The 273,203-nt window shown below is 43.3% G+C and overlaps 10 protein-coding genes across 22 annotated transcripts in view; 7 read left to right on the top strand and 3 right to left on the bottom strand.

Annotated features, from left to right (window-relative positions):
- Positions 1-3,881, top strand: part of tfap4 (transcription factor AP-4 (activating enhancer binding protein 4)) — a 6,889-nt gene extending 3,008 nt beyond the window's left edge. Inside the window, exons 2-7 of the mRNA XM_086185033.1 lie at positions 507-672; positions 754-852; positions 950-1,120; positions 1,214-1,363; positions 2,956-3,123; positions 3,263-3,881. Of these exons, the coding sequence (XP_086041159.1) occupies positions 507-672; positions 754-852; positions 950-1,120; positions 1,214-1,363; positions 2,956-3,123; positions 3,263-3,421 (913 nt within the window). The 3' untranslated portion in view covers positions 3,422-3,881. The remainder of the gene's footprint in view (positions 1-506; positions 673-753; positions 853-949; positions 1,121-1,213; positions 1,364-2,955; positions 3,124-3,262) is intronic.
- A 6,405-nt stretch (positions 3,882-10,286) lies between these two features.
- srlb (sarcalumenin b) lies at positions 10,287-26,363 on the top strand. 2 transcript variants are annotated; one of them, XM_086184541.1, is made up of 7 exons: positions 10,287-10,348; positions 19,279-19,371; positions 19,481-19,576; positions 20,775-20,810; positions 22,386-22,502; positions 22,858-23,091; positions 23,232-26,363. In XM_086184541.1, exons 1-7 carry the CDS (start codon positions 10,288-10,290, stop codon positions 24,041-24,043), a joined length of 1,449 nt encoding a protein of 482 aa, XP_086040667.1. In that variant the 5' UTR covers position 10,287; the 3' UTR covers positions 24,044-26,363. The 2 variants fall into 2 exon arrangements, with proteins under 2 accessions (XP_086040667.1, XP_086040668.1); XM_086184542.1 differs by lacking the exon at positions 20,775-20,810.
- Positions 26,364-29,079: 2,716 nt separating this feature from the next.
- On the top strand, positions 29,080-62,820 carry adcy9b (adenylate cyclase 9b). Of its 2 annotated transcripts, none has more exons than XM_086184556.1 (11): positions 29,080-30,491; positions 30,584-32,539; positions 52,727-52,896; positions 53,917-54,027; positions 54,331-54,590; positions 54,810-54,912; positions 55,592-55,800; positions 56,445-56,604; positions 57,196-57,338; positions 57,486-57,509; positions 57,752-62,820. In XM_086184556.1, exons 2-11 carry the CDS (start codon positions 30,718-30,720, stop codon positions 59,118-59,120), a joined length of 4,371 nt encoding a protein of 1,456 aa, XP_086040682.1. In that variant the 5' UTR covers positions 29,080-30,491; positions 30,584-30,717; the 3' UTR covers positions 59,121-62,820. The 2 variants fall into 2 exon arrangements, with proteins under 2 accessions (XP_086040682.1, XP_086040683.1); XM_086184557.1 differs by having other exon boundaries at positions 29,081-31,435; positions 31,883-32,539.
- An 899-nt stretch (positions 62,821-63,719) lies between these two features.
- On the top strand, positions 63,720-103,629 carry LOC147245110 (CREB-binding protein-like). Of its 4 annotated transcripts, none has more exons than XM_086186270.1 (31): positions 63,720-64,572; positions 77,971-78,599; positions 82,430-82,597; positions 86,530-86,782; positions 88,242-88,355; positions 89,099-89,350; positions 89,494-89,593; positions 89,814-89,951; positions 90,889-91,006; positions 91,135-91,309; positions 91,399-91,461; positions 91,743-91,864; positions 92,295-92,483; positions 92,635-93,015; positions 93,225-93,398; positions 93,573-93,753; positions 94,016-94,134; positions 94,230-94,469; positions 94,606-94,694; positions 95,650-95,760; positions 95,915-95,971; positions 96,082-96,159; positions 96,290-96,357; positions 96,466-96,616; positions 97,742-97,888; positions 97,985-98,098; positions 98,198-98,363; positions 98,955-99,122; positions 99,382-99,543; positions 99,930-100,211; positions 100,297-103,629. In XM_086186270.1, exons 1-31 carry the CDS (start codon positions 64,488-64,490, stop codon positions 102,598-102,600), a joined length of 7,398 nt encoding a protein of 2,465 aa, XP_086042396.1. In that variant the 5' UTR covers positions 63,720-64,487; the 3' UTR covers positions 102,601-103,629. The 4 variants fall into 4 exon arrangements, with proteins under 4 accessions (XP_086042396.1, XP_086042398.1, XP_086042397.1 ...); XM_086186272.1 differs by having other exon boundaries at positions 95,680-95,760; XM_086186271.1 differs by having other exon boundaries at positions 92,638-93,015.
- A 497-nt stretch (positions 103,630-104,126) lies between these two features.
- trap1 (TNF receptor-associated protein 1) lies at positions 104,127-113,930 on the top strand. The gene is made up of 18 exons (XM_086184917.1): positions 104,127-104,344; positions 106,897-107,067; positions 107,169-107,251; positions 107,365-107,505; positions 108,059-108,130; positions 108,220-108,380; positions 108,478-108,587; positions 108,672-108,745; positions 108,937-109,092; positions 109,300-109,420; positions 109,531-109,600; positions 109,765-109,912; positions 110,035-110,220; positions 110,316-110,454; positions 110,550-110,635; positions 110,714-110,859; positions 110,979-111,051; positions 111,391-113,930. Exons 1-18 carry the CDS (start codon positions 104,224-104,226, stop codon positions 111,490-111,492), a joined length of 2,160 nt encoding a protein of 719 aa, XP_086041043.1. The 5' UTR covers positions 104,127-104,223; the 3' UTR covers positions 111,493-113,930.
- Positions 113,637-117,006, bottom strand: LOC147245112 (MAPK regulated corepressor interacting protein 2-like). 2 transcript variants are annotated; one of them, XM_086184918.1, is made up of 5 exons: positions 116,490-116,989; positions 116,338-116,407; positions 115,912-116,051; positions 114,608-114,700; positions 113,637-114,028 (listed from the first exon to the last, which is right to left on the bottom strand). In XM_086184918.1, exons 1-5 carry the CDS (start codon positions 116,539-116,541, stop codon positions 113,958-113,960), a joined length of 426 nt encoding a protein of 141 aa, XP_086041044.1. In that variant the 5' UTR covers positions 116,542-116,989; the 3' UTR covers positions 113,637-113,957. The 2 variants fall into 2 exon arrangements, with proteins under 2 accessions (XP_086041044.1, XP_086041045.1); XM_086184919.1 differs by lacking the exons at positions 113,637-114,028; positions 114,608-114,700 and adding an exon at positions 115,378-115,735 and having other exon boundaries at positions 116,490-117,006.
- A 580-nt stretch (positions 117,007-117,586) lies between these two features.
- On the bottom strand, positions 117,587-122,178 carry LOC147245113 (glycerophosphodiester phosphodiesterase 1-like). 2 transcript variants are annotated; one of them, XM_086185780.1, is made up of 6 exons: positions 121,584-122,163; positions 120,798-120,973; positions 120,581-120,686; positions 120,350-120,442; positions 119,729-119,940; positions 117,590-119,086 (listed from the first exon to the last, which is right to left on the bottom strand). In XM_086185780.1, exons 1-6 carry the CDS (start codon positions 121,845-121,847, stop codon positions 118,939-118,941), a joined length of 999 nt encoding a protein of 332 aa, XP_086041906.1. In that variant the 5' UTR covers positions 121,848-122,163; the 3' UTR covers positions 117,590-118,938. The 2 variants fall into 2 exon arrangements, with proteins under 2 accessions (XP_086041905.1, XP_086041906.1); XM_086185779.1 differs by having other exon boundaries at positions 117,587-119,086; positions 120,350-120,686; positions 121,584-122,178.
- A 2,605-nt stretch (positions 122,179-124,783) lies between these two features.
- Positions 124,784-149,207, bottom strand: dnaaf5 (dynein axonemal assembly factor 5). The gene is made up of 13 exons (XM_086185798.1): positions 148,631-149,207; positions 147,782-147,966; positions 147,560-147,684; positions 146,453-146,571; positions 143,821-144,053; positions 143,238-143,462; positions 138,528-138,671; positions 137,148-137,316; positions 133,466-133,613; positions 129,661-129,811; positions 128,155-128,311; positions 127,878-128,069; positions 124,784-125,278 (listed from the first exon to the last, which is right to left on the bottom strand). Exons 1-13 carry the CDS (start codon positions 149,181-149,183, stop codon positions 125,121-125,123), a joined length of 2,559 nt encoding a protein of 852 aa, XP_086041924.1. The 5' UTR covers positions 149,184-149,207; the 3' UTR covers positions 124,784-125,120.
- A 1,754-nt stretch (positions 149,208-150,961) lies between these two features.
- On the top strand, positions 150,962-214,398 carry prkar1b (protein kinase, cAMP-dependent, regulatory, type I, beta). 5 transcript variants are annotated; one of them, XM_086185186.1, is made up of 12 exons: positions 150,994-151,119; positions 153,025-153,138; positions 153,301-153,488; positions 165,476-165,646; positions 168,080-168,171; positions 188,755-188,816; positions 192,105-192,151; positions 195,501-195,659; positions 200,742-200,802; positions 203,501-203,622; positions 211,182-211,263; positions 213,001-214,398. In XM_086185186.1, the coding sequence occupies exons 3-12, from the start codon at positions 153,315-153,317 to the stop codon at positions 213,171-213,173; spliced, it is 1,143 nt and encodes a 380-aa protein (XP_086041312.1). In that variant the 5' UTR covers positions 150,994-151,119; positions 153,025-153,138; positions 153,301-153,314; the 3' UTR covers positions 213,174-214,398. The 5 variants fall into 5 exon arrangements, with proteins under 5 accessions (XP_086041311.1, XP_086041314.1, XP_086041312.1 ...); XM_086185184.1 differs by having other exon boundaries at positions 150,998-151,119; positions 152,992-153,138; XM_086185185.1 differs by lacking the exon at positions 153,025-153,138 and having other exon boundaries at positions 150,962-151,119.
- A 9,739-nt stretch (positions 214,399-224,137) lies between these two features.
- On the top strand, positions 224,138-242,843 carry pdgfab (platelet-derived growth factor alpha polypeptide b). Of its 2 annotated transcripts, XM_086185482.1 has the most exons (7): positions 224,138-224,750; positions 225,853-225,949; positions 229,790-229,924; positions 230,986-231,176; positions 239,473-239,599; positions 240,157-240,281; positions 240,848-242,843. In XM_086185482.1, the coding sequence occupies exons 1-6, from the start codon at positions 224,685-224,687 to the stop codon at positions 240,228-240,230; spliced, it is 690 nt and encodes a 229-aa protein (XP_086041608.1). In that variant the 5' UTR covers positions 224,138-224,684; the 3' UTR covers positions 240,231-240,281; positions 240,848-242,843. The 2 variants fall into 2 exon arrangements, with proteins under 2 accessions (XP_086041608.1, XP_086041609.1); XM_086185483.1 differs by lacking the exon at positions 240,157-240,281.
- The last annotated feature ends 30,360 nt before the right edge of the window (positions 242,844-273,203 follow it).

A 273,203-nucleotide genomic window follows, 5' to 3' on the forward strand; every position in this document is an offset into this window, starting at 1 on the left:
CTGATAGAATGATATTACAATATAATGAGATTTTTTATTATCAGAAATTAAAAAGACATTCACAGGTGACAGTGGCCAGTGTTTATCTGCTGAGGTGTGAGGTTGTAGTTAACGTTGTCTCAGAAGTGTGTCGGCTGGAAATTCTACTCAGCTGTGGTGAAATAGTCAAGGAAATTTCTTTTTTTAACTATCCCTCCTTTTCTTTTCGGTTTCCCAGGCAGAGATTAGATCAAAAACAACATAAGCAAACAATAAAACCACACTAGCATTGCTGAAAACAATCCAATTTTGGCCAAATTATTTTTTTTAAAAAATTGGCGTCGGTGTCGGCCCTGAGTTTCATCATTGGGGCATGCCAGCTGGATCAACATTTATATTTTGTAATTAAACCCCCCCCCCTCCCCCCAATTTCTATTTCTTTTGCCAACCCACCATATCGGGGTGATATTGCTGTGATTGTTTGATTTTCTTTGACGGATGTGCCCCCTCCTGCCCTTCTTCCATAGTCTGGCCAACATTCCTCTGACCCCAGAAACAGCCCGGGACCAAGAGAGGCGAATTCGCAGAGAGATTGCCAACAGCAATGAGCGTCGGCGTATGCAGAGCATCAATGCTGGGTTCCAGTCACTTAAAACACTCATCCCACACAGTGATGGAGAGAAGCTCAGCAAGGTGGGTCACACACAGATTTGAAACGGACAGTGAGCTTCGTGTATCTGCAGCAGGTCTGAATTCCCCCTTTTCTCTTGACAGGCCGCCATCCTGCAGCAGACGGCTGAATATATTTTTACTTTGGAGCAGGAGAAAACACGGCTACTGCAGCAGAACAGTCAACTCAAACGAATCATACAAGTAAAAATCCGCCATTACAGCACCTAAAATTTCCAGCATCTTCACCCGGTTCCCAAGTCCATTATTTGACTCCTCCTTTTCTCTGTGCCCTCACCAGGAGTTAAGTGGTTCCTCCCCAAAGAGGAGGCGTGCCGAGGAGAAGGACGAAGGGATCGGCTCACCAGACATTTTGGAGGAGGAGAAAACGGAGGACTTGAGGAGGGAGATGATCGAGCTGAGGCAGCAGCTGGAGAAAGAACGCTCGTGCAGGATGATGCTTGAAGATCAGGTCAGCAACCAACAGATCGCCGTAGCTACCCATGCCAAAAGGCTGCGAGCGCCTCCTGATCAACTGGTTTTCTCCTCACACTCTGTGTGTTAGATGCGTTCCCTGGACGCCCAGTTGTATCCAGAGAAACTGAAAGCGATCGCTCAGCAGGTCCAGGAGCAGCAGGCCCAAACACAGAGCCTCGTCTGTCTGCAGCAGCACAAGCAGCTGGAGAGGGACCTCACCCCAGCCCACAGCCCACAGGTTGGGAACACTTGAGTGTCGCTTACACATCAGAGCAGCTGTCGCCAAATTTGTTGACCTCAAGCTGGGGCGACTTATGTAGCCTAATACAATAAAACCTAAGATTTACCATGTTACTTTACTGCAAGCAATCAAAGCCAAACTCCATTCACAGAACAAGCATTTTAAGTCGTTTGCTTGTTGTCTTTTGGAAAGACGTGACGAGGCATTAATTTGGACTTTGCATAAAGCAGCATCCTGATGTGTTTTCCCCGGCATTACCGTGATCCCATCATTTCAATTAAATCACAGCCGAATCCAAGATGGACGCAGGAGAAACGGTTCCTGAAAACGTCTGAACGAATTGCTTTTCACACCATTTTATCTTTTCTACCTACCTCTGGAGAATGGGGAGGATTCAGGCACAACAGGGTTTAGTTGTCTGACAGGACTTCCAGCAGTGCAGGACAGCGGTTTGTGTTTGGTTTTTTTTCCAGTCACGATCGATGAATGGAAGATGGAAGCAGAACAAGACGGTGTGCTGGGTTTTAGTGTTTCAGCTGTTGTCTGATCTGATGCCAAGCGTGTATTCCCCGTCTCTCAGTGTACTGTGGATGTCACACTAACAGCCAGTCGCACAACCCCCCCCAAATTCCAGAGTCGGAGCTGTCAACTGCAAAGATGCGTGACTGTCGTTAAATGAGCTGCTCACATGTGTCCTTCTGCCGCGCTCGTCACCCGTCCTGACAACCGTAGCGTCCCGTTTCTAACCAAACACGACGGCAAATCAATCCATGGGCGCGGTCGGCCTACCCTCCAGCAGCTGCTAGAGAGAGATTGGGATCATCACTCTGACACCCCCCTGAAAAATCGAAGTAATATGACCTACAATTAAAATCCCTGTAGATTGAATTTATCTCACGTTGTCATCTTTTGCTTTTCTTTTGCCGTTCTGACTCGTGGGTTTTTACCCATTTACTTTCGCTACTTCTTGAACTTTCAACCACATCACGCGTTTTAAGTTCAAACACCCTAGACTAGACATTTCAGGCCAAACAAGTTTTTCATGAACCTTTAATTTGACTACGAGGGAATAAAGATGGAAGTACAAGTACCATTAACACACTCAGTGTAGTCTGGCTAGATCTGTTCACTCGGGAAGGGGAGCTTGGGTTTTTTTGGAATGGAATATTTCACATAAAAAGTACTCGCAGATGAGTGTGATGGGCTCATGAAGATGTTTTGTTTCCTCTTGCATCATTTCTCTGTGACTCCGAGGGCAGAGAGAACCAGCCGTGTATGATTAGCTAGTACTAGTACTACAAGGCAAAACACTCCTTTTTTATCTAAATATCCCTATAAATAGCACTCTATTCCCTGCTCAGTATCATTCTCTTTGCAATATTCTCCTTTAACATGTTTTTAATATTCTTTCCTTTTTAATGTAAAGCTGTAATTCTGAGATGCAATTTTTGTTCGAAAAGTCCAATGCAAAGTGTGTGTGTGTGTGTGTGTGTGTGAGTGTGTGAGAGAGAAAGATTTCAGGAAGTATGTTCTGTGCTCCTTTGTCAAGTGCACTGTCACTTCCATGATTATTGCTCTCCTTCAACCAGGTGTTGCCCCCTGCTACCCCCCCTGCACCCACACACCATGCCACAGTCATCGTCCCTGCACCTGTCCAACCTCCACAGCCCCATCATGTCACCGTGGTAACCATGGGCCCGGCGTCAGTTATCAATACAGTTTCCACATCTCGACAGAACCTGGACACCATAGTTCAAGTAAGACGCATGGAAAATCCTTAGACACCGTTTTTAAAACGTCTACAGATTTTTTTTTTTCAAAGCCGAACACTAGAGGGTGCTACCGCCTCTCACGTTGCTCGTCTTCCCTGCCGTCTCTCTCTCTCTCTCTCTCTAGGCAATCCAGCACATCGAGGGCACCCAGGGAAAGGGTTGTGTCGGCGAGGAAGAGCAGCGGAGGGCGGTCATTGTCACTTCAGGCCGTGTCCCCTCTGACGTGGCGGGCTCAGACACGGCCTCCAACAGCGACGGGCCTGACGATTGTTCACTGCCCTGAGTTCATCTCTGATGCCTCGCACGCCATTCCCTGACATGCATCCAAACACACACACACACACACACACACACAAACGCAACAGCAAGCAGACCAGGGCTACGGGAGGCTCCACAGCACTCTGGTTGGACATAAATAGGGCTGGTAGACAAACTAAAGCACTCGTGTTTTGTTTTGTTTTTGTTTGTTTTTTTAAATACACTCTCGTACATGTTGTACCGTGATAGACAGCCCGGATAGGTTTACACTTTTCATACAAGCAGTCTCTTCTGCATCTTCCTCTGCAGCCCTCTTCTCTTACACACACACACACACACACACACACACACACACACTCACACTTTTGTTTTTAAACTGTAGAAAGGTTATTAGAGGAACTATTTCACTGACTGATCTATAAATGCTGTCATACTGGATACTATACATTCAAATGTCTGCGTAACAACTATAATCCACTGTTTTTTTTGGGGGGGGGGGGGGCTTTTCTCACTTTATTCGGGACCCCCCCCCCCCCCCAAAAGCCACATGATCTGCAAACAGGAGACAAAGTTAATGAACTTCGTCATCATCACCCACGCTTTCTCTCTCTTTTTTCCCCCCACCCTCCTCCTCCCAACCCATCTGAGCTGTATGGAGAGACACTGTGAGCTTAGCAAGACCGTCTCCACCTTTTAGTTTTGTTTTTTTAAAGGCTTCTAAAGGATATAATGTTGTTTTACTCTCGTGAAGTCGACTTTTGTTTTCATGTTTCTCTTAAGGCTCCCTCAGCCAGCGATTTTAAGTGATTGTACCAGAGGGGTTAAAAAACAAAAAGCACCATAGGAAATCTGTTTTTCATGGAGAGCGTGCACTTACTGGTTCAAGATTCTTTTTTTGTTGTTGTTTGTTTGTTGCTTTTTTTTTCCTTTTTTCTTTTTTTGTTTACTGGGCTGGGTTCCCAGTAAAAACCAACATATGTATTTGGCTTTTCTTTGTTTTGTTTTTTTACTCATGGCCTGACAAAAAGGAAAAAAAAAATAGTGCTTTGACATTCCTTGACGCCCCTCTTAATTCAAAAGCTTCTTCAATAAGCTAACGTGTGGGCACCAGTGAGTGACATCCACTGGTGTGTGTTTGTGAGCGTGTGTTTGTGTGTGTGTGTGTGTGTGTGTGTGTGTGTGTGTGCGCGTGTGTGTGTGTCCCTCGCAGAATTTTAGAATCAGAGGTGCACCAGACTCTGGCAGTCTACAACGAGCACCACTGTTGCCTTGAAATGAAGGCACGTTATGACTGACATACAATCACTTGCTGGCTCAATCCTGAGGAGCTGCTTCTGTCGAGCCCTGAGAGTTTCTCGTCCACGTGTCCGACCAGAGCAAAATGAGGAAGATGCCCAATGAAATTGAATGTGCCACGGAGGAGAGCGGGTCGACCGCGCGCCCTGTGCTTTTCCTCACACACATCTTTCTTTTTGTGTAACGTTAGTTAACGTTTTCCTACATACATTTACATGTTGTTGTGTTGTTGTTTTTTTCCCCCCGTAGAAATGACGGGATACGTGTAGCGGACGGAGGCAGCCTTACTGAAGCCAGCCTTAGGGAGTCGTACCTGAACACTTGATCAAGGTCTTTAGAAGCGCCTGTAAACACTTGAGTGTGTTTGACAATACGTTCGCTCATATTTTGTCTTTTTTGGCTCAAAAATGAACAAGTTGCTGGTATGCTGAATACATTTAAGCGCTCCTTTTTGTTTTGTTTTTTTCCCCCCTCCTCGTAATACGTATTCAAAATGTATCTGAATACTGGTTTGCATTTACATGTAGAAAACCTTTCTTTTCCCCACCCTCATCGCATGCACTATTGTTATCAGATATGTGGGATATTCCACAATCAAATTTGAACATTCCAGTACTTTTTTTAAAAATAGCTCTCACCAGGTTCAGTTAAATCTGGTGTTTTTTTTAGTTATGTTTCGGCGTCCCGTGTATTTTGAAATCCCATCCAGTCGCTAGCGTGTTACCACAAACACGGATGGAGCTCTGAACTGCTGGACAGACGGTGTGTTCAGCTTCCACACAAACCCTTTCACTATTTATATTATAGCCCTTTAAAAATATTGACGTCAGCCAAATAACTGAGAATTAAATGGTGGGATGTCACCCCCCCCCCCCCCTCGTGCCTATCAGTATACGAGGGGGGTCAGGCTGGTGGGGTGTGATTCAAAACATGTTTACGTTGCTCTGTTCCCAGCTTGTGTCCTTTGCTGCGTGTCACGTGGACATATCAGATTGTCAGATTAGCAGGAATGATTAAATGGGGTCAAGATTACAAAGCACTTACTGTACTATACAGGAGTCGGCCTCTTTCTTTTTTGTAAAAAGGGGCACCTCCTCAGTTGAAGCTCTTGAGGTTATGAGTAAATAAAAATTAAATGCACAGCTGTGTATCCCTGTCTCGCTCCATGTCCAGGCCTTCTAAATCATTTCCTGTTAAACCCCCCCTCCCCAATGCAAAACCTTTCTCTGTCCATCTCTTGTCTCCCTTCGCATTTTGCTTCACTTTTTTTTGTCTGTCCTGTCATTTATACCTTCTTTTTTTTCTTTTGTTCGACCTGTCAGTGCATACGGACATCAAGAAGCTGTTTTTGTTTTTTTTTTGGTTATTTTTAAAGAGAAATGTTTTGGGGATAAAGAGGCTTGTGCCTTTGTAAAGACAGAATAATAAAGTTTGTACTTTGTTTTTTACACATCGGGCTTTCTGTGTGTGTATTTTTCTTACTACAGTGGTGACGACATAATAAGCGTTAACGAAACGGTCTGCGCTTAAGGTCATTGATGCATGAGTGTTGATTCCTGACTGGTGGATGAGAGGCCTGTGCCCCCCACCGCGCAGCTCATTGCTAAATTAAGACAGTCCACTTTCTTTCCCTGAAAGTGAGCACCAGGGACAGGAGCTCCCATCCTGCCTTCGTCCGCGGGTACACATTCATTCAAGTTTGGGTTCACACACTCATTCACAGCTTTCTTATTTAGTTGTCACATTTATGAACAAAGCTCAGAATATCTGCTGTCACAGCAGTTGATTAACTATATTGCTTAGATTCATGCGTATAAAAATTTGAAGGATTTCTAACATGGAGACAAACCTCATCATTAAAATTTGCTCAGGAGAGCTTAAGATTGAGAGGTCGAAGAGGAAACTTTTTCTGACGAGAACATTTAAAACAACAAACCATTAGACAACCTTTGTTAAATACAATATGATGCAATGATGACAACAGTATAGTACTAGAAAACTTTATGGAATGACTACAATGCCAATTGGAATGCTGAAATGTCCTGTGGTTACACCTGCAGAGATTCTTCATTTGTCGCACCAAATCTTTGCTCTGTGTCCTCAATGATCTCATTAATGTTCAGTTTTGCAGATATTTATATTGTTGTTGGGTAAATGTCATCCTTGCCACAGTAATTCATCTCTTCACAGGTGTGGAATAACAAGATGCTAATCCAAGTCATGATCGCTGCACCTTGGGTCAATAAACACACACACACACACACACACACACACACACACACACACACACACACACTGCCAGGTACATCAGCAAGGAAAAGGGCATGAGCCACAATGATTAATCTGTCATTGTATTTGAAGGAGATGCACTGCTTTAATGTAAATGATGCTTCCACACACTAAAGGTTTCCAGAAAATCTTTCAATCATTTCATTTAAAAAAAAATTATTTAAAAAAAGGTGGCACGGTGGTGCAGTGGTAAACACTGTCACCTCACAGCCGAGTCCTGGCTCCATCACAAGATCTTTCTGTGTGAGTCTCCATGTTCTCCCTGTTCCTGTGTGGGTTCTCTCTGGTACTCCAGCTTCCTCCCACAGTCCAAAGACATCAAGAGGGGACGAGGCTGATTGATACTCTAAATTGACCGTGGGTGTGACTGTGAGTGTGAATGGTTGTCTGTCTCTATGTGTTGGTGCTGTGATGGACTGGTGACCTGTCTAGGGTGAACCCCACCTCTCGCCCGAAAGCTGCTGGGATCGGCTCCAGCCCCCCCCCCCCCCAACCCTTAACAGGATAAGCAGAAGAAAATGGATGAATGGATGGATGGAAAATTAATAAAAAAAATTGCTTACCATGTCCAGAAAAAACAAAAATCACTTAATAGTTACTGTATATCCTGGTTTAGAACAGTCTTCGGGGTCCGGATTGCCACCAAACCTTAACCGCTGGTCTGGGCTGTGGAGGCTATTAGGGGGTATGTGGACACATTTCTAAATCCCTGTCTAACAACACTATGAATTATATGCAAAAGCTGAAAATGACAGCTTTAGCAGCCAACATATGAACTACAATGTCTGAATCAACCAGTTCAAGGTTTTACAAATAATCCCTCTGTATACATTACGGATCAATTATACAGTGCCACTTAGAGCAGCCAGCATTTTAGAAAAGTCACCGCCGGTGCCAGCGTTTTTCTGTAACATGCAAAGAATTTAGCTTCACCAGAATTCCCCCATAATCAAACCATCAACCACTAACCTCCACCAGAGCAGCGCCACAGGATTAAAGCCCTTTTATTCATCCTGTATTGTCTGCATACACACACACACACACACACACACACACACACACACACACACACACACACACACACACACACACACACACACAAACTTCCCAAGTCATTTGGGATGGACATGCTCAAGTAAGTAACTCCTGCCATATTTTGGGGATTAATTTACATTGGAGATGTTGATTCCCTGAGGAATTGTGAGATTATGTTCAGCAGAGTGTGTCTGCTTGAGTGTGATAAAGCCGTAATCCGCCTAACATTTAGCTGTGTTAGGGATTTTAGGGTGACTCAGGGGTCTTTACGTTCCAGGCATACCCTTTGCCTCATCTCCTTTCCTTCTTCACGCACGCACGCGCGCGCGCACGCACACACACACACACACACACACACACACACACACACACACACACACACACACACACACACGTACAAGCCAAGGGAGCATTCCTTACTAGAATGAAAAAATGCAGTCAGCTCCCTCTGATGCCAACCCCTCATTTACTACATACACCCTAAAGCTGTTATAGTCCCTTGATAATTATTGTATGTCAGGCAAAGAAACATGTCACTCATTATGATTCTCTTCCTGGTAATACATCAATCACTCAAGAGTCTTTCACCTTTAATTTAGAGGCAGGCAATATTCCTTTTGTTCCCACGTCACTCAAATTCTCGCCTCTCTTCCCTGGCTCATATAGAATATGGTCCTAATCACATGCAAACCCTTGCGTGGCGTAGCCCACACTCTTACACTGAGCTCATATTCTAGCTGTCTGTGAGAATCTGATCTGGGTTTTAAAGCTTATCTCAGGTCCTGTTTTAAAACCACAGGTATTTTTTGTCAGTCCTAAACTTTGGAGCAGCCTCCAGTAGTCCATCAGATTACATGATCGCCTCAGTCATTTTTTGACAGTTTTTTTGTTTGCCACAAACAATTTCTTATGATATTTTGCCTCCAGTTTTTTGTATTTTCTGAAAAAATTGAAAAAATGACTTGAGTGAAGAAGGCGACCATATGAATTATAAACATTGTTGATATTTCCTGACCTTGCAGAAATATAAAAGTGGAAAGCGATCATTATGCTGGCATTGCATTTTTTTATCCCACCAGCTGCCTGATCAGTCTCAAGGAAAAGACCACACACACACACACACACACACACACACACACACACACACACACACACAGCATGTGACAGTGGTCTTTTCAGTTCATGAAACATTAAAGTGGGAGGCACGGTGGTGCAGTGGTCAGCACTGTGGCCTCACAGCTAGAAGGTTCTTGGTTCGAGCCCCGGCTCCAGCACGGGATCTTTCTGTTCAGTCTCTATGTTCTCCCTGTTCTTGTGTTCCAGTCCAAAGACATCAAGAGAGGACGAGGCTGATTGATACTCTAAATTGACCGTAGGTGTGACTGTGAGTGTGACTGGTTGTCTGTCTCTATGTGTTGGCCCTGTGATGGACTGGTGACCTGTCCAGGGTGAACCCCGCCTCTCGCCCGTAGCCGCTGGGATAGGCTCCAGCCCCCCGCGACCCTTAACAGGAATAAGCAGAAGAAAATGGATGGATGGATGGAAACATTGAAGTGATACTTCAAAAACTCATATGTCCTTTGTTAATGAAGTACTCGCCATTGGATCATTTTAATTCATGAGAAAATGTATTTCCCTATCAATAACTTCTTCTTCAATAACTTCCAGATTTCAGAAAACACAAACCTTGTATTTGTTGCTAAGCTAATGAAGAGAGAAAACACAAATAATTTGTTTTGAGTGAAAAAAATGATCTAACCTCAACAGTTTCTGAAACTTGCCTCCTGGCTCATTTTTTGGCTTGGACCTGAAGTTTACACTGCACACCATGACAACATCCTGCAGTGGAGTCTGGCCAATGAATGAGTTGGAAGGCGGGATTTCAGCTGATGCGGCAACTGGTAGGGCTAACAAATATCGAGCATCTAAGCTCATCAAAGTTCTTCTTGAAGCGCCTAGCACACGATTAGATTAAAAAAAAAGACTTGGATTTAAAGTACGACGCTTCAGAGACTTGAATTGGAACATTTCAGTTATACAGGTCTCCTTGCACTGATGCCACGACCTCTCTTAAAAGGAGTCAGCTGCTCGTACACGTAGAGTCCCTGTGGCATGCTTTGACTCCCACAACACCCCAAAAACACACACAGAGATCTTGCCCCTCTGTCAGCTGGCACTCTTTGCCCCGCCCCCTTTCTCTTCCTGCCCTTTGACCTTCCTGCCTTGGTATATATAGTCTGTGTGACTATCAGAGTTCTCCTGGCAGCCATCATGAAGGGTACAATCTCGGTCTGCTGTTTCGTCTCCCTGCTGCTTTTGCAGGCTACAGCAGGTAAGACTCTAAAGCACTTTTGACCAAATACGTTGCATCTCCTTTAACAATGGAGCTGAATGAGATCCTGGAAACCTTTGTACAGCCAGTGAATGAAATCATGACGGACAGGTTGGTTTAATGAATGAGCTTCAGTCAGGCTTCATTTCTCTAGCTTGTTCCACGACAGGATCTTTTATCACGATATTTCATTTTGCTTAAAAGTGATAGTCCAGCTAAGCTCTGGTATTTTTGGGGACAATTTAACCAGGGAGGGCCCCTTTCATTATGAGACAGTCATGTAGACACCAGTCGAGGATCGACGGTGACAGTGACAGAAACGTTACCCCGGTCTTTCTTTGCCGCCAAGTAAAACTATTTAAAATGTGTCCCAGTTTATAATTAAACTTTTGGCACCTGATGCAAAAATGGAAACACTCTCGAGTCTATGTCTGACATAGGAACAAATGTCTAATCATACATGTTGGGGAACTTCTGAAGGAGAGGAATACTCAAACTAGCTCAGCCCCATGTGGACTGACAGTATATCAGCTGTCCAAATGCATGGCACCAGCTGATGGAAAACCAAGGAGAACGGAACAGACATGTGGGAGCTTGGGTTCTATTTTTTGGTGGGTGTTTTTTGCCTTTAACTGGTTTGATTCATGAATTTCATCTCCTGCAAGTTTAAAGAGAAATAATTGATTTTCGAGATTGTCTGGTGGCTTTTCCTGTGATGACACCATCATAAGGTTGAGGGATTATGACACTCTCACACAAATTATGTAACAACCTCAGACTTGAGTATCTTTAGCTGATCGCTCATAAGAGATCACCAAGAGAAAATGTGGACCGAATTATGGATTTGGAGAAGTTGGCGATACCCTTGTATGTCACCCTTGTCCGTCCTTGGGGTGGCGTTCGGCTCCGCAGCCCTGGGGCCAGGCTTTCATATTCCAGGCTGCTGTCAGGTGTCTAAGATTGGAAGGCCTCCTGAAATCCAACACTATCCACTACAGTTCCTCCCTCCCTCCTGACGCCTCACCCCTCCCAACCCCCGTGCTACCCTTTAGATTCGCTGCACAGCTGCTGTCACTCTGCACTGTCACAATCACAATTTATTCCCAGCCGTTGGCCTTATAGGGACATGCATTCTCCAGGCAGGAGGGGCTGTATTGTAGCTGCAGCTCATGCCTTCATAGACCTCTCCTCTTATCCCATACAGGTGTCTTTAAGTGGCATCTGTCTCAAAAGAGAACTGATGTGCATTAAATTGGATTTTAGCTTCAGTTATGGAGAATTATGGGAAGTAGGAACTTGTTGGCACCCATGTAATTATTTGTGTTATTGATTGGTTTGATCACCGTTAAGAACGCCATTGAAGTAGCTGACTTTGCAAGGAGAAGAAATGGTGATCTTCCTCTAAAGGGATGTGAAATTGAATGAGTTGCCCAACTGCCTGGTGCGGTGCAGATACCCTGATCCAAAAAGTAAAGATATCAACATCATATTCAGAAACCAGTTGCATTCATTGTGGGTGTAATTTAAAATGTATGAAGCTGAAAGTTATTAGAGGCGGAGCAAATAAATGACGTTAACAGCATGCACTGTTCTAGCGTTGGATACTGAGGCAGTGGAAGTAGCTACAGGGTGGCTGTGGATCAGCAGAGGACAGTTACGGTCAGGGAGACACGAGCCAGTACTTGATCAACCCTCGCTAGGTCACCTGACAGAGGGTGTCTGATTGTTGAAAGACCAGTTAATCACTACTGGAGTGTCCAGATGCATCAGAAGTTGTTGTATGTTACAAAGAGAAATTCCTACATTTTAATTTACAGTGGAGGGAAGAATCTGCTTCCTGTGTTAGTGTTCATCATCTCTAAGTGTGAATGTAGACGTTGCACAGTTCCCCTGACTTAGACCAAAATGACCTGATGAATATATTTTTAGTGTCTGGTGCGATTGGGTGAACATCCTGTTGATTCTGCTCCTGCCCATGGTTTTATAAGGTTGGCATTATTGCAAGGTTGTCCAGGATTATGAATGACATTCTGTGGGTCGATTGTCTCAAGTGTTCAGAGCCAAATGTGGCATTTTAGTTTGAAATTTAATTCTGGGAACTGTTTAATTAAATGTACAAAAAATTAGAGCAAATACAATTACATATATATGATTATATATCATATCAGATATAATTACAACAACTTGCAACACTCTGGATGTTAGCAGAGAAAACATTGCAATGTGACATTTTCCTTTTGACAACTTTCTAATATATTTTATCATATTACAGCTTGGCCTTGCTTTGTTATTCACACCAGTGTGTGTGGACTGTATAGTGGTAATATAATACATCATTAAAAACAACTGTGGGCAAAGGGGAGGCATGGAAATTTAAAGGCGCTCAGCCCCCATGTGATCCCCTCTGATGGAATGGGGTATGTCTGGGACATCCCTCTGATGATAACATCAGAAGGGACACACCAGCCACACTCTCTGCACTTATTCCACACTTCTTATCAGGCTAGCGCCAGTGTCCTATCTTGCAATACCTCTTTGTGCCACAAGAGGCGGTAGTGAGTCACTGCTGGAGCGGCTCTACGGCAAGCAAGCTCCAAATGTCTTGGCTCCTAACCTTGTCTCCAAGGCCAACAGTAGCTTGGCTTTGCATACCGGAAGAAAATCATATTAGCCGCTTGTATTCACAATTTCAAGGATTCAAGGATTGTATATTGTTCCACTATACCTTGTATTTAGTATCCATTTATGTTTTTTTAACTACATATACAAAGATGAAAAAGAAGGCATTTCCAGTGTAAAACTTAGATGAGAGTTGATAACATATGAATGCATATTTGTTTGCAGAAGTTTTGTCACAAAGAATTTTTCTTTCTTTTGTGTATTTCCAAAGCATGTGACCATGTGTATGGAGTGTTGGAATGTAAATCAGCTGGTGAATCAAGAACTTCACCTTCTGGCTCTGCCTCCACTTACCTCAACAGACCTGTCCAGCGCTCACATTAGCCTCCTGCAATGACGCACCGGCCCACCTGTCTATCTTACGCGCCGTCTCACCCTCACTCGTGAACAACCCTGAGATACTTGAACTCTTTTGCTCTACAGCTTATAAAGGGAGCTATTTGTATACCATTACTGACAGTGTTAATATGCATGCTAAGTTAGCATCAAACTTACAAATAGTTCCTTTAAGACAAGCCTCAAGGGCACTTGATGTCCTTTTATGTCTCTTGAATAGGAGAGCAGGGAAAGAGGCTTCAGATCAACACCTCAGCGTAAAGTGCCTATGCCCTTGCACCTTCCGTTGAGCCTGTCACTCTTCTTCACATCTATTTGTCAGTGACCCCATAGAGGACTTACAACGTGGATGTTGCTAACATAAGATTGTCTGCAAAGGTTAGTAACAACCCTCACAGTCAGCATGGCTGGGTCCTAAAAACAGCCCGGCTTTTCCTGTACAGCAACATGCACCCACATTTGGATTTAGAAAGTCATTCTTCTGGCTGAGATACATTTACATGACCAAGTATGACCCTTAGAAATAAAACAAATCTGTATTGTATATGTGATTTCTCTGAATGAAAATTCCAAAGAGACACCAGTTTTCCCACAATCCGTTGGACACTCTGATACAGTACCTCTCATTTGGAAAAACTTTCACACAGCCACTTTGGAGGGATGTGGATGTCTCTGAGCCCCCAGAACGAGCAACAGTCAATACCTTAAAATAGGAGGCAGCCATTCCCCTCCTCTGTCCGTCTTCTGACCCATTGTGGAGCTATTTCTGACTGTGGGGGAGAACTAGCTTCACAAGCTGCAACACCTGTTACCATCCGTGGCCTCCTCTCACCACACCCTGTGGAAGTTCTCCTCCTCCAGTCCTTGCTTTTAGAAAGAATTGTATATTTCTATAGCTGTTTTGCATTAATTAGGCTTTGTTATCAGTCTATCGCAAAGCTCCTCTAAAGCTTGTGTGTTTTATTTAAATCCTTTGCTATTTTACAAAGCTGTGGTTATGTAAAAATATCATCCCCCGTGTTTAAATTTGGATGAAATCTTTCCAGTGGAACCCCTCTGGCCTTCAGTTAAGGTTGCCTGTATCCCTCAGTACTCAGGACAAATCCTCTGACTGGGGTTTCCGGCTGTGCCACCCTCATCATGTTCAGTTTAATTCAATTTACCTCCACTGTGTTGCAAGCAGAACATGATCCGAGGATTTTACACGCCCTGGGGTTTTACCCAATATATATATAGTGGAAGTGCACGTGGTACCAGCACACACATTCAGGCCTACTTGCACACTGGGTAATTCAAGTTTGTATGCTTGAGTGCACAATACATACCGTGTTTTTACTTTTACTGATTTGATCTGGACTTTCCACCTCTGTATTTAGTCTGTACAGTTAATATTCGTGGGTTAACAGTTCTTAAATCGACTGACATTATTCCAGAAGATTGAACAGGATCTATAGTTGAAGCATGACTTACTCAGGCGCTGAGGCAGCGGTAGGCTTAAATCACAAACATTCTTGGTGTATGTGCCGCTGCCACCGGAATGTTTCTCCAAACTGATTGAGCGTTGTGTGGCAACGGGCTCAGTGAGGACACGTGGCCCAGGGCACATATGTCGGGAGTTCTATTCCCCTGGCGCCTGTAGGGTTAATTTTGAGCGCTGATGCAAGGCCGGCCATCCACGGGCAACACTACCTCTCTGATCTTTGCGGAGCTGTGTTCCAGGGCCTCAATTAGGGATCGACAAGAGTGTAAGGTGTTAACAAGTTCACGGCAGTTAAGGCCCACTCAAGAGGCTGTTGCTAAAAGACACAGCTCTTAGGGATGAGTCAGGTTACAGGGGCTCGAGGAGGCTGCAGGTGTGCTCCATAGACACCAGCCTGATCCCTGTAACCTCCAGCTAGAGGAGAGTTCTCTCTGACTGACAGAAATCTCTTCCTCATGGTGGTCACATCACGTGCCAAAGCTTCATTCAGTGTCCGTGAGGATAACGTAACGCAGTTTTTGCCCGTGCGAGGTTTCTCTTCAGCACAATTTGACAGGCAGCCAACCTGCACCACGGAGTGTGTGACAGACGAAAAACCGACAGAAATTTATCACAAATATTGCTATGGTTTTTAAAATGTATTCAAATGAAAGAAGTGTTCTCCTTCAAGAAGAATGACAAATTAAAGGAGTGACAGACATGAAATGCAAACAGTGAAATTAAATTTTTTTCTTCATTTTGATAACCTGATATCCTTATACACAGGAGGTGCTAACCCAAGGTGGCCTCAAAATATTTTAGAATATAATATTAAATTAAATCCAATCGTGTTCCTGCTTATATATCTAAATACACGGCAACATTACGGATCCTTTTCAGGATTGCAGTATTACTCATGCCCTCCTTTCAGTCCGGCTGCTAACCTTTTTGGTTTCTCTTGTTCTCGTACCGTGCTGGGAGCAACATTACACAGTCTTATTTTTAGCAGGTTGACTCAGGGAGAATCAGTGGTGCTGCGTTGTGTGTTTCTGCTGCCACACTGCAAAGCAGCATCTGTCGGGGTCTCAATTAAAGCATGAGTTATATAATGTTCCATTGCAGGGGTCTTTAGAGATTGCTGTGCAATGGTAGAACTGTTCTGTTTGGCGTCCCTGTGGTGAGATGTGCTATCAAATCTCCCGCAGTGACTAAGTGAAATGAGGAGGAACCAGTGTGACTCCAGCTCTTTTCATCACACAAATGCATCTTATTTCTGGTGTATTAATGCTGAAATTGTTTCCTTCAGGCTTGTAGACAAACAGGCTGTGGATGACGCCATCAGTTTAGACCAAACCAACATGCTCTTCTGATGTTTGGCCAGGAACCATTAAAGGCATTGGTCACATGGTTTCCAGGTTTACTCTCTGTTAGCGCACCAAGAGAGCACTGTCACCTGAGAGGGCTAAGTCTCTTCTCTTTAATTTAATGAATAGAATATTTCAGAGTAGACACACACTGATGTCATTTGACACTTTTGTCCTGTCAAACCTTTTGTTCTGTACAGGAAAGAAGAAGGAATGGCATCCACTATAGTTTTTCATAGAAATAACAGGACAGAAAAGGAATGAGATGTTTGCCTTGGAGAAGCAGAAATTCCCCTTCTTACTCTTTCTCTCAGGAAGAAGTTAGGTTTAGGAAAAGTCCTGGCACAGGTTACACTCAAACCTTTCAGCAAACTTCACCCGCAAGAAAAACAATCTCATTAAATCATTAAAGTGTTGTTGTGAAAGTTATGCTGGGACGCTGCTGGTTCCGTCACAGTATCATTGCATGCATTTTGACCAATTAGAGGACATATGGGTGTGGTTTAGGAAGCCACTGTTCAAAACAGTGTTGGCTTCTGAAAAGGTTAGCGTAGCTGCTACAGCCACAGTCTCTGGACAGCGTTATCCACTTGAAAGAAAGGGGCGGAATGACACTGATGGCTTTTTCTTGAAGGGAAAGATGCTTTTGCTCTTCTTCTGATTAATTTTTACTTTTATGTCAGTTCATTGAAGTTTACCCATGATAGAAAAAGGAAAGACAGATAGTTCTTGCAAGCATTAACCAAGAGTTTTACCAAATGTCTGACAGCGTTTATGAGCGATAATTAAATAAATCAAGAGTAAAATGTAGGATTTAATTTAAACGACATTTGCAAGGACACATGCATTTGTTCTTTTAGTTCTGGCACTGAATCTCAATCATCTTAAAGCCAGAAAGTGAGATTATGAGAGCGTGCTTGAGTCTTTCCTTCAACATGGCTTTGTGGCTCTTATTACTTGCTGCCCTGGTCACCTTCTTACCATCTTATTAGCTAAACTTTAGTGCTAATACAAAAACAGACTTCTTATGTGGAAAAAAATAACCCAGACAGCAAATCTGGTGGATTTCTGCGTGTATAAGGAGAGATCTATTTTGCACCAGTCACTTCTGGATTTTTGTGATGGTTATTATGCCATTGACAGGCCCACAGGTTCTTCAACTGAACGCTTAGAAATGTTTTAAAGAGATCTGACAGCGCCTTTGATTTGGTTTACATTTCTATCTGCCCGACATGCAGTTTGATTGGACTTTCCATCACAAGGCAGATTTATTTTGTAAACTGAGCATCACTAGCATATCCTGAGATGGAACATGCTGTGTTTATGTGACAAGATCAGAATTCTGATTATAGATAATCATCCTACTACGGACATGCTTTTGAAATTCGCAGAGAGCTCCATGGAGGGGGTGGAGTCTGGACGCCAAGGTCCAAAACCCCTCAGGGCATGGAGGTGTGAAAGCGGAAGACTTCCCAACTGCTCCTATATATAGCTGATAGCCGTAGCAGGTTTGTCTGAACTGACTGTGTGAAAGGCAGCGGAGGGAGGCTTGTTCTGAGACCCGTGCACACAAGGACAGGTCTGATAAGTTGGTGATAGGCGGGTAAATATAGAAGAGAAAAGACAGAGGATTGCACATCATTGTCTCATCTGTATTACCGACCGGTTGCCCTCTCTCAACTCTCTTATCTTTGCCGTTGTTGTAAAGCTGGTGGTGATGCCAAACAAATGTCTTTGTCTGTTTATTTTCAGGGTTTGCGTTCTATATTAAGAGTTGATTGTACTAACAGCTGTGATCTAAGTAATCGGATAGGTTCAAAACTGGACATGACACAACGGTGAGCGGATATGTTCTCTTGGCTTCACTGTCATTCTCAATCACACACATACAGAGAGAGAGAGATTGTCGACTAGTTAAATACCATCATGTTCATTCCTCATCTTATCCTCCTCACACGTTTAGGAAATCCTTGAGAAAAACCCCAAACTGTCGTGTCTACGTGTGTATGGAGAGATAAACTGGCTTAGGCCAAAAGAAGATAAAAACTTTTAAAACAGAAAGTGATACATTTGAATTTTCCTCAGTATACATTTGGATAAAAGCTGATTCTATTTCATCCTTTTTGTGTAATTTTTGTATTTTTAAGAAAAAGTACTTCAAAAATATGATGGTGCAATTGATTTTCAGTGCAAACACAGACAGCGTGAACCAGACGTTGCTATTTCTACTTGAACAGGGAACCTTTTGCTAGTACATTCAGAACTAAAAGTGCTCAGAGAGCTAAGACCTCAACCGAGGCCTACTTTCAGCTTCTGGTGCTTCTGTTGTGTGTGGTGCTCCTGTAGTGTGACAGGGTGGTGAAACCTGATCGTATTTGGATTTTGCAAGAAGGAGTAAACTAACGCATGCAGCGCTGTGCGACTATCGCTTCCTGTGTCCACAAGGTGATGCTGGACAGCACGCGCTTGCTACGCACCTCACACGAAGACAACACAGTGTCTTTCTCAATGAATGAAAGTTGAACTCTAGTTCTATTAATCCAGGCAAAGATCGTGCTGGAGAAAAGCGTATTTGATGACTTTTGAGACAAATTTCTCTACCGCCCAGCCACCAGGGTCCGTTGTAGCTGCAGCTAACTAGCAAGCAGCCATGATGGTGAATGTCTGGAGCTCTGTAAAGTACTGAAAGAGGAGAGAAGTTGTCTGTCTGCTTGTCTGCCAGTAGGAACGATGGACAATAAGGGCACTTTTCAAAGTTGGTGTGTTCCTTTAATTCTATTAAGAGAAATTAGAGAAAGAGATGTACGAGAAGCAGCAGAAGATCATCATGATCAGAAAACACAAACTGATAATGACATCTCATCTATTATTAAGATGAAGTACACTGGTTGAAATGGAAAAAACAACATGGTTTGCCTCGGAGTTTTATCTAATATGACTGGTTACCATCAAGCTTTGTGATCAAACTGTCATTTAATTGTTTTTCATTAAATCTGGATGCCTGGATCTTTTTGCATGACTTCTTTATCAGAGCATTAAATAGACAATGAGGCCTTAAACTGAGTGTGTTTTTGTTTGTGTTGTTTTTACAGAGGAGGAAGACTTCACCTCAGTCCTCAGAGACAGATCTCACATCGATGAGACGCTGCGACTTGCAACTGAGGAAAAAGCAGCGGATTATGCAGGTGAAAGTGAGAAATTTCATGATTGTTTTGTGATATGACCCAAAATGGTGGGTACTGGAATAGAAATGTGTACGTGTCACACGTCACTGATGACCAACTTGTCCTTCAGCGGCTATACAGAGGTTGCGGAAGATCTACCACACGTCCATCAAACCGATGGAGCAGGCTTACAAGTACAATGAGCTGAGGCAGCACGAGATCTCAGGTGAGGCGTTGGCGTCATCTGCTGCTCTTGGATTTGTTGTGTGGGTTTTTTTGTTTGGGTTGCTTTGGTTTGTTTGTACATACACACCAGACATATAGAATATCTCCACAATAAACTCATTCGTTGCAGCGGGATCCTTCATCTTTCAGTGTCTTGACACTTGTAGATTTTTGTTTTTAGTTTAGGGCTCTCATTCAGACCTATTTGTGATTTTAAATAGCACAAGTGCAGCTGCCATTGTTGTCAGCTGTGGATTGTGTGACATCACAAATCCTCCCTGACGATCTCTGGATTCGATCTCAGACATTCTAACTGTCATCTCGACTGGTGTGCTGCCCCCAAATCTCTGTATGTATGTCTGCTTGTATTCTGTCCTTATCTCTGATGCGACCTACAGGCACATCCCACACTTCACTCCGAGACCCCAGACTTCTAACACAGCGCTGTACTTCCTCGAGGCACCAGCAGTGCACACACCAAGTCTGACATTGATTGGATGAGTAGTTTTTGACATCATGGAGTCACAGATATACAGACATTTAGATTGGAACAGGGATACCCAAATGTTTTACATTAGTGGACTAAAACTCAGATTAAAAACACATATCGTGTTGTTAAAAAGCCTTTTGCTTGTGTACCACTGTCTTCTGCGTTCACTTGTGCAAAACTAATGTCCTGCTCAAAGTGTCTCTCAGATACCTCCTTAAATTATGAAAAAAAAAAATCTAGTAATCAGAGATCTTCATATTCAAAGAGGTTTTTGCCTTTGTACTCAGAGTTACTTACAGTGCAATTTACATATACTTTTTTTGTAAGAGCTGTTATTAATATTAATATTAATTCACAATCATTATTTATTTTTTGAACTTGAGTCATCTGGAAACCCAAATGAAGCCTCATCTTGGGCCAAATAAGAATGAAATAAAAGAAACAGGCATCATATTTAGAGGTGATTTGTAGACGGCAAACCTGACGGCCGTGACCTCCACATGGAATTAGACATTTTAGACTAAAAATACTGAAAAAGTCTTGCATCAGTCACCAGTAGGATTCTAGATCTCCTGCCCCTTCAAATACATCGTCACCCCCCCCCACACACACTCACCACCTCATTGAGCTCTCCTTCACCACCCATTTCCTTCACTTCTCCACCCCTTCCTGTCCTTCCCCCACCCCCTCCATTCCCCTCATTTAACAGCCTACCCTGGACGAACCCTGGGGGAGTCAGCCACAGGTGCGTGTGGGTGGGGCTTACCTATGCATGGCACTGCCTAAAGTGCTCAGCGCCCCCCCCCCCCCCCCACTTCATTTATCTTCATATATATGTTAAATTATGAATCATGTGCTGCTCTCTCTCTATGGGATTTCAAGCGTGGGTCACAGCAGGCCGGAGTGATCCATGTCTGAAAGCATCAACCCCAAAGAAGCATTGCAATATCATTCATATCTTTAATCATCATTAAATTCTGTGTCATAATCATTTCTCTACCATTTTGGATGGCAGTGTTAAATTAAATTAATTCAATTGAATTAAACTTGATGACTCAGTAATGTGACATTGTGTTTTTTCCTAAGGAGACGGAAACATTTCATTGAGTCAGACATCAAAAGTAAAAAGGGAATTGATGTTTATATCTAGGACAACAATAGTTCACATATATATATATATATATATATATATATATATATATATATGAATTGTTAATGTCCATGCAGCATACTTGAATGAAATTCTCTGGTATCTTTCAACCTGGGTTAGGGCGTATTTTTTATGTTTTTGGGTCAAAATGATAGTTAAGAACCAGCGTATTTTTGTTTCATTGGGCTAATACTAAAGAAGAACTACTGACGTTCTGGGAATTTGTCCATATTAAATTCAGTCCACTAAAAGCATTTGTTTTTGCTGCTTACAGGCTGCAAAAATCCAAACGATTTTATCCCTTTCATTTTGAACCAAACACATAGAAATATGAATATTTCCTGTAGACACTACAAATTAGGTAGTTGTGAATGTGGGGGTTGCATGTGCAGTTCTGGCTTCAGCAAACAATGAAAAGGCTGGAGGAGGGGACAGTGGTGGGAAAGGGTGGTGAGAGTTTGGCGAGGAGTGAAGTTAAGATGTTTTTTCAGCCAAAACTTCTTTTGTCCCTCTCTTTTTTGATTGTTTTTGTTGGTTTTCAATTTTTTGCTCATCTTTGGCTGAATTCATTCAGGTTCGGACAACAGAGCTTACCTGTACCCTACCACCCCAAAGCCACGTCCACTCACACCACTCGTTCTCGCTCTCTCTCTCTCTCATTCTCTCTCTCTCTCTCCTACACACACACACACACACGTCAGCCTGCTTTAAAACACACAGCTTGCTTTAAAAGCTTTGCACTCTTGAGTTTAAGGACACCACTATCAAATATGCTTAACAGCTTTGTCTTTTCCCTCCGGAGAGCTTCTTGTTTTTACTTGTTTAACTGATTATTTCTGTAACACACAGTGGTTTGCCCAATGCAAAAGAAGTTGCTGATTAATTTTGTCTTGCTTTGCTTGTGCATTCTCGGTGTGTCTCAGAATTTAAAGTTAATCCCAGAATACATTTTTTGGATGGATTGTTATTTTGGTAAAAGTATCCTTTCATGAGGCACAAGAGGAGAATGCAGCCAAGTTTGAATCAGGTCAACAAAGAACAACTCAAGTTCTTCTTTATCAACAACAAATACAATTGATTGATTTGTCCAAATACCTTCATCTGAACTTGAGTCCGTCGTCACGTAGCCATTCTAACATTTGAATCACCTCCATATTCATTGCCGTGCAGATGGAGAAATTACATCCAAGCCCATGGTGCTGTTCCTGGGACCCTGGAGTGTAGGGAAGTCCTCCATGATCAACTACCTTCTGGGCTTGAACGACAGCCCCTATCAGCTCTACACCGGTAGCTTTATTTTCTTTTTCAATGAGTAGTAAATGTATGCTGTAATCTTTTTCGTCATAACTCAGGATTAGCTTTCTGTACGAATACCTAAAAAAGAAGTAAACCTAGAATAAATCCATTAGCGAGGCAGCAGATTTATCTAAATGCTGCAGGGTAGCAAGAGCGAGTCATAATGGGTATAAAGTAGATAGATACTATCAGAGATTTAGTTGAATTAGCTCACCAATCTCTGGTAACCTTGTAACCCTTGATCAATTCTTTGGTATCTACTCCTGGGATCAATTCAGATTTGTTGCATGTGTGCTTTTTCCCTCAGTCTATTCACGCTAATCTCTTTTCCCCTGTGAATCCTCAGGAGCTGAGCCTACTACCTCTGAGTTCACGGTAATTATGCACGGGGAGAAGATCCGCTCTGTCGAGGGTATTGTTATGGCAGCAGACAGCTCTCGCTCTTTTTCTCCCCTGGAGAAGTTTGGTCAAAACTTCCTTGAAAAGCTGATTGGAATAGAGATGCCTCACAAGTTGCTGGAACGCGTGACCTTTGTAGATACTCCCGGAATCATCGAGAACCGCAAGCAGCAGGAGAGAGGTAAACCAGAGAAAACCATCAGAAAAGTTTCAGATGTCAAAGATTTGATTTATTATAGTAATTGATGTGTCTGAGAGATGTTCAAATACAAAGCACCTCAAGATTCAGTCACATCTTTTTCCTCGTCCTCCTCCATCAAGGCTATCCCTTCAATGATGTGTGCCAGTGGTTCATTGACCGTGCTGACCTGATCTTCGTGGTTTTTGATCCCACCAAGCTGGACGTTGGTCTGGAGCTGGAGATGCTCTTCCGGCAGTTAAAGGGTCGTGAGTCCCAGATCCGCATCATCCTGAACAAGGCTGACAACCTGGTTACCCAGGACTTAATGAGGGTATATGGAGCACTCTTCTGGAGCTTAGCACCCCTCATCAATGTGACCGAACCCCCGCGTGTCTACGTCAGTTCCTTCTGGCCTTATGATTATGCACCTGACACCAGCCGTGACCTCTTCAAACGAGAGGAAATCTCCCTTCTGGAAGATCTTAACCAGGTCATTGAAAACCGCATGGAGAACAAGATTGCCTTCATCCGCCAGCACGGCATCCGTGTGCGCATCCATGGCCTGTTGGTGGATCGTTACGTCCAGACCTTTAAAGAGAAGATGAGCTTCTTCAGCGACCCTGAACTAGTCTTCAAGGAGATCGTGGATGACCCTGACAAGTTTTACATTTTCAAATCCATCCTTGCCAAGACCAATGTCAGCAAGTTTGACCTTCCCAACCGTGATGCTTACCGTGACTTCTTTGGCATCAACCCAGTCACCAACTTCAAACCGCTGGCGTCTCAGTGCTCTTATATTGGAGGCTGTCTGCTGGATAAGATTGAGAAGGCAATCACCAATGAGCTGCCGGCCCTTCTAAGCAGCATTAACTCAGGCAAACAGCCTGGCCTGTCCTCCTGTGAGGCTACCGGCTGTGGAGAGAAGCCGAAAAATCGCTACCGGAAGAACTGATGAACACAAAATAACTTGAGTAGGGGAAGTAAGGAGATAGAGGAGGTGATGAAAATGGCTCGGATGTAGGGCAACCCTGCTTTTGTTGGAACGCCTGTATTATTGAGGAGGCAGAGGAAAGGATATTAGTGTTTTTTTTCCCCTCAGGAGAATATGGGAGGTGCATCTGGGGACTGTGGGGATGAGGCAGATAGCGAGAGGGAAGGGTCATTGTTTGATAAGGCAGCTTAAGGATACTAGTGCTGAAGAAATGAGAACATGCCATTGTTCACTGAGTTTTGTTGAAATCCATGCCCTCCTCTTTCTCTTGCACAATTGCTGTGGACTGTCTGGGATTTGGGGCTTGGGAAAGAACTGATGTCAAGAAAAAATAAAAGATCATTTAGCGAAAACATTAATTGAAGACTGAAAGCAAATACCAGCTCTCTTGTCTGTGAATAAAACAGGAAATGGGAAACAGGTGTTGCAAATTTGTGTTGTAAAATCTTGAGAAATGCATTACAACGGGTTGATTCCAAAAGCTTCAGATGTTTAAGGTAGCCTCTTTTTTTTTGTGGGTGCTATACAAAGGATTTGTGTTTGGGTAGTTATCCGAAATTTTACTCCTAGTTCAATAGTAACCCTGCATGATAGAGGTCACATTTTCATTAACAGTTATTCTTGATGCATGTACTTGCCTTCTAATAAACATGTAATATATCCTCATGTTACTGATACCTGGACAAACCCTGTCATGCAAAAACCAAAAAAAATAAGGCCTTTTATTCTTCGTTTTCTAAGCTCGTCAGTCTCGGTTGTTGACAACCTGTGAAATGAGCACTGTGATGGAAGCAGAGGTCAGGGTTCAAGGGTCAGAGTCTTCAGAGTGGGGTGGGTATGTTCCCTCTGCTTTGCTTCTTAACCTGTTCTTAATGTATTTGTTTGAGTATATAAATTGAATTCAATATTGTGTTATGATCTTCTTTTTTTTCCTTCGTCAATAAGCTTCCCAGCTTTTTCTAGCTGAACGACCATAAAGATTCACACCAAAGGAATGTGTTTGAATAATAGCTGAATTTATCCATTTGTTGCGCAGGTTAGAATTCTATTTATTGATTGTTCTGTGTAAAACTTCCAAATGGGCATTGAAGTAAGCTGTTTATATGTACTGAACCATTCGACGATGCAATTTTACAACCCCTCGCCACAAGATCATTGATGACGTTTTGCTGGAGTGTTTCTGGTTTGCAAACGCTAGGCTGGAGGCAATAGAGAGGAGAAGTTGAAGTGGACTCATGAGTTGACCCCTGACCTCTGTGGAAAGATGCCAACCCTTACAACCATTGGAGTGCTACATGTCACAACTACAAGTTCTTATGCTAGCCTACCTCAATGAACTTCCTCGGAGTATGGCGTGGTAATCCTGCATACAGCAAAAGCTTGACACTTGGGAAATTCACTCTCAACACTGCACAATTTCTTAGCCGGGCACAGTAACTTCCTGTGTTGTAAGCAACATGGCTGGACAACTAGGAAATAATTGAGCCTGCCAAAGTCTGGCCCATAGCCTCTGCTAAACAACTGTCATGGGCTTTGTTTTTTGAATAAACAATAGAAAATAATCAGTGAGCTTTAGAGGTGCAAGGTAAGTGATTGGATTACCATTAGGGAGAGCCGGGATATCTGTGTAAACTTTGTGCTAATCTTGGCTAAGCTAACTTCCTGTTCAATATGTTGCTAGTGTGCACATTTTAGGGAGGTGTAGGTAACTATTGCTTCAAAAACACAGTCCTACTAAATCCAAGTACAGCTCCAAAAAGTTCATCAGAAACTCATGGACAAATGCACTTCCGGTTCCTTCTGTCTCCTCCCTCACTAACCCCAGAGAAAAGAGTCTTTCCCAACTAGACTCTGAGGCAGAATGCAAAAGATCTAACTCCAAAATGAGCTTAATTTTCTGTTTCTTTGAGTGCGAGTGCTCCACGGAATGTGTTTGGTATGTTTACGCTGCAGATTCAGAAATGGCCACTAGAGAGTGCTGTGTAAAAGTGTAAAGTTCTACAGGCCACTAACACTCATCCAGGCAACAGTTTTAGTGGGATGATGGCAAAGGCTGACTGATGTTGTGTTTTTATTTTTGGTATTTTTTTTCTTCAGTATCTTAATTTATCTGTGATTTGGAATGGATGTGTGTCCCATTACAGTAGCTGCTGAGTCACTTTCTCTGTTTTAGTATAAAGATTTAAATCAATCTTAGCCCATTTGGAAGCTTGATCATCAAGAATAAAGATTTCTGATTGAACAGGTAAAATGAAATTTTGTGATTTTTGTTTTACTTAAAAGTAATCAATTTACATCTGTTTAATATGTTAATAGAGAGATTAATACTTGAAGCAAACTCTTTTCCCGTTTGTCTCACGCTAACTTTCTTCCACATCTCCACTCATGTTTCTGCTCGCTCTCTCTCTCTCTCTCTCTCTCTCTCTCTCTCTCTGTTAAACCTTGTTAAGAGTCTGCACACGTTGAGGTTTCCAGTCTCTCACATCTGGGTTTAAAAGCATGGTTTTATCTAGGACCTGCATTGCACCAGCAGTTTGTCGTGACTGGAAGTGGGGAGGGGTCTGTGCGTGGATGTGCATGTGTTGGAGCTCAGGAGTAGTTTGGATAGTTGTGCACCCAGATTCTCCTGACAAAGTCGCAGGAGTCTAAATCTTGAAAATTTTGAAGGTTCAAATTCAATTCAGAATTCATTAAGAACAAGACTGATGCAGGGGTCCACAGCCACCTAAAACCTACAGAAAATAAAGAGTGAGAAAATAACAGCAAATATACAGTAGAATCACGAACAACAACGTGCTTTGAGGCCCATCAGGCGTTTGGTTAAGGCTGAATTAATGCAGTTTGCTGAGTCAGATAACCGACTGGTGTATCTAATATATAAGATTTCCTCCTAGAGCTAAGCAGCTTGGCAGGTGGCCGCGTCGTAATATTCTTATAAATCACTGTGAGTCTGCCAGCTGGCTGACACCTCTTTTGGCCAGGAGAAAGTTCATGTGAGGGACCGAAAATGTAGAAGTGAAAGTATAAATTTTCAAATGATGTAAGGCGATTACACACCGGGGTTTGTAAATGAGGTTTGTTTTAAAAGTTCTGTTTTTACACAAAAGCCTCAATCTATCCAAAAAAAAAAAAAAAAAAATCTGTTTAATGAGTTAAAAATACACTTGTATGGATTGATATCAATGTTGAAAACATGTTTTTTTACTTTAAAAATGCTACATTTTATACATATTTATTTGAGTGTGAATTTAATACAATCAGACCATGTAGATGTAATAGAAATATGCTAATTAACACTCAATATATATAAAATAATATATTTTTAATACAACCAGACTGTGTAGATGAAGTGGAAATGCTAATCTTCTGCTTTTATTCTTCTTTCAAGGTTTCTCTAGCACTAACGCATCCAGCTGCAGGGCACATGGCTCTTTTCATCATATTATGTAAATGTAACACACTGATCTAATTGTGGTGGAGGTCTCTGTTTCTTCCCTCCCATGAAGGACATGTTGTTGTTTCTACACACAGGAGTCCTGCAGGGGATCCATTAGTGTTGTTTAATTATGAAGCCTCGGCTTGATATTTCATTTCGTTTACAACTGGAGGGACCACTGAGGATGCCCTCATCGGCAATGATGTCAAGTTACAGAAAATTAAAAGAACCCAGATAGATGAATATCAGTTGAAACTGTTTCAGTAGCGTCTCAGAACAAAGTTTTATGCTGCACATAGGAGCTGAGGAGTTTCTTCTAACAAGCCTATATTTGAATACACACACACACACACACACACACACACACACACACACACACACACACACACACACACACATATATATATATTTCTCTATTCTCTATTCTTAAGGGGGCTGAAATATTTCTACAAACAGAATTTATTCAGCACCTATATGCATTGTAATTTAATATAATCATCCCATAGTGAATGACAGCAATGAATCAGTGTATTTTGGCTTCTGTGGCTGAATGTCATTAACGCCCCCCCCCCCACCCAAAACACACACACACACACACACACACACACACACACACACACACACACACACACACACACATTTACGCACGCACACACGTCTGCCTGATTTCAAGCCAATTATCAACACCTCTGCTTTTGTCTGCTCGCCAATGGCTTACAGTACAGAGTAGCGGCCATGAAAACGGATGTACACGAGTTGCTCTTCAAAATAAAAGTCTTGTTTACCCTTCTTTTTGGTTGAAGCCCAAATTGTGCAGCCAGGATAAAAAGCAAATTAAATAGACTTCACAAGAATATAAATCCACAAAAATATAAATACATTAAAGACTTGTCAACATTTTATGTACTGACGCTCCCTCAGGTCGAGTTGATAGAATTACAGATTAAAGTTTGTGGAGCATCACTTCATTCTTCCATACAGCTGTGGTGTGCTTGCAGACATTCACAGGGACAGGAACATTCTCTTAGATGGATTATTTTTGAAAGATAATATTTGCATCTGCAGCAATTTTCTGCTAGCTTCTCTGTCCGCTGATCTGTGACACTGGTGGCACCACATCAGAGAGAACGCCTGCATTGCTATCCAGGCTTTTAATCAGTTGTTAAACAAATTTCTGCACTTAATCTGAGATTAATAACTTCTCTTAGCATACAGAGCTTATATTTTATAATAATTACAATGAAAATAATAAGAAAAACAAAAGTGTTAGTGGTTTTGTTCAGTGAGCCCCCAGCTTTTTGCACCATATCTTATGTGATCTTCAGGATATTGCAGATTCTATTTTTGTTGAAAATTAGATCTGGGGAATCCGGTGAGTTTTACTTCAGCATGAATAGCAAAAAATAAAAAAATAAAAATACTGTGAATGGTTGCCATTCATTTTTCTCAATCCTGAAATGTGCGACACGCACACCCCACACACAGACTTTTATTTTGAAATACAAGAGTGGAAATGATGACGTTACTCTGGCATGCTTCACACTCAATGAAACACAACACACACACTAGCTTTATCGCTGCTTGACGGTTGTCACCGCACAGAAGATGGTGGCGTCTGCGCCCGGGTAGTGCACACACGTTTCCCGCAGGTGTTGGCGCTGGAAGGACGCGCAGGAGGTGGTCATACAGCGGAGGGGAAACAATGGACAACAGCAACTGTAGACGATGCAGGGAAGTGAAAGGCTGGACGATGCCGATGCCTTAGTCTGTTAAATGCTCCTCGGATAATGAAATAATTATTTGGCGCTATAAAGATATTCTCTAATGCACATCATGCAGTTTATTTAAAGTGGCTGGATGAAGTCGGCGTTCCGGTCGGACCCGCGGGACTGTGGTGTCGGAAGCGTGGAGGAAGGTGGAGACCTTTTAATTTACCCGAGTCTCGTCGGGGATTCTTCCATTCAGCTGTGGGACCAAACGGCCGAGGGCAAACTTTATTTCAGGGAAAAAAGAGAACTGGGCGACACTTCATTTAGTCTCTTCAAAGATGCATTTTTTTTCCTCAGCCGATACAACATCCAGGAACCCGCTACACTGACAAAATATCTGGACAATCTGTACGCTTTGGAGTGCGCACCGTGAGATGAATTAGCGAGATTTGGCGTGTCTGACAGGATGGAGCACAGCCTCGCAGGGGAGCATGTTCACTCACCGGCCATCTGAGCTCTTGCAGTAAGATCTAACAGTTTATTTCTGCTGACTGCGGTTCATGCATTTGTCGTCTGATGACCTTAAGATCCCCTCCGCGTCTGAGGTTAGACTCCGGACTGAGAAACCAGGAAAAGAACCAGGTCCAGACCACAGGAATAGTCCGGATTTGGCCCAGGAGCAATAATCACGATGGGATAAAAGAAATCAGTCTGCGCCTCAAAGTTCGAAGCTGTTCATTGCGTCACGGCAAAAATCCGTGATCAAATCCATCGACCAGAACTTTTTAGACAGCATTAAAGCTGAATAAGCTGTGGAGAAGAATTTTGGAGGAAGTTTGACTCTGTTTTTTAAGTGGTAAAGTTCAGAATTTATTACTGTCTGCTTGTAAAAAAACAACAACAAAACCCCATAAGGATACAAGAGAAGGGACATACACAAGTACTGCAAGACTGAAAACACCTCACGGCCTCCTTTAACTGGATTTTATATAGTTATGGTTCTGGTGTCCTCTCTCAGATCGACACCTCTAGTCTGCTGAAGGTCTCTTTCTCAACTTTTCCTTTGACAGATTTCATTTTGGAATTCTCATAGTTTTCCCAAATTTTTTTCCAATGAGTGTAACAGTGTGTTGGCAGCAGAGTGGACGGCAACCGAGCAGGCACAGAGTGAACCACGCAGTGTGTCAAAACAGACAGGATCATGGAGGAATGCAGGGATTGACGTCAAGTGGGGCACCGGTGAACTACTCAGAATCTTTGGAAGGTCTGCTGGTATTTGTACAGTCACTACGCTGCTAACTGAGTGGAATGTATACACTGAAGGATCTCATTTTTGCTCTGCCTTTTCATTTTTAGGACTTCTAACAGGCATTCCTCTGGTTCTTATACTGTGGCTTCATCCTCTGCCTTAAATCTAGATTTTTTTTTTTTTTTAATAATTGTCCCCACGTTGTTTAGTCCTTTGATTTGGAAAGATCAAAAACACCAACATGGCATCCCCCCAACATCAACAACTTCTTCCCCACAACACAGAAGTCAGCTGTGACTCAAGTGGAGATGGGGGCGTCTCAGTGAGGATTGGCAGCGGTGTCAAACACAAACACGGAGGCGGCCCGCTCGGTTCAATCGGAGGAGGATTCATTGGGGGATCCAAGCACTGCAAGTACAGCATCTCCTCCAGCTGTAGCTCCGGAGAGTCCGGAGTGAAGAGGCTGGTTGTCAAGGGCTTTCGCACGCAGAGGAGAATGCCTCAGCTTTTTGAGAGGTCAGCAGGTCATTTCTGGGACCCGAAGTTTGACTCTTCCATCCTGGAGGAGGCCTGTAGGGAACGGTGTTTCCCTCAAACGCAGCGGCGGTTCCGCTATGTGCTCTTCTACCTGGCTTCCGCTGGCCTCCTCTGGGGATTGTACTTTGCTGCCAACCCTTCCCGTTGCAACAGGACAGCTTTTCTAATCCCCACAGCATCCTTTCTCATTTTCTGCCTTCTTCTTTTCCTCTTAACTTTTACCAAACTCTACTCCCGCTGCTACAACCAAGCATCTTTACTCCTCATTGTTGTCACCTTTATTCTGACCCTGGCCCCCCAAATCCAGACATCGGGCTTCAGAGACCCGGAATCCCCGGCACCTACCACACCTACGTTGGATATGGAAGAGTTCAGTGGCATGGAGCCAACATACAACCTGTCCTATGACAAGTTTGTTGGAGGTAGCACCTGGTCTCCTTGTCTCTCCCCTGTTGGCACCTTCTCACTCTGTATTGAGGTTCTTCTTCTCCTGTACAGCGTTCTTCATGTTCGTCTCTATGCCTCTGTCCTCCTTGGGTTTCTCTACTCGGTCTTTTTTGAGAGTTTAGCCTGGTTGCACCTGACCCAATCAGGGGATGATTTGAGTTTATCCCCTGACACAGACTGGAATGCCCTTAGCTGGTTGGCCCCAGCGAAAGCCCTGCTCCACCTCTGTGCACACGCCATCGGCATCCACCTGTTCATTATGTCAGAGGTGCGGTCACGCAGCACTTTCCTTAAAGTGGGACAAGCGATCATGCATGGCAAAGATCTGGAGGTGGAGAAGGCCTTAAAGGAACGTATGATCCACTCTGTCATGCCCAGAATTGTGGCTGACGAACTGATGAAGCAGGGTGACGAGGAGATAGGTGATCACTCTGTTAAGCGATACTCCACAAGTGGTGCGGCAGCTGCCATCGCCAGCCCTAAGAACAATAAACGCAAGAAAACCTCCATCCCTCGAGGCCAGATCATCTTCAGACCCTTCAACATGAAACGGATGGAGCCCGTTAGTATCCTCTTTGCGGATATTGTAGGCTTTACTAAAATGTCTGCCAACAAATCGGCTCATGCCCTCGTGGGACTTCTCAATGACTTGTTTGGACGTTTTGATCAACTGTGCGAATTGACTGGTTGTGAAAAGATCAGCACTCTGGGCGACTGTTACTACTGTGTGGCTGGCTGTCCCGAACCCAGGCCGGATCACGCTTACTGTTGTGTTGAAATGGGTTTGGGCATGATCCAAGCTATTGAACAGTTCTGCCAGGAGAAGAGGGAGATGGTCAACATGAGGGTGGGTGTCCACACCGGTACTGTACTGTGCGGTATACTCGGTATGAAGCGATTCAAGTTTGACGTGTGGTCAAACGACGTCAACCTAGCCAACCTAATGGAGCAACTGGGTGTGGCTGGGAAGGTCCATCTATCACAAGCCACTGCCAACTTTCTAGATGATCGCTACCAGCATGAAGACGGGCAGGTCATTGAGAGAATAGGCCAGAGTGTTGTGGCAGACCAGCTCAAAGGTAGGTTCTCTGTGGACATGAGGCATAAAAGAGTGTGACTAATAGAGTTGTAGTAAGCTGAGTTAATGCTGCAGCTTTTTCCAGTGTTAGTTCTCCACATAAGCTCAGTTCATCTTCGTCTCACAGCCAGTCTTTCCTGGTTTTATTTCTAACAATGTAGTTCCAAGGTCACAAATAGGCTGCAACAGTGAAAACTGTGGCTGCAGTTTTTCATCCACGAGTATCTGCAAACTGCAGTTTTTTTATGTGCTCGAGTACATGTAGGATGGTGCTTCCCTGCCATCCCTGGAGGCATTTGTATTCGTATCAATCAAAGTGGATGCAAGTCCAGGTACAGATGAGCCTCGGTGTTGCTTTTCTTATGAGTGTGTATTACGGACAGACGCCATATTTGTTGCCATCTCCCCTCCCACCCTTTGTTCCCTTGTTAAATTACATTGCCTTCCAGACGTCCTCAATGTGTCTTCTAATCTCACCCGGAACATCAGGGATTGCTTTACAAATTAATGCAACAGTCACCTTCTCTTCCAGAGATGGGCTTGCAGTTTTATCGTCACCTCTCAATCTTGTCCTTTCTCTGTCTTGCCTCGAAACTGCTTGATAGCAGCATTGATTTCATACATTTATGCAAATTTCCCGATGTAGCCAAATGTGTGCTGATTGCTGTTTTCATCATGTAAAGCTTGCAGAGCCGTTATAACGTAAGTGAAGTGGCTAAGACGTTGCAAATGCTGTTAAAATGCGCATTTTAACTTCATTTCTGGATGTTTGTCCGCATGTCTGAGTTCTGTTGAGGGCATCCTCGGCTCGGGTGATCCTTGATTATCAAATGGTAACCAGAGCAGTTGAGCAATTCAATGTGTGTGAATGAATTTTCAGTTTGGCACGGATGGCAGTGACAAGTAATGCAAACTAGTCAGAGAGAAAGTGCCTCAGGCATAGCAGCAGCAGCCCTGCGAGTGATTTGTGGGCCTGTGTTTTCCCCTCATCTCTTAGATTAATGAATGACAACCACTCCTGCACTTGCTTTTTTTTTTTCCATTCCAAGAATGAAAGTGTTACCCATCATGTTACCACCCTCCCCCTCCTCCTCCCCGACTCCTTTCTTGCCTCCATCATGTATTCAGTTCCCTTCCTAAGATTTATCCTCTCCCTGTAGATTTCCTGTGCCGTTGACAGAGCTGGCTGTCAGGAGAGAGTTGTTCTCTTGTGCTGTAAAGATCCCTGCACTGTCTTGCTCCGTCGGTGTAAATCACTCGGGTAACATTGCAGCTAGGATTGGATATTGGTCCCTGTGTCCTGGCCCAGAAGTAAATTGCTCTGACCTAGACACTGATCGCTGTGCGGTTGTCTCCTTTTTATTTTTGATATCCTTTCTGCGTGAGATGTTTCACTTTGTCACAAATAGAGTTCAGGTTGGGGTTTTTGGTTTTTTTTTGGTCTCATCCTCCAGGTTGCTCTCCTTTTTATCTCTTACAGCTGTAATTAGAAGCTATTTGTGGCTCCCTGTGGTAGATGCAGCCACAGTAGCAGCATCCTGCAGGCTCTACAACACTGACATGTAGTTTTTGACAGAAAACTAAATGTGGCTCACTCTGTAATCCATCAGGTAATAACAGCCTGATATGACAGTTGGCTTGTGAGCTCTAGCTAATATTTTGTAATCAATCTGACGGTCTCCACCAAGACAGGATGTACGGACAGGTTTAGGGAGTAAGGATATAAAGCTATAGCATTAGAACCTTTTATGAGGATTATAATTTTGATGTGTATCATTTTGGAGCTTGTAATTTGTGGTCTGTTGAACTTTACTGGGTTTTATTGATAGAAATATTTCTTACGTCCCCATTGATATGATTTTTAAGGTGAAAATAAAATCGAGACAGTATCGGCACTAAAAAATTACAGCCTTCAAAATAACAGTTAGAATATGAACATTGCAAAGAACAGTGTGAAAAATAGCCCATCAATGAGGGAAGCATTTAAAATGGGCAGGAAATGCAGGAATGTAGCAAATGTTTACTTGATTTGGCATTTGTCCTTGATAAATCAGTTATTGTGTTGATTGTTTAGTCATTTACTGCAGCAGTTATGTCACTGCTTCCTTTATTCCACTTTAACTGAAGGATATTCTGACATGATCCAGCGCGTATCACACCAAAAGGCTGTCTCTGGCCATCCGTATGGGATGGGTTACATAGGAGGCCAGAGCTCACTGTGCTGTCCCTTACTAGAAATGGGGGCTATATTTGACTCAGTTTCCCTGGAAAGTAAATGTACACGTCCTTTTTTGTGCTCAATGTAGAATGATAGGACCTGATAAAAGATGATTTCTTTTCGAGGAGACTTGCTGTATGGACTCATTATCTTCCTGAGTTCGGTCCTTGAAAGCTGCCTTTTGTTTCCGCAGTTGAAGTGTTTGTGTGCAGACTTTATCTTGTGGATCAAAGGAGCCTTCATCTGTAAGACTGATACAGTGATACAGATGAACAAGAGCCCCATTTTTGAATGTCCAGAATGCTTCAATGGCTTTTTAGAAATCTCTTTTTGTTTTTTTTATTGTTTTTTTTTTTTTATAGAATCTTTCAGTTTGGTGTTTATCACGCTTGTCTTCCCCTGCTGTTAATCCTCCAGGCTGTTGCTGTAACTCTAATTTCATGAATAGAAAATGAGAGGAAAAGTAGCCCAAATGAACACTAGTAGCTCCGCTTTGATGATGCGGACATCGCTTTCATTAATTTGAGTTTCTGACAGCTGCTTTGTATGATATGTACAGGGTGCTCCGTCGCCTCAAGGTGAGGCATGTTCAGTTTGAAATTGTGAGCGTGACCTTTTCTGACTCAACATTGGTGTGAAGCTTTGCTGGGCGCCCAGTCTATCCCCTCCCGACCTGCTCTCCCCTCGTTTGCCTTATGGGAGATTTCTAATTAAGCAAGACTGGGTAATCTCCTCAGCTAAAGTGATTAATGTTAGTAATACTCCATCATCTCATCTCTCTACACTGGCCTGCTGTTATCCTGACCCTGAACATATCAACCGCCTGTCAGCCGGCCGTTTTATTCCCAGCAAATGATATTGATTGCCAATAATGAGGCTGTCACGCTCGTGTTTATTTACGATGAGGCAGAGAGGTTTTCATGTCATGTGGGTATCAAAGAGAATCTAACAATGCCAAGGGTTGCGCTTGCGATACGACAGAAGATCATTTGTATTCTGGTCCACAATATTAATTTGTCCCAATTCTTTGTCCACCTTTAAGCCTTCAGGATCGATTAGCTACATTAGGATTGATTTGAGCACAGAACAAAACTTGGCTGCAGATAGTTCTGGTGATGAATGTTCTGTGTCCTTATTACTTTATGCTCTGCAGAAGGTGTTAGTTATTGGGAGACACATTTATTCTTTTTGGACACAAACACACACAGACACAGACACACACACACACACACAGACATATACACACACGCATGCTTCTACCACTCAATGCCACTCCAGAGGGATGTCCTGTCACTTTTGAAAGTGTGCGGTATTTGCCTGAGGCCCATCAGAGACCTACTTATAATTGCTGCTACCTGCGACCTTGACGACGCTAAATGAGGCTGGTTTCGAGGTCATGTTTTAAGAAGCAGCAGGAGAATTGAAGGCAAGAGAGAATTAATGAGTGAAAGTAGATGAAGTGTGGCTGCTGTGCTGCTCTGGCGGCTAACCACCGCTACACCCAGGTGCCATGTGACAGAACCCTAGCACCGAGCCCCAGTGCAGAAAGGGAGGCTGGTGCTAGATATCACACCCTTAAAGCAATCTACACCCAAATTTCACCCTTCAAATACTCACAAATAGCAATCTTGAGCTATGGGGGATATTTATTCTCTCCTGTGTTACCTCTTTGTGACTCCAGAATGCAGAAGTATAAATTTAGCTTGAAGCCAATTGCAACATATGGCCAACAACAGCTACAGCAACAAAACAACAGCAAAACTGCCCACAAATGTCGGTTTACAAACTCTCTATAGCATCATCCGGTTTAATCCACGTCGTCTTTATCCAACTGTACACTTAATAATCCTCAAACAAACTATAACCCTTCCGGTTCATAGCTTGTTTACACAACCAGCTGGTACATTCAGGTGAGCACAATCACTTGCACACGTGTGAGATAGCGCCGAACAGGAATTGTTATGTCGTATAACGTGTTATGTGCATAATTCAAAGTGCTTGTGGATTACAGAGCATACAGCAGAATAAAGACACAGATAATACTGGACAGTGAGTTGGTAATCAGATGTTTATTGGCGGGCGGCACGGTGGTGCAGTGGTCAGCACTGTCGCCTCACAGCAAGAAGGTTCCTGGTTTGAGTCCCGGCTCCATCACAGGATCTTTCTGTGTGAGTCTCCATGTTCTCCCTGTTCCTGTGTGGGTTCTCTGTGATACTCCAGCTTCCTCCCACAGTCCAAAGACATCAAGAGGGGACGAGGCTGATTGATACTCTAAATTGACCGTAGGTGTGACTGTGAGTGTGAATGGTTGTCTGTCTCTATGTGTTGGCCCTGAGATGGACTGGCGACTCATCTAGAGTGTACCTGGGATGGGCTCCAGCCCCCCCCCCCCCCCCGGGACCTTAACAAGATAAGCAGTAGAAAATGGATGGATGGACGTTTCTTGGCTGTTTAGCTGTTGTTTTGTTTTGTTGTTGGAGCTGTTGTTAGTGGTCAGATGCTGAACTTTCTGCATGTAGTAATACAGCATTGGAAAAATGTGAGCTCAGGACACTTTGTTGCGAGGACTTGAAAATGCTATAAACATTTTAGCGTGTGCTGATATTATGTGACAAAAATTTTGTCTTTTTCTTTTGTCCCTCCCAGACGCCATCAATCACATACCTGAAATAATTTCCTTTTATACCCTTGAGTCAAAATCAGTATGCACACACAGCATTCCTGACAGTAGAAAGATGGGGGGTCAGTTGTGAAGTGGAGTTGAGTGGCTTACTGCTTGGATGGGATAAGGAGGGGCATTACAGAGCTTGAGTTGAGGTTAGGCTGTGGTGGCAGCTGTTGGGATGGTTTACAAAACCAACCGTAAATAGATCCAGGGATTACTATTACACAGCATAGTCGTGGCCCTTTCATCTGAAGTCTGAGAGGGGGATGTGATTGCTCAGACGCTGCCAGGGGAAGGTAACAGCCAGGGGGACTCTCAGCTGCTATATTGTATTGCAGTGACCGAGCCCTGCCTGGAACACCTTGGCTCTGCATGGTAGATTACAACTCCGCTGAGAGAGTAATGGCGTAATACATCACACTGCATTGTTCAGTACTGCCCTGCACTGCGTATTATAGTCCATCCTAGCATGGCGTTGTAGCCTGCACCAACCTAATATCACCATTTGTCATCTTTGGTCTTATCAGACCGAGCATGTATGCACAGCTTCAGGATACCTTGTCATGCTCTGTACTCATGGAGCCGTTGCGGAAGGTTGTTGAAGGTCTACATTGTGGCGATTAGCAGGATTTCACAGTCGCAGTCGTTTAGGTTATCTGCTGTCGCACCGTTACTCAGCAGGACTGGACTACCTGTACTCATTCGGGAGGCCTGTGCGGCAAGGGTATTACTCACTGCTTCAGCCCAGCAAGCAATAAAGGATTTCTTCTCGGGGGGTGTAATGAGTTTTAGGATTAAGAGTAGAAAAGCAGGGAGCGTATTATTTCAAAAAGCTATGAATAATCGCACCTGCATGGTCCAGTTAACTTTCTATTGCTTTGGAGATTTGGAACATCCATGCAGACCTGGCAGTTACTGTGAAGCCTGCCATGTTCTACTGTGACAGAGAGGAACCAGGGTGGACATTTCCGCTATGATGAAGAGCAACACGTGACATGATGTAGCATGTGGAACAGACACAACATTGTAACATGGTGCAAAACATGCAACATGCTGAACGTGTGATGTTGGCTTTCCTAGCGGTTGGAGGATGACGTTACTCTCTTTGGCTGATTCTTAATAATTATTTACAAATCTTTGCATCGATGAGGACTAAATAATTTTGAAAAAAAATATGTCGTAGCAATTCTTTTTGAGTGATATTGCAATTGCAGAATAATGTACTGCGTTAGAGTGAAATAATCATGGTTTGTGTCATGACTCACATTTTAATCAGTGAAATGTTTCCAGTGCAATTTTTTTATTTATTTAACCATTCATTTTTTGCAGGGCTCATACTAAATAAGAACGTTTTTTTTCATATCTCTGAAGTACTGCAGTTCTTTGTTACGAATAGTATTTCGACACGCATTTTGCCTTTAATAGCCAATAATGCACTTCCTTCATGTGATTTTGGCCATTTTTTAAATTTCGATCAAATTACAACATATTGGTTGTTCCTTGTCAATTCCTCACATCTTGATATTTTGACTAGGTGTCATCATAGTAATATTGTAGTAATGATATGATCTAGATATTTAAAATGCAAATTAAGCAGTAAAATGCTGCAGTTTTCCTTCTTTACATTCCTTAGGGGTGAAATGAAAAATGAACACCTAATCCCGGTGTCTATTGCAACCATTTTATAGCGAGCTTTCTTTTTCTTTTTCCTTGTACAGAAAAGAGAGAAACTCGCGATAGTTGGAACATTTTAATTGTATCAGTACAGATTGGGAAGTGGTTGCGTTAAAATAGCAGGCTAAGCTTGTTTTAAGTAAACTAGCGACGAAGCTAAAAACCGTCTTCATCCATCTATATTTTCTTGACAATACTGATGTCAGCCAACAAACTCATTCCATCTTGTTCACCTCAACAGGAGAGTAATGCACTCTGTCTTCACATTTCAGCTACTCTGTTAGCTGCCATTAAACCAGTGGAGTAATGCATGTTTGCTAATGTAGTGCAGCCAAGCAACGGTCTGTTGTGCGGAGGTGGTCATGTGCTAGAAACTGTTTTGTATTTTTTTAGTGATGGAGAGGGTGTATTATCTGAGTTGCGTGATCTATTTGGTTTCCTACTTCCAAATAAAGTGTAAACCAAGTCCACAAAGAGAGAGCTCTCCTTGTATTTGCATTTTGCAATATTATTCGGGCTGAATCTTCATCTTGAATGCTGGAGGTAAATGTAATTACCACTAGCATCAGAAACATCTCACTATCTGGAGATGTTACACAGATACTGTAATATCAGTGCATCTTCATATGCCAACACAGCCACTGTGGTAAAGGAATCTTCTTGTTGCAGTCTCTTAACTTAACGCTGCGTGTTATCACATATCTGAGGGCCGAAACGAATGAAAACCACGCAGAGGTGTAGAAAAGGGGAAAGGAGTTCTATAAAGAGAAAAGTCATAAATCCTGTCTGCGTTTTGTAACAAAAGATTCTCCTGTGAAGTTCGTCTGGTTCAGGGTTCACATGCATGGCACCAGCATCAGCCTGGGGGTGGACATTTCCCATCTGCACCAACACACCCCATTCTCCGTACCCTGGTTTTACCCAGGCTAATTGCCGTGGCAACAGGCTAATAAAAGGGACTCTTGGAAAATATTTCTTACATGGGAGGAAGAGCTACATTCTCCTGAAGGTCTTGCTTTCATTACATGGTAAAAGTCAAATGAAGGTCTTTTTTTGTACACATGAATAGGCTGATTTGAATGCTCTGTAACTGCATCTTCATTGTGTAAGCAGATACAAATTGAAAATGTTAAACAATGAAACGGATAAATGTGCGTCGCTCCTGCTGTTGCTACCTCACTGTATTTTTAATTCTTCGGTCTCTTCTTCCCAACCGTGAGTTGAGCAATGGCGCTACGCTACCTGACAATGGTAACTATGGTCCGATGATAAATGGCTATCATGACTCATTGATGCATCCTTTTACCGTTTGTAACCAAGGGTACAGAAAATGCTGGTGCACACTTGTCTTTAGTGATATTGAGGGATGGAAGCCAATCATTGAGGTGACGCACAATACCACTCGTCTACAATCACACACACTCTTCTGCTTTCTGCACTTAGATGCTAACACCCACACATGCAGCCACACCCTCCCGATGTTTGTGGCTGAGGTGACTCGTTAGTGTGCACAGCAGTGTGTGTGTGTGTGTGTGTGTGTGTGTGTGTGTGTGTGATAAATGGCTGTGTGAATTATGAATGAAGGGAGATGACGGGGAGCCGGTCCACCCTGAAGCCTGCTTCTGCACTCACCCTGTGCGGATCGACTGAGCATGTTTGTTCAATCATACTGTGTTCTTTGCAATGAATTATTTTGTTGGTAGTTGTGTGTATTGCACCTTTTTATAAATGCATGAGTATGAAGTATTTTTGCAGGCTGAGAAATACATTTGAAGTAAGCCAGTTTTTGCTTTCTCTACGGATGAGGAAGCTCTCTGTTGAAATGCTCGTCTTCCTGTGTTTCATACTGTATTGCAATAGACTTTAATGTAGATTTTTATCTACCACCCTTTTCTTCCTCACCACACTTTCTTTTAGCCAATGTTTTACACGATGAAAACAGGGAATGTGTTTGTACGCACACTAGAGAGCTCAAAAGAAAATCTGTCAATTATTCACTAAACGGAAAAATAATTATTTGACACTGTACAGACTTCTGCAGACCTCTCAGTGTTGACTTTTCCCCCCAGGACAACTGGAGTCATAAATAAACATGATGAGGCCAATGCTGATAACTTTTAAAATCAAGCTAAAAAAAAAATCTTCCTGTGTAGCATTACTTTTAATTATTAATAATCACTCCACAGACGTTGAGCTTCTTTCTGTAGAGCACTTGGGGTATAAAATGTAATATATATTAATAAAAGCCTGATTATTAGTGAATAATACATCAAGTAACTATATATCACTGCATGACATTCAAATAAGACACCTTTTATCACTCTGAATTTGTTTAAATGATCAAATGAAAAAGGTTTTCATGGCTCGTGTATAGAGTAGCTTGACTACTGTTGGATATGTTAAGCTCATGCTTGTATCCTGTCATGGAATTCTGAACAATCTGTTTTTAGGCAGTCTATCATCTCTATTTTCAGGTTGAGGCAACATTTTTTATAGCTTTTCCAGAATTAAAGCAGCTACTATGAACTTTCTGTTTGTTGACAATAGCGGCCTCTCTGGTCAAAAGTGGTAATGTTTACCAGAATTAAGAAAAGCATTTCTGACATAGCTACAAAATCAGTTTTAAAGTACTATAGCTACTGTTGAACATTAGAGATGGCAAAATTAGTTCTGCTTTTTCTCTTCCTATTCATTGCTTACAGACAAAAGTAAGCTAACATCAGTAGTAGTGTAAAGCTGGTGTGTCTGGTTCTTGTCTTGGCCCGGCTCAGGCTTGCTCCTTTGGCTTCAGTGTGGAAGAACCCTCTTGTGTCCCCTCCAGCTGTCAGCCGCTCCTCCATCCACATACTCTATCGCCTCAGGAGTCCCCCATGCTGTCATTCCTAAAGACCAATGCTGACATGCTGCGTGTGTGTGTTTGTGTGTGTGTGTGTGTTTGTGCCAAGTACCTGCTATATTCTAAAAAGGTCAATGCTCAACCTCTTATCACTTTCACTCTTTCTTCGTGTCACTCTTTCTGTCCTCTTTCTCTTTTCCATCCCTCTATCTCACTGCTGTCTCATTCTGTAACCGCTGAGTCAGAGCGCTGCCCTCGCCGAAATGACACCTCATCAACAAACATTATTCTTATATAAACAGGCTGCATATCAAATTGTTCCCACCCCACATGCCCCCGCACCCCCCATAGGACTTATAGAACCTGTCAGTTTCGGCTCTTTAGAAGGACAACAATGCAAACAAGTGCCAGGAGACTCAGCAACCTTATTTACTCCAGCTGTATTGGCTTGTTTTATATTTAGAGTCCTCAGGGAGCAGCCCGGACCATTTTCATCATCAACCCCCGGTGAAGATGCCATTACTCAAAGTGTTGAGCGAGCTGTCCGTGATATTAAAGACAATACGAGGAGGAAGGAACACGAGGGAGGGGGATGTCTGCTCTGATCATTAACTCGGAGCAACAAACTCGGTCACTGTTTAATCGATGCCCCCAGTTGTCTCAGGTTATGATAGTACAGCATGTTTATTTAGTTGTGTTCCATTTCCTGACAGAAATGAATTAGTAATGAGGTTCTTTTCATGGTAATTGCTTTTTTGAGGTTTTGTCAATGATTTGTATCATCGTGAAAAACGGTAGTTCTTGTTGCTGCCTTACAGACGCTTAAAAAAAAGCTGCTTTACGTCAGTGCTAGTCTTTAAAAAAAAAAGAATATTCATAATCATGATTGATAAGTAATCTTTTCCATTTTGAGATGATTGTATATTTCAGTGCCGAAGTGAATTTGTGTCTACCGGTGCATGAGTCCTGATGAGAAGTTGCGCATCCTTCTGCAAGGAGATATGAGGTAGAGGAGGAGAGTGAAATCGTGCATACAAAGCAGGAGGAAATAATTGAAAAATCCAAGATATTGGATGGGGAACCGGTGTTTACCACAGATTAAATATCGGAGTGATGGTTTTGATCCAAATTGGAACGGGCCGTGAAGGCGTTACAGCGCAGAACACCAGAAACATTTCCCTTCCACGCAGTCCAAATAAATTAAAAAACATTTGGATTTATGCATCTGTGTGTTTTTAATGTGTAGTTTTCTACACTGTCATAATGTAACGTTATACAAAGTGCAATGATAATAATAGTGATAATAATCAAGGAAAAAGACCTCTGGTAGAAGTATCAGTAGATGTGTGTCATTATTGTATTGAACCTGAGAAAATGTGGAGAAATGAATTGGAAATGGAGGAAAGTAAGCAAATGTTTGTTATAGTTATTGAAATATTTACGGAACTACGAGACATGATCAGCGACCAGCAACTATCAAAATAAGTAACAGACTATAGCAGGTAACATAAAAGATATTAAAAGGTTGTTTTTTTTTTTTAAAAGATCAATAATCAATTGTTCAAATGCAGATGATGCATTTCTCAAATAAAGGTTCTATCTTGGTGAAAACAACTCATGAAACCACAAGGCAAACCTACCCAGCCAGTTTTTAAAAAAAATATTTATACAATTAAAAAAAAAAAAAAATCCAAGTAAAAATCCATAATAATTTAACATAAAATGACAATATGGCTGCCAAAGAAAGTTAGCTGCAGTGGTGGAACCAATCACGGTACTCAGCTCAGACCATATTGGAAATGTGTAAAGTTTAATAGGATTCTGTTGTTGGTATGTTGCTATATGATCTCAATAATAGTTATTTCAAACTTTCCAACAACTTTTGATTTAATGTTCAGTCCTGTACCACAATTACGACGATCTCTGGTAACCTCACTTTTGACTGATATACGCCCGAATATCATCCCTGATCAGCTTCTTCATCCAATTATTGCGTCATGATAAATACCATTATCTAAACTGGGATGGTAGTAACAGTGAAGAGACTGAATTGAAATCAATTCTGCGACTTCTATTTATTGCTTAAAATGACTTCTTTGTTTCTGTAGTTGACACTTTGCTGTTTATAAAAATGGATTTTTCTAGCTGTAATAGTTTTTGATATATTGGGGAAATTGCATAAAGTGTCCAATTTATGATGCCGTGAGCGATGAAAATGACACACTCCTGATAAATCCAAATTAGGCTGCCGGGACCAAAAAAAACCCAACTAAAAAAGCATTTTTTTGGCGCAGCAACAAATGGAAAACTGTTTATTTCTTTTAGTTCTATTAAATCTCCTAACCAGTAACTAGTCTGAGCTCGCTTCTTAAGCAATCCCAACTATTAGAAATCATTTTAGCAGGAGCTACTTGCTGTACGGATCTGTATGTTTCTACTTTACATTGGATGAAGTGAGCACTTATACAGTTTATACTCTTCATTAATATACATAAGGAAAAAAATGAGGTGGAATAATAAAGTGAGGACAACCTGCAAAAGGTTTATGGGAGTACGATGTACGAAGGCTTCATAAAACGGCTGTGAGCAGTGCCCAAAGGCCTTAAATCTTTTCTTTAAGATTGATTGAGAATAATTTTTTTTTTTTTTTTTTTAATGGGCAATAGGAGGCTGATCACCGCTGAAGAAAACTGATTGGGAAGCATCTTTGAAACACCTCAGTGACAATCCCTCCTCAATTTATAGCGAACAGAACATTTTTAAATGTTCTTCAGAGACGAAACTGTGCATGAAGCTTCTACGGTCACCACAATGGAGACGATGAAAACAGGGTGAAGCCATTAGTAGTCAAAGGAAGTTGTGCTGGTGATGGGTTTGACAGAAGAGAGGAAGGCAATGTAGAGAGAGAGAAAAAAAAAAGTGATGGAAAGTGAGTCAGAGTTTTCAGGATGATGTCAGCCTGGGCAATTCCTCTCGGTGAAGTGCCCTTTAAGCTCATGTGGTGATGAGGCCAAGGAATATCAGCCGGGGCACGAAAGAACAGTGAGGATAGTTGGATTTTGGAAGGAGGGAGTGAAAGATAGCAAGTTACTGGAAGATTGACAAAACATGGAGAGCACACTGGGAATTTTGAACAAATGGTGCGGGGGGCGGGGGGCCGGGGTGGGGGGGAGTAAAGATTTTGGAGGGATGTCAAGTGTATCTGTTGTTCTGCCAGCAGACCATGGCAGCCTGGGACCTGTCAAGGATGGAGGGATCAAAGATACAGAATACAGAATGAGTGCAGAGAGTCAGACAGAAGCAAGGGAGAGTTAAAGACTTTAGAGGGATATCAAGTATTTTTATTGTTGTTTGAGTGAGACCATCGTAGCCAGGAAAAACTAAACAAAATCAAAACAAAAAAAATCCCTCTTGCCAAATACGGAACTTTTGTTTTAATGGCACTTCTGTTTGTAGCATCGAAGGCCGGAAGAGGGGAAGGATATTGTGCTTATTAGAAAGAGAGGGTGAGGCTCTTTTTTTTTTTTGTGCTGGTGTGTGTGTTAGCACTGTGTTGTAACCCTGAGTTTAGAGACATGTATTTGTCCAGAACCGGAATGTGCGGAGAAAGTCCCGGTAGTGTGTAAAATAGGAGCACTTGGAGTCTGTAAGTGTCCGGGACTCAGAGGAGCTTTACACCCTCTGAAAATGTTATTTATATCCAAATAGCTCATTAGTTATAGACTTCAACAGTGCATTTTGATTTAAAACCGAGACAAATTGAAAAGCAAGGAGAGCGTTTGGTGTAGCTTTGTCCATACGGCACAAGAGGTCACGACGAGAGCGTTTCTAAAACTTTTTTTTTTTTTTTAAATGGAACAGTTTCAAGTGACGGATCTGGAAACTGCCGTCATAGTTGCCAAAAACATGATCTCATGGAATAGACGTGTGAACTGCACATCCATCACTCCAAAATGTTCCTACGTCTTTTTCTTTCTGCTTTTCATCGTTCTTCCTTCTAGCGGTGTAAAGTAAGGAAACGGTTGTGAAGCAAATGTTAGCAAGTGAGGAGTTTTCGTGACATAATTAGCAGCGATCCTTTCTGACTGATCAAGTTGAAGAATATTTGGTCATTTTACCCAAAAAAAAAAAACCAGAAGGTAGCAATCAGGGAAGTATGAATCAAGATATTAAAAAAGTATATCAAAACGCACATTTGTATTGGGATGATACAAGATGTATCGTCTCTGTGTACATTATGTACATTTTTATGTATCGTAAATATTCTCCAAGAATTGGAGTGACAAAGCCACTATAGACCAAGTAAGCATTTGTTTCAACCCCGTGAATGATATACACAACAAATTAAGGCGCTGTGTCACATTGGGGAGTTAATCGTTTAAGTCCTCATTGATTTGTAACATTGCCTGCACATTTTTTCAAAGGGAAAGAGTAAAAACGGGAGCGATGTCTCAACAGTTTGACAGATCTGTTGTCTCACAGCAGCATTGTAAATGGCAGCCATTGTGTGATGTGTTAGTTGTGATCCATAAATAGCAGAGCACTTGTACTTTAAGCAATACTTCACCCAAAATGCGTTATTTGTTTTTTAGTGACATGCTGTGGGCTTGAGCTCATGGAAAAAGAAAAAAAAAATTCTCTGCATGGCTTCTTGATGGAGGTTTTTGGAGCTAATTTTTTTTTTTAGCTGTATTCTGAATTTTGGACTTGACAAGAAGTCATGCAGGGAAAAAATATGTTTTGATGCGTTCAAGACACATAAACGGTGAGTGATTTCAAGGTAAATTGCAATTTTCGGGTGAAGTACGTTGCTTTATGCTTGTGGTAAATAGACACAAGTGTGAAACCTCCCCTTGTCAACACATGAAGCTGTCCCCTCTCTTGAAACATCTCCTTCTTTATGACAACAGTTTCACTAATTCCGTCCAGCTCCTACCTTGTCTTTGTTCAGTAACCTGGGATCATCAGGAGTGTTCAACTGTAAAGATGAAGGTCAAACGTGTACCCTTCGTTGGTCGTCCTTGACTCAGGAGACACGCAAACTCACTGCACCTCCTTTACTGTCAGAAATGACAGCGAGTCTCAGTGATTCCTCATGAAAAATGCATACTTGTCTTTCATGTTTTCTGACTGAATGGGTTCACTCAGCAACAGCATATACATAAAACCCTTCATTCCACCAACACCATCTCACAGCCTCCCTCTAGGCTGTACTTCTTCTAGCTGAGTCTTTATCAATATCGCCCTCCTCTAGTTTCTAAACCATGTTGTTTTAATGAAGTCCTCTTTAATAGGCTGTCATATTGGACACATCTCCTGCTGTTCCTGCTGCCCTCCTCCCCCTACAAGGACAGGATGTACCGTATATCCCATGATGGGAAAGCAGTCGAGTGAGAAGGAGTGGGTGCTGCTGGTTGGCAGTACCATCTGGCCCAGAGAGCTGCCTAGCCTGGCAATGCTAGTCCCTCCATGCCACCTGCTCTGATGCCCCCTTGGTCCCATGCTTGGCCCTGGAATGCAAACCTGCCTTTATCAGAAGATTAATATGTGTGTGTGTGTGTGTGTGTGTGTGTGCATGAGTGCATACTGATTCAATCAGGTCGGACAGCTCTTCTTCCCTATCTGTTGTACACTGCTGCATCCAGTAAGTCTCCATGGGGACAACAGCATGAGTTGTTCAGTCTCACTTGAGCTGCAAGCGACGGTGTTACTTTTTTCTGATGAAGTTTATTTTTTTATGCTTCCTGTTGGATCGGTAATCTTACGCCTTATTTATATCATGAAAATTTGAATTCGGTGGCACGGTGGTGCAGTGGTCAGCACTGTCTCCTCACAGCAAGAAGGTTCCGGGTTTGAGTCCCGGCTCCATCACAGGATCTTTCTGTGTGGAGTCTGCATGTTCTCCCTGTTCCTGTGTGGGTTCTCTCTGGTACTCCAGCTTCCTCCCACAGTCCAAAGACATCAAGAGAGGACGAGGCTGATTGATACTCTAAATTGACTGTAGGTATGACTGTGAGTGTGAATGGTTGTCTGTCTCTATGTGTTGGTCCTGAGATGGACTGGTGACCCATCCAGGGTGAACACCGCCTCTCTCCAGAAAGCCGCTGGGATAGACTCCACCCCCCCCGGACCCTAAACAGGATAAGCAGAAGAAAATGGATGAATGGATGGATGGAAAATTCAATTCTTTAATAATACTTCACTCTGATATTATTAATTTCCTTTTGTGACTGTGTATTTTAGAACCTGACCTCATAGTTTGCCTCCTGCCAGTTGTCCTTTCTGCTCAGGTCTGCTGGAGGCTTTGTGTTTGAAATGAGCACTACAATCACAACGTGAGCTTAATTCAGTTTTTTTGCGTATGTTTGTTCAGCACACCCACATCTACGCTGAACTATCACGGAAAAGACGAGGTTCAGGGGTTGGCTTTGTCCCAGAAGAGCTTGGGTGTGCTATGAGGAGGTGAGAGGAAGGGAGGAGTGGAAGTGATGCTGTTGTTTGTTTGCAAAGTGCCTTTCTCATGACATGCTCTTCTGTCCTCCACAAAGGGGATTGGAGAGGGAGATAATGTGACTAGGCTCTCAAGGGGAAAGGTTATCTATTGTCAGCACAGCACTTTAAGTCCCAAAAGACCCTGAGGCTATACTGCTAATAATTCTCTATAATTTGTAGAGTGTAATCAGAGATGGAGGCCGAAACACACACACACACACAAACACTCACACACGTACCTGAATCAAAGATTATCAAACAGATGTGTACAGACAGACTCACACACATTCAGCTGGAGTGGAACATGAGACATCAATGTGAACACACAGTGTGAAGTCCCTTGACCTTTTGTCCCCCCATGGTGAAGCCTTTAAAGCACAGTTGTATTCTGATGATGCTTAAATGCACTCTGCGACACAGTTTGCTGCCTGTCAGCGATGCTATTTCAGCTGCCACAAGGTTGGATTGTAAAGACGAGCGATAGTTCCAGAAGGAACAGGAACGCACACACACACACACACACACACACACACACACACACACAGACGTCTGCACACACTTGAACTCCCTTAACCCCTCCAACAAACACACTCAGATAATACAGTGCATATCTGTAAGAGCCATTCTAGTGGATTCATCTCGATCCTCCCTGCCTGTCAAGTCTCTCCGTGTGAAATGACTTTCTTAAACTATCTGGATGTTTGAGATCAATACATGTCCTCATGTGAGAGCGATGGCCATGGGCTCCTGATATAAAACATGTGATGCTTCTTTTAATTTGATAAGAGGGGGCGCACTGAGGGACAAATGAAGAATTGTTTACCTACGTTGTTGAGTGCAGTGATCTGCGTTTTCTGTTCGTTCATCAGTCCAGTCTTTTCTCAAGTTTGCATCGTGAGTGATGAAAAAGCTGCTAATCCTTATATTTTAAGGTCTGATAGGGCAAATGTTTGATATTTTTGCTTGAAAACAATGACTTAGCAATTAATGCAGCTCAATGTAGTGTGAGCGTAAGTTTCTTAAAAAAAAATCCCTAAATCCATGCAGTGCTAATCTATTTTAATGTGTCTTTTAAGTATCTTTATTTTATATGTTGTGAAATCTTCTTCTCTTTCCTTCGCTTGTTCTTTCCAGTGATGTATTTCTACTTTGAAACATTCCTATATATTGGATATGCTGTTAGAAATTGTAGCTGAATGAGCCAAGGATTTCTTTACAGATGTAGTTGACTTTTATTATTTCTCTGGCTGCACCGCCGTTAACAACGATTTACATGGCGCTTAACTTATTAATAAATGATACAGTGTGACTCACGTGCTTGTGCGTTGTACTGTATGCGTTTCAGCTGGAAACAGACCTAGCTAGTGTCACGACTCTATTCAGCTCAGTCTGATATGCCGAAACAGACAGGATAAAGGAAATTTGCGAGCCCTAGTGAGCCCTGTGCTCACTGCCCGACACTGTGGAACTTGATTGGCATTTGCCATAGAACACCAGAGTTGGCAGGTTCGCCACTGGCGCCCTGTGCTTTTCACAGATGAGAGCAGGTTCACCCTGAGCGCATGTGACAAATGTGAAAGGGTCTGGAGTAGCCATGGAAAATGTTATACTGCCTGTAAAATTGTTCGGCATGACCGCTTTGGAGGTGGGTCAGTAATGGTCAGGGAGGCATGTCCATGGAGGGATGCACAGACATCTACAGGCTAGACAACGGCACTGTGACTGCCATTAGGGAGCGGGATGAAATCCTTGAGCCCATTGTCAGACCTTATGCTGGTGCAATGGGTCATGGGTTCCTTCTGGTGCATGACAATGCACGGCCTCATGGTGACAGTATGCTGGCAGTTCTTGGGGATGGAGGAATTGATACCATCGACTGGCCCCGTAGAGCCTCCCCCATCATTTTTTCACTTTGATTTTTGGGGTATCTTTGAATTTGTCGTCTTTAGGTTGATGATTTTCATTTTGATCAAATATGTGGCATCATCCCATCACATTACCCAGTCCTTATCGGTATAGATATCCAGCATTACTTTTTTTCCCATTGAGATCTGATGAGCTACTTTATATATGTATATTTTTTTTGAGCAGCGCAGTTTGAGATACTGTATTAAAGAAAACAGAAGAAAAGAGATGCAGGAGAAAATAACCCCGTTGACCCATGAGCTGAAGCAAAAGTCAGTGTCATCGTGGGAGGCACAGAGAAATCTGATTAGCAAACTAATAAAATCAGTCGACACAGCGTGTGTGTGTGTGTGTGTGTGTACGCGCTGTGTTTGTGTCTCTGGATCCATATCTGAAACACAGTCCTACTCACACGTTCTCATTCTCAGAGGCAGTGAAATGCTCCCCTCAGTTTCCTGCCGCCTCTTCACGTCTGCTGTGCCATTCTGCATCACTGATGCAGGGAATGAGTTCTTTGTTATTGCGTTTTAGCACCTTCATTTCACTTCCTCAAATCCTCATCCACCTGGATATCGACCTAGCTCCAGCAAAGCCATCCATCCACACCTCCGCTTGCCGTGTGTTTATGTATTGGATAAGATGTGTAGGTGGTTGGAGGGGGAGTGCTTTTGTGTTTACATCTGTCTCTTTGTGTGCACTGTCCTCTCACTTCTTCTCATCTACTTGCCCATCTCAGTATTTGTCCTAGACGGGATGTATGTGCATGTGTATCTTTGCAAAAGGGACTTTGCTTGTGTCTTGCGTGCAGGCTCTTGTGTGTGTGTGTGTGTGTGTGTGTGTGTGTGTGTGTGTGTGTGTGTGTGTGTGCGTGTGTGTGTCAGAGAGTGAAGCCTCAGGGGGGCTCAGCACAAGCTCAGCAGTGGCAGGTCTGTCTGAATCACTTAGGGCAGACAATGCTCCCAACCTGAGGCTCTGGCTTCACTGACTGTTGAATTATGTGGCTGTGCACACGGTCACAGGTACTTAGCAGTGCTGCTGCACACACACTCACACACACACACACACACACACGCAGGTACCTGTTACTGTGCCTGGGACTTGTCAACCTTTCCCACTGATAGAAAACAGTGTTGTAGATAGAAAAATGAAGACAAATTCAGTTACACAGACTTGATCTCATCAGTTGAAATGAGAAGAACCCAATAACTTCTTTCTCCATATGCTTGTCTATATATATATATATATATATATATATATATATATATATATATATATATATATATATATATATATATATATATATATATATATATATTTGAAGGCAATTAACAATAAACAGGAAGAGAGCCATATGTCTGCAGTCATGATTAAAATCACTCAGTGGGAACATCCTGGTGACTCAGTGTCTGCTGTAGAAAAGGGGAAGAAATTTCAGTGAATATGTGAAACATGCTTGCAAAACACCTTAAGGCTTATAGATAAAACTGAGCTCTTGTAGTGTTGTTTGTTCTTAGGGGACAAGTCAGGATTTTAGAAAAAGTTGCACAAATACATGCACACATGCCTCATAGGACTAAATGGAATGATAACACATTGATAGACGACTGAGGAGGGTGCAGGTGTTCAAATATTTGGCCCCCGGCCTGTTGCGTCTGAACTGGTTAGTCTCACGGTCATCTGTCACACATGCAAGATTTCCATGCATGCACTTGAAGGCAGGGGAAAAAAAAAATTAACTTTTTTGTCTATCACCTGCAAACAGCTAGAGAATGTTCACATTGATTTCTACCAACCACCTGCACATTTTGTTTGGCTGGTAGCTGGTGCTAATTTTGCCCCCACAACTGGAGGATGTATAAAGAAGTATGAGGAAGGATATCGGTACTTCTGCACAGACATTCTTTCTCTGCCTATGACTGTGGAGCAGAAAAAATATGTGCAAAAGAAATTATTGAGGACAAAATAAATCTTAGCACCTTGGGAAAAAAAAGCATCTGCACATGTTGTTCTGTCTCTTTAGCACTAAGTTGTTGCTTCTAGCTCATTTGTCAGGTTTTAGATATAAGTAAAAAAACAAACAAACATGAATGGACCACGTCTTTTTTTTTTTAAGGATATGTAGACAGGAATAGCTCTGCATGACCTTGTTTTTTCAACTGGAATAGATTGATATTCAATGCTTCATCCTCACTTCATTCTGGGTTTCTGCCAAACTGTCCAAAGGTTGCTTATATAATTCGCTGAGGGAATTCATCCTTCTGGGTACTGATCTTATGCTGAATCCTAAAGTAATTTTACAAATAATAACACCTTATCCTCTCAGGGACGAGTAAATCCAGCTCAGTCCTGTTCATCTGAGAATAAAACCTGATTTACGTCGCAATCTTTCTAATTCTAGGTCTTAGGACCTACCTGATCTCTGGAAGAAAAGTGGAGCTGAACTCTCATTGTAGCTGCTCCCAGTTGGGGTTGTCTGGGTCAGACCAAGGAGAACCCCGGTGCACCACACCCAAGGTACATTCACCTGACGGAGCTCCTCCAGCCACCCTGCCACCAGATAGAGCCAAGGTGAGCGAGCTTTATCTTCCAAAATGATTATTTATCACTTAGTATATATTTAAGTCCAGCATCATTGTCATTCACCACATCCATTGCCTGAGGAAGAACGCTGAGCTGCATATTCTCTCTCTCAGCCTCTTTGATATTCATCTTTGTCTGCTTGTGTTTGTGTGGGTGCAGGGTGTGAGAGGAAAACTTAAAACATAACTTTAAACCTCGCAACAAATGATTCCCTTAATATTATGCTCAACACGGCTAATGTTGGCGCCCACTCTTCCTTCTTTGTCTTGACTCAAGTGTATTACTCGAGTCCTGCAAAAATCTTCCAGCTCTCCATCATGCGGGGAAGGCGGGAGTTGGCTGTGGAGTCAAAAAATATATGATAGAGTATGATGGGAGACAGTGGAGGAGAGTTCTGCAGCATGCTGATGAGCTGACTACATCCAGGAGCTGGGAAGCTCTTCTCAATCCTTCTACTGCCTGCTTCTTGATTTACAGCTTCTCTTGCACAAATACAGATATGGAATCACACTTTCAATAGCAACATTTGAATGTGCGAGAGGATTTACAGCGCAAGTGTGATAGCAAATGTTTGCATGTTTAACGCAGCTTGTAGATACACCGAGAGACGCCTTATCTCTTTGTGCTTACATTGTGTTGGGTGGGTGTGTTTTGGCTTCTCGATACACCTGTCACATGTCAGTGTCATGGTCAATCATAGCGTAGCTGTCGCACAGAAGGCTCTCATGAACCATCACTCTTGACTGTGCTTGAAGAGGATGAGTGGGATTAAAATAAAGACCTTGGGCCCGAGCGTAGAGGCCTCTTGTTTATGCACTGTTTCTAAAAGGCTAAGAAATAAAGCCAATAAAATGTAGCAAAAGGAATGAAAGAGTAGTGGAAATGACAAGTTTCATCCCTGCACTGTTGTGGTGACGCATGTATTTTGTCATCTTCCCAAGTTTGTTCTCTTTTTTTTTTTCCATCTTCCTGCCAAATTGTCCCCTTCTCATCGCTACCTCCCTGCAGTCTCCCTGTATATCCTGCAGCACCATCCTGATACCAGGGGAGGATCAGGTTCTGGAGGAAAGAGAGGTGCACAATGGCTGCCATGACGACCACAAGACCAATAACACCAAGGTTAGGCTGTTGTTACCTGAACCAAACAGATGGGACATTATACTCTTTATCTTGGATGACAACCGTCTGGATTTTTTTTTTTCAATGTGCTCCTATTATTCTATCGTATGTCTGAGACAGACTGGAGCCTCATCTAATTTGCAGTAAAAAATATGACTCAAAAATAGTTTTAGGATATAATGAGTCCCATTTTAAGTGTGCCACAGACACGTGCAAATGTAAATGTGTGTCACCGTAGCTCCATCAGCAATGATAATATATTTGGAAATTCAGGACTGCTCCCCCTCCCCCTCTTTGATCTAGGACTCCTCAGACCTGAGGAAATGTCCCCCAGCAGTTTCTGCTGGCCGCAACCCGAAAGCTCTGAACGGTCTGCTCAGTCCTCGACTGGAGGCTTTGACCAACAGCCAGACGTCACTGTGTGAGATGCTGCAGGAGAAAGAGAAGAAGGCATGGGGGGGAGGAGCCATGGGTATGGACCACTCAGCTCTCATCCCTCTACGCTCCAAAAACTTCAGGGAGAGGAGTGATGCCCACTTTGTAGATGTTATCAAAGAAGACAGGTGAGACAGATGGACCGGTAGGTTAGTGGATTAAGGTCATTGTTCAAATTTGTTATCTGTTTTGTTTTCACTATCAGGCTGAATGCGCAAAAGCTATCAGGCTGCTTTTCAGAAAGTGCGTGGAAGAGTGTAACATATGCCATGTATGTATGCAGGAATGCTTCACGAGGGTTGTTCTAGTTGTATAATTAAACACAATCTCCTCTCTGCGTGTGACAGCCTGATGAAGGACTATTTCTACAGACCTCCCATAAACAAGCTGAGCCTCACCTTCCTGGACAAGAGCCTGGAGTCTGCTTACCGGATAAGCTACCAGGAGGAGGTGCATAAGTGTGTTTGTGTATGTGTGTGTGAGAGATATTTTGTATGCGTGTGTGTTTGAGTCTATTTTTTACTTAATCCACCTATGCTATGGGTTTGCCATAAATGTCATTGATTTGATTCATCTTATGTGAGTTGTTCTAAACAACTAGTGTCACGATTCTAATTTGGTTAGATGCCATTGACTAGTCTTCCTGCAATCCATAAACATACAACATGACAATATAATACAGGACAACATCTGATCTCTGTTGCCCCAGAGTGTAGGCATGTAATTTCCTATGGTTCTGCATGTTTGTTTTTTTCTGTGTCTGTCTGGGAAGCCTTTTAGCTCTGTGGTGTGACCAGATTGGTCAAGACTGCGGCAAAGAAAAATCACTGCAGGACCTCAGATGTAGTTTTGTATGAGTGTGTGGTGCCCTCTGCTGGTGTGACTCAGAAGTGCGGGTTCAGTGTCACAGCTGCATCTGTTGCTAAATTTCAGTATTAAACATGGTGAACTCACTCAAAATAATTCATCTTCCAACACTGACTGTGAGTTGCTGCTGCAGACGTTGAGTAAGAGTTGATTTTCCAAAAATGTTTCCATTTCTTACATAATTACATTTATGTTTCTTGTGTTTTTTTAATGCTTTGTTTTATTACAGCTTTTTTCCTCTTTTTTTCCCCCCGTCTCCTAGGTGGAGAACCAAACAGTGGTCCAGACTTTTGCCAGTCCAACATTCAGTTCTTTCCTGGACATGCTGCTGTGCTGTTTTGTGTTTCTGGCTCTTTCATTGGCCTGCTTCCTTCGACCACTTGTCACCCAGCTGAGTCTACCCACACCAGCTCTCATTCTGACTGCTGCAGCAGCCTTGCTGGAAGCTCTCGCTCTGTTGTTTGCTATACGGTGAGACAATAAGATATGAGGTTTGAGCTTAGGCCCCCAAAGCGGGGCCCAAAATGAGATTTGATTTTGGCCCACTAGAGATAATAAATGAATAAAATAGTAGTAGAGTAGAGTTAGAGGAACCAGAGACGGTACTTGGATGTTATTTTTTTGGGATTATTTTCACCTATTCAAAGTCTGTTTCCATGACAATAAGGACAAATTGCAAATATTAATTTTCACAATGCTAATTGAGTTATAGTCATATAACATGGGGAAAAAATACAGAGGTAAGTGGCCCCTGTGTGGCTGAGGGGCAAAGACATCAACAATGAACCACAACATAACACACCAGATTCAAAACTAAGTGCTGCCTTTTCATTGTACCTCTCTTTCACTTCCTGTCTCCTTCCTGTTGGTGTCTAATAAAGGCACAAGATTATAAGAAAATAAAGAGAAGTAAGGGACCTACAAAAATGTCTCAATAGTGTTTTAAGATAAAAGCATGTGTTGTTTTGTGTGCTCTGAAAGTGGACATGTTTAAAATATATGTTATATATATTAAAATTTAGGGGACCCTCATGAATCAGATTGACATACTTGAATCAACTTTATATGTCATAATAATCTGTCACTTCAACTACAATCTTCCTGTTCTTCTTCAGTATGGCTTTCCACCTAGAGGGTGCTCTCAACTGCACTCGGTTGCTGATGAGAGCAGTTTCAGGTTGGGTGCCTCGTCACTTCCTAGGAGCTTTCCTGGTTTCCCTACCAGCTGTGGCTGTCTTCTCCCATGTCACCTGTGACATGCACCTCTCCATACAGGTGGACTTTGAGTTTCACACTTTTGTCTATATTAAAGTAACATTGTGGTACACTCACTTGCGAGTAACAACAGTCATCCCTCCTCTAACTGTGCGGCCTTTCCTGCACGATGTTATTTGAACAGACGTTATACAAAACTCTTGCTAGCTTGGGATGCCGTTTTCAAGTACTGGGAGTTAGCTGTGAATTCTCGTTACAGTAAATCACAGGACATTTTTGGAGAAAGTTAAGTAAAGAAAGAGAGACCCTTACCTACTGCTCATCAGTAGCTCCATGTAGAGCAACGGCTTCTTAACAAGAACTGCCGCTGGCCCTAATGGATGGTCATGGTTTTGTTTCTGTTTGCCCCAGTCAAAGTGAGTTGTTACAATAGTGTGGTACTCTGCTGATTCTCCTTTTACCACTTGGTATCAGCAGAGACCACTGCTGCTCAGTACAACTCCATGATTTATCGACTTTCCCATTCAAGTCCCATTGTGGGTCTGCTCCTGACTTGTGAAGTCACCTATATTGACTTGCTAGTAAATTTTGCTTCTGACCTTTATTTAATTGTCTAATCAATATTTCTCTGTGACCCTCTACATTCCCTAGTTCACCATGTTCATCTGCTGCGCTGTCATCATTGCTATCATTCAGTACTGCAATTCCTGCCAGCTCAGCTACTGGATGCGCTCAACTTTAGCAACTTTGGTGGGACTGGTGCTTCTTTCATTGCTCTTCAGCTCTCCCTGCAGGTACGGCAAACTGAGGAAAGGAAAAAAACTGTGGTCAGAGAGAATGTCATGGTGCAGTTGGAGTAGTACATAAGTATGTTTGATTGAAGTCTCTGTCCAGATGTATTCGCTGATTAGTAAGTGTGCCGTATGTTTTATCTTTTCCAGTGTTGCTAAGAATCTGTTTTTCTGGTAAGTGTCATGTTTATTTGTGCGCTGCCATGATTTTCTTTTAAAAGGCAGTAGGATTTTACACCATTGTATCAGCATCTGTTCAAATAACTTCTGCTGACTGAAGAACACAAAGTACATTTTGGTGCAGCTTCTGAAGTTACTGTGTTGGTTTAAGATACACATTATTCCAACATTCGGTTTGTATATTTCCCTACATCTGGTTCTTCTTCTCTGTCTGGTTATTTGTCTGTCTCCTCCAGGTCAGCTGGCCAAAACAACAGTAACAACTCCATCGTCATATCTGATAGCCAGGGAGATCATGACCTACCACCCCAGCCTAAGGACCTGCTTGGCCCTGAGGCCTGTGTGGCCTTTTTCTTGCTCCTTCTTCTGGTTTGGTTCCTTAACCGCGAATTTGAGGTCAGTTACCGTCTACATTACCATGGTAATGTAGAAGCTGATCAACATCGCATCAAAATCCAGAACATGAGGGACCAGGCTGATTGGCTTCTTCGTAATATCATTCCCATACATGTTGCTGAGCAACTTAAGGTCACCCAGAGTTACTCCAAGAACCATGACAACGTGGGTGTAATATTTGCCAGTATTGTTAACTTTAGTGAGTTTTATGAAGAAAGTTACGAAGGAGGTAAGGAGTGCTACCGTGTCCTCAATGAGCTAATTGGAGACTTTGATGAGCTGTTACGAAAGCCTGCCTTCACCAATATTGAAAAGATTAAGACGATTGGTGCCACCTACATGGCAGCAGCGGGTCTCAATGCTCAGCAGTGTGCAGATGCAGCTCATCCTCATGCCCACCTCCGCGCTCTTTTTGAATTTGCTCTGGAAATGATGTGCGTGGTGGATGACTTTAATAAGAACATGCTGGGCTTTGGCTTTAAGCTTCGGATCGGATTTAATCATGGGCCTCTAACAGCAGGGGTGATCGGCACCACCAAACTTCTCTATGACATTTGGGGTGACACAGTCAACATTGCCAGTCGCATGGATACAACAGGTGTGGAGTGTCGTGTCCAGGTTAGTGAGGAGAGCTATTGCATACTCAGTGGCATGGATTATGAGTTTGATTACCGTGGCACAGTTAATGTCAAAGGAAAAGGTCAGATGAAGACCTTCCTTTACCCTAAGAGTGGAGACAGTGGCCCTGTGCCTCAGTACCAACTCTCAGTCTCACCAGAGATCCGGGCTCAGGTGGATGGCAGCATTGGACGTTCACCCACTGATGAAATTGCCAGCATGGTACCCACATCTAGCATGACTGCAAGCAGTACAACCACGATGGTACCAAGCACCAGCGCTGGCTCGTCTACCACCACAGGGCTTGGCCATGAGAGAGAAACGGCACGGTATGTAGAGAGGGCGGACGGTCTTGAAAGGCGTCCATCTGCAGAGACTGCTCATGCCAGGCGCTCTATGTCTCACAGTGGCCTAACGTCCGTACCTGTTACCAACCTAGAAGGACCTCCTTCCTCTGCAAATAAGAAACAGCTCATCATCTCATCCACGATACAGCAAAATACAACCCAAAATTCAACAACAACCCGTAAAGACATCAAGAAGGACCAAAACAAGGACGATAACAACACAGGGGAGTCAACCAGACTTTAAGTATTTACAACTATGACGCTTTTTTTCATAAATCCTCGACCCTTTAAGCTCTTTTTCTTTTTCCTTTCCGTCAGTATTTGTTGAATTTGCGGTACATTTGGTCCTACCCCAGGTAGGTGGTGATGTGACTGGCTGATACTGATAATGGAGGTTGCAAGAGAGAAGATGTCATGCAGAAACTGCCGGAGGAAATGGGAAGATAACGATGGTTACCTCTGAACCTCGTCCTACCTGCCACAGATCCCATCGTTTCTCATTCACCTTCTTGATTAGCTCTTCACCTTTAACCTTGATGATTTTGTTCACGTCTTTTTAAGTGCCTTTATAACAAAATAATGTTCAAACTACCCTTTTTCAGTAAAGGGCAAAACAGCATAAAGGGAACATTTGCAAAATTTTAGGGAAAAATTCTTTGCTTTTGTTACAATTTTACTTTCTAAACTGTGTTTTGCTATGATATTTTGCCTTTTATTAACCAACAGCTCAGTAAGCTGATACGGAAAATGCTAAGTTATGAGGAGGGAAGAAGATGTTCCAGTGTATGAATTAGTAAAATCTGCACTAAAATGCAGCAGAGCCTGTTTCTTAGTGAAAATCTTGAATAATACAGACTAATTAATACAGTCAAAGTGCAGAGGAGGCCGAGCTGCATGTTGTGAGTGTAATTGCATATATAATGTGCGTGAATGTGTTTTTGTCTCTGTGTGGTAACAAGATTAGCATTAATGGAGAGAGAAGTGCCAGTTAGTTATTAGACAGACTTGCTGGGAACAACTGGGTGACAAACAGTTTAGGAACGCAGTTTAAACAAATCTTGCTTGCTGATTTGGCGTTTTTTTTTCTCTGCCTCAGCTAAGATCTCTGTATTGTCTCACTACTGAGGCATGATGGTCTCAGCTAATCAGCAAGCCCGCAGAAACAGCCTCCCAAAGGAGCCTAAACTGTTACTTGTGTGTGTGGCCTCTCCTCTGATCCAGGCACTTGTAGGAACCTTAAGCTGCATTTAATGTCGATGAGTATTTCTATTGAGGTAGAGTGGAGAGTCTTTAGGTGTGAGTAGACTGATTAGAAGTCGCTATGGATTACACTGTGTGCTAGCTGATAGTGCTTTTAAGACATGGATAATCAAAGCGGAATATCACAAATCATTGAAAAATATGTTGTTTTTTTAATTAATTGTAAAACAAGACTTGAACTGCTCATGTGAAGCTTCTTTTATTTCTATGATTTGAAAGACAATTCTAGATCCTAAGAGCTGGACAAATTACCTGCTTCATACTTGTAATGGCATGAAACTTAATGTATTAGCACTGTAAATGCAAAGACAGTGTACCAAATGTATTTCAGGTGTGTAGCTAGAGTTTTCTATGCTTTCTTTTTAACTCACTGGTTTCATTCTCTTATGTCAGATTGTTGAGAAAATAATGGTGATAAAACGGATTGTGTGCTCAGAGGCAAAATTGTTTTACATCAGTATTTTATTTTTGACATGTAAATATTCTGTACAGCAAATTAGGTCCCTCATAGTTTTACATTTCAATTAGAATACCGCTACTTGACAAATATGACAGAAAAATTGCAGAAATTTGTCTACTATTAATGACATAACATGTGAGAGAAGCTCCATCATTTTATGAAGAGGGCCAACTTTTTTGAAAATGTGGTTATTTGCCATCTTACCAAGTGGGAGACACTCTCAAGTGCATGTATTACAAGGCTGAGACCCACCAGACGACTGCTAGTTAATTTAGCGCAATGAATGGTTGTGGGTTGTGTTAGCACTCCTCAGTCAAAAGTCATCAATTACTTAGTAATATTGTCAGGGTTGTGCATAATATTTCTCATGAAATAACTATAAAATTTTAAGGTATTGTTATTTAAGAATTATGAACTGAGTTGGAACAACTTTCCTGACAAAAATGCTTGGCTCTGTGATTTGCCGCAGCATCTAGAAAACCTCAAATTACATTACAAAACATTTATTGAGGACTAGAGGAGTGAAGGATCATGGCAGACTTTATAAGACAGGATGAGAAGGATTATTTCGAGACCAACCAAGATCTTGAATCTGATCTGTACGGTGGCTGTGAATGGACGTATGCTAGAAATTCCTAACCAACTCCATTCATTGTGCTAAGCTAGCCAGCGGTCAGCCGGTGACAGTGGTTGTTAGTAATGGAAACACAAACAAGGGAGGGTTTCTGGAGAGAATGGCAAATAAGTGGGTTTCTCTAAAAGTTGGCACATTCCTGTTTTTCCCTGATAGGTAAATAACTTTTTGTGTTTTGCCTTCTATTAGTGCAAGTAGGGTAGCTTGCGCCTTTTACTTTAACGTTGTCACTTTTTTTTCACCGTAACGTTCTTTTATCTCTTACAACACTAAACATGTTCCCTAAAGCTCATTCCATTCATTAGAAGGAGAATGCTTTTACTTTACTCTTGAATCTTTGATTTCAATGATGTTTTCTAAGGTCATAAATTTGAGTAGTGCCTTTTCTTCATGTGTAAAAGTTAGCTTAATCATACCAAACCTAGTCAACATTAGCTGGCCTTATTGCATTTTTTCCTGCCTTCTATTTTGTACTGTATTAATTGCACAGATGGAGTTTGTTTTAAATGCAGTAATAAGAGCTAAATATAATTGGACTGGAAGTGAAAATGACCTTAATGCTTGTGAGCACACAACCCTCACACCCACCCAAATTTGTGTATCTTAAGAGTATAAAGGGACTTTTGAAATAATCAGTGTTGCTGTCATCAAAGAATAAGTGCTTAATAGAGGTTATGATAATCTTGTGTCAGGTTCAGCACATTAGCTACATTTCTGTTTACCTTGGTAATTTTGATAAGCTTATTTGAATATTGTGTTTTTTATTAACTTGAAATATTCTGGAGAATAATACAGTAAATACATCAACTCATATATTTAAGTTCCACTTTATTCAAAGGCCTGAGCATTCGAGAGTGCGAGAGCCCTCTTGTATTTCTCCTTACATTGCAAATATAATTTAAAATGTTGCTTTGATTTGGTTTATTGAGATGTAAGTGACATTCTGAACCAGCAGAATGGAACACTGGGAAAACGTTGATGCCAAAGAGTGTCATTGCCATCTCTTCAATTTTCCTCTATGTTATGTCTCATCTCTGTTTTTAGATTGCTGATTTTCTTTAGCATGTTCAAGATTATGATATTCACACATTTGCACAAGGCACGCAGTTTTTATGTACAGAATGCCTTTGTATTGTACAGTATCAGAGCATTTTCTAATATTTATATATGTGCATGTACTAGAGTATTAAATAGTAAACAATTAGCTTTTTGCAAGAATGTTGGAATAATGTTTTGTGTTCTGTTTGCCTGCATGCGTGTAAAAATGAGTGTTTGTAAAACTGTGTGGTTGTGTGTGTTTGGGAGAGATATGCTAACCTTATCAGGAATGCAACCTGGATGTGTTTTGGTTCAGTTTATCATCTCCGAAGTACGACATTCTATGACAGTACAAACTCAATCAGTGTAGGTTTCTTTTTTCCTTCTTCAAACTGGCCAAATAAAGACTACTAGATGTCTGCTGGTTGGCAGTAAATGAGTAGTCTGCTATAGACTAATGAACTGTTGCTATTTTGAAAATGTTTTTGTACATAGCGTGCTAATAGTTTTGCACCTGAGGGTTAAAACTGAATAAAGTTAGTTGCTGGTAAATGTTTGCTGTTGAATTTATAGCCTCTGACCTCTCTATTTTGTTCTGCAGTTAGCAATTGTGGTTTGAGACTAAATAGTGCATTTTGTGTTCTTAATGTTTATTTTATATTTGTACATTTTATTTGACATCCTACTCCATTTGTCTCACATTGCAGCCTTGCATTAAAGCAATTAATATACTATTATGCAATGTTGTGAATTAAACATTTCAACATAATATAGTCATAAAATTATGCTCACCTCAGATCAGAAACTACATTATACTGCATATGGTGTGTCAGTAATGATGATTCAATAGTATTTGTGGTTCACTTTAATAATCAAGCCTATTAATTCATAACATATACTTATTTTTATTTTATTTTTATTATTTATTTGTTTTACTTTTCATGAATTCTCAGATTTATCTGAATTTGTTTAAAATACTACTTTGTTTTCATCCAACAATGAACAGTGTACAAAGGTTCCCAACAACTGGAGCTGGTTCAGAACCAGAGAGGCTACTGCTCATATATCTGCAGACACTAGTGCATAAACACTAATGGAGAATATGTGAAATTTTAATGGTAATGTAGTCAAATACACTGCCTTAGTACTGTAATATGTCAGTAATAATTCAAATATTTTAATAATCGATATTTGTATCATCCCCCACATGTATTTATACATTACTGGAATTACTATTGTAATTTCCCTTTATTATTTTGGACATTTTTTTTTTGAAAGCGCGTAACATACATTATATTTCTGATTAATTCACCCCACAGGCAATTTCACGTACGTCCACATGACGCACGGTAGGACACAGGTTTACGTCAGGGCGTCGTAGCACGACACCACCCCCTCCTCCCCCTGTAGTCTAGCTAGGAAGAAAAAAAAAAACTTTTTTGTATCGGAGGAATCAACAGCCGCCATCTTGACGCGGCTCAGAATCGGGATTTCTGCGGGAGCATTAATTTTAAAAACCGACTGGAGCTGCTCAGAACGGACTTAAACGGGCTTTTCTTGAACAATATCGAAGTATTAGTTCTTCCGATGAGGATTAATGTAATCATGTGAGGGTTACATGGCTTTTAATCGTGTCGAAAGCCCACTGTATATTTGATTTCCCTTTTAGAGAGCGCCGCTTCTCTCCGTATCTCCGTCCCGAGACGCTGTATTTACCGGGCGACAGCGACGAGAAAAATAATCCACTTCATAGAAAATATTTTTTGAATTTTCCTCTTTTTATTTAAACCCAAAATATATTTTATGGGTGCTCATTTCGACGGCGAAAAAAATGATTCTACACAGACGTGAAACCGACCATCTGAGGAGAAAAGGTTTTGCTTTGGCTTTGTGTAATATTTTATGATAGTTTTTTATTTATTTTTCTCGAACTGAAATAATTTTTGGACGTAATTATTGAGGATAATTATGTGGGTGTTGGGTGTTGGATTATCATGGGGTGATCTTCGGCGGCGAAGCGTGGCGCTGTTGCCTTTCTTTTGAAACCTCTTTCTCCAGGCAGCGTTTCGCCAGGCTGCCAGTCAAGAAATAACAGTTAATTTTATCATTTAAACAGTCCGTGAGCGAAACTTGTCAGTTTATACGAGCCAGTGGCTTGCAAGTTGGACGGATTCTTTTTTTTCCTGCATCAACATCCATCCCAACATTTGACGACCAGAATGGCTGACAATCTGCTGGATGTCGGACCCCCCACTGCAAAGCGACCCAAGCTTAATTCACCTCTCTCCGGCTCTGATGGCCCAGGTGAGTGCAGGACATGGCTTTACAACTGTAACGCTAAGCTAGCTTCTTGGTAATATGCTAGCATACAGTATGATTAGTGTGTTTGACTCCTGTATATACACATTATCGGTGCTATATGAGGTTGGATGCATCCAAGTAAACCAAGTAGCGACTTCGGTTGTGCTACGGAAATGTCACAGGACAAATGTAATATATACACGGTCCAAGAATGATTGTTGGATGAAGGCTACAGGTGATTAACTAACGTATAACTGTAGTTGTACTTCAGTGGTTGCAAACTGGCGGCCCCATCCAGATCACACATGGGGGGTTGGTCGGCAGTAGGAGTTTGTACCCAACTTTTCATTTATGATGATGCCAAAGTTAACCTGGAAACAAAATTTTGCCTCGCCATCATTGACTTGGCCTTGATTTTTTCTATTTGGATTGATGCTTTCTCGGTGTTAAAGAGCATTTGAAGAGGGCCGACCTCTGCTTACGTTAATAGACGCTTTAAAAAACATAACTAAAATCCAACACATCATTAAATATGATCTGTTAATGAGTATGTTTCATTTAGGTTGTAGTTTTTGAAATTAATGGAAATGTTAAAGAACATATAATATTATTCAGTAAAATCTTTGCATTTTATGTGCATCGGTCAGAAATGAAAGTAATCTTTCCTTGGCTCATGCTCGACCTTTAAACCAACTTAAGTCAAAGATAGTCTACTAGTTTTGCTTAATCTTGCTGACAGATAAACAAACATAGAAATGGCATTAACCTCCTCGGCAGAATTAATAATCTCCAGGAGCCATTCATGAATAAGTCTGACATTATTGAAATATTATGAATTCATGAGAAAATAAAATTTCTTCTTACCTTTCAGCATAGAGGAAAGAGTAGAAATCTGTTCCTTAGCAGTGGTATTAATCCTCATTGGTCCTTCAGTATAGCACATTCTTGACTTGAAGCAGTCGAACTGGTGTCCTGTTGAGAGAGAGAGAGAGCTTCTCAAACCATTTAATTGACATGCTACTGGAGGTATCACCATCTTTGGTTGAACAACATGGATGAATACTCCTGGTTTTAATTTAGCTTTTTTAATGTATTAAGACATATCTTGGAAGAATACTTGTTCATGCAAACTTCACTGCAAAGTTGCAAAGAACTGCTGCCATATTGAGATTGTTGGAGACTAGCCCAAGGGTCTATGTCTCCACCTGGCCAACCTGCAGAGCGACTTTTCTAGATTACTTGTTGGACTGTCTAAAAAGGAAGTTAACTATTTGGTAACCCCCACATTTTTTATTTAACAAGGAGACCTCTTGGAGTGGGCACACTTTTGCCAGTGTTCATGGAATGTTTTCTGACTAATAAATGAAAATTTCAAGTGACACTTTAATTGTTATGAAAATGATAACATCACAACCCACTGTTTATTGTCACATCTTTGTTTGAGAATACTTAAGAAATAGGTTCAGCCATCCTCTAAGTCTTCATACACAGCCTTTTCACATTATTTAGATGATCATGAGTTACGTGACTTCAAGGTTGGAGGTTTAAACTGAGTAGCTTAACTAAACTAATTAATAGGGATGCAGAACTAAGGAATGGCCATTTGGACCATTTGAGCCAACAGACCACGATCCTGTTAATTACGAACAGACTATAAACAGGCAGTAAGTGACAGCAAGTGTCTGCAACACTTTGAAATATTCTACTTTTATGTGTAAATGATAGTGGCAGCACAAATAACAGAACATGAGGAGTCACTCATGTCATCACACACCTGCAGCACTGCTGTGAACAGATGAATTCAAACAGATTGAAGTGGCATAATGGCCTTGATCTCAAGTAACTTATTATCAAACTAATAGTAAATAGCCTATTCCATAGTCTTTCTCATGAAAGAACAGACGACACGTTGCATTTTTCTGGTCATTCCTATCTCCGTCTTCATCATATCAAATCATACATTCAGAAATAGTATCATGTCGACATGCAGCCAGATTAGTCTGATTCCCGCTCTGATTTCCCCGGAATGCAGAGATCGTGCCTTCCTAGTGCATCTGATCCATTGAAGGCAGATCATCTCATGTAGTTGTCCACCCTGCTGTCTCTGGGTCATTAGCTTGTTTAGTGGTGCCGTAGGTGTTTTCTAGTAGCAACATCATGGCATTGATCTGGTGGGGGCCTATGACTTCAACCTGCACAGCAGACCCCACAGTGTCATCTTTCTCATCATCTTTGCTCTGATTGGTGGTGTACACCCTCATGAATATCATGTCATATAACCTGTGTTTCATTTATCATGCCACTAAATTTTGGTTTGATCACATTAGTTAGTTGTAATTCCCAAAGATTGGTTAATTGGTTAGCATGGGGATCCCTAGCAGCAATCAGTTGGCTGGCAATTGAGTCACCGTCCATTATGGATGCCCGGTCGTGTTTTTCTGGCCTGCAATGCTGTTCATGTATTCCGGCCATCATCAGATCCATGGCTGATACTATCATGTTTGTGTTGGGATTTCCCGATAGCACAGCCAGGGACTGAATCGGGACAGTTTTCAGAGTGACTGGCCTGACCAGTAACTGGCTGGTCAGTGTCACGTCTTTCCAATTCCTAACCTGTCACTTGCCACATCAATCTACACAAAGCCGATCCAGCCACACAGGACACCCTAACAAATGAACACAAATGGCATAGTATATCTGGTCAGTTTTCAATATAAAATGTCATGTACAAACCAAAATCAGCAGAATTTGAGCAAGTTAACGAAGCTAGGCAGACAGCTGGAAATTGCAGCTATGTGCAGAAACGCCGTGATTGATGTCAAAACCGAAATGTGGCAAAGCTGTGACCAGTAAAAATTCAAGCTTGCAATTTGTAAAACACATAAGGCCAAAATATTCTACTTTTATCATGCAAAAAAAATGCAGTCGGTGTATCTCCAATTTTTGGTGTCGCTAAAGGCTGATCAGTACATCAGGCAGTCTGTGTCAGAACACTAAGTCAGTGGTATCATTCATAGTAAAGAAAAACAGGATTCCTTTTTAGCACAGCATTAACATGTGGCTGCTGCCTGAATTCCAAATATTACTTGTTAAACTAATACTCCGTTTCCATTGCACACAGCCGCATATACACAGGTGTTTTAAGACTAGGTAAACCTGCTACAAAGGCAGATTAATTCTCATCTCATTTTGAGTAGACAAGGATTTGCCTTTCTGTTTATGTTCCTTGGTGTTCCATGTTTGACTTCACAAAGTCACCATGCAGCTTGATGTTTTTTCATCAAGTGCCCTATTAAATTATTTGTGTCGAAACCTTTTAATGTGCATCTTGCACAAGGTATTTTATCATGGCATATGTTGTAGATGGCGTACCTTTAGTCTTGCACTTTTTGTAAAATTTCCAATTTTGGTTTTGGCGGTCAGTGAGGAAAACAATTAATCCATCTACTGATCGCACATTTTTATTAATGATTGTCTGGTTCGTATCAGGGCATTTACTTGTCTATTTTATCAACTATGACTGGAGAGTGTCTGGTATACCTTATTCAGTATACCTTATTCTGAGCTGGTCTATTGCTTTTGACAAATGAGGCCATATGTACGATGTTCACATGCATTGAAATTTTCTTCCGTAAGGATAAAAACATACTTTAAAAGTTGTGAGCTTTGTAAGGCTAAAATAAGCTGTGGAGGAACATTAACGAAAAAGTTTGAGACAACAATCAGTGACCACTCCCCTGCTAAACATGCACAATTTCAAGAGGCTAGCAAAGGCAATGCAGCTAAAGCTAGTGAGAAAGCAGTAGTGTTAGAAAAGTAAGTAAGAAATATTGCACTGGATTGTATCAGTGTTTTGCATAGCTTTGTTTGTATTTGATGTGCAGTCGCTAGAACCAGGTATGGGAAAAACCATGGATCGTTTATTTTAGTGAATGAAGTTTACATGACTATAAACTCTGTTCATCTAGAGAGTATATTTGTACTTACTCAGTTTTTAAAGTTTGGTTTAAGATTCCCTAATGGCGACATAGCCAGTTACAAATTTATTCATCAACAACTGTGCTTTCTGGCATTGCAGAAGTCCATACAGCAGTGCAGCAGTAGCGATGATCTTTTACAATTGCTGTTGCTGGTGCTCAAATAAAGTTAGCCTGTCATGGGAGATGCTTCTGCAGAATTTGAGGACAACTGTGTGGAGGTCTCTCTGCTTTAGGGCTGTCAACAAACATGGTGAATTAGAATTTAAAGCTCAAATGTAAGGAATAACATACGTTCAAATGGGGAAAATTCACTGTCAAATGTCAATAATCTAAGAAGAAGCTGCTCAACAGGTGTAGACTCAAGTCAGTTTCCCTTTCTGATTTTGTGAGTTTACCACTATGACTGTAACCAGAGATGCATAGATTGCATTTTTCTTGATGAACTATGATTTCCGATTTTTTTTTGTTCGCACGACTTGCAGATACCTATTTTTTGCCGATTCTAATTTTCTCTCTGAAAACTCTGTATTAATATTGTATTATTATATTATAAAAACATTAAATCATGTTATTGTTAGTTTTTTTGCCTTTCGTGTTTTACAAATTGCGAGATTTATATCCTCATTACTCTCAGTGAACATCTTCTACACTTGACCCCGAATTTCCACCAGGTATGGCTGTGGCGCTTTCAGGCAGCAGTGCCAATCCCATCAGTCCTCAGCACAGCTGCTATTTCCAGCTGGCCTTTGTTAACTTCCTAAGATTGTCCTTGCCTGGGCAATTGGTGCATCCCTAGCTGTAACTATCTAAAGAGTTAAGTCAAATTTACCAAACTTGTCTTGAGCAGACACAGAGTGTGATCAGCACCTGGAGCAATGTGAAAAGCCCCATTTGGAAATGCTTATATCTTGTTGAGAAATAATAGAGCCTTTGGGAGAAAAATTGTATTTTTGCAGCTCAAGATAAAGTTGTGTGAGTAGGGACAGTTTGACTGTCAATTTTGAAGTTTTCACAGCTGTTAATCTGTTTTAAAATGCAGTAGAGATCAGAAACATCAGTTAGTTCCATCTGCATAATCTTACGTGTTTGGCTTCATTATCTAGTCAGCTGACAAGCTTTGGGTTATGGCCAAGGTAGCTCATCCTCTCAGAGGGGTGATGGGAGCTTTCGCTGGGTAATAAAGTAGCCCAACATTAGGCCTCCCCCTCATTCTGTCCCTTAGACACACACTCTCACACACACATATTCAGTATGACAATGCACAGTGTCACTTGTAGATCCGCTCTCTTTGAAGTTTTAGACGCTGCTCAGGGACTTCAGAAGATTTTAAGTGTCAGGCTACAGATGGGTGGATAAGAATTTTTTTTCTTGGACTGAAAAAACTAAATTTTGAGAAAATTATTGGGTGGATCAGTGAAGAACTTTTCTCTTGTCTACAGTGTACCTAATCGAGAGCCTGCATTCTTCCTAAAACAAAATATTTTCACATTAGATGTGTATTGCCAGTAGAGCTGGGTATTGCTACTTACCTTCCGATACGATACGATTTCGATACACTCTGTCCCAAGTCGATACGATTTCCGATACGATTCGATATGATATTTTAGTTACAATACCAATTTTGCTTTGGTAATGGAAGAGATTCTCAAAGGACTAATGCTGTAAATTCAATTGTTAAAGTAACCCTCTAACCTGGTGCATAATTAAATATTAATATTTACATTAAGAACTGACCATTAAACAGTAGTTATACAACATGATGCACTTTTTATTTAAATATATGACTGACAGTCATTTAAAACAAAAGTGCAACTTAGACTTCCACAAACAAACATACAGGCTGTATGTGTATGTGCATGTTTTAAACAGTGTTTAATATAAAGTAAAATGTTTTTAAATTAAAACAAAAATAATACAAGTACATGAACAATTCCGGTTGTCAAACTGTAGTGGAAACAGACATTTGGCTCCTGGTACAGGAAATGCACATTCTCTACTAGTGTGGGGCAGTTAGACTCTTGCTCGCAGCGTTTAAACAACTCAGATCACCAGAGGGGTATTCCATGAAGCTGGCTAACTGAGTAAGCCTGCCTCATACACTGAGTAAAACCTGGAAGAGCTCTTTTTCCTTCAGTCCATGTTACAGATTTGAAGAATTTCTGGGTTTTGCTCTGTGCATAAACCAGGCTTATGCAGTTAGCCAGCTTCATGGAATACCCTCCAGCAGCCAACCAATGTAAACAATAATAATAAAAAAATGTAAACAGACACTGGACCCAGACCAGGCCAGGCTAGACCTAGACCAGACAAACCAGACCAGTCCCACATCCATGGACACTAAACATATAGACAAAAAGTAATACTGTAGTGTACCTCATGAAAACATACAAACAGTGATACAATACTGCAGTGATTGTCTCACAAAGCTTTGGTGCAGTTTGAACAGAAATCGGAAAAAAAAAAACTCCGAACTTAGGCGCATTGTAAAAGAAACCCGATTGTCTAAAAAAAAATGGACAATCTAAACTCAACTGTAAGTACAAGGCCCAATCATGAAGTTTAATCACCACTTGCTGGGGACTGAAGAACAACAGCTCATCGTCATGTTCTGGAGTGAGGCGGCTCCTTTTTGCTGTAATAATGTCACCAGCGGTTGAGAATACCCTTTCGGAAGGGACACTGGTCCCAGGCACACAAAGATAACGCTTCGCTTGGCGAGATAAAAGGGGGTAACTTACCTCATGCTTCATCCACCAGCTCAGTGGATTTTCAAAGAGTGGGAGAGGATCTACTTCGCTGTATCCTTTTACTTCATCCTGTGCCTTCTCAGGTGCACTTCTCGCTGGTGCAGCTGGTTCTTTCGGCTTGTAGGCTGGACCCAGGAGAGCACAAGAAGGCTCCTTGGATCTCTTTGTTGGGGGAGGATCAGCTTGTTGTACAGTAAGAGCAGCTCCATCAGCTTGTGGCTGTTGAAAGATAAAATATATATTCATGATATATTAATTGTGTCAGTCTGTCTCGGTGTGTATACAAATACCGTAGTAGTATACATTAAAACTAATCAACTTACATTAGATGCCTCCACTTGCTCCAGACGAGCAGCTTTCGTCAAGATTGTAGTCAGCCTGGCGAAGGTATCATCATGGGCCTCTTGGGAGAAGAAGGGCAGAGCCTTCAATCGAGGATCAAGAGCTGACGCTTCATAAAGCGTCTTTTAGTGCCTCGTATCTTTTAAAAAGAGATTTCATAATTAATAACTTACAGGATCATTGAGTCATTGCATTGGCTTTGCATACATACAGGTATACAGTGTGTATACAGTACACTTAACATGCACAGACACACCCCATGACCTCAGTGTTTTTTAACTAAGTATACCTTGAACCCAAGTTGACGTGCACAGCAGTTTTGAGCTCCTTAATCACGGGTGAATCGTCGGGGACACTGGTCATCTGATCCAACAGCTGTGCGTGCAGGGGTGCAATGACGGAGAGTGTTGGGGTTATCTCTTCAGACATAATCAGTGTGGCTGCCTTCGGTAATGATAAAAATAATAATACATTATGTTTGTGTATATCACTACATATCTGAAACAGATCCCAAAGTGCTGCAGTAAAGTATGAGCTAAGACAAGACAAATGGCGAAAAGAAACAAAAATGAGAATATACAAAACATATGAACAAGACAAGAGTGATACCTTCAGTGGTTGGAGAGCTTTCACAATATCTTCTGCCACTGTCACATCAGCCTCTGTTAGGGTACAGAGGTCTCATTCGTTTTTGCGCACCTCAGGTGAGAGCAGCGTTGCTGTGATAAGATGAGAAAAACTTTAATGTCCAATTAATGTACATTAAATTGAAATGCATATTTGGCACTGGCACATAAACAAACACCATTAACAAGTTTGTAAAACAGATAAAACAACAGACACAAGATATGCACGCAAAAAAATGATTTTGAAAAACCAGATAAAGCAATAAAGACAGACTGGTAATGGTACATTCACCTGAGATAGCTGGTTGTTGCTCCAAGAAGCGCTCCAACATGTCCAGTGCGCTGTTCCAGCGGGTCACCACGTCGATCACCAATTTGTGTTGAGGTAGGCTCAGAATCTTTTGCTTCTCTTTAAGCATGTGGCTTGCCATTGTGGTGCGATGGAAAAATGTTGTAATTCGCCTCACTCGGCCCAGCAGTCGGGCAACAGAGGGTATTCTGAGTACGGCTTGCGAGGTTAAGTTGAGGGTGTGGGCGAAACAGCTGACATGCGACAGCTCCATTGAGGCGACTGCCCGGACCATGTTGGCTGCGTTGTCGGCAACAACAGCCAGGTGTTTGTTTGTGAGTTCCAACTCTCGAAGCGCCTCCGTCAGCAGCTCAGCAAGATAACTCGCGGTGTGGCTGGCTTCAATCACCCGCGTTTGTAAAACGTGGGACATGAGGGACCAGTTACTGTCAATGTAATATTGTCCAGCTGTCGCAACGATGGCAACTCTCTGCTGAATTCAGTGCAGTTGCGACGCTGTTTTTAACATCTCTGTACATCTTTGGGATTGTGACTTGACTCAGTTGTTTCCGTGTCGGTAGCACATAGTGTCTGTTCCAGTGTCTGGATGAGGTGTCTGAAGCCTACATTTTCTACCACACAGTATGGTCTGAGATCCTTGCAGATAAAAATTGCCAGAGCCGAAGTGATTTTCTCTGCACGTGGAGACGTGGACGGAAACTTCGTCCCAAATGCTTTCTCCAGTGAGGGTTGTTGCAGTGACTTGTAGTTTCCTGGTTGTTGAGTGTACTCTGGGTGATGCCTAGTCAAATGGCTCCGGAGATTAGTTGTATTTCCGTTGTACTTTACCTCTACTTTGCACATTTTGCACACAGCCTTATTTTTGTCAAGATGTGCGCAGTTTTCTTACTTCTTAAAGCAAAAGTGCCACCAGACATCAGCTCTTAAGTGTGCCAGAGATTTAAGGTGAGTTTCCGCCATCGTGTTGTTTTCTGATCTGAGGCACATGGCCTGGATCTCCCGAGATCTGATAATCTGACTGCAATAATGTTGCACTAAGCACTAAATGTAAAAATGTATTTTTTTTTAAGTGCTGTTACAGTGAATGCAAGCTTGTTTACCTTTTTTGCCATGGATTCAGATTACTATGGACACAAGTGCTAGCAAGCAATTAGTGAAAACAGACTGTTCCTTACCTGCAGCTGTAGCTTTCTTCTCCATTACTGTGCAAGTGTCAACCACTGGTGCCATGTGCTATCTCCCGCACATAAGAATCAGAATGCAAGTAACAGATATTTACATGGATAACGGCAATAGCGGGTCATCATCTATTCCCCCCAACCCTGTTCCCTTTCCTTCAGCACATATACATTTTTTTGGTTTCTGTGAATTATCCATGTGTAGAACATGAATGGATCAAAAGTATGACCACGTTATTGGTAGTCTGGTAGATGGCAAAGATGTCTCCTCTTGTCACATCCAGTCCAATGTGCACTGAATTGTTGCTCCAAGCCACAAATTAGCAGCCTGTCTTTGAGGTTTATGTTAATGTGTAACAGTTTTTAATGGTACTAGATTCTTGTGTCGGGATGTGCCTGCTCCTTTGGCCACAGGCCAATATCAGGCTTGTTTTCTTTTGTATGGCTGAGCGGATGTGTCAGCATCATGGGTGAGAAATAGGCATACGCTGCTCACCTAGCAGCTTGTCCTCCTTCACCATTTGGCTAGTGTGTATGATTAACAACCTTAAGCATTTTTAAACTATGTTAGCTGAAATACAGTGAAGGTTTGACTTACGTGGCAAAGATGAGATTCCAGATCTGTGGGATAATGTTCCAGCTGAAGTGGAACAGATTGCCTTGAAGACAGGTTTGGTAGCAATGGATACCAACTTCCCCAAAACTTAAGCATTATTCTGCAGCCCTTTGCCACTTCTACTGTTTCTCCCTCTAATTTCATTTCTTATCTCACTCATCTACATAATGCTAGTTCTTTTCAAATTTTTGAGTAGCCTTTCCCAGATTGTTTTCCTATCTTTTGAGGTTTTCACAAAGGCAGCATGGCAAATGAGAGCACCACCAGCTTTACAAGTGTAGTGTGCCACTAATTTGGTACATCTTGAAGTCATCACAGCTTTTCTCATAAAGCGCCATATTGAAACTTTTACTAAAGTACTGCTAATCAAATGTCTGCAGAAAAAAAAACGGCACTGCACCTCTGTATTGTTAAAATGTGATATTATGTCATACATTTATTTTCCCAATATAGAAGCCATATTAAAAGGTTGTGCCTAGGGATGGGTTACAAAATTGGAATTGAGTTGTAACTAACTTGTTTCTGAAAAAATGGTGCTGTTATCATTATGTATGTATCATTAATTCATCACATGGCTGTCATATCTGACAGCACAAAATCATCAAAAGAGTAGATTTTGTTTACAAAAGCTTTTATGTGTGACCCAAATGATTTTATAGTTATTAACTTAAGACACCAAGGATATCCCATATTATCAGCATGTTGTTGGTACTGGCTAATGTTGACTTAAGTAATTCATTATTGATATTGTCAAAACTGCTGACATCTGCCAATTAAACTGATAGAAATAATGTCCGGCTTCTATTTTCTTGACTGAATGCTCATTACCATATTTTCAATGCAAGGTAGCTCTGCATAGCGGGATGAGGTCATCATCCACTGCTGCATGAGCTGAAAGTTGGGGAGCAAAATTTCAGTGGGGAGCAGTTTTTCATTTGGCATGACTGCTAAGCATTGGTCACTCCAACCAGAGTTTGTTTGACAGCAAACAAGGACATGAAAGCCCCTTTCAGACTGCACCAAAAATGCGGATGAACGCGGGTGTTTGGGCACTCTTAAAGGGTCGACAGGGCATTTCGACCCACGTCCACCAACCCTCCAAGCAACCCAGGTTTTCAGCGGCTTGCCTAGGCTTGCCTGCAGTGTGAAAAAGGCACCCCACATTGTGTCAGGATTCCCGCAACCTTCCTTTCGCATTCTGATTTTGTCACTGTGCTGGCTGTCAGGCTGTCATTGTGGAAGCTCCGGGGGGAAGAAAAAAACAAAACTGGGCTGGGCTGTGCTGCGAGAGCTGCTCACTCATCTCTCAATAAAGTTTTGGCCCTCTACCATAAGATCAGTCTTCCTGTTGATGTCTCCTACTCTATTTCACTCCTTTTTTTCAAACTATTTACATGTGTATGATCTTAGATGAATTAATCGATACTTGGGAGCTCTCACCAATTGGGGAATCGTAACTTAAACTGCCCAAGCGCAATCGTGTTTAAAAACAACTTGTATAGCGATCTTGCACATCTTTTTATCAATCATGGCAGCACACTGGCAAGATTGTGAAGTCCGTGAGCTGCACATCGTCCGCGATGGAGAGGAGATCCGGCAGCAGATTTCTGGAACCGTACAGTACATGGTGGTTTATGGGAACATCACCGGCATTTTGAGGGAGTGTTCGACTCGACGACGTCCATGCTGTTGTTTGTTTACCTCGCAGTGTTCCAGCACACTTTTATGTATAATGATGACGTTGTCAGCGCGATGATGTACGAGAGAGAAAAACACAGGCACGCAGCCCTCACAGCAGGAGCTCAGACCTGCGTCTGCTGGAAGCTTGAATGCGCCCTAATGCCGAGCAAACGCGGCCACAAAAACCCGCTTTGACACGTGTTTTTCAGAGTGAAAGGGGAATAAGAGACATGTACTCAGCAGATAGACCTCAGCAGCCTCCTCTCCACTCTTGGATAAAGGTAGAGAGTATATCTCGACCACTCCAGCACCAAAGGCATCACTTAAAACTGTAGGAGTGTAATGATTTTTCTCTGACAAGCTGCAGAGATAGTAACACCCTGTTGCTTCACCCAGCCTGCTGGCTTCCATGTAGCATGCTAAAGTCGAGCTCTGCTCGTACAGTGTTGACAGTCATCTCCAGTCCCTGGCAAAAGTGATTTTTTTCATTTTACTCATGGCATGTACTGAAGCAAAATTAAATGGAAAGAGAAGCTTAGCAAACACAGCAGAGATCAGAGGTTTCCATCGGAAATGATTGGACCCTAAGTGTATTAACAGACCTGGAGACTCCAAACAGAGAAACAAGATGCTTCATTTGGATGTACTGGACTTGAAGTGGATTTAAGGTGGAGTTAGAAGTGGTCACTTAAAGAAACAATGCGAAGCTTGTTGCCGATGTCGTCTCAGTAAGTCCTGGCTTGCTAAAAATACTTTTACTGTACAGTAACACAGGTCACATATGGTCACATGATTACTGTGGACAGAGGTTCTGTTTACTCTGTAACTTGTGCAATAGGATAAAATGACTGTGGTTGTTCTGATGATCTCAGGGAGATCATCATCTAGTCTATTTCAGGAGCTTTTACGACATTTTTTGTTGAAAAATGATGGAAAATGTAAACATGACATGTTTGACATATCTGTTCTGTGCCCTGAATCCCTGTTCTGGCTGCATATAATGTTGGTAGTTTGAACATGTTCACCATGCTAGATACTGACCCCTCCTGATGAGTAGGTTGACAACTTCCGTCACAACCTCCGTCACAACCTCCATCATCGGTGTGTGAGGTAATTGGGCATAATTGTATAGTGCTTTGAATGCCATTAAGGTGGAAAAGCAAACACTTGACCTGTGTGGTTTGGTTCAGACAGACTCTAACAAAAGGATGTCTTGAGCTGTATTGGTTAGTATTAGCTGAAACATTTCTAATCAGCACTGAATTTGCACTGTGTTTTGTCAATCTCTACATATGAGTCTTGCTGTGCTGCTCTCCTCTATAAAGACTTGGAAGTTGCATTGTTTCTCAGTTTTGCAAAGATTAATAAATAGAAAAATGTTTATTAATGTTCATGAATCCCTGAAAGCTGCCAGCATTGTGGGCCTGTTGCATGAGTAACATTTCAGTGTTATATGTATAATAGCTGTTTTTAGTTGTTTTTTTTTACTGAAAGTTCTCCTCAAAACATGCTTTAAGACAAGCAAAATGCTCCACTTTGAATAATAATTTCAGGCTTATGTGTGTTTTTGTCAAATTCTTAAATAACATCTCCTTTATACTGTGTGAACAGTAATTCTTTATAGTATGTGCACTGAGGGGTTTAAGTTTCCACTTCAAACTTGTAAGGTCCCTACTGGACCATGATAGGCTCCCAGATCAATGCCTTTAGGCACCTGCATCATACTCTTAATATTTTGGCAGTTCAAGTGAAAACAGCCTTTGGGTATCAAACTGCAAGCCATTTTGCACAGTATAGCATAATTATCCATGTGAAGTAATGACAAGCAAAGCACTGGTTGGTGGCTTCCTCTGACAGTATAGCATTGCTTTAAAGACTGTGTCACTGATGATGGCTAATTCCATTTTCCCCTCTTTATTTAGATCTCGTGTCCCTGTTTGACCTGGAAAATGACCTTCCAGATGAGCTCATTCCGAATGGAGACCTTTCCCAGATGGGAATGTCCTCCAATGGTGGCCCTGGTGGAGGAGTGGGTCCAGGTCTCAACTCCATCATCCCTGATGCAGCAGCCAAACACAAGCAGCTGTCTGAGCTCCTGCGACCAGGAAGCTCCATCCTGGGTGCTGGTCTCAACGCAGGTCCGCAGCAGGGAGGCATGGTGGGAAGCCAGCTTGGTGCTGTGCTTGGGAAAAGTCCTCTGGGGCAGGGTTCTCCAAATCACCAGTCTCCCCAGGCCCAGAAAGGAGGTGTAGCTACTGGGCAAGGCAATGGGGGCACAACTATGGGTTTTAATCAGAGCATGTTGAACAGTGGGCAGGGTCACGGGGTATTAGGCCCAACAGGGCAGGTGATGAATGGGGCTCTGGGACCAGCAGGAAGGGGGAGACCTGGGCCTGGCATGCAGTATCAGAGTCAAGGCATGCCTGGGGCACCGGTGGGATCTGGACCTGGGGTTGGAGGCAGTGTGTTGGCAGAGACACTCACCCAAGGAGGACCACAGTTGGGTGGACACAGTGCATTGAATACTCAGCAAGCTGGAAACATGAATAAGGTGAGGTTAAAATTTCAGCTATTTACATGTATATATAATATTTTCATATTTCCATGGTTTCTTTTTCTTTTTTCACAGTTACTTTGCCACATGCCACAATACATAGGGAGCCAATCAGTTTGTTGCATTTCCTCTTTTGTGTCACATACTAATCAAGGTAGCAAATAGTGCTTGCCTTTCTTTGTTTGGACAACAATAATTCAACTTTTTTAATATGCAAATGTACTGAATGTTAAAGCATCATTCAGTTTCAGTATGATGGGGTATTTTTGGACAGTTCTGGCCATTGGTGGTTGTGATTAAAGATTTGCTTCAAAGTCCAGAAGCAGGTGTAAGTTTTTATGGGCAGGTAAATAGTGCAGAAATACTGCTTTGTTCATTTGTGTGTGCGTGTGTGTGTGTGTGTGTGTGTGTGTGTGTGTGTGTGTGTGTGTGTGTGTTCAAACATTTCAAAAAAATGTAAAATATGAGCTGGCATATATGGACTCCAAGGTGACTTATATATGTTGAGGTAGAAGCAGAGGGAAATACCAAGGCATTCCTTGCAGTTGTCACAGTCAGGCTAACCCAACCTCTATATTCTTGCTTTACAAAAATGACAGAGAGGTCAAATGTTGGAGCTTTGCCATTGCTCTGTCAACATAAATTGGTGTCAACAATACATTGACACACTTTGGCTGGTGATCCTAATTTTTAATTTGCTTTATTGGTTGACGACAACAAAATATATATCACAACCGATCCGTGTTGTATAGGCCCCTCCGTTTTTCACCTCATTTCCTTTGCATTTTTTGACAAGTTGCCGTTACCTCTTTTTTTACCGCACAGTTTATTAACTAATGTAAAACTATGTGGTGAGTTTGACTCAGTGGGCTGTATGAGTCCAGCAGTAAACCCTATAGAGAATATTATGGTGTTAATTTTCCCCTCATGTTTTTATCCAGATAAACATGTGCAATGCATTATTTCTTTTTTCTAGCTCCACAAATGGCTTGTCACCAGTTAATAGATCTGTTCTTTTTACAAGAGGAAGCAGACAATCAGTTGTGGGGGATTAATCCGCAGTCAAGTGCATCAATCTCTGTGGGTCTATTTTGTCCCAACAGAGAGCTTCATAGCAGATCAATGCTGATGTGTTTATTACAGCATTCCTATCAAGGCTTACTGCTGTGTCTCAAGGAGCATATGTGCTTTTGTAAAAAAAAAAAAAGAAAAAAAAAAAAAGAAAGAAATGTCAGCAAGTAAAGCTCCAAGAAAAGCCATGAAATTTTGTTTTCCCAACAAAGGGATGTGAGGAGACATTTATGATTGCACAGCACCCCCAAAAATGGCTTATTTGTCATGTAATTATTGCCCACTTCTACAAATGAATGAAGCGCATGCTTAATATAGTCCAACCCCACTTGCCAGTTCCTATCCAAGAACACTTGGACTTGAGGAGAAGCAGACATACTCTTCAATTAGTGAAATGAAAATCCTCACAATTTTTTTCACCACTTTTGATCACAGGTCCTAAAAAATTAGACCTTGTGCACACCCGGTAGTAAGGCTGACCATTTGTGATCGAAACACTCTGGATAGCTCTTCATACCAGGTGTACACAAAGTCAATGGATCTTAAGACTGGATCACTGAAACACCATTCGCAGGTGGTCTTGGCCATGTGACCACATTGTTTCAGTAGTGTGAATGCAAATGCACCCTTGGCCACATTGAAGGACCACCTCATCAGCTGATGTCCTTAGCTAAAGCAGAAATACACACTGGGTGCACTAATGAAGGCATAGTGCATAGTGATGGCAACGTTTGAGGTATAAAGTGTATGTCAAATATCTTTGCTGGTTTAGTTTGTTCCAAACAAATTGAAGAACCAATCTGGTACGTGGTGTTGGGATTTCTTTTTCTTTTGCCTTTAATTTCCAACTGATAAACACAGGAAAGTACTGCCAGCTGTGCCACTCGCTGTCTTATTAAAAGGTAATGTCTCCTGCCCATCAGCTGATCTTGCCTTTGGTTGCTGCGGCTCTCCGTTCAAACACCAGACATCATCCAAAAGAAGACGAATTCTTTTACTATTAAAAATGTCAGTTATAGATTGAGTGGCTATTTTGATCAACACAATTTACAACAACAAATTTAAGGGGTGTCATCTCAGTATAATTTGAGTGCCATATTCACCTTGCTGCTTTTAATATATATAAACTGTTGTGGGCAAACACGATGATTTAAAACCTTGCAAATGGAAGTTTTGTGTGTTTATTTGCATACTGAGAGGGTAAATAAGATCCAATCACCGAAGACAAATGTGGAGCTACCTTTTAAGCCAAGAACTGTCCACTTGTAATTAGATCACATCAGGCAGTATCGTAATACAAAGTATGCACAGGATTTATTTTAACAATCCAAATGTGAATGTGAACTGTTGTAAATCCAAACATTTAAGAACACAAATAAATGATTTTGTAAGTTGTTACTTGTTTCTCATATGGTCACAAAACAAACAAGCTCAAGCTCAAACTCAAAAAGCTGAAATTTGAAAGCATGCGTTGAACTTGTGATTTGTATTTGAGTGTCCTGGCTTTAGCTAATGCACTGGTTTACACCTGTAAATTTATATGAAAAGCACATTAGTAAGGTCCTGCCAGCAAGTGCTTTGATTGAGGCCCGGCATTGTTCTGAGTTTTGTGCAAGACCATTTCAAGTAACTGAGTGGAAGCACCTATAGTCACACTCACACTGGTTGAGTAGTCGGGAATGAGTTCTCTGTTCAGTTTGTCAATTTTTAAATAATAAACAAAGATAACCTTAAATCTCTGTCCTGAGGAGCATTTCTTCTCATCCTGGACACATTTTCTACCATTCCTGGGGTGTCAGGACACAATTAGATTAGTTTGACTATTTTTATCTTTATTTTCTATCAGTAAAATGGAGTGTCCTACCTTCCCTTCGAACTAACTACTTTTACTTCTCCCTTGCTCCCCCTGTCTGGTATATGCCTTCTCTTTCTGGCCCTCTTGGTCTTAGATAATGGGGCTGTAAATCAGCTTTAGAGTAGTCAGTTCATGTGTGGATGCAGGGGCTGTGAGGGGGGAATAGAAGAGGAGAAATGAGGACATGGAAAGAGGAATGGAAACAGTAGTGGCTTCATATGTGACAGACAGCACTGCCCACTAGCTCGATGTCACTTTATAATAAATGCAGAGCCTCAAGTGGGAGAAGCTGTGTGAGGGGATGTCAAAGCTTTGCTCATGTGTGAATGGGAGGCAGAGAGGCATCGGGCAGGCATCTGTGCGTTTCTGTGCAGTTGTGGGGGGAGGGGCAGGCTGCAGCCCAGTGTTCTGCTCAGCTGTTGAGCAAGCTGGTCCTTTTCTCCGTTTCTCTCTCACTCTCCACTGGGCTGGGATTGCTTGGTCTGCTGGAGCGCTGCTGGCAGTGGGGAACCTCAGCGAAGCAAATCAGGCAAAGGCTGCAGACAGATGGATGTTGATGGTTATCAGAGATATGGTAATAAATTACCTCTGGGGACTTAATCAGTTTGCTAACTGTCTCTTTCAGAGAGTAGTTGTACAAAAGAAATATAAATTTCAAGCTTTATAGGTTTGTTTGAGCAAACTCATGGTTTGTCATCTACTAGTGAATCTGAGGTAGTGGAACCTCGTTGGCCCATGCACACATGGCCCCTCAGCTTGCTATTTGTGCATTTTCAAAGGGAAAAAAAACTGTTACAAATACTTTCGCACATATTATTCTTGGTACTTGGTGACAAAATAGCATCATGCTGTACGATATGCATGTTTGCTGACCACCCCTTGTCCTGTCTGGCGTTTGTAGATGGGGATGTCTGGAGCTCCATTTGGCCAGCAGTATGGTCAGGCTGGAGTCCAGCAGATGGGGGCAACGGGGGTCAACAGTCAACAACTCCAGAACAAGACAGCCCTTTCCAACAATCTGCCACAATTCCCTGCAGAGCTAAAGGGGGCTGGGAGTGTGCCAAACATGGTGAGTGTACACATGATGGTTGTTTGTTGTTGTTGTTGTTGTTGTTGTTTTTTATAAATGTGGTGATCTGAGCATATTTTAAAGGATTGGTGTCAGGGTTTGAAATTGGCAACACTAGTTACACTTAAAGAGTGGTTGTGCTATTTCCGCATAAAATCTTAATAAAATGTTAACTGTGATTGTACGTACAATCACTGACCATAGACTGAAAACAAGGGACCTCCATAGTGCAATCAAAAACTCCCCGTAAATTCTAAGATCTACATCACTAGGACAAAGTACATCACAATTTGTGTGTAGTTGTACCTCGGAAACTATACTAAATTGTTGAAAATGGGAAAACTAATGTTTTTGTTTTCCTCTTTTGAAATCCATACATCTGTCACTGCCTTCTTTCATTAAAATTTCTCAGAACAGGGCAGAAAAAATATATTCCAATCATCAAACTTTGTTAATTTATTTTAGTGTCAGGAGCATTTTTCCGTTAATCCCATTGTGTTCTTGCCAAAATGATATCAATACCTATATATTTATTTCTACATAGGTATGTTAATCTTTCAGTAAATAAATCTTATCAAGTTATCATCAGGAACCACTACAGCCACTTTAGGTGCTGGAAGAAAAAGTTAATTTCCAACACGGATTTGTATCAGCTAAGGTAATGAACATCTATACCTGATCCACTACGTCAATGTTATTGAACAATTCTGTTGTTGAGTATTGAGGTGATTCTGTGCGGTACCAGAAATTGACTTCATAGACAGAAAATATCAGTCTCCAATTGTATTTATTTTTGTCTTACAAAAGTTGTACCTCTTGCACCATTTACCCCTTATTCTCTCTGAGGTAACAAATACTTTCCACGGACCGATTGGTCTCCTCCTTCTCTAGTGCCATAATTTATTTCCTATCTTTCCCCATGTATCTAAGCTCCTGCTAAACATCAAATGTCTGTCATATTCTTTTCATTTAAAGGCTATTTCTTTGTGACTTAACTTTAATATGCCAGTCCAAAATGTTGTGTTGTGATTAAAGCTGTGACCAATCTAAGATTTTCCTACTGGACAAGGTAAAGCCATCGGTCGACTTGTTATCCTATATGTATGATACTCATTTAATCAAGGGCTATCAAATGATTCGGATATTTAATTGTATCAATAAGGCTCATGGAAATGGAAGTGGACAAATGTGCTTGCTTTTGTGCAAGGCAAAATATTGACATTGATATTCTCCAAAATCTCTCAGAAGGTTGACATTTAGGATTAAACAAATATTCTTAAATAAACACAAGGCAACTTAGACAGGTTCTTTTTAAATATAGGTACTAGCAAAATGTAATGTGATACTAAAGAAGTTCACCGAAACATCCAGCTCTGTTCAAGCAAGACAATGGATCTAAATGCCCCTCATGTACAACACATTGTTAACCACCCTCTACAAAGAGTAGGACAGAAACATTGACATAAAATAAGATCGTCAGGAGACTGAATGGTAGAGATCGACCGATATGGATTTTTTTTAGGGCCGATGCCCATACCGTTTTTTTGTTTTGTTTTGTTTTTTCCCCATCACACTTAGCCGATGACCGATATCTTTGTTCAACTTTATCAAACCCACATAAAAACAACCAAACAAAAGAGTAGGTGCTCTTAATTCTTCAAGTAATGTCTTTATGAAATAAAATATTTAAGCATAAATTGGAAATTACTCTAGGATTTAACAGATTTATTTTTTTCAACTATCAAACATTTTCAAGCTTGAAAACAAGAGGTCAGTGCTTTTAATTCAAGTACCGTAAATTCTGGACTATAAGCCGCGACTTTTTTTCTACGCTTCATGCCCCGCGGCTTATACTCCGGTGCGTCTTATACGAGGATTTTACCTTCATCCTGGGGTGTGGCGGGCAGCGGCAGCGGGCAGTAATTCCCTATTGTTCCTGATGGTAGCTCCAAGTACCGTACTTAGGGAAATTCCTAGCCAAATGTTATGGTAATTTCTCTAAGTACTGTACTTGGAGTGTCCAGTCCATGCCGTGGTGCAGTGTAAAAAGAGCATCACACCATATTTTCAGTCATTTGTACTCACCCTCAAGATGGAGAGCAGAAGAAGGAATGCTTATGATGCAGCTTTCAATTTAAAGGCAATCAATCTGGCGGTTAAAGATGGAAATAGAGCTGCAGCACGTAAGTTTGGCATAAACGAATCGATGGTGAGATGCTGGAGGCGGCAACATGACGAACTGACCCAATGCAAAAAGACGACAAAAGCTTTCAGAGGTCATAATAGCAGATGGCCCGGACTTGAAATCTTGGAAGACTGGGTCAAAACGCGAGAACGGGCAGCCGAGGTGTTTCCGCCGTGCACCGCGGCTTATTTACCGGTGCGGCTTATACGTGTACAAAGTTGATTTTTTTCCCTAAAATAAGCATCTGCGGCTTATATAAAGGTGCGCTCTATCGTCCTGAATTTACGGTAATTTTTTGATAAGATAAGATATATATAACAAATATTGAAGTATAAATAAAACAATTACAATGTTGAACAGCAGTAACGAGCTAACAGCATACGGTGTGCACACTGCAACTATGCAACAAAAAAAACAGTAAAAAAAAACCAAAACTTTTATCTTATCTTGCCTGGCTTCCCTGCAAAAAAACTACAAAAAAAACACCACACACCACTGAACTAAAGCACCACTGTATAAGTACCGTTTTTAGAGCCATTTGCTGTTGTTATCACAAAACATTAACATAATTCATATTCAATTAGTCCATCTATCCATTTATGGCTCATCCTGTCGCGGAGGGGCTGGAGCCTGTCCAAGCAGTCTTTGGGCGAGAGGCGGGCTTCACCCTGGATGGGTCGCCAGTCCATCACAGGGCCAACACAAATAGACAGACAACCATTCACACTCACAGTCACACCTACAGTCAATTTAGAGTATCAATCAGCCTCGTCCTCTCTTGATGTCTTTGGACTGTGGGAGGAAGCTGGAGTACCAGAGAGAACCCACATAGGCACAGGGAGAACATGCAGACTGAACAGAAAGACCCTGTGCCCAAGCTGGGGCTTAAACCCCGGAACCTTCTTGCTGTGAGGAGACAGTGCTGACCACTGCACCACCATGCCACCCTTTTTTAATTCGTACTACGTCTAAAACATTTCACTAATTGTAAAAGTTATCGCTGCTCCGCCCTGCTCTAGGGGAGAGGGATTGAGAGAGAGACATCCAAAGCCCAGTGTTGGCTGAATGAAACTCCTACAAACACCACGGAACTGACGTCATGATTACTTGATTCTGTGACAGATGTTCATAACAGCTGTTTATATAGCCTACACCTACGTAAACAGCTCCCTAAATACAGTGGTTAACAGTTATATACACAAGGCAAGCCACATTCAGCCAAGTTTAACAATTAAAAAATGCTTTTAAAGTTTGAAACTTACTGTTGTTTTGAAGTTGCTTCACTCTGCAAGCAGGGGAGGAGCAAGGCATTGTCTGCATGTGGACTGTCGTGTCTCCTAGCAACACAGAGCTGCCCATGGATACCTGTCTGTAAATCATGCTGGGAAAATGATATTGGCAAACTCACGCACGTATCGGCCAATGCCAATACAAATGAAAAATGCAAAAAATCAGCCTAACATATCGGACGGCCGATGTATCGGTCAATCCTTACTGAATGGTCAGCTGTCAGGCTGTTAAACTGTCGCCACTTTTTGACATAAAGAGAGGAGCAACTATTATACAACTATCAGTGGAGCACAAAGTTTCTCTGTCAATGACTCTTCATGTGGCGTTAGATTTAAAATTTTTAATTCGACTGCCAACTGAGTAATCAAAATGTATCCTTCAAAGTCTTTTGTCATAGTCCGCTATTGGGGTACCCCTAACTCTCGTCTGGGTTTTGATGTGTGCTTCTCCATTGCAGACCCAGATGCAGCAGCAGATAGCATCGGTGGGCATGGTCCCTGGGGCTGGTGGTGTGTCAGCAGGCCCAACGGCTGATCCTGAGAAGCGCAAACTCATTCAGCAGCAGCTGGTCCTGCTGCTCCATGCACACAAGTGCCAGCGACGGGAGCAGGCCAATGGGGAGGTGAGGGCCTGCACTTTGCCCCATTGCCGCACCATGAAGAACGTCCTCAACCACATGACCCACTGCCAGGCTGGGAAGTCCTGCCAGGGTAAGTGGAAGTGATGCTCTCCTTTTTGAAGATGGTGCTGACCTATGCACCTGTTATAAAACCTGATGAAAATATTATTGTGCCAACTAATATTTTACATTCAGTGTTGAGAGTTGACCGAGGTTTTGATAAAGAGAAGGGATGGACATTTGAAAAATAATTTTGTTCAGTTGATCGTGTGGAAAATTAATGGTCAATCAATAAATCATCAATTTATTGATTATTGTATTGGCAGGTGATTGTGAGATAGCTCTCAGCTGTTAAAGCTGTCCAGCAGTCTATGGTTAGCACAACTCTTTCAGTCGTGGCTAACTTTTTGAACAGCTTCTTGCCCTCTTTCTCTGTAGTAAGTTTCATGAGCCTGGTGAAGGTGCGCCATGATGGAATGCTACATGCTGGTTCAAATAAATCCTTTAGATTTCAAAAAATAAAACGATACTTACAGCCACGTATCTGTCCATAAATTTGCTGATCCCCTGGGTAATTTCCTCTCCCTCTAGCACCATAGCTCCTCCATGCTAACGGAGGTGATGCTGGGTTGAGATGAGGAGCATGCATCAACGTCAACACGGGATGGGGTTTTGTTGTTCTTATACCCTGCTTCGAAGTGTTTACAATGAATGTCATTGCCTTTCCATTTGTAATAGTCCCATGCCAAACTTTGCCTTGACCTCTCATGTTTATGTTTGCAACGGCAGCTAGAAGGAAGCGGAGTATTACTGTTTCTTCCTCTCTCTCCTAAAACTTGTTAAATATCGCCCATTGATGGTAAGATGTGTCATTACTGTGACATAGTCAAATTGCGCTGCACAACACGGCTTCCTCTGATCATGAAATTTCAAGTGATCATTTAGAAAATGCAAAATGATCAATTATCAATAATAAATTACTTGTGCCCATCTGTAATCAAGTGTTTGAATTTCAATCTGAATGGGACAACTGCACTATGCCTGTTGTTGGGAGTTGTTATCAGAGCCGGAGATGCGGGTACAATATCAGCATCCATACGTAGGAGCTATAAAGTGGTGTTTTGTTGAAAGTTCTAATGATTTCCTGCTGACGGCAACAGCTTCTTAACAACAAGATTAGCTTGTTTGTTTTTTTATATCATGAAGGTGGATCTCAATTTCTTTCCCTTTGCAGTTTGGCTTGCTGTTGGCCAATTTAAATCCAAGAAAGTGTTTAAGGTTCAAGTTAAATTTATACCTTTTATTTGATTGTTTGCATATTGTACTATCACTTAATTTTGAGTCTGCGGTCCTAAATTTGAGGTGCTGATCACTTTAGCTTACCCGAATCCTGCTTCACTGAATTAACACCCAGTTTATGTTGTGTTAATTGTCATGATCTAAATTAGATTTGTGGCCACTGTATTTTATCTTGTAAAAGGTCAGATTCTGTTGAGTGACCTGTCACATCACCTCACTCAGTGCCTCTTGTTACCCCCTTTCCCCCCCAGTGGCCCACTGTGCATCATCCAGACAGATCATCTCCCATTGGAAAAACTGCACGCGGCACGATTGTCCAGTCTGCCTTCCTTTGAAGAATGCAAGTGACAAGAGAAACCAGCAGCGTGAGTAAAGCCCTCAGTTCCCTGTCTTTATTCCTCTATAAGTCCATTTACAGTGTATATTCATGAGGTAATGAGTAGCTGCAAAATCATAGTAAAGAATTCCTTATGCAGACTTGGATGCTTTGTTATCTGTAACATCTTACTCATTTTGGGGGACAGAAAGCTGTGTTATCTTTTCAAAATGAGGCTGTTACTTGCACTGAGCTTCTAGTGAATGTGTGTTGTATGAAGTGATGCCACCTGCAGGTTGTATTTCCCTGTCACAGCTCTGTGTTGGCTTGCCGATTGCTAAAGCTGGAACAGTGAGAGGATTCCTCAAGAAAGGCTGGGCCTGTAATGAGACACCCAGGGGAGGGGCTCTGTGGCTCTGCTATCAGTGGGGGCAGGGCCTTGAGACAGCATGCTCTCTGATTGGTTAAATGATCCTATGACAGATTTAAATCCCCCACAGAGGCAGCATGCTCCCTGTCAGCAGTCAACACAGCAGGGATCATAGACTGAGGCTGCTCAAGAAGATTTGTTTTTCTCTTAAAGGAAAACCTGTATATAAAAATTCTGATCAATGGCAGTTCACAATTGTAAATTTTGTTTTTCTTTTATTATTCATGTACAGATATTTTGGGAAATATTCGTTAGCAATCAGACAGAAAAGCACACATGTAACAGTAGAATTATAAGTTTTCTTTATTGCACTCTTTATTTAATCCAAGTCATTTGTTGTTTCCTCCTCCTTCCCCCTCTAGCCATGCTCAGTTCCCCTGGGGCTGGCCTGCAGAATGCAATCAGCTCAGTGGGGGCTGGCCAGCCAAGCTCCACAGCCATCAACAGTGCTGCCACACACATCGACCCTAGCTCCATGCAGAGGGCGTATGCTGCCTTGGGCCTACCCTATGGCAACCAGTCCCCTGGTCAGGTCCCAGGGCAAAACCAGGGACAGGGTCCTCCTCAACAAAATCCCCAGGGGCACCAGCAGCTGCGAAATATGAACCCACTAGGTAGAGCATTGAATGTCTTGCATTCATGTTTTACTGGTGTGTGACTACAGTTATTACCATTTTACAAATCCAGCTGTATCCAGATATCTTGTCTAATAATTTGTCAATAATTTCTCAATTCATGCAAATAAATGTTTTATCAGGCACTAATCAGATGAACCAGATGGCAGGAGGCATGGGTGTCCCCTCTTCAGATCAGACGGGCATGCACTCCGACTCCTCATTGCCCTCCACACTCAACAAGTACGCATTCTATTTATGGTATAGAAATAGTTGTACAGAGTAGTAATTTCTTAAAACATGATATTGATAATATAAATTTAAGAATCAATTTGGACTGCAAGTCCAAAGATTATTTTGTGATGAACCACTTTTCATTGGATCTTCTGTTGACCTTACGTCCACACACGCACACCCATACTCTGAACTTGTGTTAAAGTTTCCTTCTTTTTCTGCCCTACAGTCAGATGTTGCCTGATGGTTCTGTCACAGGAGGCATGGGAAATCTGCCCGCTGCTACTCCCCTCTCAGCATCGGGGACAAGGAAGGCCTGGCATGAACATGTCACTCAGGATCTGCGCACTCACCTGGTGCACAAACTGTAAGTTGAACATTGAAACAATTATTAGAAAATTAGGGGTGGAGGAAAAACATCATTACTATATTGCATCACAATGCGGACCTGAATGAGTATGCATTGATTCATAAATTAAAAACTTTGATATTTTGAAATGTTAATCATAGGACACAGACGGAACGGAAGTGGCACAGCAGCAGCATGTAGTCAGACAGTTGACAGGATGGACTGGACTCAAACACGGTGCTGCTGAAGTGGCAGCGCTGTGGATATCCTGTTGCATGGATGCAACTTCCCCTCTTCTACCTTTTCTTACAGTCCTTCCTCAATTAAAGTTATTGTAGCACAGCAAACAAACTCCTCTTCTGGGTTGGTGCCCATCAGCAGTTAACATGTAGCTGCTGAGCCTCACTTCCAACATAGCAGAAAACATTAAACCTGAACGATTATTAATAAAGGACACAGCAGGATAGCTAAACATGAGATAGACCAAGCAGAAGAACAGGACAGAGAAAGAAAGAAGCAATTGCAGCTTAGCTAAAGTAAGAAGTAGGTTTGAAATGTGTGTAAATAGCTGTGTGAGGTGTTAATGGGACATCTTTAATTTGTGACCTTGCCCCAAAATGACTTTTTTCAGTGACTACAGCTGTTAATTGTATTTTAAGGTGGTCCTCTTGATTGAGAGGAAACAATTCAGTAAATCTTCAATTGATAACTTTAACAATCCAGTTGACACATCTCTTTAAATTGCTGTTGTAGTTAAAGATACTCCCAGTCTGACAAGATGAATCACAAATGATAATTATTTTATCATCAAAATTAAGCCCCCTGAAAATTGATTGAATAGTAAAGGTGCCATAAGATTCACATCCAGAAATTCTGTCGCATAAATGCCAATAGAGATGTTATGACTGAGTTTTGCATTGTTTGAGCATTTTTTTCCTTTTATTTTGTTTTTTAGAGTACAAGCCATATTCCCTACCCCAGACCCTGCAGCACTGAAGGACCGGCGAATGGAGAACCTGGTGGCATATGCACGCAAGGTTGAGGGTGACATGTATGAGTCGGCTAACAGCAGGGTAACTAGTTCTGTTTCATTCATTACACCATTACAACGCAGGTGATGGCAGTCATTCTTGCTGACCTTTTCCTTTTTTTCTTCTCTAACCAAACAGACTTACTTCTTTTTGTGTCAATCTCTGATTAGGATGAGTATTACCACTTCCTGGCAGAGAAGATCTACAAGATCCAGAAGGAACTTGAGGAGAAGAGGCGCTCCAGGCGCCGAAACCAGCCTGGCATGGTTGGCACAGCTGGGCCTCAACAGCCTGGTATGGCTCAGCCCAACGCAATGGGCCCAGGACAGGCTGTCCGACCTTCCAGTTAGTAAACACTCTCTGGGTTCTGCTTAACGCACATAGTTCTATAACTTTTAACAACTTGTGAATATTGTGTGTATTGTCTTTTTCAGATGGACCTGTGCCTATGCCTAACATGCCAAATCCTATCATGAACCGCATGCAGGGGCCCCAAGGTATTTGCATACATATGGCTTTCTTAACAGTTTGTGGTTTGTGTGGTTTTTTTGGGGGGTGGGGGGTGGGATCCATATGTCCTATGGGGATAACTCTCCTAGATCTTAAGGATGACCTGAAGTGATGGGTGTTCCTGTGCACACATGGGTGTTTAGACAGTTAGTGTTCAAAACTCTAATGTTAAAGTAAGCTGACCCCTGAAGGACAGAGAATATTAAGTTAAGATGAATCCTCCGTATGATAATCAGCTCTGTAATTCATTGTTTGTGTTTTCTCACAGGAATCAGTCAGTTTAACCCAATGGCAATGCAGAATGCTCAGATGTCTCAGGCACCCCTGGGACCGAGGGCTCCGTCCCCCATGAACCATCCACAGCAGATGAACATGAGCTCCGTCCCTGCTGTATGATTTATTTTTTTTCTTCGCCCTCAGTCTCACATGCTCTTTTTTTCCAATCGTTCTTCATTCAATTCTCCCATTTCCCTTTCCTATTCAATGGCCCTCACCCTCTGACTGCATTTTCATCCTTTTCCATGTCACCATTGTGACACTTGTTTAGCATACATATGATATTTGCTCTGTGGTTGACCCAGATGTTCATGTTAACAAACAATCTGGCAGATCCTAAAATAGGCCTTAGAGTCATTTTATGTTCCTCTTTGACTGTAGATGTTATTGTGCCTTGTTATGTAATGTTGTGATTGAGTGCAGTTTATTTTTTAGATTGCAATTGTAGTAGTAGTAGTAGTACCAGTATAAACTGCATTCCATTCAGATACTTGGCAAGTGCTAAATACTAGGTACCTGCTCACTTGTTTGTTTCCTGTTTCAGATGGGCATGTCTCCTTCAAGAATGCCTCAGACTCAAGGAATGATGAGTAATCATGCAAATAACATGGTTGCTCAGCCATCCAACCAGGGCCAATTCTTGCCACAGAGCCAGTTCCCTGCAGCTGCAGGTGGAGCAATGAATGTGAATGTAGGCATGGGCCAGCCTATTACACAAGCGGCTGTTACACAGGTGAGGAGAACTGTGCTGTGGTTTAATATGATCATTGCCATTTTTAAGTGCATCTTCCCCTGTTTGTTTAAGCAAAGTCTTTGGGTGTCAGCATGGTGCTGTGTGAATGCTGTTCATTTGTATACTAACGGTGGATCCCTCTTTGTTACAGCAGCCACAGAACTCTAACCTCCCTCTGAATGCGCTGGGTTCACTGGGCTCCCAGTTGCCTTGTGGCCCTCCAGCCCAGCCCACCTTGGTAACCACACCTCCACCCAGTGCCTCTGCCAGTCTGCAGCCTCAGCAGCAGCAACTGCAGCAGCACCATCCTCCTGCTCAGGCCCAGGTGCCTCCCCAGCCCTCCACTCCTGCCTCTACAAGTGGGCCCTCCTCCACCCCAACCCACATACCCAGTAGCCTCCCCGGTCCCCCCTCAGCCATGAGTACGCCACCTGACCCTTCCCAACCACTCACACCCCTGCAACCCCAGCCTGAACCCCCGAGCCAGATGCAGCAGCCCACCTCAGTGCAGGCCCAGCATCCCAGCACACCGGTGAGACACTGCATAGTTAATATTGTTGTCACAGCTCTTGTTGTTGGTTATGCTTTTGCCAAGGCAAAGCACCTGAAGCAGCTATTTGTAGTCTGTAAAAGGGTGATTGTGTGTCATGATGAATTGACATTCTTCATTTGACATTAAGTCTCAGTGACCTTAAAGTGATCACCATTGTGGTAGTTAAAATGCCTTTTGTCTCCTTTAAGCTGTCCCAGGGAGCAGCCAGCATTGATAACAGAGTGCCCACCCCAGCCTCTGTGGCTGAGCTGAACTCTCAGCAGACCCTACCAGATGTCACTGGTACTGAAGTCAAACCTGAGGGAAAAGACGAAGATGACGACAACAATTCTGGGAAGAAGCAGACAGGTGTAAAAATGGAGGTAAGTTGAAGTAAATCTTCAAGACCTACACCAGATTACTATTGACACCACATCCTAAAAGTAAATATAACTTGTGCTTTTTTGCCCTCAGCTTTTATTTAAATGCATTAAAGTTCCTTTTTTGCTAAGTCATCAGCGGAATGTTGTTGGTCAATCATGGCTGTCTTCTTGTAGCAGGATGATGAAACCAAACCCCCACTGGTGAAGAAGGAGGAACCAGATTCAGCAGAGCCAAAGCAGGAACCAATGGAAACTGAGGAGAAGAAGCCGGAGATGAAGGCAGAACCCAAAGAAGAGGAGGAGGGTGGGGCCAACGGCACTTCAGCCACCTCTAATACACAGAATCGCAAAAAAAGTGAGGATATAATTTATATATAACATCTTATAATGTAACTTTATTCGTGTTGATGGTTGCACTAATTTTGATATCATTTGCAAGTAAATCTTCTCAATGGATCTTGAGTGACATGAAGCAGATTTTTTTTTTAAATTGAATTGAGAATCTACAATATTTACTTTTCCCCAAAATGTATTTCACAGGAATTACATCTGTTTTTGTCATTTGACATTGGCGGTTGTACAGTTGATGTTTATTAACATTTTTATCATCTGCCCAGTTTTCAAGCCAGAAGAACTAAGACAAGCCCTAATGCCAACGCTTGAGGCCCTCTACAGGCAAGACCCAGAGTCACTGCCGTTCCGACAACCTGTAGACCCCATGCTACTTGGCATCCCTGTGAGTGTCCACACCTTTTTTACATCATTACCAGATGCACAGAACCACCATAGAGTATGAGCTGTGTAGCTTAATGTGTATCTCATGCTTTACAGGACTACTTCGACATAGTTAAGAATCCCATCGACCTGTCAACCATCAAGCGCAAACTGGACACGGGCCAGTACCAGGAGCCATGGCAATATGTGGACGATGTGTGGCTCATGTTCAACAATGCCTGGCTGTACAACCGTAAAACATCTCGTGTTTACAAGTACTGCACCAAACTGGCTGAAGTGTTTGAGGCGGAGATTGACCCTGTCATGCAGGGTCTGGGCTACTGCTGTGGCCGAAAGGTGAGACAACTAATGGTGGTTATTTATGAGCCACTTTTCACTACATTTATGATGCCATCTCACATTAATATTTGCCTGTATTTCAGTTACTGCATTAAATTCTGTTTGAACCATTTTTTTTTCATTGTGTTCACAGTACGAGTTCTCACCCCAGACACTATGTTGCTATGGCAAACAGTTGTGCACCATCTCCAGGGATGGCACCTACTACAGCTACCAGAACAGGTAAACCTGCACGCTGACCCTGCTCATCTACTAAATTTTTTTTTTTAAATGGGCAAAAAGATGGATTGTTTCCAAAGAGGGAGTATATCTCTAGTCTGATGACTGGAACAGGGCTAAAGACACCAATTCACATTACATCCATACCTGCCCACAAACTGCAAGGACTTAGTTCACACAGCCTATCCATTATTAGGTTGTGACTGACACCAGTGGGTCCTATAATTTAGCTAGGCATGACTTCCATGATCAAGCTTTTTATCTTGCATTGATTGTGCCCTACAACAAGCACCCAAGTTCCCCCTGCTGCTCAGAATATGTGACTGCACCATTCAAATCTTACTCCATACTAAATTCTGTGAGGATAAAAGGGTAATAATACAACAATTTAAACAAAAAGTCAGTGTGTCTGATATATCAATTTATTTGTCATAATGCAAAGCAACATTCTTAAAATGACATTTAATAATAGAAGGCAATCATCACTTTGGCTCCCAATATATGTCTGAAACACTCAATAAGATCTCAGCAAAAACATCCTTACTTGTATTTCCATCATCTCTCATTCTGTACCCCCTTACATGCCTGCGTGATTTATTTTCCATACAGCATCTTGCTTTTGTTATAAATGATTGAAGTGAAAATGTGTGTTCTGTCTTGTACTCCAGCATGCAGTTGTAATGTGGTTTCAACAAATAGTAGTTTGACAGGTGTGCATTACATCATTAACTGCATTTAAGCATGTTTCTCCCATTTCTGTTTCAGTTTGAATGAGAGTCACTGGATCATGATCATTTTAGTTATGACTAACCTTTACCTCTGCCTGTGTGTGTGTGTGTGTCCGTCCTTCCATCTGTTCGCTGCTCATTCTCCGTCCTTGGTTGTTGCCATGTGCTCTGTTCATTCTGCCACCTGTGCGCTGGTTTGCCTGTGCTGCTACTGTGTGTGCTGGCTGCAGTTCACCCAAATATGGCCTTATTGCCGACAGGTATCACTTCTGTGAGAAGTGCTTCAATGAGATCCAGGGCAACAGTGTGACCCTGGGGGATGACCCGGCACAGCCTCAGACGTAAGTTACCAGGCTTGGAAGACTAAACAGTAACCTAGTAGTCATCTGTCAAGACTACCTGGCTGTTTGTCTCTGGGCTTCATTATGTAGATAGCAGTAATAGTCAAAGAAGCGGAGTTGAAATTGTTGTTCTTTGTTCCTATTTTCGGTGCAGCATGATTTCAAAGGAGCAGTTTGAGAAGAAGAAAAATGACATGTTGGACCCTGAACCGTGAGTACTGTCTGGGCATTGGTTGTAATGAGACTCGATATGATGACAGTTACACTTCCTTAATCCTTTACACGTAAAAACATATAAAAAGTCAACAATTGTCCATGCAGGTTTATTGAATGTAAAGATTGCGGACGGAAGATGCATCAGATCTGTGTGCTCCACTATGAAGTCATTTGGCCATCAGGGTAAGTTTGCCCTCAACTGAATTCAGTCCAGCTATTTATTGAAGTACATTTTCAACTTGCTCAAAGGAATTTCTACTTAGATTAGTTACTGTGGGTCAGTAGATAATGTTTGATGTTTTTTTCCTTTTAGCTTTATCTGTGATAACTGTCTCAAAAAGTCTGGTAAAGCAAGAAAGGAGAATAAGTTTTCAGCTCGAAGTAAGTCGTATAAAAAAACAAAACCAAAACAGCACTAACCTTATATATTTTTTAAAGTGATCATACTTAATAGCTTACGTCATCATTCATGTGCTTGTGTTTGTACAGGGTTGCAATCCACGAGACTGGGGACCTATATTGAGGACAGAGTGAATAAGTACTTAAAAAGACAGAACCACCCAGAGGCTGGTGAGGTGTTTGTGCGAGTGGTGGCCAGCTCTGACAAAACTGTGGAGGTTAAGCCTGGCATGAAGTCTAGGTAAGGTCCTCACGTGCTGAATGTGTTTTACGCCATGGGCGGCATGGCTCAGGGGAAGAGTGGCCGTCTAGCAACCAAAGGGTCGCTGGTTCGATCCCCGACCCCGGTGACCATGTCAAAGTGTCCTTGAGCAAGATACTGAACCCATAATTGATCCTGATGAGTAGGTTGGCACCTTGCATGGCAGCCTCCACCATCAGTGTGTGAATGGGTGAATGAGATGACACTGTAAAGTGCTTTGAGTACAGCTAAGGTAGAAAAGCGCTATATAAAACTGAGTCCATTTACCATTTTACCATTTATGTTTGGCTCATTGGATATATCTGTAATCCCACAACAATATACAGGAATGCATTTTGTGACTTTTTTCATCATTACTGCTGGTTTTGTTGAGAAGCTCTTTATGAATGAAGATCACTTAACTTGAATTAATGATAGTAAGAAATTCTAAAGCATTTGTAGAACTGCTGCTACTGCACCCATATTGTGTCGTGGGTCATATGTGCCTTTAAACAAAGATTCTTACCTTTCTCAAGAAATTGGGACATGGGGATTACATACTGAATAACCTGAAGTGCAGTGGCTGGGAACATTTATTTACTTTCAAGTGCAGAGGGTACCAGGCCTGGATTGGAGGCAGACCTCAGTTACAGACGTTTTTATTTCTCTCAGTCTGAAAGTTTATTTGCTTGTATTTTAAGGCAAAGTTTCCTTTTTTTCTTTCTTTTTTGGACAGATTAATCAAAAGTATTTGTCCTCCTGTGGTCAGTCCTCTCTCCCATGACACACTGTGATACAAAATAAGACATTGCTTTTTTTAATGTAATGAGTTATTACATATTAAATGACTTTAAACTTGGAAGTCACTGGGAATCTAGATTCTCTAAAAAATATATACCACATTATTGCTGTCTTGCTCAGAATTTGTGCTTTGACTTAATTTCAGTAACCTCAGTCATCCATTTCTGATATAAATCTCTTTGCGTACAAGTTCTGATCACAAAATTAGCCCTCAGTCTTTAGCCCATTCAATTTTCTGTCAACCATGAAATTTTACAAAAAAAAAATTAAGGACTCTTTTTAAAAAAGAATCCTAAAACTTGACTAATGCCTTCTTTTCCACAGATTTGTTGACTCTGGTGAGATGGTAGAGAGCTTCCCTTACAGAACCAAAGCACTTTTTGCATTTGAGGAAATAGACGGGGTGGATGTTTGTTTCTTTGGCATGCATGTCCAGGAGTATGGCTCAGATTGCCCCTTTCCAAATACCAGGTAAACAAAGTAAACTCAAATTAAAAATATTTGTTTGGGTTTTTTTTTGTGCCCATTTCTCTTTGATCCTAAATTAACAAAACGTTTGTCTTGCAGACGGGTTTACATATCATACCTCGACAGTATTCACTTCTTCAGACCTCGTATGCTAAGGACTGCAGTGTACCATGAGATCTTGATAGGCTACCTGGAGTATGTGAAGAAATTGGGGTAAGTAAGAGCAGCTCTGAGCGGAATGCTATTTTGACATGATGTCATTGAATGTATCATTCTTGCTAAAGTATAGTGGTAATAACTTGTCCTGCTCAGGTATGTGATGGGTCACATCTGGGCCTGCCCACCCAGTGAAGGAGATGACTACATTTTCCACTGCCACCCTCCTGACCAAAAGATTCCCAAGCCCAAGAGGCTCCAAGAGTGGTACAGGAAAATGCTGGACAAGGCTTTAGCTGAGAGAATCCTACATGATTACAAGGTCAGCAAGCTAACACAATTACTCTTTGATCATGAGTTGTACCTGTAGTGAGAATGAATCTTGATGCCTGTTGCAGTAAGACCATTTTGTATTGTTATTGGTCTCATAGGGACCTAATATCTGAATACATCATTGCTACTACTTTATTGCTCTAGCTTTTTTTTAAGTAAAATGTAAGTTATACCAACATTTATGCTTTAGATTTATTAGTTCACATGCACTTAAAATTAACTTTTGACACTCTAAAGCCTAAACTCTTTCAAGATTAATGTGTGTTTAACAGTATCCCACCATATGCTGCACAGGAATGACTCCCTCTTGTGTTTGATTGTAGTTATTGCAAAATCTATGGGAACATAAACTTATCTTCTAACTACTGTCAAACAATAAATATTAAAGGCTCTTTGGCTACTTTCAACATCATATTACAATAGAAGTACTTTTTATATTTGGTTTCAGTGGAGAAAATAACTCATAGTTAATGTCAGTGAAAATCTAATGAGTCACATGTAACTCAGTCAAACTTAAGGTCCCCCTGTGAAGAAGCAATATTGCTATTTTGCTTGATGAGAATTTTTCATCCGTGTTCAGGACATATTCAAGCAAGCAACAGAAGACCGGCTGACCAGTGCGTACGAGCTGCCATACTTTGAGGGTGACTTTTGGCCTAATGTTCTGGAGGAGAGCATCAAGGAGCTGGAGCAGGAGGAGGAGGAGCGGAAGAAGGAGGAGAACACAGCCTCCTCTGAGACAACTGAAGTGAGTTATAGATAGGTGAATTGAGCATTTTGAAATGGGTTTTATAGAGGAATGCTCTTGTTATGCCAAAACCAACAGACTGGTGCTAAGACTTTTGTCTCACCCCAAATTTTTTATCATCCTCAAGTCCTCATTATGTAAAAGCTTTCAGCAGGCACTCAGTCATTGTATAACCACTCAGTTTAATTGCATAATCTCGTCTTGCTTTTTGTGAAATCTCTGCCTCCCTCTCAAAATGTTGATGTCCATCTATTTCAAGGGAGCCCACGCTGACAGCAAGAATGCCAAAAAGAAGAATAACAAGAAAACCAACAAAAACAAGAGCAGCGTCAGCCGAGCCAATAAGAAAAAACCTGGGATGCCGAATGTAGCCAATGATTTGTCCCAGAAGCTCTATGCCACAATGGAGAAGCATAAGGAGGTGGGAAACCCTATCAACTGTCAATAAATTTTCGTCTATTACTTGAGCGCTAGCCATGTGGTTGACATGACTAATTAACAGTAACTACACAAGACTAAGCTGGTTTGTTTTTCAGTGGCACAAGTCAAAGCCTTCTCCCAAGAGGCATTCACTAATACACAAATCAACAGCATGTTCAAATGAGGAACAAAAATGTATATTTTGTTGTACATTTTCAAGAAGGCTTAAGGGGCCTTTGTACTTTAGAGAGCAAGCTACATACTTGTAATACCTGGTGAGGAGATGCCTGCTTCTTGGAATAGACTGAGGAGGGGAATCAGTATTATTGCACATTGAATGTCTTTAAAACTAATGTATAATGTCTTATACTGTTTTTTTACTACTAGGTGTTCTTTGTTATCCATCTTCATTCTGGGCCAGTCATTAACACCCTCCCACCCATCATGGACCCTGACCCCTTGTTGACATGTGACCTGATGGATGGCCGTGATGCCTTTCTGACTTTGGCCAGGGATAAGCACTGGGAGTTCAGCTCGTTGAGAAGGTGTAAATGGAGCACAATGTGTATGTTGGTGGAGCTGCACAACCAGGGTCAGGACCGCTTTGTGTACACCTGTAATGAGTGCAAGCATCATGTGGAAACACGCTGGCATTGCACTGTTTGCGAGGTAGGGAATAGTGTTACTTTACAGAAATCTGCATCTGTTTCATTTTACATTCTAACTTTAATGTGGTCTTGTTACCTGTCCCCAGGACTATGACCTATGCATTAACTGCTACAACACTAAGGGCCATGAACACCAGATGGTGAAGTGGGGCTTGGGCATAGATGATGACAACAACAGCCAGAGTGGAGAGGCCTCCAAGAGCCCTCAGGAGAGCAGACGTCTCAGTATCCAGCGTTGCATTCAGTCCTTGGTCCACGCCTGCCAGTGCCGCAATGCCAACTGCTCTCTGCCGTCATGTCAGAAGATGAAGAGGGTGGTTCAGCACACCAAGGGCTGCAAGCGCAAGACCAATGGTGGCTGCCCCGTGTGCAAGCAGCTCATTGCTCTATGTTGTTATCATGCCAAGCACTGTCAGGAGAACAAATGTCCCGTTCCCTTCTGTCTCAACATCAAGCAAAAACTCCGTCAGCAGCAGCTGCAGCATAGGCTCCAGCAGGCTCAAATGATGCGCCGCAGAATGGCCACCATGGCTGGAAGGGCTATGCCCCTTCCATCGCCACCTACCTCATCTGCCCCTGACACTCCCAACTCTGTGCAGCAGCCTCATACACCCCAAACCCCCCAGCCCATGCCCAATCAGCCCCAACAGCAGCAGCAGCAGCAGCCAACCAACCCTGCTAATATTGCCCAAGGCTTTCCCAACAATGGCCGCAGCAGCCAGCCCCCGACACCAATCCCACAGGGCAAGCCAGGGCCTCAGTCATCACCTCTCCATCAGCAACAGTCACCTCTGCCTAGCTTGTCACACCAACAGCAGCCTCAGCTGCCGCAGCAGCAGCAGCAGCAGCAGCAGCAGCCTCTGTTGGCAGCCCTTAAGGTGGCCAGACAGATCGAGATGGTAGCCAAGGCAAGGCAGGAGCAGAATTATGCCATGAATGGGATGCCCATGAACCACCCACGCATGATGGGTCCCATGACGGGCCAAATGCAGATGATGCAAGGGCCCCGGGGACCCCAGGTGATGCAGCCTCTGCAGCAGGGCCAATGGGGTCCAGGAATGCCGAATCCCATGCAGAATCCCCAGGGTCATCAGCCACAGGTCCCTCCTCAACAAGGCCCTATGGCCCCTCAGCAGGCTCAGGGAACCAACATACCCCAGCAGGGCCAGCTAATGCAAAGACCCATAATGCCCCAGCAACAGGGTCTCCAAATGCCTGGTGTCATGCCCCCCCAAGGGCCATCACAACAGGGTATGACCCCGCAGCAGCAAAGTATGCCCCGTGGGATGCCTAGTAACATTGCTCCGAGTGCCCTGCAGGAGTTACTGCGCACTCTCAAATCTCCAAGCTCCCCTCAGCAGCAACAGCAGGTCCTTAACATCCTCAAGTCCAACCCCCAACTTATGGCGGCCTTCATTAAACAGAGAACTGCCAAGTACCAAGCCAACCAGCCACAGCAACAGCAGCAGCCCCAGCAGCAGCCAAACCCTCAGGCTATGTTGGCGTCTCAGGCAGGAATGCAGGCTATGGCAGCAATGGCAAATCAGGTGCCGAGACAAGTGATGCCACCTCAGCAGCAGCCCCAACAGCAGGCAGGTCCCCAAGGTATGGCTCCCATGGGCCCCCAAGGTCAAATGATCAGTGCTGCTCAAAATGGCAGCCCCCAGATGTACCGTAGACAACAGTTGCTCAGGATGCAGCAGATGCAGCAGCAGCAACAGGCGCAGCAACAACAGGGAGGCATGCCTCAGGGTCATGGTCAGTTCCCTCAGCAGCAGCCAGGGCCAGCAAGCTACTCCCAACTCCGTATGCAGCAGCAAATGGCGATGCAAGGAGGTGGGGGGCCCATGAGCCAGCTCCCTCCCGCATCCCAAATGGGCCAACCTGGCATGGGCATGGATGGACCTCAGAACATCCTTCAACAGCGCATGCTTCAGCAACAGCAGCAGCAGATGTTGAAGCAGCAGATGAGCTCTCCAGCACAGGCAAATTCGATGAGTCCACAACCCCACATGCTCCAAGGCCAAGGGCAGGGAGGTGCTCACTTGACTGGCCCAACAATGGCTAACACCCTTGGAAACCAAGTACGTTCCCCAGCCCCAGTGCAATCGCCTCGTCCACCTTCACAGCAGCCCCCTCATTCCAGCCCCTCCCCACGGATACAGCCTCAGCCTTCACCCCAGCACGGTGCCCTCCACTCTGGTTCACCTCACCCGAGCCTTGGAGGACCTATGTCAGGTCCATTGGACCAGGGACACATGGGAACACCGGAGCAGAGTGCCATGCTGCCGCAGCTTAACACACCGAACCGAGGAGGGTTGAGTAATGACATGGGCATGGTCGGTGACACGACGGGAGACACGCTGGAGAAATTTGTTGAAGGATTGTAGCATTTCATGACAGAAAGGCCTTGTTCTCTTTTCAGCTGACATTTTTGTAATGCTGATGTAAAAAGCTAAAAGGAGGTGTATGAGGCCTACAGACTGTGAACTTTTCCTTAACCAAGGGATTGCTTTTTATTCCCACAGAGTGATTTCACATTTGCTGTTGGGGGAGGGGGAGGGGGGGGGGGGGACGACAGCAAATTACACAAAAGGATATATTTTTGGTTCAGACCAGCCATGCCAGAATTTGCCCTGGTCTTTGTGTTGTTTAAATTTGGTTTTCATTTGTTATGCTCTGGTATTGACTTTTTAAACAAAACTTTGCAAAACAAAAAAAATATTTCATTTGATTTTTCTTTTTTTATTTTGTATCTTTGCAAATTAATATTGTATTTGTGTTGAGCAGACTGTAAAATTATTTGTCTGGAAATTTTTTGCCAGGTTTCACCTCTTGCTCAGTTTCTCTGTTCCTGGCTAATTTATTCTAATATGCCATTTTTCAAAAGGACTGCCTTTGGGAAAGCCTTAAATTTCCTTCCTGTTTGCAGAGTCTATGGGAGATTAACGTATTTGTATAGATCTAGTAACTATTGCACACACCCAAACACAACAGGCAGGTGTTAAAGAAACCTGCTTTGAAGCTTGTTAATGTTCACAGGTGCCAGAATGTTCTTTTTACTGGCCTCGGCTCAGTATTTGTCTTGCAGATGTTCGAATAATTGCTTCGTCTCTCCTTCAGTCTAAAGAACTTCTCTTCGAGTCCTGTACCTCTTTTGCCTGTGGTGGGAAATGAACTTGTTTAACTGCTGATTTGTGTTCAGAGAGTTTTGTGCATCATTTTCTCTCTTGCATTAAACTTGAATTGATGATGAACTGTTCTCTAATGGAAATCATGCAGCTAGACAAACCTGTAAATATGCAGAAAATAAGAATGAAATCACTGTACAAACTGGTTCAAAATGGCTCATTTCGTACTTATATACCATATTGTTAAATAAACCTGTGTGCCACAGACTCTGCTTCTACTTTTTTGGTTTGAATAAATCTGTTTGAAGAAGTTGATGAAGTTACTGATTGTTTTCAGGATTAAAACATTACATACACCCCCGTCCCCCAACCATAATAGTAATGTAACAACTGTTTCAAGTGTTATTTCAGTTACAAATTCTTACAATTATTAGATCTGTTTCAATGAATTTCACAAAGAAAATATGGCTATTGTTAATTATTTGAATTTCAGATTTGTCAATACATTGGTTCTGCTGTTATTGTAAACTTAAATTTTAGTTCAGTTTTTCTATTCAGATGACCACTAGTTGACCTTGGGAAGGAAAATTAAGAATTGGAGTTACAATAATACTAATGGTGGCCAGTAAAAAGAAAACAGAACAATATGAGTTGATGTAGATTCATGATTTCCTTCGTCTAATCGACAAATGTAAACCTTGTTGTGTTATTTCTTTTTATTGAATTGAATTAGGTCATTTTAATTTGTCAGCAGGCAACGTGGTGGACACCCTGGTTGCGTCAGTACCGTGCAGACGCGGGGTCCTAGCTGGTATCGTAACACGGCGTGTGTCCCCTGTTGAGTTGACCCAAGCTGTTTAACGTCTTATTTCAGCCTTCATCATGTCCCATTACTTCTCTCTTGCTCGGTTAACTGTCGGTTTGTCCGCGAGGGCCCGTTCCCTGTTACCGTTATGTACACGAGGGCTGAGCAGCGGAGTTGTCTCGCGCTCCGGGAGAGGGGGTAAGTCGTGAGTGTGTGCTAGCTTAGCGTGCTAACTCAGTAGACAGCAACAAAATCCTCCTACATTATGCAGTCTCGTTCCTTTGCTGAGAAAATCGCTGATTGACAGCGGAGGTGGAGGTCGGACCTGCAAAGGTACCGTCTCCTGACTGTTAACAAGATTTTATTGTATTCGTTCTAGTTATTGTTTGATTAAAACACAACGGATATGTGTATGAATATGCATTGGCACCAAAACCGAAGCAGTGAACCATCGATTTTAGAGGATAGAAAGTTAAATAGATTATAATAGATATTTGATACCATTAAAGTACATTTTCCGGAGCAGTAATGCAAGTAAAGTCAGAGATTTTTAGGGCTGCACAATTACAGTCGTATGAAAAAGTTTGGGCTGATCATTTTCAAGATTTTCCTTTATAAATCATTGGTTGTTCGGATCAGCAATTTCAGTGAAATATATCATATAGCAGACAAACACGGTGATATTTGAGAAGTGAAATGAAGTTTATAGGATTTACAGAAAGTAGGCAGGTGCATAAATTGCATAAATTTGGGCACCCCAACAGAAAAATTACATCAATATTTAGTAGATCCTCCTTTTGCAGAAATAACAGCCTCTAAACGCCACCTATAGCTTCCATTCAGGGTCTGGATTCTGGTTGAAGGTATTTTTGACCATTCTTCTTTACAAAACATCTCCAGTTCAGTCAGGTTTGATGGTTTCCCAGCATGGACAGCCCGCTTAAAATCACACCACAGATTTTCAATAATGTTCAGGTCTGTGGACTGAGATGGCCATTCCAGAACGTTGTACTTGTTCCTCTGCATGAATGCCTCGGTAGAACTTGAGCAGTGTTTAGGGTCGTTGTCTTGTTGAAGTATCCAGCCCCGGCGCAGCTTCAACTTTGTCACTGATTTTTGAACATTGTTCGCAAGAATCTGCTGATACTGACTGGAATTCATGCGACCTTCAACTTTAACATGATTGCCAGGACCTGCTCTGGCCACAGCCCCACAGCATGATGGAACCACCACCAAATTTTACTGTTGGTAGCAAGTGTTTGTCTTGGAATGCTGTGTTCTTCTTCCGCCATGCGTACCGCCCCTTGTTATGTCCAAATAACTCAATTTTAGTTTCATCAGTCCACAGCACCTTATTCCAAAATGAAGCTGGCTTGTCCAAATGTGCTTTAGCGTACCTCAAGCGACTCTGTTTGTGGCGTGTGCGCACAAAAGGCTTCTGCCGCATTACTCTCCCATACAGCATCTCCTTGTGCAAAGTGCGCTGAATAGTTGAACGATGCACAGTGACAGATGAATTATGATCATGTTGTAGGTCTTTGGAGCTGCTCTGTGGGTTGAGTTTGACTGTTCTCACCATCCTTCGCCTCTGTTTATCTGAGATTGTTCTTGGCCTGCCACTCCGGGCCTTCACTAGAACTGTGCCTGTGGTCTTCCATTTCCTCACTATGTTCCTCACAGTGGAAACTGACAGCTGAAATCTCGGAGCCAGCTTTTTGTATCCTTCCCCTAAACCATGATGTTGAACAACCTTTGCTTTCAGGTCATTTGACAGTTGTTTTGAGGCTCCCATGTTGCCACTCATCAGAGAAGATGCAAAGAGGAGAACAACTTGCAACTGGCCACCTTAAATACCCTTTCTCATGATTGGCTTCACCTGTGTATGTAGGTCAAGGGTCAGTGAGCTTACCAAACAAATTTAGTGTTCCAATAATTAGTGCTAAAGGTATACAAATCCAAAAATTAACAAGGGTGCCCAAAGTTATGCACCTGCCTACTTTTGTTTAAGTAATGATCGCACACTTTCTGTAAATCCTTCAAACTTCATTTCACTTCTCAAATATCACCGTGTTTGTCTGCTATATGATATATTTCACTGAAATTGCTGATCCGAACAACCAATGATTTAAAAAGGAATATCTTGAAAATGATCAGGGGTGCCCAAACTTTTTCATACGACTGTAATTTAAAAAAAAAAAAGATTGAAATTTGCAGGAGGCTCATTGGGTGTCAAAATACCACTTTATATGAAATAATGAAGTCCTGCCCATCATCTTCTACAGACTTCAGATAACATCTCTTTTGATAGTCTGACAAAAATTCCACCTACCTTAAGTATTGAAATGGTAATGAGAACAATGATGTAAAAAAAAAAAGAAAAAAGAAATCACTCGTTATAAGTGTTACTAGGTCTAAAATATTGAAATGAGATATTCCCACCTGTTGTGTGAGCAGTAACTTGTTGATGCCGTTGACAACAGTAAAAGTGAACAGTGACATTTGCTTGGCAAGTTTATGCCGCTGGTGATGCAGGGTAAGATCTGATACTTGATTGGCTCATCCTCAAACTAATAATGCAGCCACTTTAAAGATGCTTCCCCTGAGAGTAAATCACATAGCAGACATGTCATTTTTAACGATCTTGGTGGGCCTTCGAAAAAGATGTTATTTTTGTTATCATCCCCCATGTTTACATTAAGATCACCTCCTGTTAAGGCATTCCTCCTCCTACTGTCGCCATCTGTGTTCAGACCCGCAGGTTGGACCGCAGCAGAGGTGGAGCAGCCGTCCCAGAGTGTGGAGCTCTCAGCGGCCGTGCCTCGGCCTTAGCCGGCAGTCCTACTACAGCACCCAGGAGGCTGAGAAAGAGCCCGAGGAGGAGCCCCTGCATATCATCATCAAAGACACAGAGTCGGTGCAAGGTGCTGCAACAGCCGCTCGTTGTTGGATATCATAACTAGCTGGGCATTTCTTTTCAGTTTGAGGACGACTTGCAGTGTCCTAACCCCTCTGACCTTTCCAGGCAGCTCCTCCACTCATGAATTTCAAGCTGAGACAAAGAAGCTGCTAGACATTGTTGCCAGGTCGCTATACTCAGAGAAGGAGGTAAGGGTTTAATACCTTTTTTATTAAAAAAATTTTTTTTTTTTAATTACTCACTAAAACTGCACTTTCCCCTCTGGCTGCTTGCAATATCTGAGTCTTCCTCATCCCACCAGGTGTTTATCAGAGAGCTGATCTCCAATGGCAGCGATGCTCTTGAAAAACTGCGCCACAAACTGATCACAGCAGGTGGCGAAACAGCTCCCATGGAGATCCACCTGCAGACGGACGCTTCCAAGGGCACCTTCACCATCCAGGTACAGTGCATGTCCCTGGGGAACGTGCAGCCATCAGGAATTCAAGTTGACTACCAAACTTGTGCAATACAGCAACTCTGAGGGACACAAATCCTGGTGTTACGATGGTGGAGGGCTTGGTGACTGTCTTTAGCATCGGCCGTCAGCTTAACGTTCACTGAGACTCAAGAATAAACTGGTCACACTTTTGGTGTTCAAAGGTGGCAGGTGCTCATCACAGAGAGATCCAACCACAATACACTATTTCTAGTCAACGCTGCACTGTATCAAAAATCCCGACAGGTTGGTCACTTCCACATCCACTGCTGATAGGTCCTCAGCTCTTAAGTCCCCAGTGTTCCCTGTGTAGGCGGAACAACAAAAATGAATGTTCTTTGGGACTCGTAGGGAAGAACCAGATTACTGGGTGCCTCAGGTTATGGGCTCATCCATTGTAGAAGTTCTCTGGGATTCCTGAGCTTCAATTTGAGTGATATTGCCACCTGGTGGATGGACATAATATGGCAGGCAGTGATGTCTCTCACAGTGACTGGTGTTCTCTGTACTCTTACAGGACACAGGAGTCGGGATGAACCACGAAGAGCTGGTCGCAAACCTGGGTACTATTGCCCGCTCTGGTTCCAAGGTTCGCTCTGGAACTTTTCATCATCACCCTTCATCTGATATCATATCTATGATGTTCTCCTTGTTTAATTGTTCACTTGTTGCTCCCAGGCATTTCTGGATGCTCTGCAGAGCCAGGCGGAGGCCAGCAGCACCATCATCGGTCAGTTCGGTGTAGGATTCTACTCAGCCTTCATGGTGGCCGACCGTGTGGACGTCTACTCCCAGTCTGCTGAGCCCGGAGTACCCGGATACAAGTGGTCCTCAGATGGGTGAGATAGAGGGAAGAGGGAGGAATACGCTGTAGCGTGACATCAGGAGAATGAGAGTCATTTTCACCATGCACTCCTCTGTCATTGTGTCCTTCAGCTCTGGAGTCTTTGAGATCACCGAAGCCAGTGGCGTTCAGCAGGGCACAAAGATCGTGCTGCACCTCAAGGACGACTGCAAGGAGTTTTGTTCTGAGGACCGAGTTAAAGGTACGAACGAGCCCAGCCGGCGAAACGCACGCTGCTCATTAATCTGCTGCTCCACATGAAAAGAACCTGTCGTGTCTGTTGCAGATGTCGTAACTAAGTACAGCAACTTTGTCAGTTTCCCTATTTTCTTGAATGGACGGAGGCTCAACACCCTGCAGGTTAGCAGCTCCACGTTCGTTGTATAACACGTCAAATATGCAACATTATCACAGAATTAAACAACCAGCTTGTGACCAACTGTGCCCTCTAGTTTAATCAGCGTTTCATTACTGGCGCGTATACATTTGTATTTGTGCATTGTTTTTTTTGTTTTTTTATCCAACATACTCTTTGACCTGTGACCCATCAGGCATTGTGGATGATGGAGCCTAAAGAGATCAGTGACTGGCAGCATGAGGAGTTCTACCGATATGTGGCTCAGGCCTACGACAAGCCCCGCTACACCCTCCACTACCGGGCAGACGCCCCGCTCAACATACGCAGCATTTTCTACGTCCCCGAAACCGTGAGGAGATTTAATTTCTTTGTTTTAGTGTTTGTGTCGACAAATTCGTGATGAGAAGGAAGGGAACGTCACATATCGACCACTTAGCTCATCTGATATTCACACCAGCAGTTCACCTCTTCAAGAAGCACTGGGGGTTTGCAGTTCACCTCTTCAAGAAGCACTGGGGGCTTGAGGTTTTATTCGTGTGAATTCCTTCATCTACAGAAGCCGTCCATGTTCGATGTGAGCAGGGAGATGGGCTCCAGCGTGGCTCTGTACTGCAGGAAGGTTCTGATCCAGACCAAAGCCACTGACATCCTGCCCAAGTGGCTGCGCTTCCTCCGAGGTTCGAATCCGCCCGAGCAGCTCCACCTGCTCCTGGTGGCGCCACATGTGGGACTCGATGGATTCCAGAACAGTTTGGAGTCTTGACCTGAACTTTGTGTGTGTGCACAGGTGTGGTGGACAGTGAGGACATCCCACTCAACCTCAGCAGAGAGCTGCTGCAGGAGAGCGCCCTCATCAGGTGAAAGACCAGACTCACAACTCACTTGATTCTTTGTTTTCAACATATTCCCATTAATACGACAGACACTTTTTAATTTTTCTTTCAGGACGTTTTTTTTTACTGTCTATATACTTGGAAAAACCTCTTACCACGTTGCGCATTTGCTGCATTCCTTCTTTCAGGAAGCTCCGGGATGTTTTGCAGCAGAGGGTTATCCGCTTCCTCCTGGACCAGAGCAAGAAGGAGCCGGAGAAGTACAGCAAGTTTTTTGAGGACTACGGCCTCTTCATGAGGGAGGGCATCGTCACCACCCAGGAACAAGACGTCAAGGTGCCTTCGCTTTGGAAAGCTGCTAGAAAAAAACATCTCCCTTATGTTTTGTTGTCATAAGAAAGCGATGAAGTTGAAGTGTTCTGTAACGGCTGGAGTCTTCCTCTCTACTGTCTGTGCAGGAGGATATCGCGAAGCTGCTCAGGTTCGAGTCCTCGGCTCTGCCAGCTGGTCAGCAGACGAATCTCATGGAATACGGCACTCGCATGAAGGCTGGTACACGTAACATCTACTACCTGTGTGCCCCCAACCGCCATCTAGCCGAACACTCGCCCTACTTTGAGGCGATGAAACAGAAGGACATGGAGGTAGCTGACAGATGAAGAGACGTGTGCCTGCCATGCAAGAATGAAAATCTGCATCTGTTTTGAAAATGTCCTGTTTTCTTGTCATCCACGTGCAGGTGCTGTTCTGCTACGAGCAGTTCGACGAGCTGACGCTGCTCCACCTCAGGGAGTTCGACAAGAAGAAGCTGATCTCTGTGGAGACAGACATCGTGGTGGATCACTACAAGGAGGAGAAGTTCGAAGACAGCAAACCTGGTCTGCTTCTGTCTTCACACTCTACTAATGTATTTAGCTGGAACTCTCTGGCTGCCATGTTTGTAGTCCTGACACCCACTTACTCTCCTCTGCAGCGTCTGAGCGTCTGACGCAGGACCAGGCTGACGACCTCATGGCCTGGATGAAGAATTCTCTGGGCCCCCGAGTGACCAACATCAAGGTAGAGAATAGCTAGTTGGTTCATGAACTGAGGTTTAAACACTTGAACCAACATTTAACCACCCCACCCCCCCACCAGCTCACCCCTCGGCTAGACACCCACCCAGCTATGATCACTGTACTTGAAATGGGTGCTGCACGCCACTTCCTGCGCACCCAACAGTTGGCCCGCAGCACCGAGGAGAGAGCCCAGATCCTGCAGCCCACACTGGAGATCAATGCTGGGTAAGATTTGTGTGTGTGTGTGTGTGTGTGTGTTTGTGTGTGAGATGTATGAAGATGGTGTGTGTTTGCCAGTGGCAGCTGTGTTCAACTCTCCTGTACCTTTTCCTTTCTTCTGGCAGACATGAGCTGATCAAGAAGTTGCACTTGTTGAAGGACACAAACTCAGAACTGGCTGGACTGCTGCTGGAACAGGTACAGTAGAAACACCACAGAAACCAGAAGTGTGTGTGTGTAAATTATGGAACTATTTGATATTATGTTGGCTGACATGTCAACACGCCTCCCTTTGTACAAGATTCTGTTGTGCGACTGCGGTTTTCATTATCGACGACGGAAAAATTGCTCCCTATTGAATTTTGGTCTCTAGATGTCCAGTTCCAGAGTTGTAGCTGTAAATATTATTCACCCCGTCACTGACCAAGAAAGCCAGCAAATATTTACACTTAAGTTGGATTTTTACTCAGAATAATTGAACTTTGTGTTGTGTCTTTAATCTTATTGACTTGTCTTGCTTGGTCTGTTTTGTTTCAGATTTATGACAACGCCATGATCGCAGCGGGCCTGAACGACGACCCCCGGCCGATGATCTCCCGCCTCACCGACCTGCTGACGAGAGCTCTGGAGAAGCACTGAGAACAGTGTGTGTTTCTGTGCGTGCGTGCGTGCGTGTGTGTGTGTGTCTGAATGTGCTTGCAGACTATTGTGGCTTTGGTGACAGTTGCCTTCAGTGTTTCCAGCAGCTGAAGGGCGGCGCGAAGCTGGAGACATGCTGCTTCTGAAGGGCGCTGCAGGCAGTTGTTCACGTGAAGCCGTAAAAGCACATCTGTTTCCCATCTGAAGTATTTCATCCCCACTGATGGAGAGAATGAGAACGGAGCGACGATGGAATGCTAGCAGCTTTGTAGAGAGCTTTTCCACCTTCTATGTCCGCATCTAATTCACCTTAAACAGGCTCAGTCAGTCGGGGTGGGACAAAACATCCATACAGCAAATTACTGTGATACAGTATCAGTATGCTGCTGGCAAATACCAATATTTTTATTTTAAAAACTCACAAGCTGTAACTTCTTTTTGTCGTTTTTTTGTTTGTTCCAGAGGCTGAAAGACACTTTGTTGGACATAGTTTTCATCTTTGTCATCAAATTCTTAAAAAGTGCAACTATGAAGTGGAAGTTCCAGCGTCTTCCCTTAGGGCTTCTCCTCAGATATTCTGATGCATAAATATTACACAATCACTGTATTGCTGTACGATCATGAGCAAAGTACACCACTGATTCCCACCCCTACAGGTCATGGTTGCCTCCGTCCACACGCCAGTCGTAGCTTGACTTGGTAAAATTGCATTTTGACAATTTGAAGTGCTGCCAAAATAAACGTCCAGGCCACATTTTTGAAAGAGTCAAGACACAACGTTGAGAGAGAAGAAATGACTGAGCTGGTGGAAATGAATCACAAGCGGCAATTTGACCTGTGAGGAAGACCAAAGTTAACTGTGTCAAAATAGCATTTTAAGTGAATTATGATGGTGTTGCAGAGAAAAGGGCCATTCGGTCTTTCTACCGGAGGAGCGAGAGTCTGGTCGCTTTGCCGGCAGTAAGTCGGACTTCTTCCCAGTGAGGGTTGGACTCCGCCAAGGCTGCCCTTTGTCACCGGTTCTGTTCATAACCTTTATGGACAGAATTTCTAGGCACAGCCGGGTGGTGGAGGGGGTCGTCGCTGCTTTTTGCAGATGACGTGGTCCTCTTAGCTCCATCAGGCCACGACGTCCAGCTCTTGATGGGACAGTTTGCAGCCGAATGTGAAGCGACTGGGATGAGAATCAGCACCTCCAAGTCTGACACCAAGGTCCTCAGCCGGAAAAAGGTGGTTTGCCCACTCCAGGTCGGGGGAGGTCCTACCTCAGGTGGAGGAGTTTAAGTATCTCGGGGTCTTGTTTACGAGTGAGGGTAGGATGGAGCGGGAGATTGACAGGCGGATTGGGGCAGCGTCCGCAGTGATGGGGGTGCTAAACCAGTCCGTTGTGGTGAAGAGGGAGCTTAGCCAGAAGGCGAGGCTCTCGATTTACCGGTCAATCTATGTTCCAACCCTCACCTATGGTCATGAGCTCTGGGTAATGACCGAAAGAACGAGATTGCGAATACAAGCTGCTGAAATGAGTTTCCTCCGCAGGGTGGCTGGGCTCTCCCTTAGAGACAGGGTGAGAAGCTCAGTCATTAGGGAGGGGCTCAGAGTAGAGCCGCTGCTCCTCCATGTTGAGGAGTCAGTTGGGAGGTGTTCCAGGCATGCCCAACTGGGAGGAGGCCGACCCAGGACACGCTGGAGGGATTATATCTCTCAGCTGGCCTGGGAACGCCTTGGGATTCCCCCGGAAGAGCTGGTGGAAGTGGCTGAGGAGAGGACAGTCTGGGCTTCCTTGCTGAGGCTGCTGCCCCCGCGACCCAGACCCACTGGATAAAGCAGAGGAGGAAGACGACGATGATGGTGTTGCAGAGATGTCCTCCCTGCACTTGTTTTGACACAGATCCCATTGTAGTTGCAGTATCAGTCCAAATAGTCCCAATATTGTGCAGCCCTAGTTAGATATTAACTTGTCCACTATGCTAGTGTTTTATTGTGACATCCAAGTTTAACATCCTTAAAGAATTTGTTAAACTGCTATTCCTCAATGAAATATTTCCACTGTATATTTAGAGGTGACATGGGCTATTGCCTAGTTTCAAAACCAAATCTTGATTTTTGTATTTTTCAAAATGTTTGTGGTGCAGTGAATGAACAATTCCAGCCGATTCCTGTTGAAAACACAATTTTACTGCATTTTCAAAGTGACATGACATCTCTGCGGTGAGGGTGGCAAGTTGGGAGAAAATCAGGCTTCCAGATGTCCTTTGGTGGGACATCTCCCTACCAGAGACTCGGTGCAGGACGGTTTTTGGAGTTAAAAGCGATCCGTTGTGGTTTCTCCGTCAGCGTCCCAGTGCTGTCAATGTCTCTGAACCACAACGGGGGCCATCAGAGCCGCTCCGTGTGCTCCTCCCAGGGAGCCGTCCCGCCTCCACCTCTAGATCGTCCCATCAAGATCCACAAGTTTCAGAGGAATGTCAGGATAACTTGTCTATGTTGGCCAGGAAGCGCTGGGCCCACCATTCATCCAGATCGATGGGCTCAAAGTCTGAGAAACAGAGGGATGGAGGGGGATAAGACATCTGCAGCTTGTGAGACTGGAATGCTCTGCTGGAGAGGAAATGCAATTTTTTTCATCGCTGCAGTGAAAATTAAAAACAAAAGCTCTATAAATGAGTTACTTCTTCATGGTCTCCATTTTGTTAATGAGCGTGTACGTTTATCGAAATAGCAAAGAAGCGAAGGCTCTGTCTGGCATTAGCCGCCCCACATCTGGGGGAATTCAAAAACTGCGTTTGAAGACCAAATGCATGCTCGTGGTGCGACACGACTCACACTTGGAAGGTGCCTCACCATGGCAGACGTGTCCAGACAATGGAGAACCTAAAGGGTAGGACATTTGCTGCCAAACCCTTTCCAAGATTCATTGTGTGACTGTTGATGGGAAAAGGTTTCAAAAAGAGGATCCCAAAACAGCGGCTAAGGCAAAAAAACACAAAACATGTAACAGTACTTCATCCTCAAATGTGCGTTTTCTCAAAAGTAACCTATATGACCTGAAAGACTGCAGCTGGGGGGGGGGGGGGGGGCGATGGAGCAGTGACAGAAGAAGAGCAGCTGTACTCACTGTCCATGTGAGGGCTAGGAGTGTTGTCTTTAAAGTAGACCACCTCGGGCCCCTGGTTGGCTCCTGGCTCCGATTGTGTCACCTCCTGCCACACTGAAAACACAACGAACCAGTCAGTGCAAGCACCAGGAGCACATCCAAGGTACTGCATGTCCATAATTGGATTCAGTAAAGCTCATATCAACGATCCCATCTAGTTCATCCATTTACAGATTGATTCATGGCCTGGCTTCCTTCATCGAATCTGAAAGGGAGTCAGGATCATTTATTTCCGTGTCATTTTACCCTTCTTTTTGCAGTACATATACTGCAAACAGCTGAATATTCAGCTGGACCAATCCACTGGTTCTCATTCGCTGGAGCTGTGAGCTAAAATCATGGCGTTTGTGGATGACTGAGCGTACGGATGGACAGAAACGACATGGATTAAACCAACGCTGCACTTGGAAGGTTGTAAACTGACATTTGTGGCCAGTTCTTTCTGCAGTCTGGAGTCACAAAGACGTGACGTATTTCATGGATTTGCGAGCTCAAAAGACCAACGTGTGAGTACTGAAATATGCTTTAAACACTTCATGGATGAAGTATTTCTTTAAATCTCTCAGCTTGGCTTAGTTCTGCTCACTCGACTGACACATCAAATGACAAAACCTGCTGATGCGGCACCAATATTATTTTAAGAAAATTAATCTGAGGACAAAGTATACACTGCACCACAATACAAAGTCCTTTATTTGTTGTCTTTGAGTCTCTCACACATACTTAAGCCTAAAGATCAGGTTCAAGACTTCACAAGTCCTGAGCCCCCGTCACCCCAAGGACAACTGCTCCTGGCAGACATTTGTATTTCAAATGTAGACTTATCACACGTGTGTATGTGAACTATGGTTGATTGTTATCTGTGGTAGCTGACTTTTAGAAAAGTCAATTGTATGTGTGTGTGTGTGTGTGTGAAGAAGGGGGGGGGGGGCTTTGTGTCCTTGTCCACTCAGGCAAGGTTACTCAAGTTGTTTATGGGCTGAGTGGCTGAGCTTCCACACCAGCAGGACAGAAACGTTCCTCGGAAGCTTGAAAACCCAGTCACCGGTTGGAGTTTATCAATCACATCAGAGCTCTTTGTCTGTTTTCCTGAAAGCAGACAACAGGGTTCTTTCCCTGAGTGGCTGGTTCTCTGTTAGGTAGTGAGAGTTGTAGTGGTGGCGTTCATGGTGGGGGAGGGAGTCACTGATAGTAGAACAATGCCATTCATAAAACAGCCAGCAAGGGAAGGCCTGCCTCACACTAAAACATCAGACGGTTCTCACCCTCATGGACAAACTTGACGTTCTCCTCGTGTGCGGGGGAGAATCTCTCCTCCTGCTGGTTGTCCTCTGGAAGACTCGGGGCAGGATTGTTGTACTTCTTGGTATTAAGACGGTTGAAAACTATCTTAGGCGCTGGAAGGCTGATGGATATGAGAAGAGAGACAAGTTCTTTCACTTGATGACGTCTCACTGAAAGAGTTTAGTTGTGCAGGAGTTAAGAGATCACAACAGCTGAATGAAGGACCATGTGCCACCTTTGACTTCCCACAAGGTCACACACACGCACAAGCCTGGCTGGTTGGCAGGCATGCAGGCGCAGAGACTAAGGGAAGCCAAGAGTTCGAAAATGAGCCACCAGGAACCTGAAAAACTTGGAAGTACCAAACACGCGCACACACACACACACGCACGCACGCACGCACTTACTCTGGCATGTTCCAGGACGTTTGTTTATGCTTGAAGTCGTTTATTTTGTTGTCAAGCGGCTGCGTGGGCCCTGGAGAGAGAGAACAGTTCTCTATCGTGATCATCCATCGATACGACAGGGGGTCGTCCAGCGTTTGAGGGCTGAGACTCACCTGTGCGTCGCTGGGTGACCAGTTTGCTGGGACCTCTGGTAATAGTGTACATCCTGCGCAGGCGGAGCCACCTGTAAACTTCAGCACTTTGAGCAGCTCGACTTGAAACTTAAACGCATTCAAACTCCCCTCGAAGTAAATAAATAATCATTAAAAAAAAACGCTTGTATTTGTTATGAGATGCGTTGAAGTCCTCTCAGCTGCTCAGGGTGACAGAAGCATTCACCCCACGAGAGTGACGTGCGATAGTTTGGTAACCTCGGGGGAAAAAAACAAAAAAAACACTCCGCGTAAACTCTCCGCGTAACGCAGCCGGGGCGCATCCCAACCTTCTTTCCCGACCCACACAGACACAGAACTCGTCGTCACGTTTGTGCTAAAGGTGTCCAGCAGTCACACAATGTCACATAACCTGTTACAGTGGTTGTCACTCAGAAGGCAGTGGACGCACGCCGTCAACGCGCACCACTTCTCCAGCACGCCTCCCCCCGCGCTTTAAAGAGACAGTGTCCCTGGAAACTGTTCCCTGACCGGTCAGTTTGTCCTCTGAAGATGTTTAAGCCTATATACAATTTTAACACATTTCCCTTATTATTCACGGAGTAAAAATATAAAGCAAAAAACAAACAAACAAACAAACAAATTAGTTACGAACTACATATAATAGGTTTCCTAGCCATAAAATTGTTCTTACACTCTTTAGGAATTTAACCGTCACCTTAACCTTCATTTCAGCCTTCAGACTGCAGAGACATTCAATGTTCTTAGCTCCCTGTCCTTGCTTGCTGCTAGACAGAACCGAGTGTCTCATTCGGTCTCAGACCGTGTAAGAACACATTTGTGCGTAACTTCATTTCATGAATGAGGCTCATTGCTTTTGTTCAATACATTTTTTTTTTTTTTTAGAAATAAAGCCCACTCAGAAGTCCAAAAACACGCTTTCTTGTGGTGGAAAGACCACCATCTGTCCAACGTGTCTGTATTTACAGTACACACAGGTGAGACAAGGCAGTTGCATGGGCGCGCACGCACACACACACACACACACACACACACACACACACACACACACAAAAACCTTGACTCTTTTTTTTAAAAAGGGAGTCCTAATGAAACCAACTGGAACGCGAATCCAACAAACTGAATAATTACAAAACATGAGAGGAGATACTGCAAGCATAAATTGTATTTTGACTTTCAAGCACTTACAAGTAGGTGATATTTTTCACTCCTGTCACTTCTTCCTGACTCCAGAATGCAGGAAGAGCCAGCCACGTTCATTTAGCTGCAAGCTAAAGGCAACTGACAGCAAATAACTGCAAAACCTTCGACAAAATTCTGTTTAGGAACTCCCAAGTGCATCAGCTGCTGCCTGTCTTCATTCTCCAGCCGCACGTGCAGTGATATGCACTTGGATTTGCTCAAAAATAATCAAGCTAACGTCTAAAGTGATCAAGCAACGAACCGCAAGAATTGTGAGGGTTTTTTTTTTATATATTCGAGCAAAAGTGTTTTTTATGGACTACTGAGCACACTGCTGGATCAAGAAGACGTGGATTATACTGGTTGGCGCCCCTGAGAGTGTTTCTGTAGCTGCTGTTTGCCATCAGTTTTCTACGTTCTGGAGTGATGAAGAAGTGATGAGGGAGAGATAAATGTCTTTATGAGCTCAGGACACCGCTCCACGTGTCGGTATTTGAAAGTTTGAGAAAAATAGTCCATATTTTGGAAGTGTAATGTGAAATAATACAGGCTGTATGTAGTTTTTTATTCTGTACGGTCATAACAGTAGGCAGCATTTTACTGTACAGCTCAGCCATTCGGAGTGAAGGCTTCAATGGAGTCATCGAGGCATTCGAGTGCAGTTAGTTTGTCCTCTTCACATGTTTTTCTGTTAATGACTCGTATCAAAGTTTCATAGGTATTTCTGCAGCGGCAACGATGTGAAGCTCATCGCGTCAAGTCACAGGACGATCACGTAACAGGTCCTCTGGATAGAAAGCATGTATGCAGGCATTTGTGTGAGTCAAAGACAGCTAACGTCACAATAACATCGTATACACTGATGTGTTTTTAAAGATGGACCAGCCTCTGCAAGATTAGGAAAGAAGGTAGAAATAATCTTACAGGTAATCCTAATCCCTGCTCCAGGAGGGTTGGAGGTATTGCTGCTGGTAGGCGGAGTCATCCTGGTTTTATGTGACTGTAAATTTAAAGGGAATTTACCTGCATGCCAGCTACAGGCAACAATGTGTTCTCATCTGTGATATCATACAGGCTCGGTTTGATTGACTCTCTCAGCAAAGCTAGTTAGCACCAAATATCAAGCTTCCTTCTTCCTCTAAAAAAAAAAAAAAGAGAAGAACTTCCTCTGTATGTTTTAGTATGACCCGTTCTTTGAGAGGATAAGCCACATTTCACAACTAATTTCAAATCCAATCCTCATCGTTCAGTAGTGAGGATCACAATCTTCCAGAAGACTGTCGGTGATGAAGCCGATCTGGAGCCGGTTTTGGTAGAAGTCTTTCTCCACCGCCGTGTTGACAGTCCAGCCCACCACTGCCACTCCTCGCTCAGCCCAGTACTGCACGTAGTCCCTGGACGGAGGAAGGAGGAGAAAAGGAAGACCTCGGTGAAATAAGAGCGGGAAATATTTATGTGGTTCAAAACATTTCTATTTTCGCTACCTGAAGAATTTCTTTTTTTTATTGAAAGGATGTTTAGTGGTGCTGGGCGCTGGTTGTGAGCGTGCAGCTGGATCAAGACGTGGATTATAGCGGAGGATGTGCCTGAGGGTTCATACATTTTGGACGGTTTTATTGTTTTGTTTTTTTGTCGTAGCTGGCCACGGGGCGCCATTAGCTCCAAGCTAGACATACGTGGCCGGTTCTTTCTGCAGCCTTGAGTGATGCAGGAGGGAAACAACATCTGTGAGCTCAAGACAACTATTTAAAAGTACTTGAAAGGCAAAACACTTTGCGGATGAAGTATTGGTTCAAAAACTAGATCCTTGATTCAGTTATTTCCTCTTTACAGGGACGTGCACATTTTACACTGAAAAATATGCAGAAGTGCAAATGTTCCAGCCCTCGTTGGACTTTCCTCAGTACAAGAAGGAGCGCGCCGGTCCTCTCCTGCTGCACCAAACAATGAAATGAACACAGAAGAGCAATGCAGTCCGATTATTTACTCCATCCTGACAATTTTTTTGCACGGCGATGATAATTAATTCCACCTACACTGAGATGAAGTCTTTTTGCATGAGGATGGCAGAGACTCCACAGAGCCTCCACAGTATGTGGTGATGAGCCCAGTCCAGCAAGACGTCCAGGAGCCCCGTCCACAGCTGACGCCACGTTGACAAGGTCCGTGGAGTACCGTCACCGAAGCGGCTCAGCCTCCAGGGCCGGTGGATGAGCGCTGTGACCACGCTGGGGTCGGTCTGACGCATCTGTGGGTGGAAAGAAGTCGCGTTAGGGAAACCCGGCTTAGTCAGAAAGGTCTCCATCACAGTCCACATCTCATCTTCCTCATTTTCCGTTCGGCACAATCATGAATGATTGCGGAGGGGCGCTATGGTGAGCTGGTTCAAGTTAGGGTACAGCTGGATTCAAAAGACATGGATTATACAATAAAACAGACATTTTTGGACCGCTTTGCTGTTGTTAGCCACCAGTCGCCATTAGCTTCAAGCTAAATATGTGTGGCTGGCTCTTTCTATATTTTAGAGGCAGAAGGATGTGGTGAAAAACTGAAAAAAGCCCATCTCTATTAGCTCTAGATAAATGTTTGAGTACTGAGTAGACAACAAAGAACTTCTGGGAGAAGAATCACTTTCAAAATGAAGTCCTGTTTGTTACCTTATAGATGACTTTAGGTTCACAGGAGCAAACAATGCTTGAATTATAAAGGACCGGAAACTTTTTATACATGTCATGAAGCAGTGATGCAGCCTGGAGAGGAAGAAGAACTTTAGAGATCGTCTGCAGAGTCAGCAGGACATCAACTTTCTTCAGAAATGTGTTAATAAAAAGTGAAGCGACCTTTCTTGGATGAGCAGACGATAGGAGGGTGTGAGTGAGTACGTTCACCTTGTCTGGGTGATCTTTGACGTCGAAGACGATGGTCAGCTGCTGTCTGATGCATTCCTCCACCGCCTCCTGGAGAGTTGGAACCTTCTCACCGCTGAACTTCTGCCTGGCGGGAAACCACAGGAGGTGAAACTGGAGTGGTACACCGGCACTTGTTGATATTGCAGTTGGTTTCTTTTTCTGGGGATACACAGGCTAGCTGAAGTGTTCGCAGTACTTGAGCCGGTGGCGAGCGGAAGCATCAAGTCTCCTGAGCTGAACAAACGGCATTTGGCCGATGGGACCGGAGCCGTTGGTGGTGCGGTCCACAGTCTCATCGTGCATCAGAACTGGCACTCCGTCAGCTGTGAAGCTCAGATCCAGTTCCACTCCTGTAGCTCCATTCCTCCTGGCCTAGAATGGGGGGCAAACAACCATTCACACTCACAGTCACACCTACAGTCAATTTAGAGTATCAATCAGCCTCATCCCCTCTTGATGTCTTTGGACTGTGGGAGGAAGCTGGAGTACCAGAGAGAACCCACACAGGAACAGGGAGAACATGCAGACTCCACACAGAAAGATCCTGTGATGGCGCTGGGACTCAAACCCTGAACCTTCTTGCTGTGAGGAGACAGTGCTGACCACTGCACCACCATGCTGCCCGCAATTTATGATATAACAAAAAGGTAAAAATATATACAGCTGAAATTTTTTGTTTTTTTGCAAGAGTGAAGGACATGATCACAATCACTGCGAGTGTTATGAAACTGCAAGTCGAGCTGACTCAGCACTCCAGAAGTGTGCGGTTACGCAACGATAGATTTCATCACGCTGATGGCACCGTGGCTCATTTCCTGTGTAGGTGAACCTGCTTCACTAATTGGTGCGAATGGATTTGAAACACGAAAGATAAACAACCAACACGTCACGTCATGTCACATTTTTGCCTGGTAACACCAAATGCTCTGTAAAGGTGGAGCAGATACAGCGCGCTGCTCCAGCTGCGGGATGTCAGGCTGACCTCTCGGATCGCCGCTAAGGTGTTCTCCGGAGCGTCGTGACTCCCTCCGCGGTGTGCCACCACCGGGACGCCGCTTGAAGGCTCCCTGGGCCGCAGGACGCGTCCAGCCTGCTCCATCGGCACCGGAGAGAACCGGAACATCATCATGAATACATAAAGGGATGCGGTGAGGAGACAAGCCCCCGTGGCGCTCCTCGTCCCCAAGAGAACCAGCAGAAAGGCTGCCGAGAAATCCATCACTTCATCCCCACTCTGCAGCATCATGACACGGGATGTTCAGATGACTGTCACCGCACCGGAGAATGGTTTAAAGGTAGATCCAGAGAGATGTTGAGGATGAGGATGATGGGAATGATGACGGTGATGATGCCATGGACGGAGTTCTGCTGTCAGGTGACCAACTACATGTTGGAGATGTGAGAGAGCAGATGAAAGACAGACGACCGGAGAACCAGCAGTTCTACCACGTCATTGCGCAGAGGATGCGAGAGTCGCTGCGGTCGGTACCGTCAAGCTCCAGGAGAAGAACATCCGGTCAGACCAGTGGGACACACACCGGCTCCTGCCTTTTGTTGAAAATTGATGTTCGATGAAATCGGAGCTATTTTCCGTTAATTATTTATTGATGAATTCCTCGTGACCAAATCATTAGATCGACTCCATATTTTCAGAAATGCTTACTTTTATTTTGAAGACGAACTCGTTCATCTCAGACTGAGGCGAAACAAGGGACTGTCAATAAATTGCTGTTTGAATGAAACAAATTCAATATTATTGGTAATTAATTCGTGCAGACTTCCCCATATCAGATTTATTTTGGTGATTCATGAACCGTATTTTAAATTAATATTTGAAAAAAGAAAAACTTTATTTCAGTGCTTCGACATCGTTCGACAAAGTTAGTGAAACTCAGTATTAGCTATTATTATTACTAGACTGGGAATGTTAGTCAAACTTCTCGTTTTTATATATATTTTTCTGATACCTCTATGAATATTATATGATGCAAAATTCACGAACCAGTATTAATAAATCCCCCTCAAAAAGCATGGATTATATATTAATATAAAATAAAAGAGTATGTAAAATGCAATTTAAAAAATAGGTGTCTTATGTTTTCATTGTAGTTGTAATATGTGGGTTAATTTGAGGTCATGGGGGTCACATGACCTGGAACCCATCCAGGTAGAAAATGTACGGAGGGATGGATGGATTTGAAGCCCCCAAGGTCAAATGACTTGGAAGTGTCTAAAAATAAATGTTTAACTTCGCGTGAAGCTGTGTGTCATTTCTTGTTTCCTGCCTTTTCTTGAGTGACTGACCTGTGTCCTGTCAGTTCATCAGTCCTGGTCAGCCACAGTCCTGGTCCCGGGGTCAGCTCCTGCCCTGTCCTCCTGCTCGCACACCTGGGTCACTGCCAACTGATACAGGAAGAAGATAAGGTGAAAGATCTTGTAGATTTAACTGAAGCTACAAGAAACCACGCGAGAGGGAGAAACCCACGCCCTCAGACGAGCTGGAGATGAACTCAAGGTACGAGGATGTCGTCTACAAGCTCAAATTTGATCTGAGAGGCCGAAAAGGAGCCGCAGCAGCAAAACAACAACCCTGCTGGTGAGAGGAGGCTCCTGTCCTGACATCACCTGGGACTCGGTGGCCTGCGCAGAGTAGCGAGGAGCTCTGGGAGCTGCGCCAAGAGGCCCAAGCAGACCCCGAGGAGCAGGAACAGGTTCTTCAGCAGCTGACCCCACTCAACCAGGAGATGGAGACAAAGCCAATAAAGGTGTGTCCTTTATTTCCATTGTTATAAAACCTGGAACAAATTGGGAGTCCTGAGGTCCAGTGACATGGGAGCTGATGAAAACAACCAATGCTTGTTGTCGTTATTGTTGCTCATTCAAATATGCAGTAAAAATACAAGGTGTGACAACAAACAGTTAAAAAGAAGTGTGGCCCAGATTCCCAGTCTAGAACTAATAAGCGGTCCTCCTGTGGACTCAACAGAGCCCACGACATGGAGGCAACTGAGAGAACAAAATTAAGACATTTGCAATATGTTGAAAAAAACTGAATTCTGAGCTACAATATTTAGAATGTAGTGAATGATTTTACATACATATATGTGTACATGTACAATAATAATAATCATTCCCTACATTTATATATATATATATATATATATATATATATATATATATATATATATATATAACATTTTGAATTTTAATTTCAGTATGGCAGCTGATAAAATTCAATAAAGAGGTGTTACCGATTGAGTTCAAAAGTCACATGACATGGAAGCTATTAAAAGAAAAGTTGCTGAAGTTTTGCATTAAAATATTTATATACAATAGAGGCAACAATATGTGGCACGGTGGTGCAGTGGTCAGCACTGTTGCCTCACAGCAAGAAGGTTCCTGGTTTGAGCCCCGGCTCCAGCACGGGATCTTTCTGTGTGAGTCTCCATGTTCTCCCTGTTCCTGTGTGGGTTCTCTCTGGTACTCCAGCTTCCTCCCACAGTCCAAAGACATCAAGAGGGGATGAGGCTGATTGATACTCTAAATTGACCGTAGGTGTGACTGTGAGTGTGAATGGTTGTCTGTCTCTATGTTGGTCCTGTGATGGACTGGTGACCTGACCAGGGTGAACCCCACCTCTCACCCATAGCTGCTGGGATAGGATCCAGCCCCCCCGCGACCCTTAACAGGAATAAGCGGAAGAGAATGAATGGATGGATGAAAGGATGGATGGATGGATGAAAGGATGGATGGATGGATGAAAGGATGGATGGAGACAACAATAAGAGGTGTGTCCTGTGTTTTCAGTCTGACACGTATTTTGCAATGTTTTGGATTCCCAAAGTCACAATGGAATATTAAAGTATTCATATCAACTACAGAAGGCTGTAAAATTGGACAAAAACACCTGTCCTAGTGTAGTAGTACTTTGCAGTGTAGTACTAATATGCAGTCCTTACATCTGAATCCATGTCTGTACTCATGTCCCAAGTAACCGACTACATTCGTCAACTAAATATGAGGACACACTTGCCACAGGTTTAACAGAATAAAAGCATCTGTTTTGATAGTGTTATTTTGTAAAACCTTGTCGAAACACACAATGCGTCAAACAATACACACCTTACACACTGATATCACACAATATCACAAAAAAATCTGCAAAAAATGCATTTCCAACAGTGCAGAATCAAAAAATTTATTCTCATTAAAAAAATACAATCAAGAAAAGCAACGCAAAGAAAGCAGAAGAAAACATAATAGGGTCTTCCCCTGAAGTACCTTCAGGCTCAGGCCCTAATGATGAACCTGCGATGGGAATGTGGGGACAAGGCGCCGTCTTCAAAAGCAAAAGTGACAAAGAGGTTCCGAATAGTGAGGAATTAATTCACTGAAACCAAATATGAAAAGTGTACAGTTTTACAACAAAACAACACAGCATTAACAGAACGCTCAGTCTGTGAAGATGGCACACGTATCCCAGGATGCAGCGCTGCGTGACGTAGTTTGAACAAAGGCGCTAGTGTCCGCCTGCGTCTCGGCTCAAGCCCGCTGTAGTCTGGCTGATGTGCCGCAGCAGCTGGTCGCAGCGGTCAGGACTGCGATGTTTGTCCCTCACTGCTTCCACTTCCTTTTTCAGAAGCGCCGGGAGGACCGAGCTGCTTTCCTTTAGGACCTCTGCAGACGAGCACAGGCGAGGAGTCAGCATCGGAGATTAGGAGACAGTAAAAGCAGCACGTCGTGTACAAAACTACATTCTTTCCACGCAGGAATGATGATGATAAAGAAATGACAGCTCAGAGAGCTTTACGACAAGAGAATCCTAGAAACACACTAAAAGAAAATAAAACCGGAACGCACATAAGGTAGAAATTCAAATCCAATGACATCATCTAGTGATGTGGCTTCCTTGAATTATAGAGGTACTGAGTTCCACAGCTCTGATTCAGAATGACAAAAGCTGATCTTCTTCCTGCTGTTGCTGGAAACCTCCAACAAATCCAGCAGCAGCAGACGATCGCGGGGTTGTCGAGGACGCAGCTCGGTCCTTGTCCGTTGAAGCGAGTGTTTCTGTGAGGACATTAATGACTCTTCCAAATGTGGGAGGACGCCAATGCAGAGCAGCTAAACTGGACTAAAGTGGGAACTGAAGCTCAGCCACCACCAAGACTGAGAACCTCCGGGGGGTTAATTTACCCAGATTATTAAACAGATCTTTGTTTTGAGGCCGACCAGCAGAAATTCAGTTTTGTCCACATTGAATTTTCAGAAATTTCTTTTATTTCATTTGTTTATTGTCAAGAGGCAGTTGGTAGCGATAACTGCAGCAGACTTTGTCCAGATTTTGGCTCTTAAAATCTCTTCAGTTGAAGAAAAACAAAACAAAACAAAACCATAAAATGGATATTAATTTCCTTCATGACTGAGCTTCTGTGGGTTAAACTGAAGGTGTCCAGGTACGAATTATTCACACTGGTAAAACTTCAACATACTCATCTTATGTTTGAGTGCTCCATTATTACTTTTTGTGCAGCGATTTCAGGTTTTTCTCTCAGATGTCAGAAGATGGCGATGGTGATCCATTCTACATCAACTCCTCAGTTCCCCCTCGTAGCTCTGAAACCCTGCTCTTCTCTCAGGTGTATTATAGCTGCTGTTACCGGGTAAATTGCTTCAACCACCAAACAAGTCATAGTCCAGGACCGTCACTGTAGATGAGTTATCTCATGTAAACGCAGCATCTGATAGCAGCCTTTGTACTTCAAGGAGATCGGAGGGGGATTTTTTTAGCTTTTGAGCAAACTGAACTCAGCTGGCATGGAGGTGAGGAGATGAAGGTGGGACTTTGGTTTAAATGAGAACAATGATGACTTATCAGAAGTGAGTTACACCAGTGCCAAGTGTGTGTGTGTGTGTGTGTGTGTGTGTGTGTGTGTGTGTGTGAGCAGATAGCGGCCGTGCTGCCAGGAGAGTGGGATTACTCAGGAACTGGAGAAAGGAGGGAGGGAGCAGTTGGCAGCGCTGTCCATGGTGTTGTCAAGACACGCTGCTCACATCAAGCCACTTCATGCGTTTGAAATCGAAGGAGCATAAGAATGAGATCAATTATCAAAAGAACAAAGAAAAAGAACAGAGAGGGGGAAGAGAAGTCTTCAAACAAAGCCATGCATGACAGTGTGGAACGCTTCCAGACTGGTGGTTCTGATCATCTGGCAAGATGTGAAGTCATCTCGGTTAACAGAGATCTACACAATACTTCGCTTCGGGACAGCTCATGGATTGTGGATTCGGTTCATTTCCTCGCGGTTCCTTTTTTTTGGGGTGGGGGGGTCAAATCAATATCACGACAGTAAGCATCATGGTGTAAAAAAGTCCAACTCAGTCTCTCAAAATCATAACTGCTGATGATATTGATAGTGAGGGCTGGTGCTGCTCCATTAATCAGCCAGTGCAATTAAATAACTGCAAAACAACAACCAATATTTTGCACAGTGCTGCACAAACATTGGCTTGTGTAGTTTTTTTTTTTAGATATTTTGCCAATATCTTATATTTTACAACTAGTTTTCACCAATATTTTATATTTACCAATGTCTCCATCCCTATAAAAGCAATTTTGCAATATTTCCAGTTTGTAAACATTTTCATTTTAAAGTAAGTAAAGTAAGATGACTTTGTACACATTTGAAAACGCCCTCAAATCATACTTATTGTTATTTCCTCATTATTAATGAAACGCAAAGAAGAGAGAGCATATTTTATCTTGCACCTTGCAAGTTTGTATGTTTGGGTTGGGCGGCACGGTGGTGCAGTGGTCAGCACTGTCACCTCACAGCAAGAAGGTTCCAGGTTCCAGCCCCGGCTCCATCACGGGATCTTTCTGTGTGGAGTCTGCATGTTCTCCCTGTTCCTGTGTGGGTTCTCTCTGGTACTCCAGCTTCCTCCCACAGTCCAAAGACATCAAGAGAGGACGAGGCTGATTGATACTCTAAATTGACCGTAGGTGTGACTGTGAGTGTGAATGGTTGTCTGTCTCTATGTGTTGGTCCTGTGATGGACTGGTGACCTGTCCAGGGTGAACCCCGCCTCTCACCTGAAAACTGCTAGGATAGGCTCCAGCCGCCCCATGACCCATAACAGGATAAGCAGTAGAAAATGGATGGATGGACAGACGGATGGATGGATGTTTGGGTTGAGAAATATATGTTATTTGACAAACTGTTCCTTTATGCAGCCATTACACACACCCTGTTAACATATCGCCCCGCCTCCTCACCTAACACCTGGTCCTGCACCGAGTCGTCGGGGTCGTCGAGGTAGAGGAGGAGCTGCTGGAAGAGGAACTGCAGATGAGGGGCGCAGTGCTCAGGGTTGTAGTCTTCGGTCAGGCTGGACAGCCACAGGCCGAGAGCCTTGAGAGCCGCACCCCTCACCTCCTCGCTGCTGTCGTCCAGACGCTTCAGAAGCTCTGTGGAGAGATGAAAGACTCACAATCCGCTTCCCTTCAGTCTCACCATCGACTGATGGTGAACTGCAACGCTTCTCCTTTGTACCTGGATAGATCTTGTTGAGGGCCTCAGGGTGCAGGCTAGATCCCACCAGTCTCAGTATGGTGGACAGAGATCGACAGGCCAACAACCTCCCTGTTTGAGAGTCCTCCTCCAGGGCCGACAACACCCGGGGGGTTAGGTTGACCTCCACGCACAGCAGCTGCACACAAAACACACAGAGACCAACAACTTCTAGACCCACTACAGGAGAAATCATGTCTCCAGTTCACAAAATAAGTGGCTGTCAGCACCTCCCACTCTTAAAAGATGTTCTTCAAAAATCACCTGAACCATGACAGATTCACATAAAATCTGAATCAATTTGGACGGACACGCTGGCACCAAGAGGACACCAGCAGATGGGGGACGGAGGAAACGGACAAGGTGAGGCAGTGATGGAGAAAACCTCTGTCACCTCCGTCTTTGTGCTTTCCTAAACATGCCGGCGAAACAGTGAAAACAACGAGGGGGAGAGAGAGAGAGAGAGAGAGAGAGAGAGAGAGAGAGAGAGAGAGAGAGAGAGAGAGAGACTTTGGCAGAGAGGTGATCCAGCATTACATCAGTGACGAGCTCAGGGTGCCAAGAGTAACTGGAGCTGCTAATTGTTTTCACAGGGACTGAGAGGAGAGAGGAACAATGTTCCTCTCTCTCTCTCTCTCTCTCTCTCTCTCTCTCTCACACACACACACACACACACACACTCTCTCTCTTCATGTTATCAAAATCAGGACCAGCTGTTTGGTCCATCTCAGCTCTGAACACCACTGGACATAACTGGACCTTTTAAATCTGTCAGGTGATTCTGGTGACACCATTCAAGTTGTGATCACACACCAGCACCCACTAGCTGTTTGGTTTCTGTGAACCAGTTTAAATTGGTCACTCAGCATTATTCATTGAAGGGCGTGTGCGCGCGCGCGCGCACACACACACACACACACACACACACACACACACACACACACAGTAACTGGGCACATACTCCGACAGGCAGGTGCAAGGGCATGTTGCTCTGATAGTTCCAACATATTCTGAACCCAAAACAGTGGGCGTATTGTTCCTCAAGGACAAAAGGTATGTGAACCGCGTTGCCCCGTGCACACCTGCTACCTGCCGGGGCCAACTCTTCCATCCTAGGAGAGAAAGATGGCGGATGATAGATTTTCCTAAATGGCCGAGAGGGACCATCTATTTTGATGTGAAATGGACAAAACAGAGAATGAGAGGTAAATTCTTGGTGGATCAGAGGAACACACACACACACACACACACACACACACACACACACACACACACACACACACACACACACACACACACACACACATACACCTTTTTCTTCACAGCAAATAGCATTTCAGCAGATCAGTAGATAGTTTATTATGCAGTTGTTTAGTGTATGTATGTGTGTTTGTGTGTTTGTGTGTGTGTGTGTGTGTGTGTGTGTCGGTCTGTCTGTGTGTGTGTGAGTGTGTGTGTGTGTGTCGGTCTGTCTGTGTGAGTGTGTACCCGTTCAGGTGTCATGGTGCCTCCATGCAACAGGGCCAGCAGGCAGCTGAGGGCTGCGGTCCGGACAGCACCAGCAGTGCGGCCCGCGCGCCAGATCAGGTTAGGAAGCAGAACATCACTCAGGAACTTCTCAGACTCATTACGGAAATGCCTGGATGACGGGGGAGGAAGAGAGAGTGAGAGAGAGAGAGAGAGCGAGATGGAGAGATAGAGGTGGAAAGTTTATCGCACTGACAGGCTAAGAGATGGGTTAAGGTAGTGAAGTAGTAGCCTTTTGTCTGTCATGAATTATTCATAGTGAAGACAGTTTTGGTGTCAAGTGAATGATGACGGCTTTTGGGAATCGAACATGACTGCTGAGTTCATTAGTAACTGTAGTCATGCAGTCATTTTCCCACACTCCCTCTAAAATGGGGGGGGGGGGGGGGGCATGGCGAGGAACACAACATCTGGGTGTCTTCCTTTCCGTTCTCCCTCTCTTTTCCATGCTGGCTTATGTACTCTGAAACACTTCCAGAGTTTGCAGTGTGCAGCTTTTTCCCTCGAGCTGTTCAGAGAGGCTGCTGGAGTGTTTAAGTGCCAGTAGGGGGAGACAGCGAGCCACTAAGAGAGTCAGGATCGTGCCGCTGTTTTAGTTCAGTGTCTTTATTTTGACAGGCGTTGAAAGCTTATCATCACACAAAGGGGACAACGTGTTTTTGTGTGGCCTTGCTTTATAGTACTTGTTGGGTTGGACAAGCGATCTGGAAACACTGGACCGTCGCTGGTTTTAAGGTTGGGTTTAGAATTCGCTTCAGGTGAGGGTCCAGCCAGATGAGTGGTTAATGCCTCACTTCATCCTGAAAAGTGTATTTCATCTTTCAAGTACTCACAGTCAGGGGCCGTAAGGCTCACCGCTGCACCGCTCCTTTGAGATTCCAGAATGCAGGAAGAGCCAGCTACATATGTTTGGTCTGAGGCTGACGGCGACCCTCACGACCAACTAGTAAAAACAAAACTGTACAACCCTGTAATAATGTGAATACTTTGGACGGTCCTGTGAGAGGTGGCATTAGCTTCAAGCTAAACATACGTGGCTGTAAGGCTCTTTATGCATTCTTGATTCATCAGTTAGTTTTTAGTAAGTTACTGCTAACAAATTTAACCTACATTTTCAAACAAAAACTCAAAGCATTTCAAAATTTTAGCTTCTCATGTGAAAACCTGTTAATTTCCTTGTTTATTATATTAGTAAACTGACTATCTTTGACTTTTGGACCGACAGAGAGAAACAAATGAATGTAGCGACTAATTGAGAAGAATAACAGATATATTATATGGTAAGAACTTCTCTTATATCAAGTATTCCCATGAGAAACCATAAAAATAATACCGTCTTCGTACTGTGTAAGGACAGTGTGTTGAGGATACATCTTTGTTTATGACATTTTCTCGTCTGTGCTGCACAACTGTCATTTTTGATTCATGCATAATGAAAACTGATTCGTTATCTCCGCAAAACGGCTCATGTTTTCTCCCACATCTGCCTGTTTGTCCATCTGTTAGCAAGAATTAACAGAGTGATTTTTGCCAAACGTGTTCAGACAGATCCGTCCTTGGCAGAGGTCTGGACAGTACAGAAAGCCTTTATGTAGTTGTACAATCTTGAAGGTTCTTGTATTTCTAATTTAAAACCTTGTCGAAAAAAAAAATCATTTTCCCACCTCAATAGCTTACTTTTTTTTATTTGTCTTTAAATCTGAATTTAAGACTACAAGTAGAGGCTTATTGCAATTCACACACGCGTGAAAGCCCCTTCTTATCTCCCCTACAAGTGGATTTTGGCTCACCACATCAAGTGTACCAACTTTCATTTCTCACACATCGCCTTCTACTTAGATTTCACATCCCTGTATTTAATCGCATCACACAAATCCACATGAAACAAAGACATTATGTGTGATTGTGTGTGTGTGGCACTTGTATGTACACAAACTCTTTTCCTTTTCTGCTTGTTCTCCAGTAGAGCTGTCATTATGTCATTTTGGTTGCAGAACAAAGAGAAGAGGTTTTCTCTATGACTATCATTGTCCTCTTGATTACATGAGGTGTGTGTGTGTGTGTGTGTGTGTGTGTGTGTGCATGTGTGTGTGTGTGTGTGCGTGTGTGTGTGTGGGCTATAATCTGCGGTGCAAAGTTTAAGGCCATAAATCATGAATGGAGAGACGAAATGAGTATGAATGAAAATAATATGGCAGACTGCCCCCCCCCCCCCCCCCCAGTATACTGTAAGTTAAGTAGTATTTGTTTTAAAACCTTTTTGAAGGTGTAACGTGATTTCTGTCTGCTGATGGTCCTGTGATAACCTCACCGGTGACAGAAGCAGTTGCTGGTGCGGGCGGGTGGCTGCAGTGAGAATTCTCTGGTCTAACACCAACACTTACGGATACAATAGTCTGATGAAAGCTGAAAGTTCAAATTTCCATGATTTTGGTAGAATTGTTGTTGTTGTTCTTTGGCTTAAGCAACTTCCTGTTGCTGATGTGACATATCATTTTCACCGATATTATATTCTCTGGTGTACTTTTAAAGTACTGCCAGGTTGATGTGAAAGCCCTTTCAACATTTCACCACAGCAACAACAACAACAAAAAAGAGACCCTCATATTATGCAATGGAAACCCCTCGCAACCCTTTGGGCTACAGGGTTATTGACACACAGCACAGATGTCTCCGAGACAACTCCAGGGAAGTGGTTTGTCTTTCTGATTGACGGCAGCAGCTGCTGTGATCTACAGAGCGCCTCAGGTTTAATGCATTCCCTCAGATTAGAGCTCTGAGCCCGGGATGAGGGCTGCACAGCTGAGCTCCGAGGGGACCTTGGAGGGGGTAATGCAAAGAGGAAAGAACCCACAAACAGGAGCCCTTCTCTGGGTGTCCTCGAAGCTATCCTCCACCTTTGTCAGTTCATAAACGTTCAAGTGTTACTAAATGACCGATGAGAGGTTCACATGAGTGAGATCAGAGTGACGAATGAATCAGTTCACAGAGACGTTTACATCAGCTGTGATTGTGAAAATGAACAAGACACTGACATGTAAACAGCATTTTAACGACCTTAACCTGAATAGCATCATAATCGGTGTAAGACAGGTGGAGCATTCTGAGTCAGTCACCTTACTGAAGTGTGTTGAATACATCTTAATCACACTGAGGAGTCCTAGTGGAATTTTTGCAGCATTTTTGGAGCAGGTATGGCGGTCAAACTCCTTTACTACACTTTGCCCAGCTTCCAGTGAGTGTTAAAAACTCTACTCACACAGTTTCCTGCATTTATAGCAAGAAAAAACTCAAAATTTATCGGCTGCAACATGACAGAAAGGTTTCAGCTAGACATTAGGGTGTAAACAGGAGTATGAATAAAATATTCTAGGAGATATTCAAGTGAAGGCCATGTTTTAAGAATTGGCTGATGTAGAATAAGGTCAATGGTCGTATTATTACCGTCCATGTAAAAGTCGCCCTGTTTATGTTTGATTATAGTGTGTCGTGGGTGGAGTGTTAATTTGCAGGTTAATGTGAGGTGAAGTCTAAAAATATGAGCCGAGCTGATAGCGGCGGGTTGGAAAAACTCCTGACAGACCAAAACAAGCGGCCGAGTTCAAAGCTCAGCAGTGACGAAGTGCTGGAAAGTTACCAGTCTGCTGAGTGCAGTGTGTGTACTTTAACCTATCAAATATGGTACAAGCTCTCACCACATAGTTTCCCTTGCTCACTTTGTGTGTGTGTGTGTGTGTGTCAGAGAGTGTTTCTCTTTCCGTCTCACCCCTTAGAATCCAAAGTGTTGCCCGCATCCAGCAGCAACTTGGCGAGCATTGTGAGGATACTCATCTTCATCTCTGGGTCTCGGTCCACTTGGAGGCAGCTGTGGAGCAGAGGCATCAACTTGCTCACGAACTCCCCAATTACTGGTCCTGTCAAACACACAAACACACACACACAGACTTATACTTCTAATGTCTTTACTGAACTGAATGTGTTCCCAGTAACACACAGCAACCTTCACTAGGCAACCTTGCTACCTCAACTGACCAAAAGGTGCACTGTAGGGTTTCATTGAAAACAATCAAAAGTTACATTCACATTCGTCGTTCTTACTCCATCCTCCTGTCAGTAGTTGGTTTCCATCATCCTGGTTTTCTATGCACATTTTGAATTATCGCATCGGAAAAGGAGAACAGAAAATTCACAGAAAAATTTATGACAATGACAAAAATCTGCATTATGATGTGTATGTCGCCATGGCGACGACTTGACTTGTTTCCGGATTGTAACTTCTACTTCTTCCACATTTTATTGCAGCCATGTTAAGGCACGTTGCCTGCACCGCCATCATCTGACAAAACCAGTGCTAGTTTGTCTGCGCTAACCATTTCATGCAAACACCTAGTTTGCATTTCTTTTTCTTTTTTTTTAAACTTTCAAAAGACAAGCTTCGCATGGGGATAGAAACCAGGTTATTGTTTGCATCCTTGAGGTCAAACAAATCTGCTGAATGCGCATCTTTCCTCATTTAACCTTTTTTAAACAAATATTTTTACACCTGCATGTTCACTATTTGTCTTTCCCGTCTTCCGCTGGCACATCACTGCCTTTCTTGGCACATTTCTTGGAGATCAGTGGAATATTCTGGAACCACTGGCAGAAGTGTGTTCATATTTGCATGCGTCCTTGTGTGCAGGACAAATAAAATGGAGGACCTAAAAGAACTGCTTTATAGCGACATTAAATACTAAAACACTCCGGTCCGTGTTCCCTGCTATCATTTGTGCATTTTCTTAATTCCTCTCCCCTGTAAGGACCAAATGTCATGAACAAACAAGGCTGGGTTCTAACTGGAGGCCTGGTGTTATTGAGACATTAACGGACTGCAGAGACAGTGACACAGAGCTCTGAGGAAATGAGACATAAAAAGACTGTTGTTAGACAGAGCGTCTATTACAGGAAAAGTGAGAATCTCACAGTGCAAATATTCACAGTTGCCCACACACACACACACACACACACACACACACACACACACAAACACACACACACACACACAGAGTCTGATTGCATGTTCATGCAGTTATATTTAGGCATGTGTGTGTGTGTGTGTGAGTGTGTGCATGTGTGTGTGTTTAGAGATAAGTGTCCATGCCCTGTTAGGACTCAATTGTCCAGACATGAGAGGAGACGGTGGATATCCTGAGACGGTCCGAGGGTGCAACATCACGAGATACTGGGAGCGGAGGGACGCATGGGGAGCTACTTCATCTGACGGGAATGTGTGAATCAAAGGGTGTGTCACTCAACCAGAGATGTCTGCAGGTCACCTCACACTTACTACAGACATGACATGGCAGGGTCAGGAGATTTCAACACACCCGAAGACAGACACACACACAGACAGACGGACAAGCAACCTTTCTCGTAATTACTTAAAAACACTGCTGACGTGTGTTCCTGTCCTTGAGCAAGGCACTTAGTCTCTGCCAGAGAGAAAGAAAGAACTTGCTTCAGACTGGATAAAGAATCAGTCATTCACACACCAGCTGAAAAACAAACGGGAAGGATATGAGAGGGCAAGAATTATCCTGCTGTCCGACAAACACGGATGAGGTACTGAAGAGCAAGCAAAACGGGCGACTCCCAGATGTCAAAATAAATGTCGTCTATTGTTCAGCAGATTTCCCTGAATCATGGGGTCTTCTTTATAGGCCAAAGACCTATTAACAAAAAAAAAAAAGACAAAAAAGAAACCTAGAGAGGTGTTAAAAATGCACAAATGAAACACACACACACACACACATATACACACACACTGAGCTTCAAAGTGGTCTTGATCCAGGGGAAGGTCAAGAGCAGGTGATTGTGTGGCTGTTTGATGTGGTGACCTGCATGAGGGGATCAGGACAGGGGGGGCTCACAAAGGACTGGTCAGTTAGTCGTGGGAGTGTGTGTGTGTGTGTGTGTGTGTGTGTGTGTGTCTGTGTGAATGTGTGTGCTTGTTTGAATGGGGATTAACGGGTTACCCAGCTGCCCAGTCAATTAGAAAAAGAGGGAACGGAGGGTGAACGAGATAAAGATGAAAGTGTGGCACATGGAGATGCTGATGGTAGAGGATTAGATGGTACAGAGGGAAGCAGCATCGGAGAAAGACCCAACACACACATACACATACACGCACACACACACACACACACAGAACTCTCTGATAATAATTAAATATATGATTCGTTGGCTCACAGAAAGGCATCCATATTCATGAACAGTGAAAGCAAATCCACTGAGGCATCAAGCACGACAGACTTAACATTAATGTCTATCAAGTTTTTGAAAATAGGTGTCATGAGCTCACGAGGATGTGCTGCTAAGCTGCAGAGAGAGAATGCAGAAATTGCTGGCTGTGTGTATTTAGCTTGAAGCTAATGGCGCTCTGTGACCACCAACTACTCACAACCACAAAACTGTGGTTGCAGCCCTGAGAGTATCAATAAGATACTGCTAATTCTATCACTATCACAAGCTATGCTACAAGCTACCCAAAAGCTACAAGCTATGCTAAAAGCTACAAACGTTTTCTGTAACCGCTGTTTTTGTGGCCACCGATAAGAAGAAAAATGTGCAAAACTTTCCAAAAACGTCAGAGTCTCAAGCGCATTGACCTGTATGGTCCACTTTATCTAGCCGTGTGCTCAGTAATCCACAAACACTTTGATTTGAGGTAAAAACTTATTAAGAGGCTGAAATACGGAAAGAATTACAAAAAAAAAGAGTGTTCGAGGGAGAACGGATTACAGGATTGGTGATGATTCAAAGGCAGCCAGCAGATTATGTGTGAACAGTGACACGCTTACTTTAATTCGCTACTCATTTTTAATAAGCTCGTTCAGTGTTTTAAGAGTCAAAACAGAAAAATCCCTTGGCCTCGCTCTCACTCTGCACTGCTGTGTGTCTGTCTTGCATGTGCGTGTGTGTGTTCACAGAGCCGATGATTCAGTCTCTAACATCTGCCATCCAACATCGACACATGTCCAGTGTTTGATGTGTGTGAACTCAACCTCAAGAGGCTAAAAAAAAAATCAAAAAAAATCATATGAGCTGAAAACATAGATATGGAATGTTTGAAGGAAACAGGATTTACCATGAAAATGGTAAGTGCACCGTTTTCATGGGAATCTTTACGGCTGCTTTGACAGCTGCTCGGTTTGATGTGCTGCCCCGATGATGGATCATGTGTGAACAGGACAAACAGCTAGATGCTTAAAATATGATGTAACCGGTTGGGTCTGAACATGTTTAGGAAATACTGGCTTCTCACAGCCAACTGTGAGTTGGAAAAAAATGATATAGTTTCCCCAACATGCTTCGGATGAAAATCAGATGATTTTTCTCCTCATTATTCTCTCGATTTCTACGCGTCTTTTACCATTAGGCAGTGCGCTCATGGTTGCTTCACTTCTCACCTGACTGAGTGACTATGATATGTAGCTGGAGTCTCTGCGGGGAGTAACTGGACCACGTCTTGACAGAGGCAGACAACCAGTCCAGCAGCCGGTCCATGTGTTGTCTATAGAGCTCAATCACTGAGGTCAGGCCCTTCACCTGACACAGGCACCTCATACTCTCCACAGCCTGAGAGAGAGAGAGGAGGAGGAGGGAAGGAAGAGTCAGACATGAATGCGTCCATGAAATCATGCGTAATATGTCCAATAAAAGAGAGACATTAGGCTGGGGGGGGGGGGTGATGATGAGTAAAAGGTCAAAAGAAACGGACAATTACAGCTCCTTCCTCGGAATTTGAGGAATTGTTGGTAGCATGTTCACATGTGGAACCATGGGAAGAGCGAGGCCGCAGACATGACAAGGTCGCTCACATAAAAACCACTTAGTAACAAAAACCCCGACAGACACTCAGGATGTCACAAAGGCACAGGAAAACACAGACACCAATAAAAGTTGAACTGAGAGGAAAAAGGCAGGGATGAGAGATAGGAGAGTAAATAATGAGTTGACGCTTCAGGGCAGGAGAACTGACCTTAAGGCCACTTCATAATTCCTTCATAGTCCCCGAGGGACGAACGGGGACAGAGACTACATCTGAGTCACATATCGGCCTCCTCTTAGACAACCCTGAGCTGGCCACTGATGGGAAAGCCATGCCCCTTTTCTGGGAAAGCAAGTTTTCCTCTGGGTCCAGGAATGCCCAAGGCCACTCTCACCCTCGCTCTCGTTCTTCATTCATTCCATCCTCATTGTCGCAAGCGCTTCCTTCATGCTGCTCTCCATTTGACCATACACACTGATTTAGACAGTTGTAAACACACACTGGTGACCCATGTGGTGTCTGGTAAGCGTTGGTGCCAGTCCCTTCCCGCTCCTGTCCCCTGTCATTATTCTGTTACAGTGACGAGAAGTTAGGAAACACTGGCTGCAAATCCTACTTCCTCACTTGTCACAGTTTCTGTCCCTTTTCGCCACAACATGAACGCCTGGTCCTTGTGATGTAAGGAGCCATTAAGGAGCCACGAATGAGCCCAGACTGATGACACACACCTGCTAAGAAAAACAGCTCATCTCTCCCTATCATTTTTTTCCCCTCAGTGTCTGTCTGTCTTTCCCCGCCTTTCACCCACTTCCTTTCACCCAGAATTTAAAGTTCCACTCCAAAGGTGCAATTTTCAGCTCCCTTGACTAAGTGGGTAATTATACAGTTGGTCATGCCCACTTTGAACCTGTACAATCGCTCACATTCCTGAAATAGTTTTCTTGCTTCATAAAACCTGCTTACCTTTCTAATAAAAAAAAAGGAGATATAAAATGGAAGGATGGGAGTATTTCTTCACCTCGGCGCTGAGCTGTGCCTCGGCGGAGAGACTCTGGACAGTGACCAGCACCTGTAGCAGCTGCAGGCTGACTGAGCCGCAGTCTGACTCACACTGACGCAGCAGCACGTCCACACAGGCCAGCAACTGCTCCAAGTACATAACCTGGAAAACAGGCAGAGAGAGAAGAGTGTTAGAGGGATTTCAGTTACACCCCCCCCCCATATTTCAGTCCTCACAAATACATTTTTCTCTTTTCAGCTTCTTCTCTTAGAGGCAATGCTATTTTTTAAAGACGTTTCTCCTCATCATCACAGACAGAAACTTCAAAACATGAAATACTACGATGAAGTTGCGTCTCCCGCTGTCACAGTGACCTTGACCTTTGACCACCATATTTTCCGTTCATCCTTGAGTTCCAGTAAATGTTTGAGGCAGATTTGAAGAAATGAAGGCATCTTCCCTGAAGACATTCCAGAGATATCCAGAAAAAGCTTTAAGACAACACCACTTTGATGTGAATTAAATTTCCCTAACGATCTCTTTTCGGTTCACCATTGAGTCCCAGTTGACCCTTGTGAAGACAATTCCTCTGGGCATCCATGAGATATTGTCCTCATATAAGGTGACTGACATTGATCATAAACCACCAATTCATCTGTAAGTCCCAGTGGATATTTGTCCCAAATCTGAAGAGGTACCATCAAGGCGTTCATGACATATCATGGCCATGTGAGGTGACGAGCCTAATTTGAAGGCCAGCCTAAGATACTGCGTGAACGAGACTGGGACAGCCAACACCTCAAAATAACACACCGGCCCTCCACCATCATCATCATCGTGGTCGTGGTCGTCTGGTGATGAGGAGTTGCATAGTAAGAAGTAAACTTAGACTTTCAGAACACACCCACTCACCGAGCTCAACCGGCAATTATAAGAGCCATCACTGGGGGGCGCACTATCTTTTCCTAAATGTGTGGCTGCTGAGCCAAGTAGAGATGCTTAGAGAGTTAAAACGCCAGGACTTGTGATTAGAGAAGGGCGCTGTGGGAAGTCTGTAGAAAAATAAGAGCAAATGTTTTGATTTTGCAGCAGAGTGGCGGTGGTGGTGGAGGGTGAGTGCCAGACGTTCACCTTCATGCATTGTTGCACGAACATTTAATCCGGGATTTTAAATGTTTAAAAAAATTTTGTGAGGGAATCTGAGGCTTAACTAAACTTCCACCCGGCCCTGATCATCGCCCTCATTACCCACTGCACTCGGTGCTGAACGTCTCAATGCCTGACATACATTAGCTTACGCACATTCAGACATGCATATTATACATGACCAGAAAACAACCATTAGGGCTGGTGAAGAGAGAGCGGAAAAAGTGTAGCGGCGTAATGACTAGGTGGACACCTGGAGCCGGGCGAGATACACCTGGTTTCATTGGCCTGGGCACGCTCCAGGGGCGTCATTACACAGCGTGTGCGCATCTGTCCACCTCTGGATACATCAATTACACACACACACAACTTCTCTCTGAGGAGCCGTAACAGGCGATGGATTCCTTCGATGGAGCCCACCCCTTGTGGCTACTGATGCTGTTATGGCAACAGGAAAACAAATATTGGCGGTGCACATGTAGACCCCCGCCCCCCCCCCACAATCAGGTAGTCTGTTCATAACAAAGGGGCATGCACACAGGAGACTTGCTGATTTATGGAGGTGTGCTTGCATATTCTGTAAAATTCTTGCTGTTTCTGCAAGCACAACTGAATGTTTCAGAGCCTTCATTCCTCGATACCCCCCGCCTTCAACGGTGAACCACAGGCGCACAGCTCACCAAACAAGCCTGGCTGTTAAATACGCTGACGACTTCACCGTCAGCTTCTCGAAAAAACAACTTTCCCTCTCTCTTTGTACTGTCTTAGCCAATTTACTCCGACCCGCAGATTTTGTGATGCCTGTGTCACCATGGCAACCCACAACACAGCAGGTCACACACTCTGTTGATGGTGGGGGTTTGTTAATCCTCTGTGGAATACCTCTTCAAAAAGGAAACCCAGATGTGATTCATAAGCAAACACCCGATACCCCCCCCCCCCCCACACCCCCCCCCCCCCCACACACACACACAGTACCTTGGAACCCAGCGGCTTCTCAAACCACTGGCTCGCCTTTTATTTCCCCTCAAACCATTAACCCATCTTAAATTTATAACCAGTTCTGTTGTTTTGTTTTGTTTTTTTAACTTTTTTTGCAGTGCATCGCCATTTATTTTGAAAGCTGCCTTTTCCGCTTCTGAAATAAAGAAAACGAAAGCAGGGACTTGAAAGAGTCAGCAAGGTTAAGTCGTGCAGAAGCATCGTATATCAGCTCCCGAATATTCGGTTTGTTCCCTCAACTCCCCACAGAGCCTCCTAGTTTTCTTTGCATCTGTTCACTTTGAAGTTTATTTATAGATCGTCTCATAAAAGGCTTAATTTTTTTTTTCAAAGTCAAACGTTTTCTTCCACTATGTCTCAAGTGGTGCATAACTCTTGTTGGATCCAAACGCATATACTTTTGAAGAGCTTAAGATGCCTTATTTAAAACGTGAAATGAAACTAAGCCATGGAGGATATTCTCCACAGACGTCCCCTGCGCTGGTGAGTCAGATCCAGCTGTGGCCTCCAGGCATTACGCTTTTGGGATATCCTTCCATCAGTTCCATTCTCCTTAACACAATATCTCTCCTTGAGCCACTTTTTTTCTTCAAATTTGGCACAAACGTCCATTGAAACTCAAGGATCCTACAGGATTTTGGTGATAAAAGGTCAAAGTCACTGTGACCTCGTGTGTCTGCAATATCTGCGATAACCCAAGAATGCCTTGAGAAAATGACTTCGTTTCTGCTGGAGTTCAAGTGTGAAGTGTTCAAAAGATGAAAGTCAAAGTCAGAAATACCCCCACATTAACACAATATTTCAGATATTCCATATTCAGGTGCTTCTTAAAATTTGCACAAATGTCCACTGGGACTCAAGGATCAAGGGAAAAGATTTTGGTGGTCAAAGGTCAATGTCACTGTGACAGGAACAAATCAAGAAAGTATCCATCCAATAAGCCGTATTTGGAGTTTGATATATAAAATATAAGCCATCTGGTGCTACTGTATATGAGGGATGTGGAGCAAACCAGCCAAGTATTATGGGTCAACATCTCTGCAGAGACAGAATGAGAGAGAGCTGGTCACAGGTGCTCCTGTCTCCACTGGTGTTATTTACAGCTACACAGTGATCCGGCGTTGAACCCTGTGTGGTGTTGTTGAACAATGCTGCAGGTGCTTTGTCTGCTTCAGCTTTTGAAGCACAACCCTCTATACTTTTTCCTTCGGTCCCACAGGCGGAGAGAATGACAGAGGGAGACAGATGGAGAAACTGACGGAGAGGAAGCAAAGGTCCCCCTCCATCTGTGCGACAACGTGTGACCGTCCCGTCCTGTTAGTTCTCCCTCTGCTTGACCTGGTCAGAGGCAGGTCAGCTTTTCTCCTCATCTATCATTGGCCTTGACTAGGCAGGCTTTGAAATTTCACTGATTCTTTTTATGGCTTAGGATGTGTGAGAGAGAAGAAGAGAATGAAGGTGAAGGAACCACCGACCAAAAACAGGGCTATAAAATAAAACCCCACAAAGCCCATGTGCTGCCTTGTGTGCTCAGAGAGGTCAGAACAGCCATGATGGGCAGAGGGAGGGGGTCACAAGAAATTAGTAGATTTTTGTTATTATTACTTCAGGGGAGGAAATTCTTGCAGGCCTCACTGGGCAGGGGGCGGGGTCACGTGTATAGGTGAGACAGTGGCGCGGCGGGATCAGAAAATAGCTGCCAAACAACTGTTATTTTGAATCTGAAAGGGAAATGTATTTGGTGCAGGAGGAAAGGAAGTGGGGAAGAGTCTGCTCCGGATTTGATGGGATTTTTCCACTGATGGGCTGTTATTTTAAGAGGAACTCCAAAGACATTTTAATCACTGTTTTTCGATCAAGTAAGAAAAAAAAAGAAAAAAGAAAAGAAATTTGCAACCTTGTGGAAACACATTGCGTGTGAGCAGAGACATTATGATCACACGCTTGAAATGTAAGATTTAAAAAACACCACATGGCTGGACTGTCACTTCAGTCGGGCCGACGTTTTGGAGAATTACTCAACAGCAAACCCACTGAACTCACCTTGTACAGTGGCGCTATTGAAAAGAGAATTTCAACTAAAGCCCTTTTTAGAGATGTGGCGTCTTATCATGAAACATGTTTCCATAAGGGACAAATTAGGCACGAAATATACAGCATGACTGCTACACCGTCACTGCCAAAAATAAGAGTGCTAATGTACACAGAGTGAGTTGAAAATGACCTTCTATGACACTGCCAAAATCACCTAACAAGACTGGAATTGAAACAGGTGGCGCACACAGATCAGTTGGGGGTGGGATGAAGACACGGCGATCTGTGAGAGCAGAAAAGCTGGCAAACTTGTCATCAAAACAAGTTTGACTTTAATGTTTTATTTCAAAGAGTAACATTTCCTTTCCCTTGCAACTGGAACTTCTACCGGGGTGTCACTACTCAATTGGACTTATTCAGTTACCAAAAGCACAAAAAAAATTGTGAGAGAGGTAGATGGCATTACTGGCAAACAGCCGCCGCTCTCGGGTGAATACATTAAAAACAAGGTAAACCACAACCAAACCCAAGCTTCCTTCTGCTGACCTGTTGATATTCCTGGCAGACGTCAGGCTGGGCCAGTGCGTCTGCGATCTGTTGGAGGTGTGGCGTAAGGAGAGGTTTGGGGCAGCCTCCCAACACGGCAGACAGCACCATGAGGGGGGTCCAGGGGTGGGAGGAAGAAGAGGGGGTTACCACGTGATCCAGCAGCAGCTTGAGGAAGACTTCAGGAGGGACAAAGGTTCCCAACAGCGTAGCAGCAGCCAGGCACTATGTGTGAGTACAGAGAGGGTGAGAGAAGTGTGAAGGAGAGCAACAGGAAGTTAATCTGCCCCATATCAAAGATCCAGAGAACTCTCCTATGTAAACAGGTGCATCCTAGTCCTTGAGCCCTGCGTGGCGCGGTCTAAAAAAAGGACACTGGAAAGACTCACATGTCAACAGAACCACCGACTCAAAGCTCAACAGATGTGTCCTGACATCATTCAGTGTGGCGATAATTGAAATATCACAAAACATTTCTGCTAATGCCCGTGAAGAGGTGGAGACTTACTAAATGCCATATCTGATCCACAACTATGTACGAAAAGCATCTTGCTAATCTGATGACAGGCAGTTCAGGACTTACATTGCTGACCACATTTCTCTCAGAGTCAGTGCAGGCCCGGTAGAAGATGGCCAGGAGGGGCTGGAGGTGCTGGGTGCAGTGGTCTTCTGCGTGGAGGAGCAGCACTGAGAGCAGTTGGGAGGTCCTGACCCGCGTGGGAACCAGCCAGTCGGTCACATCATTGGTGATGGCGGGCAAAAGCTTGGACAGGTTGCTCACCACCAACTCTCTACAACCAAGACCTGGACGCTCCACTGGAAGGATCAAGATCATTCGATTTTATGAATTCTCTTATAAATTTCACAGCCCGTACGAAACATGGGGTTGATTTTACATGGGAGAGGAGTGCAGAAGGATGGATGACCCATTAAATCCTGGGGAAGATTAATTCTTGCACTCGGTGGCGGCAACAGGAAATGACAAAATGGAAATGACAGAAAGAAAGCCTGATCTAACAAATATCGTGTGCGTTGGGGTGTGAGGGGCCACACATTGCTGCTTCTTTCACTCAGGGTTTGTCTCGTCTTGTTGGAGGAATGAACATTTGTGGAATTCAAATATACCTTCACTAACAAAACAGCATAAAAGCAGCAATGAATATCAGATTCATGGGTTTTCACATTTCTGTGAACTGACTTTTGAATCATTCTTAATGTCCCTTTTTATGATTGAGACCTCCGTAAACAGGACGTTGTCAGAGCAAGCCGCTCTTCTCCCTTCTCTCGCTCCGTCCTTCTCTTATCAGCACAATGAGAGAGGAAGAGAGGACTGGAGGAAGACGGGGATAAATCAGAAAAAAAGACACTGGGACAAGACAAAACAAGCCCTTTTCTGGTCGTCTCTCAGTGTCTGACGGTGACCTCTTCACTCTGGGCGGCACAGTAGATTTATGATGGCGAGAAAGAGAAAAGACAAAGAGGGAGAGAGCCTTTTCCTTTCCTGTCCCCCGGGCAGAGTGGTGTAGCTTTGGGACATGTATAGGAGACTTAACTGAGATGCACACCAGCACATAAGTTTAACTGGGCCCTTCACACTCTTTCCCAGCCCTGGGGCATAAACTCTTAAATCTCTAAGCCAATGCCTGCATTTGAAACTGTCAACCTCGGATCCTTTTTACAGTGTGTTAGGACCTCGAACAGTTGTAATAAAGAGAAATGATTTAGTGTTGAAACATGTAGAGTTTAGTTTCACATTAACTGTTGTGTCACAAGGGGCATGACCAATGAGTTAGAACATCGCTACAATTTCTGATTTCCCCTGAATTCATCCCTACGAAGAATGAGTTTTTGTCTTTTTTTGAAACAAAAATTAGGTCTTGGGGTATCCCGGTCGGATGAAATATGAAAATATGATTTGCTACGTGTAGTTTAGGAGGATTTAAGAGAGTTCAAGTATTCTGGTGTACAGATGATCAAAAATTAAGAATGTGATAATAGTGAGGTTACGTTTTCCTCTTTCATTCCAAACGAACGATAACGGATCTCGATCACATGGTCAGTGATGTGGGCCTATCACATGACACGACATTGACCTTTAACATTTTTGTCGAGTCATCAATGAGTCCCAGTGTGTGTTTGTACTACAGTACATTTGGAGAAGTTCCCTCAAAGTGTTGCAGAGATATTGGGTTCAAGTGAAGTGACACCGACCTTGAACAACAAAATATTTTCAGTTAATCCATTTTTATTTTATTTTTTATTTTTAGAAGTGCCCTAAAGGTGTTAGGGTGTTCATTTAAGGTGACTGTGACATTTTTCAGTCTATCCTCCAGGCCCAGTGGACATTTCAACTAAATGTGATGAAATTACTTCAAGGCACTATGGTGCAAATACCAAATCCTGTGGGAGAGCGCACGCTTTGGATTTTGTTGTGTGCACCTTATAAATACAACGCATTTCATTTCATCCTCGAATCCCAGTGGACATTCCAAGCAAATTGGGTGAAATTCCCTCAAAGTGCTCCAAAGAAACTGTTTCCTCCACATCTGATGCGATAGATACCTTATGCTTTCCATCTCTGCACGCCAAAACCTTTTCAGTTCATCCTCCAGTCCCAGTGGACATTTGAGACGAATTTGAAGAAAATGCCTCAGGGCATTCCAGAGAAACACGATGCCTCTGCCATGGTGTCGGGGCATAATAAAACTCTTGCCATCTAGTATCCAAATGACCTCTTCTACAGAGCATGCTGAGGACTGTGGTCATAAATCCAGATAATATACTTAACACCAGATCTTCTTAAGACCATCAAGAACAAGATGAAATTGAAAATGAGGGCACATAAATTCAACTTGTAAGCCCTTGACTTTTGAGAAGGAGATCAAATTTAATAGCAATGCCTTTCCTGCACCGCCCCCCCCCAACACACACCCACACCCACACCCACACACACACACACACACACACACAAACCCCTGATGACAGCACACACTCCAACTCTCCCTGACCCAGTTGATAAGTACATCAAATAAACAGCTACAGGAACAACATCAGACATACTGTCTAGGTGAAGGCCAATTTAAGTCAAGCAAGGTCAATGAATGTCGGAGCGCTAACACTAATATTCACGCCTCCTCATTATTCCTTAAGTAATTAATGCATCTGTTTACCCGTTTGACTTCAATACGGAAGGTAGCAGGGAAGCAGAAACTGACCTCCTGGTGGGTAGAAGGACGGTGGGGCGACAAGAAAGTCCAACTTGTCCTTGATGTCATTCTCATTCTCCTTCTCCCACTGGGCACCCACCTGCCTCCACAAATCAGCCGCTTGAAGGCTGCAGAAGACAAACTGGTGATACCGACACTATGGGAGTATTTCGCATGCACTTGAGAAAATAAGTACGCTTTTTTATTTACTGACTTCACGACCTCATTATTTCAGAAAAAAAAGATTAACGTGTGTGACAGCTTGTTTTTATTCTTTTCTTTTTAGGATAAAATGATTTCCTTAAATCAGAGAAAAACAGCCGTTTTTGTTTAAATCATCTCACTAACTTCGAAACACAACCCTGTTTGTCAGAATTAATTAGACATTTTTCTAAAAAACGCATTTTTTTTTTATTTTCTTCATTGATGAGGTAGTTAAGTCTTTCAGTCAGAAAACAGTATTTTTTTTAGATGAATGCGATACACGTCTGTACAACACTGCCATTGTCCTCATTAACATACAATGTATTTCATAAAGTGATTGACATTCCCCTTTTCTGAAAGACCGGGGCAGAGCCCACACTTGGATCTAAGAAAATTGTATTTGTGTTGTCAAATCTACAAACACCGTCCATATTCTTTTAGGGTTTTTATCTGCAGTATACGTGTTGTTTTTTTTCCAAAAACATGCGCTTAAGAAGTCGTGATTTATCAAATATGTATATTTAAAAAAAGGCTGGTTACTATTTCAGTATCATATATGGAGAAGCATCAGTTCAAATGGTTAGGAATGATTGTTTACGCACAAATTTGCTGTTGTTCTTATTCATGGGGAAAGTCTATAATAAATGTACCGTGATGTGTCTATTTGAGAAACTTTGACTTTGATAAATCTCAGATATGCTGTTGTTCTTTCATCCAACATAATTCAGCACCTCTGTCAGGTTAACAGATCAACATAATCCACATTACAGGAGGATTCTCATCTTATAGTCCTCATATACTGCAATAGTTGTGTGAGTGAGTGTAAAACAGGATTTCTGAATGCAGACAGTATACTGTACATCTTAATTCACACACATTCTTTATCAGGGAGCAAACGGGAAAGTATCTTACCTGATTTCAGGAATCTCGTCTTTAATGTTGCTCAGCAATAAAGGGATGAGTTTGTGGAAATATGAGTACCTGTCTCTCAGGTGCAAGAGCCAATCACCAACAACTACAGTCACAGCTCTTCTCACCTGCAACAAAAGAGAACAACATCTTTCACTAAGGGGGGGGGGGGGGGGGGGGGTCCCAGAGGTGTATAACTTCATAACATTTACAATTTAGCCAAACCTGTGGCGAGTCGTCGAATAATCTCTGTGCCAAGTGAAAGACGACATCATCCAAGTTTTTCCCGGTGCCGTGCAGAACGACCGCCCCGGTGGCCTCGATGACAGACGCTCGTACCCGGGAGTGCTGGTGAGAGATTGTCTGCATGAGGGGTTTGACCAGACTGTCAGCCTGCATGTGGAAGTGCTCTGGAGGAAGAAGAGAAACACACTGGATTCAAGGTACCGGAGAAGTGGGTGAGAGCGTCATTTTGTGGCTTCAAAGGATGAATCACACTTCTGCAGTAAGTATTTGACAAAGTCCTGTTCCATCAATTTAAAATGATTCACTCTGTACGGGAGGAGATGCTACACATTTGGGGTCAGGGTAAAGGACTTCTGCTGAAATAACTCTGTTATTAGTTGACTAGTCTGAAGGCTTTGAAAGACATTTCACATTTTTATTTTTTATGTGTAATTTGGTTTAAGATGGTTAAAAGACAGAATTGTTTTTTGGAAGATTTGTTGAAGTTTTTGTACTTTCTGAGAGTCAGAAACTAATAAATGACTCAGGACAGACAGTTTTGATGTATTTGAGGTCGTCTGGAATTAAAACAGCAGTACTAGGTTCGTTTGGCTACACAGTTGACCGTCTGCGGGATCAAACAACATGCTAATTGCGCCCTGATCAAAAGCAAAGCTGTAAGTAAAGTAATGAGGGATAGAGTGACATCTTATACATTTTCATGTTGATTGTATCTTTTATTAAAAAGTCACAAAATCTTGCCATTCAATTTAGGATCATGTCAGGAAACATGTCGGCTTGCTCGGAAACCATGGCAACGTAATTCGTCAACGACAACTAAACACCAACCTGGCACACTCTTGGCAAAGATTACAGTGCATTTGCAACTTTCCTTTTTGACATCTGGGAAAGGGTCGACGATGGTTCTCTGTAATATGTTGATCATTTCGTCCAGATACGGCGCTAACTTCGCCCCGCACACCTCCACCGTCAGAGTCAACATCTCCAGGGCTGACAGCCGAAGCTCCTCCGCCGGCTCCAGGATCTCCTTCTCCCCAAGCCGCTGAGCCAGACACGGCATAAGATAAGGCAAGGACTCTTCCGGTTTGGGGACGCAACGAATAAATTCTGTTAACGTCGTAATGGCTGTTTCTCTGCATCTTTCCATCGGATCTGACAGACATTTGAGAAGAGGCTTGAGGATGGCGGAGAAAACCTCCTGGAGGACGGCGCTGGACAGCTTTTTATCGACAGTCTCTCTCTTGATCAACTCCAGTGCCCTCTTCCTTGTCGCTTTGTTGTCTTCGTTTAGACAGTTTAAATGTCGAGCAAGTCCTCTCAAAGTTTCAGAAGCAGCATGCTCGCCCTCAGCCGCCATTGCTTCCATCTTGAATGTCGTCATGGCAACTGGCTGCTGCACGACAAACAAACGACTGCTTTCCGGTAGCTTCCAATTCAAAATGTAAAACTTTATTCACACATGTAATACCCATGTAATATTAGTTACTCACCAGAGTTTTGATGTCTAGCTGGAAGAACAAGAGCCCCGATCAATGATTTCTTCACTGTTATCGCGATTTTAATGTTTTTTTTTATTTTGCAACATTTAAAAACGGTTGAAATACATGTGTGTGTACCAAATCCTTTCATCTCAGGCATCTTGACTGTCATCTCAGTCTCTCATCCAGAGTGTGTGACAGGCACCCTGACTGTCATCTGAGACCCTAGACCCCAGACTGCTTTGTCATCTCAGTCTCTCATCCAGAGTCTCATCTCAGGCATCCTCATGGTCAACTCAATCATTCTGAATGTCATCTCAAACATGACACCCTGGACTCCTTTGTCATCTCAGTCTGTCACCCCAAGAGCCATTTTATACATCCTGACTGCCGTCTCATTCATTCTGAATGTCATCTCAGGCCCACACCCCAGATGCCATTTTCATCTATGCATGTCAACCTGAGTGTCATCTTTGTCATTCTGTCTGCCAGCTTAGACCAAAGACACTGGCACTCCACTTTCTTGAGCTTCCAGCAATGCACATAGCTTGATGTCGATTGGATGAATGGTTGTTCATGCTGTACATAGGTTACTTGCTTTTATCGTATGAAGGATAAAAAAAAAAGTTTGCTGTTAGCACTAGCATTTGATAATGAAATTGTTTTGTCTGTCATATGAATTGTTAATCATTCCTTTGTTACTGGCCTGATTTTGAAAAACAAAATAATTAAAGAATAAAATACCAAAATCAAAACAGAAAAAAATAAACAGATAAATAATAAGTTAAAAAAAGACAGAAAAATAATTAAAATGGGATGGGGCATTGAGGGGAGATTGTAAAACTACTTTTAGACTTGTGTATATAACTTACGCCCACATTCATGGCAGGATACCCTTTACTCACCTTAATGTTCATTCCCGACACACCATTGCTTACATATTTAATAATAAAGAGAGTTGTGAAAGGGCCCCTGGGGCTTTCCAGTCTATTGTGCCTCTTCCCCCTGCAGTCAAACCACTCAGATCTTTGGGCAAGTCGTTTATCAGTGGCTGCCATACATTTATGAAGCTGCTCTCATTTCCTTTAATTTGGCACTGAGTCTTTCCAAAGGAAAAGAAAACATTGTGGTTGTGTTGCAGCTGGATTTTGGTTGCTGCGAAATGAAATTTATTTAGCATGGCTTTTTTGAAATTCAGTTGATGAATGATGCACATATTGTTACATTTATTTATAATGAAATCAGCAGAAATTACATGAGAAATAGGCAACCACAGGCCTGATACAAACAGAAACAAATTCACTTGCTTACACCAGTACTTACGCTATGTGGGCCTGATAGTATGACAGTTCAGGGATTCTATCTTACATAAATAGCTGGAAGACCAAGGCAGCATATGTTGTCAACTACTGGACACTAATGAGAAAACAGGAATATTAATAAGACCCCCACTGCTCATGTACCGCCATGTTTGACTGCACACGACAAAGCAAATTACAATATTTATCACCAAATTCAAAACTTACATTGTTCCTCTTGTGTGACATTGTACAGTTTTTCCTCCAAATGGACAAATAATAATAATTTAAAAAAAAAAACAGTGACAGGTAAAAAAAATATGAAAGGTCCAAGTAGACTGGCGCGCACTCGCTGCCGCTGACCTCGTGAGCGCGCCTTTGCGGTTGAGAAGATGACAGATTGACGTCATCGGGACTGACGCAGAGCGAGCCGAGGTAGCGGAGAGCAGCAACGGCAGCATCCCAGCTAACAAGCGGCACCTCACCAGCCTCCCACCACCAGCGAGGTGTTTTCTCACTGAGCATCCTCCATAAAATAACGGTAGGGACACCAGCGAGAGCACAAACTACACCGTTCTTTTTATGGACACGGAACAGCGGGGCAGACAAGTCCCCCGGTAGCATTTACGTCTTGGTAGTCGCAGTAATTCCCCTGCGTTGTAGTTTGGTTGTCATTGTAAGGTTAGCAAGGCTAGCTAGCTTGAATGCACTGAAACAGGTGTTCACTCACATCACTAATTAGCTTGCTACAGTTGCTACATGTGGATGCAACGTTGTGACTCGCCTTCAAGAAACTACACAAGTGATTTGATATGCAGTATTTACCATACGACATAGGTGATTTCCCATGAGGAAGTAATGTAGAGTAGTTAGCCTCACCTGCTCAGCTTCCTGGCTTGTTGAGAGATATACTGCCATTTTATTTGAGTCGTCTGACGTTATCATTGCTGTTAACACTTGACATAGTCTGTCATTTTGCTCTGCTTCCCCCTGAAGTTATTCACTTTCACTAAGAACGCTACAACTAATGAAGCACCATTTAAAAAGTGTTCACGCTCATGCAGCTTAACCCTCAAACCTACAAATTATTATGCAAACCATAATGCACTCACTCAATACAGCTTGGACATATTTTTGTACCAACATCCCTCAACCAGAAGCCAGTGGGATTTTTTTATACTGTTGCTAAATAAACTCTGGGTAAACCCAAGTTTATGAGACTTAAACTGTTTTTTTCAGCACAATAATCCTCACAGATTAACATAGTTTTTCATGATGTTCAGAGAGTAAATGCAATCTTTAGGAGTACAAAGCTATTGTTAAACTGTGAATGAACTATGAGTTCATAACTATGACAAGTAACTTCAGCATCAGCTGCTGCTAATGAGATGAGTCATTTTTTTAAGCTGAGTCCTATTTGCTAGTAACCGATGATGATGACGACTGGCAGAGTTCTTGCTCAGAACATTCAAAGCTGTATCTCATATTAGCTCTGGAACGGTTGAGAAAAACGGCACACGCGACGGTCACTGGGGGCCACGTTCCTGTATGTGCAAGTTGACTGAGACTCACTCAGTCTTTTTTGTGCACATTGTGGAGGAAATTTCCCTGCACTTTTATTTTGCCCAACTTTCCAGAGCTGTTACAAGGAACAGCACCTGTTGTTCTGAGGAAGAACTCTGCCATTCAACATCATCATTGGTAAGAAACAGATAGGATTCACCCATCCCTTCAAGACAAAAGAAAGTTTTGAAATTCACAAGGGCTTTATTTACTGACGCGTTTTATTCCAGAGAACAAAATGTTAAAATGTATTGAGCAAGTGTTTACCACTGACCTTATTTCATGTATTTAATTGAAAATCCTATTGAAAAAAAATCTGATTGACTTCCAAAGGTGGGAAACGGACACACAGAAATGCTAGATTACTTCCATGTTTTAAGGACTAATTTCGTGTCCATTTTACATCAGAGCTTGGGGATGGAACTTGGAGCGATATCACACCGATCTCCTCAGTATAACATAACCTCCCCACCTTCAAGGGGACAAAAAACAAAAAAAACCCTAACCTGTAAAATAGTTCTTTTAAATGGAAAATGTAAATATTGATAGACAAACCTACTAGAAAATGTTTGTTGTGGCTTACCTTGTACTTTTTAAAAAGTACATCAATGTGATTCATTGCAATGATGAGATATTATTAAGATAATGAACAAGTATAGCAACATTTTTCAGCTCATATTGTTCCATCTTGTTCAGGGTATTGCCGTCTTGGTTGGTTATGACTTCAGGATTTGGTTATAGTGCGTTAACATGTAGGGGAATGGATGATTTGGTGAAGGGTGGAGCGATGAACTGGTGTATTGTAACTGTATGCTGCAACTTGTAGAATTGATGAGATTGTCTGAGTCAGGTGTGCTGATGGAATGGCTTGTAATGGGACCAGGATGGTGGTGCACAGAAGTGATCACACACAGAAAGACAGACAAACATGGGACAAACAGAAACAAAAGAGAGAGAGAGAGAGAGAGAGAGCGAGAGAGAACCCCTAACCCAGGAGGTATGGGTACAAAATGTTCCATCACCTTGTTCCCAATATACATTATCACCTCTCTATTTTTCCGTTTTCCACTTTTCTACTGCTATCATGTTCTTGCCTCCCCTCCCCTCCTCTCCTCTCCCCTCCTCTCATGGTCCACCCTGTTTTCTCCCATTGCCACAGAGATAAAAGATAAGATGGCCACCTCCTCCTCCACTCTGGAAGAAGACGAGAGTTTGAAGGGCTGTGAGATTTTTGTGCAGAAGCACAACATCCAGCAGATCCTCAAAGAGTGCATTGTGAACCTCTGCATCGCTAAGCCTGAGCGTCCTATGAAATTCCTGCGGGAGCATTTTGAAAAGCTGGAGAAGGTTGGTGATAAAGTTATGTGTTTGTATGTTTTGGTTTCTCAGTGTCTCTGTTTGTCATGAGGGAATCTGTGTTGTCCAAATTATTATGTAGTGATTTTATCCTGAATATGATGACATGAGTGTGCTAATTGGCAGGTAGTGCTCCTTGTCTGACTAATTCCTCTGACCGTATATTATTTTAAGAAGAAAAGAGTCTATAAATAAGATGGACTTCTATTGTAGTATGGTGGTTGCTTGTATGTGTTAAGGACATTGTTTCTCATCATGGCTCGTTGAATTCTGTAACCGGTGTTTTTGAACTGCACGGAAGCATTGTTATGAGTTTGTTACTTTACAGTATCTTCAAAGTGACATCCTCCAGTTAGTTTGGGGATCATGGCTAAAAAAAAACCAATCAGCGCTCAGACTGTTTCAAGTGAGAGTTCATTTTCATCCTGTAATAGTCGAATCCAACAGGGAATATGAGATCAGTACCCATAAAAGGCCAGTGTCCTTTTTGCTGGGCCAGGGAACAGAGTGCTTTCTATCTGTTTGTCTGTCAGTGAGCAAGGAGAGCAAAGCTGTGTCACATTCATGAACAGTTGGAGTGCAGAGAGATGGTGAGAGAGAGGAAACGATATGAAGTAGGGATCAGGTTGTATCATTGCGTCCTCTCCAGTGTGTGTGTGCCTTCCTGTGTCTTTGTAGCTTATGGGATGGATTCAGCTGGCACTTCTATGTTGGCAAGAGGCTATTTATGGAAAAATTTCCCTTTTTACCCCCTTTGCTTTCCAATGATTGCAATCAAATAGTTCTTTATATTCTTTAAATACAAAAGACATGACATGACTCAGTAAATTCCCGAGAGAGATGCAGGAATTACAGTAGTTATCAAACCCAGAAAATAGTTGGATTGTTGACCCTCTCCTTAACGGTGTTGGGTTTTCAGTCATATGCTTGAAATCAAGTTTTGGTTAACATGAGCCTACGATATTTCAAAGATTTGTTTTACAACATATGAGATGTCAGCAAATACCATACTTGTGAATTTCATAGCATTTCATGTGTCTTAAAAATAGGTTTCTGAAGGACACATTAAACGTGTGAAAACAGAAGAAGCTGATGTTGAAGTCATGCCTCAGTGGATGTTAACTTTGTGCCTCTAGAAGTTGCACTCACACTTATCATAAAAGTGTTGTTCATTTTGGAAGAGGATCTTGCGAAACAAATCATTTTGTCTCTTTGGTTCTCACGTAGCTTACGTTTCGGTGATGACCCAGTGAAAAACCCCCATAGGCTTTTAGACGAGGAAACCCATGACGATGCTAACAACATCACGTCTATTGTGCTTTATGTTCAAATCTAAAAACGTTGTTTAGCCTCAGTGGATGTTCTTGACGTTGAGCTTTTGGCTCCACTTTCATCAGTCTGTTGTTGGTTCAGGAGTGGATCATAAGATGCATTTGTGTGAACAAGAGGTTCTACTCTTACAAAGAGGTCACAATACTTTCAGGGGGGAGAGAGAGGCCCTGGGAAGATGTTTGCAACAGGAGGTGATTGTGAAGAGACATCAGATACAGTACGGCTGATTGTCATCATGCTTGTGCCTGGGGGAGAGACTCAACCTTTCCGGCAATAGTGCATTTTGTATGTCTTTGTCTCTGAGTGTGTGTGTGTGTGTGTGTGTGTGTGTGCATGTGCCAGCATGTGACAGCCATTTGACTTCACTAGTTTCTTGTGCAGCAAGTGATCATTTGTAAACAAATTGCTTAAATGCATATTTTTCAAGTGTTAATATTTGGGCGGGAGGGGGGCTGGAGCCTATCCCAGCAGCCTTTAGGTTTACCTTGGACGGGTCGCCAGTCCATCGCAGGGCCAACACATATAAAAGAAATCCTTAGAGACGCGAGAAGGGGACATTCCAGTGATGTTAACATTTTATCAAGAGCCACATTTGTAGCTAAATGTTATACTGCAAATGAGAATCTGTAAACAATACTTAAAAACTAGTTATGATGTGTTTTATTAGTAAGGTGATATGATAATATCAAGAGGGCTGTGGTTTAGCTTGTCATATCACACTGATGCAGAAGAAGTGGGGCGTGAAGGAATATTTAGATGCTAGTATTACCCTCTGTGCTTGAAGCATCAGGTGGCCAGGCTGCTCATTTCGGGATTTGAGTCTGAAGATCAGTGCTTCTGAATGTTCCATGGACATTGTGCAGTCAACTCGACAGGTCATGTGGAGATGTTACTGAATTCCTGCCTCTCCTCTGTCTCCTTAACAGTGAAAATATGTGATCCTGCTGCTGATCAAAATGATGCTTCTTTTTCCAGAATGAGTGTAATAGTCTCCAGGAAGTGCAACTGTCTCAGTCTGTCCCAACTCCTCACCTACTTTTGCTCTCTGTTTAAGTTGTGTATCTGTATGAAGTCCTCAAAACAGAACAGTATGATGTTCAGGATAGCAGAGAAATGTGTAGGATTCAAATCACTATTGCATTATTATCATATTACCTGCACTGGTTCAAGTTGATTTCCTTAATTCATTTATTGAGCTCACGATGTGTTTAGCAAGCACACCAATCGAAATCCCATTCACAGTCTGCCCCTCCATTATGATAAGCCCAGGTTTTAGGGCAGAATGTGAGTGAGGTTTTCAGGCTGAGGTGAAGCTGTTCTGTTTCTGCTCGTAAGCACAGCAGGTCCAACACTGATAGCAGGGCTGCTGCTGTTAGCGTGGCCTTGAATGCTGCATAGTCGGAGAAGCTGCTTGAATACTAATGGCTGCAGCAGAAGTGCACAGTAAAATGCTGCGTGTGAGCATTGCTGTAAAATTACACAATGCGCACCTATCCTCTGCTTAACAAATGAGCATCAGCACAGCATTGATAATCCATTATGTGGAGTGAATGTACACCGGAGGATATATTACATCATAATACATACAAGTAAACTATTGTAAAATCCACGTTAACCAAAGGAGTCTTGCAGTTTAGCCGCCATGAGACAGTTTACATCAATAGCTGAGGCAGGATGAAGACTATCAGAGGAAGTTAATATTGCATGTGTTGTGAGTCTCTGCAGTAGCCTACATACGCATTCACATATTTTCCAATGAGGTGATCTTATTCAGTTGTCCTGTTAGAACTGGGCAGTCAGCTGGACAAAAAGGCCACGATTAAATACATCATTTTAGTCGATATCGATAATGACTGATAATTCTTAATCACATATGTTTTTCTCCATGTGACCAAACTGTTTTCTCAAACTCCTTTCCATCTTCAGATGTCTTCAGTATGGTGTAAACTACAGTATATTCAATGTTTTTCGGTCGCTTTTGATAACTTCCTGGGTCAGCCACAAAGGATTATCAGTTTTTACACAATCTTCACACATCTTAATTTATGAAAGAGTGATTGTCACAGTTACTTCCGTTACTTACCATCTTACTCACTTCTCCCCTGAGATTACTTTAGGGACAGCATTTGCTTCAACAAACCATGTCTGAATTTAGAAGTGCAGTTGCTATATTCCGGAATGTTTTTTAAAATGCGTATTCTTATTCTTAAGGTTTTTCAGTATTCTATGGCTTGAAATGTTAGTTAAGTGCCTCAGAATGTAGGTGCCCTGCCCCAACATTTTGTTTTCCTTTTTTAGTGAGAATAACATGTTTTGTCTCTGCTCACAAAGAGATATCAGAAAACGTAAAGAAATGCACCTTTGTTGTCACATTTTTTATTTACTCACCCTCCATATTTCTCTTTATTTTTCTCCAGCCTTTTTCCTCACCAACTGTGGCCCACTAAAGGCGGTAACCTAGGCAACTGTAGAGGAGTGATGGGAGTCTATCCTGTGTTCAGTGAACCGTTCTATTCTCAAAGTTTATTTCTTCTCCCCTTTGTGTCTGCAGCTTTGACTAGATCAGCAGGTATTCTCTCTCCTCTTAAACCTGGGTCTCGTTTCATATCTGTGATTCATGTCAAACAGAAATCACCACCACATTTACTCTTTTCTATCTCGGTTTTTCTTTGTTTTCCTCGTCTCTACCCATATCTTCACACACCTTACACTGCACTTGAGAACGCACTGTAACTGTCAGACTAATTTGTTTTCAACCAATTATTATTTTTTTTTTTACATTACAACACACTGCGGTCATGAATGAGAAGATCACAGGCGTCTGGCTCCTTTCATCTTGCCGATTTAAGCGTGGTAATGACTCCTTTGATCGCCACAACAGACGCTTCAGATGGACATTCTCTGTCTCATTAGCTGCTCAGCCTATTGGTGTATAATTATTACGAAATTTTGGCATAGAGAATGAAAAAATAATGTTACTATGACACAAACTGTGACTAGATCTCCTCCGTCTGCCCAGATCTGTCCAGCAGGCAGTACCACTTAACAGTTAAATGTGCCAGAACTGAATTTGTGAGTTTGGAAATGTCACGTAGTATATCAGATTTGCAGCTGCTACAGTGGGTGTTTTGTTGAATTAATCACATTTCATCTTCACAAGGCTCAACACTGTATTCTGGCATCATTTTACTGTTGATGTTTGATTTATCTAGCCACATATATCATTATCAACTTGTAGAGACTCAAACCTCCTTTAGATTTATGGTTCCTCCTCGGCACAGAAAAGCAATATTTCTCCAGATCAACAAGATACTGTACATGTCTCTCCCCTCATCTTTTTTTTATTTTTAGTATTTGCCAGAACATATCTGATGTGTCCCCCTCCCCCTCCTGCAAATTTTGCTTCAGCTATGCAGGAATCAACACTTGGGCTTGTACATAACACACCACCTGCACTGGCAACCGCACGTAGAAATCCGCAGAGCACATCCCAAATGTTCAGCACATGACAGCCATCACTCCATCTGTGTGTGTGTGTGTGTGTGTGTGTGTGGTACTCGGGCATCAACTTGACGTGTGGGTAACTTGCTTTGAGTTGAGCACATGCCAAGTACATGAATGTACTGTATGTTTTGGCAGTATTCTGCATACTCAAACCAAACCTATGATCAATGGTGCATTTCTGTGTTCAAGACTAACGTTAGTGTTCTAACTTCTTACTTATCATCAGGCTGTCTCTCGAGCACACACACTCGTTAATGCTGCAACACTGGTGGGAACCCTGCTGTCTGCATACATGACTGGATCTTTTTTTTTTTTTTACAGTCCACAAACAGATCTACATTTTAGGCCTGTCACATCGACAAAAATAATAAAAAAAAGAACAATTTTTAGAAATATATTTTCATATAAGCTCAGTCGTTAAAGAGCAGGAAGATTTTATCCCTGTATTCTCTGAGAATGGTTGATTTATGTGAATGTGTGCTGCCAACGTGAGATCATTTTTTTGTGCCTGGCTTGAATGAAAAAATGGTGGACCTTCGCAAAAAACAGCTTGTAGAGCCTTGGTGGAAATACTGATCTGGTGGTAGAATTATTCAGCGAGCATAACTGCATTCAATGCATTCAATAGAAACAGCAACATGATCGGGATACAGAAGCTGGATGCTTGTCTTTGTCTCTGGCTGTCAAGTAGAACAAATGTAAACTCGCTCCATCAACCGTGTTTGTGAACAATCCCATCACATTGCATTATGTCTGTCAGGCTATCAGTCACTGTCTCCTCTTCCCCTGTAAGATGAGAAGCCTGAGTGTGCTGCCAGCCATTCAGCTGTCACCAGGACCTATAACAAACCCACCAGTCCTTTAGTTGACATTGTGTTGGGAGGTTCATTGTTGAGTCGGCTGAGAGCATTTAAAAGAGAAGTGGATTGAGTTTTAGATTATCATCTTTTTTTTTCACATTTGCACAGATTTGCAGCACGAGTGTAATTAGATTCCGTTCTATGTTTGTTCACTCATCACAACCATGTTGGGAGCAGGGCATTCTGTCAAATCAGCCCGGGGTGCAGGCAGTGATCCAGGCCTAAACTTCTATCAGTCCGGCCCACCCTGGGCCACTTCAGGTAAATCACACCCTGTCTCCCCGGTGGTCCTCTTTTGTCCTTCATCATTTGTCCATTGCATCCTTTCTCTACTAATCTGCTTGATGTGTGCAAAACAGAAGGATTGTCAGGGAAACATGCACTGAGATATAACTCATCAGGACAGAAACAGAGAGCCAGTTGTACAAAATATGGGACAAATGTAAGGCTAGGATGGTCGCCTAAGCAGTCTATCAATGTCATTTCCAAACACAGAGCTGGTAAAGCACATCACCTGTGATTATTTCTTGATAAATTTGTGAATAGTTGTGGCGTGAAAAAAATGTCAGAAAATAGTGAATTACACCCTCAAGTCAAAGTTCTTCATTTGATCAACTGTCAAATCCATAATTCATACATGCATTGTTGTTTAAAATTTCTTGGAAGTGACACTTCTACCAAATTGTGTATTTTGACGTTTAAGTTCTCAGAAATTTTCTTATGCTCAAGAATGTTTTTTCCCTCCTTAATCACTTCTTTGTGACTCCAGAATGCAGAAAGAGACAGCCATGTATATTTAGCCTGAAGCTAATGATGATTGTCCCCTTAAAAACAGCAAAACGGCCCAAAAATGTCAGTTTGCAACCTGACAAACGCATTGTTGGTATAATCCACATCTTCTGTATACTCAGTAATCCACAAAGACTTTGGTTTGGGCAAAAACAACCCATGATCCTTCTGGTGCATCGCCACCATGAATTGAGAGCTTGAGAGTTTGTAAACTGATGTTTGGGGCAGTTTTGCTGTAGTCAGTCATTGTTAGCCTCAAGTACAATATATGGGACTTGCAATCTCTGTGTCCTGGATTAACGCAGAAGCAAGGCAGGAGGCAGAAATCTTCTTAACGATCACATGACACTTACTTGTGAATACTTGAAAGGCAAAATACACTTTTTTGGGTAAAGTATTGGTTTAACAATAAGATAATTATCAAAACTCCAGATTTTTTTTTCTGTCAACTGCCCAACCAGTAATTAGGGCCTGAGCCAGAAGGTACTTCTGGCGAAGACCCTATTATGTTTGCTCGGCAGAGCAACACATTATTTCAATTTCTCCTTTCAGATTGATTCACAAGCAATATGGTACAGTCTTGGTGGCTGTGCAATTGAAAAATATTAAATTAACAGTGGGAAAAAAAGGGGGAAAAAAACACCAATATACTGAAATCTTGAGAAAACTTGGTTCAGTAATCAAGTGGTTCTTCAGTGGTCGTCCATCTCTCTGCTGTGTACTGTCTGTCGCAGGTAGATAGGATAAGATTAGAGAACCGAATCACCCACAGAAAGTTATTATGTGGGTACAATCTGTGTGTCTGTGTTGAGCCCGACATAGCCTGGAGGTCAGCACTCCACGCTCCACACGCAGACGCTAATACAGCAGCGAACCTTCTGTCCATTGTGATGCTGTAATGGTGTGGAACAGAGTGATGAGTGGACTGTTAGCTCCACTGGTGGATCAGCTCTGCGTGCTTCATTACCTCTGTATGTTTGTGTGGCACTTTGTTGTTTTTGTTTCACTCACACGCTTTTCAGTGGAGAGTGAAATCTCCATCACTGGACAGGGACACGCTAAGGTAACAACATTTTCCTGTTCTCGTAAGATAATGATAGAAATTAACGATGGAAGAATGAAATATTTTCATGTTGTTTCTTGCTAAAAGCTCCCTCATCCACTTGATTGAGTTGAATGTTTTTCCAATAAGTATGATAGCGGCTTCTACTAATTAATATTGGTTTGTCATGGCTATTTGGAAGAGTAAGTCATAGTTTTTGTTCTGTTTCTTGCTTCAGATTGATTCAGGGGATGAACTAAGCTGCAGAAACCCATTTTAGAATGTTTCATCACACATAAATGAAATTAAAGCTAAATAATGCTTTAATAACAGTGACTTCAGTGTGCCATCTTTTCTGTGTCCTCATTCTTACCTGCAGTCGCTCTCTCTACAACCGAAAACTTATTTTAGTGCTTTTACGTCCTGCTTACGCCTTCAGCCTCCATCTCCTCTCTCATATTCTCTCTCACTGGCACCCAGCCGCTGATGATGACGCAGGAAGAGGAGATGAGGAGAGGTGTGTGTGTGTGTGTGTGTGTGTGTGTGTGTGTGTGTGTGTTAGGGGGGCCCTCTGACATAGTGTAACAGCAGTGATGCTACACTGGTAAAAATATTTGATAAATTGCAGGGAAGAAAGCTGGATAAATCCTGGCTGCAAAATATGAATCGTAGCTGATGTGGTGTTACTGTAAAACTGAAGCAGGAACAAGCTTCTTCTATGCTGCCGGTAAAGACACAGTATAGGTGTTCTTTGAAGTCCTCTGTGCAGACCCCCATACGTACTGGGACCGGAACAATATGAGGACATGATGACCCAGACACAATGTCCTCACTTGATGCCTCTGACTTTAGTGTGGGTGGGACTGGAGATCAACAGGAACTGAGAGACACACTGTGGCACAGAGCAGAGTCTGGCACACAGAAGGAATGTATGGGATGATGCAGACCCCCCCCCCCCCCCCCCCACACCCAACCCTGTATCCCCAGTGTTCACAGCCATTTACTGGATCAAAACACAGGCATGCAATTTGGACAGGACAGAAGTCTGTATTCAGGGATTCTTCTTTCTGTGAACTGAATCGCTGTGGATGTGAGAGTGAGAGAGCGAGCGGGAGAACGACAGTCTGTCAACAGGCGTCAAAATTGGTGTGTGTGTGAATGTAGGTGTGTGAACGACTGTTGCTTCCTGCTCAGAGTCACCACCAACTATTCAGGATGCTCACAGTACCCAGTTGTCATAGTGACAGGGGGGGAACGAAGAGCCCACTGATTGCGCCACCTGATTGTGTATGTGTGTGTGAGTGAGAGAGAAAGAGAGAGAGCGAGAGAGAGCGAGCGAGAGCGAGGGCAAAGCAGACAGAGTTGCGCAGGAGCAACTCAGAGACTGGCTTTTTGCTGTGATCAGTGTTTTCATCTGTGGTCTTATTCTTTAGCTGCTGTGTCGCAGGGATTGCAGACACAGATTTCTGATTTTTACCATTCTCTCACAAACAAACTTGGATTCTCTGCTTACTCTCTCTCTCTCTCTCACACACACACACACACACACAACGCTGAGTGTACACACACCCACACAGTGGTCACTGTTCATGGCGAGATGCTGCTACAGTGTACTATGCGTGTCAGGTGTGTATGAGATGGGAATTCTTGTGTGTTGATTCTCATGCATACTTGCACTCATGCTGACGTGTTGATGTGACTGACTTGATGCCTGGTGCCTTTGACAGGCTGAGGGACACACAACAAGCCTGGCCAGGGGCCCTCCATGACATGGTAAATACCTTTATAAACAAACGTAGTGTTTATGTGTGCATTTAATCTCATAGAGACAGGAGGAAGGAGGGTACAAGCATGAGATTCTGGACTTGTTTTGTTGCAAAGTGATGATGCTGGGTTTGCTAAAGCAAGTGAGTGTGAGAATTTCAATGATAGTTTTGACAGCAGCCCCCTCAATGAAGTGTTAAGTTCCTAGTTTATTTGTGTGATGAGAGAATTATAGCAGTCCTTTGATAGCATGGGAAGTGTTATGTTTGTGTTGTTTATTTTTACTGCTGAGGTTGTATGAGGATACAGTTTATGATCTAGTTGCATACCTGGTATGTAGTATGGCAGCTCATTTCTCCATCTGCAGTCTGCTCATGTTGGTGTGTTTGCGTGTGCGTCAATGCTACTCTCTGGCTCCCCTCTTCTCCTCCTGCTGGCTGTGGTCCCTCAGGCAGTGACTTTGCGTAAGCAACTTATGTTTGTGTGTGTGTGTGTGTGTGTGTGTCTGTGTGTGAGGGATCTGCATTATCATGTTGTTATACAAAGACGGGGAATGAAATATTTTGGTGATTGTAGCAACGGAGGTACAGTGAGAGGGAGGGGAGGGGGTGAATCAGAGAGGCTGTGACAAAACAATTGTTAGATGGAAAGCTACCAACTCCAGGAAAGCATGTAAGTGCATTCTTTGTCAAGATGATGAATACTTGGGCTAAACTGTGTAACTTGCTGCTGTTTTGTGTAATTATAGCGAGCACTATTGTTTCTGTCCTCTTACATTAGGTTGTGGGGATGATTGAAACTCAGCAGAAATGTGCATAGAAGCGCTGAGTTGTGAACTATAGGTTGGATCCTTTTGTTTGCCTCAATTGTCAGGTAATTGAGCAGTTTGAGAATTGATTGCTAAAACTATTTAATCCCCTCACTGTCACCTTCACTCCTCTCCGTGCGTCTATGGTCTTCTCGGCTTCTGTCTCTTTCCCTCCCTGACAATGTAAAAGCAGAATGATGCAGCAGCAATATCAGGTGCCTCAGGTTTTTTTATTCCCCCCCCTGAAAAGTTGCCTTAGTTTACTACATCTAATAGAGGATGATGGTGGTATTTGAATCTACTCAACTGGAAATGCTGTGGTGGCGCTGAGCCTTGCATCTCAGTATCTACTGGTGATGTGCAGTACACCAGGTGTTCAGATTTAAGCTGTAAATGATCAATAATCTATTATATAGCCTATTAAAACCGTAGAAAAAGCAAAATGCAAGCTTTTCTCATGATCAGTTTGTTACTTGATCATAAGGTAATTAAATGTAGTAAATGATGATAAATGATTCACTTTCAAATGTACATGATTAATAAATTACTTTTTATACTTATTCGACTTAAACAGCCCCAGGAGAAGTAGCCTTTAGGTCAACTACTCAAATAACAGAAGGAATACTATGACAATACTACTACAAAATATGAAAATGCACCATTTTGTGTCCTCTAATGCTTGCATTTGAGTATTATCATTACCTTTGTAAGGTGAAAAGACGTGACATACAGGGGAAACAGGAAGTTCATTAACATGTAAGCTCAAATTCAGCCAAACTCTCCCACGTGTTCTATAAACATCTATCTCTACAACAATTTCAAACCATACGAGGAAGAGTGCCAGCAATACATGCACAGAGAAAGAAGCTCTGGCCAATATTTGTTCAAAAAAAGATATGACACTGAAATATTATGACAAAAAGACACGACAAAGAAAAGACAAGAAAGAGTTGGAGAGGTCTGGATGCGTGTGCTGACTCTTGTTATGTTCTAGGATGTTTTGATTGATCTAATTCTTTGCGTATTTATTCAGTGAACAGAAAGTCTTTGTTTATCATTGTAAACTTCACCTAAAGAATTTCCTTTGGTCCTGGAAATGAAACATGAAAGATGACCTCCATGTTTGCACAGTATCTGTCTGTGTGGTCAGGTGTGCTACAGGTTGAGAGTTCAAACTCCTGCCATTTTACAGTTTGGGACTCTTATCTCCTTGTGACACCCCAGCTTAGTTCTGTTTGCACTGCATCAGTTCCCCCGGAAAACATTAAAATATATTTCAAACATTGCCACTCTCACCAAAACACGAGGTGGTTTCATATTACTGCTGTCATACCAGTCAGCTATTGGGCACTGAAGTATTAAAATAAAGAAAATAAAAAGCAGGCGTTGGATACCAGCTACGTCTGTGCACCATCTTAGCCCATCAGCCGGATATCTCACTTACACACAAGCTTGGTTATTGTGAGTTGTGCAGTTATGCTAATCTATTTATTGGCAATCAATAATTCATCATCTGCAGAGTGTTCTGTAGTTAAAACAACCTTCAGCCAGAGGCACCCTGTCTCTGTCTTTCTTCCTTGCTCTTCATCATCTGGGAGGAGGAGGAGGAGGGTACCTGGATGAGCCTCTATATTTCATGGTCTGATCTGATACGTCCACATGACGCTTGCTGTTGAGGAGGGTATTTGGAGATGTTGGTCAGCCCTTGTTCAGCGTTTTTTTCCCTAAAGCTTTAGTACTTGTTGCAGCTGTTTTATTAAACATAAATCTCTTATGAATTCCTCGCTTTTGATAAAACTATGTATTATCTCTGTCTGTCAGTGTCCTTCTTCCTGTTCATGCTCCTCAACCAATTGTCTCCCTCCTCTTCTATTTACAGGAAGAATGCAAGCAGATCATGGCACGTCAGAAATCTAACAGCCAGTCAGACTCACATGATGATGAAGTTTCTCCCCCACCGCCCAACCCAGTTGTCAAGGCCCGACGCCGCAGGGGAGGGGTCAGCGCTGAGGTCTATACGGAGGAGGATGCTGTCAGCTACGTACGCAAGGTCAGTCTGAGAAGATGGAGGCATGCACAAACATCACCAGGAAGCCACCCCATTCGAGTTCTGTTCTAGTTCAAAGCTTCCATCTAGAAAAGCAGAAAAAAAATGCAATGCAATAAAAATGGAACTCCTAACCATCGACCTGTGATGCTGAGGTTGCTGGTTGTTTATTAGCTGGGCAGACAGCTGTCACTCTCTTAACATCCACTTAAAACATAAATGTAAACACACTTACTGAAACAACATGACAGTGTGAAGAGATATTAACTGTGTACATTTATAACAGCCTGTGATGAACAGATGTTTTTGAAAAATACATAATTTATGAGTCAGTAGCCTAACTGATGTTAAGACCTGCTGTGGCGGCGTCATCCTAATGGTTTACACATATTTCTCATGAAATTTGAAGACTTGCCAAACAAGTATTTTAACATGTTATGTTTCACTTTAAATCTAACTTGAAATTTCACTTCTTTAATGAGGAGGATGATCGTCCAGGTCATGACTCTGGAGGATCTCCAGTTTTTCTTGACTCAACCATAGATCAGACATCTGTCTGGGTACATCGAGGACCTAGAAATTAGCCAGTCAGGCTTTTATTTTTTTTCACCTACTGTGGAAACAGACATTTTTTTGCGCCAATTTACAGTTGAAAACTGACTCTCAACATTTTTACATTACGTATTAACTCAAAGCTTGACTCAAAGTCTGAGATATTTAATACTTGTCTTTTTTGTTTGAATGCATACTATATCTCTGCCTTATCATACTAAAATGCAAATTTAACTTTATTTGTAAGCAGCTCCCTTTTGTAAAGTGACTTTCTGTTTTATTATCATGGGAAGCAAAGTTATTATCCTTCATCCTGCAAACTGTCACTTCTGCAGTCCAAATGTGACTGAAGCTATAGGAAGAAGTTCTCTTTTGCATGCACACACACTGTAATTGTTATGTCATTTGCATGCTTGTGAAGTTGTAATTAGCTGGACACAGCATTAATTGCTGGGTAATGACATCATGGTGTGAACCCCCGTCATCACGCTGGAGTGACATGGCCACTCTAGCATGCCATGTGTGCTTGTGTGTCACAATGTGATCACACCCACATGTAAGATGCTTCCTATCCCCTTACCCACACATTAACCAGAATACCACAACTAAATACCCAAAACTTAACCTACACAATCTAAAACAGCATTTTGAAGAGCCAGCCAAAATGCCCTCACACTCACTGTCTAAGAGCAAGATTGATAACAGGGAGGCTCAACTGTTCTAGTCACCTGCCTGAGGAGTTGTGAACAGCTGTGGAAATTGATTCATAAATCTTCCAAATTTCAGTCGTTCTTTTGGCGTATTTGGAGAACATTGGGATTTTCAAACAGCTAATTTAATGCTTCTGTTCAGGAAAAGCTACAGTAATTCTTGAGACGTCCTTAGACACTTATCTTACTTTACCCAACTTTCAAAGTCAACTCATTCTATTTATGCAGAAATAATAAAGCCAAACGTATACCTGCTTGTAGGTTACGTTGTAAAGTAATTCAGTTAGATCTTTTCATTTGTGGCCATGTAAGTATTTTTGTCATTTCTAATAATTTGATGTTTTGAGAGATCATGAGTCGGACCTCAATTCTAAATCTGTCAGTGACTTCTACTTCTGAGCCCTCTGAGTGTCTGTGTCCTCAACCAACTCAGTTGGTAAATCAGGCAGCCTTTCATGTCAAACTACTGCAAAAAGATACAATTTTAGTACTTTAGATCCATTTGTTTTATATGTGATGAGGTTGTGTGTGTATTTTGTGTGCATGTTGTGCACAGTGCTGTGTGGTCGTCTTCAAGTGGTTACATCTGTTGCCTTAACATTATTACAGCCTTCACCCTCCTCACACACACACACACACACACACACACACACACACACACACACACACACACACACAAGTGCATAGACACACACGTTCCTGACCCCTCGTAGTCATTCTGTTGTAAGCAGGACTATTTACTTGCTTTTTGCCTTGCTCAACCACTCATAAAAGAGCATATGTTGTTCTTGGATGCCTCTTAAGAAATACAAACATCTGTGGCTTTGTTGTGGCTACAGACTTTGCCATCCCCTTCCCATGGACACACACACTCACCACTGAATCTGGGACATGAGAACGCATGTTTTATGAATGAGTTCTGGCCCCTCATGAATTTTTAAGGGCTCTGTGACATTTTGAGTGTAATTCCTGAACAGATGGGCTTTCCCAAAAATACGCTGACACGTGTGGAATATTCCTTTCAGCATTTGCCAATACTCTGCTCTCTAATTACTCAATTTAGTCCTCTTTGAAGTCAGGCTTATTATGTGTTTGCATTGGTGTGTTTCATGTATTCACCTGCATAGTGTTGTTGCCCTTTACTGTAATAGATATTTCTACTTTGTCTACACAGGTGATCCCAAAAGACTACAAAACCATGACGGCCTTGGCCAAGGCCATCTCCAAGAATGTGCTGTTTGCTCACCTAGATGACAACGAGAGAAGGTAGAAAACCATTTGAGACCACTGCAAACTCAAATGGTTTTCCACATCTACTGTGGTGTGTGTGTGTGTGTGTGTGTGTGTGTGTGTGTGTGTGTGTGTGTGTGTGTGTGTGTGTCTGTGTCTGTGTCTGTGTGTGTATCTGTGTCTGTGTGCGTGTGTGCACACTCTGACAAACTCATGACCTGGCCCTTATTGCTGTTGAGTGCAATGCCGCGGTGACCACTGTGTGCCAGTGTTGCCTGCTCAGGTCTGCAGGCACACACAACGGGAGAAAAGGGATTGAACATAGACAGATGTGGCAGAGGAGGGGATGCAATGAAGGGTGGGTAAGGGGGCCACTGCATGTGTTTTTATGTTACATTGTTGTGTAAGTTGTTATGGTAACTTGTTTCTATGTCAGTATCACATATCAACAGCCTACTATAGTTGGGGGTGCCAATTTCCCTCTATTCCTCCAGTTTTTCATACCATCTGCTCTCCTATTCATTTTTCCTTTACATGCCTCCTCTTTTCAGCCATCCTCTCCCCATCCCTCCATCTTCCCAGATCTCAAGTGATAGCTGCATTTGGCTTTGACAAGAAAAGGGGGTGTTGTGGGAAAGACTTTCAGGTGGCCAGGAGGGACCACAAGCTGGAATAGTGTTTCATTGGCGGGGAGAATCCATTATGTCCCATGGAGAGGATAACGTCTGAGCTTTCCTGTTGGCCAAAGCCTCCACGGACAAAACCCAAAACACACTCTTTCCAGTCTTTCGTCAGCTGACAATTTACAGTGCTCCTTTGGCACATGCACGCAGGACCTCTGATTGCATGTCAGTGCCTCTGAAGCGGTCCTTAGTGGAGTTAAACATGTGATAGATCTGGACAGTCTGAAAAACTATGTTCTTGGGTGGCTGATGTGGCAGATTAGAGTTACACCAGAAAAAATTGATGTAGCAGTGGACCATAAGCCATCAGCATCAGGTTTTAATGTACTCAAGGCCTCTTGGCATGTCGAGCTATGTAATAATGTCATCATGGGCCCATGAACCCATGCATGATGCAGAATTTATTCGACTGGCTGTCATGTTTGCTGTCTCACTACAAACAGTTTTCATCGGCCATTAATGCTGCGCACACAATAATTCATTGTTGTGGGATTTGCGGGTGACCACGCAGCTTGGGTGAGAGTAAACTTGTCTGATTGGCTAGATCATGCAGGGACATGGCAGCAAGTTGGTTATGACTTATTCCTCTCTCTGTTGCTCTCACAGTCTCTTCCCTCCCTTCTGTGCTTCCTCAGACTTCCCTCCTAGCTGATGATGCTGGTTAGCTGGCCAATGGTTTGGTCGCATTGCGGTTATGTTGCGGTAGTCGTGCCTTGAGCCCCTACAGAAAGAAGTGTATTGATGTATGGCCAATGTGGTTCTCCAGCATTACTGTAAAATGGCACACAGCAACCAGGTCTGTGCACATGGCCGAGGAGTGCATGGCATGTTCGCTGGTAAGGGTTGAGACAAAACATGAAAAGTCAGAAAATGTGCATCTGGGCTCAAACTTGACTGTGTACAACAAGAAGAAATTACTAGAATAGAGAATGAAGCCAAGTTCAGCTTCAGAGTAATAATCTTTGCTTATCTATTCCGTCTGTTGTTGGTGTTGATGATGTAAAGCTGTGAAGTACATCGCCTTCTTAAGATGTTCCAGAACTGTCAAGGACTGACGCACATAGGCAGATGGAGTGTATGGGTGTATCTTGCTGCCTCTCACTCCTCCTCTAGTTCTCACTATTCTTGTTCTGCAAACAGCTGGCCCTTTGGGTTATCAGGCACCATTGCACATGGGGTCTCACGGGCTACGAAGATAGTGACAGTTGACTACTGCACCTGGAATTAGATCAGCATTGCAGGGCCTTTGCTTACATGACATCAGGGGAATGGATCAATGCATGAGACTTTAAATGACAGACAGTGACACACAACATTTCTGCTGTGGAGTTTGTATCGACTTTTGCTCGGCCTTATTTGGTCTTTTTTCCAATAATTGTCTTGAAACAGCGATAAAACTGATCCGTGAGTTTTGTGTGCGTGTGAGTGAGATTGTGAATGAGTAAGAGAGAGGAAAGCCTTCAGGTTGGAAGCAGTGCGTGTTTGTGCATCGGTGAAAACATCTTGTCTGATTAGTCACTCAACAGTTATGTAAGCCGAACACCACAAGATTTGTTCCCCCATTTGCACTATATTACGCTATCATCCCTTTCAGTAATGAGCAAGATTGAAAACAATGAAGCTCTCTTTGTTTTTTTCTATTTTCTCCACTGCTCTTTTTTCCCCCCTTCATCTTTTGTACCCAGTTTTCCATATTTTACTGTCTTCTCTCACTCTGTCTCCTGCACATAATCTACCTCATCTTCTTAAATTGCTTATCTGTCTTTCTAGGAATTCGGGGCGGCTATGCTAGCTCTGTAATTGGTGCATTTTAATGAGCATAATAACAGACATTAGTTGAAAGAGTGGCTTTTTCCTCTACTTTCTCATTCTCAGGAATTGCTGCTCCACTTCTTGTGAGGGTTTATGTTTTTTGACTCAGACATATCATAGTGCATAATTACTTTATGGAGAATGATTTGTGTCTGTCAGTCTGGAAACACTCGGACCACCAAGGATTCACATGTAGAAATTTCAAATTACTATTTTACTTGGCCAAACGATGCACTCAGCTGACAATGTTGGATTGAGAGTTTCCTGTGATTTACTAGTTCGTTTAATTTACAAGCAAGAATGGTGCCTGCTTGACACGTATAAAGTTGAGTACGCTTGTGATGTAATTGTGGTGTTGAGTCCACTCTGCTGAACACACACAAAAATATAGAGAATGAACACACATGATTGTGTGCAGTGTTAGAGCCAATGCATAATTACAAGAGTGGTTTAGAGGAGGGGAACAAAATGATCTGAGCGGGCTTCAGAGGATGAGCAGGGCTTTGCTTTAACTAAAGCAGGGCCTGTTTTTGGTCCGGTGTTTCAAAAATGGGATTTCTCAGCTTTCATGGTGATGTTGTAATGGCATCGACAGTGTGCTATGTTTTTGGGTGCAAGTTCTAGATGGATAACAAATACCAAAGACCATTTTTTCATAGCAAGCTAAATATTAATTTCAGTATGGCTGAATACTGAGAGGGACAGAGAAGGAACAACACACACTCATCTTTCTCTGTTCGAATTAGTTGATAGAAAATTTATAGTGCCATTTTTTTTAAAAACATGAATCTTTACTACAAACATGATATGAAGAGTATGCACAGACATGCAGACACCCATAACTGGGCACAGCACAAGTTCAAGAATGCATGTCAGAGTTTTCTCAGTGATTCTGCTCCAGCTGGGAGCGTGGAGTCTTTGATTAACACATGATTCCGTATGTCAAACTTCATGGCTCACAGTTCTGAGCTCCACCAGCAGTGCGTGCATTTTTCCTCAGCAGCTTCGACGTGAAAGCTTCACACTTTTTGAGTTTAATCAAAACACTTTTTCATGAACCCTTGTGCTGTACAGAAAATGACACCCATGACACGCCGAGGGCCCTTTCAATAAGAAGCTACTTTCTAATTTAATACTAAATACAAGGGTGGGGTATTATTTTTGATTGATGCAACATATGGGACACTCCATTAATTAGCAGCAACAATTATTGTAAATGCATATTCATACATTCAACATTTAGGATCCACACATGCCATAATGTATGACATTTTAATACAGCCAAAATGATCAAAATTTACAAAATTGGACATGAAAGGTCCCCTTTGGAGCAAAACGGTCACATTTCTATTTGTACAGGACTTCTAGACATGCCGACACAGATTGCTCATTCATAAAAGCAATGTTAATAAAGTGCTATTGAGAGTATTCATTATTGCTGATTGAAATGGCCATGTTCTGTTCGAGATGCAAACTAATAAGGAGTGACATGTCCATCTCTTTGACCTTGGCTGGTCTCTGAGTCTCTACCATGCTGTTGCTCTCTGAGAGCCACTTGGTGTGCCTCCCTTTTCACTCTCTATTAGCTGCCAAAATGACCTCATTATGATATGGCCAGACAAACACTCAAAAGCACACCAGATAAACAGGGAGCAGGTGTTTGATTTCCCATTGTGTTAAACCTGCTCTGGTAACACCCAAACCAGCATGCACCCACCTGTCTCAATAGTGTAACTGTGCAGTTGTTCTTATCATATTGACTATAACTATTATCTCATCCTACCATCTGGCTTGTCTGATTAGTCCTTTTTGGTTTCAGCCGACAAAAAGCACTTAATCATTCTCAGATTCAAGGTTTTCAGATGAAAGTTGTCAGGATTAATAACAGAAAAGAAGGCTGTGATTTTCTTGTGCACCAATTTGGATAAACTGCTAAATTGTCAACAGATTTGTTCACTGTGTGCGCACGCGTGTGTGCGCACGCGTGTGTGCGCACCTGTGCATTGCGTCCATACACATACTGCCATGTTTGTTCATGCTCAGCCTATAATGACACTTATCTTACCACTTCCCCCTATCGCCAAGTAAGAGTTGGTCTGTAATTGTGGGCAACAGAAGCATTATCACCTTTTTAAACACACATTAGTTTGGTTCCTGCCGAAAGCTGATAGATAGATAGCGAAAAGTGTTTGTTATCTAACTTCCTAATGCATTGCTACGGAATGAAACGTCAGATAGCGTTGAGCTGTGCAGCTTTTTCATGTGATGTTGCTTTCTCTGTTTGGATTTTTTTTTTCCCCCCACACCTGGACAAATGACCTTGTTGATATCTCACTCTCTGTGGGAGAGGTGGCTGGACAGGACACACACTGAAGAAAATCTTTGTGGTCACATTCAGAGAGAGATTCACTACATAAGAAGATGCCTCTGGAAAATCTGCCATGGCGCCTCACTGCTTCTTTGCATTTACTTTTGCCTTTTACGTACACAAAACACACATCGATTTCATGTAAAGCTTCAATAATAGCATGGGCTTTCATTTGCTTCAGCCACTGAACTAAACAGGCACACATGTGTGACGGACATCTAATTTCTTACTCAGCAGAAATAGGGAATACTGTCAAACTGTTGATTCAAACCAGTACACATATCGGTTGTATAAAATTAAAAAAATCCAGTATCAATCAGAGAAAGAGGAAGAAGTCCACTTTCCTTGTTTATGGCACATTACACCTGCAACACAAAGCAAGTTTTACTTCTGTTTATCTACTATTTTGAAGCAGAAAATTCAACATATTGCTCATTATACTGTTCTCAACATTTACAGTATTTCTTCACGGACATTATCAGCCTTACTACATGCATAGAGATTCATTAATTGTTATTGTGTAATGGGGGGAAAAACAACATTGCACTGCTGCATATTGCCTCAGGTACTCGGGCTTTTCATTGACGTTTTAACACATATATACCTACATGTGTATAAGCTTTCTTGGCTGGTCTGCCTCCAGGAGGTCCCACCACTAAACAGTCTCCTGCGGATGGAACAGACATAGAAGCCCTGCTCCCTTTATAACCACATAAATGCTCTGGCAGGCTCAGGGAAACCCTGTCCATTCCATTACTTGAGTTGTCTTGGCAGAGCTGGCAGAAAACCTGAAATTAAAAGTTACCATCTGGTGACAGGAGCTTTTATTTTCAGGACATTTTTTGCAATAATTGCTACTATAAACAAGTAAATTGTGCAGTGTAATTGCTTCAGCTCAAGGAAAAAGGATTGCAAAGGTTTGGTTCTTACCTCATCCTGTCTTTTTTAATCCTCTAATTAACAACCAGAGTAATGAGATGATGAAGTGACCGATTAGTTGACCTCTAACCCCTAAACTGTGACCTCTGCACCTTCCCTAATAGCCCCCGCCGATGGACGAGGAACATCTTCAGTCTGCTTGCACACTGTGTGTATACTTGAAGAAGGTACAAAAACAATAATAAATAAATCGGCGAGCGACAGAGGACTTGGATAAACAAACAGTTGCAAAGGGAAAGACATTTCAACTGGCTGAGAGTGAACAATCTTGTCTTGTGTTCCAGCGGAAGTTTATTCAAGGCCAGTGTGAGAAAACAACAAAGAGGAGGAAATGCTCGATAGTGTTGTGTGGAGCCCTATCAGATGAACACTTTTCCCATTATCATATCTGATAGCTCCCTCGCTGCGTCAGGCTCCGTATCTTCAGCTGAGATGTGGAACTTAAGCTCAGAAGTCCTGTTCGTGGTCTGGTTTTTGAAACACAGACAGTCTTTCTTCTCTTTTGTTTATTAAATCAACACAACCAAAGCTGGTTTTATTTAATATGAGAATTCACAGTTACAGACACACACTCATAATTACATATCCACTGACATCCATACACAGAGTGACGTTCAGTGTGTGGCTTCCATATAGTAACCCCTAGGGGGTGTTTATGTTACACACAGATAATACAGATATTAATCATCACTCCAGCCATCCTATTTGCTAGAGAGACACGCTTTTCCATGTAACGGACACACACAAAAGTTTGTTTATTCAAGGTTATTGTCTGTCGACATTTGCCCTCCAGACACTGTCTTCCCTCGCATCCTATAGTAAACAGGATGTAGTGGGACTAAATGGTCAATTCAGGATTATAATTGACAAGGTTTCTTGTAGTTTTTATACAATGAGTAGTGTGTGTGGGAGTGTGTGGGTGTGGGTGCGGGTGTGTCTTTACAGTTATTTGTCAGCTTTGCCTGTCATTGAGAGGACAGATTTCTCTGTGTTTTCAGGTGGAAGAGTACCCAGGATGTTTGACTGCATCTATGATTTGTATTTTATGGCAGGCTCAGCAATAACACCAGTTTGAAGCATGTACAAATTAGCAGGTTTCTGTTTTGTGTTTAGTCTGTTTGTGTGTGTGTGTTTGTATTTCCTGTCTTTGTGTGTTTTCTCATCCTCGTTCTTCCTGAGAGCCTGGTGGTCCTCTTTTCCCCCTTTTCAGAATTCACTACTCTCTTTTCTGTCACTGCCTTCCTGTCGTTCTCCCTCTCTCACTCATGCAGGCTTATTCACATCTACATCCATACTCACACCCAGTCCCTCCCCCCACATTTATGTGTAGTCTTTTCTCTCTGTCCCCTGCGTGGCTTTGTGCTGCTGCCACAATGCCAGGGGCCAGGCGATGAGGTCACTCTCCACAGGAGAGCTGCAGGCCTGACTGAACCTCCATCATCCCCACCACCTCCATCTAGCACACAGAATAAACCAGCAATCTCACCTCCCCCAGCAGCACCGTGTCTTTGCGAAAGCTCTGGCAGCTTCACCTTTACGCCCATGCAGACCACAGGATGCACGCTAACATGATAATTGTAGGACATTCATATCACCCACATCTTAAGTACATACAGATAAACACAAGTGCAGAGAGATCTGGAAGCTGTTGTCCTCACATACCCTTTGCTGTGTTTCAACCTGTCCCCTGCTGTCGCTTAGGCCCCCAGGCAACTTTCTCCATCATTTCCTCCATCCAGTTCTCAATCCAATACTTTAAAAAGTAGTGAGTCATGTAGAAGTCGTAGTGTCAAGCTGTCGTCCGCCAAAACTGTACCCCTGAGTCTGTAAAAGACAGTTTTCCAGCTAATTATGAGTCATCCTTGCCTTTTCAGCTGGTAATACCATCAGTGTGTGTGTGCGTGTGTGCACGTGTGCGCGTGCGCAGAGATACAGGTATTCCTGGGACAAAGAAGTGGTCATGTTAGTTCAAATAAGTTTCCATTGACCAAATGACCATAATTTCTCCAAGTCATGAATGTCAGTTAGTGTTATATGGTAGTGATGTGATGCAAATGAATCTTTCTATATTTCTCTGTTATACAAATGTTTGTTAAGGCACATGCTTTTGGATTTGCGTTTTCAGTAGGGCAACAAGTCCTGCTAATCTCTGTTTGTTTTGATTACATCACATTAAAAACCGTATACTATATCAGATCCTCTCCAATATAAATTCATCTGACTGCAACTCTAATAGCCTGGGGGGAAATAAAAGCAACAACAACAACAAAACTATGACATTTGCACCATCTTAAAATACTCCCATGTGCAAAAACCCTGTTTTTACACATAGTAACACACAATTGAAATATATCTTCCATAATAACACCGCAGAATACCTGCAACTAAGATCACCCATTCAAACAAAATCTAACAAATATTTTCACATTGCTTCCTTGGAGAAATTAAGCCTTTTTATTATCTTGGTCTGCCATTAACTTATCCATAACATCAAGAAAAGGGAACATCAACTTGGATTTCAGTCATGATACTGACTTCTTGAACCAAACCCTCTTAAACTTTTCCCCCATCAAAAGTGTCATGCTACAACTAACAGTAGAAGACACCTCCCATACTTAGACTGACAGCGTGCTCAAATTGTAGGCTCCGTCTTGGTCTCTATACTAGGGTACATATCATCAATCAGCTTGGACAGGAAAAGCAGCTGTTTACTCCCCATGGATCTAACTATAGAACTATCCCTAGGAACTGGGAACAAATGAAGAACATATATTATACACTGGGAAATAATACTGACCGACTACATCTCTATAGAAACTGTATTCACCTCCGTCAAAAACATTGCAACAGACAGGCAGGCAATTATTTCATAGTCATGAGTTAGTATTTATCTTTGGCCTAACCTCCAATCATAATTAAAATATCATGGGGGTACTGAAGGGATCAAATTGTAATGATAGTGCTATTTATTTATCCTAATTCATATAATTATCTCGCCTTACAAAGATAAAAGATGTGTGTGGGGGGGGTCATTTCTGTTTCTGGTCACAGCTGACACAGACATCTATATCTTAAGAGTACCTACGTCCGCCTGTACACTTTTATACCTGCAAGTTTAGGTATAATACAAGAATTAAATACATAACAGTACATGCATCTCAACACTGACAACTACCTTGCACCCTTCCATATAAATGTATTAATATTATATGACACATTGCACATTGACATGAAATCATTGCATCATCTCTTAAACCTGTGATGCCTCCTTCTAAGAGGGAGGAAGGCCCTTGAAGGGGAAACAGAGAATCCCCTCAGGCACTGCCCCGGCCTGGCGTCAACATGGTTCTGTCCAATCACAAGTGGGCAGCTCTACTGGTAGTAAAATGTTCTCCACACACCTTGCTTGACCACTTGTGATTGGATCTCAGTCCCCTGGTCGAAATGCAAAAAAACCCCACCTACATTGCTTGTGTTTGCAACAACTTAATGCATTGGCATTTTTAATTAACAGAAGGAAGCAATATATTTGCCTAATTTTCCAGAACTTCAGATGTAGAAATCCCAACCATAGAGATTTGGTTTAATCCTCCGCATGTTCCAGCCAAGACCCAAGATGCTGAAAGATTTTGAAATGTTCAGACATTGTGTACAGCTTTGTTAATAAGACAACTCAATGAACACTAGATGGTTCTTCGGTGTGGCCCGAGACACTTTTCCTGTTCATCCGGCTCTTAATGCATCCTAATGCGCAATTTGTACATTCACACTGGGACCGTTGACTTGTGATCGGCTCACCCAGGACGCATTGTAATGCTTGGCCTCAACAGGGCCTCAGTCTCACCTCACAAAATGGCTTTTGACTTCAGCTGCTGAAAGAGTGAAAGTAAAGAGAAGCGTGTGCAGAATAAGTCTGCAGTAAAAACACATTTGACACATTTACTGACAGTGCCATGTTTCATCTCATATAAATCAAATAAGTAGGGTAAGTGTGCTGTAACCTCAATGAGTGGTTGCTCCTGTTGTGAGGGCATGGTGTTCCTGCAACCCTTCAGTGGCTTTATAGTGCAGCCAGGCCAAAAATACAACCCACATACTGACCACCACACATTAGCCAGGGACAGAATTGCTCAGCGCCATGCAGAATAGCTGGGGTTGGCCCATAGCCTCCTATTGTATACATCCCGTCTGCTTTGTCTATGCTACTGTGATAGGTTCCAGTGCTCAAGCACAGACAACAGTCCAGTTATAGCATGTTAATTCTCCCATGACCTCCTCTTTGGAGTGCGGGTGTCGCGCTGGTTGAGTTTCATTTAGATTAGAGGCGCTCAGCCCATTTCTATGCTTGATAATCTTGTATGTGTCATGTCTCAGGGAGCTTGAATCAGATTTTAAGTCATTATGGAGCAATTTTGCATTTTTTGTTCAAAAGACTGTAGTTTAGTTGAATTGTCTAGACTGCATACAATTATGCACTACACTACAAGTGTGGATGAAAGAAAGCGAGACCGATTGACACCATGAAAATGTAACTGTTCGAGGAAAAACAAAAATGAAGCCACTCAAACATCCATACCCAGGGCACAACTTACTCCAAGGTGTTTGTAGGCACAACAACAGTATTTCAGAGACCAGTGTGTGGGATCCTGCGATATCCAGAAAGTCAAAGATTGCTGCCTGTTACCTCATTCTTCACTTTCAAGATGTATAAAGGACTGGTGGGGGCCTGTAAGATCATTTTCCTCTTGTCCTAGATTTTTCAAATTTTTCAAATATTGTTTGTGAACCCAAGGAACCACTTTTAAGAATCAGGAACACATATTATTTGAAATGATTCCCTCAGGGAAAATGTTTCTTTTAACAGACTACCCCACAATGCCTTCAGAAAAAAAATATAAGAATTTGCTAGTCTAAAGGGATTGATTTCTCCAGAGATCATAAAAGCACTGTGGTGAAGAATCTGGAGTCTCTCAGTAACAGAAGAGATCATACTTGTTACTGGTGTAAAGTCAGTGTGTCGCTCGTGGAGAAAATGAGAGTGCTTTACTTTTGCTGTCAGAACGACCTTTTGATCTTCCCTTGTTTCACTACTATTAGATGAAATTTCCAGTTAGCAATTTGCTAACACGAGCACATTCCATGCTCATAGAGATAATACACACAGCCCTAGCTTGTTGTTCAACACTGTCCAGGTCTGCAGGCTGTGTCGGATGATGTCTGTTTATAGCGGTAAAGGCTTTACGGCAGTCAGGTTTCGTCTATCGAATGTCAAATATTTTGCTCCCCTCCATGCACAGTTCACCTCTCCACTCAGAGCACTGGTAGATGGAGTTTACACACACACACACACACACACACACACACACACACACACACACACACACACACACACACGCATGCATCCTTACAAATTGTATACAGTTTGATCCTTTTGCAGTTCATTTGTGGTCACCTCCTCCTTCACCTCTCTTGATGTACTCATCTTCTCATCCCTCCCACTCCTTCAGGCCCTGCAGCATTTTCGTAGTTCTCTCTTTCTCAGGTTCAGTATTGTATATCTATGTGTCACAGCGTGCATGTATTTGCTATGTTATATAAACACTGTCCAGGTTCGAAGGGGACCTATTATGCTCAGGGATTACTTTGACATACATTTGACTCATTATTTGAAACTGGCCACGTTAGATATAAACATCCGAAAATGTTGCAGTATCCGTATATATGACTGAATACAAGGAAAAACACAAGGGGTCTCTTTTAACATAAGGAATTATTTGCCGTTCTGCTTCTCAAATGCTCATCTTGATTTAGCGCTTGTCTTCTGCACAATGGGAATGGAGGTGGGAGGGAAAGTCAGAGGAGAGGAAAATTCGTGCCTCAGAGGTGGCGGCATGCCTTGTGATGTTTAGTGACATGTTAGTGTGTGTGTGTGTGTGTGTGTGTGTATGTGTGTACATAAGAGGAAGGGAGAGAGAGTAGGAGGCCCAACACTTGGCACATGAACATAATGTACAAGAATATTTCATCGCTATACTGTATAACATACTTGTGCATGATGGAATCACCTCTTTTTTGACTCTGCATGGCAGCAAGAAAAGAGAATATGTCTCCATCTCTCTCCGACTCTGTCTTTCCCTCATTCTAGTGAACGTCGCCTGTAGACACATCAGAGAGGTAGAGGCTTAGTCCTGTCAGCACCTGATTCAGCCTGACCCTTTCTCTCTTAAGTGGAAGAGGGGGCTTCCTTTTTCCTGCCCCAGGGCAAAGAATAACAAGCAACAGGGGCATTAAGATAGTGTGAAAATACACTGACATCCATATAGAGCAGTCTGTTGTTGTCATCATGAGTCAGTGTAAGCAAAACAAAAAAAAAAAAAAAAGGTTTTATTTATGTTAATCACAAGCGCAGCAGCCTAATAATGATACTGAGCAAATGAGGGAGAGGGAAAAGGAGAGCGCTTGATCAGAAAAACGGGGAGAGGCAGCAGGTTTGGGCATATTTGTAATGTTATTAGGGTGATATCATGGCTGCATTAGCAGGTTGGGGTGTGTTGGCTCATCAGGTAGGCCTGCAAAACATGTTTATATCACCAGAAGGCCAGCCATTCCAACCAGGTGATTCAAGACAAAGTTTTTCAAAATAAATGCACAAAGAAAATTAAGGGTGTAAATCAAAAAAACTGATCATAACACGGCCGTGCCCTGATGATTTTGGTCAGTGCTGGGGTCTAATGTTTATATGAAAGGGTACAGTGTCATTTCAAACAATCAGTGCACATCCATGAATTCATAAATTCAATGAAAATATACTTTTGAACATTTGATTCAGTTTTAAATATAATAGTCAAGAGTTGTAACCTTCTCAAATTATCAATGGAAAATGTAGAGACAGCACACAACACTGCACACTGCCACCTACAGTGTAACAGAGTACAATACAGAGAAGATGCAAACATGTAATGCGGGACATTTTCTGCTATATGGTTGTTGTATTGCTACCCATTAGCGGATTGTTACACCTGTAGACCTGCATATTTAGCATGTATTATATATGGTCATGACTGTGCTTGTACTGCACAGTAATCCTATGATTTCAAACATCAAAGATTTTGGTGGAGCATATATTTACCATCAGGATAGTGTCAAAGTATTTAATGTTTGTTCACCTCACTATAACACATCCTCCTTTCTCCTCACATCCTCCTATCAACCGCTCCTTCTCTCTCTCATGCTTTTCCTCCTCAGTTTGGTACTTTCTTCCACTGCCATGCGGCTCACCTCCCTTGTGCCAACTTGACTGTGTGTGTGTGTGTGTGTCTGTCTGTCTGTCTGTGTGTGCACGCATGCAAATCGGGGTCAAATATTTGCCTGCGCTCCGTGTTTGTGTTGGATGGGTATGTTCCAAGCAGTAGTCTCAGACAGTGGATTAGATTGTCCGACCTCCAGATGATTTTTACTGCCAATGTTAAAACTGATGGCAGATGTAATCGAATGTGTACGATTGTGTGTTTCCGCACAATCGGGTGCGAACAAACAGTTCTTTTAGCTGTGTCTCGTAGCAGGCCAAAGCTTGTCTGATGTTCACTGCAGCAACCCGGTGAGCTCTCAGTATCTCCTCTGTCCCTCTTTCTTACATGAGACATCTAAACCAGAACTTCCCATGTCCCATGCCAGTGACACAACAATGTGTGGAAAGCTCTAGGTGCGAGGTGCAAGGTGCTGGACATAGCAAGGAGGTGATAAGGCTGGATTGCCCTGTCATGAAGTTGGCATTGGCAGACTTGTGGGGTTCAAGGTGCCAGGTCCAGTTCAGTGGTAGTTCAGCCTGATATTTTATCTGAGGACAACTGCTTCAATTAGGCTCAAAGGTTTCAGGACAGCTATTGTTATTCTCTCCCCCAGATGGATTTCTCTCGTTTTTTGTTGCAGGCACTGCTTTTAAATACATAAGTTCTCTTCTCATCTTTTCTCATGAACTCTGAACATTGTGTAGAGAATCTGGTTGGGACGTTGACAGGAGTTTCCCTTTGACACATACAGCACACAACAATCTTTGTTTGATATGTTCTCTCCTACTGGAAAGTCTGCGTTTGGTTTAGGTGAGTGGTACCGTCTGAGTAGAGCCTCTAGTTGTCAGGGCAACTCACAGAGCTGGTTCGTTATGTCAGAGACAGCAGACTTTTGCATTTCCTAGAATTGATTTCAGTATTGGCCTTTAACAAAAGAAGTCCTTGAAGTCATCTCTTCAGTAAGACAATTTTATTTGCACCCTCCTTTGTAAAGGGCCCTGCTTCATCACCCTCGGATGTTTGCTTTCTTCTGTTTTTTTGCCAGTTTCATGATAGAAATGTCATCAACACACCCACCCACTCACCCTGAATTCTCTGGACAATGATCTGCTCTGTTCAAACATGGGCTCAGTCAGACATTAAACTGACGTTCGCTGAGTGTTTGCAGGTCAGTTTGATGTCTGGTCCAACTAATTGTGTTTCCACGTACAGTTTCTCCTTAATGCCTTAAGTTTAGAGTTCAGTCGAAGTGTAAAAGTAGAGCAGAGGTCTTTAATGTAGTATTAGTTTTTGTTATGTAGTGTTACATTAACTAAATGCACAACTTTCTACATCTGATACCCTGCAGCTCAGATCTTTGTGGCCTTTGGTTTGTCAAATACCAAAGGCGAATTTGGCTGTGAAACTCAGCTTCTCAACTGAGAATTTTTTTTTTTTTTTTAAGGTTACCTTAACAGCTACCATAGTCTGAATAGGTATTGATAAGGTCTGGGCGTTTATGAAGTGACATTTTGCTCTCTCAGGTGGTCTGATCATTGCAGTCCATAGAAATGATATGGTTTCCTTCTGGTTTCGCCGCAGTGTGGAGGTTACACAGATCAATGCAGTATAAATGCATCGGCCTGGCCTCAGGTGCTTTTATGTCACACGTCTACACTTTGAGGCAACAGGATGTGTCCAGGTTTACACTACTTATAAAATCACTCAGGCCAGGTGTGTAGTTTTAACACAGTGTGCTCCCTGCACCTCTGCTGAGTTTAAACACAACTTCCAACACGTAATCACAGAGGGTTGCTTGAACTGGACCTCCATAGACGTCCAAGTATGCGACCATTACCCCCCCATTAGACCTCTGAAACTAAAATATCCGTCTAACTTGCTTCCATTCTATTAAATATTGTGCAAAAGACCATTGAAGGGTAAAAAGAACTCATTAAGTGTGTATGGTGACCATTATGGCTAACAGACCTCATTTGTTAGAACCAAATTCAAAGGCAGATTTGGCAAAAGAAACTTGACTTTTAGAAAAACTACTTTTCCTGGTCCTGACCTCCTCCCGCATTGTTGACCATTTTTAAGTGGTCATTGCTACTGGCTGCAAGCTGTTATGCCCATGTGCAACGCTCTGGGACCACCGCAGTGCTGCAGTCTTGTATGTATGGTAAATAGCACTTCACAATAGCTCAACAACTCTGCATGTGCGGCCATTTATTTTCAGTTTTATTTAAATTTCTGTAATAACCCTAACAGGAGGAAGAAGTGAAAAGGTTCACTGTAGCTCAGCAACATTCACAATTATTCTGAAAGAGATTAAAGCATAAACATTTTCAAGAAAAGCTGTAAGTCACATGTAGCTGCTGTGTTTTGCATTTAAGTGCTCTTTATTGTTCAGCACCACCACTGGTGGTTGGACAAGGCTTATGATTTGGTTGCTGGGAATGCCGCATGTGGTTCAAGGGTTTTCCTTGGAGTTTGAATGGGCAACAGCTGGGATGGCCTGGTCCCTCCATTTTCAGCAGGCCTCCTGGGAGTGACAGGACACGTGCCAAGAGCTTTCATGTCATAAATATCCCCTTTGAATGCTTCAGTGCTTTATAATTATATATTCTTTATTTGCCCTTGTTCTCTCTCGCTCACTTTTATTTTTACACACCTTTATGTGATGTGAGTGTTGTGATTGTAGCTAGATGAGACTGAATTAGATGGTCAAAACACACATTGTCGGAGCTCAGTGGGATGAGTTGGATGTTCCATTTGAGTGATGTTCACTGCATGTGCTTAATTTTAAACTCTGGACATGAAAGCCCAGTAAAGCTGTTTTCCATAACACTGTGATGTACCCAGAGTGAGTTACATAACAAGCTAGCAAACAATTATTTTTAACACCATCAGCAGTGATATTATTTTCCATTTCTGTTTGCTTATTCATAGTTTACATGTGCTTTGCACGTATGTTAATCACGACTGTAGCATGTATCCATAGCAGCCTGTTAATATGAAGTTAAAGTTAAAATGAAAATGTGCACAGTGCATGTCTCCAGCCCTCATATAGGTGAAAGGTAGACCATGTTTTCACTTTCATTTCCAACATATTATGTGTATTAATTCTAGTTTCCCATCACCACAGAGCTCCAACGCTTACCTGATAGTTATTTCATCACCAGAATATTATCACGCCAGCACAAGAAATGCCAGCTGGGAGGTATAAAATGTTCATATAAACACACATCAGGTGTTGGCTACATTTGGTCTCCTCAGGCCAATACTTATATAATGTGTCAACTTTCTAAACAAAGACTATTGTCTTATTGTTAGAATCAGCAGTCTGAATGACTGTCAATTGTGCGTGTGTGTGTGAAATGAATCCGTCAAGCCCTTGAGGCAGGAATATTGTGGTAGCCAAAGCATCAGAACACTGCCAACCAAGACACAACTGGGGAAGTTCCCCTATTGGTGTTGATTATTTCAAAGCCTCCTCTACCCAGACAGAGAGAGCATTCTGGAGGGGTTGTCTATTAACGGCTTGTGTAACTCAACATCCTGCGGCCCATTAAGAAACACAAAGACGTGGCGGCATGCCACGCTGTTAAGGATCCCTTTGGTGTTAATGGCATACTGGCAGCACTGTGTGTGTTGAGGCAGCAATGTAAGAGATGAGCTGACTGCTGCTGAACAAATAAACATCTGTGTTGGGAGGGAGGTTAAGTAGAACGAGGGAAGAAGTGAGAGTGAAAGTTTGCCACCAACCAGGACAGACACAAAACTCCACCTCAAGAAGCAGGTCTGCTTGAACTTTATTAGTGACTGGAATCCTCCAAGCTAACCACAATTTAATGGGTATTAATGAAAAATAATAGTCATTGTAAACTTTTAAGAGCCTGACACAATAGGGTTAAACACATACTGTACATGTATACACACCCACTTTGTCAAATAATTTTGTAGTGGTATTGTTTTTCATACCTGTTTTTATTTGCAACAACTCTGCTCTCTAATGGCAAATACAAAACAATGCAGAATGCGACATAATGGTGTCCTCTTCTTATTTCAGTTTTGATATTAAAGTTGTTGTGCATAACATCACATCATCGGCTTTGCTTACTGTTTCAACTTTAACAATGGTGGGTAAATAGTGTTGACTGTCACACAATCTCTGCAAAAGGACCTTTCAGTGCCACAATTTGATTGATTTGTTATGCTAGGACTTGGAACGTTATAAAAGTTGTATGATTAAATCATGTATCCTCATTCAAGGCAGAGGTTTACCTGCTGGTGTTGGGTTCATAGATCGGCATATGAACTCTTTTTGTGGGGACTTGAATGTAAGGGACAGTTGTTTTGGTCAAAATACAGAGCAGTATAGCTTTGAAATGACGTATAAGTGCATCTTGTGTCCTCATCTTTTGAATCCAGTGCTTTACTGCAATGGCACTCAGCTTGATTTTTTTTCAAAAGTGCTATTATCCTTAGTTGATTCTTCTTATGTTCATCTAGACAGGGAGTGTGTGTGTGCATAGGGGAATCGTAAGAATTTCAAACCAAATCAGAATAGAATGAAAGAAATAAACAACTGGATTCTTACATGGATGCATTTTTCTGTGTGCACAGGCACGTATTGTGTGCGTGTGTGTGTGTGTGTGTGTGTGTGTGTGTGTGTACGTGTACACGTGTTGCTGGGAAGCATCTCCTCCACATATCTCAACCATGACAGAAGCTTTGTCTGACTCCCTAGGGTGTAGGTGAACTTCCTAGCCCCCTCAGAGTCTGCAGGGTCTCTCTGTCTCTTGCTGTCTTTCTGCCTGTCTCTGTCAGAACAGCCCATCCATTGTTAGATGGCTGCTCTAGCATTTTGTGAGGTCAGAGAGGCTACAGGTAGCGGAAAGGACAAGATTAATCACTTCATCTGGGACAAGCATAGAAGGGGTGATAGACCAAGAGATGGGAGAAATAGGTGGAGCAGCAGGAGAATTAGAGGGAAGAAAAGGGTAATTGAGAGGGTAGAGGAAGAGAAAAAGTGATTGAGAACAGACAGGGAGGAAGTTGTAGATGAAGAAAGGGAAATTGAGACAGGTAAAGATGAGGGGAAGTAATTACCTGCATAAGTGTCTATGTTGTGCTCAGTGATGCATTCAGTGAGGGGATGGAGCGAGTGTGGAAAGAGAGAAGTGGTCAAGGGTGATTACCGAAGCGCAGGCTGGCTTGCCTTTGATCTCGTAATGACTTTGTAAGTAGGGTTTGAGCATCCTGTTAGCAGCATGGTGCATCATCATCATCATCATCATCATCACCATCATCACCATCACCACCATCATCACCTCTCCAAAAGAGCATATTCTTTAAAGCTCAGCAGCGCAGCTTTCCTTGACTCCTGTTCATTTTCTCATTTGGTCTCCCAGTGTCTTTATTTTGCTAGTGTGGTTATTTTGATAAACCCCACAGAATATTAGTCCAGACCAGAACCAGACCTGAATAAACAGACTCCATGCTGAGTGCAGGTGGACACTCACAGATGTACGGAGGCTTGACAGCACTTCTGCAGATGTTGCTCTGACTAATCACCATCCAAGCATTTGTTTTTCACATGAGAGTGCCAGTTTGCATGTTTTCAATCAGGAATGTCTGGGCTTTAATATTGTATTTTACTTACACGGTGTGTGTACTGGTTGTGTTCACAGTAACACATGTATTTACAGGAGCTTGAGCTGTAGACCAAGCATACTTAAGCCTGTGTTTGTGTGTGTGTTTCTGTCCTGTACTTATTTATGTGTGTGTATGCTCCGGGTCCTCCACTGTAGGGGTGAGTTAGTGGCCTGCCGTAACATACAGGGCCTACCTGTGGGTGTAGTTGGCCTAAATCCACCTACTTAAGTCTGGTCTTTATTCAGTGTCACATAAACAAATACCAGCTGAGCCTGTTCACTTCCAAACCTTCAATAACATCCTCAGATCTCTTCCCAACATCTGTCAACCTGCAGTTTTAGTGGGCAGGCTCATGTAAAGCTACATTTTTTTATGTCTGCAGTTTGCAGTAAGGTGTGTTTGGCTGTGAAAGCCTTTCCATTTGTGAGCACTGCGAAGCCGAGTGTAATATATTCAACAACCGCACAAAATTTGTACAAACCTGTGTGTTTTCATGCTCAATATATACAGTACACTCAGACACAGACAGACTGCCTAAAATACACACTTGGTCTCACACACACACACACACACACACACACACACACACACACACACATACAACGGGCTCAAACTTGTCCCACATTCACTCAGCAGGTCTTGTATGTCTTTGATATGCCTGACCCGCTTTTATTGTTTTTTCTATATTTCTCTATACGACGGGCGGTATGCAGCTGATTAGATAGATAAATATACCCTGAAGGTGAGAGAGAGGAGGAGAGGAAGGATACAAAGTTTTCTCCTGCCCCGACACATCCCGGCAGTGGAACTCTAATCTGCTGAGGCTTCATGCATTTAAACTGCCCGATTAGCAACAGTTTAACAAGTGGTTTCCCTGCTGGGCTGAAACAGAAATGAATGCACAGCATTTTTAATGATTGTGTTTGTCTTTTCAGTACCTCAAAGATAGAAGCTTTCATCGTGTCCTGTAGCAACACCCAGTCATGTCTAAGTCTTTGCGCCATGTAAAGATGCAGAAGAAAGTTGTTGAAACATTGTATTGTTGATTTATCTTATTCCGTCATTTTGCCAAGTTGAGTTTAAACATCAGCATTAGTGGATAAGTGATGATGAATCAGCCAAACTGTGGTGCGATTGTTGAAGCTGTCAGAGTTCTCGCTCCTCTTCTCTCTCTATTCTTTGTTCTTTTATTAGCTTAATTAATCTTAAGTAAACATACAAAAACATCATAAAATGCATCAGAAAAATTAGAACTTTTTTTCAAAGATTTCCTTTGAAGTTAAAAGTGTTGGTTATGGTAAAATATACATTGTGTTTTTGTTTGACCCCCAAGACAAAAATGGCTGAGCAAGCAAAGAGGGGAGATAAAGACATTGCACAGGGTGCCGGGGCATTGCAAAAATTCTGAGAAAAATCAGCAAATGAATATGTGTTATCTTTAATTGGATGGATATGCATTGATAATCTTTATTCTGCAGCAATTGTAAAAAACAAAAACAAAACTCTGAACTGTTGCCATTGCTTTAACTGAGAGCAGTGGGAGTTGAGTTGAATGTAGCTGATGGGGAAGAAATCAGTGGTGCACACATTCAGGTGGGCGTGTGGTGTGCAGGTTTGTGTGTCGGGGTCATCCAGAGTTTCAGGCCCGTCTCTGGCTATGCTGCTTGTTTGTCAGTGAATAATGGCCTCAGATGACAGAGTTAGCACAGTGATTATGGCCGTTCTTTCTTTGCCATCATGCCGCCATTCCACGGAACAAACACTTGTGTGTTTACGGTATATTTTTGTGTTAGTACAAGAAGAATACTGGGGCAATGTGCTTTAATACTTGGAATGTAATACTTAATATATTCTCTTTCTTTTGCATTTCTGTCTCCTTCTCATTCAGTGACATTTTTGATGCCATGTTCCCCGTCACCCATATTGCGGGAGAAACAGTCATCCAGCAAGGTATGTATACAAATACTTATAACTTTGCATATCACAATTGGGTGTTGTAGTTGGAAGTAAGATCATGCTATAACATAATACAATCATGACTAAAACACTGTTTATTAACAGGATAATAGCAAAATAATAAAAATCACTACACACAAAATTGTTCAGCATTTTTGTTTATATTTACTACTGTGCTGCATTATTTATTCACTACTAAAAGGCCATAAAAGTACATTATATTGTAATAGCTAAATGAATAATTAAGGACTTGTTTGGAAAATGTTTAATGATGCGGGTTCCAGCATAGATTTGATTCTTTCAGGCAGTTTCGTGGAAAAATAAGTAACGCTGCTTGATGAACAATTTAAATCATTGTTGCATGCCACCTTTTTGGAAGTATGCTTTCTACTCATCATTTTTAGTGCCAGACAAGCAGATAAATGCGCTCCTTATTTTCTCTGCATTCTTTTTGGAACAGAGGTTTTTTTTTTCCCCACAGGAATTGTTGAATACAACCCCAGTTCTATTAATACAGGTAAAGGGGGTTTTGGATTAAAGTTTAGTGGATCACTTGTTTTCTCTACTGAGCCACAGCTAAGCTAACTAGCAGTCAGTTGTATGGAGGGGTTTTGGAGCTCCTCAATGCAACCAGAGAGAGGAGAAGACTATCTGTGTTGTCTGACTTTAAAAATGATGAATGTTAAACATTTTTACCCAAAAGCTGACTTTTTCCTGTTTACAATGTCACCACTGGTACACCAGAAACATTTTATATACCAAGCATGGCCAATTTAACCCCCTCCCCCCGATAAAGTACAAGGGCACTGTCATTACTGGTCACATGACGATCGGGATTGGTTTAAAGAAATAAAAGTGAGTATTTTTTTTCTAGTAGAACCATAAGGGTTTGAGTCAGAACTCTCTCCTGTGCTGGCACAACACAGTGGAGGAAGGTCTGGCTGCACAAGACTACTTCCCTCCAGACATCCCTGGAATTTGAAGGAACACAGAGCCCATCAAGGCCAGACAGTTTTTTGTTTTTTTTCCCCAGTGCTGTTAACCACATATTCCAAACAATTAAAACACATTCTCTTCTCTCAAATGAGTGCCCAATATCAAAGAAAATTGCTCACACCCACACAAATACTCATAGGTTTCACACATGTGAAGGTGAAGTGTCTGTGCTTGGAAACACTCAGTCTCTCCCACCCACCTTCTCTATGACAGCATCCAGGAGTATAGCAGTCCTAATTTGGTGATAAGTCTAGCCAACTTTGCAGACCTCCGGGCCCATACAGTCCATTGTCATATACACTATAGAGTGTGGTGTATAGTATGTACATTACTGATGTCATTGCTAATGTCTGGACTACACTACAGCTTCAGAGAAGAAGGAAAAAAAAACAACATCCCTGCTACTGGCCCATCACGCCCTATTTAGACTCGCGTGGTGTTTAAACAAAGGGAAAATTTACTTAAAAAGTAGTGTACATATATCTTTTTTGTTCTTGTTTTTTCTCACATACAAACATCTCTATATCCATAAGCAATTTGTTATTGAAAAGTCAAAATGAAGCAATTGAAAAGTCAGTGTCAGCATGTTGGAACATCAGCATTGTGGGTGCAAGACACCGTAGAGGCAGAGAAGGTATCGTGTGTGTGTGTGTGTGTGTGTGTGTGTGTGTGTGTGTGTGTGTGTGCGCGCGCGCAAATATTTGCCTTGACTTTAAGGCACAGAAGGATTGAGGCGCAAAAGAAAGGCTTGAGAGGCAAAGTGATAAAAGACAGGAAGAGTAGAATAAAGAGGGACAAAGAGAGGGAATTGAAAGAGAGATAGATGAGATGAAAGAGAGAAAGAGGCAGAAGGAGATAGCAGTGGGGCCAGGTAGCAGCAGGTTGTGTGCAGCAAGTGTGTGTGTGTTTGTGTGTGTGTGTGTGTGGCACCAGGGTCTCTGCTAGGACAGACCATCAGACGGACAAGGGGTGTTTTTGTGTGACAAATAGAGCTGTATGATTAACGAGCACTCTCCACTCAGTATTAATTAGCCGTGTGAACTCCTGTGAACTTAACACACAGGGTGCACCGAGCCTTTCAACTCCTTAGGTGAATATACACACTAGAACATATATACGCACACACACGGTCATTATCGCCCTCTTTTAGTGCCAGGAAATGCACACACATGCATACTTGTGTCATGTATACTCATGCATCGTTAGCCACTTGTATTAGCATTTATGTCTCATTGTAGGAAGTAGCTGCAGGGAGAGAGCTTCCCTGTGCTCATGTATGAGGCTGTCAGTCTTTTATGATAATTTCCCCTGAGTCCTATGTAACAGATAGCATAATTAAAGGAACACTTTGTCATTTTTCAGCCTTATCTCCAGACAAGATGCTTTTAGGGGACATCAACCAGCCAGTTCCCATGGGTCACTCCAAGTTGCTTTGAAGCCACTGAAATGCTTCTGTCACAAGAGAAATCCAGTCAGCCAACCAGACAACATGTAGCGCTACCCACCGTGCACATCTCTTAGCTACCCAGTAATTACTTGAAGTTGATGTAGCCTGTCAGAGATGGAGGGAGTACATATTTTGTTTTGTCACTTAAATCAAACATTTTTTAAATTCTTCTTTTTTATACGTATTTTACAATTTGGCCAATTGGCACACCCTCCCCACCCAGGAGTGCTTTATATTCATATTATTTTGAAATATAGCAAATCTTTTGCAGCAGAAATAATTGACATGACTTTTTTTTAAAAAACAACAACACACGCTCTTACTCCCACACTTCTTCTTTCTATTCTGCTGCCATATATATCTCAGTAGCAGACTCATTAGCACAGCGAAAGGAACAGGCATCTATGTCTGTATTCCAAGAATCTCCATCCACATCCATGTATGTATTCGTTTTACTGAGGAGTTGTAGCTGTTCACGCTGAAGCATTATTGTTTCAAAGATTCCTCGACTTAGCCACACACACACAGCGGCAGTGAACATTGCGGTTGATGCAACTTTTTGCCTGCGTCCGTCCTGTTTGATGGTGATATTGGCAGGCCATTGAAATATGCAATCTGGAGATGATTTTAGAGTTTCTCACTTCAGTAAGAATAAAAGAAAGGGATGGATTTACAAAGACCTGAGGAAAGTTTGATATGAGGTGGGCCTCTGTGTCTTCATATGTGCGCTGCAAGTGTTTGACGAATGATTTTGATCTAAGGGTTTTCTGTTTATGTGCAATCATTTAAGAATGAAGCTGAATGTTTGATCATTTTGTTTCCTCTTTTCTCCCCTGTAGGAGATGAAGGAGACAACTTTTATGTGATTGATCAAGGTGAAGTGGATGTAAGTGGCTGATAAAAACATGCAAGCACATACACAAAAATACACGCTGATTTCCTCTGTACACTCACTTCTGTACTTATTAGTGAAAGGATTTAAAGTGACCATGTGGCTTTTCCAAGATGCAGTGTGTCGTTTATTCACCCGTCTCCACGGGTTGTGGGCCTCAGTGGGAAAATACAGCCTTCTCCACTCAAGTTGAGACAATGTTTCCCTCTAACAATGGGCAGGTTGTATTGGGTTGCGTACGTGTTTTGTTCTCTTCAAAGCTCAGTTCCACTCTGATGACAATCTGAACTTGGTGCTATGGACTCCTGCGCACTGTGAAGCAGACAAACTGAGAATGTCTTTTGTCTTAGCAAGTCTGACACAGAGCGATAGAGCTAAGTGAAGAGATAAAACAGGAGCTGATGGAAAGTTAAACAGGAAGTGACCTTATCAGCTTACAGTGGTGAGATGCAGAGCGGGAGAGAAGCAGGTTGGCAAGGTTTCCTGTGCAGGATGATATAATCAGCCCACCTGAGAGATAGAGAGAAGGAAGTATATTAACACCGCACTGCGAGGAGAGATGATGCCTTGATATCTATGAGAGCAGTTACCAGCAACTTTGCATTGACTTCTGTGGTTTCATATGCCTTGTCAAATATGATTAGATCACTCATGGGCCTCGTTGCTACAGTCTGGTGAAACACAAGTAGGTCAAGAGGATTTTTGTTGTTGTAGTTCACATACAATTTAAATGTAGGCTTCATGTAAGAAGAAAATCAGTGCAGGATATTTAATAAGATATTGCTGTTCTCAAATATAGGTCAACTTTTTAAGATTGGCAGGCGAAAGTTTATTCATCTTGTCCGATTAAACATTGGCTGTTTAGTAAAGTAGGTTGGATGCAGTAGTTGTACTCCCTGTGTATTTTTTAAGTCACATCTGATATTTAGAGCATGGTAATCAAATTTGCACCATAGAGGCTTTTTAGTGGAAAGCCTTGCTTTTTACTAATTAAGATTGTTGCTGGTTTGCATCTTTTCAGGCACTGAAGTTTTCAGTCTTCACAAAACATTTGGTCTCTTTCAGTCTCAGAAACCACGAAATTTTCTTTCACTTGTTAATCTTGGCAGCCGAATTAAACCACATGTAATCTAAAAGTGTCTAGATATCTACACTATATCTCTAAAATGTTCAGTCATCCTGGCTCTTGCCCAACTTTATTTCAGACCCGCAGTTTGTCTGTTGCACAGTCCCACGCTTGCAGCAACGCTCCTCGTCTCACTTGTCTTCAGCAGTGTGTTCAGCTGGAGGTAGTCCACTCTGAGGCGATAACCTCGCTATCAGTCATCACTCAAGTTGCTAGAAAACGCTTATTCCTGGCTTCATCTCCAACAAAACCCCATTTTCTGTTTCTCCTTCACTTCACCCCATCATCCATTCCTCTGTCTCTGCAGACAGCTGCAGCCACAGCTCAGCCTCTAAAATACTTCAAACTCAGTGCCGAGGTTATTAAAGTGTGGAGATGTCTCTCATTAGACGGGTGTAAATCTGCCGGCATCCCATAAACTGCATGAAAGTTGACACCCACTGCTGCTGATGTAAACACCTCTCGATGTTCACTTACAGACAAAAAAAATGACAAAATGTGAGAAGAGCTTGTTGGACTTAGACTTGTCATGATTAAATGTTCATTATCTGTAAAGTAAGGTGATCAAATCTGCTTTTTTTTTTTCTTCATCAAAGATCTGTATAGAATGTATAAAAGAGGTGGATGTTGCTTCTGGGTCTGGAAAGTGAAGCCTTAAGCCTGCATTTTTCCAGATCACCAGCAGAGGGAGACACCAATGGTGACAATATGACAAGATTGGAATTATCCTTATTCTCACTTGATTTATTGCTTGAGTAAACATGTTCCTGGTGGGATAATGGCCTCAGCCACTAGATTTAATACAACACATCTTTCATTTTGTAAATTACGGGGATTTGAGGATTAAGACCCTGCATCACTACTCCATCTTCTCTTCCAGAAAATAATTACCTCCATTTGCTCAAAAAAAGAGAGTACAGGATTCCACAGACCAACAAGTGACATCACGTTGTCTGTTTGTCTTCATATTAATTCCCTGCATTACTTTTACCATCATGCAATCACTTATTTTATAAGATGCAGTTTATTAGTTTCACTTATATTGTGGATTTGGCATTTACAAATTAAATTAAATAATTGCTTTCAAATGAAACACAGAGACAGACCTTCTCTCACTAAGCCCACCAGAGAATGGATTCCAAGTTACTATGAACACAAGTAGACAGTATTAATGGCTTCTGCTCCACCTTCCAGGTCTGATGATTTGTTACTTCTTAATTATCTCCAGCCCCTCGCAGTTTGTTCACATACTTAAAATTTCCCTCACTGCTGCAAGACTGCATGTGAGGCTTCAATTGTTAAGACTTATCAGGCCAGGTTCAGTATACAGCAGCTTGAAAGTATATTTGTCATACAACTCTCTGTGCGACCCCAACGACCAAACAAAGACTTCAGCGTCAGGAGAGGGGGTTGAAATTAACTACATGTATGTGCTGGTGTGCAGTGTTCATGACTTGCATGTCCCTGTTGTTTGACGTCTGGTGTATCCATAGTCAACACTCTTGATCTCTTTAAAGCCACCCCAGTTGATACTGAAGGATGAGTCCCCTGTGGTCAACTGTGAGCCCTGGATAATTGCTTGCAACTATTCTGGCAATCCACAACAGCAGCTAAAGGGATAAAAACCTCTCTCTCTCTGGCTCCCTCTTTTCTGTGTTATTAAGTCAACAGGATAGTGGATAGTGTTTCAACAAGTGAAACCGTAACAGCCTTCGAGATAGCCTGAATGAGTTTCAATGGGTTGTATTGTCTGTGCAGCTACAGTAGCCGGCCAAACTTGAGTGCATGTGTGTGTTTTTGATCTAGCACTGCATCTTCCTTTACTACCAAATCAAAGAGAAGGCTTTAACAAGACAAGATAAAGGAAATAAAGGAGATGGATAGGGAGACAGGAGGGATCGAGGACCTTTTAGAGGGTGTCATCTGAGGGCTTAGCTTGGATCAAATACTTAGGGACAAGCCCTAGTGAGTGTATCAAATAGCCCGGAAACTTAGGAGGCAGAGAAGAAGAGGAGGAGGTGGTGGTGTCTTGAGGTCAATGGAGATAGGTGTAGAATATGTGTCTACTGTTTCATAAAAATGACAGTTAACCAGAGAAGCTAACATTCTGCCAGTGAGAAGTCTGGTGTAACATTATCAGGCAGAGAGAACATTCTTCTATATTCTCTACAAACATTTGACCTACAGTCTTTGACAGCATTTCTCCTCTCTCCATAGGTATATGTGAACGGGGAGTGGGTGACCAATATCGGAGAGGGTGGTAGTTTCGGTGAGCTAGCTCTGATCTACGGGACTCCCAGAGCTGCAACAGTGAAGGCCAAGACTGATCTTAAACTGTGGGGAATTGACCGAGACAGCTACCGCCGCATCCTCATGGTATGAACAGCAACATACTGACTCACGCTTCACGACTGCACTCGGTATTAACTCGTCACATATGCATCTTATAGCAACCTGGGTGGGCAGCCATTGTTTCTAATTCAGGTTATTTCTGCTGTGGTCAGGTTTTTGTTTTGTTTATTTACCCTCAGCAGACTGTGAGAGTTACAGCAAAGAGTTTCCTTTGTTTACCTATTAACCACAATATTTAATAGCATCAGTCACTTATGAATTTGAATAACAAAAAATGCCACAAACTTCCGCCACGGTTCAGCCAGGACTTATTGTTTTATGAAAATGTATATATCGTGACTTGGGACTACTTAAAACACAACAAAATACGTCCTTTAACATTATGTTCTAAATGTATACACACACACGGGTGTCTTTGCCTTTCAGATGTCTCTTCAGATCTGTTTCTTGATGAAAGAATACAAAAGAGAGAGGCAGTTATGAGGGCGGAGGAGGAGAAAGAGGGTTTACTCTAAAACACACTTCCCAGTCCAGACGTTTATCTAGGAGGAATGTCTAAATGTTTAAACTGGAAAAGCAAGGTGCTCTGCCCTACATGCACATTTTTGGTGTTGTTATAATGACTAATTATTTTGTGTGTGTGTGTGTGTGTGTGCGCGTGTGTGCGTGCATACTGTAAGTGAGTGTTTCTCACACCTGTTTCTCCAAGTAAATGTGATTGCCTCCAATTAACCTTTCCTACACCCAAGTGCATCGAAGGCTTCACCAGCTCTCAAAATATGTGTCCAACTTGATTAAATGTGCAGATGTGGATGACGATGTGTGTTTTGGCCTTTTAGCTCAGTGTAGAGTTGGCATTGGCCTGCCCAGCACTCGGGTCACCTCTTAAGCACATAGTTTAACTGAGGGCACAATTTGCCCCGGTAACATTTCTTCAAGAGGTCTCTCTCAGTCTCCCTCTCCATCTCATTCCTTCATTCCTTCCTGCAGCAGCAGCAGGAGGAGGAGGAGGGGAGACCGGGTGACGCAGAATTCAATTATGTGAACCTGCAGTTAATTATTGCTGTCAGTGACATGTAAAGCTGTTTTTTTAAGTGTGGTATTCTGGCAGTGTTGCAGGCCAACACAATGAGCATTCAGTGTGTGACTGTGTGTGTACACATGAGTATTTTAACACTTTTCTCTTACATATTCTTATGCACAAAGTTATGAGAGGAAACTGAGGCTGTGATTTATGATCATAAAAAGGGCATCAACAACCAAGTCTGTTCTAACCCACCTGTGTATAGTGATGAATCCTGTGTGATACTCAGTCTTAATTCATGTGTGCCAGACAATTTTCAACCATATAAATGCAGTAAATGTTGGAACCACGTGCAAATTGAAAACCAGAAAGAAATGAACAGGAAACACCACGTTTCTTCTGCCATTACTATGAATTGAATCTGTTATTTTAAGCAGTAAACGCTTCATGATGTTTGAAAAGGTGAAAAATCACTTTTTAAAGTTAATATTTCTGAATTCAAATTATGGAAACTATCAATAGACACACAGCTATGTATTGTAAAGAAGGCTGGCCAAAGCAACAGCAGCACCTGGCTTAGCATCACCCTTTTCTTATCAATGTGATTTAGCTGATCGGTCAGTCAGTTGTTATCTTTCTTTAGAACACGTAGAAAGGAGGTCAAACAAAGATAAATGACAATTGTTGAAAACATTTGTACAAAATGAAGTAGCATAATATCATAGTGAATTATCAAACACATGCCAGAGAAGTAGTAGGAAGTAAAGTCATGTTTAATTCTACCCCTTCTCCATTATGCATCATCACTCCATTAACTTCCCAATTGACTTTCAAAATGGTTGCATTACAAACAGGCCTGCAGCTCAACCTGGAAATAACATGAGTTGATGCTGCTGAACACTCCAAGTCCCTCACCAACCCCAGTAGAAGGAACACACCAGCACACAGCTGAGTTCACTTACCGAGGTTACTTTGTCGGGCATGATGGAGGAACAAGTAGTAACATCATAAGGTGACTCAGCAAAGTGCTTTACTCGGCTCTTTACAGCACCTCAGAAAAGAATTAGCTCTACTTTATTTTCTTCTGCACTGCACACAGTGGAGAACTTACCAGTGGTGATGGCGGTGGTTCACGGGGTGCCATCATAGGAATTGAAATCACCCATATTTATGGCTGAACAGTGAACTAGCTCAAGGTTGATACTCGTAATGGGACAGCAAGTGACGAATTATGAGAGGCTTTCCAAAATTGATGCACAGTAGCTGTTTTGAAATACTGGTCATGTTTCTGCCCTTACATGCAAAAAACTTGTTGCACTTTGTCAGCATCAGCTCAAGTGAGTGTTAAGGTCTCTTCGCCATTGTCATGAGAAGTGTTGTCCTTTGTAAAAATACCATCAACACTGGTCACTAGCAGTTTCTTCCGCTAAAGTCCTTCTTAAACACAGAATGTGCCAAATTTGCAGCCAGGTAGAGGTGGGAATTTGCCATCTTGTCTGTGTGAAATGGAGGCGTAATCTTCCTCTTTTCACAAAAGCTGCTACTTGTGTCGGCGTAAACATGTGACGTGATGTGCAGCACGAAGTTGCACATGAACAGTGACGCACAACATATACGTTGGAAGAATTTTTAGCCCCATGACTGTGTCTTCATCTGGTGACAACCACATCAACCAAGCTCCTCTGCAACCTTTTCATACAACAAGCCATCCTTCACAGTCCCTGTGAGGTGGTTATCAGCAGTGATGGTTAGCAGCTCCCTGATCTCAGCGGCTCCCCGGTTGCTCACCTTGCTGAAGAGATGATCGACAGCTCTGATCAGCTGTTTCCTGGTTTTAAAACTCCCGGCCATGGGTTTCACGGCAGTTTGTACCATCATTGACACCGTCTCCCACCTCACACTGACCCAGCACATTAACAGCTTGGATTTACATAGTGATGGAGGCAGATAAGTATACCCTCACAGGAGGAACATTACCGGGCCAAAATTGACCCCCAATTTGCCGCACTCTATCTAAAACCTTGGACCGAGCTGCAAAAAAGACCAGCAAATTAGCGGATTGCTGTCCAGTTTTAAAGCGACTTAAGTCTTCTGCTGACATTGCATGTCCAAGGTGAAGATGTCACAGATCTTGTCATGTAAATTGTAGCCACCTCACGTTCCCTTTGTCTTCTCTTCATTTTGGAGTGCATTTAGTAAACAATGTAATACCATTCCTTGTGGTGAATACACTCTCTCTATTGTGTAGCTGCCAGTCATACAACACCCTTTGTTGTGTCTTCCTAGTATTGTAGCTTGCACTGCCACAAACAAAGCCGTCATCAAAGTGACAGACCACTATCAACAAACAGAACACAAGACGAGAGGAGTGATGATACAAAGAAATGAGGAGTGATGCATGTGCAGGGCGTGTTGGACAGAGATGAAGGTGATAGGGTCTGGGGTGTAAGGTGTAGTTGGTTTAGACTGGCTTTGTGCCACACCTCAACTCTTTGATCATTCTATATCAAAGACAGCAATCAGACACAAAGGTCGGTTCATCTTTAACCACTGGAGGAGCTTAAACATGACGGAGTTGTGTGTGAAGCGTGTGCTGGAGCCCTCCCACGTCGATAGGAAGCAAGAGGAACGTTTTCTCTATGTTTTTAAAGAATCTGAAATTTGCTGAATAAATTTGCAGTTTATCCACCCCAGTAAACCCCCGCAATGCTGACATTAGTTTGGCCCACCCAGCCGTCCGTTCTGAATTAGACCTGCTGTGTAATGTTCAGTTATGTATGCATGGTAAGCCCTGAAGCTCAGCAAGACTGTCTGAGGGGGAGGCAATGAAATCAGGAGTCCAATTCACCACAGTGCAAGATTGAGTGCATGTGTGTGTGCGTCTGTGTTAGTAGCTGCGTGTGAGATTGTGTCAGAGGTACAGTAGAGTATACATGCCTGTTTGTATTTGCTTGCTTAATGAGCGTGAAGTTTCGTCTCTGCAGAGACAGCAATGAAACATAAGTGGCAGAACTAAAAACAGACTGCTTGTGCTCAGCACATTGGCACACACACCCCGACACTACACACACACACACACACACACACGCGCGCGCGCGCACACTCACTCAAATAATTTATCCAGGAGGGAGGCAATGTAGGCTAGAATTCCTTTAATCAAGTTGTTTACGATTTTGAGTTTGACATTGGCTCACTTGGGAACATTTTCTCCCCTTTTAAGACAAAATGTGAAATTATATGAAATTAGAGGCAGCAGCGGGACTTAGGCATTTATGCACTAAAGACACCCCAAGCCTCAATATATCATTCCCATATGCAAAGGCAGACACTGGGCGGACAAGAGCATTTCTCCTCACTCTCGTTTTCTCTTGATGTTCCTGCTCTAGCTGAGCGGCCCTGTGCAACTGTGCGTCTTGTACAGTTGGTGGTGGGTGGTGGTGGGGTGGGGTCGAAGGGTGTCCTCTGGGTCCAGACTTGTTATGAAGCACCTGATGTTCATGACAGAAGCAGGGAGGGGAAAGTCCCCTGCCTGGTGGGTGGGGTGGGCCACACACACACACACACACACACACACACACACACACACACACACACACACACACCTCCAGTAGTATGACCCCAGGAACCACTTCTACACTGCGAATGATAAATTGCAAAGTATTTCAGTTTTTCTTTCCATATTTTATTTTATATTTTGTCAGTCATGATAGTTTTATTAGACTTGAAAAACAACATGGGGGCACAGAAACATATGAGTTCAGATGGGAAAAAAGAAAAACTAATCCTTTACTGACCATATAAGGTAAAACACAATGACCAGGTAAGTATATAAAATATGAAGGGAACATAATGTTTCATGAGTGGGAATTCAATTGTATGACAACAAGCATGTTCAGACTCTGTGTGAGTCTTCAGGAGTAGTAACCTAGTAAAGGAATGGTTTGAATTTGTCCAGATCAGGACCTCAGTGTGACAATGCAAGACAATGGTTAAGAAATAAAGACATGAAGTTATTTCTGCTGAAGGAAGAGGGGGAAAATTGTGTGTCTGAGTGTGCATCTGTCTCCTTGTTTTTTTCACAGGGAAGCACCCTGAGGAAGAGGAAGATGTATGAAGAGTTCCTCAGTAAGGTCTCCATCCTGGGTAAGTGTGTTGAGGTATATGTCCTTGCACCTTCAAATAATGAGGGTGTAGACGGGTGTATAGTGCCATTTATTTTGCTGAAGCATGAATACGTTTGCACGTGTCCACTGTGTTATGCATTAATGTTAAACACCAAGTCATGGAGTCCAGAGTGCAGGCAATTAAATCTGCTGAGTGCAACTTATATAGATTACCACATAAACACAGAAGCATTTTGTCAAACAAGGCTCAGCAAGTCTGTGTGCGCAGTCCTAATCTTTCTCGCACCGTTCTTACTAAAACCAGTCACACTCTGCACTGTCGCTGAGTAGACAATCAAAGAATAGAGAGTTGGGCTAAGCCTCTCTTTCCCACTGGAATTTAGATAACACCAGCCTATATAGATCGTTGAGTTTGAAGGAACAGCGAATGAAATTCAGTCAGACTTTCAAAACCAGCTGCAATTGGAAGTGACATCTCATCCCCTTCCACCTGATTGTGTGTGTGGTGTATAGGGTAAGGCCATGCCCCCTGTACAGAGTTATTAGCTGGCTGAGTAAACACATACACTCAGTTCAAGTCTTCAGAGAACCTCCCTGCAAGATCCACTCTCTTTTCATTCTCCTCCTTTCTTCTTTGCCTCCTTTTTTCAACAGCTCTGTCGAGGCCTGTATTCAAAATGCTCGATTCCCTCTCCGAAGTGCTTTTCCTCTCTTCATTCCTCTTTCTGTGAATTGGAGGAGGGTCAGGAGGCGGTAGTGTTTTTGTTTGTCTTTGATTTTTAAGATAGCCACGAAATTGGGCACAAGCCCTTGATGTGGTGGTGTGAAGGGGAGGGGGACAACATGTGCTTTGTCACCCACACAAAGGCTCCAACATCCCAATGGCCGATTCCCTGTGTGCGTACCATGTATGTGTATAGCAAGGTGATCCAAGTGGGTGCAGGCTCTGCGAAGCATGAAGTGTAGGTTCTTTAGTCAGCACATTTGTGGATCATGTTACCTGCAAGGCTGTTAAGGATCACCTCTATAGGACCTGCTGCCGTAGTGTGCCAGACAGACAGAGAACATCCATCTGGGGCAGGCAGACGCCACGGCCCCACCGGAGGGGACACTGGACACCTCCAAACACCCAGACTTCACCATAGTTAATCTTAAGTACATTCCTCTTTACACATACACACAAATAGACACACACGGGGATCAGTTACCAAGCACATCAAGAGACAATAGTTGGAGACAAAGAGATTCCGCTCTACTTTTATGCCTTTAACTCACATCTGTGAAGCGTTTTCACCGCAGCATTCCACACATCGATACATAAACTGTGAAGATTAGGCAACAATAACCTGCTCAACCATGAAAGAAGGATGATCTTGTTTTGTAAATCAACCCTTGTGTAGGTATTCAGCCTCTAGTGGCTCCTCTTTCTATAAATACAGTATTTCTGAGTTGCTCAAAACTCCTTTGGTTGGAACATTTTTCCCAGTGAAGATGTGTGACCGTCTATGTTTTTGGTTTCTGTGTGAAAACCGACAGCTTCTAGAAATATCTCGGGCTAACCACGTCACTGTACATGTGGTCGAAAAGTCGGAAAGACAGCTGTCGCCACTGGCTCGAACTGTAAGATCAACAAAACTGAAAAAGATAAAAAAGATTCTATCCGTGTGTTTTTTGGCAGCATTCATTTACAACTGCTCAATGCTTTACGTGGTCCTGAAAGTAAATGTACCTCGTGTTAAATATTTGGTTCCATTGAAATGATTTAACTTGATTATTGTTAACGATTCTCATTCCCTGTACCTGTCGTGTAACTGAACAATGTGTTTCGGGCAATATTATATTTAATTACTGCGCTGGTTGGTCCTCTTGACTCACCAGTTACCTCAGCAACTGAACAGGTATTATTCTTATTCAGTCCACAAACTTGTGGACTGAACTTGTACTGTACACCTGAGCAGGTACCAAGCAGTTGCTCTTATCTGCAGCAATCTCTCCCTGGGAGAGAGCTGGAGAGTCTTTGTTCTCACTGTTATAGAATGGTTAGGGTTTAATTATCTTTAAAGTAGACAGCTCTCTGTCACCACACCCCAGAATGAGGAGAAAGGAGGGCTTACAGATTAAGGGGTTAGTTTCAAGGTGTTAAGCACCATGAGAGGAGAGAGAAGGGATCTGGGATGTAATGGTCTCTGATGAATGACTGGATTAAGCTGAGGTGGGAATTATCGTTATACCACCTCACTGGACGAGAGCAAGCGACAGACTCTCAGACCATGAACAATGTCAACAAACTGCTTATGCACTTTTTTTTTACCCGTATATAATACTGCCTTAGCGTTAAAAAGTGTTACTGATTTATATCCATAGGCCTGTTAGCATCACCATGGGCTCTCTTTTCCAAAAGTTAATGCGGAGTTCACATTGAATTTCAATAATGGCATACAACAAAGCAAAAGTTTATGAAACTTTGATGTTTTATTCAGCGCAACAGTCTTATCATGAATACATTTATGATTTCAGAAGACCGAAAGATATCATTAAGGGTAATAAGCTATCATTATGCCATGCCTGAGAATTCCATGGATTATAATATGTTAAGTTAGTGTTCACCACTGTTTCAGGAATTTAACTGAAAACTCACACAAAAACCATGTTTTTTGAAGTGAGAGAACCGCCAGCTAATGCCTTTCGTTATTCAGACGTATGTTTTCTAATCACAGAGTCTTTGGATAAATGGGAGCGTCTGACCGTGGCTGATGCCCTGGAGCCCGTTCAGTTTGAGGATGGAGAGAAGATCGTAGTGCAAGGAGAACCTGGCGATGACTTCTTCATTATCACAGAGGTAAGGTTCTGTGGGCATACCTGTGTGTGTGTGTGTGTGTGTGTGTGTGTGTGTGTGTGTGTGTGTGTGTGTGTGTTTGAGAGGTTTGAATTTTATGGGAATGCTTCATCTGTATTTGAACAGTTCTTGCAGAAAAACTAAGTAGGTTTCTAGTAAGATGTACATGCTGATATCTGCTTAACACAAAGAAAACACAAACGTGAGCCTGCCAGGATGAGGGATGGAGAGGAGGCTTTTAAATTACATGGCTTATGAAGATTTCAAGCAGGTGACCCTCAATGCGTTTTGTGTGTGTGTGTGTGTGTGTGTGTGTGTGGTGGGGGGATGGCCCATCAGCCAGAACCTGAAAAGAATGAAGCATAGACAGGCGGTCAAAGAAGCCATCATAAGGCCCAGGGGCCAGAGCGTGTATGAGTAATCCATGGAACAGCATGCCATCATACCGAGACGTTGGTGGGCTCTTTGCTTAGATCAGAGCTGATCCCAGCGTACTTCCCCTAGCACACAGATTACCCAGTGGCCACCAGCCCTCAACCACCATTCCTGTGCAAGGAATAGCCCTCCTCATACTGGAGGCTTTATGGAGCTGGGGCCCCTGATGCAGCTCCGTGAAGGGCCCCCCTGCCTGTCTTCCTAACACACTTTTGATTAACTCCATACTTACACAGCCTTTGCCCGGGTCAAGTAAAGAGGGCGCTGTTAGGGGGGCGGGGGTGCTGTCTGCTGTCGTTTTTTTTTCCTCGCTACCTCCCTTGCCCCCCCCCCCCCCCTTAGTTAAAGGTTGGTCTGTCTTCCTCACATAGTCACGGTGTCCCTTAGTACGTCTCTGTTTCTGTCCGTCAGCAGCAGTTGTGAGCAGGCTAGAGTTGATGGGAGTGTTGAGGAGCAGCAGAGCCGGGATTTCAGTGCTGAGTGATCCATCACTCCTTCTACCTATTTTGACACTTTTTCCCTCCACCTGTTTTCATCAAGAATGACACTCTGTCAGGTCATCCTTTCCTCAGACGTTCTTCCACTTCTATTAGTTATGCCTGTTCTCATGGACATACATCTCTCAGAGAGTGGTGTTGCCATGGTGATGCTAATTGCTTGGTGAAACAATAGTACAGCTAAGAAAAAGCCCTCAAACTCGAAGGCTGCAACTGCTACGTAAGTATCGTGACGTATGTAAATGGTAAATGGACTCAATTTTATATAGCGCTTTTCTACCTTAGCGGCACTCAAAGCGCTTTACAGTGTCATCTCATTCACCTGTTCACACACACACACTCACACACTGATGGTGGAGGCTACCATGCAAGGCGCCAACCTACTCATCAGGAGCAATTATGGGTTCAGTATCTTGCTCAAGGACACTTCGACATGGTCACCGGGGTCGAGGATCGAACCAGCGACCCTTCGGTTGCTAGACGGCCACTCTACCCCTGAGCCATGCTGCCCACGGGGCGTATGTGGGGACAGAAAGTCCCGATGAAAGCATTTAAATTATTTCTGGTAAAATGAAAATTAAGGTAAAAATGGAGCACAATGAAGGTTTGCACCTGTCTTTTGGAAAGTCATGGAGTCTTTTGTAATTAGAAATGAAATTGCTTAAAAGAAGACAAATTTTCCTCCACTCTGGCAAAAACAAAAGATGTGTTAAGAGTGAACACTGTGGTCATGCGGGTGAATTTAACAAGAAAATGCTTGTCACGCTGAACCTTCTGCCACTTGAATTACCTTTTTCACAATGTTCACAAACGCAAACCGTACCTTCTGCAGTTGCTCTGTCATTGAGATCTGCTCTAATGGATTATTCCTTGGCCCAAGCTCCACCCCTCCACCCATTTTTGTGAAAATTAGACAGGTATTTTTTGCAAAATCCTCAAAAAAATGTCAGACAAACCAAAAACACTAAAAAATTATATTATCTAGAATATCTAGAGTATGTTTGACAGTGTAAAAAAAAAATCTTATGTTTGATGACATTAGTCACTAAAGGTTCATGACCATGCAGTGCCAGACCAAGTCGGGGTGCCGCACTAAATATTGTGTTTATTGCTTATTGTGAATTCAAGATTTTTATAAGAAGAGAAGTGTTTTTATTTCTTCTCTCTAAACTTGCACCGTCACACGTTAAAGCTGAAGTTTTGAGCAGAATAGACTTTTCAACTCTAATGCGTTAGCTTTACCAAAAATACCTGTATATCCCTGTCCAAATATTTATAGACCGCTCAGCACATTATCTAACCAGTGTTGGTCAAGATGAAGCCTCCAATTTAAGCATCCTCCTGAAATCCCTTAAAAGCCAGTTTGTCTACACAGAAAATGAACCCATTTGGGGTTGAGGACACAAATATAGCTGTTAGAAATGCATGACTCATCAGTCTGAGACTCGCACATCCCATAGAGGAGAAAGGCAAATACGCAGAGGAATCTGGGGGATCATAGGATGGAGGAGACAGAGCTGAAGTGAGATGGACAAGGATGCAGTAGCGGTCAAGCGTCTCTAGTTTGGTGTGTCACATCAGACCAGACCTCTTTTTAACTCTCCTCCGATCGCATCACCTTCCAAACATTTCTGTTCTCTTCGTCAGCCAAAGTAAAGTCTATATTCCTTTTTGAACGTTGCCGCTGCTCCATTTTTAACTCCATCACACAGCAGCAGTACAGTCTCTTTATTTAATCGCCTTTCTCCTGTCTATCTTGCATTTTCCTCTAAGCTCGCTCGCTCGCTCTTTCTCTCTCACTCTCTCTCAGTCCCTCCCTTCCTCAATCTCTCTCGTCTTTCGTACAGCAGGGCCTGACTTTCCCAGAGCAGGGTGGACTATGGTGGAATGTGTGCTGCTGACTTTCACACGGGGTCAGGAGACCCAGCCTCCCGGGAGGGAGACGAAAGAGAGAGGGATGAGTCAAAGAGGGCAGGGAGGGATGTGTGGGTAGAGAGGAGGTTGATTCGAAAAGGACCACAAGTAAGGAGGGAGAGACGGTATGCAAGTTTGAATAAGATCGCCTTCACGTTCTGCACTCTTGGAATCATCTCTTCCTTTGTGCACCTTTTTTCTTTTGGTTAAATCAGACTGATGCTTTGTTCATACACAACTTTGTCTTTTGTCCCCCTCCTCCCGCTTCCTCTCGCTTTTGTTGTTTCTGCGGTTTTGGTGCATCAGCCAAAGACAAACCCCACAATCACTAATTGCATGCTGCTGATGGGAAAGATTAACAAAAGCGAGATATAGAGCCATCACTTTCTTTGCCTGTTGGGAAAAACGGGGCCCTAATGAAAAGTGGCATGTTTACATTTTTTCCGACACTGTACAAACAAGCCTTTACAGAGCTCCAGAGCCACGAAGGCTCGGCCTCACCTTCCCTCACATACCCTCCTCCTTCTAGTCCCTCCTTCCCCTCTACTCTTCACTTGACCGTCTCCCTCATACACCTAGTACCTGGTGACTGTGTGGTACCCAGTCCCTGTCTAGCTGCAACATTTTCAGAAATAATTTGGTTGACTGCGTCCAATAAACTTCTGAGCAGCCCTTCAACACCAAACGTGCTAGTTGGACACTGTACAGAGAGAGCAAGGCCATTATTCCCAAAGGGATGAGGGGGCTGCGCTCCCCTGGGCAACTACACGTACTGAAGCATAGCTGCACACACTATGCTGATTATCTGCCAGGTTATGTAACAAAAGTTCAACTAAACGGAACGTAAACCTACATTCAGAGGGATTTTGGCACTGAGGGAAGGTTAAGGCGCTGGCAGTTTAAGGTAGAGAAGATTATATTGTGCAACTTCGGAATTTTTTTTTTTTTTTAAACATATCAAAACTTGAATTAAAAAAAGTAAAATAAGAACTCTGCAGCGTGGCAGTAACTGGCATAGAGGACGGGAAGCGGAGCAGTGTAAAACAGAGATATGAATGGAGGGAGTGGGACGGCGTGTTGAATCTCATTTGTTTACAACCAGTTGAGTCCTCTCCTTTCCCTTTATGTCCAAACAAAGAGAGTGAGACAGTGCAGTGCTGTCTAGTACAGTAGTTAATTTGTGTACAGGCCTCATCCACTGTGGTCCAGATAACCATCTCATACTGTACCACCCCAGAAGCAGCACTCCGTCTCACAGATACCTCTTTTATAAACATGCAAGATCTTAGTTACTACGCTTCCTCACACAGAGTAGACGGGGAGAACATACTCAAGAAGCAGCGGGAAGAAGCTAGCACATGTTGCTGGTCCCACCATTCACGTAAGAAGTATTTTATCTGCTCATGTTGACAAGACAAATCTTGCACGTTGGAAGTGTTGACCGCTCCATCCTTACCGGACAGGGGGAAAAAAAAGACTCAAGAAGAGATGAAAGAAGGCAGTGGAGTATCCACAAGGCCACCCAACACCAACAGTGTCTGCACCTCCTCACTCTGACTCCAGCATACACCAACACCGACCCATAACAGCTCGATACGAAAATTCAAAAATGGTTTAACTCATTTTAAGACCTGTTCATCTTTACCTTTGCCCTTGTGACTGCACGCTTACTCTCAGACTAAAATAACTTCCCTCATTAACTGCATTGATCTTCTGTGTATAAAAGCAGTGTTAAGCTCCATTTGCTTAATTGCATTTCTGCACGTCCTGGCTAACCTACAGGGAGCCTTCAGGTGATTACTTTAGTGTGGGGTCGATAGCCAGATACGAGACAACGTCTTGAGCTGCTCATTAGGTCGATGACTGGAAGAGACGAGAGTGAATGTATTACTGATGGATGGTTTTAGGCTTAGAGGCATAGATGTCCGATTTTAAGATAAAGATATCTTTACCCGAATAAAAACCTGATCCAAACACCTGCGATGTAACTTACATTTGAAGAGTAAATGATTAAAAATTGATTTTATTAAAAAAAAAAATAGGTGGCTTACCTGTCTCTCCTGGAAAAGGTCAGCTTATGAGATGGAAGTAGGATGTTTTGACTCAACTGATCTGTGCAGATTTGTCGGGATACCAGAACGGGAAGAAGACGCGAGAAAGAATTGACTGGTGATGTCAAAACAGCACCAAGAATGTCGAATCTTGGACTCGTATCTTTGGCAGCACGAAGGACGGAAACGGGGATTCTGATGTCCTCCTTTTAGCTCCCGTCTTTTTTCCAATTTTGGCACAGACTGAACCAGTTAGAGCATCACCATGTGAACGCAAATGAGCTGAGAGAGCAAAAAGTCTCCAAAGTTACAACAAGCTTTCATTTCCTCAGTACAGTGGGATGGACTGGAAGCCTACTGCACAATACCAAGTTACCTGTTTTAAAAAAAAAACAAAAAGAACAAAATGGGTATGAACTGGTGCTCGTGGGTTTTTTGGCAGGTCAGACTGGGGCTTCACAGAGCTGTTCTGGGGCTTGCGTGGGTTCTGTCTCAGCTGCCAGCTTTGTAAGAGAAATGTCATATTTTGCTTTGTGAGTCCAATTATATTTGCAGCCATGCCTCTCATACTTGTTCTTAGTACTTAGGAACCAGAGTGCTGCCCGTGATAAGAGTATAACAGATTTATCAACAGAAAGTGTGGGAACATCTGGCTGCAGCTCCATGATTCAGACCAAGCTCCACCGGGGCCTCGGGCTTTGTAGGCCCCCAAGCCGAACACATTCAGCTGGAACTTGCAGTTCTCCACATCCTGTTGATATATCGTGGTTAGGAACAACAACATTAAGCTTTCAGCTAAATTAACCACATGGCACCCACATAGCATTGTTCTTTTTTTTTGTCAATCCATTCAGTTTGAGCCGGATGGACTTCGTTCTCTCCCTGACAGCAAATCATTGCAGCAACAACGTACACATGCCAGACACCTGAGCTGAGGAGCTGGTAGCACGGCGAACAAATAGCCCCACTGGAAATACACAGCCATTCCTGAGCACCAGTACTACAAATGTGCAGTATCCTCTTTGAGGGCGGGGAGGTGTGATACCTTTTCACTATCACAATAACGTGCCACACAGGAACATAGCCTGGCCAGGTGTAACACCAAGTATTTCCCACCTCACAGTTAATTTCAGGCTCAAACACGCTACTGTAAGTCACACAGTCACATCTTTGTGTGCTTGAGAAAAGGAGTTGGCAGGGCTTTTTTTTTTGGTCCTCATTAAGATCCATTATATTCATATTAAACATTATAAGCCTGGTCAGCAGAAGGAACAGAGAGAGGCGATTAGAGAGTGCTGGAACAGTCAAGTCCGTTTTATGGCACGGCCCAAGACAAGCTGGGGAGTTCCCCATCTGATGTTTTACCTGCTACCAATTACACAGGGATTTGTGTGTGTGTGTGTGTGTGTGTGTGTGTGTGTGTGTGTGTGTGTGTGTGTGTGTGTAGAAATGTCGAGATATTTGCCAAAACACATATTGTACCTCTGTCTAAACAAATGCATGCCAAGCGTCTGCTCTATCACACACAAACGGCCATGCGAGAGCTAAAGCGTAGCTGAGTAGTAGCTCTTATGGCAAGAGGAGAAATTCAAACGTGATTCTCGCTTACACACACAACAGCTGCAAGATACCAACTGAAATCATCATCTGCTGGGCACAGAGAACGGAAATCAGATTTCCTCAGTTTTACTTGTCAGGACACACACACACACACACACACACACACACACACACACACACACACACACACACACAGAGTGAGAAAATCAACAGCTGATGTTTGCTAGACCCAGTGACTGGAGCAACACATACTAGTGTGTGTGTGTGTGTGTGTGTGTGTGTGTGTACTAGCATTGCAGAATTGCATAAATATTAAAAATTGGAATATTTCCATGGGAATAAATGGAAATGTTATAACCTGGAAACTTGAAGCTGATGTAGACAAACTAAATGAATTGAAATTGGCCACAAGAACGGATGAACACAGCGACCTAGCAAGCAAAGGCAGCAGAGAATATATCAGCATGTTTTGATTGCGTTTGCTAGTTAACTTGAATATGATTGAGATGTGTGTGTAAATATATACACACACACACTCATATATGAACTGGTATGTTCACGTTTGAATGAGTTTGTAGGTTTGTCGCTTGCTTCTGCTTCCACCCGTGTGTGCCTGCGCTCGTGTGTGTGCGTTTTTGGCTCCACTCCCTCAGTCTTGGACAGTGCAGCAGTTTCCAGTTTGTAGGTGAATGGTGAACCAGGGATGATATGAGTCAGTTTAGCCTTTAACTGGCCTGCTTGTTTGTATTTATTACTCTCCTGAGGAAATGCAGCCGGACCGATAACAGACCAGTCAGAATGTGTTCTGCTGGAATATCTGAGCGAGCGTCATGTTGTGTTTCGACTCAAAGAGCAGGTGTCCCTCACTCCCACAGAAAAACGGTCCAAATCCTGTGCACCTGTGTCTTATGAAGCAAAGGAATTTCTCCTCAGCCTAATCCTCCTGATGATTTTCAGCCCCATTCAAAGTAACTCCTCCTTTCCCCCCCCTCTTCCCTCCTCTGTCTTCACCCCCTACCCCCTTGTTATTCCTCTCTCACCCCGTTCTTTCTCTTGTCTCTCCTTTCCTTCAACCAACTCTCCTTTTTGTCTGTTGTGTCTCCAGGGAATAGCCTCGGTTCTTCAGCGCAGGTCTGACAACGAAGAGTATGTGGAGGTGGGCCGCCTCGGACCCTCGGACTACTTCGGTGGGTGTTTGATCTTAAATAGTTGTTAAAATACTATTCTAATTAGAATTAGTTTAAAAAATGTAAAGTATGCAAGAAGAGAGACAAAAGTTAGAAGAAGTCGAGGATTATTGAATTGCACATGTAGCATGAGCGAGTATTCCAGTGAGAACACAGAAAAGTCACAGAAATATTTAACTTGATCCTAATAGCTGCAGTAAATAAGTTTGGAAACGTAAAATCTTGTGTCATGCTTTAAAATTTGGTAATCATCACTTTTATGAGCTTCATGAGACTTTTCCGGTCCAAATGCTCCGAGAGGCCCATCCTGATGTTTTTCCCAGATGGATCAAACATAGAGATTCAAAAATGGCTGGTAAGGTCTCGTCAGCCGCCGTGGAAAAGCAGTTTCTATGCTCCCAGTATCTCTACTTCACTACTTCACTGGCACCTCGTTCACAAGTGAGCAGCCCCTGAAACCTTTAATAACAGTATTGGACCAAAACCTCGGCCTCAGAAATTTCGGGGCTTCCACTGTAGCCAGCAGATATCTGGGCCAAGGCTTCCCCTTCCAGGAAGTGGAAGGGGAAGATTTCAGTCTGACAGGCAAGAGTTTTCACAACTACAATGAATGCAGATGAAATTCAAAGCTAAAGCTCGAACAGATGATGGCAGTTGTGAAGCTGATGCGTTCCAGCTTTTTGCTGTGCGTACAGATCGTGTGCGCGCGTGGAACCAAACCCATCTGCAGCATACCTGGTCAATACTACAACACAAACGCAAACTCTTCCTGCTCCAGAACCTTATCCCTCGTTCACAGGCTCTGCATTTATTTGCAGATATCTGTTAATAGAGGTCGACAGTGCTCCGACCACATCCTCATTATCCGGGGTTGGGCTCATGTTTGAACCAGCTTCTGACTGCTAGCCTACTTTGGCTTTGGTAACTTTGTTTATTTCTTTTCTCTATGATAACAAAAATGCAATTTCAGAAGGTAACCAGGAAGTCTGGCAGCCTATCAACCCGCGGGGCACCCGTGCTGCCTCCAGCTTGGTTGAGCACCCAAACAGACACAATCAAACAACGCGCTACGTCCCACTGGAGAAACTCCTTGTCATCGGGTGAAAAGATGAAGCTGGAGACTTCGACAGAGGGTAGAATTCCTAGTCTATGAATGGGAAAAACAAAGGGGTAGAACGTTAAAAAAAAAAATTCCTGAAAAGTAATCCCAGTTTTTTATTCCTGAATCAATATTCAAGACAGACAGCACTGATCTCCATCAACAGATATCTGCAAAATATAGCTATTATTCAGTTTCCTCATCGTTGTCTCTGGTTGTTATAAAAGTTGTTGGTTGCGCTTTGAGTCCCGGCAGCTAAAAGCTTCAGTTGCCAGTTCACTTTACTTCAGAAGGTAACTCTACATTTTTCATCTCATTTAGGTTTTAATCCCTGGGCTTGGTACGGATTGTTCCCTTGTTCAAGTTGACATGAATCAACTTAAAGCTCAAATTTGTGCCAGTGCAGTTTTCATTTAGAAATCATCTCAAATGATTCAGTGTTTGATTCAGCTTATGTGCAAATGGTCTTGTATCTAAAAAGCCAACAAAAGTCACCAGAAACCTTAATATTGATTTACAATTCCTGTAGAATTGCAACTCTAAACAATCCAAGTATCGTGATCAGGAGGAGAGTTTTTTTCAGGTTGTTGGTCTTGTGGTGACACCGTTGCTGAACGCGTGCCCTCATCCTCCTCCAGGTGAGATCGCCCTGCTGCTGAACCGTCCCAGGGCTGCCACCGTCGTCGCCCGTGGGCCCTTGAAGTGCGTGAAGCTGGACCGGCCTCGTTTTGAGCGCGTGCTGGGGCCCTGCTCAGAGATCCTCAAGAGGAACATCCAGAGATACAACAGTTTCATCTCCCTCACTGTGTGACACATCCTTACCCTCTGGGCTCCACCACCAGCAGGGGTGGGCGACATCAGCATCCTTTTGGTTGGCGGGTGGGAAAGGGTGAGGATTGGGGGGAAAGGAGGCGGGTTTTCCATTTATAATGACGGGTGCTCATTTCCTGCCTTTTTTTTCTTCCCTCGTTTTTGTGCATTTCTTCCTTTTGATCTTGTGCACTTTTACTTGACCTGTGTTGTAGCTTTATGTCAAAACCCCCAACACGCAGCATTTTAAAGATCAGAGTTAGATCATTAAACTCTTATCTATCTTGTAACGAGTCATAAGTCCAGCGTGCGCTGATGCTTCTCAAACGACAGAGTGCATTTATGAAGGTTGTGGATTCATTCAGGAAATAACAAGAACGCTGTCTGGTTTACGTGCAGCGGGAGGAGGTGAGTGTACATTTCTTTGCTCACGGATAAGGTTTTGTTTGTGTTTCCTTTCACTTATGAGTGTGCGTGGTGCCATCTCTAGGTCAAATGACATACACACACACACACACACACACTGATATTCCCGAAAAAGTAGACATAGAGGTAAAAGGAATTAAAAAAAACCCACCCAGGCTGCTTTCTTCGTTTTCTTTGCTTTTGTGTGCTTTTTACTGCTGTTGTCAGTTGTTTTAGACGTCGATGTGTCACGTTACAGTCTTACTGCTGTGTGGTGTGTGTGCTGGACAATTGAACCCCCCCAGCTCTGCTCTGTCTCAATATTTCTTGAAATGGTTCTGTTCGGTCAGTGGCCTGCGGTACTCCAGAGGCACAGTAGTGTATCAGTCCAACCCACACGCACACAAACAGAACCTGAAACACACAGACATGACACAAACATTCTGTATATACGTACACCGTCTCAGGACTACATGGATTTTCAACACACACTCACAAACACAATGTACCTGATGCTTTACAAACCAATTTTAGTCGGTCATTTGTTGCTAGATGAGAGCTTTTTGCACCGTTTTTGCAGTACGTTACAGATCGATACAGCAAGTTGATTTAGCTGTTTTTAAGACACAAATAATTCCATGTTCTGAATATATAAATGAAAGAAGTAAAAGAATAAACTTGCTTTCCTATATGATCTATTATAATCTCTCCACGTTGCACAACCGTGACCGATGTTGTGTGACGTGGGAGCTTAGGAGAAGAATCTTTCTGCATTCTCTGTATCTCCTTTGAACGACCAAACCGTCTTAAGCAAATAAAGATCTGCTTCTGAAGTCCTCTTGGTCCGAGTCGTTATTAATCACCCACACTGAGTGAGGGCACGATGCGGTCACTGAATGGTTTGATGACTTTGAAATATAATCGTTTTGTAAATTTGTTCCAATTTTCTGATAATTATTCCTTCTCAGGTGATTTTGTTTTGTTTTGTTTTTGTTTACCCAATGTCTCTAAATGTCATGCAAAATTACTGATGTTTTCAAAAATGACCCAGCGGGCGATTTAACTAATGAGCAATCAGTGATAGTTTTTACCAAGCATTAACAGTACTAAAAAAAATGTTACAACTATTGTGCATGTGTGATTATTTATTACTCTAAATGGCTAAAGAGTAACTTCGATCAGAAAATTTGCTCACAAAAAAAAAAACCACAATTTGCAAAGAAATACTTAAGAACCTACGGCAAATATATTTTTTAAATGATGAAGTGATGTTGGTTCATATTTCCTGGTATGATACATTTCAATGGCATCTTAAAGTCAGCAGAAGTACCTCTAGATTCAGAGTTCTTACTTGGGAGACCAGAACGTATAAAAGCTTGTGAACTTCTCTAACTTTCCTTTTTCCTTGAATATCCCATTTTTCACATTCTTTCATTTATTCCAACCCATATTTATGCCTCTGTCACCTGCTCAGACTTCATTCATTCTCAGCTATGTACCAGCTCAAGCCATTCCTCTTTTTACTTTGACTTCTTTTTTAACAATTCTTCCTACAGGTGCCTGCTCTCCTCCCCCCCTCCCTCCACTCCCCCGTGGTCTCCCGTCTTCTCACATGAATTCAAGTGTCAGTCCTCAGTCAGGCTTGGCTGTCAGTGGCAGAGCTCCTCCCAGCCAGTTTACAGCACCATGGACTAAAGCAGCCCCAGCTTTGATACATTCCTCCTCATCTTAATGCCCACTAAATCAACTCAGGAATGCACCCCCAACTCACCAACATTCAGTTTAGTAGGCCCCCCCCCACTCCACACACACACACACACACACACACACACACACACACACACACACACACACACACACACACATCCCATCCTTCCTTGCACATACAGATCAATTTGACAAAACGCACACATGAACACACTTTTGGTATTGTAGCTCAGTGATACACAGACTTGGATAAGTCTCTCTCTCCTTCCATGCTCAGTGGCTCTGTTTCCAGGCAACGCTGATATTTAGGCGGTTTGGCTCCATCTATTAACAGTGCTGCTGACTCCGTAAGGAAGCCTCTCTCGTGGAGCTGTTTAACATTTTTGGATGTAGATGTAGCCGATGTTTCAGTTGCACATCGTTCTAAATGTGCAGTTTGAGAAATAACGTTTCAAATGGCTTGTGTGTGTGCGTGTGTGCGCGCGCACACACTATAGAACTCGGCACTCACACGAGCAGGAAGACAAAGCCTTGACACTGTGGCTCGTTGCCAGTTTTACAGTTAGGGAGCACAACCAAACACACATTTTCATACACACTCCTGAGCCAACTATTCACTTGGTATTACGTGAGTCTGAGTTTCAGGTCTTTACGCTTGCATCTTTTTGTAATCTAATATTCAGAGCGACATTTCTCCAGCAGAGTTCAGGCAACTGTGACTTTGTGTTGCAGACAATTAGCACTGTTAGCTTACGGCAAGGGTTTGAATCCCAGCCATCCCAGGTCCTTCATCCCTGTGTCAGCAAACATCATACATGTGTAATAAGGTCATGTTGCAAACATGTTACAGCCACAGACGCTGGGTCCCCTGTTGCAACTGTCTACCTCTCTGTAGAGGGTGGGATGCATCACAACCCTTTCTTATTTTTTCAGTTTTAAACCTAAGTTCTTCCCCCCCCCCCCAAAAAAAAACATGCCTGCTATGCACTAAAAGTTGCCATCAAGGTGTGCACGACTTCTGATGTGTTTATATCTGCACTCACTGGTTGTGGGTTTTCTAGTTTAAAATGTTCTTGCTAGCTGACGGTTTTCTTCTTTCGAAATAATTTCAGACCAAATCTTCCCATCTGTCCACTTTTACTTCTGTGCCTTGTTTTACTCCCCTCACATGAGACGAGGGACATCCGTCCCTTTGACCTCATCCATCCTCCTCTCCTCCAGGAGATTGGAGGTTAAAAGGAGGAGGTGCATGAGGAAGAGTACCACTAATAAGTGGTTCACTCATTTTACAGTTTAGCCAAGCATGGGAATATTTAACCTCCCACTTTACATTCATTGAAAGTTTTATGTTACAGATGCCAAAAAATGTACAAGATAAGATGGCTGGGAGGGAGTGTTTTGGTTTTGTGTGTGTGTGTGTGTGTGTGTGTGTGTGTGTGTGTTTAACTAGCACTGTTGCATCACTCAAACAGACGGTCTCATGAGAGGATGTTTTATTTGGTGCAACATATTTAGATTTGGCACAGTGAGTGTAGCCCTTGCCCCTCGCTCACTCTCTCTTTATTCTGAGTCTCTCCCTTTTGTTTCCACTCCTCAACTCCTTCTCCCTGTGTTCCCATAACTGCCATCGAACCCCCCCACCCCCCCCAGTCTGGGAAGATCCAGGCTAATTAAAATGCCTGCCAACGCCAGGCTACCACCTCCATTGAGTCTCCCAGCCCTCTCCCTGTTGCAGGATCTCCACACCCTGGAGGAAAAATCAACCCCCCCATGGTCTGAACTAATAACCGGAGCCTTTGATAGGAGCAGCGCTCCATACTTAAGATGGCGCGACTTGAAATCGGCCAGGGACATCTCACTTCCAGAGCTCTGATTCTCAGATCTAATCGTGACCTTATCAGGTCAGAGGTCACTAGCCAGGCTTGGTCACAGGTGATCGAGCAATGGTGAGGCTGATGGGATTGAAAGGGTAGGGATGGGGGGGGGGGGGTTAATGGGGTCCAAAATTGGGTCAGGAGATCATCACAAGGTCCGGCTCAGTTCACCCCTCAACATAGTGACCAGCATTCTGTCACAAGCCTTTTTTGTCTCCAAGCGGGCGTCATCCCTCTTGTTGATGCTCAAAGTGAGAAAGTGTCAGGGATGAGACACGGCTGACTTGGAAAGGAAGGAGAGAACGCTTAAAAAAGAAGAAAAAAATGAAGAAGGAGATGAGATACCATCTGTTTGTTTTTCTGCTTTTCTTTCCCAAGCTTGTTATTGTTGCTCATTTCCTGCTGGACGACAAGTAAATAATTCATATGTGTACATGTACCGACACTGAGACCAGGCCTCCCTAACTTGACTCTAATTTGGCCTCCATTTCAAAGCTATGTGTAGAAAAAACAAACAAAAGGCCACAATGGCCCCCCCCCCCCGACATTCTACACGAATCTGAGTGAGATATTCCATCGTGGACATGACTCTGCAGTCTCCTACCCACATTGATCCCGGTCCGAATACAATCCATCTCTTCATGTCGCCTCTGACTTCACTCCCCGGGGAGGCAGCTCAGCTATTCTCTCAATTGTTTCTTTTTGTTCGTGCCTCCCACCCTCTCTGAGGACTCGTTAACGGCTGTGAGCGCAGATCATAAAAGTAGTCGAAATCTGCTGTAATCACATTAGGAAGATGGAGGAATGTGCTGAGTAAAAAGTCCCTGTTAGACGGATCAGGAAATAGACTCAGATGACCAGTTAGATACTTTTAATAGATCTTTGACTGCACTCACTAACTCTCTCTCTGAATCATCAGATTCTCACTTGATGGAAGAATGCTCAATGCCCCCCCCCCCCCCCCCCATCATCCTTCACTCAGTGCAGGTGTGCAAAATCACGAGGCTTTTTGAGTGTCTCCTGATGTGTCAGACCGCCTCAGGCATCCGCAACCCTGCAGCCCCTTTCTTGAAGCCCCACTTGGAAGGTCCCAGCTGTACCCTGAGCTATGCCCCTGGGCTGAGGCAGTGGCTGGGGGAGCAGGGCTGACCTGGCTCTACCTAAACCCTGCAGGAATGTGTGGATTTGAGTGAGTGCTGTAACCAGAGAGCACTCTCTCCTATCTTTAAGCCCATAATGGAGGCACTTCCTGTTGATAATCAGTGTGTTGTGATCTCCCTCTGCCTTGGGATTTTGACACTTCATTTTAAATCCTGTGAGAGAGGGAGGAAGAGGAGGAGGAGCAGGGTTATTATGGTTCTGGTCTGTGTACCATAATGACAGTATGGGCTGGCATCAAAGACTTGGATGCCAAAAAAACATTAGTTTTGTAATTCCAGTCTCAAATCTTACAACAAACCTTTGTTTGCACATTAACAGTATAGATTGTGTGACAAGGCTGAAGGTCCCAGGGTTTTGGGGGGGGGGGGGGCCCTCGAGGGCCACAGGTCTGGTTGGGTGGGGTGAGAGGGTGAAGTTTATCCATCCTCTAAATGTTCCTCCTTACATCCTTAGGCTAGAGCCGAATCTGCTGCTGCTTTTATGACCTCCAATAATAACAACAACAACAACAATAAAAAAGCCCAAAACCTGCAGTAATTATTTCTGTTAAAAGTTACATACCTCCCAAGGAGGGGGGGGGGGGGGGGGGTACTCCTATGAACTACTGTTAATCACCACCAGGATACATGTGAAACAGCATCACAGCGTAGCTCATAAACCGGGTCGGGCCTCTCTCCTGGAGGTAAAGTGCTTTCACGGCTCGGTTAGCTGCGGTTACCATGGTAATCAGGAAAAGCTCAGTTCAGGGTCCTGCTCTCTACACTTCGGGGCACATTGAACTCCGGCGCCACATGAACACGGCAGAGCGACTGCGCCAAAGTGAACTGTACAACCACTTATTCACTCTTTGATCCAGCGGGTTTGTCTCGCTGGTTTGGTTTCTCCTGTGAATTCATATTCATCCTCTCCTCCTCCTCCTTCATTCCTCTTCACTTCACTGATAACTAATGTCACTCAAGTCAAGAAGAGAAACCTCTCCTTTAACCCCCCCCCCCCCCGATACAGAACCCCTGCCCCCCTCGCCGGTACACGCCATCATCATCATGACCACCAGTGGTTCCCTGTCCTCTTGCCATCGCAGGGGCAGCTCTAGTGAAAGACAGGAGGAGGAAGGGTAGATAATGAAGTGAAAGCTCCATCTGACATGCCAATTGGAGTAATTATGGGCTTATAGGACCCTTATACTTCTGAGGACGGCTTTGTGCACGTGCAACATAAAGACGGCCTCTCATTGGCTTGTAACGCCAGCCTGTTTTTGTTTTCTTGTGTGTGTGTGGGTTGGGTTTTTTTGTAAATCAGCGCTGATTCTTTCACGATTCTATGAAGTCCCCATGTTTCTCCACAGCCATTTTCTCACTTCATCTCTCATCAGAAAACTTGTGCCACCGCAGGTTCTTGTCTCCATACCTGCAGAGCATTGGGACGCAGTGGGAGTTCCTGCAGTTTGGAAGGAAGGAGAGAAGAAGGGGAGGAGGGGGGCGAGACCACCATAGAGCCAGGGAGACCCCTGTCTTCCTCCTCACTGGTTCCCACCGCTCCCAACATGGCACACACATGTTGAAAAGGTCAGGTCTTGATAGACAACAGAGCACCGGCAATTACACTGCTATTTCTCAGTGGCTGGAAGTCCCCTGCTTTGTGTGTGTGTGTGTGTGTGTGTGTGTGTGTGTGTAGAAAAGGAGAGTTTTTTTCATTCATAAAGAATAAAGAGGCAGTGTTTTAAGGGGAAAAGAAGCTGAGACTGAGGGAATGGGGAACTGCATGTAAGGACTTGTGCCCAGATTGCTTCACGTCTGTCTGTCTGTCCATTTGTGGAAATCGGAGAACGTGCGTGAGTGATTGCAGGTGTATATGTGTAAGTGTTGGGACTCCCACATAATATATGAGAGAATGCCTGTTCATACCTCAGCGACATGTCTGATTTTGCTTCGATGGCGTTTCCTTCCCTCACATCTGGAGCTAAGACTCGCTGTCGGATGCTTCTTTTTTACTGTTGTGTTTGCAGCCAGCGGTCAGGAGTCTATAACTGACCTTAATGATGGGGTCAAACCACAGGAACTAGATCCTGAGCCTGCAAGGAACGGATCAAACACACAAGCACACATACAAACACACTCTCGGATTTGTTCAAACGTGTTCTGAGTATTTTCACCCTTCGGTGTCATTTCTCCTTCACACCGTATGCCTGGTTCTGACTCTCTTGGGATCACTTTCATGCAATGAGTACAGATTGAAAAAGTCAAGACCAAGTTATGACAAGAACAGACCACAGTTTGACAGATCTGGAGATCACACGAAGAGGATGCCGCAGTCCCTTAACAAGTCAAGTGTGTTCTTGTAACTCATAATGTGTTGCAGCTGGACGTTTGCCGCGTGTACCTTTTACGTGCAGCTTTTTACATTTATATGCGCATGTGGGGACATTTTTCTTGATCCCAGAGGTGGATTTGACAGCACAGAGAGTGACTTATGAGAGAGAGACAGAGAGACAGAGAGAGAGATAGCCTGGGCATTGTGCCCCTTAAATGAGCGCACACCTTTAAAAGTTGAAAAAAAAAAGGGTCCACAGAGGGTGCTGGGAGGCCCCTGCAGAGCACTACATGGTTGCTATGCATGTAAGATGGCTGCCAGTAATCATCTTTATAAAAAAAAAAAAAAAAAAAAAGCAGCTGCGCGGAGAAGTTGGAAGTATAGCTGCTGTGCTTGGCCTCCCTCCACTGCTTAATATTTAGGTGAACGAGCAGCATGAAGGTGTGTTTAAGTCAGTGTGACTGTGTGTATATGCGCTGCTTGTTTATGTGTGGAGGTTGCCCTGGATATGCACTCTGCTCTGGACAATTTCCAGTTCCAATCTATATCGCTACCAGCCTCTGGAATGTACCTTTGCTCCTGGGAAATTTCACCTGAATTACTTACCCGTGTGTGTGTGTGTGTGTGTGTGTGTGTGTGTGTGTGTGTGTGTGTGTGTATGACTAACCCAACCATAAATGCAACCGCTCTTTCTAATGGGCCTATTACAAGACAGGGGTGTAAAATAACTCATGGTTTAACACTTAAAACACGAAGACACAACCCACTAATAACTAATTTGTCATCATCGCAGGTGCTGATGAGCCGCTGAGGCCTTTAGAACGTTCTTCCCCGAGGAGGAACACTCAGCTACGGGTGACCTGCTCCTTGCGTTGGTGACTCACGATGTGGCTGCGTGGCACGTGTTTGTTTCTCCGTTGCAGGGCAATCACTCTGTCCACCACTTGCTCTTTGACATTATGAGGTGTAATAGAACATGGAAAATCTTTAATTGGTTTCATTGTGAGGGGAAATATAACAGTTGCAAGTATCGGACGGGTGTGAATACAAGATGCTATCAATATGGAGAGTTTCTATTGACAGCTCTGCTATCTTTTTATGGCTCTCCACCCTTCTCTGGTGTGTGACTGCTAGCGTAGCTGCAATGGACGCTAGCAGTGGGGCTTGAAAGTCATCAAATACACATTTCTGCATCAAGGAATTTTTTTTTTTTTTTTTACCACAATTCTGTCTTTTCATGTTGTGGATAAAAGTGCGTTTGATGACTTTTGAGATGTCTGTCTCTATTGCCCCACCGCTAGCACTCATGTAGCTAAGCTAACAGACCCCTAGCTGTGCGGTGAGGGGGTCCAGAGCTGTGTATTATTATTAATTGTATATATTATATTGTACACACACACACGCACACACACACAGAGGATAGAACGGTACCTATCTGCTTCTCTGGCAGTAGAAATGATAAAATAAGTGCATTTCCTAAATAGTTGGTGTGTTACTTTGAAAGAAGACGCTTTAGCCCACTGAGCAGCTCGCTGCTAAGTGATTCTGTCTTGTTTCATGCACAATGAGCTTTTTTTTTTTTTTTTTTTACAAGAAATTCCACGCTTTTCCAGTGCAGCTACTTGTTTTGCTTATATGGGAATTTTGTCCATAAACATACAATATACTGTGAGAATTAGAGGAAAATTTACCTATTAAGTCCCATTCAGATAGCCAACTGTACATAAAATGGGACAATACTTTCCATAATCATGCTAATATTTATAAAAATGTTACATTTTATAGAGCGATGTGTCATTTCCTCTGACTGTGACACAAATCCAAAACTTTGCCTGACAGCTAAACGTAAGGCCCCGCTCCATACATGTGGCCTTTCAAGGGTCAAAACTCCTCAAATGATCACGCCCCCTCACTGTGGGGAGAGACCACCTGAACAGACATACTTACGAGGCAGACTTCAGTCCTCGAGAAAGAAACTTTCTAAAAAAAAAACAAACAGAGTTGCAAGTGAACATAGCCCCCCCCCCCCCCCCCCCCTCCCCAATGATCTGGCTAAAATGCATCTTTTAATATCACAGTCCCCGAAACAATCGAGAATGATCATTTAGAGAAATATTTAAACGCATCATCCTCAACTGGGCAGTTTTTCCCTTGACTCACCTCTTCACCTTCCACCATCACTCTCTCCTACTGGGACGCCTGCTCTCACCCCTTCCTCTGACTCCCAGTTTCCCGCCACGATGTGAAGAGTAAACCTACAAGAAACATGATTCACGCGCAGGCGGGGAGGCTGACCTGTGATTAGAACCATGACGACACCGACAAGTCAGTCATTAAAAAAAAAGAAGAAAAAAAAAGAAGCAGCTTTAAATAAATACTTTTAGCACTGGGACATTTATAATATTTTTTTTCAGCTCCGGTACCATCTTAAAATGATCTTCACGGACCTATAAAAACAGTTAACATGAATAATTACTCCACCAGCTGCAGCAGCCTCTCCATGCGGCCACAGAGCCCCTCAGGCCAGGTTTGTGCTATGCGACCCAGTTGAATGGTCGAGGCGAAGGGCGGACCACCAGGCTTGGTGACCTGTGGATCGCCGCTGATTGTCACCTCTGGCTGATAATTCATGTGCGCGCTGTCTGCGTCTCAGCTCCTGCAGGAGTTTTACCAGGCCCCCGGGCTCTTCTCCCAGACCTCCCATCACCGTGGAGTCCTCGGAACAGGTTCGAACTAGTTGACAGTTAACCTGCTGTTAACTAGTTGCGATGCCATGCTCACACGTGGTGAGAAGCAAGAACGGGATGGTGGTTATCGTGTATTACCGTCATCATATCGTGTATTTTTGCTACATCTAAGGACATTTTTATTTAATTGATTTGATGCTTTTGTAACAAATCCACGGATTGCACAAAGACACATTGTTACTGTCTCATCATCATGAGGCATCGCGAGACTCATCACCGTCATCATCATCATCATCATCATCATCACCGCCCTGTCATATTTGATCAGACATGTGTTTGTACAAAAACACCCCCCCCTCCCCGCAAGGAGCACTCATCATCATCATCATCATCATCATCATCCTCACACTCCCATGATCTTTATCCGCTCTTTAAAGTCAGTATTTGTCTTTTTAGTATTTCTTTTACAATCTTTCAAGTCATCGATAATCGCTATCAATGGCTGAATCTTTGAATGGGCAGTACACACACACACACACACACACACACAGCAAGTGTGTGTGTGTGTGTGAGAGAGAGAGAGAGAGAGAGAGAGAGAGAGAGAGAGAGATGGAGAGAGAGAGAGTTGGGGTGAGGGGGTAAGTGAGGGGTGGGTGGGGATGGGGGGGGACATAAGTCTTAAGTCATCCAATCAGCCAACCAGCTCGCCTCGCGGGAGAGACGCACCGTCACCAAAGCGCGAGGGGAGGCGCAAACGGGCGCGGAGCTGCTGGCTCTGTATATCCATCGGATCAGACGCGCTGCGCCTCCATTCACTCCAGAGTCCCGCACAGCCCAGGAGCCCTGCAGACCGCTGCAAGTCTGGCCGGACAAACACACCACGGACTTTCTCTCCCTGCCTCGGCTGCCTTTGGATCTTCTCATTGGATTATATTCTTTTAGGGGTTATTAAATTCTAACACAGAAAAAGTCTACCCCCACCCGCCCACTCACAAAAAAAGAAGACAGCTGCGTTCTTGTATTATTCCAGTCAACTTTACCGAAGTTGAAGTGTTCGAGGGTGAAGGACAAGTGCAATGCGCGTCAGACTTGTCTCCTGGGATTGTCCCGCTTGCGCCTGAGGAGCTATGTCGATCTGCCGCACACAGCTTGTTGAAGAGGACGCGCTCCAATGTGAATAACAACTTCAAAACCTCCTCAGCTTCTCACGAGCAAGTGCAGCCACCGAACCCGCCGAGCAGCTCTGACATCCCCGCTTTCTTCCCCCTGAGGGGATGGTTGTGGATCCTCGGGGGCCAGGAGCGACTCCGCGGCTCCTCCAAAGTAGCACTTTTGTTTTGTTTTGGGTTAAATCAGAAGTAAAGGGAGATGAGAGCCGCAATTTGTTACTTCCTGCTGTGGACGACGTACCTGCTGCTGCTGGCCGCCGCTGAGGTAAAGTTACAAGAACTCAAGCTGAGAGAGAGAGAGAGAGAGAGAGAGAGAGAGAGGGCCCGGTAGCCTCTGGCACCGTGACATACACGGGGGCGCGGGGTGCATTCGCCCTGTAACAAGTAGACTATTAGCTCCACGTTTTGGATGTAACGCCTGTAATTAGGCTGAATGATAGATGGCCCTCATCACAGCTGCATTTCCATGAACCAGCACAAACCGCCTCTAATAAGAAATAAACCAATACAATCCAAAATGCTATTTTAAGAAGTGTGACTGCAGTAGATTTCGAGCATGAACTCGCGGTCTATAGTTGCCACGGGGGGCGGCGAGTGACTGCGCGCTTTTCAGAGCCAACATCGCGTCCTGCACTTGGACGCATATTGCAGTTATTTTTGGCTTTTGTGCCAAATCTGTTTGTAGCCCGAGCCAACTGGTCAAACGTTTTGGTAGGGCGAAGCGCTTTCATGGGAACCGCTCCGGGTACGGTATAAATAGCTCCTGTTCCTGCGAGGCTGCAGGGTTTACTGCAGCCGAGGGGCTTGCAAGGACCGCAGCAAGTGCAAAGTGAGGCGAGCTGCTGTGCACTCAGGCAGGCGGTTCTAAGAGGTGCAGGGGGTCCGGACTCGGAGAGTGGTTACACCGCTGTTTAAACCAGATGAATAAACAGAAATGGTAATTAGCTCCTCCGCTACTATCAAAAATAATGCAAGTCGCTGCAGTAGAATCAGCCTGAATGAAGAAGAAGAGGGCACCGAATCAACCACATGACACTAATATCAATGTGTGGCTGTATTATTCCTCATGCTGGCAACTTTTGCGCATTCGCAAAGTTAAATTTGCACATTTTCCGAGGGGAATCCGTCAAGCCTTCCTCCTCACGCAGGAGTTGAACCATGTCAGCGGCGCGGAGCGGCACTTGGCACGTTGTTGTAAAATTGTTAACATCTTCTCACATAGAAACAGAAGTATTCATCCTGACAACAATTGCACACACCTCTTTACCGCCGGCCTGACACATCTCTAACTTTTCTCTGTCTTGTTTGATTTCTTTAACCCCCCCCCCCCCCCAACACACCTCCCCTCGTCGCCCTCCCTCCTGAAGGAAGTGGAGTTCCCCCAGGAGCTGATAGACAGACTGTCCCACAGTGAAATCCACAGCATCAGCGACCTCCAGCGGCTACTGGAGATTGACTCCGTAGGTAAATTCAGCCTCTTGACGCTTCTACACGCACATCTTAGGGACATTTTGAAGGTGTGGTATATGCAACAGTACAGTAAAGGAAAAGTCCATTGTACAAAAAAATTCACAGCGTAATACATTTGAGGTACTGGTTGGAGCTTTAAAATCTAAATGAAGGGTTTTGTTTTTCCTCCTTGATTGAGGTTTTTGAAATTATAACTGTACTACAAGTTTAATGACTTTAGTGTTACGATAAAAAGGAAATCTGAAATGGAAGAATGGAAGGATTCAGATGTTTGAGTCAGTAAGATTGCAGGATTTGAGGCTCCAGAGGTCAAGCACACAAAAAGTATATGACACACGATAAGGCGATGAGGACTTCCACTGGCAGGCTTTTACCTGAATATTCTGCCAGCAGCTGTTGCCACGGTAACCTCCCGTACAGTATATCAGCCTGTAAGCAGAGACAGCGGGTCGGGCAGGTTTTTGCAGCTTCGGGTTCTTAGAGGTGCAGCTTTTTCTTTGGTGGTGATGGTGCGGGGGGGGGGGGTCTCAGACTGTCATAGATTAAGTTACAAGGATGCGCTGGATGAAGCTGTTTGGCTTCACATGAGCCTCTATTTACTCAGGCTGTGGTCATATATCACATTCATGGCTCCTCGATAGATTTGTTGATGGAAATAGATGAGCTGACCATAAAATGATGTCCGAATATTCAAGAAAAAAAAATTGTGGCCAGCAAAGGTGACATCATCGCTCCTCTTTATAATCAGAGATGTATCAATTAGCTCTAATAAGCCGGCGTCATTCGCGTTTGATTGGTTTTCTTGATTCACAGTCACCTGCGCTAACACAACAGTGACCCGGCCGTTATATGCCGAGCCCAGAATAGATCCCACAAGCGCCCCTAGCATGAGAAGAGGTGTTTATAATCGAATTAACATGTCTTTCTTCAAACAGAGGAATGTTTTGCAGGGTAACAGTAGTAGGCTGATTATTATTACGAGGACATAAATCTGTCTGAGAGCCAGCTCGCCCGCCCTGGTCAGCCCATTAAAAGACTGTCGACGCCAGCCAGAGGGGTATTTTCAGAGCTTTTGTTGCAAACGGTCGGGACAGTAAAGCTTCCAGTATAGGTTGATGTGCACACAGAATATTGTGTCCAGCGAGGCTAAAATTGCATGTCTGTGAGGAGATGCAGCTCAGCTGTTGATGAAGGCTGCAATTGTTTTTGTGATTTTTTTTTTTTTCGTCCTGCGGGTGCCTTCATACTGTAGCACCTCTCTAGCATAACTTCATCATCCAGCGCCGGAGGGATGGATGTGTTAGGGTTATTGTGGATGCCTTCAGGGTTTATCTAACGACTGTCTTGCACTCGTCCCTCCTTCGTCCCGCGAGGATGGCGTCTTCAGCTCTGACTGACAGGTGAAATGACCTTGTTGAAGTCTGCAGATGGCTGTCTGGCCCCTGAGGTGCTCCTCTCCTCTCTATCCCCCGTCTCCCTCCTTGGGCGGCCTCCCAGCCTGCCTGCTCTTATCTCTCTCAGTGAAGGACTTTGACAGAAAAGGGAACCTGACTCTTGGCATGGGGCAGAGGTGGTGGAGGGAGTCTTGGGATTCTGGAGGTTGTATTCCACTCAGGAAGGCTGAAAGTTGTGCAACCTGCTTTGTTTCTGACAAGCTGGCAACATGCTTACCTCCTCCACAGTTGGCAGCACTTCCTATGACCCTACAGCTCCTTTAAAGACAAGACTTATTTTGTCTCCTACCAGCTCGTACGCCCTCAGGGAGAGCCCGCTGCCCGTGTGACCTCAACACACTTTGTAAACTTAAAGATAAAGGAACGAGGGCGAGAGACAGAGATAATTATGGAGACTCTCATTACAACAGGTCAACATGTTTGTTATTTGCACAGGTAGAGGGAGAAAACGAAGGAGGAGGAGGAGGAGTAAAGGGACGGAGCTAATGGAGGGAGTAATTTGCGAGTCATAAAAATCTGATTCACTGCAAAACACAGACTCTAATCTTGCGTCTTCTCTCTGGTGTCGTAACAGAGTACCAGCATGTTATTATTTGGAAGTCATCTGTAGCTTTTTTTTAAGAGCACCAAGCTTCTATTCCATGCAAATCCACAACAAAAACAAACGAGCATATCTGGATATATTTCCAAAACTATGCTTGAATTTGGTCATAAAAAGCCAATTTAATATTTCCAGAGAAATTAGTTCAAGCCACGTTTAAACCACCACCCGAAATTGAAAGGTTTCCTCCGGTTCCACCAAGTTGCAAGTTGACAGTTGCACAGACAGACAAACAAATGCCACCTGATAGCAGAGCCACCTTTAAAAAAAAAAAAAGAAAAGAAAAATCAACAGAGAGGTCTCTCTATGGTGCTGAAAATGGACTCTGCAGCCTATAAAGGACTTCTTTATGTGTTCCCTCCATTTCTCCTGTCAGCACTGACCCAAACTGCCCCCCATCCTCTGACAGGAGGAGATAAAGAGGATAGACGAGGCAGAGGGAGACCTGGAGGTTCAGTCAGTTGCCTCTACAGACGGTGTTTTGCTCTGGACCCGATGGACCGGTGGCTTAGCCCTTTTTTTTTTCTTTCTGTCTTGCAGTCCTCAGCTGCAGTCAACACTTCCTTTCTGTGGACCTTTTGATTCTGGGTCACTGCCTGTCTGACTGACTGCAAGACAAGTTAGAAGGAAATTTTCTCCATGCTTACAGGAGGGAGTGATGTTAGGGCGAGGGCCTGACAGACCTGGGGAAAAAAAGAGGTCCAGAAGCTATAAACAACAAATCCCAGAGCTGGAGAGGTGGAAATCCCGTCAAACGACTCTGGTTGGAGCACAAAGGAGCAGGAGGATGTGTTTGGCTAAGCTGTGTTGTGCTGGTGTACATTGAGGTTTAAAATGTAACGGATGATGACGAGAGGAGTGAGTGTGTGTTTATGCTAAGTATACAGGTGTAGGATTGTGTTCGCCATGCGGGCGGGTGCGCCATACCTGTCTACGTACGCCAGGTAGACCCACCCACTTAGCAAACACTCAGACTCTGCTCTTTGCGCTGTATCCCATGAACAAGCGTTATCATTCTATTGCTGCTTTTGGCACTCTTCTATCATCCACCTCATATTCTGGGTGTGGACCAAAACAAGTAAGCTTTATCAGATGACCATGACTGTGAATAAGCTGAGCTGGCTGTATTACAGGGAGATTTAAAGGGGGAAAAAAAAGGTACCACAGCAAGCAGAACAAAACATGTACTTTTCTAAACCACTGAGCGATTGAAAAGGTAAACATTTTCAGGTTAATGAGAGACATGAAACCACTAATTAGGCACAGGGATAATGGTGAGTGAGCACCACCTGTCAAATGACCATTTTAGTCCCCTTCGTGTCTGTGAAAGCTAGTTGTTTTTCAAGGAGCGTGCTGACTCATCGTCGTGCTACTTTATTCCTGCTGGGAAAGTTCAGCCAAGTGACATGCAAAATTTTCCTGTATCCTTCATACTCTTACCTCAACGTGTGACATCATCCGCAGTCGCCAGCGTGATAGAGGGAACCCTAAACCCCTGCGGGGTATCTGGGCATGAGTTACACATACAGCATGAGAAGCCATAAGATGAACCACCTCATTAGAGTCGTGTGACTAACCAACACATTGTCTGTTGTGGAGGAGTCTATAAAACATCAATAGTGGATCACACACGCAGTCTTCTGGTGAGACCTAACAAGCCACTCGCCGCAGTCATTCAACGCAGCTGACGCTGCACTGCTGGACTCAACTGCACGTGTGTGCGTGCACCATCTCTGGTTGGCATTATTATTAATATCATTGCCTTCTGTTTTTGACGAGGTACGGGAAACGATGTTATCGAGGAGCCTAAGCACCACAAACACCACAACCACCACAAGAACTACTCCCGTCACCCTGGTTACTACAACGACCTGAAGAGCTCCCAGCTCCACAGCCGGCGTAAGAGGAGCATCGGTAAGACGGAGTGAGCACTATTATGCCGTGCAGCCCAGCAGTTGCATCACGATGATCACATTTGACACTTCATACATCAAAACTTGGCACAACATGTTAGACTTTTATAATAAGGTCTCGAATGTCTCTCTCCAAGAGATGAAGCCGATCGCTTTACACTCATATTATAGAAAGATAATATTTAGTGGCTTTTTATACTGCTTTTTTGTGGATAAAAAGGGGCCTTAATGAAGATGTCTACATGGTATTTATGGCAATCACGAGAAGCAAAGACTGACGTGTGAGGTTAACGAGGATATCTGACGTGAGGATTTTTAATTGGCCGAAAGGTTTGAAGATCTAAGACACGCGTCAGGAGAGAAACATATCCTTGAGCGTGGAAATTCCAAGCATTCAGGGTTCAAGTTGCAGCTCGCCTGGGCTCTCAGTCAGATTTCTCCATAAAATGTCATGCGGTACGATATCTGATGAAGGTGTGGAGAATGCCATGTGGTGTGTTAAGACTAGTTGTGTGTTCTTCGCATCTCTCCTAGCAGCGTAGCGTTTAAAGACAGATAAAATGACAGAATGTACCTCTCAAAAATGGTCCAAATATTCTATCTGTATCTCTATGACAGAGGGGTATCTTACTCTACCAGCCCAGTAACAGCATTAAACCTAAATTCAGCGCTTTCTGCCTTCCTCCTTTCACCATGGCCAAAAGGGTCAAAGGCCATTATTAGATTTCCCAAAAGTGGACATGAAAGTTCGGCCTTGTCATGGTGCATTAACCTCAGCGAGGGCTCTGAACAAAAGAGCAGTCTCAGTGTCACCTACTTGAGCCCTAAGCTCCTAAGCTGATATGAGATCAACAATTTATATCATGCTTTAACAGCCTTAAAGTAGGTTGGGTGTGATTTGAGGTAAGGCAAACAGCTCCCACATCAAGTGAGTCATCAAACAATGAGCAGTGAAGGAATGCGTGAAGCAGCTGTGAGTGAAATGGATAACAATGATACATCAGCATCGGAAAATGTGCGACTGAGTACCTCAGCTCCTCCCTCTCCGCCTCTGTCCTGCAGTAGAGGAAGCGGTCCCGGCGGTGTGTAAGACGCGGACGGTGATCTACGAAATTCCCAGGAGCCAGGTGGATCCCACGTCTGCCAACTTTCTGATATGGCCGCCTTGTGTGGAGGTGAAGCGCTGCACAGGCTGCTGCAACACCAGCAACATGCGCTGTCACCCTTCCCGCAAGCACCACCGCACCGTTAAGGTAAACACTCACACACACACACACACACACACGCACACACGCACGCACGCACGCACGCACGCACACACACACGCACACACACACACACACACACACACACACACGATCATCATACAAAGTAATTTCTGCATGGCAAGGGTACAGGAACAAACCAACCTTTAGGGGGAATACACTTATTTGCTGACCTCCTCAGAGCCAGACAAGAAGATAGATATCCTGTGTGTGTGTGTGTGTGTGTGTGTGTGTGTGTGTGTGTGTGTGTGTGTGTGTGTGTGTGTGTGTGTGTGTTTTTTTAGCAGGGAGCTAAGACCTGAAGCTACTGCTAGTTGACTTAGCACCAAGAATTCAAATATACTTTTCTCAAAAACAATCTTAGCCTTCATAAAGGGAACTAGGCTTGTGCACATCATCTGCTAGATAATGATGAGACTGTTGAAAACCACTGGGTGCGGTGATTTGACACAGCACCTTAAAAGCCCCGTTCATCAACAATTAAAACATTTGATAACAGCTAAAAGAGGGACTGCTGGATCAGGAAAGATACCTGAACCTGATCTATTTGAACCAGAGGTGGATGAACTACAGGTTTTGGTATCTGAGGGGGCAAGACGGAGGTATGCTAATCCATCCCCTACCATTCATGTTGTCAATCTCACTAGCGGCCAGAGGAGATTAGGCTATCTATCTTCTTGTTTGGCTCTTAGGAGGATGGCAAATAAGCATGCATCTCCAAAAAGGTGCCTTTTTTCAACACGTTTAATAGTAACTAGCCATTTCTCCTCTCCGAAGGTAAGTGCATGACAAGGGAGACCACATAGGGTAAATCTGTGTTCCTCATCTGCCTCACTCCATCCACCCCCCCATCCCACCTCCACCACCACCACCACCACCACAGTTCATCTCAATCAACCCCTCTCCTCTGAGCTTCCTTGGCCAGTACCCAAATAGTGGCCAGCTCACTCCCCTCGCTCCTTCCATTACCGCCGATCACCACCCTCTCTCTCCTCATCACTCAACCCCATGTTTGGCGGGAGGCCAGTGTGGCCGTGCCAGTACAGCAGGAGGGAGGGTGGTAGGCACTTTCAGCCAGGACATCTGTTGAAGGGTCGGCCCAAAAGGGATACTCCTGTCAGACACAAGACAGCCAGGGAGAGTGAGAGAAACAGTTTCCTGTGTCTTGAGAATGTCACCAGCTACAGGTCGGCCATCTTTCCGCTTTCTGTTTGCTTGGCCTTCTCTGGCCTTTTTTGTCTTTTCTGGAAGCAGGGAGCCCGGAGGACGGGATGTGTCAGAGAGAGAGAGAGAGAGAGAGAGAGTGAAAAGGGGGTTGCACTGTTCTCAGAGGCTCTTTGGCATCAGTAGCTTGAAAACACGTCCTTCTGTTCAGGATCAGAGGAGACACCGTGGCTGGAGATGAGTCATATTCCTGCCGTATTTATACCGGAGGCATGGCAGTTATGTGCCCTGTTTTGTAATAGTGTGAGACAACGGGGATAAACAGGATAACCTGGAACTCTGTGTATGTGTAGTCTTTCCCTCTGAGTCGACGTCTGGACTCTTTAATCTTTCTGATCTTACCTGGCTTCAAGCTCTGAGACATTGCCAGAGATTTATAACGCTGAGCCCACCTGCCCCTTGGTTCACCGGCAGAAAGATTTTAATATGGATAGTAAGATGTTCTAGAAACCTCCCCTTTTATCCGAGAGTAGAGACGACCCACTGGCACAGGATTGCATTCAGGGCGCAGGGTTTATGGTCAGAAATGCTGACTCACAGTGTGGTAGGAGCTCTGATACAACTGTATGTCTGCGTGCGAGCCTGTCTGTCTCTCTTTCTGCCAGACAGTCATGTCCGCCGTCATCAATTGCAGCTCTGTCTGTGATGGCACAGATCGAGAGACTCCCAACGACAGCTTGGTTCAGCTATTCCCGGAATGTCATGATCCATGCGTCCTTGTTGTCCCCCGCATGACACTGTTAAACCCTTGCTGGAATAATGGCCCGACAGACTGGAGTGGGACCTTCAGGAGCAGTAGGCAGCAGCCCGGTCTTTCCATGTGGTTCTTGCTGTGGCGCTGTAGACCCTGGAAAGGTCATCTGTCAGGGCTCTTTCCGGTCAGGAGACATTCACCACATTGTGTGTGAGAAACATTGTCTCATGCCAAGTTTTTTTTTTCCCGCCTGTCTGTCCTCTCAGTAGTTAGGCTGAATAGGGGTTCAGTTTGTCCATTTATTAGACAGCTAAAAATGTTGTCTGTCCACCCCGAGCCTGACTTGTTTTCCTTCTGTTAGCCAAGGATGGGAAAAGAACACATTTGCTGTGTTTTTTTCCATCACATGCCACTTTGCATTTGTCCACATGCACCTTTATTTATTTATTCCCTCTCTTCTCTTTCTCCTTCTTTCCTTTTTCACACTATGGACCCAAGAATCATCACGGGTCTGTGCAGGCCCTGTTCTGTACAAGCTTGTCCTGTTCTGCAGTAATTAAAAAAAAAGGGGCAACTTTAAATAGGACCAGCCTGTGGGAGAAGTCACTTTTTCTCGGTTTCTTCTAAACACTCCTGTCATTCCCTTTCATTTCTCTTAAATGTTGCACTTTGATCCATCACTATAAGAAGCTGTAAAACTTAATATGTGGTTACGGGATTGTTTTTGTGTCGTGTGCATGGGAAGGTCATAGCGAAAGTGTAAAGATCAGCACCTCGGGAGCCGTTCAGGGATGTTCATCAAAGGGTTGATTTAATTAGAGAGATCGAGATGAAAAAATAGATAGAGCATGCGGATCAAACACGGATCCTCATGAGCGAAGGATTTTATGTGTTCATACTATAATTCCAGAATTCCTCGAGGTCCCTCTTCACCCCAACTCCACCTCCTTTTGCACTTTGCACCCTCCATCCCCCACATCCCAGCATTTTGGCTCTCTCCTTTCTTTTCCACTGATTCTTCCACATTTCTTCTCATTTTTTTCTCTTTTCTCTTTCCCTTATCACAAACGGCCAATGTGTCATTGTGCTCTTAAATGTTTTATAGTCTAAATACGGCATGAATTGAAAGTAATGAAAATCAGTGTTGGTATTCATGTACAATTGGCATAGTTTAGCATAGTTCCCTCAAGTCCCCTTCATCGTAGCATCTGCACTGTGCAATCTTTCATCTCTCACATTTCTTCACCCTTCCTCTTTCATCGTGGAGGCTCGATTCTCCTCCGTTCCCTCTGTTCTTCTCCCTCACATCTTTCTGTGCGTGTGTGTGTGTGTGTGTGTGTGTGTGTGTGTGTGTGTGTGTGTGTGCCACAGCTGCGTCCAGCACTGCTAATGGTTTTGCTAAACAAACGTGCACATAAAATAACCGGTGACTTTGGACCGATGGGAAACACGGCGTACGCAAAAGAAGGGGACAGTTAGGTAGAGATCGGGACATGCATGCATGCTTCTTGCATTCTTTTCCACACTGTATCCTTATGTGCATGTAGCGTGCATGTAAATTCCTCTCTGTTTGTCCTTCCAGTGGGGCAGAGTAAACAGGCCGTGACAAAGGCAAAGAAAAGAGCCGTCGCTCAACCTTGTACTCATTAACTCTCACGACTTCTGCAGTTCTTTGGTCTGTAAGTTCATTTTGTTAGCCGTCCTCATTCATGACTCCAGATACAGGAACAAGTTCAAAGTAGACAAGAATCCCATCATATATGTATTTATATAAATAGATATTTCAGCAACTTTATCCTCCTCCTTTTGACATACTTCAGAAAAACTTACAGAGATGTTTTGAAAAGAAGATAAGAACAAAACTGAAATAGTTTATGGGCCCCAGGACATTTAAGGACTTAAATGCGGTCAATTCAGAAAATGTTAATAATAGAAGTATTTGATAATAAAAAAAAAACAATAGATACAAAAATGCTGCTAACTTTTTATTTGAAAAGTTAAAGAAAATCAGTTCTTGTGCTGCGCAGCAGGTGGAATCTACTTTCTTCAAGTTTCATTTTTAACACAAATTCAACTAAGAATAATCAATGCTATGTTTAACAGTTGAGAAAACATTCTGGCCACAAAAGTACATATTAATGACCAAGTATTTTGCAGAGGTCAGAGTGCACATCTGTATACACCCAAGAAGGAGATTGTTTGCGTCTGTGTGTGTTTGTATGCTTGTGTGCGAGACAGAGTGCAACGCCACATAAACTCCCCCACCGCAGCGCAGGGACAAGGCCATTTGTGTGAAGCGGCAGCGAGAGGAAGACGGGCCGCAGAGTAATGAAGTGTTGATGGCTGCTAGATCAAAGTGGAGGTTGACAGAGGCCAGGCGGATATAGCCACGGTGCTGAGTGTGGGGGTCCACACATCTCGGCCTTAGCCCAGACCCTTGGATTCACACACACACACTCACACATTACTGCGTGTTCAAACACATGGACAGTTACCTCTGTGGGTCAGATCCGGGTGTTGGGGGAAGCAGTAGCTGTAGTCATGTGGTTGTGTGGGACCCTGACTTACGGGGTGTTTCATAAATAAAAGACAGTGTGACGGTGATACAGTGAGCGTGATTTATGAATAGCTGAAGGGTCCTCCGCTGGATTAAGTGAGGGGCGGTGGGGTGGGGTGGGGTGGCAATGAGGGGCCTCCCTGTTTGAAGTCCCCTTTTGCAGCTGTGAATTATTTTCCCTTTGATTCACTCAGCTCTTGTAGTAGATGAAGAAGGGTGAGGGAGTTTGTGTGTATATATGTGTGAGTGTGTTGTGCACGACGGGGGTTGTGGAGCAGGTCAGAGACCATGGGAGCATCCCGACCAAGCCAGAAGCCGGAGAGTTTGGCTACTGCCGCACCGGCTGGAATGCATCAGCTTGAGCAGGAAAAGTAGCAGTCGTATTTTAATCATATTTTGCTTCATTTCATCTGTATTTTCCCTCACTCCTCCTCCTCCTCCTCTCCCGTCCTCCCTTTCACTCTTCCCCTCTGACTTCATCCTCCCCCTCCACCTTCTCCTACACCCTCCTCAGTCCTGGAGTCTGATTGTCTGTTACATGAAATAGTTGTTGACTCCCTCTTCACTTTGTCTCCCACTTCTGTCCGTCTCTGCAATATCTAATTGGTCGCTCCCATCTTTTTTTATTCTCTCCTTTAACTTTCTCATCTGCATTTTCCTGTGAATTCATGCAAAAAAAAGGAGGGAAGAGGCAAATGGAAAAATGACACATCTTGAGATTCTTTGATATTTGATATTGCGTGATGGTTCTTTCAGTCTCTCAGGGGAGGGGAAGAGCAGCACACGCTGTGGTCAGGGGCAGTCAGATATTCGCATCTGGTTATACATTATTGTGTGTCTTTTTGGGAGGACTGTGCCGTTCTGGGCCTTTTTTCTTTTTTTATTTGCACTTCAGGCCTGGTAGAGACAAAATACTCTTTCTTTCCCTCCTCTTTACACACCGCCGCCCCAGGTGTGTGTATGTTATGGCGGGGATGAAGAGGAGAGCAGCAGCAGGTTGTCAGTCTGGGTCATCTGTGCTTCACTCCTCCTCCTCTGCAGATCTCCTTGCCTTTCAAGATTCAGGAGACAGACTCAGTCTACCTCCACTGGAGAGCTCTGTTTTCTTAGTGCACGAAGTCTGAGTGCTTAATCGCCCCCCCATCGACGGATAAATTGCCACCCCACTCCCTCTCCTTACATTGCAGATTTATTTGCGCTCGATTCTGTCACTGTTCCAGCTCATCATGGCCTGCAGTGCACATCCACATATCTGCCATGTTTTGCTTGGAAGGCTTGAGCAAAACTTTCCCCTCTATCACGCTCTCATCAGTGCTTCACGCTCAGGGAATTCCCAATTACCCCAACTAAGACAATCGGCTGCAAACGAAGGACCACAGAGACTCCATGGAAAACTCAGGACAAACCAAGGGGGTTCGCTTCCCAGAGCCCCTTTGCCTCACCCCAACCCTCTGGATCGGATATCATTCCACAGCCACTCAGGGGACTCTTTCTCAGGGCCCAGCTTTCTTGGGAGTTTAGAGCAAGTTTGATTTATACAAAGAGTGTGGGGGCCCCTCGCTGTACGATGGGGGTCTCTTTCTGATGTATGTTTTATGTGGGAAGTCATTGACTCTGCACCGGATAGCAACCCAGTGTCCTTTGTACAAAAGTGAAGAAGTGGTTAAAGATGTGGGAATTAAAAATGTAAAGTGGGAAAAGAGAGAAGAGCATTCCTTCCTCTCCGTGGCATTGAAACTTCCCCGTATCACACAGAATAAAGTGGGCTGAGACCGTTTGATGGTGGCACACATTTGCACATTCATACACGAATATGAATCATGTGGGTGGAGTTAGCCCTGCAGGGAGGGTGTGTGTGTGTGTGTGTGTGTGTGTGTGTGTAACTTGGCTGTAGATGTAGAAGGAAGAAGAAGACAAGCCCACCGCTGGGCCTCTCATCATGCGGGTCCGCGGCTTTATTTATCTGTCAATAGCTATTTGTTTATCCAGAAGAGTTGTGTTTCCATGGGTGTGCGTTATACAAGTCTCCTTCATCTCAGAGGTTCCTGTAACTGTGGAGTCATCCGCAGAGACAGCTGCATCTCCCCTCTGATAGATGATTAAATATTAGCAACGCTTTCTGGTAAATTGGTGTCACGCTGCTAGACTGTCTTCACTTCTCACAGAAGACAATACATCTTTGATCAGTCTTTGAACTCTCTTTCCTGTCAGACATTTCCTCAGCGGGTAACCTAGAAACACTAATAGGTCACACATGAATGTCATCTGATGCTATTCGTGATTGCAAGTCAGCCCCCCCCCCCCCGCCTTCCTTAAATAACCTCCTCTGTTTGCAAACACACATGCAAACACACGTCTTCCTATTTCCTAATGAGAGTGATAGTCCATCCTCTATCTATTCTGATACTTTCACCTTCTCTCCCCACAGTTCTGCCAGACACTATTGTCCTCTGTTTGCACACCACATACCTCCTCTGCTTGCTTTACCCTCTTTTCACTCCATCTCTTCTTTCCTCTGTTTCCTTGCTGCATTGCTGTGGCAAATGGTCCCTGTTTTTACCGATTTATACCCACCGAGCGACCCTCCAGCCACTGCTACAGCTTCGACTGGGATTCGCTGTTGGTAATGCTTTGTTTTATCGGACAGGGATTGGTATATCCATTTGTCTGCATGACTAATTCAGCAGAGGGAGCAAGCCTTGGCAGTTTGCCATCCAGGATCGAGGGCCCTCTATCTATGTGTGTGTGTGTGTGTGTGTGTGTGTGTGTGTTTGAGCTTCATGCCGACTGCAAAACCATTTCACTCATAACACCAGAGAGCGCTGGGAGATTGTTGGCCAATATCCTCTCTCATGCAATGAACAGGAAGATAGGTGAAGTAGGTGATATTATTTCCATGTGGGACATTACCTGCCCTTGGCACTCAGATCAGAGACAGAAAACATGTAGCCACCTCCCCTGAGTTACACAACAAGATCATCATAACCTCAGCACAACCTTGTCCATACTGCTTTCATCTAAGCTCTAATCAACATAACCCTTGCGTGGATCGGTCCTCTTCACTAGCAGCTATTGGGTGGGAAGTGGAGGTCAGTGCTGTTGTGTTAAACTGAGAGGGTGTTAGCAGGACCTAAGGATAAGAATTCAGAAGCGGGTTTTCTTTCTGAGGTTCTACTGAATGGATTAGACTGTATAAACTTGTCCAGTTAAGCAACACTTTCCCTAAACCATGAAGAAATATTAATGTGGTTTAAAAACAGCCTACATGTCAGGACAGGGCGAGTGAGTTTAGGTGTGTGTCTGTCTGGATGTGGATGCTCCAGGCCTGAAGCAGAGGAGGGGGTGAACTCACAGCCTCTCTTCTCCTGCCAGGGTAAACCTTCCCTGGGCCTTAGGGCGTACACTGCTCCCCCACCTACTCTACATCTCCCATTGTTTGAGCTTGCTTGGACAGGGTCATACGCTCCATTCAGTATTTACACACCTGATCAACAGCCGACAGAGCGCACACACACACACACACACACACACACACACACACACACACTCTCACACACACACACACACACACACACACACACACAAGCACACACAATGAGCGGAACCCAATGCATCAGCCTGTGTGGAATGCTGCCGTAACACTTCAAACAGCGATGCAAAGCGACGGCTGGCATTTTTATGAATCGGTTTATGAAAGAGTCATCAGTCACAGTGCTATGCCTCTTGATGTTGAGCTTTCCTTGACAACACAGTGAAGAGGAATGATGGCGGTGGAGTTGCTAACCTTTTTCCTCTCTTCTTCTCAACAGGTGGCAAAGGTGGAGTACGTGAGAAGGAGACCCAAGCTGAAAGAGGTCTTTGTACGGTTAGAAGACCACCTGGAGTGTGTGTGCACATCACACCATCACATGGTAGAGCTCTCAGAAGCAGAAGCAGGTAAATTTCGTTGTTAAACCTAAAGTCTCAATACACACCTGACACCTTTTTTGCAGAACAAACCCTCCCATGCTGAGTGTAGTGCAGCGGTCCAGCCCTTTCCTGTCCTCCTCCTCCTCCTTGTCATGTCTGTCTGACAGTCTTCTCCCCTGTCTGACTCTTTGGCTTTGCACTGATTGACCTTTTTCACTGCGACTGCTCTCAAACAGACACACCTGTCAGGTGGCCAGCTATTGCAAAACTGTAAAGCTTGATGCTAGATGACTATTTGTGTGTGAGTTCATGTGAGTCTGTGTGTTAAGGGAGGGTGTCCAAAGGCTGCTTGGCATGACAGCAGGTAAATCCCACAATGCCTTGATCTAAAGCCTTTCTCTCCTGGGGAGCAGATAAAGCCCTATGATGTGAGCTGATAAGGCATCTGAAGAATTTATTGTGTGTCATAACTTTGCACTCTCTGCTTCTGTCCCAGGGCTGTTGTACCTCTTTCTGTATAATAAACCCTGCTTCTTGCTTTTAACCCTCCTCCCTATCCACCCTCCCTGACTTTGTGTTTTCAGGCCACCGTAGGGCTAAAGGTAAAAAAAGGAAACCTAAAAAGCTAAGGCCCAGCAAGGATTTATTGGCAACATAATAAAGTTGCATTCATTACCCAAAGTCCACTGGAGAGCTGTGAAGGGAACAGGTAGGACTTTGGCACCATAGCGTCCTCTCACCTTATGCCACTCCACTGGTCCAATCAGGGCGAAAAAGAAAAAAATGGCCTGCAAATCACAGATCACATCACAGCCAATCAGTCTGAGAAGAGTGCTCTGTTCTTCACCGGTGCATGCTGACTTTTTGGCCTGCCGGGAACGCACACATGCTTTGTGTCACTGTGTTGTGCTTGCTTGTGATTGTGTGCACTGTTAATTGTCGTGTTGTAAGACAAAACATACCCATCATCTTGTCATCACCAGCTCATCCTCTCTAACAGAAACAGAGAGGAACCCACAAATGTTTTCTTGTCCAGCACAAAAATAAAAATCACACACACACAAGTGTTTCGACCAGACATGATGTTGATGTCTGGTCAGGTCACTGCGAGTCTTGAGCGTGTTCTGTCAGCTTGGTTATAAATGCATGCACAAATTTAGGCAATTGGGCAAAGATTCCTAAAAATTTTTGTTTTTAAAATTCTAATTTTTATGTTTTTTCTCTCTCTCTCTCTCTCTCTCTCTCGCTCTCTCTCTCTCTCTCTCTCTCTTTCAGTGGACGTGAGGTGAGACCAATTAGAGCAAGGGACTTCAGTGTGGGAGGGACCTAAACAGAGGATGCCGCTAACAGGAGACCCCCTCTATCCTCTTCCTCGCCCACCACGCCACCTTAAAAAAAAATAAACCCACAAAAACAAAAAAACTTTTCGGTAAAAATGAGAGACTTGAAAAAGAAGCAACAGACAAAGAAAAACCGATGCCAAAGGTTCTTTAAAACAACAGCAACAACAACAACCGTGAAGACTTCTGCAAGTTGGTACACCGTCTCTGCTGAGTCAACTGCCACCGATTAGAAAGGAAAGCGAATGATGCTGTGGAACTCAGGCAGAACTGAAAGAGTCCAAAGGGAGATGATGAAAGGGATTTCTGTTGAATTTTGACAGACTTTGTTTGAACAAGACACACGACAGAAACGGCCATGAAAGAATTGGATGGAGTTTTCATGGGAATCTGTTGCTCAGACTGCGAAACAGCAGTGGACGACCTCCAGCTGGGCAGAATAAAAGTGCCCTGCCCTTAAATGACTCTTGCATACACAAGAAGAAAGACAGAGCGATATAGGAGAACAAAAAAAAAACAATGGACAGAGAAAAAGAAACAGACACATGGGAGAGGGTTTTTCCAAGAAGCTCGTTTTTGAATGCTTGTTCTGAGTCAAGAGGAAGGCGGCGTGGGACTGTGCCCTCGTGCTATGTACAGAAAAAGAAGACTGTCGCTACTTGCAAACTATTTATACGTGTGGACGTTTGCTCTCTGACTCCCAGTTCAAAAGAAAGGATGCTTTTATGATTTTTGGAGACATGAAAGAGCTCTGTGTGGTCACAATCTCAGTGTCATTTCTTTAGTTGTGTTTATTCTTGTCATCCATGTTTCTTATTATATTACAGTATATCAAAATGGTATCAAGTCTTGTATATGGTTTGGATATATGTGTGCAAGGAGGAGATGCGGGAGTCAGTACAGGAAGATGCTTTATTTTTGTTATGAAATATAATATGCTTACCTTTATCCAAGCAGGAATTATGTTTGTTTCTTTTGTTGTTGAATGTCTGTATTTAATCCATTGGACAAGAAAAAGGATGGGGTAGGTAGGGGTGGGGCAAAAAAAAAAAAAGGCTGTTAGCATACCTAGGAGATACAGTGGCTTCACTTTAACAGTCATAATAAGCACTTCCTTTACTGTAACAAGGGATTTTACTTCTGCCAATCCGGTAAACGCTCTCAAACTTAATGTCACAGCAACTCTAGTGTGCACGGTGGGCCGGACAGAGCCTATGGAGTTATTTTTCAACCATTTCGCTCTAATGCTGATAAGAACGATGCCCGCCCAGTCTGCTTTACCAGCACGCTTGTTGTGCAGAAATCAAAGTTCACCTTGACTCGCTTAAAGAGTGAATGAGTAAGCAAAGCAAATCGACGAGCGCATGAATGGGCTCCTTGTTAAGCTGAGCTTTACTCTTCTATTGATGGGAGAACAAATCTTTCCACCCTTTGAAAGGGGACTCACACCTTATTTTTTTGTGGAAAGCCACATGCCAAGTGGACCGATGTACTCGGAGGTGGCCTGAACCTGTTCCCCACTGGAGTAAACACTTACTTCCAGGTCCTGTAAGAGTGATGAATGTGTAACCGGGGCAACGGTGTCAAAACAACTGTCTTCCGTGAGTCAGAATGAGGAGGTTTGCACTGCAGTATTTACTGCTGCTGGTTTGTGAACATCAGCTCTTAGAGAGGAGCCCAGCCCACCTGTGAATTTCCAACCCATCAGTTAATTGGTGCTATATTTATAAAGCTGCCTTGTCATCACTGTTCTGCAATTTCCTTCACCTCAATTGTTGTCAGTAAACCAGGGACCATGCTTGGAGCTGTTTGATTCGAACAAATGCCAGTACGCTATCACTAAGCCTTTATCACGTTTCCTCCATTGGCTAAAGACAGCAATAATCATAATTTATATATTTATGTTTCAACAATAAATATATTTCTGCTTATGAATTTGTTCACTGAGTGTTGAGTTCCATAATTTGTTGGGTTTTATACTTGAGATGTCCTGCAAAAGAAAAGCTAAAGAATATACTGGAAATAATAGACAGAAGTAAAGCAGATTATCAATCATATTTTATTCACAAAGCCACGACATGGTGCAGCATCCTCAATCAGGGTGAAGAGAAACACTTTCAAAAAACTTTTTCAACTGGGATGGGAGGGACAGAAACCAGGAGGAGCTACAGAGGTGAGACGCTTGTCCCAGGATGGACAACTGTGATTTAAATTAGGTTGACAGAATCACTAAACTTCAACTGACATTTTGTGGTTACATAAACACTTTTAATACATTATGATTGTGTGCAAATGGTGTGTGTGTGTGTGTGTGTGTGTGTGTGTGTGTGTGTTGCATGAGGCAGTGTAGAAGCTGGATATGAGGGTGGTGGTGTATATAGGAAATGTGAGCTTTTCCAGGCTTGCAGGCTGAACAGGAGCTGGGCTTTATTCCAGGATCCACCAGCAGCAGACGGTAGGAGCTAGGGGGCTTTATTACTTTTCCCCCGAGCTGCTCATACTAATCCCACGGCTAAGGGACATGAAAGTCCCTCTCCTCCACACTTCCCGGCTATACACCCTGCTTATTACCTCAGTAGGGAGTCAGATAAAGAAAGGCAAAACATGAGAAAGAGAAAGGATCAGAGAAACAGCAGCTCAGCAAGTCAGCGAGACAGGGGGATATAGCGAATAAAGTGAAGATAAAAGGAAGAGTAGACTTTATTGTTTTTGTCTGACTTCATTCATGAGGAGTGAGAAGAACTGTGCAGCAAAATAAGCCTGAGAGAGGGAGGACGGAGCGCGAGAGAGTGCAGGAGTCTAAAAGGATGGAGATGGGGGGGGAAATGAGGAGCAAAGGGGGAAGAAAGTGAGACTGAAGTGGACTCAGGATGTGGGTAATCGGCACCACAGCAAGAGGGGGCAGACGGGGCAACGCTAAGTGGACATGCTTTCATAAACAATGCCGGAGGGGGGACGGAGGGGCAGACAAGGTGTAAAGAGCTGAATGGGCTCTATGTGTGTGCAAGTGTGCAAATGTGTGTGTGTGTGTGTGTGTGTGTGCAAGTGTGCAAATGTGTGTGTGTGTGTGTGTGTGTGTGTGTGTGTGTGTGTTCGTGCATGCCTGCGTGCGCACTTTAATAACACAAAGGAGGTCTCCTGGTGTGAAACATGGACCGCTGGAATTCTGGGCCCTTGCAGAGGGCAAACTGTGACTTGACTGAACTGATTTGACTACCCACAATGCACAGGGTCAGAGTTCAGGGCTCAGGGGACTTATGGGGGATGTTGCAAGTGGTGTAAAGTGGCAGATGTTGAGTGCATTGTAAAGCTTTAAATAACTCCAGATTCCTTGTTTACTGTAAACACGATCTATTTTAATATCTCGTGCAGAAAGTTTGACAAGATTGCCTCTAAAATTGATCTGCAATTTCCATCCAGCCTCAACTCCCCTGACTCTGACTACTTCCTTCCCAGATTACAGATCTTGTAACCTTTGCTTCATTACTTACACCCCTCTCCTCCTTCCTCTGTCCTCCCCCTTTTCTCTCTCTGTTATGTTTCTCTTCTCTGCCCCAACCTGTGGCCTCTGCTGGGTTTTGAGGAAAGGCAGAGTTGGCCTTTGAAGACAGTGACAGCCAAGTTTGTCCGGGGCCACAGCCATGAATGCAGGTCTTTGTCCATTTCTCTCACGTCTTCATATCCTGGCCCCCACTACACTCCTCATCCTCACTCTGCCCACCACCACCACCAACACCACCAACACCACTACCACCAACTCACTCTTGCTCTTGCTGGGGCCCCCCATCACACAAATGACCCTGCTAATTATGTATTTAAGGTATTTGGCTCCTGTGAAAACAGCTTTGGGTTAGTGGTGGAAGGTGGTGGGGGGCGGTCAGGGAGAGGAGGGTGTGCAGGGACGTGGGGTGGTCCACGGTCTCATGGTTATCATTACTGCCCAGTGTTTTATGTAAACACAGGATTAGGGCAGCGAGGGTTGATTGAGGGGAGGGGTGGTGGTGATGGTGGTGGGTTTGGCAAAGCGGTAGGGAAGAGGGTCGCTTGCGCTTCAAGATTCTGGTTTCACCCGTGGGTGGTAGTCCCTTAGAAACTTCTCTCTCACACACTTGCACATACACACACACACACACACACAGACGGATACTTTTTCTCGCTAAAAAATGCCTTGGCTCACGTTAGCTCTATTTTAAATTCGCCGCCCTCCTCCTCCTCCCTGGTTTTAATACTATGTTACAACCCCATCACCTTTAAGGCTGAGCAAAGGATGATGGGAGCATGCATGCATCTGAAACTGGATTGCAGCACCTTGTATTCCCCTGGGGAGCAGGTTTACTGCTCTGACCCTCAGTGGGTCAACTGGCCAACAGAGGACCCCTCACACAATCGCACCTTATTGTCTTCCCAATAAATTCTTTTCACTTCATCTCCTATTTGGGGGGCTGGAGCCTATCCCACCTGACATTGGGCGAGAGGCAGGGTACACCTTGGATGGGTCGCCAGTTTGTTGCAGGGGTCCCTGTTCACTACAGACCTGGGATATTTCAAATAATTCAAGTGTTCCACATTTTATCCACATGCTCAGTAAAGACTGATTCACAATGGAGACACATTTACAAGGAGAAGGGGAGGGTTTATTTACAAAAACATTTTTTTTGCTTCAAGAAAACCTTTATTCAGTCAGGGTAGGCTTCACTTCTACAAGAATGCCCTCATCACATTTCTCACCTGGAAGCTGCTCAGTTCAACCACAGTCTGATCTGTTGTGATTGAGCAGCTCCGCTGGAGTAGAAAGAATTACCAGCTGTGCTCAAGGTGCTAATGATGGAGGAGCAAACGCTGCTTTCTCACTTTCTTCACCCAGATTCATCCTGTCAGTCTGGGGATCGAAATTATGACCCTCCAGTTACTAGCTGGCTTCTCGAAGCCACCACTGCTTTTGGTTTACTCGCACGTGTGGTTGCTGTTGTTGGATGATTACATGAAATTGCATGGTAGGCTGACATTCACACAGGCCCTCCACAGCACCCTGTGATGATGAAAATTACATCATATGGACGCATAAATTATAACAGAGGCTTAACCCATCACTTTCTCATGTATTTGACCACATCTCTTTTAACTGACAGTGTATATGTGTGGAGACAGAGAGAAGGCAAACTGGACATTCACAGGGATTTATCCATCTCGCGGCTTCGTCAAATGTCCATTAAATGGAAGGAAGGAAGAAGAAGCAGAGAGGGCGTGGCAGTGGAACTGCTGAGAGTGTGGAACTCTCTGAAGGGAGATAAGTGAGGTTCCAATGTGGCCTGAAGCCTGTGTGTGTTGTAATTACAAAGGCAGATTCATGGAGTCATTACCAGTCTGTTGGTGTGTGTGTGTGTGTGTGTGTGTGTGTGTGTGTGTGTGTGTGTGTGTGAGTGAGTGAGCGAGAGCGTGGGCGAGTGTGTGAGCATGCATGCTTTCCGATGGGAGCACAGCTAGTGAAGCCAGTTTCCCTTTGCACATCAAATAAATCAGAAGTCTACAATTAGAAAGAAGGAGTGAGCAGTGTTTGGTTTGTGGGAAGAGAGGAAGAAAGCTTGGAATGTGTCACTGCCATTGAGGAATGAGGAGTGTGTGCACACGTGTGTGTGTGTGTGTGTGTGTGTGTGTGTGTGTGTGTGTGTGTGTGTGTGTGTGTGTGGTGAGTACACATGCATGTTTGTGTGTACAATTATACGTGTGAGGTCGGGAGTAGCCGGCCCAGCCAACATTCTTGGGTAGCAGTATTATTAACTGTGGTGGAACCAGTATCAGTGTTTACTTTGATCCAACCACCATCAGAGGAGTAATGGACTCAACTGAACTCTCTCTCTCTCTTTCTTTCTCTCAATCTTTCTCTCTCTATCTCTTCCTTTTTCTCCTTCAGCGATTCTTCTCTTGAAAGAGAAACAATGATGACGTGATTGTATCTTCTTTTTTCAAACAAGAAGGCTTGCTACCTAAAAGGGGATCGTGTGTGAGTGTGTGTGTGTGTGTGTGTATACACACGCGTGTGTGTGCATGTGCGTGTGTGCATGCGCATGTGTGATCATAACCCCCAATTCACCGGATAAAAGCTGAACTGTTTGTGAAGTCAGTGGTCTCATATGTCTCATAATTCAACAGTGAGATAAGACCACCTAGTTTTCCAATGCTTCTGATGAAGGCTCCACACACACACACACACACACACACACACACACACACACACACACACACACACACACACACACCCTGTTATCTTTTGAGCAAGACCATTATAGAAAGTGCAAACACACACAATGACTTGTCTTGTACTGACAGAAAAATAGATGTTCTATGTTAAATGTAAGAATAACATGGAAATCCAATCATAAATTCTCTTACCAACTGCCAAAATAAGTATTTCATTAATCCAGAATATGATCTATACCATCACTGGGAACTTAATACTGATCCCTCTAAATAAAAATACATCACCTCAATGATCCATCCCTCCGTCCATCTGTCTTCCACCACTTATCTGGGCTTGGATTGCAGAGGAGCAGTTCCAGCACCCCAAACTTTTCTTTCCATGGCTGCCTGGAGCAGCTTGATTTCCCAAGCCAGAATGGAGCTGTAGTCCCCCACCTGGCATTCCGCCTTGCTGGACATGCCTGAAATATCTCCCCAGGGAGGGATCCAGGTCTATTCTAGAAGCCTTAACCACCTCAGAGACAACAGGACCTTGAGATATTTAAACTTCTTTACTTGGAGTAAGGACCCTTTACATAATAACTTTCTTCAGATACTCATCTTTCAAGACATAATTAAAAGAGCTACATGTGACACGGGAAACAAAGGGTTAACTGTATGAAGGGCCTTAACCGATCAGAGCACAGGTGTGCACTTCTGCGTTCATGCTATGCATCTTACACTTCCCTGATGCTAGGAGACAACACCTGCAGCCGAATGGCAAAAATAGCTGAGATAAAACAGAGCAAAATTGAGAGCATAAATGATAACATCCCAAACACTATGCTCGCAAGTGCCAAGTAGCACTGTACAGTTTAATTCTTGTAATATTGGTAAGTAAAGGGAGATCCAGTTTCATTTGACTCCATTTTTATTTGCTATTCTTGTTTACAAACTTGTAATTTGTCATTTTGGCCATGTAGCCAATGACGACAGGTCATCTGGGCTGAAGGTGAGCCAAGCCAGATGAGACCTCAAGACCCCTGCAACAAAGATCCTTGAATCGAGGAGTCAGAGCCAGAAACTGCCAATTACTCCTCTCCTGCCGCCACGGTGAGGTGCCCATCAGATTTGTAGAAAAGCCGACATTCCCTTTCATATTCTCCAGCGACATTTACACATTCCTAAATCCCAAATGTTGACTTAAACCCCTTTTCTTTCTGAGTTAGAGAAGATATTTAACCTTTTATCTTTGCAAACACATTCCCTGTGGAAGAACTGAGTAACATCACCGGGGAAAGTGAGCACACTGAGTAAATATTCATATTATTTTGAGTTTATTGTGCCTTAGAAATTGTGTTTTGGTTATGGATGTTGCGCAGTATAGTGAATTACTCACGGTCTGCAGGGCGTGATAAAAATCAACAAATTTCAGGTCTAAACATTAAAGTTTGTATCATTAATTTGATTATCTATTCATATGAGGGTGCAGCCACGTTAAAAAGAAATTCAGTGGTTCAAAAACTTGAGTGACTAAAAGAGATTATAAATGTCATCTTGAAACTTTTCATTCATTTCTTTTAATTCCGTTCATGGTACTGATGAAAATCAATTCCCCACCTCATGTGATCATTGGATTTTGCAAATAGCCTTTTTTTCCCCTCTTGTCTGAGTCTGGTATCTTCTGATCCATGGCCACTGTATTGGACAGCTTTTCTAATTAACCATGTCACTGCCACTACCAGTATTTGAGCACCCATGTGCTACATACATTCTTCACAATCACATGAAAAATCTATAAAAGATGATATTAAACTGCCCCCAACAATGTCAAGCCGTTAAAGTACAGTGGAGAATGACGGCTTTTGAGGCATTGCCAGGGTTCATGTAAAGGGTTTCCCTGTTAGTGGTGTGTCAGGAAGGCTCCTGAGCAGATCTTTCTCATGTAGTGACAACTTCAGTATCTACTCAAGCGTGAAACACCTTCCTGGATTGTCGGCTACTGGCTGTGTGCTTCCTTTTACATCCGTTTAAAGGCTGTGTGTGTGTTTCTGATAAGATGTTTTCTGTAAGAGCCCCCCCCCCCCCCCCCCCACACACACACACACACTTACGCACAAGCATCTTTGATGTGAGGTGAGGCTGAGGGGCGAGAGTTTTAGTGGAAGTCAGTTTGACGGAGTGGCTTCTCAGGGAGGTCACGACAATGGGGGAGGATGGAGTGGGGAAGGATCTCTGACAGTCTGTTAACATTGCCAGCTCTTCACAACACCGCGATTGTTCTCTTTGTCACCTCTTGCAAAAGAGCAAATCCCTTCATGTTTCACTTTTAATCTTCTCATTTGTCTACTTTTGCTTTCATCCTTCTTCATACGCAACATTTCTGCTCCTCTCTTCATGTCTCTTTTTTTTAGTCGATCATATCTATGTCTAACAATTCATAGTACTCAGCCTCTGGCTTCTTTTTAAATGTGTTTTCTAGTTGCTCAGTTTTTTTTTTTCTGTTCTTACAGTTCAATATATAGTTTTGTATTTATCGACGAGGGGTTGTATTCATCATCCATGGCGCAGGTTGTACCTTCAGTAGACTGAGATCGTGCCGCTACTGATCAGAGCAAAAGAAGAGCTATATTTGCAACATTTTAATCGTATTGCTCTGCTGTTTGAATCAGAAAGTGCTGCTGCGAAGGAACTCGGGGAAGGTCTCATTTTCAAACACTGTGGGAGCAATTCTTCGCCAGGGCCAGATGTGTTCAGATCCTCAGCCAGAGAATTCTTAGATGTCTACATAAACACTTAGATACTGATGAGCTCAATGCAACATGAGATTTCATAGTTGCACAAAATGAGAACATCAGAATGGGGAGTTTCTGCATTGATAAACAAGCTTGTGTGTGTTTGACCTGTTATGTGATGCAGGTAGAAATGGTCTATGTCTTTTCAACATGGATTTGGGTTGAATTGTTGCGCTTTTTTAGTTGCAGTATCATTCTATTCTACCTAGCTTGGCTTCAGCGTATCGGATGGTCTACATTTGCATCGGTGATTTATTAACATTTAAATCTCAGCATCTGTACAGTCACCGGGCTTGGATTAATTATTTAATGAACTCAAAAGCTCAGGTGAGGTGATTTCCTTCACTGGAGCATGGATTGGAGTGTTTGTGAAAATGTGTTTTAATGGCTCTTTTCGTCATGTGCTGTGCTTGCATGAATTCTTCAGCGGTCTCTAAAGACCCAGACCAGGATGGACTGCTAAGGACAAATCCCTTGGCCTTTTTTTTTTTTTTTTTTGCCTCGTCTGTGCCTTGCTGAACTACTAAAGAAATGAAGGGAAGCATCACACAGTTTACTGTGTGAAATGGTTCCTGACTGAGCTTCATTGAGCATAGGTCATTTTTTTTTACCTCAGGCAGCTAATTTGCAAAGCCTTTAGCAGAGTGTACGCACACAAACAAAATACACAAACATGCATAAACAAGCAAAAAAATGTTCTGCGATGTTAACCGGTTAACTGTCGATGTCCCTGCACACAAAATATGGCTAAGTTCCAAACCTGTGCTAACTGTGTTAGCTATTTGCGCTAGTACAAATGCCAGTGGGACAAAAGAAATATGAGAGGCTTATAAAACTTCTGGAACAAACCTGGAATGTTCCAGTTTCATTTCTAGATCCATCAGGCACGTACATTTTTATTTTTATTTTTATTTTTATACGTTCATGTTTCTCTTTGTTTTGGAAGGTGATGTCATTCCTCTGCGCAGAAACACACAGTCTCACAGACACACAGACACACACACACACAGACAGACACACACACACACACACACACACACACACACACACACACACACACACACACACACACACACACACACAGAGTTCCCCACTATTCTGTATTCAGTGGTTTTCAGTCTGACCTGAATATCTCCGACATGACTTGACTTTCACCAAAGCTAATAACAGCAACTGGATAACTGCTACCAGTGCTGCTGGAAGCTGCCTGGCAAAGTTATTGTCGTAGGATGAGAAACAGGCCCAGCAGTGGTCAGGAAACTCAGTGACCCGCATGCCAGTTTGACTGCACCATTTATGAGTTTAATTCAGTTTCAGGCCTACCCCCTCCTCCTTTCCCTCACACACACCCCTCTGTCTTTCCCTCTCTCTCTGTAACTTGCTTTCCATGAGCTAAGGAGCATGTGAACACCTGCTATTTTAAATGACATACTTATTGTCGGGCAGAGCTGGAAGTGTAAATCATTGTCGGCCACTGCACGAGGCAACTGTGCACGTACACATGAACATACATGATTGACACCTCTGCCCTGAAAGGAAGGCAAAACAGAACATGTGCTCAGCATCCAGGAATTCCTCTTCCACTCCTCCTTCCGTATTGACCCAACAACAGACGTACACAGACACTAAAGAGATTGTTCAGCGGCTGCTCAGCGTTGGCTGTGAGGTTTGTTGACAAGATTAAACATTGATTTCACAGAACTCCACTGCATTAAATGGTGGTGACATTTCCCCCCGGTTTTAACACATATTACGCGGCAGCACCACGGAAACAGCAATAGAGCCAATTAGGGTCCTTTTTTTTTTTTGTGGTGTGCACACAAATTCCTTGGTTCAACATCCACATGACAGGCGGTTACTGTAAAAACACACACAAAACAGTCCACAACAGGAGGCCTGTTGGAGTTTTACCAACAAAACCTTGCAGCAGGAGACGGGTGTTTGAGTCCCATGCGCTGCAGCACATCACTCAAGCATGTTTTTTGTCTTGCGGCACGTTCAGTTGGGCCACCTCGTCCACATTCATTCACAGTTGCATCAATTATACCAGATGATGTGCCTGAGAGTTTGTAAACAAATATTTTTGGGCAGTTTTGCTGTTGTTAGCTGTCAGTCACAATTAGCTTCAAGCTACATATACATGGCTGGCTCTTTGTGAGTACTTGAAAGGCAAAATACACTTTTTGGGTGATGTGTTGCTTTAATAAGACTGTGATTGTATTCAAACATCATAAAACCTAATTTTCCAACCGTGAATGTTATTTATAGTCGCTGATGTCAGTGAATAACATTAAAATACAGTTTCCTAAATTACAAAATAACATTAACTTACATCCATGGCACTTTGTTGTTGAAGCAAGGAAAAAGGTTCCTATTCCCTCTCTGCTGGCATGGTTTCTGTGGTGGTGGCATGACAATTTCTTGTGGTAATTTTACATATTTTTATGAGATTGGGTTGGTTTTGGCACAGTTTTAGCCCCTATTCCATTAAGTCTGACAAATTTTTGAATTCCTGATTTCCAGTCACATCGGTTGCTGATTATAGTGCAGTCACAGTGCCTGGTGTAAGATCAACCATCCTGGACAATCACGTTTGAGGATTGCCACACCAGAGATTTTCTTCAACTGATTTGCAGTGTCAATAAATTGTACATCCGGTGCAGCACAGCACAGTGATAATTTTCTAATCAATCCTTTGGCCCTCCCAAGGGAAGCACTCAGGTGGCATCCTTACAAAACGTCTAAATCAACTCACCTGAAGTAGTTTTGGATGCATTAGGTGATAAATTTCTCTTTTTGATCTGGTAGTGGTGCCACAGGAGACATCTGGAAATCATCAGAATAATTTGAATTAATCCTCTGGGGGACATGATTGAGTGAGTTTGGAGAATTTGATCCTTCAAGAGGATTTTGAGCTGGATAAAGTTGATTGTTGGTTGGACTACAGGTTAAGCTGGTGGTTCCCAAAGTCATAATGAATCAACCTTTTGAAAGCCCCAAATTATTATTTGATGCTCGGGTTATTGAGATACTCAGTTGCTGGCAACAGTAATGGACCCAAACAATGTCCTATCATGATGGTTATTGTAGCTATGAAGCTACCAAAAATGTCTAATCTTCCCACTTTTATCTAATTTCACTGGCAAAAAAGATAATGGAGACATTTTCCCCAAATCTCCTTCCCTTAGGTCCTTAGTACCTGGACTGAAAGCAAACTGCTTAATTCTCCATTTGGCCAGCCTCCTTCCTCTGGTATTCCTGCTGGGTCTGTGTTCCGTCTTTACAGTACATTACCTAATAGATGGAGTGGATGACAGAAGGAGCTATAAGCAAGTGTTTAAGGCAGCTATGGTATGTATATTTGTAAAGTACTTTAGGAGGACACGTGCGGAGTGATGGGGAGGGGGGGGCGGTTCTGCATAGCTCTAAAGGGAAGGTGTCTATCTAAAGAGCTCAGTAATCCCTGGCTGTGCAGCGGGGGGCTGAGGCGATAAATCCAGGGTAAGCCCTGGGTCTCAATCCTTCTCTTCTCTGCAGATTTCTCATTGTAGCCGTGGACACTCAGATACGGGGGCCACACTGAAACACACAACACTTTGTCATCATTCTCTTTTGTCACACTGCTAATCACCTTCATACTTTTCTTTGACCGTGCCTCCCTTCTAAGGGGTAGTATACTTAACACGATGAATGCTCTGCTGTCAGATGGAAGAGCTTTTATTTGAAGTGAAATAATGGAAGCATTGATGATGATGATTTCATACGTCGAGAAGGAGACGAACACCTGTCGAATACCACCGCACGTGACATCCTTTGGCTTCTGTGTGGGATCGACTCAACCTGCCCTCACTGTAAATCCACCAACGTCTATATCAGATATGACACTCCAGTGTGACTAATTCATCACAAAAGTCACACAGTTACATTCAAATATGACTTCTAGCTGTAACATGGTAAGTCTACAAGTAACTTGACTCACACTAAGTTACCAGCCCAACCCAATGTATTTTTTAAATTCAATCACAGCACTACAGTCACTGCCACTGGGGAAGAAATCCCCTTGAGAATTTCCTGTTGCTGCACCAACGGCTAAGATGGTGGCGCTGTGACAGGGTCTGTTGCAATTTATGCCTGAAGCCATGGCAACTGTCTACATCGAAATATAGTACAGGCAAATTGAAAAAAAAACACCACAGGATATACAGGGGCATGACTCATGCTAAATGCATATACATTTCATTTTACTTATTTCAATATCCTCTGTTTATTCAATTGATTATAAAGCAATGTTTATTGCAAGTCATTTGTCGCAAAGGTGCTATGTGAATAACTGATTCCTTAATTGGATATTTAACTTAGCGAGAGATACAGAGTATGTTGTTGAAGATATGCAGCCTCAACATGATGAAGATATGCAGCCTCAACATGATGAAATCATGTTGCCGTGGAGACCAGGCTCATATGTAGGTAACTGGGTCGCACAAGGCTCCTAACTGGCTCTCTGTTGTCTCTATGGTTCCATCCATCCATCCATACTGCTTTATCTGTTAAGGATCGCAGGAGGGGGCTGGAGATCAGGTGAGAAGAGGGGTTCACCCTGGACAGGTCGCCAGTCCGTTGCAGGGCCATCATGAACCATTAGGGGCTCAGTGTCTTGCTCGAGGATACTTCAACATGGGGAAGTGAGGATTGAACTAGTGACCCTTTGGTTGCTAGATGACTATTCTACCCCTGAGCCATGCCGCCCTGGTTTCTATGGTTCTGTTTCCTCACTTTGGGTTGGATGAGAACATTCTTGTGGTTCTCCACAATGTCTCCCCACAGCCAGAAGGTTCTGGGTGTGAACCTGCGAGGGTCTTGGGTCTTTCTGGAGTTTGAATGTTGTCCACGTTTCCTCTGGCTCAAAAACAAACATATGGAGTCTTCAAGAGGACCAGATACAGAATTAGAAATACTTCAGACATTCTGAGGCTAAGTTGGGTCACATTACAAATGCTCACATTCAAGAAGAGTAAGTGTATATAGGTATAAATACACATAACCGTCCGCTGTGTATCAACAAAGATTTTTGCTGTTCACATCCCAAAGGGCCTCACCTGGACCTGTAACCCCATCTCACTGGCTTCCACATACTTATTTATATCCCAACAACAGTCCTACAGTGGCAGAAACCGTCTTCTGAGAAATATGCTTAATTTTAAAATGATGCTTGTAAGCTGTATGTTCAAACTCAAGCTAAATATTTTCTTAAATCCAATCTCCTAAGACTGAAACAGCTCGACCGGGAAAGTTTAGCGAGGTTTGATCTTTGTAAGACAAGTGGTTCAGGCTGTGAATGAAACTGCCGATAATGTCATTTTTTTGTTATGTTCCTCCTGATCTAATCACCCCATTATTGTTTTATTACCGTGCCTCAAATGAGGTCACTCTGTACCACAAATAAAAACAGCGGCTTTGTCTCTGTGCACAACAGTACCAACTCTAACCGCTTAAAGTCCCATTAAAACCAGATTGTGCCGTTGCTCAGCCTGACTCCTGAATCCTATTAAAAACAGCCCACAGAAGTGAAACGGCCATTAGCCAGTGAATCAGCTTTAGTAATTAACTCTCTCTCCCACTGCCAGTCATTGTGTTTATCATTCCTCTCAAAAAGCCCTCCGGGGCCTAAAGCAGCCAGGCGTGAGCTCCTCGCTGACGTAATGTTTTGGTTTACCTGCAGTCCTGCGGGCAGGAAGTGACAATGTGCGATAGGAAAACAGGAAGTTTGATTAAAGTAAACAGAATTTCGGGTAAATAGCTTAAGTCCCTCAAGCCCAAAGACATCTAACAAGGGACTTCATTATAGCTGGAACCGTTTGATTTAAAGAATAACACAAGCTCCCAGCTTCAGATGCTCTGCTTGTCTGGTAGGCTGTATGTGTTTACATTTGAGTGAGTAAATGTAGAGTATGGCTAGAACAGTAGTCGGATATAAGTATCATTTTATAGTATACAATTACAATTTCATTCTGTCTTCTGTTTGAAATGAAACCTCAACCAACACAATTCCAAAGTCATAAAAAAAAACCCACTTTGAGTCCATTTGTAAAAACTCTACTGTGTAATTCTATCATCTCATAGTTGGAACATTTTTAATGGAGCTGTCACTAAATAATTCTTCCTTTTAAAGCTCAAGTTTTTCTTTCCCTGCCACCCCCGTGAGCTGGCCCGATCCTGCCGGCACTGTTGGTTCTTCAAAGGCTGTGCTTCAGAGTGGGGCTCTATGACGTCCAGTGGCAGTGTTTCAATTCACCTCTGGTGCAGTAGATATAAAGATAGCATTCATCTATTGACTGCTTTATGTTCCCGCTGTGGCACAGATAACTACCTTACTGTCCCAGGACAACAAGGCCTGTGTAGACCTTTGTTGCTGGTTTGCCACTGGCGCAAGTGTGCATTTCGGCTTGGAGTTCATCCGAGACATTGAATGCTGAGGGGCTTGTGCACAACGGAGGATGACACTGATACCACGTTTGAATTAGGGAAACCAATACCACAAAAGAAAAATGCTAATTTGATAATTTGATGATATCAACGTCTTGAGGCATTTGTCTATGGCAATTAAGGACAATGGTTCTTCTTTTAGAGGGAACTTGGCAGGGAGTATGCAAAGGAAACCAGCTGGAGATAGAAGTGAAAGAGAGGAGCGTATAGGTGGAGCTGGCTCCTCTCATCAGAGTAGGGAGTGAGAAGATTCAGAAAACAAGCATGCAGTGTTCTACAGGCAAACAGTTCAATAAGATTCATCCAATCAAAGGCGAGGACTTCACACAGAGTTTGTTCTCAGGTTCCAGGAAGCTTAAAAAATAACAACAATATTTCCCCCTCCATGAATGTGTCGTGCCTTGTGCAAATGTATGATGTGTGCGTTTGAAGCCTGGGTTCAATGGAAAGCTGACCTCCTGTTGTTGGGTACAGAGTTGATGGAGAAGAGAGATATACAAGCAAACAGCAGGCATGCCCACACTGCTCTCCGTCTCTTCATTTTTCTCTCGCCCTCTCTCCATGTCTATCTCCGCCCTGCGATAACGCACAAAGAAGGGAAATCAAATCCCTGAATTACTGGCAAAGAGGCAACATTCTGCTCTGTCTTTCTGTCTCCTGTCTCTTTTCATCTCTTGTTCCCAGTTTGACAAGAGGACTCATCAAGCTCTGGTGATGTACAAGCGGCTGGTTGCGGGTGCCAGGCATAAGTACGGGTGGCATGCTCTTCCTGAACAGCTGTGTTAATCTGCGGTTGGTGCTACAAAGTGGCATCGTGTGGTCTGAGGCGTAGAAAAGTCACGTAACTCTTCTGGTCAACCTCACAGCATATCCACAATGGAGTTGTGACACTGATCACTTCATGCTGCTGTACAAGAATTTTCTGTAAATCAGCAGTCATGCTTCAAGGTTTATCCCAAATGGTGTAAAAAAAACAATTGTTATGACCCTAAAAACAACATTTGTTCATCATACTGCATTGTTAAGAGGGTTTCAACTGAACCAAAGGAACCAAATTATACGTGTTGCAATAAAAATGAATGTTAATACTTTGTGCGTAAGAGCATATCAGAGTGGCTTTTAAGTTTTCTATTATCTGGACTGTGGACAAAAGGGACAAAATCACTGAGGCATCCATTGTGGTCTACCACATGTTTGGCCTAGGATGAAAACGAGATACTTCACTTTGATGTAATATGGTGATGACAGCTATACGGACTTGTCGAGCGATGACTCAAACAATTTTTAAGTAGCATTACATCCACAGGCGCCTTCTTTTTTCCCTACGCCAAGAAGGTCATGCTCTCAGTGCTGTTTGTCTGTCAGCAGGACAAAACAAAGCAATCACACAGTTTTCATGAAACTCGTTGCAGGGGAGCAGCATGGCCCGGTCTGTGTATCTGTGTGGTTTTTGTTGTTGTTCTGTGGATGTAGCATGTTGCTGAGGTTCAACACCGATCCGGACAGTTACAAGTTTTCCTTTCATTCTCCCTGGCCATTGTCTAAATCAGACTCTGAAAACACAACTGGACATGAGAATTGTGTGTTAGAAGAAGAGCTTGCCTCTTGCACTGTAGGCGATGGCTGCAACTTAACTGCCGTGTTTACGTGCAATAATTGATTCCATAAAAAAAAAAAAAAAGGATCTCAACATGATGCAGCTTGACAATTCGATGCCATTTTCACCCTCAGTTCAGTGTAACACATCCTTAAAACATATAAATGATAGTTAACAACCTGGGGAAAAAATACTGTAGTTTCTATTTTGTGATCCGTCCACTGGCATAAGACAAGACCGCAGTAAGAGGGGGAGTAGACCTGCCAAAATTCTGGTTGTTCTACGGTTCATGGATTTAAACTTTTCACTACACATTTCGTGTCAGCTCAGTAACACTTTTCTGTGCACAGAATTGCTCCCGGTACAGCAAGTATTTTGTTCCTTCTTTGTTGGTACCTTGTCATGATGGAGAGGCTTGCGTGTCTCTGTGTGCCGCTCAGAAGCTCTGCCTGCCGGGTCATACCCCTGGTTCTACCAAGCTGGGATGGTTTCAGAGTCAAGGCCAGACTAAATCAAGCATGGTTCTCAATTGGACCAGGTTCTTGATTCCCAACCATACCATTGTTAGTCAAGCCCCCCCCACACACACACACATGTGATGCATGTGTGACGAATCAGAGAAATGCATGTCAAGACTGATAAGACCAGACTATCATGCCGGCAACTGTATGGTATGTCCATCCACATATTAAAGCAGCTCCAGAGTTTTCAAAGCTAAACGGTCTCACTTGCAGGAGATGCCAAAATGGTGCGGGTGGGTTTTGGAGAAAACAACCAGGAGGATTAACAGTGTAACAGATGGAAGGCCTGAGGGGGAAAAGGTCAATCATTTCTTGCGCAAAGACAGACAGAGTCAGGTAATACCACTGAACACCTGTTTGTGTTGCAGGTCACGGTACCACTGAATGCAACCTTGTAAAATATGGCCTCTGTGACCTGCTCTGTCAATAATAGCACGGGAAGGCGGAGCGTGGCAAAGATCTCTTTTCTCCCTCTTTCTTTATTATCCAGTCTCTCTTCTGTGTTCTTATATTTGTTTTATTCATTTTCTTTGACGCTTCTCACACCCAACACACCAAGAGTTCTTGCTCTTCCAAGCTTTTTAACAATCAGAGCAAAAATAAAACAGAGGAAGCAGATGCCTGACAGTCCTAAAAAGATTTCAGGTTTTTCTTATTTTTATTGTTAAGTGTGACTTTGCGTGATGAAAGATCAAAAGCCAACGTCTGCAGGCTCGCTGGAGTTACAGAGGTGCCATTGTGCGAGTGCATGTCCCCTCCAGCAGGACCGGCTTTTCTGTGCTGGGGGCCTGCAAGAAGCTAGCGCCGCTTTTGTGTTGCCGTATGAAACAAATCAGACTGTGAAAAGCCAGAGCCCAGGAATTCGCTGCTGCTGAGTCTCAAGCACAAGGGAGCAAGAATGGCGGCACCACCACCATCACCCCTCCCACCATGTCAACCAGCTGATGACCTCTGGTGTGTCTGCCATAATCACAAAATGTGAAATTTCCCCAATTACTGGCCATAATCTCTTTGTTCCTCATTGTAATATTAGTGCCAGAAGTTACAGGGCGTCTCTACAGTGTCAGCATTGTGATTCATATCCTGTCACACTGGAATGCACCGATGACTGCTTTGTGGTCGTCTCTCATTCCCATTTTCACCGAGGTGGCAAAATGACCTCACGTCTTCAGTGTGTCTCTCAACCCCCCGGGAGATTGATGAGTTATAGCTGATGTGTTGCTACTGAACCGTTGATTTAAAATCCTGATCAGCATCTTTGCTTGTGTCTAAAAACTTCCCAGGGACACAACCCATTGTTTCCATGTGCGGGGCCTTACTGCTTCACTCCATATCACCCAACAATCCCAGTGTCACCTCATTGACCTCTCACCTCTGACCCCTGTAAAATAGCTGGGCCACCATGGGAATGACAGCGGCTTCTGTTGTTACAGTTACAAACAAACGGAGGCCACGTGCAACTGACTAACATTCATACGGACACACGTCTGTTCAGACACTCTGAGCTTCCACGGTAACACACATATACAACATCACTCCAAAATACCTGGCATACCTGGTTAATCGCTTTATACTCTGCTGTGGCATTGCAGAGTGTCTCTTTGAGAGGAGAGAAGGAGCTGTTGAAAGCTCGCCTAGCATGTTGTTTTATAAGGTCATTTACTTGGATTCCATTCCTGAGTGGTGTGTTTTTATGTCTCTGATATGCAGGTGATGGCCACATGGAACAGTTGCCAGTTGAAGCCGTCTTTGATCGAGTGGAGGTGGCGCCCATCTTCAGATGACCCGCCCACGGCCCAGCTCTTCCTCTGATTAGCAAGTACTTGGCGCCTTTTTCTGTGTTGAGTGATAGCGATCAGGGTAAGAGCCAATCAAAGTAAGAGAAGGGGCAGGTCTTCACAAAATGCAGGTGGAAAAACATAAAGTACTTGTTTATTTTGGGGGAGGATTTGTACTGGATGCTACAAATATTTTTGGCACATCCTCTCATGTAACTGTGTGTACCCCTGGGGTTGAATGTACCCCAATCGGAATCATCGGCTCAGTGAGCCAAGAAAAGACAAGTCTTCTTTTAAATTAAGAAAAAAAGAAGTTTAATGCCTGCGATCGTGTATACTCCATGTCAGAGGGAAAGAAAAGTGAAAGAAAAGTGTGGAATAGCTTCTTGTGCTCTCGCATCCTTTGTCCCATTGGGCCTCTTTGCCTCCAGCCAATTAGACATCCTCTCTTTTCATCTCCTCCTTCAGATGCACTGACATTCTCACACTCTCATCTTTCTCTTACCTGCCATTTCTCATTTCACTGTTCTTCTTTTAAATTAACGGTTTTGAGAAACAGGAGAAATGTATTATGTTTGTCAAGGATCCCTATGGAAGAACTTCCTCCTCTTTTCGCCTGTCTTTCGGTCTTTTTGGCTTTTGGCTGCTCTCCAGCAAATTTTAACACCCATCGTGTCCTGCTGGGCATCGTCCAACAGATGCCCTTGAGCAGGACATTCCTGTCTGGCACAGGTCCTCTTTTCACGCTATTTATGCTCAAATATCTGCACCCTGCCACTGATACCAGGTCATTGCTTGATGTGAAAATAAATGTAACTCTTCTCCCATGGCAGCATGACGAGCTCTCTCGGTGATACAAACTCTGCTTTGTTGCTGTACATATTTCAGGAACAAACACCGATTTTTGCTGAATTTTCTTTGACAACTTTTTTGTTGGTTACTGTTGCGGATGCATATTCGTTTCCTTCATTCATCACACAGAGGAGGAACGAATCGTTTGTGGGCCATAATGAATGAACGAATACACCATTATCCTGAAGATGAGTGGAAAGTCAAAGCAGGGTTGTCTGGGAAGTGAGGACAAAACATTCATCAAGGGGATACATTAGGGGAGCGAATTCTTTCTTATAAAGAGCAGAGTGAGACTGTTGCCTTGTAACTGCTCACTGCGCAGCTCCTCTGCCGGGAGAAACTCCAGTGAAAAGAGCAAAGACGCTGTTTGCCTGCTTTTAGCCAATTCGTGCACGTCTCACATGAAGCGCTCGCTTTGGCCTTGTCAAACGCAGCGGTGTCATTGGTCCTCTGAATATCATCCATGCCTCACAGAACACTGAGAAAATGTTTCAGCCTAAAAGTAGCTCACTCATATACACCAAATGTATATTAGTTCATCAGCTGTCACTTGAATGGCACAGTCAGTGCGCTTGTATATTTGCCCTCGGTTTATGTATGCTTACCTTTTAATCCATACCTCATGACCGTGATCAGAGTTAAAAGTGGTGACTTCATGTGTGTAAATTTAACTGGGCTGCAGAGGGCCAACACTATTGCTACACATCAACAGGGGCCTACACAAATGAGAGCTACCCTTAATACTGTCATCAGGCCAGTGCTGGGTTGGATGTCTCACTGTGACACTGGACACTGTGTGTGTGTTTGTAGGTGTGTGTGTGTGTGTGTGTGTGTGTGTGTGTGTTTGTGTGTTTTGTTATGGTGGGGTTGTTGGTCGCAACTGTTTGACCAGGGTCTCTATCTTCTTGGCCCAAAAAATGACAGACAATAGGAGTATTTACCAAATGTTGACAGGTGGAGCCTATCCCAGGAGCCTTCAGGTGAGAGGCAGGGTTCACCCTGGACGGGTCACCAGTCCATTGCAGGGCCAACACACTCACAGCCACGCCTACGATCAGTTTAGAGTATTCAATTAGCCTGGAGAACATTCAAACTCCACACAGAAAGAACCTGTGCTTGAGCCCAGAACCTTCTTGCTGAGAGGCGACAGTGCTAACCACTGCACCACCGTGCCGCCAAGAAAAATGATCATGCAAGAAAATAGTTTAAAAAAAAAAAAAAAGATAGAAAGCCTTGCTTGCAACAATTCACCAATTCATGATATTTGACTTTCACTCCAGGGGGAAAAAAAATGTCATAGCTGATGTGATTAGCATATACCAGTTCATTTACACCAGACGATAGTGATTTACCAGTTATATTTATATGTCGTTACAATGCCAGTTTTGTGTGACTGGATTTCTAGAATCATCCAGTTAGAATACTGGAGGATGCTGAACACCCATGTGGCAGAGCTCCTGGTAATATTTTTATTGCTTTGTTTGATTTTTTTTTTTCCATTACCATATGTGGTCCTATTGAAGGGTCCGGGACCACAGTTTTCCACTGCTGGTGCCTGCATTCACCACAATGACAGAGGAGTATAATGTGTGGCTGCATGCAAGTGTATTACTGAGTGTCGTCTTTACCATGTGCCGCGCTGTGATCGAGGTCCCTGCTACTCCTCAAACATTCTGTCAAGCTGTGCGTTTTTTGATACAAAGTAAACACAATTGCTATGCTTAAACAATCTGGGCAAACCCAAAACTGCATGGCTTCGTACCACAAGTGAGGAAATATGTTTCTTTGTAATTTGGGTGAAGTGACCCTTTAACCTTATAAACAGCAGGAGACATTTTGCTGTGTGAACCCCAAACCAACAGTGTTTCCTCCTCTGTGATTAAGACCTGAGAGGTGGACTGAGGAAAGACAAGCTGTGTGTTTTTAACAGGGGTTAGCAGGGAGGTTCACAGGTCGGCGAACCCCAGCAGCGTGACCATCAGACATGGAGGTTGTTTTGATTTTAGACGGAGCACCTGTTGAAGGGAACTTTTAGATATTTGATATTGTTCAAACTAAACGACCTGTCACATCTTCCGATTCTCATCTATGATATTCATCCTTTAGCTCAACTGGACGTAACTCTGTGTTCAGCTTCAGTCCAGGCCAGATTTTCTCTGGGTCTCAGTTTATACAGTGAGCGGTAAGAGGCAATGGCTTTTGGGTTTATCCAAGGCTGCAGTTAAAGTACAGGACCACAGGCGTAAAGCTGTCAACATGTGGACACGGTCGTGGAACACAGCCTCGCCTGTCCCCACAGCAACTTTATAGGAATGCTTAACACCCCCCACCACCTAAACATATCTGTCCTCTGTATCGAATTTTCCCCTTGCCAGGCTGCTTAATATGCAGGCTGTGATTTCCCTCCGCATTCCAGCAGATAAAGCGCCACTCAGGGTCTTTCTAGAACAAAGCCTTTGAGATATTTAAAAAAACAACTTTCATCTCGCTCACCTATGTGCGCCGTTTTACTGATATCAGTTTACCCACAGATGGATATTTTCACCATTGACACTTAAATTGCCTGTGTGAGACAAAGTGAGAGGTACTTGTGTATTTTTCCACCTCTTTGAAGCATACAAGATGGGACGGGCCAGCCCGTCACCATGACAATGATGTATCTTTGATGTGTGATTACAGGAGTGATGTTGATCTTCATGTAATCAACTCTAACGTTTGACTGCTTGTATCCCACAATGCAACGCTTGTGAGAGAAGATCATAGCTGTGAAGCGTTATTATTACTCAGCCTCTAAGTTTTTTCACTCGCTGATGCCTTCCGTGTTGGCTGGCAATGATGACACAGAGCTCAGGGGATAAGTGCGACTGTCAGACAAATGATTCTGTCAGCTTTGCAGGATTACAGACGGTTGGAGTCAAATCAAAGAGCATGAAAAATTTCTGGAGACTGAAAGCAAGAAAGAGTCAAACTCACAGTCGTCACCTTGGTGGGCACACACTAATCCGTCAGGACTTTCCGTTGGGAAACTCAGGAGGGCTGCTTTACACCCAATGCAGCATAATCAAAGCAACAATCACAACCCTGGCAGTCTAATAGCTTTGCGATAGCATGTGATAGCATCAAAGGCAGCCTTTTTGAAATGCTAGCATCCTCCCAGTCTCAGTCTAAGCCTCTCTATCAACATGGACATCAGCCAGAACCTGGCTGTACAGCGATGCCAATTTTGTTTCACTTTGTTCTGCTGTTGCTACTTTCTCTGTCCCATATTTATTTTCCTGCTTGATACTCTCACTTTAAAGCAGAGTGACACACAAGCTGGGTTTTCCACCACAGGTTTCCTGTGTTTGGAAGAGGGGGGCAGGGGTATAAAAACAGAGCAAGGGGTGAGAAGGTCACACGAAAAGAGGGGAAAAAAGAGGCTGGAAAGTGTGGAGGTTAATTGAGAGGTAAACGGGAGGGTAGACCTTTTGTATTCATGATTTGAAAATTGCCGACAAGCCCAAGTTGAAAGGACTGGGAGCTGAGGCTGAACCCTTCCTGACATTTACCCGATATACTGTAAATTTGGCTGAGTTCCTTCAAAAAAAGTAGAAATTTAATGGTTGCGCGCACTGTATCATGACCCCAAAATAACAAGCTGTGAACTCACATTCTATCACCTATTCCACAGACTATACAAACAAGATACTGCCTGGTTTATCTACTAAACATTACCACAACAGAGACGTCGTCAAGCAATGGCGAGAGCAACCATATCTGAGAGATGGCAGTGTAGTCCAAAACATTATCAGCTCTAGATGGGGGGATATCACGCTGGCCAGACAGATTGTAGCCCCCTGGCTTGTGGGAGGTGTCAAGGTGTTGCAGTTCTATGAGGAGCACAAAAGGTGTCTTTGTGTGCCACAAAGCGGAGGAGATGATAAAGCTATCAAATACCAAGAGAAGAGCTTCCTAAAACTCCATTAATCCTCAAAAAAAAAAAAACACACAAAAATAAATAGCTTCAATTATATGAGAAATGGCATTTGTACAAAGGCTGGATTTTTGTTTGGATCAACAAAGTACAGGGATGCAGCTTCACGAGGAAAGTGATTGCATGTTTAGCTTGTAGACGGAGCATCTTATTTTTATGTTGGCGTGACAAATATCGATAACACTGACAAACATAATAACAATACATCTGAAGTAAAACATGGTGGTGAGGATGATGGTCGCGTAGCTCAGTAAATGGAGTGGATGTCAGGTGAAAGGCAAGTTGTTGGTTTTGATGGCTCTTTGACCGAGACACCAAATCGATCATCAAATATTGAAAAATGCATTTGTTTGCGTGAAAAGGCTCTAATTTTGATACGGAGCTCATATACCTTTGTAGCCTGATTTTAGTTATGACCAGCATTGTTTCCTTAACGAGTCGTTGTTGGAACAAATAATGATCTTTCACGAAACTGAACAAAGTATTTGGTTGTTGTTTTTTTTGGGGGGGGGGGGGGGGGGATAAATGCTATTTTACCCCCAAAGGTGTATTCTGTCTTTCAAGCACTCACAAAGGTATTTCAAGCTCACAAAGACATTTGTTCTCAGTGCTGCATCATTTCATTGACTCTAGAATGCTGAAAGAGCCAGCCACGTGTATTTCCCCTTAAGGCTAATGGTCGCCTGATGGCTTTATAGCCACAAACAAAAGCAAAACTCTTGAATATATCAGCCGGTGTATTACTCATCTTCTTAATCCAGCCTTATGCTCAGTAAACCACTAACAGTTGAATTTTTGCTAAAACCCAAACACACTTTAATACTGCCAGCATAAGCCAGCAAAATCATGACGTTTTAGTTTATTTTAAGCCTGAATCAAAGTGTCTATGGATTACCAAGGTTACGGCTGGATAAAGCAAATGTGGTTTATAACAGGATTTGTGCTCGTGTGTTTGCGAATGGATATTTTTGAACAGTTTTGCTGTTTGTTTGTCAGCTAAGGGGCGCCATTCGCTTCAAACTGAATAGACGTGGCTGGCTCTTTCAGCATTCTGGAGTCACAAAAAAAAAAAAATGCAGAGGCGGAATGTATGTATTCACAACCCCTGGAAATTGCCAAAAATAGCAAAAAAGAAACAGAAAAATTAAAACAACATTACCTGTGCCTCGCGTATTCTGTGCATGTACAGATGTACAGTAGGTGAAACACATGGCTGGTGAGAATTTTTTAGTAGCACCGTCGAGTTATTTGTGCACACCTATGCACCAGACCTGTGAAATACATTTTCACCAGGCCTGATGTTCGTGCAAAGTTCCATGAGTTTTGGGCCAAAATTCATTTCAAAGAAAGAAGAAAATGAGCAGGAGAAGAATTCCTTGCTTTTTAAAGAGGGCCTTTGCACAGAATAACAAAATAAAGTCATATTGAACACGGAGAGATAAAGAAGACTTGAAAACATTTCCTCAACCATCTCAACATACTTTATGGCTGAACAAATTTATGGACATCGCATTTTTACGAGACTGGTCTGAAAAAGTAGCATTAAAAAAAGACAGTTGTTCAAAGGAGATGGGAATTCACGAGTAATCAGGGAGCAAGTGAACGACAAAAAGGGAACTGGAAGTGTACTTCGTTTTGCCGTTAAATCATGTAACTTCAGTGTTTGCAGAACTTCAGTTGCAGAAGTGATGTCCAGAGACTGACGTTAAGCAGTCATTGCATGTGAGCGAACCAGCAGTCAGAGAAATGTATCTATCTGCTCATGTGGTGCTGAAAACGATGAATAATAAATGCATTTCCCCAAAATGTTGGTGTGTTCTTTTAAGAGGTCATGTCAGGGTTAGTGAGAGTCACAGTCCTGATGGTAGGATGTTTTTCTCATTCTCATCCTAGAACTCTCTTTCCAATCCACCCAACCACATCCAAGTTATGCAGACGGCATTTCCGCTGTGAAACAACCTCATGTCCATCAGTCTGTCTCTCAAACACTGAAAACATCTTCCCAATGCTGACCCAATGAGCATGTAATAAATAAACCAATAATAAAATGGGCTCATAACTAATGAGAGAAACCAGGTACAAAGGCACCAGTGTCATCTCGGACGAGTAATGTACCCTCTATCTATGTCTTGAAAAGAGGACTAATAATCAACCCTTGAACCCCCCCCCCCTTCACACACTAACACACACACTTTATTTGTTAATCAAAATATTCATTTAGTTATTTTCACATGTCCAGATGATGCTAGGGAATGGTCCCAGAGGAACAACCAGACCTACTTAAGTTAAATCCATCCCACAACAGCAATTGTTTTCAGTATTTTCTTTCTCTTCTGTCCACTTTCTTTTTTTTAACTGCGAATCCGTCAAGTTCGAAAGGACAGGAAGTGAATGGAAGTGGTGGGATTTAGTGACATCTGACCTTCTCAATAAGACACAGAAGGAAAACAGGCTCGCTGAGGAATGTCATTACTGTGCAGAAACCTGCTAACATACGTATCCTAATCCGCTCCAAGATGTTAGTCAACACCTATCAATTGCAAGGACAGATGCTGGGTTGAAAAGGACATTTCAATAAATTACAGTACACTTTAAAAACAACTGAGTAACAAATGTTAAAATTGAAATAGACTGATTTTAGATGGCAGACCTGTGCAGAGGCGTCGGTTAGAAAACTCTAGTAACAGACATAAACAATGGGGTTTGCATGCCGAGGGCTTAACCGATAGCGGAAAGGTGACATTCCTTGTGTGTGTCTGTGAAGACAAATGGGAAAGACAGCATTAATATCATCCATATGGTGAAATGTGGACCATGGGATTGTCATGTAAACATGGGGAGAGAGGACTCCTCCTATATGGATACGCTTATGCAGAGTTTCTTCGATGCATTCCCATTCCGTGGATGTGGCTGTGCTGTGAATTGTTCTGAGGAGTTTTCTCTACAGATTTTAAGCAGGATACTCAGTTGTCCCTTGCTGTCTATATATATTTTTCACGCATTTTTTTTTGTTTTTTTGGCTGCCTGAGGAAGAATTTTACTGTTTCAGAGTGAACTGTGTGTAAGCATGGATGTATTTTGCTGTCAAGAGTGCAGAATTGAAGGAACTCAATCAGTGTTAGTGGCTTTCCTATTCTTTTCTTTTGTTTTTTAACTGGACTTTAGCCTTTTGGAGAACCCAAATCTTTTACCTTTGTGCAGTATTTTTCAGATATTATCCACATTATTCATCCATCCATCCATCCAGCCATCCATTTTTCTTCCACTAATCCTGATAAGGGTCGTGGGGGGGCTGGAGCCTATCCGAGCAGCTTTCAGGCGAGAGGTGCGCTTCACCCTGGACGGGTCACCAGTCCATCACAGGGCAAACCACAGACAACCATTCACACTCACAGGCACACCTACAGTCAATTTAGAGTATCAGTCAGCCTCGTTCTCACAAGGGAGGGATCCTGTGCCCAAGCCGTGCCGTGCACCACCGTGCCACCCACATTGTCCTTATTTCTCAATTCTAAGATGCATCCTGATGCACAGTTAGAAGATTCTACATCCGTGTAGTGACATACTAACATACATCAACGCTACCAACGTTTCTTGTTTGTCAAGACTTGGTTGGACGAAATAGTTTTAAAGTTTCAATAACCTCCAAGAGCATCGATGCCTTTGAGAGGGAACACAGTTATGCTATGATAACATACAGACAGTCTCATTGCAAATGATTGAAAAAAAATCTTTTGCACATTTCTAATTGTGGCTGGGAAGCATTTGCAGTTTTCAACCTGAGAGCTCCTGTCTGCAACCACTGCCCAGCCAATCATCTGGTCTGTGGCTGCTCTCATACAGTCAGGAAGTGTTAACTGAATCCATTAGCTAAGCTAGTCACATAGCCATTACATGTTATTGCTGCATTTCCTTAGCAAAGGACTCATACATAATGATAAAAGCGTACTGTATTATGGGTAAGCTGCAAACATTGAGATATTTTAAAGCACTTACTTAACTCATATACTGCACATCTCATGTTGCACATTGCGTGAAGTTTATGCTGAGAGGTAACAAATCATAAATGGTTTCTTTACCCATGAAAAAGATGACGATGATGACTGCGGTATGATGGGAGTGCGTGTGATGGAGCGGCAGTGAGCTGTGACAAACACAGAAGGACAAGTAAAAAAAAAAGAAGAAAGATGAGAAGAGGAGGGGGATGAGATAGGAGTGATAGCATCAACAGTAAGGGACAAGATCCACAAGCGCAGAACAAGTTGAGAAGAGAGAACACATCAGGGGGCACAAACAGTCAAAAACAAACACAAATGTGTAAAAGAGAAACACAGCAAGGTGTGTAAGTGCAACTCCCAGTTTTTACTTTTTATTTGACAAGTTTTATATTTGAGTTTAGTGGTGTGTGTTCAGTGGTGTGTGTTCTGAGTAAGATCTGTTTACAGCTGTCCAGATAAGATCAGAAAAACACATCTCTGGACTCACGCTACAGCCTTGAGCCACCTCTTGACTTGTGGTTCTCTCGCTCTGTCTCTCTCTCTCTCTCTCTCTCTCTCTCTGTCATACAAGAACAAAGTGCTGCCATAGACATGACATAAGCCCGTTATAGAGAACTTCAGGTCGTACATCATACTTTAAAAATGAGATTGAAGATCGGTTGGGATACAACTTAAAAAAGCTGAATGGCCTCTCAGTCTTGGTGTGTGTGGAATCTTGACAAACCCTGATTGAAGGAATCAAAGATGTGATTTGATACAAGACAGATTGATTTGCTTATTAATGCTCAATAAACTTTTTTTCTTAACACAAAATATTCTACTGTCATGAGTCTTTTCCATCAACCCCTCCCCCCTTTCTTCTCATCCTGTCTGCACTCGCTTTCCATCCAGGTATGACATCTTCCCTCTGCAAAAGCAGGCTCTTTATCTGTCTGCAGGTGGAGGATGTCTTGGGGAACCTCTCCTTCACACATTTATTCCCTGAAATATGTCCATGTGTGCTGGCTGTTGCCTCAGCGCTGCAGATGAAAGAGATGTAGCGAGGTGTGTGGGATCAGTGTGTGTTTTTCATTTACCTTGGATATGATCCAGGTCTGTCTTCTCTCATCATTTTATTCTTTTTTTGGTGTGTGTTTGATATGTAAGTCAGCCTGTTCTTGGATTCCATATTTCCTGTGCCGTCTGTCATCTCTTACGTTTGTTGGTCCCTCTTGTTTTTTGCGACCGTCTCATTGTTCTTTGACTCGTCTCGTTTTTAAGGTGGTATTTTTCCCTTTCTTTTCTCCCAGTACATCTTTTTTCATGCCTCATTGTCTTCTGATTTCCCCTCGCAACTGTTCAATCGGTTTTTGACTCCCACTTCTTCCTTGCATCATTGCATCTGTCTTTGTCCTCCTCCTCTTCATTTCCCTCCTTTCCTCCATGTCTTTATGCTCTGTAATGATTATCTGTTGGTAGGGCTGGGCCATATGTCCGGGTAGAGGGAAAGCCAGGCCAGAGGCAGTAAAGCCTGTTATTCTTTCCTCCCTCCTGTCTGGCATGTGTGGAGAATGGAGGGAGATTTGAAGCCTGTACCGCTGTAATTTCAACCCTTCCATCTGAGGCGGCTGGTGGGAGTGGAGAAGGTGAGCCCGGTGCTTTGATAAGGGGAGGAATGGGGCTGAAACATGGCATTCGTTGCTCTTTGTTCTGCTAACAGACCAACTCTCAGGCCCCAACTGCAATAAGCCTGATCTTCCTTGAATGTTTTTTAAGGTCTTTTGACTCTCAGTCATTGATATCACATCAAATGCCCAAACTAAAGCTGATATATCCATGAAATTTGGTACTTTTTAAACTAATATGTAAAGGTTTTTTTTTTTTTATTGGCCTCTGCTTTCTGTAGTGCTTTTTACATTTAATTGAGTTGTGCTGTAACATTCAAAGTACAAAAAAAAAAGACAATTACAATAACAACACTTGCTGACAAAAGGTCATTTCCACACCGCTAAGACTCAAGTCAATTGCTCGAACTTCCACTAGCAGCCTTGCTTGTTCCGTATGCCGCTCATTGTTTACAATCCGTATAGCAGCCTGAGACATTCATGGAGTTGAAAGATGATGAATGCAAGGATCAGTATGTACGCAACCCAGACCCACTCGAACGTGATCGGTCAAAGCTTGTCAAAAGGAAACCAGAAGCTTCCCTGTCTTGACGTTTTCTCCTTTACTTGAGGATTCTGTATTTACATGCAGAATCTGTTGATAGAGTTGACAGAAAATCTGAACTTCCAGATGTTGTTTGTTGATTGATGCTGATAAGATGCTTCGTCAAACCAGGTGAGTTTGTGAGATATCTATGTGTCATGAGCCTATTGTCAAAGTCAAGTTCGACTGTAAAGGAAAAATGTGTGTAGCTCACAGTGAGTTCATTATATTCATTTAATGGGGGCATTTGTGTTTAACCTTTAGTGCAGGTGTATGCTTTGTGTGAAACACCTGAATGTTGAGAATACCTCCATTTAAAAAAAAAAAAGAAAATTCAGATCAAACAGAACAGCACTCGGGTTCCTGGGGTTCAGACTGGCAGCGGAGAGGGGCCCAGGCACAGGTGTGTATACTCTGAGGGCAGGGTCTGTATGTGTGTGTGTGTGTGTGTGTGTGTGTGTGTGTGTTTGTGTGTGTGTGTGTGTGTGTGTGTGTGTGTGTGTGTGTGTGTGTGTGTGTGTGTGCGTGCGCATGCATACGTGCGTGAGTGCGCCCATGCTACATCTGCGTCTGCGTGAGTGAGACGCGGTTGGATTTTCGCCTTTGGATGGTTGCCAGTTTCAACCCGCCACCTGGGCCTGGATTACTCCAGTGAGCAGCAGGTTTGCATGCGAAAAGGTAACCTGCCGGCTGCAGATAACTTAAGTGGACGTGGGGTCCAGAGGAGAGCAGCTTTACTAGAGCTAAACACAAGGATGTGAATGTGGGTGGTTGGGAATTATAGGATAGAGGGGGATATTAAAGTAAAGTTTAGGGACTTAAATACCTTTTTCTTGGTTTCTGTGCAGATATCTGAGTGCTCGCAATTGTAATCACAATAGGAACTGATTTCTCAACACTGGTTAAAAAGAGACACTTCAACTGCATGACCTGGAATGTGTGTCTGGCACAGTGCCTGAATTCAGGAAAACATCAAATAGCCCCTTAAAGGAGATCCGCCTCTCCATTTTCTCATCAATGAAACAAAGGACAAGAAACCCCTAGCAGGCATTTTAACCACTGCCCTGACAAGTCTGCACCCCACAACACCTCAATGATCCCTCATCCGTTGACTTTTCCACTTTTTAAAAAAGTTGTAGAAGTGACATATACATACACGAGGGGTACTGTAAGGCAATACCAAGCTGGGTTTTCCCCTTTTCACAAGTGCGGCAGTGGAACATTAAAAAAAATCCAGACAACACACCCTTGGTTAAAAAGTGAGTTTAAAAGGAGCAGCTGAAAGGTGCATTGTGTAAGGTATTCTTCAGGGAATTCAGGCTAATAATCACGGGCGGCCGGGTGGGTTTATTTTCTAAATAAGACATCAAGGGGCTGTGTATTAATCACAGGCCATGTAACTCTGTCACACTTCCCCCCAAATGGAAAAACATCACTGTGGTTAGAAAGCGTTTTTCCTCACCACATCCCACTCTCATGTCTTAGGACCCCCCCTTTACACCCCCCCCCCCCCACACACACACACACCCCCCAAGCACATGTGCCCATGTACCCTTCCATGCATGAACACATAAACATAAGCTTCTACATTTAGGGCTTTCTCAGATAGCAGCAGGATACCGTACACACAGGTAGTGCTGTTCTGAGAAGGCCGAGTGTTACCTAATAGCTGGATAGGTGCTGCTGTGAAAGGAGCTTTGTGAGGATCCTCTTTAGGTCTTTTAGTGCTTCGGTACTCACCTCTTTATACATGCCGTCATCTCACAGTCGAGAGGGGTTTCTAGGTGTTGTACTGCGCTGCTTTCATTTGAGTGCAAGGATTCTGCAAAGAAAAATTATAAATAGATCATTTCTACACATGGATAAGTAAAATACTGATTTTCTTTTGTGCGGTTCTACTCCACTGTTGCCAAGCATGACGCTGCATCAC

Source organism: Aulostomus chinensis, chromosome 18, assembly GCF_037954235.1.
Source record: "Aulostomus chinensis isolate RoL2024-O1b breed Wild chromosome 18, RoL_Achi_v1.0, whole genome shotgun sequence".
In the NCBI taxonomy this organism is placed as follows: domain Eukaryota; kingdom Metazoa; phylum Chordata; class Actinopteri; order Syngnathiformes; family Aulostomidae; genus Aulostomus; species Aulostomus chinensis.

Bases quoted from the DNA above. Each gene is read 5' to 3' on its own strand.
- LOC147245110 (XM_086186270.1), top strand. From the start codon at position 64,488: ATGGCTGACAATCTGCTGGATGTCGGACCCCCCACTGCAAAGCGACCC. The intron at 94,135-94,229 runs GTGAGTGTCCAC...CATGCTTTACAG, and splicing joins CCATGCTACTTGGCATCCCT to GACTACTTCGACATAGTTAA. The intron at 94,470-94,605 runs GTGAGACAACTA...TTGTGTTCACAG, and splicing joins GCTACTGCTGTGGCCGAAAG to TACGAGTTCTCACCCCAGAC.
- adcy9b (XM_086184556.1), top strand. From the start codon at position 30,718: ATGGCATCCCCCCAACATCAACAACTTCTTCCCCACAACACAGAAGTC. The intron at 32,540-52,726 runs GTAGGTTCTCTG...TTCTAATTCTAG, and splicing joins TGTGGCAGACCAGCTCAAAG to GTCTTAGGACCTACCTGATC. The intron at 56,605-57,195 runs GTGGACTTTGAG...TACATTCCCTAG, and splicing joins ACATGCACCTCTCCATACAG to TTCACCATGTTCATCTGCTG.
- LOC147245113 (XM_086185779.1), bottom strand. From the start codon at position 121,847: ATGATGCTGCAGAGTGGGGATGAAGTGATGGATTTCTCGGCAGCCTTT. The intron at 120,687-120,797 runs GTACTGCGAACA...GTTTCCCGCCAG, and splicing joins TCCGCTCGCCACCGGCTCAA to GCAGAAGTTCAGCGGTGAGA. The intron at 119,087-119,728 runs GTAGGTGGAATT...TCCTCCGTCCAG, and splicing joins CAAAAAGACTTCATCTCAGT to GGACTACGTGCAGTACTGGG.
- dnaaf5 (XM_086185798.1), bottom strand. From the start codon at position 149,183: ATGACGACATTCAAGATGGAAGCAATGGCGGCTGAGGGCGAGCATGCT. The intron at 144,054-146,452 runs GTCAGTTTCTGC...TGATCCTTCCAG, and splicing joins GTCCTTCTACCCACCAGGAG to TGGAGCGTCCAGGTCTTGGT. The intron at 133,614-137,147 runs GTGAGAAGTGAA...TGTGTTTGACAG, and splicing joins TATCATAGTCACTCAGTCAG to GACCAGTAATTGGGGAGTTC.
- srlb (XM_086184541.1), top strand. From the start codon at position 10,288: ATGAAGGGTACAATCTCGGTCTGCTGTTTCGTCTCCCTGCTGCTTTTG. The intron at 20,811-22,385 runs GTGCGTGTGGGT...ATTGCCGTGCAG, and splicing joins CCTGGGGGAGTCAGCCACAG to ATGGAGAAATTACATCCAAG. The intron at 23,092-23,231 runs GTAAACCAGAGA...TCCTCCATCAAG, and splicing joins CCGCAAGCAGCAGGAGAGAG to GCTATCCCTTCAATGATGTG.
- prkar1b (XM_086185184.1), top strand. From the start codon at position 153,000: ATGGAATGGCTTGTAATGGGACCAGGATGGTGGTGCACAGAAGTGATC. The intron at 188,817-192,104 runs GTATGTATACAA...TCTCCCCTGTAG, and splicing joins AGAAACAGTCATCCAGCAAG to GAGATGAAGGAGACAACTTT. The intron at 192,152-195,500 runs GTAAGTGGCTGA...CTCTCTCCATAG, and splicing joins TTGATCAAGGTGAAGTGGAT to GTATATGTGAACGGGGAGTG.
- LOC147245112 (XM_086184918.1), bottom strand. From the start codon at position 116,541: ATGTACACTATTACCAGAGGTCCCAGCAAACTGGTCACCCAGCGACGC. The intron at 114,701-115,911 runs GTGAGAACCGTC...TTGTGTTTTCAG, and splicing joins CGTCAAGTTTGTCCATGAGG to TGTGGCAGGAGGTGACACAA. The intron at 114,029-114,607 runs GTGAGTACAGCT...TCTGTTTCTCAG, and splicing joins TCCTAGCCCTCACATGGACA to ACTTTGAGCCCATCGATCTG.
- pdgfab (XM_086185482.1), top strand. From the start codon at position 224,685: ATGAGAGCCGCAATTTGTTACTTCCTGCTGTGGACGACGTACCTGCTG. The intron at 224,751-225,852 runs GTAAAGTTACAA...TCCCTCCTGAAG, and splicing joins TGCTGCTGGCCGCCGCTGAG to GAAGTGGAGTTCCCCCAGGA. The intron at 225,950-229,789 runs GTAAATTCAGCC...GTTTTTGACGAG, and splicing joins ACTGGAGATTGACTCCGTAG to GTACGGGAAACGATGTTATC.
- trap1 (XM_086184917.1), top strand. From the start codon at position 104,224: ATGTCCCATTACTTCTCTCTTGCTCGGTTAACTGTCGGTTTGTCCGCG. The intron at 109,093-109,299 runs GTGAGGAGATTT...CTTCATCTACAG, and splicing joins TTTTCTACGTCCCCGAAACC to AAGCCGTCCATGTTCGATGT. The intron at 109,601-109,764 runs GTGAAAGACCAG...TCCTTCTTTCAG, and splicing joins CAGGAGAGCGCCCTCATCAG to GAAGCTCCGGGATGTTTTGC.